We start from the raw sequence: 244882 nt of genomic DNA on the forward strand, positions 1-244882 counted from the left end.
TCTGCTCCTTTAACAAAGATCAGTTGACTGTATTTGTGTGACTCTATATCTGGAGTCTCTATTTTTTGTATTGATCTATTTGTCTACTCCTCACCATTACCACACATTCTTGAGTATTGTATCTTTATACTAAGTCTTGAGGTGAGGCAGTGTCAGTCCTCCAACTCATTCTTCTCCTTCAATATTTTTTTGCTATTCTATCTTTTCTTTTCTATATAAACTTCAGAATCAGTTTGTCAATTTTATTTTACAGATTCACAGAAAAATTGAGTGCAAAGTAAAGAGAGTTCCCATATACCCATTCACTCCCCCACCCATTTTCTCCTATTATTAATATCTTACATTTGTTACAACTGATGAACCAATATTGATATTTTATTACTAACTGAATAAATGTATTTATTTTACATTAGAGTTCATTCTTCGGGTTGTATATTCTAAGTGCCTTGTTTTTCATAATATTTAGAGTCAATGTGATGGAAATTGGATTGGTATTTTATTGAAAGAGAGTGACTATCTCTCCACTTTGTATCGTCTTTGATTTCTTTCATCAGAGTTTTGCAGTTTTTCTTATATACATTATATTGTATATACATAAACTATTCTTTCTTTTGTTTTTATTTTGTGCTAATGTAAATGATATTGAGTTTTTCATTTCATAATTCAATTATTCCTTGCTGGTACTTAAGAAAGAAATTAACTGCTATGTATTAGTTTTTTTTAATTAACACTTTTATAATAAAATCCAAAGTTGCATCCTGTAATCTTGCTATAAGTGTTTTCTAGTTCCAGGAGACATTTTGTGGAAGCTTTGAGATTCTTTACATAGACAGAAATGAAATTTGTAATCTTCACTTTGTATCTTTCCTTGCAATCTATATATCTTTTATTTCTTTTTTTTTAATCTTACCACATTATCTCAAACTGCCAACATAGGTTGAATAAACTGGTAAAAGAGAATATCCATGACTTGCTTCTGATCTTATGAAGAAAACAACTAGTTTCTCACTGTAAGTTTTTTTGTAGATATTCTTTATCAAGTTCAGGAAGTTTCCCTCTATTCCTCCATTGTTGAGAGTTTTTAATCATTAATGTATGTTAGAATTTGTCAAATGCTTCTTTTGCATCTATTGTTATAATCATATGATTTTTTCTTCTCTAGCTTGTTAATGTGATGGGGTTATAGTTATTGATTTTCTAATATTGAATCAACTTTGCATACCTAGAATAAATCCCACTTGGGCATGGTGTATAATTCTTTTTGTACAGTGTTGTATTTGATTTGCTAATACTTTGCTGAGGATTTTTATTTTATTTATTTATTTTTTTTTTTTTTTTTTTTTTTTTTTTTTTGTCTTTTTGTCTTTTTGTCTTTTTTTGTCTTTTGTTGTTGTTGTTGTTGCTATCTCTTGGGCTGCTTCCGCGGCATATGGAGGTTCCCAGGCTAGGGGTGGAATCGGAGCTGTGGCTGCCAGTCCACAACACAGCCACAGCAACACAGAATCTGAGTTGCATCTGTGACCTACACCACAGCTCAGGGCAATTCTGGATCCCTAACCCACTGAGCGAGGCCAGGGATAGAACCTACATCCTCATGGATACGAGCCAGATTTGTTACTGCTGAGTCATGACAGGAACTCCAGAGTTGGAAAATCTTAAAGCATCTGTACTTCTGCATTGCTCATCACATGTAAATTTCCTCTCCAACAATCCTATTCTAATTTCTCTTTGAGTGCCTCCAGTGTGTGTGGGGGGACTCATTAGTAACCTGTTGCATAGCTGCTATAGTCTATTTTATTGTAAGTCACATTTGAATATGACAGGCACAAGTCTTCAAATAAAAAACTTGGGATCTTGTTTTGACTGTGTCTCTTATTCTGCCTTTCTGAGTTTTAGCAAAAAAATTCTACTTGTTGGACCACCTGGAAAATGAGAATAATAATTTCACTTCATATTAAGGGTGAATCAGATGAAGGCAAAAGTTCTGAAATATGTGATATCTATCAGGTTTTAAAAGCTGAGAATCAATCCTCCCACCTCAATCAACCTTCTCTGGGTACATAACAGCTGAAGTACTTTACTACTATCTGAAGAGTGTCTCTGTGAAACAAATATTGTACTCATTCTCCCTAATTCTCAAAAGTGCACTTTCAATAAGTATAAAGTTTTTAATTTTAAAATCCAATTTATGATTTTTTTTCTTTCACAAAACATATTTTTTTTGTGTTAACATCTAAAAATATCATTGCCAAACCCCAGATCATCTAGATATTTTCCTGTGTTTCTTCTAGGAGTTTTAAAGTTTTGAGTTTCACATTTAGGTCTGTGATCCATTTTGAGTTAACTTTTGTCAGAGGTTTAAGATCTGTGTTGAGATTCACTTTTTGCATGGGAATGTCCAGATGTTCCAGCACCACTTGTTGAAAAATGTACCCTTTCCCCATTGAATTACCTCTGCTCCTTTAACAAAGATCAGTTGACTGTATTTGTGTGACTCTATATCTGGAGTCTCTATTTTTTGTATTGATCTATTTGTCTACTCCTCACCATTACCACACATTCTTGAGTATTGTATCTTTATACTAAGTCTTGAGGTGAGGCAGTGTCAGTCCTCCAACTCATTCTTCTCCTTCAATATTTTTTTGCTATTCTATCTTTTCTTTTCTATATAAACTTCAGAATCAGTTTGTCAATTTTATTTTACAGATTCACAGAAAAATTGAGTGCAAAGTAAAGAGAGTTCCCATATACCCATTCACTCCCCCACCCATTTTCTCCTATTATTAATATCTTACATTTGTTACAACTGATGAACCAATATTGATATTTTATTACTAACTGAATAAATGTATTTATTTTACATTAGAGTTCATTCTTCGGGTTGTATATTCTAAGTGCCTTGTTTTTCATAATATTTAGAGTCAATGTGATGGAAATTGGATTGGTATTTTATTGAAAGAGAGTGACTATCTCTTCACTTTGTATCGTCTTTGATTTCTTTCATCAGAGTTTTGCAGTTTTTCTTATATACATTATATTGTATATACATAAACTATTCTTTCTTTTGTTTTTATTTTGTGCTAATGTAAATGATATTGAGTTTTTCATTTCATAATTCAATTATTCCTTGCTGGTACTTAAGAAAGAAATTAACTGCTATGTATTAGTTTTTTTTAATTAACACTTTTATAATAAAATCCAAAGTTGCATCCTGTAATCTTGCTATAAGTGTTTTCTAGTTCCAGGAGACATTTTGTGGAAGCTTTGAGATTCTTTACATAGACAGAAATGAAATTTGTAATCTTCACTTTGTATCTTTCCTTGCAATCTATATATCTTTTATTTCTTTTTTTTTAATCTTACCACATTATCTCAAACTGCCAACATAGGTTGAATAAACTGGTAAAAGAGAATATCCATGACTTGCTTCTGATCTTATGAAGAAAACAACTAGTTTCTCACTGTAAGTTTTTTTGTAGATATTCTTTATCAAGTTCAGGAAGTTTCCCTCTATTCCTCCATTGTTGAGAGTTTTTAATCATTAATGTATGTTAGAATTTGTCAAATGCTTCTTTTGCATCTATTGTTATAATCATATGATTTTTTCTTCTCTAGCTTGTTAATGTGATGGGGTTATAGTTATTGATTTTCTAATATTGAATCAACTTTGCATACCTAGAATAAATCCCACTTGGGCATGGTGTATAATTCTTTTTGTACAGTGTTGTATTTGATTTGCTAATACTTTGCTGAGGATTTTTATTTTTTTTTTTTTTTTATTTTTTATTTTTTTTTATTTTTTTTTTTTTGTCTTTTTGTCTTTTTGTCTTTTTTTGTCTTTTGTTGTTGTTGTTGTTGCTATCTCTTGGGCTGCTTCCGCGGCATATGGAGGTTCCCAGGCTAGGGGTGGAATCGGAGCTGTGGCTGCCAGTCCACAACACAGCCACAGCAACACAGAATCTGAGTTGCATCTGTGACCTACACCACAGCTCAGGGCAATTCTGGATCCCTAACCCACTGAGCGAGGCCAGGGATAGAACCTACATCCTCATGGATACGAGCCAGATTTGTTACTGCTGAGTCATGACAGGAACTCCAGAGTTGGAAAATCTTAAAGCATCTGTACTTCTGCATTGCTCATCACATGTAAATTTCCTCTCCAACAATCCTATTCTAATTTCTCTTTGAGTGCCTCCAGTGTGTGTGGGGGGACTCATTAGTAACCTGTTGCATAGCTGCTATAGTCTATTTTATTGTAAGTCACATTTGAATATGACAGGCACAAGTCTTCAAATAAAAAACTTGGGATCTTGTTTTGACTGTGTCTCTTATTCTGCCTTTCTGAGTTTTAGCAAAAAAATTCTACTTGTTGGACCACCTGGAAAATGAGAATAATAATTTCACTTCATATTAAGGGTGAATCAGATGAAGGCAAAAGTTCTGAAATATGTGATATCTATCAGGTTTTAAAAGCTGAGAATCAATCCTCCCACCTCAATCAACCTTCTCTGGGTACATAACAGCTGAAGTACTTTACTACTATCTGAAGAGTGTCTCTGTGAAACAAATATTGTACTCATTCTCCCTAATTCTCAAAAGTGCACTTTCAATAAGTATAAAGTTTTTAATTTTAAAATCCAATTTATGATTTTTTTTCTTTCACAAAACATATTTTTTTTGTGTTAACATCTAAAAATATCATTGCCAAACCCCAGATCATCTAGATATTTTCCTGTGTTTCTTCTAGGAGTTTTAAAGTTTTGAGTTTCACATTTAGGTCTGTGATCCATTTTGAGTTAACTTTTGTCAGAGGTTTAAGATCTGTGTTGAGATTCACTTTTTGCATGGGAATGTCCAGATGTTCCAGCACCACTTGTTGAAAAATGTACCCTTTCCCCATTGAATTACCTCTGCTCCTTTAACAAAGATCAGTTGACTGTATTTGTGTGACTCTATATCTGGAGTCTCTATTTTTTGTATTGATCTATTTGTCTACTCCTCACCATTACCACACATTCTTGAGTATTGTATCTTTATACTAAGTCTTGAGGTGAGGCAGTGTCAGTCCTCCAACTCATTCTTCTCCTTCAATATTTTTTTGCTATTCTATCTTTTCTTTTCTATATAAACTTCAGAATCAGTTTGTCAATTTTATTTTACAGATTCACAGAAAAATTGAGTGCAAAGTAAAGAGAGTTCCCATATACCCATTCACTCCCCCACCCATTTTCTCCTATTATTAATATCTTACATTTGTTACAACTGATGAACCAATATTGATATTTTATTACTAACTGAATAAATGTATTTATTTTACATTAGAGTTCATTCTTCGGGTTGTATATTCTAAGTGCCTTGTTTTTCATAATATTTAGAGTCAATGTGATGGAAATTGGATTGGTATTTTATTGAAAGAGAGTGACTATCTCTCCACTTTGTATCGTCTTTGATTTCTTTCATCAGAGTTTTGCAGTTTTTCTTATATACATTATATTGTATATACATAAACTATTCTTTCTTTTGTTTTTATTTTGTGCTAATGTAAATGATATTGAGTTTTTCATTTCATAATTCAATTATTCCTTGCTGGTACTTAAGAAAGAAATTAACTGCTATGTATTAGTTTTTTTTAATTAACACTTTTATAATAAAATCCAAAGTTGCATCCTGTAATCTTGCTATAAGTGTTTTCTAGTTCCAGGAGACATTTTGTGGAAGCTTTGAGATTCTTTACATAGACAGAAATGAAATTTGTAATCTTCACTTTGTATCTTTCCTTGCAATCTATATATCTTTTATTTCTTTTTTTTTAATCTTACCACATTATCTCAAACTGCCAACATAGGTTGAATAAACTGGTAAAAGAGAATATCCATGACTTGCTTCTGATCTTATGAAGAAAACAACTAGTTTCTCACTGTAAGTTTTTTTGTAGATATTCTTTATCAAGTTCAGGAAGTTTCCCTCTATTCCTCCATTGTTGAGAGTTTTTAATCATTAATGTATGTTAGAATTTGTCAAATGCTTCTTTTGCATCTATTGTTATAATCATATGATTTTTTCTTCTCTAGCTTGTTAATGTGATGGGGTTATAGTTATTGATTTTCTAATATTGAATCAACTTTGCATACCTAGAATAAATCCCACTTGGGCATGGTGTATAATTCTTTTTGTACAGTGTTGTATTTGATTTGCTAATACTTTGCTGAGGATTTTTATATCGATGTTCATGGGAGATATTGCTTTTCCTTTCTTATAATGTCTTTTTCTGATTTTGTTATTGGTATAATGTTGGCCTGATGGAAAGATTTAGTAAGTATGCTCCCTGCTTATTTTCTGAAAGAGTTTGTACAGAATTACTAGAATTTCTTCCTTAAAGTGTGGCAGAATTTATTAGAGGAAGCATCTGAATCTTGTGCTTTCTGTTTTGAAAGATTATTAATTATTGATTCAGTTTCTTTAATAGATAGAGCCTATTGAGATATCTATTTCTCTTTCTGAGTTTTTATATATAGATTGTATCTTTCAAGAAATGGACCCATTTCATCTAGGTTATCAAATCTGTGGGCATAGAATTGGTCATAATATTCCTTTATTAAACTTTTTTTTGGGGGGGTAGGGCCACACCTGTGGCATATGGAATTTTCCAGGCTAGGGATCAAATCAGAGCTACAGTTGCAGCCTACACCACACCCACATCAATGCCAGATCCTCAAACCACTGTGTGAGGTCAGGGATGGAACCCACATTTCCCTTACAGTTATCCTGCCTCCTGATTCTGTCAATTGATGGTAAAGAAATAGAGTCTCTAACTATAATAGTGGACTCATCTAGTTTTCCTTGCAGTTCCATCAGTTTTGCATCATGTATTTTGAAGCTTTGTTATTAGGTACATAGATATTATGGATTGTTATGTATTCTTGGAGAACTGACCTTTTATTATGCTTAATGCCCCTTTTTTAATCCATCTTTATTTTCCTTGCTTTGGTGTCAGCTTTGTCTGCAATTAACATTGCTACCCCAGATTTCTCTCCACTGGTGTTAGTTTGGTATCTCTTTCTCCATTCCTTTATCTTCAATCTATCTATGCCTTTATTTAAATTTAAAGTAGGTCTCTTCTAGAAAATATATAACTGAGTCTCTCTCTCTCTCTTTTTTTTTTTTGGAGTAAAACACAAATAACATGAGGTACACCAGCTTTACAAAGTTTTTAAATGTACAGTACAATATTGTTAAGTACACAATGTTACACACCAGATCTCTAGAACTTTTCCATTTCACCTAGCTGAAACTCCATAGCCATTGAATAGAAATTTTCCCATTTTTGTTTTCCTCCTCTGAGTTACTGATAACCACCAGTGTGGAAAAATTGGAACACTTGTGCAACATTGGTAGGAAAGTATGATGATGCAGCCGCTATGGAAAACAGTGTGGAAGTTTTTCAAAAACATTGAAAACAGAACTACCATTTGATCCAGTGATCCCACTTTTGGGCATTTATCCAAAAGAACTGAAATAATAATTGTGAAGAGTTGTTTTAATTTCCATGTTCACGGAAGTATTATTCGTAATGGTCAAGAGGTGGAAACAAGTGAAACATCAATTAATGAATGAAGAGATAATGAAAATATTGGTTATACACACAATGGAATTTTCTTCAGCTATAAAAAAGGAAAGACATTTTGCCATACGCTACAACATAAATGAAGCCTGAGGTCATTATGCCAAATAAAATAAATCAGTCACAGAAGGACAAAATCACATGATTCCATTTTATGAGGAATCTAAAATAGTTAACTCGATGTGGGAAAAGAATCAGAGAGAATAGATATGTGTATTTGTATGACTGAGTCACTTTGTTGTACAACAGAACTTATCACAGCCTTGTAAATTAACTATACTTCAATAAACTTAAAAAATAAAATAGTTAACTCATGAAATAAAGTGTAAGCTTTGTTCTTTCATGTCAAGATTGTTTTGGCTATTCCTTTGTGGTTCCATATGAATTTTAGGATTATATTTTCTATATCTGTAAAGATGCCTTAGGGATTTTGACAGAAATTGCATTGAGTAAAAGGGACATTTTAACAATATTAATTAAGACTTCCAGTTCATGAATGTGAGGTATTTTTCTATTTATTTGTGTCATCTTTAATTTATTTCAAAAATATTTTAGAGTTTTCATTATATATAAGCCTTTTGCCTCTTTAGTTAAGTTTATTATTAAGCATTTTTTTATTTTCAGTGCTGAACTAAAATTATATCTGTTTGAAAGATATTATATGCAGAAAACGCTAAAAACTCAATACATAAAATCTGTTAGAATTAATAAATTAACTCAGCAAAGTTGCAGGATATGAAATCAACATACAAAAATCAGTATATTTCCATATACTAATAACAAACAATCTGAAAGGGGTCTTGGTTTTTGTCCACTCTGACAGATGTTGTCCTCTAATTAGTGTATTTAAAATATTAATGTTTAAAGTGGTCATTGATACAGATTAACAGCTATCATATTCACTACTGTTTTCTATTCATTGCTCTGGGTTTGTGTGCCTTTTTTGTTTTTAACTCTTTCTGTCTCCTCTGGTTTTAATTAAGACTTTTTATACAATTCCATTGTCTTCTGTCTTAACATATTGATTATATTTCTTTTTATAAACTCATGAGATGGTTGCCCTAGAGTTCACAATATACATTTCCAAGTGATCCAAATCCACTTTCAGACAATACCACACAGCTTCATTGGTAGTACAAATACCTATAACAGAGTTTTAATTCCTTCCTTCTGTCCCTTACAATATTGCATTATTAATATCATTTACTATGAGCTATAATCACTGAATAGTTACTTTTTTTTTTTTTTTGACTGTACCTTCAGCATGTGGAATTTCCCCAGCCAGGGATCAAACCCATGCCATAGCAGTGACCCTAGTCACCACAGTGACAATGTCAGATCTTTAACCTGCTATACCGCAAGAAAACTCCCAGTTACTATTTTTATTTTGAATAAAGTATTAGCTATCAGATCAATTAAGAAAAAGAAAATGAAATATTTATTTTACTTTATTTTTTCTCTAATTCTTTCTTTATGTAGATCTGAGTTTATGGCCTTTATCTTCTTCTTTCTTTCTGAAGATTTTTTTTTAACATTTTTTGTAAGGTAAGTCTATTAGCAAGTTTCCCTCAAAATTGGTTTGAGAAAAATCTTTAATTTTTCATTAACTTAAAAAAAATTAGGAAATTTATGATTTTCTTTCATAAATCTTTTTGGCAAATATTAAAATCTTATATAGTTCTGCATCCATGTATTCAACAATCCCCAGATTCAATCAACTGCAGATTATGCAGTGCCCTTGTATTTACTACTGATAAAACTGTGTATAATTGGACCCTTACAGTTCAAACCCATGTTGTTACTCAAGGGTCAAATGTACTTGCAATTTGAATATCATAAACACAAAACACAAAATATCCAAAGTTAAACACTGATCTTCTATGACTGACTCTATTTAAATATTGTGTGTTTTATATTTTATAGAAAGGAATTTTCAGAGTTTTGTCAATACTTACAGTATGTACTGTTATTCCTCAAAATCTCCATGAAATCTAAAAGGCTAGTATAAAAAGCAGGGTTTTTTTCCTTCCTGAAAATTCTAAAATATGCCAGTTTAGATTACCCTTCAGATTTTTAGGGCATTAAAGATATACAAATAGAGGACCCAAGAATATTCATTAACACATTTAGATTAAGTTTGTTCACAGTTATTACAGGAATCCCTTAGACTTCCAGATAATGAGAAAAAAAAAAAAATCCTAAGCAAACACAAGATATATGATGAGCCCAGTTACTTCTGGGTGAAAATAATACATTTCTGGAGTTCCCATCATGGCTCAGTGGAAACAAATCTGACTAGCATTCATGAGGACACAGGTTCCATCCCTGGACTTGCTCAGTGGGTTAAGAATCCCCCGTTGCTGCAGCATAGGCTGGCGGCTATAACTCCAATTGGATCCCTAGCCTGGGAACCTCCATACACTGGGGGTGTGGCCCTAAAAAAAATAATAATACATTCCACCAATTTTTAAAATAAATCCTTAAAAACACCCAGAAAAACATGTGTCTTTTAGTTGTCAAAAAATGTATTCATGTGGTAGAAGAATATAAGACAACTAATAAAAACGTAAAATTTAAAAATAAGAAACTTTCAAATTAAAAAGTTATGGTTGCTTAGAAAATATGCCTTACTTTTAATCTCAAATTTACTTCAAGTACTTAACATATAATCTAATACCAAAAAAACACTCTAGCTAAATATTTTTTAATATTTATACAGTGTTACTTCTCTGGATAGAAAGGTTTTATACAACATTTTTTCAATTAATGCTGAACAAATCACTTGCAGTTTTAATCACAATTAACAATTAACTTAAGAGTTCCCTTCGTGGCACAGTGGAAACGAATCCAACTAGGAAACATGAGGTTGTAGGTTCAATTCCTGCCCCTGCTCAGTGGGTTAAGAAGGATCTGGTGTTGCTGTGATATAGGCTGGCAGCTGTAGCTCCAATTAGACCCCTAGCCTGGGAAACTCCATATGTCACAAGTGCAGCCCTAAAAAGCAAAAAAAACCAAACAAACAAACAAAAAAAACAACGCTTAACTTGATACATTACCAATTTATTCAGGAATTCATGTGGCATAAAGACCAATGAAGTGACTAATATGATAATTTCTCAGCACGCAATTATTTACATGTTTCCATGTGTGTGATCTGATCAACAAAAATACACACAATATCAAGCCTTTTCTTTCCTTTCTTTGCCTGCTTGCTTTCTTAAGCAGCCGAATAATCGATTTGGAGGATTGGTTAGTTCAAGACACAGAACATAAAAGGAAAAGCATAAAGTACAAAATAACACTGAACACCAGTGCCAGTACTCATCTCATTATGGTTATAACTAAGGATATTATTAATTTTTTGTTATTCAGTTTTCTTTAGAACATGAATCAAAGTCAGTAACTTGAACCTGAGGTACAGACACACTACACACACAACCTTATACAAAATACTTTTTAAAGTCACATTACGTTTTAAAATACTAGGAACCAAATAACTGCACTGATTCATATTTTAACTTTTTTTAAATTTTTTCTTCTTCTTCTAATTTTTTTTTTTTTTTTTAATGGCTGCATCTGTAGCATAAGGAAGTTCCCAGGCTAGGGGTTGAATTGGAGCTGTAGCTGCCAGCCTACAGCACAGTCACATCAATGCCAGATCTGAGCCACGTCTGCGACCTACGCCACAGCTCAAGGCAATGCTGCATCCTTAACCCACTGAGTAAGGCCAGGGATGGAATCTGCATCCTCAGGGACACTAGTCAGTTTCATTACTGCTGAGCCACAACAGGAACTCCCTGATTCGTTTTTGTTTGTGTTTTCCCTTTTTTTTTTTTTTTTTAAGGGCGGCATTTGCAGCATATGAAAGTTCCCAGGCTAGGGGTCGAATCAGAGCTGCAGCCACCAGCCTACACCACAGCCACAGCAACACAGGATCCAAATGGCATCTACAACCTACACCACAGCTCATGGCATCTCTGGATCCTTAACCCACTAAGCAAGGCCATGGATTGAACTTGTGTTCTCATGGATGCTAGTTAGATTCATTAACCACTGAGCCACAATAGGAACTCCCATGATTCGTATTTCAACTTAATGGAACAAGAAAAGAACAGTATTCAACTAGGGGAGGTCATATTGATCATAATAAGCTCTTAAGGTTGAAAATGTCTTTTTCTCCTTTTGTACTTATAGGCTACACAAAATCCTGATAGTATTTATTATATGAAAAACTATCAATCACAGCTTTAGGATTTTATTGAGGAAGGATATAATGAGAAAGCAACTGGAAGGTGAACCTTCATCTTTATTTTCAAAGAAGTGCTCTGAATTTTTCTTTTTATAGAAGAAGTTTAAACCAGTTTATTGTAAATATATTCAAACCATTAATTTTTGCAGGTAAAGTCCAGCACTTGATGTTTACAAAGTTTATGAGAGTAAGCCTATAGAGATCATCTGATCTTACATGTGACATCATGATTCAAGTCCAAGGCACAATCTCTCCCTTGTAGCATTGTCTAAAAGCAAAGACAAAACAAAGAAAACAAAACAAATGGTAAAAAGATGTAACAAACCTAAATGTTCATTGATATGGAAATGGGTAAAGAAATTGTGGAGTAAAAAACAGAACTACCATATGATCCAGCAATTCTACCTCTGAGTATTTATCTGAAGAAAATGAAAACGCAAAAGAGGTCTACACCCACATATTGTTTGCAGCATTTCTTATGACAACTAAGATATGTAAACAATGTAATGTCCATGGATGGATAAATGAATAAAGAAAATAAGATCCACATATATCTTTAAGGAAATCTTGTCGTTTGCAACAATGTGGATAAACCTCAAGGGTAATATGCTAAGTGAAATAAGTCAGACAGAGAAAGACAAATGTTATGTGATCTCACTTGTATGTGGAATCTAAGAATAAAACAAAAGTAAAACCAAAAATGCATCTCATAGATACAGAGAACAGATAGGTGGTTGCCAGAGTTAGAGTTGAGGATTGGAACAAATGAGTGAACAGGGTCAACATACAAACTTCCAGTTATAAAATAAATAAGCTATGAGGATGTAATGTACAGCACAATGACTATAGATAATAATATACTGAATATTTGAAAGTTGCGGAGAGTAGAGTTTAAAAGTGCTCATAACAAGAAAAAAAATTTTGTTACTATGTTTAATACTGGTTGTTAACTAGAGGTCTTGGGTGATCATTTTGCTCAGATGAATCACTGTTGTGTATCCAAAACTAATATAATGTTACATGTCAATCATACCTCAATTTAAAAAAAAAAGTTCTGGGGTAGTGATAAAATACTACACAGCTGTAAGGTGAATGAACTAAAGCCACATGTATCAATCCAGACAGCTCTCAAACACATAATACTGAGAAAAAAAGTCAGTTGTAATAATCCTTTTAAAATACATATTAAATATTAAAACATTGCACAGATGCATAACAACTGTAGTGAAACAGGAAAACATACTGGAAGGATTAAAAACTAAACTCTGGTAGCTTCCTCTGGACTTTGGAAGACAGAAGAAACTTCAATGCTGCTTTATTTATTTTCGTTCTTTTTTTTTTTTTTAAATGACTGTCTGTCTATATACATGCTGTGTATCTGAGCATGTGCCATACTATTCAGAACTATGCTTCATGCTTCCAGTGTCTCACAAATGGTGAGACACAGGTAGGCACACAGCATAGCATGAAAGATTGGAACCTGGAGTCCTACACTGTCTTGAGGCTTCAGGGGAGGAATCTCACGAGGCAAAACAAAAAGGACATGACTTAAGACAAGGACATACCTTCATTTAAGCATCTATTTAAAACTAGCATCAGTGCTAGGAGATTTGATGTAATGCTTCTTCACCTTCAAAGCAGTTACAAATACGGGGCCTCCTTTCAAAGTGTTGCAGACCAGTGGATTCATTTATTCACTGCGTATTTGTTTATTTTACCTCCGTCTTAGTTTCCGCAATTGCAGGATGGAATGAAGATAAGCTTCTGCGTAATTTTCCAACAATAAAGCAATCTATGTAAAGAGATGACCGTGATCCCTGGATTCGAGTAAGAGCCCAAGAAATGTCAGGTGCTGCTTTTGTCCTGATTGTTTACCAGGAACAGTTCCAATCCTCTGGTGAGAAAGTGACTGAAAAACAGGAAGCGCAGGAGTCGCAGCCCTCTCAGAGACTCAATGAAGTGATAAACCTAGAGCCCCCAGGGTGTTACGAAGGGATGGGCTTTCTAAACAGCTAATAAAAATTCTCCTAGCTGGGGCCTCTTCCAACACCCTTGCCTGTTCTCCCGGGAATCTGGCTCCAAGCAGCAGGTGGGAAGCAGGCGGGCAGGGTAGGTACCGGGGAGAGGGGAGAACTTGGCAGGGCACACTGAGTGGGTGGCAGGAGGCGGGACCTAGAAAAGAGCCCGGACCAGTCCCGCGGACGGGGTGACACTGGGAGCCAGGCGCGCCAGGGGAGGGGTGCGACGAAAGGGCGGTGGGAAGGGCGGGGCGAGGCCTGGCTGTTGGGAGGTGCCCCGCTGTGAAGGTGGGCGGGGCTGGCAGCTCCGAGTCAGAGAGCCACCCGGACCTTAGTTGGTCCAGACCGCGGAAGAGCAAGCGTACGTTGCAGCCATGCTTGCACCGATGGGCTCCCTGGCGGAGGTTCTCTGCACCGCGCTCCATCCCCTTACTTTCCTGCTGAGTGCCGTCGCTGTTCTCATCTTTGCTGATTTCCTCAAAAGGCGGCGCCCAAAGAACTATCCGCCTGGGCCCCTGTCTCTGCCCTTCGTAGGCAACTTCTTCCATCTGGACTTTGAGAAGGGGCACCTTTCACTTCAGCGGGTAGGAGCGGACGAAGGTGTCCGGCCGGGTCCTGACCCTGACTTGAAGGACAAAGGCCATTCTGGGTACTGAGGGCGGGACTAAGGGGGAGCTCTGAGGCCAAAGCGGGCATCTTGGTACCTCCCGCTTTGAGCCTGGCTCTTCTTGCCGTCAACTGGCATAATTCCACCTGCTCTATCTAGGGGTGAAGTATTGTTAAGTGTTTATTATTTAAGCGTGCCAGGTGCTATATTTTAAGTCAATTAATTGCGACTCTTGTTAGCTATATTTGGGACACCCTATTTATAGGATGCAATCCAGTCTCACTAAAGTAATTATTTTTAAATATCATTCTTAGATTTTCTTGGTACTTTCCGGCTGACTCCAGAGTGCAGACTCCTTAGGCAGCCACTTGGAACTTTTCTCATAGTTCCTTACAATATTCTTTATAACCCTCACCCATCAGGGCTCCCTAACTGTGGTCGCTCCGAATTTCTTAAAATCCACCCCCACCCCCACCCCCACCTCCCAACACATTCACAGGAATCTTCGGCTTCTTCACTGCCTCTCAGCACAGGTACCTTGCTGATAGACAGCACTGAGAGAGGCTGTTGTGAAGATGAAATAAAACAGTGAATGGACAATATTAATACAGCTTATTGTAGGTACCCAACAATTATTAGCTCTCCTTTCCCTTCAAAGTGTCTGAAGCACTTTGAACACAAGCCTGTAATAGATATTCAAGTTCAGATGGAGAAGATTTTTTCACTTTCTTGGAGAAACACCCAACTGGTACCACTAAGTGACAGGATCAGTTTACAGAATTTTAAACTAAACTCCTAAACCTGTACCCTCGTTTAATAAATGTGTTGTTTAATTTCCTAGTATTGGGAGATTTTCCTGTTTTCTTTCTGCTAATGATTTCTGATTTGAGTCCATTATAGCCAGAGGACATATTTTGTATGATTTCAATTTTTAAAAAATGTTAGTGTTTACGATCCAATATACAGCGCCATGATACTTGGGAAAAAATGTATTATGCTGCTGTTGGGTGGCATGTTCTTTACTGTGTGTCAGCTGAATATACTTAGATGACTGTGTTCTTTATTTCTTTGGTACCCTTGTTGACTTCCTATCTACTGATGGTACCTGTACTAGGAGAAGCATGTTAAAGTCTACAGTTGTAACTACAGGTTTGTCTATGTCTCTAATCAGTTCTGGTAGTTTCCAGTAATGTATTTGGAAGCTCTTTTATATGGTGCATATACATTTAAATTGTCATCTAGGTGAATTGGCTCTTGAATGATTATGTAATGTCCCTTTTTATCTTTGTTAATTTTCTTTGCCTGAGCTTTACTTTGTCTGATGTAATGTAGCCACACCATCTCTTTTTTTGTGTTTGCATAGTATATGCTTCTCCATTCTTTCACTTTTTTTTTTTTTTTTGGTCTTTTTCTCTTTTTTAGGGCCGTACCCGTGGTTTATGGAGGTTCCTAGGCTAGGGGTCGAATTGGAGCTATAGTCACCGGCCTACACCACAGCCACAGTAATGCAGGATCTGGGCCACATCTGCAACCTACACCACAGCTCAGGGCAACACGGGATCCTTAACCCACTGAGCGAGACCAGGGATTGAACCCACAACCTCATGATTCCTAGTCGAATTCATTTCTGCTGTACCACAACGGGAACTTCTCCATTCTTTCACTTTTAATCTACTGATATTATTATGTCTGAAATGAGTTTCTTGTAGATAGCATATAGGTCAGTCATTTTTTTGTTCTGCCAATCTCTTTTAATTGGTCAATTTAGATTATATTTAATGTAATTATTGATATTTTAACACAGAAATCTGTCTTTTATTATTTATTTTCTAATTTTAACTTTGTTTTTTATTCCTCTATTTCTCATTTCCTTTCTTCCTATGAGTCATTTGAACATTTTTGAGGATTTCATTTTAATTTATCTATCATGTTTTTGAGTATATCTCTCTATATTATTTTTTAAGTGGTTGTTATAATATTACATGCTATGCATACATAGTTTATTGCAGTAAGGATTTACCACTTCAGGTGGAACATAAACACCTTAAAACTTCCTAGATCCTTTTACTTTCCTCACTTTGTAAAATATAAATTGTCTTAAATATTATCTGTACATACATTGAGCACCACATCAAACAGTATTATCATTTTGCTTTTAGCTGTAAAACACAATTTTAAAATCCAAGAAGAGGAAGATAGTTTACTATATTTACCCATTTATTTACCCTTTCTATTTCTCTTCCTTTCCTGGTTAAAGAAAGTTGGTTATTTCTTTAGCCACTCTTTAGAACTAGTCTGCTGGCACAAAAATTCTCTTAGCTTTCCTTCATCTAAGAATGTCTTTATTTCACCTTCATTATCATTAGATATTGAATTCTAGGTTGACAGTTTATTTTATTAATCTCTTGAAAATAGTGTGCTGCTTCTTTCTTGCCTCCCTAGCTTCTGATGAGAAATCTGGGTAATTTGAACTGTGTTCCCCATGTGTTGTTTTCCTCTGCATGCTTTTATGAAGTGTTCTTTTTTTTTAGATTTCAGAGATTTGATTATGATATGTCTTGGTGTTGAGTTCTTTGGATTTATTGGGTTCACTCACAACTTCTTGGATCTGTAGTTTTTTCTGATATCAAGTTTAGAATTTTTCAGCTATTATTTCTTAAATATTTATTTCAAGTCCATGGGTTTTTGTTTTGTCTCATTTTTGTTTTTGTTTTTTCCTTTCTTTCTGGTATTCTTGGGCACTGATGGCACAAATGATACATCTTTTGTTACTCCAACATAGATCCCTAAAGCTGTTTTTTTTGTTTTTTTCTTTTTATGGCCACACCTGCAGCATATGGAATTCCCAAGTTAGGGGTCAAATTGGAGCTGCAGCTGAGGCCTATGCCTCAGCCATGGCAGTATAGGATTTGAGCCACATCTGTACCTATGAGGCCAGGGATCAAACCCTCATCCTTATAGCGACAATAGTGGGTTCTTAACCCTCTGAGAAACAACATGTACTCCCTTTTTGTTTTGTTTTGTTTTTTTTTAGGGTTTTTTTTTTGTTTTGTTTTTTAGTTTTTATTCTTTTTTCAGTCTATTTCCTACATGTTGGTCAGGTTGGATAGGTTGGATACTTTCTATCAATACAATCTATCTTCAGTTTCACTGAATCTGCTGTGTCATTAACCTCATTAACACTCTGCCATTGTGTTTCTCTACTGAGTTTTTTTGTTTAGATTATTGTATTTTTTAGTTCTAAATTTTCTCTTTGGTTCTTTTATATCTTTTCTATGTCTTTGTTAAGATTTTCTATTTTTTAAAAAAAATTTGAGAAGGCAATTGTTTTTTGAAACATTTTCATTAGCTGCTTTAAAATCTTCATCTGATAATTCCAACATTTCTATCATCTCAGTATTGGTTTCAACTCATTCAATTTGGTATTTCCTTGGTTCTTGGTAACATAAGTAATTTTAAACTTTATTCTGGACATTTTGCTTATTTTGTTATATGACTCTGGGCTCTATGTAAAATGTCTATTTTGGCACATAGCCAACTTGCTTATGCTCAGAATCCTCAGTTTTGTGGATGATGGATCAGACGTCGGTTTAGGTTACAAAGCCCCTGCAGTGCTATTTTGGTCTACCCACCCCCACTGGACTCCACCCCACATTCTTATCCATGCAGGCTGGAGAGAATGAGGATGAGGACGAAAGCCTGGAGCCCCTCTGAGTACAGCCTCTTCCTTACTACAGAGGGGGAAGGAAGTCAGAGATCTAACCATATCATCTCTGTGAGGAAGGGGTACCTTCTTGTTTCTGTAGAGTGTTAGAAATCATAATTTTGCCCACCAGCTTCTCCAAGAAGTCCCTATAGTTTAGATCAGCGGTGATAGTCACAATTCAGCTCTCAGACTCAGCAAGGGAGGGGCATGACCTATTTGTTTCAGGGGTCAGGTGAAGACAGGTTTCTAGCCATATCATCCAGTGCCATAGGCACCCATTAATGTGGATAAAGGTCACATCTTTTTCGTGGTGTTTGTCTCCAGAACAGGAAGACAAAGAGAATGAAAGGTTCTGGACTGGTGGCCATCCTTTATCTAGTCCTTTGGCTAGAGAGAATAGGATTGTATAGAATTATTTTTTGGTCTGTGCCAATTAGTATTATGACCAGTATTAGGAATAAAATAAAATGCTGTTCCTCATTCTTATCTGGAAACAGAAACTTGATCTAGAAGTTTCCTGCTGGCACAGCGAATTAAGGATGTGGCATTGTCATTGCCTTGGCCTGGGTCACTACTGTGGTGCAGTCTGATTCCTGATCAGGGAACTTCTGCATGCAATGGATGTGGCCAAAAAATTAAAAAATAAAATTAAAAAAAGGAAACTTCACCTGTACCCTTGTTTTACCATTAACTTAGATGTAACTAGAACAGTTAAATGATTTGCCTAATGTATAAAACTGGCCAGGGATGAAACTGAGGCTAGGGTCCTATCCCTGGCCCACTGATCATTCATCAGAACTGTTATGTTTTATTTTGTATAAGTTTGCATTTAAATATTGTTGGTCATAAAGCAAATGGTGTGATTTAGCTGCAATTAAATTTATATTCTAGCAATTTGGATACATTAATACCAACTATTTGCTAGGTCTTGTGTATGGATGTATGTTAATTTTCATTTAATATTCACAAAAGACACACAAGTTGGGAATCTTAAGATGTTGTTTCCATGTGACTACTAAAAAAGCTGGTTGAAAACAGTAAAATGATTTGCCCAAGTTATTCATCATAGATAATGAACAAACAATGACTGGAACCCAGGACTGTTTGACTCTTATACCTATTCTCTACTTAAGCTACCTGACTTTTCATGATATAGTTAGAGCATAATACCTTTATTCATGAGCTCAGCAGGTATTTATGAATTGCTTATCATGTGACAGTTGCAGTAGAAGACTGTGTATGATGAATGTGTGATATAAAATTCTGGTAACTAAATGAAATGACGATAGGATCACCGTGAATGGGAAACCCTGGAGGTAACCTAGTGTAGAATGTTGAGACAAATGTGGCTGAACTTGAATACATTAGGCAAGTGGCTACATGGAATAACCTCCTGGAGATTTTTAAATGGGGGAAAGTGGAATGAGTTAAAACACAGTGAAAGGTCAGTAAAGAAACTGGCCTGTTTGTATGGCATGATAAGAACCTTTGTTGTTTTAACTCCATTTTCTAAACTTTCTCTACATTAGCTATGTGGCTTATTATAGGAGTATGTACTTAAATAAGAGAAGATCTTATTTGACTTAGGTGGGGAAATGGTAGATAAGGTGGATAAATGTATTAGTCAGGATATTCATTGACCTGCTTGAAACAAAAAGGCCCCAAAATACAGTGATGTAAGAAGAGACTGAAATTCATTTCTCTTTCACAAGTGAGTTAAGATTTAGGCAGAAATTCTAGCATAGGGAGGCTGCTTTCTACCACAGAGTCATCCAAAAATCCCAGTTCCTTCTATTTTGTTGTTCTGATCCTAAAGCATGATCATGTGTAAGTTCTGGTCCATGAAAAGGAGAAAGTGGGAGGTGGTGAGAAGTAACTCTCATATAAGGACACGGCCCAGTGGATGCACAATCACCACTACTCATGGCCCCTTTGCCACACCTGAAGAAGCTGGGAAATAGGATTTCTGATTGGAAGGTCATGTGGCCAGTTAATCCTTAGGGAGCGCCATCACGCAGAAGGAGAGAGAGAGAGAGAGAATATCTTCATGCTTTCATTAAAGGATGAGACATACCGAGAGAGTTAGAAAGAGCCCTACCTTATGCCACTAACTATGTGCTATATATCTGGGAATCTTTTTCTGAAAACTGGGAATACATTATAGGATTATTATATGAATCAAATAATCTCATTAATATCAGTTTACTGCCAGGGTGCCTAGCACATAATTAATGCTTAGTTCTATATCTACCACATTCACCCTTTCTTCAAAAGTTTACAGTAACAAACTCAAGGGAAGCCAGTGGTTGGTTGGTTTCACACCAGGCATCACTTGTCTGGCCTGACTGCTGCATGGGCTTTATCAGTTCACTCCCTGGTCACTGCCACTCCCTTCCTTTGTCCATAGCTTACTAGAGTCCTTCTGCTAAAATACACTCCCAAATATATCAATAGCAATAGAGAGTTTTATTATTACTTTTAGTATTATGGTTACCTAGCACCACAGTTTCTAAATATGGCAACTATTACTATCCCCCATTTTACAGATTTGGAAACTGAGACACAGAGAAGTTAAATAACCTGACCAAAAATCACAAAGAAAGTAACAAGCAGAAGCTGGATACAAACAGATTTGTATGACACCAAAATCCAAGTTCTTAAGCCCTCACTTGTATTACCTCTCTTATTGACGTTTCTAAAATATTTCACTTGACATTAAAGCATCGTTGGTCTAGCTCATATTGGTCATAGCTATTCAGTCTTGTCTCCCATCCCTCTACACAAATAAGAGATTTTTTTTTCCAAGAACTTATCCTAGACTCGGGGTCCCCTTATGTGCTTCCTAAATTTTCCCCATCTTGATAACAGAGAATGGTAATAATGAGAACTGATTACCTAGCCTTTAGATGGCCAAACACTTAAACTTATGTACTTGTACTCCCAGCATCTGGCTTTGACCTAGCACAGTTTTAGTGCTCTTTAAAGAACACTAGTCAGCCTAGTCTTTGCCTTCACACTACATGTTCTATGATGGAACCCTGAATTTCATTTAAGATTTAGTCCAAATACCATCTCCTTTTAGAAGTTTTCTTCCATTTCTGGAGTGGAACTTCATCTCTTTTTTCAACAGTATCATCCCTCTCTCTAGCATTCTAACGTATATCATCTTCCACCATGATAGAATCTTGGGCACTTTAGGAAAATGCCATAGCATATTGATCTGTGTACGGCCTCCACATATGACATAGCAATGTCACAAGGTGCCTGGTAGCTTTGAAGTATTTCATAAAGATTTGTTGGTTTGAATTAGAATTTGATTTCTACAGACCGTTCTCAGAAACGTAGCATAATCCCAGGAAAGGACTAACTGTGAAACCAGGAATCTTAGCAGGAGTTCATGGGCCCCAGGGCACTGGTGAACCCCTGAAACTGCATGTTTGTATAACTGTATTCACGGTAAAGAATTTTCTCACAGAGTAGATTCATGACAGACTCAAGATTTTCAAAGAGTTCTGTGACTCAAAATAAAAGGGTAAGAACCTCTGTTATGAACTTTTGTACATAGGTTTCTTTTTTGTGCTTTAGTGGATAGAAACACTTTTTAACTATAAAAGCAATACAAACACATTAAGACAATTTTTTTTTTCATTTTAAAGCCACATCTGTGGCATATGGAAGTTCCCAGGCTAGGGGTTGAATTGGAGCTGCAGCTGGGGCCTACACCACAGCCACATTAACACAGGATCCGAGCCACGTCTGTGACCTACGCCAAAGCCTGTGATAATGCTGGGGCCTACACCACAGCCACATTAACACAGGATCCGAGCCACGTCTGTGACCTACGCCAAAGCCTGTGATAATGCTGGATCCTTAACCCACTGAGAGAGGCTGGGAATCGAACCTGCATCCTCAACTGAGGCACAACAGGAACTCCTAAACCCTCACCCCCCCCACACACACACACACACACATACACACACACACACCCCCACACCCCTACCTCTCAGTGCTGGTGAGTGTTCAGAGGAATAGACCTTACCTGCTACTAGTGGGAGCAAGAATTGGTACAAAGTGACTTTTTTCCTTTTTCTCTTTTTACGTCTTTGTTCTGTTGGGTTTTGAGTGTAAGAATTTAGATTAACTAGAATCTCCAGCAACGTTGTATCTTGTGGTTCAATTTCTTGTCTCCCTAATTCTCCACTTCTAATTTTTTTTTTATTCTCAACATTTATTTGCTATATTTTGTCATTTAAGTGCTTAATGCCACATTTGGAATTTTAATGCTTCATATTTAATTTCCTATCTTCTACTGCTTTTATTTGCCATTGATAACTCCCTTATTAATCATTTTCTCTTTATTTATCTATTTTCAATTCTGACATTAAGCCTTTTCTAGCTACTTGAACCACCTTATTTTTAACCCCTTTTGTTCCTTTACATTATTTCATTGTTTTACGTTGAAAAGTCTTCTGAGATGACTGTGGGTCATCCATTTACCTCCATGAAAGCAGCTGGCACAGTGACTGGTATGGGGCTTAAGAATTGCTGGACAGAACCATTGTCATACCAGGGCTGCAGGAGGTCATGTGACTGACCCATGTTCACACAGTTGATCATATCATAAAAGTGCTTGATCCAGTTCCCTCAGACTAGAAATATATGTGGGCTGAGGGTTGGCAGGGATGGAACTCTGCAGAAGTTCATTTTAGCAACTGCTGATAGAGTGCTCAGTCTTTTCTAAGAACAAACTGTTTCTGACTTGTATACCTTGTTAGGAGTCATTTACCTTTACCTGAGAGTTTCAGCCATTCCCAAAACACATCATCATTGCTTATTCTGAATTAGTCAAGAAATCCTTTCTGTAAAGCCTAGGAAATTCATCCACACATTCAACACAATGAAATTTATTTTTTTTAACTTTTACAACAGTTTATGCAGAGCATACATAGGTAACAGCTTATAAATGCTCCTTAAGAAAGAAAATTGGTGTAAAAAACTAGGAATCACTATTGTAGTCATTTCTGCTAAAAGACTTCACTATACTCTGGGCTATTCATTTTCTTCTTATAAATATATTTTTTAAAAATGTTTTATTACAGTTGATTTACAATGTTCTGTCAATTTCTGCTGTACAGCAAATTGACCCAGTCATACATTCTTTTTTTCACATTATCCTCCATCATGTTCCATCACGAGTGACTAGATATAGTTCCCTGTGCTATATAGCAGGGTTTCATTGCTTATCCACTCCAAATGCAAAAGTTTACATCTGCTGACCCCAAACTCCCAGTCCATCTGAGTCCCTCCCTCTCCCCTTCCCTCTCCCCCTTGGCAACCACAGGTTCTGTTCTCCAAGTCCATGAGTTTCTTTTCTGTGGAAAGTTTCATTTGTGCCATGAATTAGATTCCAGGTATAAGTGATATCATATGGTATTTGACTTTCTCTTTCTGACTTACTTCACTTAGTATGAGAATCCCTAGTTTCATCCATGTTGCTGCAAAGGGCATTATTTTGTTCATTTTATGGCTGATTTATATATATACATATATATATATATACACATATATATATATATATATATATATATATATATATACACACACATACATGTATATATATATACACAATACATATTTATATACCACAACTTTTTTATACCTTCATCTGTTGTTGGACATTTAGGTTGTTTCCCTGTCTTGCCTATTGTGAATAGCGCTGCAATGAAAATAGGGGTTCATTTTAACTTTTGGAATGGAAATTTTGTCTGGATATATGCCCAAAAGTGGGATGGCTGGGTCATATGGTAGTTCTATGTTAATTTTATGAGGTACCTCCATTCTGTTTTCCATAGTGGTTATACAAATTCACATTCCCAACAGTGCAGGAGGGTTCCCTTTTCTCCACCCCCTCTCCACCATTTGTTATTTGTAGACTTAATAATGATGGCCATTCTGACTGGTGTGAGGTGGTATATCATTAGTTTTGATTTGCATTTCTCTGATAATTAGTGTTGTTGAGCATTTTTTTCATGTGCCTGTACCCTCTGTATGTCTTCTTTGGAGAAATGTTTATTTAGGTCTTCTTCCCATTTTTCAACTGGGTTGTTGGTTTTTTTGCTGTTGAGTTGTGCATTTCAGAGATTAAGTCCTTGTCGGTTACATCATTTGAAACTATTTTCTCCCATTCTGTGGGTTGTCTTTTTTTTATGGTTTTCTTTGCTATGCAAAATCTTTTAGGTCCCATCAGTTTAATTTATAATTAATTTCTATTGCTTTGGGACACTGACCTAATAAAACCTTTGTACGGTTGATGTCAGAGAATGTTTTGCTTATATTCTCTTCTAGGAGTTTTATGGTGTCTTGAAATTTAAAAATCTTGATTTATGAAGTCCCATTCCTAATTTCTTACAATATATATGGTATAATACATACAAACACATGTACTTTATAGGCATACCAGCTTGAGATGGAATCTTGCCTCTGCCTTTATAACAAGACAAGATACACTGTGCTTAGTGATGCACAAACATTGATGGAAAATTCTGGGCCAAAAGGACAATGGAAGGATTGAGATCTGGCTTAGGCTTTAATGTGGGAGTACAGTGACTGAATGAGACTAAATCCATGGTATTTGCTGTGATGGGATGATGGGGTCCAGGAGGCTCCAGCTGACATGAGGTAGCACCAGTGCATGGAGGTTGCGGGGAAGGAGCCACAGACACCTGAATGAAATGAATGCTTCTGTTTGAGACCACAGCCTGCAGCTAGACATAGCCCTGGAGACTGGAGGCAGAGACAAGGTCCACTTAGTATTCACTTTTGAAAAAAACAGGTCATGAAGACTTTGATTACTGACCACTGACTGCCACCCAAGTTAGCCATGTATATCCCTGCACATTTGTATACACTCCTCTCTCTCTCTCTCTCTCTACCTTTCTTTCCCTCTCTCTCTCTCTCTCTGTCTCTTTCTGTGTCTCTGTCTCTCTCCCCCTCTCCCTGGTCCCTCTCTCTCATCCTCACTTTTACTCTCTCACATCCACTGAACTCTAAGGTCCTAGTGCCATCTTGGGTTCATGTCTTTATCCTCAAATCTGACCTAATGCCTGCTGGATTGCCTCCAACACCCAATAGCTTTGTTACCTTGGCTAAGTTACTTATGCTATGACTCATTTTCCTTTTCTGAAAGACAAGGAAAATAATTGCTACTATAGGGTAGTTGGAAGTTTAATGAGCTGTAACATGAAAGGTGGTTATCATGGCACCAAGTGCATGTGGTTGTCTGTGACCATGAGAGCCCCTCACAGGCATATCATCTTGTGCTCTGTCCTCTCTGTCACCATAAGCAAGTGCACCCACATCCCTTTGCACACAGGGCCCATTCATTCCCCAGAGCCTCAAGTGGCTGTCTGCCAGGTACCAGAAAACAAAGTGCCTTTCACATTGCTGTTCTCATCCTTCCTAACAGAGAGCTTTGTGAAAGGAAAAATTTTCTGAATTTATAGCTGGGGAGCTGAGGCTAAAAACAAGTGAAGCAACTGTCCCAAGAGCTCAGAGCTTCAACCATGGAGTTAAGATAGGCACATGGCTCTGGAGCCCATGTGCTCATCTCCGTAGTGAATTTTCTGTCACCTAGAACATGATGAGAAAGGGGACATCCTCTCCTGGTTAAACAGATATGATTTACTAATGATTTACTAACAAGTCCATGCTCCCTCCACCATTCACTAAACACATCCCAGCCTTTGCTGGTGAGTCACTTGTGCTGAATTCTCTGCCTTCACTTGACTCCAAGATGCTTGAGGTTAGAGACCTTGTTTTTATTATAATTATAGTTTTACGCCTGGTTCTGAGGACACATGGTATGTGCTCACTCAATTCAAGGAGGTTGAAGATATAAATTAATATTTATAAAGAATGTCCATGTCCTATAATGGGATCAACCCAAGTCTAGTTGAGAGAAGGAGAAATGGAAACAGGTAGAAACATTCCCATCAGACCAAGGTGCATACACAACACACACACATATATACACATACTCCCCTCACCTGACCCAAGCTACACACACCATCCATTTCTGGACACACTAACTTCTGCATATTCAAATGTGACTATTTTACTATTTTTCAGTTTGTGAAGAAATACGGGAACCTTTTTAGCCTGGATTTCGGTGACTTGCCTTCAGTTGTTGTAACTGGATTACCCTTAATCAAAGAAGTTCTTGTCCATCATGACCAAAACTTTATGAATCGCCCCATTGTCCCTATTCGAGAACATGTTTTTAAGAAAAACGGTAAGTTTCTTGACTAATGTAACATATGTATGTTTTATATCCTGTGATCTATGAAAGCTGCCGCTGTAACTTTAATTATCCAACATTCCCTGGGACTAAGCCCATCATTAAAACCCTGCCCCTAAAAAGCTCAGTGCCAACATTTCCCTGTTGAAGGGGCCTTCTCAGTGACCTGGCAGCATCAGCACTAATGTCAGGGACTTGTCACCTGCATGAACTCACTCTGGATATTTGATAAATAAGTATCCGCATCACTCAGTGATGAGATATGGTTTCTGTTTGTTTGCTACCATGAGTTTGACTTTTTATTTTTTTAATTTTTTATGATTTTTTATTGTTTCCATTATAGTTGATTTACAGTGTTCTTTCAATTTCTGCTATACAGCAAAGTGACCCAGTCATACATATTTTATGTGTGTGTGTGTATGTGTGTGTGTGTATAAACTTTTTCTCATATCATCCTCCATCATATTCTATCACAAATGACTAGATATAATTCCCTGTGCTATGAGCAGGGTCTCATAGCTTATTCACTCCAAATGCAAAAGTTTGCATCTACTAATCCCAAACTCTCAGTCCAACACACTCTCTCCCCCTCCCCCTTGGCAACCACAAGTTCTGTTCTCCAAGTCCATGAGTTTCTTTTCTGTGGAAAGTTTCATTTGTGCCATGTATTAGATTCCAGGTATAAGTGATATCATATGGTATTTGACTTTCTTTTTCTGACTTACTTCACTTAGTATGAGAATCTCTAGTTTCATCCATGTTGCTGCAAAGGGCATTATTTTGTTCATTTTATGGCTGTGTAGTATTCTTAATTCATTCATCTGTTGTTGGACTTTTAGGTTGTTTCCATGTCTTGGCTATATGAATAGCACTGCAATGAAAATAGGGGTTCATGTTAACTTTTGGAATGAAAGTTTTGTCTGGATATATGCCCAGGAGTGGGATTGCTGGGTCATACAGTAGTTCTATATTTAGTTTTCTGAGGTACCGCCATACTGTTTTCCATAGTGGTTGTACCAATTTACATTCCCACCAACAGTGCAGGAGGGTTCCCTTTTCTCCACACCCTCTCCACCATTTGTTATTTGTAGACTTAATAGTGATGGCCGTTCTGACTGATGTGAGGTGGTATATCATTGCAGTTTTGATTTGCATTTCTCTGATAATTAGTGTTGTTGAACATTTTTTCATGTGCTTGTTGGCCATCTGTGTATGTTCTTTGGAGAAATGTCTATTCAGGGCTCTTGCCCATTTTGCAGTTGGATTGGTGGGGTTTTTGTTGTTGTTGTTTGTTTTTTTGTTTTTTTGGGTTTTTTTGTTTGTTTGTTTGTTTTTGTTTGTTTTTTTTTTTGCTGTTTAGTTGTTTGAGTTGTTTGTATAATTTAGAGATTAAGCCCTTGTCAGCTGCATTGTTTGAAACTACTTTCTCCCACTCTGTAGGTTGCCTTTTCTTTTTTTATGGTTTACTTTTCTGTGCAAAAGCTTGTCAGTTTGATTAGGTCCCATTGGTTTATTTTTGCTTTTATTTCTGATGTTTGGGAGACTGAACTAAGAAAACATTTGTACAGTTTATGTCAGAAAATGTTTTGCCTATGCTCTCTTCTAGGAGTTTGATGATGTCTTGTCTTTGTTTAGGTCTTTAAGCCATTTTGAGTTTATTTTTGTGCATGGTGTGAGGGTGTGTTCCAGTTTCATTGATTTACATGCTGCTACCCAGTTTTCCCAGCACCACTTACTGAAAAAACTGCCTTTTTCCAATTTTATATTCTTGCCTCCTTTGTTGAAAATTAATTGCCCGTAGTTGTCTGAGTTTATTTCTGAGTTCTCTCTTCTGTTTCATTGGTCTGTATGTCTGTTTTAGTATCAGTACCACACTGTCCTGATGACTGTGGCTTTGTAATATTACCTGAAGTCTGGGAGAGTTATGCCTCCTCCTTGGTTTTTGTTCCTCAGGATTGCTTTGACAATTCTGGGTCTTTTGTGGTTCCACATAAATTTTTGGATGATTGTTCTAGTTCTGTGAAAAAGTGTCATGGGAAATTTGATAGGGATTGCATTGAATCTGCAGATTGCTTTGGGTAGTATGGCCATTTTTATGATGTTAATTATTCAAACCCAGGAGCATGGAATATCTTTCCATTTCTTTGAAGCCCTTTAATTTCCTTGATTAATGTTTTATAGTTCTCAGCATATAAGTCTTTCACCTCCTTGGTCATATTTATCCTTAGGTATTTGATTTTTGGGGGGTGCAATTTTAAAAGGTATTGTATTTTATATTCCTTTTCTAATATTTCATTGTTAGTATACAGAAATGCAAATGATTTCTGAATGTTAATCTTGTATCCTGCTACTTTGCTGAATTTGTTGATCAGTTCGAGTAGTTTTTGGGTTGAGTCCTTAGGGTTTTCTGTATATAGTATCATGTTATGGTGTATGTTATGCATACAGTGACAATTTTACCTCTTCTCTTCCTATTTGGACAAATTTTATGTCTTTTGTTTGTCTGATTGCTGTGGCTAGGACTTCCAATACTATGTTGAATAAAAGTGGTGAGAGTGGGCATCCTTGTCTTGTTCCAGATTTTAGTGGGAAGGCTTTCAGCTTTTCTCCATTGAGTGTTATATTGGCTATGGGTTTGTCATAAATGGATTTTATTATTTTAAAGTATGTGCCCTCTGTACCCACTTTGGGAAGAGTTTTTATCGTGAATGGATGTTGGACCTTGTCAAATGCTTTTTTTGCATCTATTGAGATGACCATGTGGTTTATGTGGTTTACATTTCTTCTTTTGTTAATGTGGTATATGATGTTGATTGATTTACATATGTTGCACCATCCTGTAAACCTGGGATGAATCCCATTTAGTCATGGTGTGTGATCTTTTTTATATGTTGTTGGATTTGTTTGGCTAAAAATTGTTGAGAATTTTTGTGTCTATGTTCATCAAAGATATTGGCCCATAGTTTTCTTTTTTGGTAGTTAGTTGTCTTTTTCTGGTTTTGGTATTATAGCGATGGTGGCTTTATAGAATGTCTTTGAGAGTGTTTCTTCTTCAACCTTTTAGAAAAGTTTAAGGAGAATGGATATAAGTTCTTCTTTATATGTTTGGTAGAATTTGCCTGTGAAGCTGTCTGTCCTGGACTCTTCTTGTAGGGAATGTTTTTACTACATATTCAATTTCATTTCTAGTAATTGGTCTGTTCAGTTGATCTATTTCTTCTTGATTCACTTTTAGCAGGCTATAAGTCTATAGAAAGTTGTCAATTTCTGCTGGGTGGTCAAATTTGTGGGCATATAATTGTTCATAGGATACTCTCATGTTTTTTTTTTTTTATTTCTGCAGTATCTGTTGAGTTTCTCCTTTTTCATTTCTTATTTTGTTTATTTGTTTTTCTTTTCTCTCCTCTTCTTAGTGAGTCTGGCCAGAGAGTTGTTAATTTTGTTTACTCTTTCAAAAACCAGCTCTTGTTTTTATTTTTTTATTGTTTTTTGAATCTTTATTTTATTGATTTCTTCTCTGATCTTTATGATTTCCTTCCTTCTGCTGACTTTAGGTTTTGTTTGTTCTTCTTTTTCTAATTCATTTAGGTGGTGAGTTGAACTGTTGATTTGAGATTTGTTTTCTTTTTTGAGTAAAGCCTGTATCATGATGAATTTCCCTCTGAGCACTACTTTTGTGGCATCCCATAGATTTTGAATGGTTATATTTTCATTGTCATTTGTCTCTAGGTATGTTTTTAATTTCCTTCTTGATTTCCTCATTGACCCATTGGTTTTTTGGTAACATGTTGTTTAGTGTCCATTTTTCTCATTTCTTTCCCCGTGGTTGATTTCTAGTTTCATGCCATTGTGGTCAGAGAAGATGCCTGAAGTAATTTCTGTATTCTTAAATTTGTTGAGGTTGGTTTTGTGCCCCAATATGTGGTCAGTCCTTGAGAATGATCCATGTGCACTTGAGAAAATGTATATTCTGACTTTTTTGGATGTAATGTCCTTAAAATGTCAATGAAGTCTAACTTTTCTATTGTGTCATTTAGGATCTCTGTTGCCTTATTGATCTTCTGTCTAGAGGATCTGTCCATTGATATGAGTGGGGTGTTAAAGTCTTCTACTATGATTGTATTCCCATCAATTTCTCCTTTTATGTCTGTTAGTAGTTGTTGTAGGTATCTGGGTGCTCCTATATTAAGGGCTTATATATTGATGATTGTAATATCCTCTTCTTGAATGGATCCTTTAACCATTAAATAGTGTCCTTCTTTGTCTTTCTTTATGGCCCTCATTTTTTTTTCTTTGTCTTTTTTTTTTTTTTTTCTATTTCTTTGGGCCACTCCCGTGGCATATGGAGGTTCCCAGGCTAGGGGTCGAATTGGAGCTGTAGCCACTGGCCTATGCCAGAGCCACAGCAACGCGGGATCCAAGCCGCGTCTTCAACCTACACCACAGCTCACGGCAACGCCAGATCATCAACCCACTGAGCAAGGGCAGGGACCGAACCCGCAACCTCATGGTTCCTAGTCGAATTCATTAACCTCTGCGCCACGACGGGAACTCCTACGGCCTTCATTGTAAAGTCTATTTTGTCTGATATGAGTATTGCAACTCCTGCTTTCTTGTCTTGTCCATTGGCATGAAATATCTTTTCCCATCCCCTCACTTTCAATTTATATGTGTCCTTTGCCCTAAGGTGAGTCTTTTGTAGAGAGCATATTGTAGACTTTTGCTTTTTTATCCAATCTGTGACTCTATGTCTTTTGATTGGAGCATTCAGTCCAATGACATTTAAGGTAAATATGTATTCCCATTTTCAACTTGTTTTCCAGTTGATTATCTGTTTCTCCTTTGTTCCTTTCTGGTTTTGGTTCCCTTTTATTTTATGCTTGAGTACTTTTCTTTTCAGTTTTTGTGAATGTAATGTTTAGTTTTGATTTGTGGTTGCCCTGGTTTTCAAGTATGTTAATCCCTTCCTATACCTGCTTGCCTTAGCCTGACAGTCATATAGTTTCAACCATTCTAAAAAAAAAAAAAAAAAAAAAAAAAAAAAGAATCTAGATTTTCTTCCTTTCCTTCCCCACATTCTATGATTTCGAAGTCCTTTTTTAACATCTTCACATTTGTCCTTTTGCTGTTCCTTTTGTTTATCATCACTTTTACAATAGGTATTTTTTTTTCCTTTTAGATATGTATACTGGCTTCTTAAGTGATTGCTTTCCAATTGTGGTTTCCTCCATCCTATTTCTTCTTACTTCTTTATTAGATAGAGAAGCCCTTTCAGTGTTTCTTTTAGTATGGGTTTAGTATTGCTGTACTCTTTTAGCTTTTGTTTGTTCAAGAAATTCTTCATTTCTCCTTCTATTTTTAATTATATTCTTGCTGGGTAGAGTATTCTAGGCTGCAGTTTTTTCCCTTTTGTAACTTTGGCTATATCTTGCCACTCTCTTATGGCCTGTAGTGTTTCTTTAGAGAAAACAGCTTATAGCCTTATGGGAGTTCCCTTATAATTGACACTTTGTTTTCCTCTTGCCCCCTTTAGAATCCTCTTTAACTTTTGCCATTTTTATTATAATACGTTTTGGTGTGGGCCTGTTTTGGTTCAACTTGTTTGGGGCCCTCTGTGCTTCCTGTATCTTGATATCTCTTTCCTCTAGATTTGGAAAGTTTTCAGACATAATTTCTTCAAATATATTTTCAATCCCCTTTTCTTTTTCTTCTCCTTCTCGAATTCCTATTATGCATAGTTTGGCCCACTTTATATTACCCCATAGATCTCTTATATTGCTTTGATGTTTTTTCATTTAGTTTTTTGTCTGCTGTCCTAATTGGCTGATTTCCATTATTCTATCTTCCAAGTCACTAATTCACTCCTTTGCATTATTCATTCTGCCCTTTAGTGCCTTTAGTTCAGTTTGTATCTCTGTAAATGAATTTTCTAATTTTTCTATGTTCCTCCTTATATTTTCTAGTTCCTTTCTAAAGTAATCTGTATTTCTGTTTATGTCTGCTCTTAATTCCTTCATAGTCACCCTTAATTGCTTCACTATTTTCACAATATCCCTTTTGAACTCAGTGTCTATTAGACTGCAGAGCTCTGTTTCATTGTTTTCTGCTTCAGGAGAATTCTCTTGTTCTTTTAACTGGGAATTGTTCCTGAGTTTCTTCATTTTTCTTATATTTTTCTTACTCTGAGTTTAGGGAAACCAACTTTTGTAGTCTGGGAGGGTTATTTCTATGCAAGATCACCCCTTTTTATTTTTTCTGGGGGGGTACTATTTATTTTTGGCTTGGGAGTTTGGATATTTGCTGTCTTGTTCTTCAGTGTGAGCTGTTATCCCCTTGATAGGATGCTCAGTATGTTTACAGGAAGAAGGAGGCAATGGACAGGGCTAATAGTCAGTGCCTGGTTGCTGGGCTCTTGACAGTAGCAAGGACCTTCTGGAAGATGGCACAGGCTACTCCTAGTTGCAGGGTCCTGGGAAGTGGTAATGAGCCTCAGGAAGATTTAGGTGGTGCCAAGAGCATTTGGCAGTTGCAGCGGCAGGGTGTGTGAGTTCCCAGGGGAGTGAGAGCAACAGTAGCTGGTGTTCAGTCTCAATGCCCTACTCTGTGGTGCCCTCTGAGGTCTTTGGGGCCACAAGTGGTGACTCTTCATGGACCCCTAGTGGTGGTGAGCCATGCCTACCTCTGGAGTCAGAGATAACTGCAGTGGTTATGTAGACCATACAAGAAATACATGCAGTAGGCCATGCAAGAAAAACCCATCTTGCTTAGCCCACTCAGGAGGTACTGCACAGGCTTGTCCTAGTTGCAGGGTCCTGGAAGTGACAGTGATCAGGCATGTGTGGGTGCTGCCTGGGGCGTTCGTTTGGCAGTGCAGCAGCAGGGTGAGCATGTTCCCAGGGGACTGACAGCAACCATGCTTGGTGCTCGGTTGCAGTGCCCTCTTTTTTTTTTTTTCCAACCTCTGAGATGACTTGGGCTGCAAGTGGAGCCTTTTCACAGACCCTAATCGTGGGCCATGCCACCTCTGTTTTCTGAGATGACTGCTGCGGTTTGTCCCCACAACCTGTAGTTCATGCAAGAGGTGCCACATCGCATTTAGCCCCCCACTATCCTTAGCCTACACAAGAGGTGCCCAGCCACCCATAGCCCATACAAGAGGTACACAGTCTCCTATAGACCAAGCAATTGACCTCTCACTGCCTGTAGCCTGTGCCTGAAGTGAACCACCCTCTGAGAGCCCACGAGTACACAGAAAGAGATTCTTATGTCAGTCCACCCCTTCTCCTCTTGCGCTCCCCAACAGTGGTGCCTTGCTTTTCCTGCAGGCCCAGACCTCCTCCTGGGTTCCCTCAGCTGTCACCTTCCATTCCCCAGCTCATGGCACACTGCTCCTTAGCCCCTCAGGCTGTCTCCACACAGCCAACCCTAGTCCTCTCCCTGGAACTGATTTCCAGGGCCTGAGTCTCCGCACCCAAACCCCACCCCAGCACCTCAGGTTGTGGAGTCCAGGGAGATTGTGCAGATGATCTCTGCAGCTCTCACTCTGCTTTGCCCTCCCCAGTCAAGCTGCCACGCTTTTCTTGGGGACTTTGAGGTCCCTCCATCTCAGCTGATCTCTCCTCTTTCTGTAGGTTAGGTGGCTTTCCAGGGTGTGGGTTCCTTTTCTCTTTAACTGCTCCCTTTCAGGAATACTAGTCCCATCCTGATTTCCTTTTCTCTCTCTCTCTCTTTTTCTTTCTTTTGTTCTACCCAGTCATGTGGAGGGCTTCTTGCCTTTTTCAGAGGTTTAAGTTCTTCTGATAGTGTTCAATAGATGTTTTGTGAGAATCATTCTACATATAGATGTGGTTTTTTTTTTTTTTTTGATGTGTTTGTGGGAGAAGGTGAGCACCACATCTAACTCTAGCATAGGTATGGAGAGAAGAGACCTGAAGAACATGAACCTTGAAGAAAGAGATCATTTTTATATTTAAAAGGAGAAGGCAAATTAACAAAGGATATGGTAAGTTCTCTGTGTAAGATGATTAGAAGGAAAATCTGGAGAATGTGGTGTCCTGGGTACCTTTGAAAGAGAATGTTCCAAGAAAGAAGTGTCTTATGCTGGTGACATATGAAGATGAGGTTTAAAGGGACCCTGGACTGGACAGCAGGGAGGGATATTTCATTGAGTTGGTGGAGGCCAAGGCCAATTATTAATAGGAGTTAAAGAGTACTCTGGAAGTGAACATTAAAGGACTGTGGCCTCATGTGTGTTTGAAATAAATGATGGTCTTTTGAACACACTGGACTTTTTTATTTCATCTGTGTACTTTCTTCATAGACTGTTTACTCTTCCTTGCTTTCTTGAGTCATTCCTTTATCCTTTAAAGTCTAGCTTATATAGGACTCTCCTTTTAGGCTTTGCCTCCTTATGAGTATAGACTTTGTCTAATATATAAATGCATCCTTGGTATGTAATATAACAAATATTTAAATATACTTATATGATAAGTAATCAAAGCATGGGCTTTGGAGTCAGGCAGGTCTGAATTTGAATGTTGGTTTAGCTGTTGACTAACTTTGTGACCTTTCAGAGTTTACATTTATCCTTTGTACCTTGTTTTTCTCATCAACAAAATTTAGGGGAGGTTGGCACTTACGATTGTATCCACCACAGAGAGTTCCAGTAAGTACTAAATCACATAATGCATTAAAAATACTAAAATGCCTGGTATTTCAAGCAACCAATAAATGCCAGCCATTATATCCATTGCTTTGGGACTATTTCTCTGAAGAGTTTGCAGGGACCTTAATGCACTTCAATCTGATAACATATCCATGTGCTCTTGATGGCTCTCTTTTCATAAATTTGGCTTTCTTTTTCCCAGGATTAATCATGTCCAGTGGCCAGGTATGGAAGCAGCAAAGAAGGTTCACCCTGACAACACTGAGGAACTTTGGTTTAGGAAAGAAGAGCTTAGAGGAACGCATTCAGGAAGAGGCTCAGTACCTCATCCAGGCAGTAAGAGAGGAGAATGGTGAGTTTGTCACAGGACAGGTGCTGGGGACTGGGGGTCCTTCATTCACTAACCAGATATTCAGTAAATGTCTATGTGCCTGACCTGTTCCCAGAACTGTGTAGGGCACGGAGAGGATAAGAGTGCACAGCTAGCTATGATCTGCCTTCATGGAGCCTGAGAATTAAGCACAAGAAAATGGGTATTAAACACATTACTGATTTTAAATCCTGGTCATTAGTTTGACTTGCCAAGCATTGACTGAGGACTTGCTATACTATCATACCCTGTGAAGTGTGCTGGGGCCACAGGTTCAGAGGTGGTTCTATAGTCAATATATCATATGTCATGTAGAGTGGACTCTCAGTGGAAATAGAAAGAAGCTATCTGAAGGGCCCATCTCTTCCTCTGCCTTCAGGACAGCCTTTTGACCCTCACTTCAAAATCAACAATGCAGTTTCCAATATCATTTGCTCCATCACATTTGGGGAGCGCTTTGACTACCAGGATGACCAGTTCCAAGAGTTGCTGAGGCTCCTGGATGAGGTCACATGTCAGGAGCCATCAACGCAATGCCAGGTGAGGCAGTTCTCACTTCCTATCCTGGATAAGGTTCATCGGGTTGATGTCAGACACAGATAGGGTTTTCCTTTTTTTTTTTTTTTTTTTTTTTTTTTTGCTAATAGATAACCTTTTAAAAATAGACTGTAACACATAGTTGAAGTCAATGTGTTGAATCTAGTGTTTTAGATAATATTGTTAAATATTCACTACAAACAATGTTTCTAATATTGATGTAAAGTAGAAACCTGAACATGACTTACACCTATGGACCTATGTTTCTTTCTTTAAGAAGCACAATATCACCATCAGCTTTGAGTCCCTCCTCTCTATGTCCCTTCCTAGTCCACCATCTCCGTCCTCCCTCAGCAGTACCTTTCGGTACCTGACTGTCCCTCAGCGCATTGTTTTAAGAGTCACATGTTAGTTGCACTCCTTTCTTTATTTTGTGTCATTTCCATGTAGCAATATGCTCCTTCTGTTACTCTATTCACTATGGATGAACACATGGGGATTTCCAGTTTGGGGATGTTATGAATCAAGTTGTCATGAACATTCTTGTTTCATCCTTCATGTGGACACATCCACTCATCTCTGAAATGTACACCTGGATGTAAAAATACTTAAAGGTTTCCCAAGTGGTTGTACACCTTACTTGCCCATCCACACTTTTATATCAGTCTTCTTAATTTGCAGGTTATAAATTTTTGGGGGTTTAGACCTCACCCTTTTTGTAGGTTCTGCCCTCTGCTTTTGTCCTGCTAGGCCTGTGAGTCTAACAAAACCTCTGCTCACCTTCTTGGACTCTCAGCCACTTTTCTGGATTTGGAAACCATTTCTAAGGGAAAGTCATCCCCAAGTGTTTTATTTATTCCCGACAAGCATCTTTGCCTGGAGCCTTATGGACCCATAACACCAACACTGATAAAGAAATTAGCATGACTCCTGGCACATTAAAGAAGCATAATGAATGTGAGCTATTATGATTATTGTCAAAGTTGCTTTCGAATAATTTTATTTATATTCAATTCTATTTGTGGTTGTCCCCATTCAGTAATTCCATTTTATTCTCTCCATTTAATAGAGAACCTAGAAAGTCATGAGAGTTCAGTGGGTATCCAGGTGTCTGTCCCCAGGGAACACAAATTCCTAGGAGAGATGGGGCAGTGAGGCAGGGGTAAGAAGCATTTCTTAGAGATCCAAAATAGATCAGGCACTTTGATGAGCAACTGCACATACTTTATCTCAGTTAATTTTTACAACAGTCCTTTAGTGATGAAATGAAGCATCCAGATGTGTGCAGGCCAACATGGAAATGTGTGAGCAAATTCACATGGCGGTCACTGGCTCTGTGTTAGTGCTGTATGGGTCTCATGTCATTTGGTCATGAACATTGCCTGGGTTCCCATTAACAGGTTGTTTAAGTAGTGACAAATCACTCATTATTACTACTATTATTATTCCTATTATCAGCAAAGTATTATAGTTAGAAAACAACAAAGCTAACAGTTAGACCCATGGCTGTTTCATTTTAAACTTGGGCAAATTTCTATTCTGTTATGCTGTCTATTTTCTACCAGATAATATTAGAGAAATATATTTTTAAAAAAACTGTTTATTTCAGTAAATGTGTCTTACTCACATGGAGATTACATCGTAATAGGAACAGACAAATGAATACATATCTATGTTTAACACAGACTGATAGGTGGATAAATTGATAGATCAGTAGGTCCATAGATGCATACGTTTTACACACACAAATATGCACATACACACACATTAGTGACAGTTGCCAAGAAAAAATAAAACAAAATGTGAGTGTGGAAAGAGGGTACCAAAGATACTGCTAATTATAGGATCGTCAAGTAAGACAGGTCTAAATTGATGACATTTGAGCTGCACCTCAATGAAGGAAGGGCCTGGAGTTACACAGATTCCAAAGGAAGAGCATTTACATGGAAGGAACAGCAAATGCCAAAACCTAGCCAAGAGCATCCTTGATGTGACCCCTGAGGCCCATGGGGCTGGACTGGAGAGAGTAAGAGAGGGTGTGATGACTGAGAGTGATGGCAGAGGAGGTGACAGGAGTGGGAGGAGCCAGCTCACATAGAGCTCCAGGACAGGAATGATATGGAATTTGTCTAAATGCCATGGAAAATCATTGAAGGCTGAGAACCAGAAAGGGAAAGATCTTATTAAACTGTTAAATGATCCCACTGGCAGCTCAGTGGAAAACAGACTGGGGAAGTGGTCAGGTATAGAATCAGGAAAACTGTGGGAGGCTTTACAGCATCCAAGTAAGAAATGTTGGTGGATTGTACAAGGACAACAAAGCACATATGATGAGAAATGGTGTAAAATTGGTTATTTTTTAGATGGAGTGCTGGAAGGCTTTGCCAGAAGGGTAGGAAGAGGGTAAAGAAAGAGGAAGTGTCAAGGATGACTCCAAGGTTAAGTGTAAGCAAATAAAAGAGATGGAAAGAGAAGTTGATGTCTGCTGTCTTTAAAAAGTATAAAACTAGCACCACCTTGTCTCTATGATTTTTTTTTTTTTCTCAATCAGTTCTACAATGTGTTTCCACGGATAATGAAATTCCTTCCTGGACCCCACCAAACCCTCTTCAGTAACTGGGAGAAACTGAAAGTGTTTGTTGCTCGAATGATTGAAAATCACAGGACAGACTGGAATCCTGCTGAAGCAAGAGACTTCATTGATGCTTACCTCCAGGAAATAGAAAAGGTGAGGAAGCCAGAGTTGTTTCCTGAGTTTTTTTTTTTTTTTCCTTGCTTTTTAGGGCTGCACCCAAGGCATATGGAGGTTCCAAAGCTAGGGGTTGAATCAGAGCTACAGCTGCCAGCCTACACCCAGCCCCAGCCCCAGCCCCAGCAATGTGGGATCTGAGTCACATCCACAACCTACACTACAGCTCACAGCAATGCGGATCCTTAACCCACTGAGCGAGGCCAGGAATTGAACCTGCGTCCTCATGGATGTTAGTCAGATTCATTTCCACTGAGCCATGATGAGAGCTCCTAGAGTTTAATTCTTAAAGAGTAAATGAAGGTATTTTACTTTCTTATTGCTGCTGTAACAAATTACGGGGCTCGAAACCACACAAATTCATTCTCTTACAGATCTAGAGTTCAGAAGTCTGAAAGCAGTGTCACTAGGTTGAAGCCAAGGTATTGTCAGGGCTGCTCCTCTTGGAGGCTCTAGGGAATAACCCATTGATTGACATTTGAACTTCTAGAGGCTGTTTGTACTCCTTGACTAATGGCCCTGTCTTCCATCTTAAAGCCTTCAATGTACCATCATCTCTTTTTTCATCTTTACATCTCTTTATGACTGTCTTGTACCCTTCTCATAAAGACTCTTATGATTATATTGGGCTCATCTGGATAATCCAGGCTAGCTCATCTGGATAATCCAGGCTAATCTTCTTTCATCAAGATGATTACCTTTGGAGTTCCCATTGTGACTCAGTGGTAACAAACTCAACTAGTATCCATGAGGATGTGGGTTTGATCCCTGGTTTCGCTCAGTGTTTTAAGTATCCGGCATTGCCATGAACTGAGGTGTAGGTCACAGATGCGGCTTGGATTCTGTGTTGCTGTGGCTGTGGCATAGGCTACTAGCTCCAATTTGACCCCTAGCCAGGGAAATTCTTTAAAAAAATATATAATTATATTGACAAAGTTCCTTCTGCAATATAATATTCATGGATTCCACAGATTAGGAACTGGACATCTATGTGGGTCATTTTTCAGCCAGCACAGGGGAGTAAAAATCGAGGCAATATTTCAGAGTGTAGGAATAGCATTAACTCAGAAATGATGAAACAATTAGAAATAAGGTTTGACATTTAAGATCATTTGCCTCAAGGCCTTGGCAAAGCCCAAATACTGCCTTTTTCATAGTCTCTTCTCTACCCTCTATCCTTGTCTGAAGGATCTTTACACAAAAGGAAAGAGAAGCAGTGTTTCCTATCACTTCAACCTGTGCCTGGGTTTCTACCCCTTCTCCCAGTTCTCCAGTGCAGAACAGAGGTAAAGCTGACTCAGATGCTAGAGTTTACCCTCACGTGGGAGGGACTTTGCCTTCCTCATCCCCATATCGTCCACTTTCCAAGATGATATAAAAGAAGCAGGAAAAAATGCCAAGTTGGATGTTTAGCCTTTACTGTAGTAACCCCTCTGCCTCAGAGTCATCAATTTTGACCCTCAGATTATTCATTCATTCTCTTGAAGTTTGCAAAATGGTAGATTTCTTTCCCTCTGCTCTCTTATTTCACCTTATTGACATAACATTCATAGGAGCATTGACTTCTCCCCTGAGGAAGACACATCACTTGCTGTAAGGCATGCAGGTGGGGGACCATCACAAAGGAATATGGATGCATTGAAGCTTCTAGAGGAAGGTGGTAGAGCTGCTGCAGTGTCATGAGGAATGGCTGTTGGGATCAGAGAAGTTTAACCTAGAAAGAAAAAGATTAATGGGGTATGTGTGAATTTTTGTACTTTAGAGAAATTCTTTCTGGTATCAGTACAAAACTCTATTGAGGATTAGCTACATGCCCTTTCCATCTCATGTAATTCATTATGCCATCTTAAGGGTGAGTGCTGTTATTTCTATTTTATGGTCACTAAACTGAAATACAGAGAAGTTTAGTAGCTTTTTAAAATCATACAGATAGTGAATAATGTAGGAAATATTGGAAACCAAGGCTGTTTTTTCAGCATACTAGTAGAAACTCCCAAATTATGGAAGTTAAAAAGAAATAGTTGTTTCAGCTCTCATCCAGAAGATGTAACAAAAGCTTCCAGCACTTGGGGCAGGAGGATGCTAATGATGTTTCATTAATGAGTTTCTGCCTCCTGAAATGGCCAAAGAGAAAATCACTTCTCCTGGGGTCTCTCCTTCCACATTCTCTCTAGGATGACCCCCATGTGTTGTGAGTACCAAGATCCACCCAAATAAACCAATCATCATTGTACTTTCTAGCATAAGGGTGATGCTACTTCAAGTTTCCATGAAGAAAACCTCATCTTCACCACCCTGGACCTCTTCTTTGCTGGAACTGAGACCACGTCAACAACACTGCGCTGGGGTCTGCTCTTCATGGCCATGTACCCAGAAATCCAAGGTGAGCATGTCAGTGGGTTGGTCTGAGCAGGTCAGAATGGGGCCTTCTGGAACACACTGCCCTGGACGTGGGGCCAGAAGCTAGCCTGGTAGGATGGAGAGGCAGGTAGGACAGTCACGGAGCCAGGTGGACTTGAGACCAGGCACCTTCTTCAGTTTTTCTGTCAGGATTATGATGGATCCATATAATACACATATAACAGAGAGTCTCTGCCCTCAAGAAACTCATAGTCCACAGGGGCAACAATGAAGTCCATTGACAATGCGGTGAGTTCCAGGAAATAGCTCCGTTCTGTTCACATATGAAACTTGGGCACAGTCTCCCTTCCTTTTGAGTTATGACTTCCATCACCCTGTGGACAGTGTTTGAACACCCTTGTCTGGTATATCACATCCTCTGATGTGCCTCTTTCTGCCTGTCCAGCCTCAAATCTTTCCACCCTGCATGGTGGCCTCATTAAATCACATGTCCTCTTCTTTGTGTTGTCCTTGTCTGTGCCTCTTGGCCATCGTATCTGCTCTTCCCTAGAAAGATAATACAAGATGTATTTCCATAATTTCTTTACACAGTTAACCACTGGGTATTCTTAAAGAATCAGCTCAAACACAACCTTTACTAAGACGTTTTCCCATTCTTCTAGGAAAGTACTAGCAGTTGCTTTCTCTAACGATGATCTAATGTACTTCCATTACTTTACTCATTATATATGTTTTAAATATTTTCCCCACAGGCTGTAGTACATTCCAAGACAGTGACTGTTATAGTCATTTTCCTTTCTCCAGGTTCCAGGACAGTTTAAGCACAAGAAGGATAAAATTTGTTTGGATACAGTTTTTCAAACTGTAGGTAACAGTTTATAATTAGGACATAATGTCAGTTTAGCGACTCAAGACCAATGTTTTGCCCTAAATTAAAAAAAAATCAGAGTGATTCCTATGTATTAAGAATGTCTTATATGTATGCATATTTTTCTTTATGTGTAGTAAGTCATGTTGTAAAATGTGTTTGCAACTGTGAATCATTGGGTATTTTTTAAGTTTAAAAGTCACTGAGTTAGATACAGGTCTGGCTTCTCTATTAGAGGTTTCAAAATAACAGTGGCTTAAAATGGTATAAAAAGTGGAAGCAGCTCAAGTGTCTATTGATCTATTGATAGATGAATGGATAAACAAAATGTGGAATGCCCTGGGACGGTATGCAGCCTTAAAAAGAAAAAATTCTGACACATGCTACAACATGCATGAACCCTGAGGATATTATGCCAAGTTCTACAATCCAAAAAAAGACATATACTATATGATTCTACATTTGTGACCAATGACTGAAGTGTGGAAATCATAGAAGGTGAAAGTGAAATGGTGGTTCTCAGAGCCTGAGGTTAGGGGGACATGGGGAGTTATGGTTTTAGATAGGGAGTTTCAGTGTTGCAATATAAAAAAGTTCTGGAGATTGGTTGCACAACAATGTGAATATACTTAACATTATTAAAATGAGTAAGATGATAAATTACATATTATATGTATTTGATCACAAGTTTTGAAGTTTTTAAATGGTTAGTTAAAAAAAAAAAGAAGTTTGTTTTTCTATCAAGTGAAAATATCTGGGCTGGACTCTGCAGACACCCCTTGGGTCTAAGCTCCTTCCAGTGAGTGCTCTGTTTCTAGAATGATACCCTTATAGGCACTCTTGGAGATGGTTTACCCCTGAGCCTGCCTTCCCGCCAGTAGGAAGGGAAGAAGGAGAAGGAGGCACACACCATCCTTTTAAGGTTCTAAACTTAGTCACAAGAGAATCTAGCAAAGGAGGCACACACCAACCTTTTAAGATTCCAAAATTAGTCACAAGAGAATCTAGCAAAGTGAGTCTTTAGCTGGGTATCCAGGTATAGGCTAAAATCTCTATGGCTGTAGAAAAAGAGGAAAACAGATATTGAGGCTATAATAGCAGGGGTTTTTGTTTGTTTGTTCGTTGGATGCTCCTCCAAATTAGTTCATGTAAATCCCAAAACATCCTAAAAATAAAACTATATTTATCCTTACTAATAAGAAGAGAAAATGGGGGCTCAAGGACTTTCAGAATCTTACAACCGTAATGTTGCCGAGCAAGAGTTTGCCACCAGATTTGTTGTAAACCAGGGCCTACTTTCCAAACTCACATCATCCGTGAGAAACTACAGTCTATAGAGCCTACTATAACTGCAACCATCACGATTCTGCTTTTTTTATGCTTTAGTTGAACCAGGCTCAAGAAAAGTTATAGACTAATAGAATAATAGAACCTCCTCTGCTTTTCCAGAGAAAGTACAAGCTGAGATTGATAGGGTGCTTGGCCAATCACAGCAGCCAAGCATAGCAGCTCGTGAGTGCATGCCCTACACCAACGCTGTCATCCATGAGGTCCAGAGAATGGGCAACATCATCCCCATGAACGTGCCCAGGGAGGCGGCAGAGGGTACCACCCTGGCTGGATACCACCTGCCCAAGGTAATTAGGGTCCTACTTGCAACCTCAGATCTCTAAGCTCATCTTTGTAAAAGGTGGAAATCTCAACTAGAAAAGTGACTTGTATTCTTGTCCTCAGGAATCACGTATGGAGAGAGAGAAAGATTATACCTGATAGAGTGCTAGGTTTGTTCTCTGTGTGTGATTTGAGAACATTATTTCAGCTAGATGTTAATAGGTGTTATGGAGGGGAAGGGGAATTCCTAGGTCAAATACGCTTAGGCAAAGCCTGGCTTTTCTTAGCTGTGAGGTTGCTCAGTGTTTTTACTACATTATGTGCCCTGTGAATCTTTCTTGGGATACAGCAGGCAGTAACTCTCAGTCAGACTTTGTCATAAGGTCTTTTCTTGGTCTTGGTAGAGCTTCTCACAGGACAGGAATCTGCGGGACTTAAGATAATTCTGCTTCACAATCCTAGGGAAATAGAATATTGAAATACGAAGGGGGATTTGAGACCAACTGACCCAATATCACATTAATGTTGGAGATTCTAGCATAATATCCCCACAGGTGTCCTCCAAGTTCTGACTTACATCCCGTGATGGAACTATCACCTCACGGAAACCAAGCCAAGTCTGAGCAGTACTAAGTATCAGTACTGGAGAGAAAGGAACCAGCGCTGATTAAGCAGTGATTATGTACCATGGACCATACAGGCTCTTTCAAAATGTCTTGATAAGTCCTCAGAATATCCTGTTATCCCCATATTCTGAGTATGGAAGCCAACTCTCAGGGAGTGATTTATCTTGCATTTAAGTTCTCCCAGCTACATAGTGACAAGCGTTGGGTTCCAGAAACAGAGCTGTTTTGATTCCCAGGCTCATCTTTTTTGTACTACAACATGTTCTCTTCACAGGAGTTGCTTTAATTTGGCTTTGAAAGAGTTTTCCTGCAATAGTTCTCACTCTGTCCCTGTTAAATTCCCTGTCCTCTCAAAGGACATCCTGCTCTCCTCTGCCCACCACTCAGAATCTTGGCAGGCAGCTCTCCTGTGCCCCCTAGTGTCCTCTCTCCACACTACACATTCACCCTTCCTGGGTTTTCTCACCACCTTGGTGAGCCTCTATGGATCCGCTCCAGTTTGTCTAAGTCCCTCTGTGTGTGGTGTACTGGGGATGATCTCAAGAGGCAGAACCAGAGGAGTGTCCCCATTTGACACCTCTTGGTCACCAAACCTGCAGATCCAGAAAAAGCAGCTTTTTCTGAAGTTATTGCATCAGCTAATTGAGCATCTTACTGATAAAATCTGAGGTATAGATGATTTTGTAGGTACTCCTTGCATTTTTTGGGGGAAATTCATGTAGCTCAAGGGAACCAGCCTACCTCAGCAGGCACTTTCCACCACAAATTTTTAACATCTGATTGAAGAATCATCCTGGGAACTGAGACATCTCATTGACTATATGTTGTAGAGGTTGGGAGCCATAGTTTTGATATGAAAAGTCCTAGTTCAAATTATGGTCCTACCTCCTCCCACCATTACTCTGGGCATCTTATTCAACCTCTCAGAGCTGCAATTCCTTTACCTGTAAATGTGCATTTAAACCTACCTTAGTGGTCGAGGTATAATGAGGTCATACACGTAGAACACAATCTAGTGCTTAGTATAGAAAGTGCTCAAAATAGCAGTTATTATTCTTTACTAATTCAACAGGTGTTCTTTAAGCACCAAAAATGTTCAGGTCTGGGAAACACAACTCTGAGTAAAATAATCACACAAGTTTATAATTATAAACCATGATAACTGCCCAAGGGGGAAAAAAGTCACTAGTTTCTGGAATGACGCAGGTTAGCTGCAATGGGGAGTGAGAGCAGGATGGGGCAGAGAAGGCTTCCAAAAGGAGATGACATTTGATCTGAGGATTAAAGGAGGCTTCAGAGTTACCTCAGTGACAAAGTGGGGAGGAAGGATATTCCAGCAAGGTCTACAGCATGTAAAGAGGCCTGAAAATGAGTGGGAACATGTGCCCTGTTTGAGAAGCCTGATGTAGTGGGAGTGAAGGCAGGAGGAGGGGCTCAGACAGGGCTCAGGTGGTGCAACTTTGATCTAAGGGAGATGGAGCTAATTGGAGATTATCCATCAAATTCTAGGTGTGGAGGGTGGATGGAGAATGACAAGAGTAAATCATGTTCAAAGTTCACTCTGGGGAGTTCCCATCGTGGCACAGTGGTTAACGAATCCGACTAGGAACCATGAGGTTGCGGGTTCGATCCCTGCCCTTGCTCAGTGGGTCAAGGTTCCGGCGTCGCCGTGAGCTGTGGTGTAGGTCGCAGACGCGGCTGGGATCCTGCGTTGCTGTGGCTCTGATGTAGGCTGGCAGCTACAGCTCCGATTAGACCCCTAGCCTGGGAACCTCCATATGCCGCGGGAGCGGCCCAAGAAATGGCAAAAAGACAAAAAAAAAAAAGTTCACTCTGTTTTCAGCACGTGCAGCACAATGGAAGGAGAAAGAGAGGACGTGGGACCTAGGCAACTATTACAGGCATAGAGGCAACCAAGGTAGTCGCCTAGACCAAGGCGGCAGTGGCGAACCTAAGTGGAGGTGACAGAATCAGGAAAAATTTCAAGTGAAATTGACCAGCTTCACTGAAGGCTTGAATGAAGGCAGCGTGAGGAATAGAGGGGACCTGAGTGGATAGTGTTTCCTTTCCCTGAATAGCCTGATTCTATAATTAAATCTTCTTTGGAATGTACTAGACAGTGGAGGGAAGAGAATGAGAGACAGAAATGAATGGGACGTATTTTAGCTTGTAAGGAGAAACAAAGACATAGGAGACATTTTTACCTTGGAAGAGCTGCCTTAGCTATCGCTTCCTGGAGAAGCTGGGTTGATTTTGGTACAGAAGTGTTAGTTCTCTCACTGATGCACACATGTTCCCTCCAGGTTCTACACTGACAGGTCCCTGTAGAGATCCACCCGAAGTCAAGAGTAATCACATCATTACCAGCAGACAATTCCAGTCCATCCTTGCCGGCTGTGCATGGCATAGAGCAGGGTCCTAGGGGTGGGGCTCTGAGGATGATGTGTTGGGGAGGTTGAGGGAGCTCAGGGAGGGTACTGTAGCCTTGGTGTAGGAGCCTAGAGTCTTCCCACCCCTCTACAAATGTGTGTTGTGTGGGTCAAGCCTTGCCTGGGTCTTTGCTGTGTTTTCCAGGGGACCATGGTTCTGACCAATCTGACTGCCCTGCACAGGGACCCAGCAGAGTGGACCACCCCAGACAGGTTCAATCCAGAGCATTTTCTGGAGAATGGGCAGTTTAAGAAACGGGAAGCTTTTCTGCCTTTCTCAATAGGTGAGTTGCAATAAATTGTGGTGTGGGAACCTGGAGTCCTGCTCTCAGCCCTTCCCCACTTTTTTCTCTGCTGTGTTTCCAAGGTCAACTGCAAAAAAAAAAAAAAAAAGCCAAAACCTAAAAGTTGAGAATTATATTTTATCCAGGGCATTGCCAATGACTAAACTCCAGGATGGCAGCCTCTCCAATAGCTGTTAGGGACTGTTCCCAAGTGGTAAGGACATCCTCAGGGTATACAGAAGCTTTTTCTGAAAAAATAAATGTAGTCAAACATCAAAAAAAATTACTGCTAGTTACCAAGAAAATGAAAACCAACCACACAAAAAACCAAACCAAAACCCTCAGACATCTCAAATGAATGCTTTTAGTGCTTTTCTTTTTATGGCGAGATCCAAGAGCCTGGGCTCATTAAAATTATATTTTTATATGTATCCTAACACTTTAGGACCAGTATCCTTTTTTTTCTCCATCCTGACTTCCCCTCTCAGTGCAGCACCAGGGGCAGCTGCAGTGGCTGATGGCTGGAGGGAGGCCAACATTCACTATTACCAGAATGGCAGGGAAAGGTATTATTGCAGATGTATATTTTCTTAAGTTTTTCCTATTTGATCCAACAAAGCAACAGATAGCTTCATGAAAAGCAAGAGGCTGAATCTTCATTTTTCAAAAAAAATAAAAATAAAAATCATTTTGTGTTAGGAGGTAAGGTTAGGACATATTTTTCTTAAAAACTCTAGGTCAGTTCTCTCATTTTAGTAATAAGGGTAATTGACCTGTTTCATTAGTTATGCCCAGTCAGTGGAAGCACCAAGGATATGGCTCATGTTTTCTGTAATCCAGGCTGAAGATCTGAAGTTAATTGTCTCCATGATTTTATTTATTTGTTTTGATTTGCTTTTTAGGACCTCAGGTGCAGCATATGGAAGTTTCGAGGCCAGGGGTTGACCGGAGCTACAGCAGTCGGCCTACGCCACAGCCACAGCAAGGCAGGATCTGAGCTGTGTCTGCGACCCACGCCACAGCTCATGGCAACACTGGATCCTTAACCCACTGACCATAGAATCCATATCTTCATGAATACTAGTCAGGTTCATTACTGCTGAGCCACGATAGGAACCCCAGTCATCTCTATGATTTTAAAAGCAAATTCATAGTTTCTGTCTTCTTGGTATTCCTGCCCAGCCACATAACATAGTTAGTACAGAGGTTATTTTACATGTCTCACAAGTGAAAAGTGTTTATGTCTATAAGAATATAGGGTTTACTCATAGCCCAGAGTTGATGACTCATGTAACCAGTACTTAACCCTGGTTCCCGACGCTCTGGGTCCAGTTTTATCACAATATCTGGATTCTACTAAGAGAAACTTGAGTATTTACAATATAAATGATCTGGTATTATTTTAACAAAATTTCCTTATTGTACTATGTATGAGAGGGAAAGAAATGAGGATGAGGGTAAAAGCGATGATTAGACACAGGCTGCTGTGAAACAGGCAAAGAATAATATAAGAATGATGTAATTCTGAAGCATATTTACAAGTATTAATTACTTTGCAAATATTCTCCAATTTTATTTCCTCAACAACTTGTTAAAAACAGAGGACAAAATTGAGGTATACATGCATTATTTTCCAAGATTATTTCATTACATAGGAACATAGAAAGTAACACAACACACAGAAGTAACCACAGAGATAATCCTGTGACTGTGTGCAGGAGAATCCTTACAAGGACAGCGAGGAAATATGTCAAAACCTTAACAAGGGTTTTGTCTGCATTACTGTGTTTATAGTTTTCATGTTTTTTCCTTTCTGCAGTGAATATGTATCACTAGGGAGAAAGGAAGTTATTCAAACCCACACAAGAGCAACAGAGGCAGAGACCAGTGTGGGGAGTAGTAGCCCAAGTGGGGCAAGGAGGGCATTCAGGAAGGGGAGGGGGCAGCGGAGACCTGGAGTGGGGGTCAGAGCACAGCCTGATGAGAGGGGGGCTGCCCTGCAGGAGGGGCCATGGCAGGGAGGGTCGAAGTCGTTAAGGAGGGAACCTGACACAAGGAAGATAGATGCCTTGTACTTAGGAAACCTTGTCCTGACATTGACTTGCTTATACTTTGCAACAGTTTTAGGAATTGAAAAACTTAACACACATATTTGGTCTTGGTCTGCTTTTTTTTTTTTTTTTTTTTTGTCTTTTTAGGGCCGCACCCACAGCATATGGAGGTGTGGGGTCTAACCGGAGCTGTAGCCACCAGCCTACACCACAGCCACAGCCACGTCAGATCTGAGCCGCATCTGCGCCCTACACCATGGTTCATAGCAACACCCGATCCTTGACCCACTGAGTGAGGCCAGGGATCAAACCCTCAGCCTCATGGTTCCTAGTCAGATTCGTTTTTGCTTCGCCACAGTGGGAACCCTTGTTTTTGTCTGCTTTTGTCTTTATTGTTTGCTAATTGGTTTTGGAAAGACTTTAGGCTGAATGCCCCTCTCCAGTCAATCTAGGCCCCTCCCTTCCTTCATCTACACCCTGAACCTTCACACCTGTGCCTCACCTGCCTGCCCCTGAGGGCTCTGGAGTGTGTGATTGTGGGTTGATGCTTTCTGGGCTTGGGTGAACCCAGGTGGTTCTGATCAAATAAGCCGAGTCCATAAAGCCCCAGGCCCAGCAGGCCCGCCCCAGGCTCGGGCTTTGCCAGACATGGTAGAAGATCTCAGTCCTTGCTGGGCACAGACACCACCAGGAAGGTAACTCCTCTTACGCTTTTGTCTTGCAGGAAAGCGGGCGTGCCTTGGAGAACAGCTGGCCAGGACTGAGCTGTTCGTTTTCTTTACTTCCCTTTTACAAAAATTCTCCTTCAGGCCTCCAGACAATGAGAAGCTGAGCCTCAAGTTCAGAATGGGCCTGACCCTCTCCCCAGTCACCTACCGCATCTGTGCTGTTCCCAGGGCATGAGGTTGTGGGAGGGGGAGGGGAAGGAAAGCAGGAAGAATGGGCACCTCCCCCAAGGCAGGGGCTCCTGCTCAGAAGTGAGGGGACAGCATCAAGTGCCTCTGAGCACAGGTCCTAGGAACTGCACTCAGAGGAACCTGGGTCCAAACCCCAGCTTTGCCACCTCCAGTGTGGCCCTGGGCAAATCAGTTAAGATGTATGTGAGTCATTTGCCTTTTCATCTGGGAGATTTGAAGAGGATCATGATTGCTTCTGTAAAGGAAGAACTGCTTTAAAAATCAGAGGAAATAATGGACTTGAAGTGGTTTGGAAACCATAAAGCTCATTATAAAGTCGTACCTGTGATCTGCCTCCTTCTCTGCCTTCTTCCTTAGGTGGGGATTTGCTTCTAGCCTGTTGAGATGGTCTGGGTCAAAGTGGTACCAGTTGGTCAATAAGAGTTAGAAGTGGGACCCTGGGTCGTCAGCCTCAGAGGTTGGCCACAAAGAATGTCAATCTTGGTAGCACTGTTTAGGCTTCTGCTTCTGCCTCAGATAACCCCCCAGGAAGGTGGCTGGGCAGGTAGTGTCCTGATTTATAGGCAGGTTTCTATGGAAAAGCAGTTTCTCTTGTTCTCCTAAAGACCCAGGACCTTGGCCTTGGACCCAGGACCAAGGACAAGGTGACCTGGAAAGCATGTATAGGGAACAAATGTGGAAATATATTCTATCTTTAAGCTGCCTCCTTACCTTAAATCCCCTCTCATGCATTTATTCTCAAGCCCCATATTGGAGTTAACAGCAGGTGGGTGTGATCTTTTCTCAAAAATTGATTGCCCCCTTTTGATGGACAAGCTTTCCAAGCCTAAAGTCAACAGAGCCATGGTAGAATACTTTATAGCAGGAACCAGAAATGCCAGAATTCTGCTCCATCCACCTGCATGTCATTGCTGAAGGGAGAAAATGGCCATAAGCTGAGGGACCGTGTACCTACGATAGTCTATGGACTTTTGTTGCCAACCCCCATGAAAATAAACCACAAACAAACCTTGTAAACTGAACTAAAACCATATACAAGACCTTTTTGTTTAGGCTTTTAAACCTAAGTGATTTAAATAGCTCAGAACGAAATGAGCCATGAGGACATGAGGCTTTTCCTTTCTACTGCTTGGGCTTCAGAAAAAAGCCATTCAGTGGCCATCATTCAAGGGAAGCAGAAATAGGAAAGGGGGATACAGAGAGTCTCTCTGGCGGAGTCTGAGCCTTTTGGGGAGAGCCAGCGCAGGTGTGGAAGAAATGGTTACAGTTCTCATTGTGGAGGAGGAGGAGGAGCTGGTCCTTCCTGGCAGTAGAAGAACAGAAAATGAGAACCCCAGCTGCACACCAGAGTGCACTTTCTTATAACCTTCTGGAAAGTTGGAGCTCTAGAAAACACCCCAAATGATATTTCTATAAGAAAACCAATCAAATCAGACCTTGAACTTCCAGAACATCTGAGCCCTTATCTTTCACTTCCTCCTACCCCCAGGCAGATCATCCATGTAGGAGACTGAACAATGGGCCAAACTGCCTTCCATAATATGCTCAGTGTCCCCATCTGTAAAATGCAAGCTCGTCAGTGAGTTCCATTCCTACTCTGATGTGCACTTCCCATGATTCTAGAAGGGCATTTACTTACTCCATGTGGAATCTATGGAAAACCCTAGGACTCTCACCCTGACCTAACAGATGCAATGAGTCACAGAGCAAAATATTGTGACCACGATTAATCAGAAAGTTTGGGGACATGTGACTGGGAGCGACTGAATTTTCTGACCATGTAAAATCTCTCTTTTCCTCAAGGTTCATTGGAGAAACTCTAAAATATGACTTCTCTTCCTCTCCAAGTATCACACAAGGCTTCTGTTGTCTGTGCTTTTGTACTCTTATTCTTCATCTCTTTTGGAAGCTTTGGGGCCCCTTCCTCTCCATTTGTGTCAGGGTCTAACACATAGTGTGCAAGTCATGACATGTTTTATGGCATCATGGGACGAGGCCCAGATTTTACCACAAAGCACCCCAGGCTACGGATCTTTCCTCCACCCATGTCCTGCTGAGACACAGACACATCCACACTGCAGTGTCAATGTCACATAAGGTTGGAGGTGGAGGACCCACAAGCAGACGAGGAGCAGGGCACTCAGGAGACCCTAAGTTGTGTGGAGTGTGTCCAGGTCAGGCATGGCTGGACCACATGCCCCAGGAAGAGGCTCCAGTACAGAGGTCACTTCCCAGAGACTGTATGTTTACAGACGAGAGGCTGGGGCTGGCAGACTTAAGTGACAAGGACAGCTTCCTGGGTGAGTTTCTATGTTAGACCGGGGAATCCTAGAGCTTTACCTGGGTGTCAGGCTGTTCTCCCATGGAGCCAACTCAAGCCTGCTCATTGCTAAGCTACACTGAGAATGAGTGTCCAGGGACATGGGTTTTATCTCTCCTCAACTCCTGACTGTGACTTTGGGCAACATATTTAAAACACAAATATTGGTTTTCCTCCTCTCAAAAATGGAATAGGCCTCCTGCTCCATTTCCCCAGCTTATTTTCCCAGAACAGGCTGATGTCCCTGGGTGGGGTATTTTTACTATCTGGGTCACACTCTGTGCTTGTGCAGTCACCACAAGCTACTTGTACTGCTCTGAAAACCTAAGAACTTTTTGCTCTGCTTTTGAAACAGGTAAGAAATTAAGCAAGTATAAGGGTCAAATGCAAGGGGTCACTTTCAGGGGTTGGCACTGAATACAACACACAAAAGAGCAGCTTCTCTTTGACAGGTATATAGAGGATCCAAAGATAGCATAGGGCTCTGATGCACATACAATGTTAAAAGACGCAGGGGGTAGCATGGGGAGTCTGATGGACTAGGGGTCAGGGCTTTGGAGCTCGGCTTGCTTCAGTTTCAAATCTTATCTTTGATTAAACTTTTATTTCATTATTATTATTAATTAACAAGCTACTGTACTCTCCTGACATCATTTCCTAATCTAAACTAGAAGGAATAACACTGCTGGGAATTATGGGATAGGTTCAAAATCCCAAGACCCTCTCCGGGTCGCCTTCCTTTACGGTGCTTTTCTCTGTGGGATAATTAGCTAGTCACCCCAACAGATTCAGGAATGGCCCTGTCATTTACTTTGTACAATAAAAGAGCGCATAAGTTCCATGGGTCACTTCTGAGTGCTTAAGAGCCAGGTCATAGTTCACCATGTTTCCTTCTTCTCTGCAATGACTGGAAATACCCTAGTTAAGTATCCAACCTACACCCAGGAGTCAAAGTATCAGGGCCTTAGCTGATTCAAAATGGACTTAAGATGTGAAAATTAACCTATTTTGATGTGAGCCACTAGAATTTGGGATTGCTAGTTACAGTTTAGCATAAGTTATCCTAAACTGTCTGAATAACTTGCATTTTAATTGTTTTCATGCCCAAATATGTATGAGTGTGTATATATATACATATAAATTTATATTATGTGTTTAAATGTTTCGTTTATAAACATTCTATTGAATAAATATATAATATATATAAATATAAATGTTATATATATATTAAGCCAAATTACAGTGTGCTTGGTAGGTGATAGGTAGTTGTAATGCTGTTAAGGTTTTTCATACAAAGCTTCCCGTTATTTCTGTACCTTTTTTACCAGGCCATTTGATCTTTTCCTCACTGGATTCACAGAACAATACACTTTTCCCTGTGGACTGCAAGATCATTTTAATCCGTTAGCAAGCCTGCCATACTGGTGGTCTAGGTGAACAGCGCCCTCTGGAGGTAGCCGTGCACATCCACGTGTGTGACTTGCTCCATAGCTCAGGCGTAGTTTTGTGATCTGAAACCTCACCTCTTCAATCCATCTCTTAGTACTTCTCCTGCCAAACTGCTGAACTCCTATCAATTCCCTCCGACCAAGTCCTTTATCATATTATCTTTATATATGTTTCTGTAAGAAATGTCTCATTATATCCAGTAGACCTTGCTTAAATGTGACTCTTTAATGACATTTTGTTTCCTCTGTCAGCCAGTTAGTCGATCCCCTTGTCCATTCTCTGAGAATTTTATTCACAAGTTTCAATTTCCTATTTCCATTTCAATTTCCAGTTTCCCAACTATACTGAACTTTTCGAGGTGATTGTGCCTTACTCACTTAGGCTCAGTACACAGCAATTTGGGTGTATAGTAACTGCTTAGAAACTGCTTATTGAATCTGAGACAGGTTGAACCTGGGACCCTTTACTGCAGTGCTTGCACCCGGACCAAAGTTTCTTCCAGCAACAGAACACAAAGAAACACTAAGGGACTAAAAAACCTGCATGTATGCCTGGTTGGAGCTAATTATGAACAACTAGATACAAAAAGGCCAAAACCCAACTGCCACTTCTAAGGTGCCAAGGGTAAAAGCAGAGTACTGCGCATGATCTCTGCACACTGTACCACCAAGGAGGTAAGCAGGCCACCTAAGCCCCTCCTCTCACCCAACCCACTGACCCCACCTTACCCTCACCCCATTTAAGGAACCCCCTTCTGGGAGCAAGCAAGGGAAACTGTTACTTGTTTTCTCTTGTGCTGCAGCACCAGACCCGGTAAAGTTTTGCCTGAATTTCTCTACTGGCCTTTTCAATATTGATTAAAGAGTTCAAGAACCCAGATTCACAACAAACCTGGGGTAGTCAGGGCAGGGAGCCCAGTGACTAAGAGCAGGCAGAGGAATGCTACAGCCCTTCAGATACCTTCTTCTGCTGTGCAGCAGGCCTTTAGGCCTTAACGTCACACTCTGGAAAACCTAGACTTCAAAGAATGCTTGCTAAGCTCCCTTCTACTTCCAAAAATCTGACTTCTAGAGAGAAGAACCTCTGAAAAGGCCTTTCAAAAATCCACTCCTCCATAAATGCACTGAGGAAACTAGCAAAATTTGTCAAAATCAACATTTCCAGAACCCTGGACATTACGGAGAGAGAGTTCTTTCAACACCTGCAGTTTTGGCAAACAAAGTTTTGAATCTGAGCTTTTAAGGAAAAGCAAAAACAAAAAGAGAGCTGAATTTCAGTAAGAACTGAAAACTTTTAATTTGGCTCTGCTCCTGCTGCCCTCTCCCAAGCTCTGCTGTTCTCATAAAAAAGCAACAGTGTGGCAACTGTGACAGCTGAGAAAACCAGGCACCAAGCAGCACTGGAGGGAATTCCTCAGAGGCTCAGTGCTCAGACAACTGTCACTGTTTGGCCTATATGGCAGCTCCCTGGAAAGCCCCACTCTTGAAACTGTCTTAACTTGACCTGCCTCCAGTCTGTGTGAACCACACTACAAGTCATGTGTTCAAAAAAAAAGAGAGGCAGTTGTATATATGTACATTAACCTGAGGTAGCAATACCATATCTGCACCAAGAGGATTAAGAGGAAAAGGTGGGGAAGGGGGTGTCCACTTGGGCTTTAACAAGCTCTGCCATATTCCTGAGAATCTAGAAGGCTCTGCACCTTCAATGGCTCTGTACATGTTCACAAGGGACCGGAGAAGCACTAATCCCAGAGCCACTAATTGTGGTTTTGATTTGCATCTCCCTAATGATAAATACTGCTGAGCACTAGTTAATGTATCTGTTGGCCATGTGTATGTCTTCATTTGAGAAAGGTTCTCTTCAAGCCCCTTGCCCATTCTTTGACTGGGTTATTTTTTGGGTTTTTGTTGTTTTTTTGCTATTGTGTTGTATGAGTTCCTTATATATTCTGGATGTTAACCACTTACCATATAAATATATGTATATCTAAATATATGTGTGTATGTACATGTATATGTATATCTAAATACACACACACACACACACACATAGAAATATGTGGTTTGCAAATGTTCACTTTCCTTCCATAGGTTGCTTTTCTATTCCATTGATTGTATCCTTTACTGTGCAAAATGTTTATGGTTTGATATAGTCCCACTTGTCTATTTTTGCTTTTGTTGCCTATGTTTTTGGTGTCATGACCAAAAAATTGTCACTAAGGACAATGTCAAGAACATTTTCCCCTATGTTTTCTTCTAGTATTTCTTAGTTTGGGGTCTTATATTTAAATCTTTGAGTTGATTTTTTTATATAGTGTGAAACAAGAGTTCATTTTCATTCTTCTGTATGTGGGTATCCAGTTTTTCTAGCACTATTTATTGAAGAAACTATCCTTTCTTCTTTGTGTGTTCTTAATTCTCTTGTTGAAGATCACTTGGCCATAAATGTATAGATTTATTTTGGGGGTTCCTATTCTGTTTCACTGCTCTATAATTATCTGTTTTGATAATTACTGGAATCATTAACATACTGTTTGGATTACTGTAGATTGTAATTTTGTTTGAAATCAGGAAGTGTGATGCTTACAGCTTTGTTCTTCTTGCCCAAGAATGCTATGGCTATTGGGGATCTTTTATATTCATTCTATATGAATTTAAATTTTTTCCCCTATTTCTATAAAGTATGCTGTTGGGATTTTAATAGGAATTCCAGTCAATCTGTAGATAGCTTTGGGTAGTATGGACATTTTTACAGTATTAATTCTTCCAATCTATGAACATGGGGTGTCTTTCCATCTACCTATGTCTTCTTTAATTTCCTTATCTTTTATAGTTTTCAATGTACATGACCCTCACTTCTTTCATTAAGTTTAGTCCTGATTATTTTATTTTGTTGTTGTTATTGTAAGTGGAATTGTTTTCTTAATTTCCTTTTTGGGTAGTTCATTGTTAATATAGAAATACCGATTTTTGTATGTCAATTTTTATCCTACAAATATACTGAATTTTTTTGAGCTAATTGTAGTTCCTTCATTTGTTTGTTTTTGGTTGAGTCTTTAGTGTTTTCTACATATATAATCATGAAATCTATGAAGAGAGATAATTTTACTTCTTTCTTTCCATTTTACCTGCCTCTTTTTTTTTTTTTTTTTTCTTGTCTCCTTAATCTAGATTGGACTTCCAGGACTATGTTGAATAGAAGTGGTGAGAGTGGGCATCTTTATCTGTTACCAGTTCTTAGAGGAAAAGCTTTCAGTTTCCTGCCCACTGATTATGATGTTGTCTATGGGCTTTTCATATATAATCCTTATTATGTTGACATAAGTTCTTTCTACGCCTATTTTGTTGAGGGTTTTTATCATGAATAGATATTGAATTTTGTCAAGTACTTTTTCTGCATCTACTGAGATAATCATGTGTTTTTTTTATCTTTCATTCTATTGATGTGGTGAATCACCTGATATTTGTGTTTGATACACCCTGTAACCCAAGGATAAGTCTTAATTGGTCATGGTGTATAATCCTTTTAATGCACTGCTGAAATTTGATTTACTATTATTTTATTGAATGTGTTTGCATCTGTTTTTATTAGCTATATTGGCCTGTAGTTTTCTTTTTGTGATGTTTTTGTCTCACTTTGGTATTGAGGTGGTTCTGACTTCATCAAATGAGTTTGGGAGTGTTCCTACTTCCATTTTTTTTTAGAAGGGTTTAACAAAGATTGATATTAATTCTTTTTGAATGTTTGGTGGAATTCACCCCATGAAGCCATCTGCCCCTTGGATTTTCTTTATGAAGAGTTGTTTTTTCAGGTTTCAGTTTTTCTTACAAGTTTTTTCTAAAATTGAAATATAGTCAATTTACAATATTGTGTTAGCGTCATGTAGACAGCAATGTGATTCAGTTTTGTATAGATATTTTTTCAGATTATTTTCCATTATAGTTCATTAAAAGATATTGAATGTTGTTTTCTGTGTTATACAGTAAATCCTTGTTGCTTATCAATTTTATATATAGAAGTGTGTATCTGTTAATCCTATACTCTTAACTTATCACCCCTTCTTTCTCCTTTGGTTACCATAAGTTTGTTTTCTGTGTCTATGAGTCTATCATATAAGTTATATTTCTCTTCTCTTAGTATGATATTCTTTACATCCATTCATGTTGCTGCAAAGGAAAATATTTCTATTTTACAGCTGAATAATATTTCATTGTATATATTTTGATTACTGCTTCATCTCCTTATTTGTTACTGATCTGCTCAAAGTCTATTTCTTTTCTTGATTCAGCCAGAGTATGTTGTATGTTTCTAGGAATTTATCCAGATTTTGTTCTCTAGTTTGTTGGTATATGATTTTTCCCAATAGTTGCTTATGATCTTTTTAATTTCTGAGGCATCCATTATAATATCTTCTTGGAACATTCTATTGGTATTGCTCCTGGAAGCAGAGCCATCTACAAATTCTAAAATAGTTCCATGTCCAGAATGTTCTGTGAGCAAAGGAAACTGCAATCCTGTTCAAGCCACATATATTTGAAGTCATTGCTAAAATAACTTATCCTGTAACCAAACTAGTATTTGGAACTGCTTATCCCTTTTTAAAAATCAGTCCATGATCTAAGTTATTCTGAGTATAAATCAATTGTGGTTCATTTTTTTTACTTCATCATGTGATCTATAACTGACCATTTGTTCCCAAAGCTTATATTTGCTCTGCTAGATACCACACTGCTCAGATGACAATCCCTTTGAAGACTGATTCTAGAGTTCACTTCACCAAGGAAGATTTGATCCCATATCCTGGAATAGTCTTTGACCTAACATTTGATGTTGGTGCAGAATGTCAGTATAAATTCCAGGCAGAAAGATTGGCCAAAAAGCAATGGTAAATTGTAAGATAGGACATGGTACAAACATACAGAAATTGGTGGGGAAGGTAAGACTTAAATTAGGGGCTTGAAAGATGTCTGTGATAATTAGAAGGACCAGACAGGGCACTTTGGGCAGGTGGTTAGGTGAAATAAACATGTTTACACAGAGGAAGATGTGGTGTCAAGCTTGCCTGGAGCCCAAATTCATATTTAAAAATAATAGGAGATTCAATCAGATAAATTAGGCTGGGGGGTAAGGAGGCTGGCATGAATTTTGGAGGCCTTAGAACTAAGCAGGCATGTTTACAGGTGACAGAGCATAAAGAAATACTCTCCTGATTTATGGTTCAGGAAAACAGCACTAATTCTGCTCTTGAACAAAGCAGAATTTGAATTTTTGCTTTGCCACACCCACAGGCATTTTGAACTTGAACAAAATGATTTCATATCCATAAACTACAGTGTGATAATCTGAAAAATTGGGACCATACTAACTATATCTCAAGTCTGTTAGTGGGATTAAATGAAATAATAAATGTAAAATGCTCAATAATAATGGCACATTGGGAAACCAGATTATTTAAATTCTTTTCTCCGGTATTCAAGGATTTTAGAAGTTTTTACCACCAAAGAGATGAGAACCCGAGGGCATGCTGTGCCCTTGTAGTCCAGTCACAAGATTGGAGTCACCAAGTTTCTTTCATAAAAATGTTTAACATTCTCAGACTTTAGCTCACACTCTCTAGATGAGCACTGAAGGAGCCAAAGTGAACATCCAGAATTTTATGTGAGAACTGACAAAGGAGCAGACACTGGAGATGATATGGACAGTAAAATGATCCAAAGTATGGATAAAACTAGATTTAAAAAAACCCTGCTAAATCACAACTTGAATTCTGGTTCCTGAGGGAGGACAGGAAAAATTCAGTTTGATTCAAAAGCACGTATTAGACAATCCAGAGTTTTTCAAACCAGGGTAGAGCTTTACCTCTGGATGAGAGATAATGCCTAGAAAGAGGCACAAGGCAGATTGCCAATACTATTCCATTTTCTGTTGTGTGCTATTATATGGAATATGTAAACTTTATGCACATTCCCTGAGCTATGGACTTAGAATGTGTGCAATTTCTGTGTATATTATATACTTCAATAAGCAGTGTGAAAGCTTTTTACACAGTAAACGCACAACAAAATGGTGTATTTGTCATATATTTTCATAGTTAAGAGGTGCATTTTAACCATGCCTTTGCTGTAGAAAAAGACCAGTTTTTTAGAATTTAAAATAATTTGAACTTGAAACCATCAGAAGGCTCTGGCAAACTAAGGGCATCATGTGACACTGGATGGCTTGAGGCTTAATGAAATGGTAGCAACTCATTATTTCCAAAGAAAAGAAAATAAGAACAATTTTTTAAGTGGTATGTAACATGGGTCCATCCCTGTACACCTAAGTCCGTGTTTTCTCTGGAGAGCCCATGGATCATAGACTCTCAGGGTTGGAGAATATAAAGCACTTTTGTTTTCTTTTTTTATATTTTAGAGCTGTACCTACAGCACATGGATATTCCCAGAGGGGTTGAGTCAGAGCTACAGCTGCCAGCCTACGCCACAGCCACAGCAACGTGGCAGTTACGTCTATGACCTACACCACAGGTCACGGCAATGCTGGATCCTTAACCCACTGAATGAGGCCAGGGATCAAACCCGCATCCTCATGGATCCTAGTCAGTTTTGTTAACCTTTAAGCCACAAAGGACCCTCCTAGGAAATGCCTATTAAAGCACTTCTAATCCTGCATTGCTCATCACATGTATATTTCCTCTTCAGCAATCTTGTTCTAATTTTTCTCCAGTGATAAAAAAAAAAAAACTTGCTAATACCCTGTTTCATAGCTGCTACAGTCTATTTTCTTGTAAGCCATATTTGAAATTAATGGGTAAAATTCTCTGAATAAAAAGACGTGTTCTTGAAGTTCCTGTCATGGCACAGTGGTTAACGAATCCAACTAGGAACCATGAGGTTGCGGGTTCGATCCCTGCCCTTGCTCAGTGGGTTAAGGATCTGGCGTTGCCGTGAGCTGTGGTGTAGGTTGCAGACATGGCTCAGATCCTGCATTGCTGTGGCTCTGGCATAGGCTGGTGGCTACAGCTCTGATTCGACCCCTAGCCTGGGAACCTCCATATGCCGAGAGAGCGGCCCTAGAAAACGCAAAAAGACAAACAAAAAAAAAACCCACTAGTGTTCTTGTCCTGACAGTGTCACTTTTTCTGCCTTTGTGGACTTTGGCAAAACACTTCATTCTGAACTTGTTAGACCACCTGTAAGATGGGAATGATAATTTCATTTCATGGCAAATGTTGTAAAAGTTATATCTGATTCAGATGAAAGTTCTGAAATATCTGACCTCTACCAGTTTTTTAGTAAAAGGGAATCTTAGCACAGGAAAATATACTCAATACTCTGTGATGGCCTATATTGGGAAATAATTGGGAAAAAAATGGACGTATGTATAATTAATTCACTTTGCTGTACACTCGAAACTATCACAACATTGTAAGTCAACTATACTTCAATAAAACCTAAAAAAATAATATATATAATTTTTTTTAATGTGGGAAATCATATCCATCCTGGTCAGCCTCCTCTGTACATATTTCCGTGGAAGTTCTTAACCACAGTTGTCTGAACAGCTACTCTCTGAAAGAAACATGACATGCATTTTCCCTAATTCTCAAAAGTTCCCTTTCAGATAATTAATTTTTTAATTACTGAAGTCCAACATATTTTTTTTTCTTTCATAGAACATGCTTCTTGTGTTGGATAAAAAAAAGTCACTGACAATCCCAAAGTCATCTAGATTATTTTTCCTATGTTATTTTCTAGGAGTTTTATAATTTTGCGCTTTACATTTAGGTCTGTGAGTTAACTTTAGTGAAAAGTGTAAGATCTTTGTCTAAAATCACTTTTTACATGGGGATGTGCAGCCAGCACAGCTGCTTGAAAAGGCTATCCTTTCTCCATTGAATTGCTATTGCTCCTTTGTCAACTGACAATACTTGTGTGAGTCTATTCATAGAGTCTCTTATTATTTTTCCCCTCTTTTTTTTTTTTTTTTTGTCTTTTTGGGGCCACGTGACAGCATAGCTAGGGGTCCAGTCAGAGCTGTAGCTGCTGGCCTGCACCTCAGCCAGATCTGAGCCGTGTCTGTGACCTACACCACAGCTCACATCAATGCCAAATCTTTAACCCACTGAGCAAGGCCAGGTATCAAACTCGTGTCCTCATGGATATTAGTCAGGTTTGTTAACCGCTGAGCAATGACGGGAACTCCTGAAGTCTCTATTCTTTTCTATTGATCTATTTCTCTATTATTTCACCAGTATCCCACATCCTCATTATGTAGCTTCATAGAAAGTCTTAAATCAGGTAGTGTCAGTCCTCCGACTTCCTTCTCCTTCAATATCGTATTTGCTCTTTGGGGTCTTTTGCCTTTTGATATTAATGCTAGAATTGGTTTTTTGATTTTGTCTTCCAGGTTTATAGAAAAATCCAGTGGAAAGTAAAGAGAGTTCCCATATACTCATTCCCTATCCATCAAATATGTTATCCTATTATTATGTATTGCATTTGTCATCATTAACGGGATATATTGACACATTATTAGCAACTAAAATACATTTTTAACTCTTTTTTTTTTTTTTTTGTCTTTTTGCCATTTCTTGGGCCGCTCCTGCGGCATGTGGAGGTTCCCAGGCTAGGGGTCGAATCGGAGCCGTAGCCACCGGCCTACGCCAGAGCCACAGCAATGCAGGATCCAAGCTGCATGTGCAACCTACACCACAGCTCACAGTAACGCCGGATCCATTAACCCACTGAGCAAGGCCAGGGATCGAACCCGCAACCTCATGGTTCCTAGTCGGACTTGCTAACCACTGAGCCACGACGGGAACTCCATTAACTCATTTTTTAATTAGATTTGATTCTTTTGTTGTATATTCTAAATATATTTTGTCTTTACGTAACCTTTAGACTCAAGTTTTCATTGTCTGTAAAATAACCTGATGGGCTTTTGTTTGGGATTTCACTGAAAAAAAAAAAATGTATGTGTGTCTGTGTGTATTTCTTTTACATATATATTTGGGAAGAATTGACATCTTCACAATATTGCCTTACTATCTATAACTGAAATATCTAACCATTTATTTATATCTTTGGGTTCTTTCATCACAGAATTGTAGTTTTCCTCGTATACGTATTTTTTTAGATATACAAACTAGCATTTCATTCTTTTGTTCTAGTTTCTGTTTTTGGTGCTAACATGAATGAGATTTTAATTTTAACTCCAATTGTTCATTGCTGGTACTTAAGAAAGAAATTAACCTTTCTGTTTTAATACTTTTTCACTTAATACATTTGTAATACAATCCAAGATTGTATCCTGCAAATTTGCTATATTTGCTTACTCGTTCTAGGAGACATTTCGCTAATTCTTTGCAGTTCTCTACATAGACAAATTACATGGAAACTGGAATCACAATTGTGTTTCTTTCTTTTCAATTTATATATCATTTATTCCCTTGTGCTACTGCATTGTCTAGGACTTCTGGTGCAATGTTGAATAAGGTGGTGAAAGAGGACACCCATGCTTTTTCCTGATCTTATGGCAAAAACATTCAGTTTCTCAACATTAACTATAATGTTAGCTATAAGATTTTGTAGATATTCTTTATGAAGTTGAGAAAGTTCCCCTCTATTCCTCATATGCCAAGGGTTTTTATCATGAATGTATGTTGGGATTTGTCAAATACTTTTTCTGCATCTATTGATAGAATCATATGATTTTTCTTCTTTAGCCTATGGATGTGGTTGGGTTTACATTAATTGATTTTCTAATATGGAATCAATTTTGCATACCTAGAATAAATCCCACTTGGTCATAGTATATAGTTCTTCATATATATATGAATAATATGTATATTTGGATCTGAATTACTAATACCTTGTTGAAGACTTTCGCATCTATGTTCATGAGAGAAATTATTTCCCTCTCTCTAATGTCTTCCTCTGGTTTTGTTATTAAGTTAACGCTGGCCTCATGGAATGAGTTAGGAAGTAATCTCCCTAATTCTCTTTTCTGGAAGAGATTATAAAGAATTGCTATAATTTCTCTCTAAATGTGTGGTAGAACTCATTTGTGAAAGCTTCTGGATCTTCATGTCTTCTTTTTTGAAAGTTTATTAATTATTGATTCAATTTCTTTAATAGACACATGCTTATTTAGGTATCTATTTCCCTTTGTGTGAGCTTTTGAAGATTGTGTCTTTGAAGGAACTGATCCATTTCATCTAGGTCATCAAATGTGTGGGCATAGAGTTGATCATAATAGTCATTTATTATACTTTCAAAGTTGATGAGATGAGTAGTGATGACCTTTTCATTATTTATGATAGTAATTTACATATTCTTTTTCCTTAGTTAAATTAGCGAGACAATAACCAACCTTTCTGATTTTTTCAAAAAAACAGCTTTTGGTTTTGTTCTTTTTCTCTGTTATTTTCCTATGTTCAATTTTATTTGTTGATGCTCTAAATTTTATTATTTACTTCCTTGTGATTTCTTTGGATTTAATTTTCTTTTATTTTTGTAGTTTCCTGAGGTATAAGCTTAGATTGTTTATTGTAGAACTTTCTTCTTTTCTAGTACATGCATTTAATGCTATAAATTTTCCTGAAAGACCCGATCCCACTACATCCACTGCATCCACAAATTTCAGTAAGTTGTAATTTCGTCTTAATTTAAGTCAAATAATTTTTATTACTTGGAATTCTTCTTTGAGCTGTATTTTTTTTAGAAGTGTGTTGTTTAATGTCCAAGAAGTTGGAAGGTTTTACCTGTCTTTCTGTTATTGATTTCTAGTTAATTTCATTGTATTATGAGAGCATATTTTTTATGCTTTCCATATATTTGTTAAAGTGTGCTTTATAGCTAAAATGTGTTCTACTTTGGTGAGTGTTTCATATGATCTTGAGAAGAATGCATATGCTGTTCTTTTCAGATGATGAGTTCTATTAATATCAATTAGATCCAGATAATTGGTAATGCTGTACACTTCAACTTTGCCCTTACTGATTTTATGACCCCAGTTCTGTTCATTGATAGCAGGGGGATATTAAAGTCTATAAATATAATAGTGGATTAATCTATTTTTCCTTGTAGTTCTATCAGTTTTGCCACATGTGTTTTGAAACTGGTGGTAGGTGCATACACATTTTATGATTGCTATGTCTTCAAGAATTGACCCTTTATCAATATATTATGCCCCTTTAAAATCCAAGATAACTTTCCTTGCTCTGGTATCAACAATTAACACAGCTACTCCAGCTTCCTTTTGATTGGTGTATAGGATTTATAGAACGTTTCCATCTTGCATGACTTGAACCCATTGAACCAAATTTTTCACAATTTCTCTTCCCCTGAGTCCCTGGCAACCACCAGATGGAGAAATCTGAACACTTGTGCACCATTTGTGGGAATTTAAAATGCAACCATTATGTAAAACAATACGCAGGTTCTTCAAAAAAAAATTCAAAATAGAACTATCATACCATCCAGTGATCCCATATCTGGGCATTTATCCAGAAGAACTGAAGTTAGAATTTTGAAGAAATATTTTCATTTTCACTGAAGCATTATTCATAATAGCTAAGAGGTGGCAACCAACTAAATGTTCATTGATGGATGAAAAGATAATGAAAAGGCGAATTATAGATACAATGGAATATTCTTCATCCATAAAAAAGCAATACATTTTTCCATATGCTACAAATAATATAGATAAACCTTGGTGATATTATACTAAGTTATATAAGCCAGTCACAGGAGGACAGATATTACATGATTGCAATTATCCAAAATATCTAAAATAGTCATCCCTTTTAAAAGCGTGTGAGCTGTTGTTCTCTTTTATAATTGTTTTGGCTATTAAGGGTCTTTTGTGGTTCCATACAAATTTTAGGATTATGTTTTTGATTTGTTTAAAAAGTGCCTTTGGGATTTTGATAGGGATTGCATTAAATGACTTTGATTAGTATAGACATTTTTAACAGTATTATGTTTTTCAGTACATGAACATGGAATGTCTTTCCAATTCTTTGTGTCTTTTTAGGTTCCTTTTTGAAAATATTTTATAGTTTTCAGTGTATAAGTTTTTGCCTCCTTGGTTAGGTTTATTATTAACTATTTTATTAGTTTGATGCTGAACTAAAATTATCTGTTTCATATAGTGTAGAAAACCCTAAGTATTCCACACAAAAATTGTTAGGACTAGTAAATGAATTCAGCAAAGTTGCAGGATAGAAAGTCAACATAAAAAAATCGATGTGTTTCTATACATGAGCAACAAACAATCTGCAAGGAGTATTGTTTTTTATCCACTCTGACAGACATTGTATTTTTATTAGCGTATTTAAAACATTAATGTTTAGAGTGACTACTGATACAGATTAATATCTACCATATTCATTACTGTTTTCATTACTCTTGATTTTTTTTAAATCTTTCACTATGTCTCCTCTGGTTTTAACTGAATATTTTACATAATTTCATTTTCACTTTCTGTCTTGGCATTGTTAGAAACTGCGACAGAAGAAGGAGGCAGAGAGGGGAGCAATGAGATCTCAAGCAGGTTTATTGACCAACAGAGTGGCCAGGGGTACTGAGCAGAGAGAACTCAGCCTCCCCAGACCAGCTAGTTATAGAGTGAAAGGGTAGGTTCTATTTTTAGCACATTCTACTTTTAGCACATGTTCCTGGTAGAGTAAGAAACAGGGAAGATACAAGATATATTATTACAATTTTACAGTTTCTCCAGCTATTCTTGATTTGCAGCTTTGTGTTTCATTTTGTACAGTTACCACCTATCAGCCATATCAATTCTTTTACTCTTTATAAAGCCTCAGGGCAGTGTAGGACTCCAGATTCCAATCTTCCATGCTCTCCTGTGGGCCTACCTGTGTCTCACCATTTGTGAGACACTTGTGCATGAAGCAAAGATGTGAACAGTATAGTACACTCAGGTACTCAACATGTACATGGACAGACTGCTTAAAATCTTTTTTTAAATAAAAGAACTAATTTAAAACACTGCTGAAGTCTCTTCTATTTTCCAAAGTCCAGGGGGAGCTACTAGTCAGAGCTTAGTTTTTATGCTTTCAGTCGATGTCTTCCTCTTTCACTATAATTGTTATGCATCCATACAATATTTCTAATATTTATATAAATGTTATTTTTAAAAGAATTATTCTACAAGCGATATTTTTCCTCAGTATGGTGTGTTTGAGAGCTATCTGGGTTGATACATGTGACTTTAGTTCATTCACTTGAACACCTATGTATTATTTTATCACTGCCCCACATTTTTTTAATTGAAGGGTAGTTGACATACACTGGAGTCTTCCACCACCATCTTGAGGCTTCAGAGGAGGAATCTCATGTGGAAAACCAAAAAGGACAAGGACTAAGATAAGGACCTACCTTCATTGTTCATTATGTACCTATCAAGGACTAGCCTCAGTGCTAGGAGCTTTGATGTAATGTTTCTTCACCTTCACAACAGCTACTAATACAGGCATTTCTTTCAATGTGTTGTAGACCAGTGGAATCATTTATTCACCACAAATTTGTTACTTAACCTCTATCTCAGTTTAGCAACTATAAGATGGAATGAAGAAGTGTATCTACATAATATTTTCAGAATGTAGCTATTTATGGAGGATGGGATTAAGATGGAAGAATAGAAGTAATGGAGCTCAACTTCTCTCCTAAAAACAACAAAATTTACAACCAAATGCTGAGCAATCTTCAACCAAATGGACCAGAAACTTTCAAAAAGATATCCTACTCCAAAAGACAAAGAGGAAGCCACATCAAGAGGTAGGAGGGGCAATTATGTGATCTAAGCAACTCCATACCTCTGGAGTGGGAAGCCCCACAGACTGGAAAGTAACTGTTTCACAGAAACTCACCTACAGGAGTGAGAGTTCTGAGTCCCACATCAAAATCCCATGTCTGGGGATCTGGCACTGGGAGAAAGCCCCTGGAGCATCTGGCATTGATGGCCAGTGGGGCTTGTGCACAGGAGCTCCACAAGACTGGGGGAAATGGAGACCACATTCTTAAAAGGTGCACACAGACTTGCACGTGCACTGGGTCCCAGGGCAAAGAAAAGTCTCCATAGGAATCTGGGTCAAACCTAACTGCAGTTCTTGGAGGACATCCTGGGAAAACAGGGGTTAATGTGGCTTGTTGTGGGGGAAGGATATTGGAAGCAAAGCTCTCGGGAGCATTCAGCAGTGTGCTTTTCTCTGGTGGTGGCCATTTTGGGGAAATCTGACCTCACCCATCAGTGCTGAGAAGACCCAGGGCAAACAACAATACGGGTGGGATCACAGCCCCGCCCATCAGTAAACAGGCTTCCTAAAGACCCCCCAGACACATGGCCACCTCTAATCTCACCCAGAGACAAAGCCCCACCCACCAGAGGGATTAGAATCAGCTCCACCTACCAGTGGGTAGACATCATTTGCTCCCATCAGGAAGCCTACAACAGGCCCCTGTACCAACTTCATCCACAAGGGGGACAGATACCAGAAGTAAGAGAGGCTACAACTCTATTATCTGTGAAAAGGTCACCACACCAAAAACCTATAAAAATGAAAAGACAGAAAACTATAACTCAGATGAGGGAGAAAGAAAAAAACCCAGAAAATCAGCTAAGCAATGAGGAGATTCTCAGCATCCAGGAAAAAGACTTTAGGCTGTTGATGCTTAAGATGATGCATGACATTGGAAATAAACTGGAGGCAAAGATGGATAACTTACAGGAAACACTAAGTAAAGAGATATAAGATATAAAACTTAAACAAGAATAGATGCAAAGTACATTAACTGAAATAAAATATTCATTAAAAACAGCTAACAGCAGAATACAAGAGGCAGAAGAACGAATAAGTGAGGTGGAGAACAGATCAGTGGAAATCATGAATTTGGAACAGAAAAGAGAAAAAAGATTGAAAACAAATGAAGATAGTCTCAGAGAATTCTGGGACAACGTGAAATGCACCAACATCCGTGTTTTAGGGGTGCCAGAAGGAGAAGAAAGAAGGGGATAGAAAAAATATTCAAAGAGATAATAGCCAAAAACTTCCCTAACATGAGAAAGGAACCACTCACTCAAATCCAGGAAGCATAATGAGTACCATATAAAATAAACCCAAGGAGGAATACCCTGAGACACATATTAATCAAACTGACCAAAATTAAAGACAAAGAGAAAATATGGAAAGCAGCTAGGGAAAAGAAACAAATAACATACAAGGGAACCCTGATAAGGTTATCAGCAGATTTTTTTAGCAGAAACTCTGCAGGCCAGAAGGGAGTGGCATGATATACTTAACGTGATGAAAGGAAAAAAACCTCCAAACAAGATTACTCTACCCTGTAAGGCTCTCATTCAGATTTGAAGGAGAAATCAAAAGCTTCACAGATAAGCAAAAGCTAAGAGAATTCAGCAACACTAAACCAGATTTACAATAAATACCAAAGGAATTTCTATAGACAGAAAAGAAAAGGCCACAACCAGAGACAAGAATACCACAAATGACAAAGCTCACCAGTAAAGGTATATATACAGTAAAGATACGAGATCATCCACTCATAATTGTGCCACCAAAATCAGAAATTGTGAGAAATTGTAAATGCATGACACTGGAGATGAACATGCAATTAAGAGACCAACAACTTAAAACAATCTCCTATATATAGACTTATATCAAAACTTCAGAATAACTGCAAACCAAAAATCTACAATTGATACACAAACAAATAAGAAAAATCAACTCAAATACAACACTAAAGATAGTCATCAAACCACAAGAGGAGAGAACAAGAGAAGAAGGGAAGAAAAAAGAGCAACAAAAACAAATCCAAAACAATTAATAAAATTACAATAAGAACATACATACCAACAATAATTACCATAAATGTTAATGGAATAAACGCCCCAACCAAAAGACACAGACTGGCTGGATGGATACAAAAACAAGACCCATATATATACTATCTTCAAGAGACCCACTTCACTTCTAGGGACACATACAAATTGAAAGTGAGAGGATGGAAGAAAATACTCCATGCAAATGGGAATCAAAAGAAAGTTGGAGTAGCAATACTCATATAAGACAAAATAAACTTTAAAATGAATATTTTAAGAGACAAGGAAGGATACTACATAATGATCAAAGGATCAATCCAAGAAGAAGATATAAAAATTTTAAATATCTACACACCCAACACAGGTTCACCACCATATATAAGGCAACTGCTAACAACCTTAAAAGGACAAATCAACAATAACACAATCATAGTGGGGGACTTTAACACTCCACTTGCAGTAATGGACAGATTATCCAGACAGAAAATCAATAAGGAAACACAGGCCCTGAATGAAGCATTAAAACAGATGGACTTAATAGATATTTATAGGACATTCCATCCAAAAGCAACCAAATACACATTCTTCTCAAGTGCATGGAACACTCTCTAAGATTGATCACATCCTGGGCTACAAATCCAACCTTGGTAACTTTAAGAAAATTGAAATTATATCAAGCACCTTTTCCAACCACAACGCTATACAACTGGAAATCAACAACAAGAAAAAAACTGAAGAAAAAAAAAAAAACACAAACACATGGAGACTAAACAACATTCTACTAAACAACCAATGGATTGCTGAAGAAATCAAAGAAGAAATTAAAAAATACCTAGAAGCAAATGACAACAAAGATACGACACTCCAAAATCTCTGGGTTAGAAAAGTTAGCAGAAGGAAAGAAATCATAAAGATCAGAGCAGAAATCAATGAAATAGAAACAAAGAAAACCATAGAAAAGATCAATGAGACAAAAAGCTGGTTCTTTGAAAAGATCAACAAAATTGATAAACCCTTAGCCAGACTTATCAAGAAAAAAGAGAGAGGACTCAAATCAATAAAATTAGAAATGAAAAATGAGAAGTAACAACAGACATCACAGAAATACAAAGAATCATAGGAGACTATTATATGCAACTATACACCAATAAAACAGAAAACCTAGAAGAAATGGAAAAATTCTTAGAAAAGTACAATCTTCCAACACTAAACCAAAATGAAATAGAAAAGATGAATGGACCAATCACAAGTACCGAAATTGAAACTGTGATTTAAAAACTTCCAATAAATAAAAGTCCAGGACCAGATGGCTTCACAGGTGAATTTTATCAAACATTTAGAGAAGAGCTAACACCTATCCCTATGAAAATATTCCAAAAAACTTCAGAGGAAGGAACACTCCAAAACTCATTCTATGAGGCCACCATCACCCTGATACCAAAACCAGACAAAGATACTGCAAAAAAGAAAAGAAAAGAAAAGAAAATTACAGGCCAATTCAACTGATGAACACAGATGCAAAAATCTTCAACAAAATGCTACGAAACCGAATCCAACAATACATTAAAAGGATTGTACATCATGATCAAATGGGATTTATCCCAGAGATGCTAGGATTCTTCAATATCCGCAAATCAATCAGTGTGATACACTACATTAACAAACTGAAAAATAAAAACCATATGATCCTCTCAATAGACGCGGAAAAAGCCTTTGACAAAATCCAACACCCATTTCTTATAATAACCTTTCAGAAAGTGGGCATAGCAGCAACCTACTTCAACATAATAAAGTCCATATATGACAAACGCACAGCTAACATCATTCTCAATGGTGAAAAGCTGAAAGAATTCCCACTGAGATAAGGAACAAGACAAGGATGTCCACTCTTGCAGCTACTATTCAACATAGTTTTGGAAATCCCAGCCATGGCAATCAAATAAGAAAAAGAAATAAAAGGAATCCAAATTGGAAAGGAAGAAGTAAAACTATCACTTTTTGCAGATGACATGATACTATACCTAGAGAATCCTAAAGAAGCTACCAGAAAACTGTTAGAGCTCATCCATGAATTTGGCAAAGTCACAGGATACAAAATTAATACACAGAAATCAAAATTAATACACAATGGCATTTCTATATACTGACAACGAAAGATCAGAAAGAGAAATTAGGGAAGCAATTCCATTTACCATCACATCCAAAAGAATTAAATACCTGGGAGTAAACCTACCTAAAGATACAAAAGACCTATACTCTGAAAATTATAAGACACTGATGAAAGAAATCAAAGATGAGAAAAATAGATGGAAAGGCATACCATGCTGTTGGATTGGAAGAGTCAATATTATCAAAATGACTCTACTACCAAGGCAATCTACAGATTCAAAGCAATCCCTATCAAATTACCAAGGACATTTTTCACAAAACTCAAACAAAATATTTCAAAGTTTGTTTGGAGGCACAAAAGACCCAGAATAGCCAAAGCCATCGTGAGAAAGAAAAATGGAGCTGGAGGAATCAGGCTGCCTGATTTCAGACTATACTACAAAGCTACAGTCATCAAAATTGTATGGTACTGGCTCAAGATTGAAATATAGATCAGTGAAACAGCACAGAAAGCCCAGAATTAAACCCATGCACCTACAGCCATCTAATCTATGACAAAGGAGGCAAGAATATACAATGGAAAAAAGACAGCCTGTTCAATAAATGGTGCTGGGAAAACTGGACAGCCACATGAAAAAGAATGAAATTAGAACACTTCCTAACACCAAACACAAAAATAAACTCAAAATGGATTAAAGACCTAGATATAAGACCAGATACTATAAAACTCTTAGAGGAAAACATGGGCCAAACACTCTCTGACATAAAAGACAGCAACATCTTCTCAGATCCACCTCTTAGAATAATGACAATAAAAACAAAAATAAATAAATGGGATTTAAAGTTTCTGCACAGCAAAGGAAACCCTAAACAAAATGAAAAGACAACCCACAGAATGGGAGAAAATCTTTGCAAATGAATCAACTTACAAGGGATTAATCTCCAAAATTTATACACTCCTCCTACCACTCAATACCAAAACAATAAACAACCCCATCAAAAAATTAGCAGAAGATCTAAACAGTTCTCCAAAGAAGACATACAGATGGCCAAAAAAACACATGGAAAGATGTTCAACATCACTCATCATTAGAGAAATGCAAATCCAAACCACTATGAGGTACCACCTTACACCAGCCAGAATGGCCATCATCAAAACACCTACAAACAATAAGTGCTGGAGAGGGTGTGGAGAAAAAGGAACCCTACGACACTGTTGGTGGGATTGTAAATTGGTTCAACCACTGTGGAACACAGTATGGAGAGTCCTCAGAAAACTAAACATAGAACTACCATTTGATCCACAATCCCGCTCCTGGGCATCTATCCAGAGAAAACCATCACCATGACTCAAAAAGACACATGTACTCCAGTGTTCATTTCAGCACTATATGCAATAGCCAAGACATGGAAACAACCTAAATGTCCTTTGACAGAGGAGTGGGATCAAGAAGATGTGGTGCATATACACAATGGAATATTACTCTGCCATTAAAAGGAAAGAAATACTGGCAATTGCAGCAACATGGGCGGACCTAGAAATTATCATGCTAAGTGAAGTCAGTCAGACAGTGAGACACCAACATCAAATGCTATCACTTACATGTGGAATCTAAAAAAAGGACACAATGAACTTCTTTGCAGAACAGATACTGACTCATAGACTTTGAAAAACTTATGGTTTCCACATGAGACAGTTTGGGGGTGGAGGGATGCACTGGGGGTTGTGGGATGGAAATCCTCTAAAACTGGATTGTGATGATCATTGTACAACCATCAATGTAATAAATTCATTGAGTAATAAAAAAAAAGACACATCAAGAAGATCACAGTCTGAACCAGGAAGCAGGTACTCACCAGACTCTGAATCTGCCAGTGCCTTCATCTTGAGCTTCTCAGCCTCCAGAACTGTGAGAAATAAATTTGTTTATGACAAAAAAGTAGCAATTTATGTAAAGATGCAAGCACGATTCGTGGCACATAGCAAGCACTCAAGAAATATCAGGTGCTGCTGTTTCAATCCTTCCGTGAGAAGGTGGTTAAAAGCTCGAAGCTCAGGAGTCTCCTGTGCTCTCTTGAGATGCAATGAAACCATAAACCCTAGAGCCGCCAGGGTCTCAGGGAGAGGTGGACTTTCTAAATAGCTGCTAAAAACTCTCCTAGGCTGGCTTTTCCAAGAGCCAAGCCTGTTTTCCAGGGAATCAGGCCCCCGGCTTCTGGTGGGTGGCAGCCTGACTGGTTGGGGATATAGGGTAAGGAGCGGACCAGATGGGGGCGTGTTGGGAAATGCAGCAGGAGGAGGTGCTTTGGGAAGACCCAGACCAGTGTGGCAAACCAGGCATCATTTGGAGCCAGGAGGGCCCAGGGTAGGACCACTGGGTGTTGGGGGTGGGGACAGGGCGGAGCAGGCCCATGGGCGGGGTCTGAGGGAAAGGGGCAGAGCGAGGGAAGGTGGGTGGTGCTGAGAACTCAGAGGCAAAGACTCCGGGGGACAGTCCCTGGCTCAGTTCTCAGAAGAGAAGAGATCCCAGCCATGCTCCCGGTCTTGGGCTCCCTGGTGGGGGCGCTCTGGACCTCACTCCATACCCACACGCTTCTGTTGAGTGCTGTAGCCCTTCTCTTCTTTGCTGATTTTATCAAAAGGCAGCGCCCAAAGAACTACCCACCTGGGCCACCAAGCCTGCCCTTCATAGGCAACTACTTCTATCTGGACTATAAGCAGTGGCACCTTTCACTTCAGCAGGTAGGAGCAGACAAAGGCGCCCGACTGCATCCTGACCCTAATCTCCAGGACAAGGGCCGTTCTGGGTGGTGAAGGTGGGAGGATGGGGGCCTCTGACTCTAAAGTGGAAACCCAGCCCATGCACACCAGGCTTTGAGCCTTGATGTCCTCATCATCCACTGGCATGATTCCGTTTACTCTATCTAGGGGTGAAACATTGTTGAGTGTTTACTCTTTAAATGTGCCAGACATGATACGTTTTTAAGTCATTTTATTGTGTGCCTTTTTACACATTATAGGCACATCCTATTTATAATATGATGATCTTGCCTATTTAATATTATTGTGCTGGAGGTAGGGGGATGCTATACTTTCCCTCTTGGAGGCTCCATTTCCCATGTGAAAATGGTGATATCATACCTAAATCCTCCCCACTTTTCAACCAAATTCCTTCCATCCCCGCAAGGACTGGGCCCCTTGTTTTCAGCCTCCTCACCCTACAACCCCTCTCACTAAAGTGGTCATTTTTCAATGTCATTCCTCTGCTTAGACTTTCTTAGTGCTTCCTGCTTCTTCCCAGAATTCATACTGGGTAGAGAGCTGCTTGAAATGCTTCTTGCAGCCTCTTTTCACTCCTTTGTAATCATCTCCCAACAGGAATTCCTTAACCATGGCCACTCTGAGTTCCTTAAAATTCCCTGGAGCATCCAACACTTTATCCGGACCCTTCAGCTCCTTCCCTGCCTCTCAGCACAGGTGCCTTGCTAATAGACTGCACAGTGATATACAGTTATAAACATCAAATGAACAGTGAATGTTAAATGTTAACATGGCTTATTGTAGGTGCCCTCAAAATAATAGTCTCCCCTTAGAAATGTCTGGAGCACTTTAAAAAAAAAAAAAGCCCATAATGTAAACTCAAGTTCAGATGGAGGAGGTTTTATCACTTTCTAGGAAAAAAAACACATATTACCACTAAGTGACAGAGTTAGTCCCAGAATTTTAAAGCTAGGCTCCTAAACCTGAACCTTTGTTTAGTAAATGTATTGTTTAATTTTCAAGTATTGAGAGTTTCCTGTTTTCTTTCTGTTAATGATTTCCACTTTGAATCTATTGTGGTCAGAGGTCATATTTTGAATGATTTTAACTTTTAAAAAACATGGAGTTTGATTTTTTAACTCAAGATACAGTTTTATGTATTCTTGGGAAAAAAATGTATTCTGTTATGTGGGGTGGCATGTTCTATACTATATGTCAGTTAGATCTTATTAGGGGATTGTGTTCTTCAGTTCTTCCATATCCCTGTTGACTTCTTAACTACTGATTCTAGCAATTACTAGGAGAGGCTTGTTGACATCTCCAACTGTAATTGTTTTTCTATGTCTCTAGTCAGTTCTGGTTGTTTTCATTTATGCATTTGGCAGCTCTTTTATTTGGTACATACAATTTAATATTGTTATGTCATCTTGTAGAATTGGCTGGTGGGCTCTTTATTATGTAATATCCATTTACTTCTGATGAATTTCTTTGCTTGAACTATATCTGATAACCACGACAGCTATCTTTTGATTAGTGTTTGCATGGTATATGTTTCTCTCTTCTTTTACTTTTAACCTACTTATATGGTTATATTTAAAATGATTTAGTAGGGCTCATTTTTTTTCATTCTGCTAACCTCTCTCTTTTAATTGGTAAATTTAGATCATATATATTTAATGTAATTATGGATATGTTAACACAAATACCACATTATTATTGCTTTCTATCTCACTTTTATTTCTCTGTTCCATTTTTTGTCTTCCTGTGGGTCACTTGAACATTTTTTTTAAGATTTCCATTTTAATTTATCTACAGTGTTTTTGAGTATGTCTCTTTGTATTGTTTTAAGGCGTAGTTGTAAAGATTACATGCTATGCATACATAGCTTATTGCAGTAAGTATCAACATTTTACCATTTCAAGTGAAAAGTAGACATCTTAAAACTTTTTAGGTCCCATTACCCTCCCCACTTTATAATTGTCTTAAATACTATCTCTGCCTACACTGAGAATCACCTCAGGCTGTATTATGATTTTACTTTTACCTGTCAAACACAATTTTTAAATTTTAGAAGAGAATAACAGTCTACTATATTTACACATGAATTTACATTTTCCATTGCTCTTTCTTTCCTAACTGAAGAACTTTCTTTAGTCATTTTTTTAAAACTGGCAAAAAAAAAAGAGAAAGAGAGAGAGAGAGAGAGAGACGGAGTTCCTTTTGTGGCTCAGTGGTTAATGAATCTGACTAGGAACCATGAGGTTGCAGGTTTGATCCCTGACCTCGCTCAGTGGGTTGAGGATCTGGCGTTGCCATGAGCTGTGGTGTAGGTCGCTGACATGGCTTGGATCCCGAGTTGCTGTGGCTGTGGCATAGGCCAGCGGCTACAGCTCCGATTCGACCCCTAGCCTGGGAACCTCCATATGCCGCGGGAGCTGGCCCTAGAAAAAGGCAAAAAAAAAAAAAAAAAAAAAAGGAAAGAGAGAGAGAAAAAGTCTTCAAAAATGTCTTTGTTTCACCTTCATTTCTGAAATATAGTGTCACTGGATATAGAATTCCAGGTTAACAGTTCCTTTTACTCAACACGTAAAATGTGCTACTTCTTTTTGGCCTCCCTAGTTCCTGATGAGAATTATGTTGTGATTTGAATTATTGTTTCCCATAAATAAAAAGTTATTTTCCCATGTATGCATTCAAGAAATTCTTTGTTTTATGATTCAGAGATTTAATTATGATATGTCCTGGAGTTGAATTATTTGGATTTATTGACTTCACTCATGGCTTTTTGGATCTGTAGGATTTTCTGCTACACATAGTCCCTTTACTACAGATTAGGGGTGATAGTCACAATTCTGCTCTCAGACTCAGCAGGGGAGGGGCATTACCTTGTAGTTTCAGAGGTCAGATGAGACAGGTTTCATACATATTCCTCAACACCTAGGCACCCATCAAGGTGGGGAGGGTAACAGCTGTTTCATGGTTTTGCCTCCAGAATAGGAAGGCAAAAAAGTTTAAAGATTCTATGCTAGTGGGTCACAGCTTTTCTGATCCTTTTATAAAGTGACAGCAGAATTTTATTGGAGTTCTTTTTCATCTGTGCCAATTAATATCATGAATAGTAGGAGAAATAAAATGGGGCGCTTTTACTCACTGTTATCTGGAATCAGGAATTTGACCTGTGTCCTTATTTTACCACCAAGAGATATGACTCCAGGGTTTAAATCATTTGCCTAACATATCCTCGGGGATGAAACTGAGACTAGAATCTTATCCCTGGCTCAAAGTTTATCCATCAGAATTGTTAAATTTTTTAAGTTGTATTTTTATTATTAAATGCATATCATTACATTGATGGTTGTACAATGATCATCACAATCCAGTTTTAGAGGATTTCCATCCCACAACCCCCAGTGCATCCCTCCACCCCCAAACTGTCTCGTTTGGAAACCATAAGTTTTTCAAAGTCTGTGAGTCAGTATCTGTTCTGCAAAGAAGTTCATTGTGTCCTTTTTTTTAGATTCCACATGTAAGTGATAGCATATGATGTTGGTGTCTCACTATCTGACTAACTTCTCTGCCCATGTTGCTGCAATTGCCAGTATTTCTTTCCTTTTAATGGCAGAGTAATATTCCATTGTGTATATGCACCACATCTTCTTGATCCCACTCCTCTGTCAAAGGACATTTAGGTTGTTTCCATGTCTTGGCTATTGCATATAGTGCTGAAATGAACACTGGAGTACATGTGTCTTTTTGAGTCATGGTTTTCTCTGGATAGATGCCCAGGAGCGGGATTGCTGGATCAAATGGTAGTTCTATGTTTAGTTTTCTGAGGACTCTCCATACTGTGTTCCACAGTGGTTGCACCAATTTACAATCCCACCAAGAGTGTAATAGGGTTCCTTTTTCTCCACACCCTCTCCAGCATCTATTGTTTGTATATTTCTTTTTTTGTCTTTTTGTCTTTTTTTTTTTTTTTAGGGCCACACCTGCAGCATGTGGAGGTTCCCAGACCAGGGGTCTGATTGGAGCTGTAGCTGCTGGCCTATGCCACAGCCACAGCAACTCAGGATCCGAGCTGCATCTGCTACCTACACCACAGTTCACAGCAATGCCAGATCCTTAACCCACTGAGCAAGCACAGGGATCAAACCCACAGCCTCACGGTTCCTAGTCGGATTCGTTTCTGCTGTGCCACAATGGGAACTCCTGTTTGTAGATTTTCTGATGATGGCCATTCTGGCTGGTGTAAGGTGGTACCTCATAGTGGTTTGGATTTGCATTTCTCTGGTAATGAGTGACATTGAACATCTATTCATGTGCTTTTTGGCCATCTGTATGTCTTCTTTGGAGAACTGTCTGTTTAGATCTTCTGCCCATTTTTTGATAGGGTTGTTTGGTGCTTTTTTTTTGGTATTGAGCTGCAGAAGGTGTTTATAAATTTTGGAGATTAATCCCTTGTAAGTTGATTCATTTGCAAATATTTTCTCCCATTCTGTGGACTGTCTTTTCATTTTGTTTAGGGTTTCCTTTGCTGTGCAGAAACTTTTAAGTTTAATTAAGTCTCATTTGCTTATTTTTCTTTTTATTGTCATTCTCTAGGAGGTGGATCTGAGAAGACATTGCTGTGGTTTATGTCAGAGAGTGTTTGGCCCATGTTTTCCTCTAAGAGTTTTATAGTATCTGGTCTTATATCTAGGTCTTTAATCCATTTTGAGTTTATTTTTGTGTTTGGTGTTAGGAGGTGTTCTAATTTCATTCTTTTCCATGTGGCTGTCCAGTTTTCCCAGCACCATTTATTGAACAGACTGTCTTCTCCATTGTATATTCTTGCCTCCTTTGTCATAGATTAGATGGCTGTAGGTGCATGGGTTTAATTCTGGGCTTTCTGTGCTGTTTCACTGATCTATATTTCAATCTTGAGCCAGTACCATACAATTTTGATGACTGTAGCTTTGTAGTATAGTCTGAGGTGCCTAACACATAGTTAATACTTATTTCTGTATCTACCACACTCTTCCCCTTTCTTCAAAAGTTTGTAGTAACAAACTCAAGGGAAGTCAGTTGTTGATTGTATACCAGGTGTCACCTGTCTGGCCTGACAGCTGCCTGGGCTCCATCAGTCTGCTCTCTGCCCACTTTCCCTGCCTTCCTTTGTCCATATCTTACTAGAATCATTTTGCTAAAATACACTCTCAAATATATCAATAACTATAAATAATTTTTTTTTGCTTTTAGTATTATGGTTATTTATAACCACAGTCCTAAAGATGGGAGCTAGTAATATCCCCTATTTTATAGATTTGGAAACTGAGACACAAGGAAGTTCAATAACTTGACCAAAAAAAATCACATAGTAACAAGCTAAAAACTTAATGCAAATGGATTTGTATGACTTTAAAATCCAAGCACTCACCAAATTACTTCTCCTATTCAAATTTCTAATTGCAAATAAAACAATATCCAGAATATTTCATTGGCATTAGGATATCCTTATTCCAGCTCACATTACCATGCCAGCCTTGTCTCCCATCTCTCTACTCAAATGAGAGCTATATTTTCCAGAAAACTATCATAGTCCCTGTTCCTTATATGCTTCCTAACTTTCTCCCATTTAATGATTTATAGTACAGAATGGTATATTAAGAATTGCTTATGAATCTGTATAGTGCATTAGATTGCACGTATCTTAAACTTAAGGACCTATTCCTCTAGCATCTGGCCCTGACCTACCACATGGTTAGTGGTCTTTAATGAACTCTATACTCTAGTTAAACAGGAGCGCTCACTTGTTACTGAAAGCCCACATTTTTCCGGTCTTTGCATTTGTGTGTGTGCTATTCACACAGCCTAAAACATCTTTGCCTTCACAATACATGTCCTTTGCTGACATCCTGACCTTCATTTAGGATATGGCCCAAATATCATCTCCTCCTCTTAGAACTTTTCTCCCATCTCTTCTTTCAATAGTTTCATGCCCCTTGATCCAACAATATAACATAAATCATCTTCTGCTGTATTGGTTTTTTCTGTAGTCAGCCTCTTTCAGGAGACTTCGACACTTTAGGAAAACAACATACATATGATATGTTTATTGCCCCCAGGTATTACATAGCAGTATCAGAAGGTGCCTGGTAACTTTGAAACATTTCATAAAAACATTTCATAAAAACCTGTTGGATTGAATTAGAATTTGATTCCCACAGACAGTTCTCAGAAACCTATATAACCCCAGGAACTACCTGTGAAGCCAGGAAACTTACCATTAGTTCATGGGACTCTGGTGAACCCCTACATGTTTGTATAACTGTATTCATGGTATAGGATTTTCCTGGAGAGCCAATCCATAACAGAGACTAGACTGTCAAATGTTTTTATGACTCAAAAAAGGCAGGGACTGCTGTTACAAACTTTATTCCATATTTCCTTAGGTTTTCTTTCCCTTTCTTTCTTTCCTTCCTTCCTTCCTTCCTTCCTTTATTAAACAGAAATACTTGTGGGAATAATACAAAGTACTGTATAAAATATGTGATTGACAAGAACCTACTCTATAGCACAGGAAAATCTTCTCAATAATTTGTAATAACCTATATGGAAAAACGAATGAATATATTTATATGTATGACTGATTCATTTTGCTGTACACCTGAAAGTAATATAATATTAAAAAAGACAGAAGTGCTTTTTAACTATAAAAGCAATACAAATTCATTGAGTGAGACAATATTTGAAAACACAATTTAGTGAGAGGGAGAGAATCTTAACCTTCTATATGCCTAACTCCCTTCCCATACACACACAGTGCTCAGTGCTCATGAGTGATCAGAGAAACAGACCCTGTCAACAACTGCTACTGGGAATGAGAACTGGTACACTGTGCCTTTTCTCATTTTCCTCTTTTGGTGTCTTTGTTCTGTTGAGTTTTGAGTTTAAGAACTTAGATTAAGTAGAATCTCATTCAGTTTTATGTCTCCTGGTTCAATGTCTTGTCACCCCAACTCTCAACTTCTAACTTTTTGATCTCATCATTTATTTTGTTCCACTTTGTTATGTAAGTACTGAATCCTACATTTGGAATTTTTACCCATCATACATCATATGAAAATTTCTGCCTCATAATACTTTTCTTTGCCTTTTATAACTACTATGCTAATCCTTTGCGCTTTCATTTTCTATTTTCATTCCAATTTTAAGCCTGTTTTAAATCTGAACAACCTTATTTTTAACCTCTTGGTTCCCTTATACGGTCCCATTTTTAGTGACTTTGGTGTTGTACATTGAAAAGTATTATCTACCTTCTAAAGTCTTCTGAGATGATTGTGGGTCATCCATTTACCTCCATGTAAACAGTTGGAACAGTGACTGGTACCGGGCTCTAGAATTGCTAGACAGCACCATTGTTGTACCAAGGCTGCAGGAGGTCATGTGACCTACCCATGTTTACACAGTTGATCATATCATAAAAGTTCCTTCTGCTATGACTAATTTTCCTTATGAAAGTAGAGTAAAATCATTACTACCATAGAGTTGTTATGAGGTAAAAGAAGATATTACATGAAATGTGCTTAACATTTTCCTGTTGAAGAGGCCTCAGAGGCCTGGTAGAGATTTGTCACCTGCATGACCTCACTCTGGATATTTGATAAGTATTCACCTCACTCAATGATGGGATGTGTTTTTTTAGCAGAGGAAGAGACCATGTGTTCTCCTCCTCTCTTTCTGCTTCCCTTTTAAATCCCTTCTCCTAGTGCATCTGCTTCTTCCTGCTGATAATATGATCTGCCTGTTTCCTTCTCTCTGTTATTAAGGTTGTGCCCCACTAGGTGTCTCAAGCCTTTCATCTACGTTAGAAGAGCTGGGCATAAATAATTAAAATGACTATTGAATAAACTTACACATTTAAAAATTGAGTGAAAAATTCAAATCTACTCCTCTACCAAAATGCCATTTTTTTCAAGCTGCTTCTCAATTTCTCTTTGAAGTGTTTTATCCATTAGCTCTTCATCCATTAACTCTATTATCTGCCATGTGAAGCCTGGTGCTAGACAAACATTGATATAACAGTGAGGAGGGCAGTCAAAAATCCTTGTTTTTCTGTAACTTACATTCTATTCAGGAAAATAGGATCCATTATTCTAATAATTTAAGACCTTAATATTATTGAAGATAAGAGCATGTTGCTCTTATCTAGTCTTGAGACTCAGGAAAATCTAGTGTAAGTGACATTTAGTTTAATGAAGTGAGGAAGCATCAGATAGTACGAACAGAATATGAAAATGCTCTGAGGTAGGAGAAGGGCAATGAACTGAGGAATTGAAAGGTGGCCAGTATAGCAAACAGGGAATAAGTGGAGTTATTAATGAGATTTGAAGTGGCTGAGTTTGACCAGGAATAGTTCATGCAAATTCTTATTAAGTATGTTGCTTTTTATCCTAATAACAATGTGTACTTACATAGTACACATTAAAGACTTATCTAGCCTGCCATGTCAAGAATTCAGTAAAGCAAGAGAGTACTGTAGCATTTTAGGTTAGAGAAGGTATGCGACTTGGATTAGGGAGGGGTCAAGAAATGGCATTACAGTTGGTTAGACCAGGACAAGTGGCCATAAATATACATGGATTTAAAACATTCAGGAGGAAAATATAGTAACATTATGACCTAGACAGGGGGAGAATGAGGTTTTGAGGCAGACACCGAAATGCATAGGTAAAGAAAAGAAGGACATTTAGAGGAAGTCAAGGCTGGCTTGGATGAGGATTGTATGGGAGACACCATGAATTCAGTCATCTATATGCTTAATTTGAAATGCCTTTAAATCAGCCGAGTCAATACACACATATATACAATCTAGAGTGAGAGAAAGAAATAGAAGTTTACTATTAGTAGATGTCATTTCCAATTTTACAATTTAATGAGTTTTCCCAGAAGTGGATGGTAGGGTAGAAAGAGAAGAATCTTCAGTCCTTGAAGAACTTGAATCTTGAAAAACTGAATCATTTCAAAATCTGATAGAAGGAGAGGAAGTAACAAAATATATAGTAAATTCTCTGCAGTCAGAGAATTAGGAGGAGAATCCAGAGAGTGTTGTGTGCTGAGCTGCACTGATAAAAATGTTTCAAGAAGTGCAAGTCTCAAGACACCATAAAACTCCTTAGAAGAGAACATAGGGAAAACATTCTCTGATGTAAGTCATACCACTGCATTCTGATGTCAGACTCTCAAGGCAACAGAAATGAAAGTAAAAATAAACAAATGGGTCCTAATCAAACTTATAAGCTTTTGCATAGCAAAGGAAACCATAAACAAAACAAAGAGACCCTATGGACTAGGAATAATATTTGCAAATGATGCAACAAATAAGGGTTTAATTTCCAAAATATGCAACAGCTCATACAGTTCAATAACAATAACAACAACAAAATCACTAAACAACCCAATCAAAAAAAATATTCAATATTGTGATAAACCATAATGGAAAAGAATATGAAATAGAAATTATGTATAACTGAATCACTGTGCTGTACAGAAAAAATTAACAAAATGTTATGTCAACTATATTTCAATTAAATTTTTTTAAAAAGAAGAATGTTTCCCATGCTACTGACATATCAAGATGAGGTTAAAAAGGATCCTGGATTAGACAGCAGGGAGGACAGTTCATGCTGATGTTGGAGGCTAAAGGCAGATATTAAAAGGAACTGACTAGTTCTGTGAAACTGAAAACCTGTGTTATGAAAGGAAGCCTCATCTGTGTTATGAAATAAATGATGACCTATTGAGTACACCAATGTTATTTTTTCCCTTTGCCTATGTTAGTTTTTTCTGTATAGACTGTCACCCTTCTTTGTTTGCTTAAGTCATTTATTTATCTGTTTAAGGTCCAGCTTGGATTAAAGTCTTGCCTCCTTATGAGTATGGACTTTGTCTAATCCATAAGTACATTCATTTTATGTAATGTAACAAATACTTAGATATACATGAGTGACAAGTCATCAAAGCACGGGTTTTGGTGTCAGGCAGACTTGAAGTTGAATGCTGGTTCAGCTAATTGCTTACTCTATGCCTTTCACAGTTTACTTTTATCCCTTGTGCCTTAGTTTCCCCATCAGCAAAATTGGGGGGTCAGTGGCAGCTGCAGGAAGACCTACCACAGAGAGTTTCTCTGAGTACTAAATGAAATAATGCATTAAATATGCTAAAGTTCTCGGCATTGCAAGCAATCAGTAAATGCTACCCATTATATCCATTGCTTTAAGAATATTTCTCTGAAGAGTTTGCAGGCATCTTAATGTCCTTCTCCTCTTTCCATCTGATAAATACCCATGTGATTTTGATGACTCACTTTTCATAAGGTTTTCTTTCTTTTTCCCAGGATTGATCACATCCAAAGGCCAAGCATGGAAGGAGCAAAGAAGGTTCACCCTGAAAACACTGAGGAACTTTGGTTTAGGATAAAAGAGCTTAGAGGAACGCATTCAGGAAGAGGCTCAATACCTCATCCAGGCAATAAGAGAGGAGAATGGTGAGTTTGTCACAGGACAGGTGCTGGGGACTGGGGTTCATTCATTCACTAACCAGATGCTCGATAAGTGCCTATGTGCCTGCCCTGCATCCAGCACTGTGTAGGGCACAGAGGGGATAAGAGTTCACAGCTAACCATGATCTGCCCTCATGGATCTTGAGAATTAAGCACGAGAGAATGGGTATTGAACACATTACTAACTTTTTTTATTACTCAATGAATTTATTACATTTATAGTTGTACAATGATCATCACAACCCAATTTTGAACACATTACTAATTTTAAATGCTGTCATCACTTTCACTTCCCAGGCGTTGACTGAGAACTTGCTGAATGTCAGACCCTGTGCAGGGTTCTGGAGCCACGCTCTCAGAGGTGGTTCTATAGACAGTATGTCATATGTCATGTAGAGTGAATTCTCAATGGAAATAAAAACAAACCGTCTGAAAGATCCATTTTTTCCTCTGTCTCCAGGACAGCCCTTTGACCCTCACTTCAAAATCAACAATGCGGTTTCCAATATCATTTGCTCCGTCACATTTGGGAAGCACTTTGACTACCAGGATGACCAGTTCTGGGAGCTGCTGAGGCTGCTGGATGAGGCCACGTTTCTGTCAAAATCAGTGTGTTGCCAGGTGAGGTGTTCTCACAGCTGATGTCGGACACAGATAGCATCTTCTTTTTTTTTCCTTTTAAGCTAATAGGTAACCTTTTAAAATTGATTTAAAAATTACATTCAGAATGGATAATAAAGGAAATCCCACTGCACAGCACAGGGAGCTATATCCTATATCTTTGGTTAGAACATGATAGAAGAGAGTATGGGAAAAGGAATGTATATGCGTGTGTGTGTGTGTGTGTGTGTGTATGAGACTGGGTCACTGTACTATCCAGCATAAATTGACACAACACTGTAAATCAACTATAATGTTAAAAACATTTTAAAATTAAAAAAAAAAATAAACAAAATTGACTTCAACACAAACTTATTTGAAGTCAATCCTTTGTATTTTTTTATAATATTGTTAAACAGTTGCTACAGTCAAAGAATACTTCTAGCATTTGTGTAAAGTACAAAATTTTGCATGCCAAAAGCCAATGACTTAGTTTGTTTTCTTTAAGAAGCAGAATACCCCCAAAGCCTTTGAGTCCCTCCTCTCCATGCCCCTCCCTAGCCTACTGGAACTACCCTTCTGTGCCTGAATCTCCCTTGGCACATTGTTTTGTGATTCATGTAGGTTAGCTACTCTTTTCTTTCACTCTGCATGGTTCTCTACTTATGAACACAGATTATTTTACATTCTCTGATCTACTGATGTGCACTCAGGGGATTTCTAGTTTGGGGATGTTATAAATCAAGTTGAAATCCTTCATGTGGACACATCCACCCATTTCTCTTACATATACACCTGGACATAAAAATACTTAAAGTGGGAGGTTCCATTGTGGCTCAGCAGTAACGAAGCCAACTAGTATCCATGAGGACGCAGGTTCTATCCCTGGCCTCGTTCAGTTGGTTAAGGATCCGGTGTTGTCATGGCCTGTGGTGTAGGTTGCAGAAGGGCTCAGATCTGGTGTTGCTGTGGCTGTGATGTAGGCCAGCAGCTACAGCTCCAGCTGGACTCCTAGCCTGGGATCGTACATATGCCGTGGGTGTGGCCCTAAAAAGACAACAAACAAACATACAAACAAATAAACAATACTTAAAGCTTTCCCAAGTGGTTGCAGGACTGACTTACCCATCCACATTTGATGTTATAAATCTTCTAACTTTGTGGATTATAGATTTAGGAGGGGTCAACCGCACCCCTCCCTTGGAGTGTCCTGCCCTCCACTTTTGTCCTGCAAGGTCTGTGAGTCTGTCAAAATCTCTGTTCACCTTTTTGGTCTGTCAGCCACTTTTCTGGATTTGGAAGTCACTTTTAGGGGAATATCAGCCCTAAGTGTATTATTTACTCCCGTCAAGCATCTTTGCCTAGAGCCTTAGGGACCTATCACACCAACACTGATGAAGAGATTAACATGACTCCTGGCACATTAAACAGACATAATGAATGAGAGCTTTTATGATTATTATCCATTTATTATCAGTGCTATTTTAGAATAATGTTTCTTATTCTCACTTTTTTTTTTTTGGCTTTTTAGGGCTACACCCATGAGATATGGAAATTCCCAGGCTAGGGGTCAAATCAGAGCTATAGCTGCTGGTCTATGCCACAGCCACAGATATGTGGGATGCAAGCTGCATCTGTGACCTATACCACAGCTCATAGCCAAGCCGAATCCTTAACCCACTGAGCAAGGCCAGGGATCAAACCCGTGCCCTCATGGATGCTATTTGGGTTCCTTATTGCTAAGTCACAATGGGAGCTCCATTATTCTCACTTCTAATTGTATTAGTTCTCAATTTAGTAATTTCATTTTATTCCCTCCTAATAAGACAGAACCTGGAAAGTCATGAGAGTTCAAGGGGTACCCAGCTGACTATCCTCAGGGGAAAAAACTCCTGGGAGAGTAAGATGGGGCAGTGGGACAGGGTCGAGGAGCATTTCTTAGACCCAGGATAGACCAGGCATTTTGATGGACAACCACACATACTTTATCTCAGTTAATTTTTACAATGATCATTTAAAGATGAAATGAAGCATCTTTATGTACAGACAATGGGGATGTGTAATCCACGTAGGGGTCACTGGCTCTGTGTTAATTGGGACATGGATCTGCTATCATTCAAACATGAAAGTAACCCATGAAAATAATGGGGACCCAGTGGCAGCAAGTTTAACTAGGTAGTGACATATTACATCATCATCATAGTTATTACTATCACTACCAAATATTATAGCTAGAAAGCAGCTGAGCTAATAGTCTAACTTGTGTCTGTTTTATTTTATTTATTTTTATAATGATTTTTATTTTTTCCATTATAGCTGGTTTACAGTGTTCTGTCAATTTTCTACTGTACAGAAAGTTTACCCAGTCACACATACATGTATAATTCTTTTTTCTCACATTATCATGCTCCATCATAAGTGACTAGATATAGCTCCCAGTGCTATACAGCAGGGTCTCATTGCTTATCCATGCCAAAGGCAACAGTTTGCATCTATTAACCCCAAATTCTCAGTCCCTCCCACTCCCTCCCCCTCCCCCTTGGCAACCACAAGTCTGTTCTCCAAGTCCATGATTTTCTTTTCTGTAGAAAGGTTCAATGCGCCCTACATTAGATTCTAGATATAAGTGATATCTCATGGTATTTTTCTTTCTCTTTCTGACTACTTCATTCAGTATGAGAGTCTCTAAGTCCATCCATGTTGCTGCAAATGGCATGATTTTGTTCCTTTTTATGGCTAATATATATATATATACCACTTCACTTAATCCAATCATCTGTCAATGGACATTTTGGTTGTTTCCAGGTCTTGGCTATTGTAAATAGTGCTGCAATGGACATGCGGGTGCCTGTGTCATTTTCAAGGTAAGTTTTGTCCAGATATAAGCCCAAGAGTGGGATTGCTGGGTCATATGGTAGTTCTACATTTAGTTTTCTAAGGTTCCTCCATACTGTTCTCCATAGTGGTTGTACCAATTTACATTCCCACCAACAGTGCAGGAGGGTTCCCTTTTCTCCACACCCTCTCCAGCATTTATTTGTGAACTTATTAATGATGGCCATTATGACAGGTGTGAAGTGGCACCTCATAGTAGTTTTGATTTGCATTTCTCTAATAATCAGTGGTGTTGAGCATTTTTTCATGTACTTGTTGGCCATCTGCACATCTTCTTTGGAGAAATGTCTGTTCAGGTCTTTTGCCCATTTTTCAATTGGGTTGTTGGCTTTTTTGCTGTTGAGTTGTATAAGTTGTTTGTATATTTTAGAGATTAAGCCCTTGTCAGTTGCATCTTTTGAAACTATTTACTCCCATTCTCTAAGTTGCCTTTTTTTTTTTTTATGGTTTCCTTCGCTGTGCAAAAGCTCGTCCCATTGGTTTATTTCGCTTTTATTACTGTTGCATTGGGAGACTGACCTGAGAAAACATTTGTAAGGCTGATATCAGAGAATTTTTTGCCAATGTTCTCTTCTAGGAGTTTGATGGTGCCTTGTCTTCCGTTTAACTCTTTAAGCAATTTTGAGTTTATTTTTGTGCATGGTGGGAGAGTGTGTTCCAGTTTCATTGATTTACATGCGGCTGTCTGATTTTCCCAGCATCACTTACTGAAAAGACTGTCTTTTTCCAATTTTATATTCTTGCCTTCTTTGTCGAAGATTAACCTGTAGGAGTCTGGGTTTATTCCTGGGTTCTCTCTTATGTTCCATTGGTTGGTCTGTCTGTTTTGGTACCAGTAACACACTGTCTTGGTTACTGCAGATTTGTAATATTGCCTGAAGTCTGGGAGAGTTATGCCTCCTGCTTGATTTTTGTTCCTCAGGACCGCTTTTGCAATTCTGAGTCTTTTGTGGTTCCATATAAATATTTGGATTGTTTGTTCTAGTTCTGTGAAAAATGTCATGGGTAATTTGATAGGGATTTCATTGAATTTGTAGATTGATTTGAGTAGTATGGCCATTTTTACAATATTAATTTTTCCCACCCAGGAGCATGGAATATCCTCCCATTTCTTTGAATCCTCTTTAATTTCCTTGATAAAGGTTTTATAGTTCTCAGCATATAAGTCTTTCACCTCCTTGGTCAGGAATATTCCCAGGTATTTGATTGTTTGGGGTGCAATTTTAAAAGGTATTGTATTTTTGCATTCCTTTTCTAATACTTCATTGTTAGTATACAGAAATGTGACTGATTTCTGCATGTTAATATTATAACCTGATACTTTGCTGAATTTGTTGATCAGTTCAAGTAGTTTTTGGGTTGAGTCCTTAGGGTTTTATATATATAGTATCATGTTATCTGCATAGAGTGACAATTTTACCTCTTCTCTTCCAATTTGGATAACTTTTATTTCTTTTGTTAATGTAATTGCTTTGGCTAGGACTCCCTATTTATTCAACAAAAATGTTGAATAAAAGGGATGAGAGTGGACATCCTTGTCTTGTTCCAGATTTTAGTGAGAAGGCTTTCAGCTTTTCTCCATTGAGTATTATATTTGCTGTGGGTTTGTAGTAAATGACTTTTATTATGTTAAATTATGTTCCTTCTATATATGCATCGGTAAGAGTTATCATGAATGGATGTTGGACTTTGTCAAATGCTTTTTCTGCATCTGTTGAGATGATTGCATGGTCTTTGACTTTTCTTTTGTTAATGCGGTATATGACATTGATTGATTTGCCTATGTTGAGCCAACCTTGTGAACCTGGGATGAATCCCACTTGGTTGTGGTGTATGATTTCTTTTTATGTTGTTGGATTCATTTGTCTAAAATTTTGTAGAGAATTGTTGCATCTATATTCATCAAAGATATTGGCGTATAATTTTCCTTTTTGGTGGTGTCTTTGGTTTTGGAATTAGGGTGATGGCGCTGTCATAGAATGTCTTTGGGAGTGTTCTTTCTTCTTCAAACTTTTGGAAAAGTTAAAGGAGGATGGGTATAAATTCCTCTTTGTTTGTTTGGTAGAATTTGCCTGTGAAGCCATCTGGTCCTGGACTTCTATTCGTAGGGAGTATTTTTATGACATATTCAATTTCATTTCTAGTGATCGGTCTGTTCAGTTGGTCTATTTCTTCTTGATTCAGTTTTGGCAGGCTGTAAGTCTCTAGAAAGTGGTCCTTTTCTTCTGGGTTGTCAAATTTGTTGGCATACAATCGTTCATAGTATTCTCTTTTGTTTTTTTGTATTTCTGCAGTATCCATTGTGATTTCTCCTTTTTCATTTCTTATTTTGTTTATTTGGGTTTTTTCCCTCTTCTTGGTGAGTCTGGCCAGAAATTTGTTGATTTTGTTTACCTTTTCAAAGAACCAGCTCTTGGTTTTATTGATTTTTTTTCTTTTTTCTTTTTGTTTTATTGATTTCCTCTCTTATCTTTATAATTTCCTTCCTTCTGCTGACTTTGGGTTTTGTTTGTTCTTTTTCTGATTTATTTAGGTGGTGGGTTAGGTTTTCAATTTGAGATTTTTTTTCTTCTTTTTTGAGAAAGGCCTGTATCACTATGAATTTCCCTTTAAGCACTGCTTTTGTTGCATCCCATAGATTTTGAGTGGTTGTGTTTTCATTATCATTTGTCTTGAGGTATTTTTTAATTTCCTTCTTGATTTCCTCTTTGACTCATTGGTTTTTTAGTAACATGTTGTTTAGTCTCCATGTGGTTAGTTTTTTCTCATTTATTTTCCTGTGGTTGATTTCTAGTCTCATGCCATTGTGGTCAGAGAAGATACCTCAAATAATTTCTGACTCTTAAATTTTTTGAGGTTGGTTTTGTGCCCCAATATGTGGTCAGTCCTTGAGAATGATCCATGTGCACTTGAGAAGAATATACATTCTGATTTTTTTGGATGTAATGTCCTTAAAATGTCAATGAAGTCTAACTTTTCTATTGTGTCATTTAGGATCTCTGTTTACTTATTGATTTTCTGCCTAGAGGTTCTGTCCATTGATGTGAGTGGAGTGTTAGTCTCCTACTGTTATTGTATTCTCATCAATTTCTCCTTTTATGTCTGTTAGTAGTTGTTGTAGGTATCTAGGTGCTCCTATATTAGGGGCATATATATTGACAATTGTAATATCCTCTTCTTGAATGGATCCTTTAGCCATTAAATAGTGTCCTTCTTTGTCTTTCTTTATGGCCTTCATTTTAAAGTCTATTTTGTCTGACATGAGTATTGCAACCCTTGCTTTCCTGTCCTGTCCATTGTCAAGAAATATCTTTTCCCATCCCCTCACTTTCAATCTATGTGTGTCCTTTGCCCTAAGTTGGGTCTTTTGTAGACAGCAGATTGTAGGTTTTTACTTTTTTTATCCAAACTGCCACTCTGTGTCTTTTGATTGGAGCATTCAGTCCACTGACATTTAAGGTGATTATTGATAGATATGTATTTATTCCCATTTTAAACCTTGTTTTCCAGTTGATTCCGTTTCTCCTTTCTTCCTTTCTTTTTTTTTGGTTGGATGATTTCCATTTATTTTATGCTTGAGTACCTTTCTGTTCAGTTTTTGTGAGTATAATGTTTGGTTTTTATTTGTGGTTGCCCTGTTTTTTTCAGTATGTTAACCCCTTCCTGTATCTGATTGCTTTAGCCTGATAGTAATATAGGTTCAAACACATTATTGAAAAAAAAAAAAAGAGTCTATGTTTTCTTACTTTCCTTCTCCACATCCTGTGATTTTGTGGTCCTTTTTTTAACATCTTCATGTTTGTCCTTTTGCTGTTCCTTGTGTTTATCATTGCTTTTATATTATTATTTTTTTCTCTTTTAGATCTGTATGCTGGCTTATTTACGTGATTTCTTTCTACTTGTGGTTTCCTCTATCTTATTTCTTCTTTTTTTTTTGTTGTTTTTAGAGAAGCCCTTTCAGTATTTCTTTTAGAATGTGTTTAGTATTGCTGTACTCTTTTAGCTTTTGTTTGTTCGAGAAATTCTTTATTTCCCCTTCCATTTTAATGATATTCTTGCTAAATAGTGTATTCTAGGCTGCAAATTTTTTCCTTTCATAACTTTAAATATATCTTGCCACTCCCTTCTGGCCTGTAGTGTTTCTGTAGAGAAATTAGCTGATAGCCTTATGGGGGTCTCCTTATAATTAATGCTTAGTTTTTTTCTTGCTGCCTTTAGAATCCTCTTTGCCTTTAACTTTTGCCATTTTTATTATGATATGTCTTGGTGTGGGCCTATTTGGGTTCAACTTGTTTGGGGCCCTCTGTGCTTCCTGTATCTTGATATCAGTTTCCTTTCGATTTGGACAGTTTTCAGACATCATTTCTTCAAATGTATTTCCAACCCCCTTGTCTTTTTCTTTCCTTCTGGAATTCCTATTATGTGTAGATTGGCCCACTTCATATTATCCCATAGATCCCATATTGCTTTCATATTTTTTTCATTTGGTTTTCTGTCTGCTATCCTGATTGGGTGATTTCTATTATTCCATCTTTCAAGTCACTAATTCATTTCCATGCGTTATTTGTTCTGCTCTTTAGTGCCTTTAGCTAAGTTTGCATCTCTGTAAATGAATTTTCTTTTTCTTAGTTCCTCCTTATATTTTCTATTTCCTTTCTAAAGGAATCTGCACTACTGCTCATATCCACTCTTAATTCCTTGATGTTCAGTCTTAATTCCTTCAGTATTTTCACTATCTCCCTTTTGAACTCAATGTCTGTCAGGTTGCACAGGTATGTTTCATCATTTGCTGCTTCAGTGAATTCTCTTCATGTAACCTGGAATCATTTCTGAGCTTCTTCATCTTGCTTATGTTTTTCTTTTTCTATGAGTTTAGGGAAGCCAACCTGTAGTCTTGAAGGAGCACCCTTTTGTATTTTGTGGGGGGATTACTATTTATTTTTGGCACGGGAGTTTGGATATTTGCTGTCTCTTTCTTTGGTGTTATCCCTAGGGTATTAAGTGTGTTTCCAGGGAGAAGGAGCCAGTGGGTGGGGCTAGTAGTCAGTGCCTGGTTGCTGGGCTCTTAATAACAGAAAGAACCTTCAGGAAGGTGGTACAAGCTACTCCTAGTTGCAGGGCCCTGGGAAGTGGTAATGAGCCTTAGGGAGATTTATGAGGTGTCCAGAGCATCTGGCAGTGGCAGCAGCATGTGTGAGTTCCCAGAGGAGTGAGAGCAACAACAGGTAGTGTTCAATTGCAATGCCCTTCTCTGAGGCGATTGGAGCCACAAGTGGTGCCTGTTCAGGGACCCCTAGCAGTAGTGGGCCACACCCACCTCTGGAGTCAGTGTAACTGCAGAGGCTTGCCCCTGCCATCTGCAGACCATGCAAGAAGCATCCTGTCTCACTTAGCCTACACAGGAGGTGCTGCACAGGTTGCTCCTAGTTGCAGGTTCCTGGGAAGTGACAGAGTTCAAGTGTGTGGGCACTGACCAGAGCATTCAGCAGTGGCAGCAAGCAGGGCCAGTGTGCTCCCAGGGGTGAGAGAGCAACAAAAGATGGTGTTTGTCACAATGTCCTCCTCTGTTGTGCCCTCTGAGGTGGTTGGGGCTGAAAGTGGTTCTTGTTCAGGGATCCCCAGTGGCAGTGGGCCATGCCCACCTCTGGAGTCAGAGATGACTGATTTTGTCTTCAAAAGTGGAAAACTGACACCACCTTGTCTCTGCAATTGTCTTGTTTTTCTCAATCAGCTCTCCATGGATAATGAAATTCCTTCCTGGACCCCACCAAACCCTCTTCAGTAATTGGGAGAAACTGAAAATGTTTGTTGCCCATATGATTGAAAACCACAGGAGAGATTGGAATCCTGCTGAAGCAAGAGACTTCATTGATGCTTACCTCCAGGAAATAGAAAAGGTGAGGAAGCCAGAGTTATTTCCTGAATTTTGACCTTAAAGAGCAAATGAGGGTATTCTAGTTAATTATTGCTTCTGTAACAAATTACCACAGACTTGGGCACTTAAAACCACACAAATTTATACTTTTATAATTCTGGAAGAAGTCTGAAAGCAGTTTCACTGGGTTGGAGCCAAGATATTGGCAGGGCTGCTTCTTCTGGAGGATATACAGGAGAACCCATTGATTGACAGTCAGCTTCTAGAGGCTGCCTGCACTCCTTGACTGAGGGCCCCTTCCTCTGTCTTCAAAGCCATTGATGTAGCATCTTTTCTGCCACCATCCTCACATCTATTTAATGACCTTTTGGCTTCCCTCTTTTGAAGCTTCTTGGGATTATATTGGGCCCACTGGGATTATCTAAAAAAAAACTTCCCATATCAAATCCTTAATCATATCTACGAAGTTTCTTCAGCTATGTGAGATACCAGGCTCCGATTCCAGAGATTAGAATATGAACATCCTTGTGGGTCTTCAGCCTGCCACAGGGGTAAAAAATAGAGTGTAGAAAAACATTAATTCAGAATTGATGAGACAATTAGAAATAAAGGTTGAAATTTAACATCATTTGGCTCGAGGTCTTAGGAAAGCCTACATACAGCCTTTTCGTAATCTCTTCTTTACCCTCTGCCCATGTCTGAAGGAGTTTCACACAAAGGGAAATACAAGCATTATTTCATTACCACTTGGACCTGTTCCCAGTTTCCTACCCCTTCCCCCAGCTCCCCAGTTCAGAATAGAAGTAAAGCTGAGTCAGATGCCAGAGTTTACTGTCACAGGGGAGGGATTTTGACTTCCTTTTTCATCCCCATATCATCTGCTTTCCTATATAATAGGAAAGAAGCAGGAAAAATACCAAACTGAATGTTTAGCCTTTACCACAGTAACCCCTCTGGTGAATACCTATCACTGCATCAGATTCATCATCTTTGACCCATCAGATTATTTGTTCCTTCTCCTCAAGTTGGGAGAATTTTTATTTCTTTATACCTGCTCTCTTATTTCACCTTATTGGCATAACATTAATGGGAGCACTGACTTCTCCTCTGAAGAGGAGACATCACTTGTTATGAGGCATGAAGGTGAGGGACCACACAAATAGGAATGTGGATGCCTTGAAGCTTCTTCAGGAAGGTGGTAGAGATGCTGCAGTGCCATGAGGAAAGGCTGTTGGGATCAGAGAACTTTAAACTAGAAAGGAAAAGATTAACAAGGGGATGTGTGAATTGTTGCACTTTAGAGAAATGCAGTTTGTTCTTTTTGGTATCAATATAAACATTCGTTGAGGATTTGCACATGCTCTTTCTATCTCTCCTAATTCATGATAGCATCTTAAGGGTGAGTATTGTTATTTCTATTTTATGGTCATAGAACTGAAACACAGAGAAGTATAGTAACTTTTTCAAGTCATACAAATAGTGAATGAGGTGAGTAATAATAATAATACTGGCACCCAAGACTCTTTTTCAGGAGTACTAATAGATTTTCCCAGATTATGGCTTAAAAATAATTGCCTTGATTTTCATCCACCAAAGGTAACAAAAGCTTCCAGCACTTGGGGCTGGGGGATGCTAATGATATTGCAGTAATGAGCCTATGCCTCCTGCGATGGCCAAAGGGAAAGTCCATTTCTCCAGGGTCTCTCCTTCCACGTTCTCTCTAGGATGACCCCCCAACGTGTTGTGACAACCAAGATCTGTGTGAACAAACCAATAATCATTTTACTTTCTAGCATAAGGGTGATGTTACTTCAAGTTTCCATGACGAAAACCTCATCTTTACCACCCTGGACCTCTTTGTTGCTGGAACTGAGACAACTTTGATGACACTGCACTAGGGTCTGCTCTACATGGCCCTGTACCCCAAAATCCATGTCAGTGGAAGGGTCTGGACAGGTCAGGATGGGGTCTTCTGGAACACACTGCTCTAGAGGTGAGGCCAGAGGCTAGCCTGGTAGGGCAGGGAGACAGGTAGGACAGGTTGTGATGGGTCCACATAACACACATACAACATATCCCTGCCCTCAGGAAAGTAGACTCCATGGGGGCAACAGTGAAGGCCATTGACGTTGTTCTGAGTTCCAGGAAAGAGCCCTTCCACTCACATATGAAATCTGGGCACAGCCTCCCCTCCTTTTAAGTCATATCTTCCATCACCCTGTGGACAATGTTCAAACACCCTCATCTATTATATCACATTCTCTGATCTGCCTCTTTTTGCCTGTCCAGCCTCAAGTCTTCTCACCCTGCATGGTGGCCCCACTAAATCTAATGGTGTTTACTTTGCACTGCCCTAATCTGTGCCTTTTGGCCATCACACCTGCTTTTCCCTGGAAGGATAATACAAGATGTATTTCCATAATTTCTTTACACAGTAAACCACTAGCTATCCTTAAAGAATTGGCTCAAACACAACCACCTCTAAGATGTTTTCCCTGTCTTTTAGGAAATTATGAGCACTTCCTTCCTCTAGAGATGACCTAATGTCCCTCCCTTACTTTACTCATCCTTTACTTCACACATCATTGAAATATCTGCCTCACGGGCTGCAGTCCGTTGCAGGACAGTGGCTGTTAGAACCGTGTTTCTTTCCCCGGGTCTCAGAACTCTTTGAGTAGATCAAGGACAGGATCACTAGAAAACAGTTTTTCAAACTGAGGGTAACATTTTATTAATAAGATATAAAGCCAATTTAGTAGATCAAGTACAACATTTTCCTAACATAAATTATTTTAGAAAGGGCAGAGTGCTTCCTATATACTAAAGTTAAATTTTTCTGTTTGGGTTTTTGTTTTTTGTTTTTTTTTTGTCTTTTTTAGGACTGCACCCACGGCATAAGGAGGTTTCCAGGCTAGGGGTCAAATTGGAGCTGTAGCTGCTAGCCTGCACCACAGCCACAGCAATGAGGGTCCGAGCCATGTCTGCAACCTACACCACAGCTCATGGCAATGCTGGATCCTTAACCCACTGAGCGAGGCCAGGGATTGAACTTGCAACCTCACGGATGCTAGTCAGATTTGTTTCCACTAAGCCTCAAAGGGAACACCAAGTTAAGTTTTTTTAAGTCTTGAAAATTTCTTTCTTTCCTTATATATATACATAAGAGCATGGTTTATATGTGTGTATATTTTTTGTTTTTTATTTTTTGTTATTTTTCCTGAGTCATGAAGTAATATGCATTTGCAATTGGGAACTACATTTTTTTAAGCTTAAAAGCCACCTAGTCAGGATATAATTTTAGCTTCTCTATAGAGGTCCAAAAAAAGGCTTAAAATGGCATAAGAGGTAGAAGAGACCCAAGTATCTATAGATGGATGAATGGATAAACAAAAGGCATAATGTAATGAAATACTATTCAGTCTTAAGAAGGAAACATTATAGAGTTCCCAGTGGCCTAGCAGTAAAGGATTTGGCACTGTCACTACCATGGCACAGGTTCAGTTCCTGGCTGGGAAACTTTTGCATGCCTTGGGTGCATTCTGGAGAAAAAAAAAAAAAGGAAACATTCTGATATGTGCTAAAAAAAATGGATGAACCTTGAGAAAGTTATGCTCAATTAAATAATCTAGTAAAAAAATATATATACTATATGATTTTTTTAATGAGATATCAAGACTGGTTAAATTCTTAGAAAGTAAACAGTAGCTGTCAGAGGCTGGGTGCAGGAGAAAATGAGTTGTGTTTGAATCAGAGTCAAGTTTCAGTTCTGCAAAATAAAAATGTTGTGGAGATTGGTTGCATAACAATACATATATGCTTAACATTGTTAAACTGTACATTTAAAATGGCTGTGATGGTAAATTTTGTATTATGCATATTTTACCACAATTGTAAAAGATTTTAAATGGGCAGTTTAAAAAATGGACATTTGTATCTCTCTCCAATGAAAAAATCTAAGCTGTTCTCAGGAGAACCCTTCGGGGTCCAAGCTCCTTCCGGTGCATCTAGAATGATGTCCTTGCAAACACTCTCAGAGATGGCTCACCATTGAGCCTACTTTCCTGCAAAGTAGGAAGGGAAGAAGGAGAAGGAAGCACACATCCTCCTTTTAAGGGCAGGTTCCCAGCATTAAAGGTCCTTCTACATACATTCCATTGGTCAGAACTTAGTCACAAGGGAATCTGGGAAATGTAGTCTTTAGCTGAGCAACCAAGTATCTACCCAAAATCTCTGTTACTGTAGAAAAAGAGAAAAACACTTGTTGGGGCACAATTAGTAGAGTTTCTCTTACTTTTGGGATGCTCCTCTAAATCAATTCCTGTACATCCCAAAAATCCTAAAGATAAAAGTTGATTTATCCCCACTAATAAGAAGAGAAAACAGAGGCTCAAACTCTTTCAGTAACTTAGAGGAAGAATGTTGTAGAGAAAGAATTTTCAACAGATTTGTCCTAAACCAGGGCCCACTTTCCACTCACATCATCTTTGAGAAACTACAGTCTATAGCACCTACTATAACTTTAGCCATCATGATCCTGGTTATTCCATTCCTTAGCTTAACTAGGCTCAAGGAAAATTATGGCTGATAGAATATTAGAACTTCCTTTGCTTTTCCAGAGAAAGTCCAAGCTGAGATTGACAGGGTGCTTGGCCAATCACAGCGGCCGAACACAGCAGCTCGAGAGTCCATGCCCTACACCAACGCTGTCATCCATGAAGTGCAGAGAATGGGCAACATCATCCCCATGAACGCACCCAGGCAGGTAGCAGCCGATACCACCCTGGCTGGATACCACCTGCCCAAGGTAATTAGGGTCCTATGTGCAGCCTCAGATCTCCAAGTTTATACTTTTAAAATGGTAGGAATCTCAACTGGAAAAGTGACATGTATTCTTGTCCTAGGGAATCACCTAAATGGGGAGAGAACAATATCATCTCTGATTAAGTACTTTTTTGTTTGTTTCGTTTTTGTGTACATGGGATTCTTCTATCAAGTGTATTTAGGCAAAGCCTGACTTTCTTAGCTGTGAGGTTGCTCCGTGTTTTTACTGCATGATGTGCATTGTGAACTGCCTTGGGGTTACTACAAGCATCAGGCCTCAGACTTTGCCATGAGGAGTATGCATGGCATAGAAAGAAAAGGACTTTGCCTTTTCTTTCCCTTTGGAGTGCTTCTCACAGGACTAGGGACCTGCCATATTACACTTTGGAAATTTCTGCTTCTGAAGGAGAATTTGAAACCACCTGAACCAATATGACATTAGTGCCGGTGTTTCTAGCATAATATCCCCACAGGTGTGCTTCCAGCTCTGACTTATAGCACATGATGGGACTATCATTTCACAAGGGAAACCAAGCCAAACCTGAGCAGTACTAAGTACCAGAACAGTAGAGAGAGGGACCAGTGCTGATTAAACAGTGATTATGTACCATAGACCATACAGGCTCTTTCAAAATGTCTTGATCAGTCCTCAGAATATCCTGTTATTCTCATTTTATAAATTTGAAAGCCAAGGCTCAGAAAGTGATTAATCTTGCATAAGTTCTCTCAGCTATATAGTGACAAGAGCTGGGTTCCAGAAACAGCTGTTCTGATTCCCAGGCTCATCTTTTTTGTACTACACCATGTTTTCCCTATAGGAGTTGCTTTACTTTGACGTTGAAAGATTCTCCCCTACAATAGTACTCACTGGGTCCCTGTTAAATTCCCAGTCTTCTCAAAGGAAATCATGCTCTCACTCTGCCCACCACTCTTAGGATCTAGGCAGGCAGCTCTCCTGTGTCCCCTAGTGGCCACTCTTCACAGTGCACTTTTTTATTGTTTTCTGGGACTCTAAAATCTACCTTCTGTCTGTGGGCTCCCTCCTGAGCTGCAAAAGTGAACCCCCCACTGCCTGGATGTAGTGAAGAAACTACAAATTGAATACCCCTACTCCCTCTTCTTCTAAACCCCTCACTGAACCTGTTCTCTTCTGGTATCCTTAAACTGATATTAAAAATAAACTCGAACTTTATCAATCTGCTCTTGAAAACAATGAATGAATAGCCACAGGCTAAAAAAAAAATTGTTTACTTAATGCAGAAGATAAATGTATTTGATACATTTTTGAGTTTCCCCAAAAAAAAGTTTGTGTTACAGATGACAAGTGCATCATGCTCAAGACTGATCAGCATTATCAGCAGGTGTTTTAATTTTCTTCGTATTTCTTAGTAAAAGAAGGCAATCAATCCTGGATCATGTTATTTTTTGTGAGCAACGTCGCAAGCAAAGCCTTTCAAATTTGACTCCAGCCACTGCTCCTGCCTCTCTCTCACCCCTTTCCCCCAAGCCCACACCTTGCTACCGCACTCTCAACCATATGTGTTAAAGCCACTTAGGATTACCTGTGCAAACAGCTCAAGTGTCTAATAGGGTCTCTCAAAGGCTGCCCCAGAAACCTCTGAGTTGGTTCCTGGCTCCCTTCATCCCCATGTGGGGTCTTCCATGAAATACACTTGAGCCTACCAACTTGTTTCTCAGACCCACTTTCACTGAGTCTGACACTCCCATTCTGTGCCCTCCCTACAGGTCAACCCCCTCAGCTCCAGTCTCCACCTCCCAGCCAGGTACCAAGATGGCATCCCTTCTGAAATACCAAGTGAGCGCTGTCACTTTGCTCTGTGTAGAAGAAACTCTGAAGGCCATGCAAGACCCTTCTCCATTAGCCTCATCCCCCTTCCTCCATCTCTCTCATCCACTGCCTGGGCAAGGCAGCCTAACTCTAGCCTTGTAGTTCCCCAAATACACTCTCACTAGAGCCTCTGAACTGCTCCGCACCCTTCAAAGGTCAGTTCTGTGAGGTCTGACCACCCCTGGTCCCCTTGCCTTTCCCCATTAACAGAATCCTTTCTCTGCTGGGTCTCCACTTCTATAGCTCTGAACATGTACAATATCTGTTCATTGTTAAACCAGACCAAGTGTTAAAACAGACCAAGTGCTTCACCAGACCAAGTGCTAAAGAGCCCACACTGCACATTTCCCCTTCCTGTGCTTTCTCACCACCTTGGTGAGCCTCTATGGATTCACTCCAGTGTGTCTAAGTCCCTCTGTTTGTATCACACTGGGGATGACCTCAAGAAGCAGAACCAGAGGAGCTCCCCCATGGGATACCCCTTGGTTACCATCCCTGCAGAGCCAGGAAAAGCAACTACTACTGCAGCTATAGCACTCACTATTTTCTTAAAGATGGACCTACTTGTGGGTAAAATCGAGGTGTAAATGATTTCACAGATGCTCTTTGCATTTTTATAGAAATTAATTTAGCTCAAGGGAACAAGCCTGGCTCAACAGACTTGTTCTACCAGTAATTTTTAATATCTTAAAGAATCATTCCTGGGAAATGAAACATCTCATTGACTGAATGTTGTACAAGTTGTGGGTCATAGCTTTGATGTCAAATTTCCTAGTTCAAATCATGGTTCTACTGCCTTCTACCAGTAACTCTGGACACCTTATTCAATTTCTCAGAGCTTCAAATTATATATGTGTAAACACACTTAAACCTATCTCTCAGGTGGACCTAAAATGAGGTCATGCACATAAAACATTTCATCTAGTGTTTAGAATAAAAAGGGCTCAAAGTGGGAGTTATTATATTAATTAAACAGATGTTTATTAGGCACCTAAAACATTCAGGTCTGGGAAGACAACTCATGCAAGTTTATAATTATAAACCATGATAATTGCCCAAGGAAAAACAGTCACTGGTTTCTAGAATGATGCAGGTTAGCTGCGATAGGTAGAGAAGGATGGAGAGAGTAAAGCTTCCAAAAGGAAGCGATGTTTCCACTGAGGATAAAAGGAGCCTTCAGAGTTAACTCAGTGACAAAGTGGGGAGGAAGGACATTCCAGCAAGGTGAACAGCATGTAAAGAGGCCTGGATATGAGTAGGAATATGTCCCCTGTTTGAGAAGCCTGATGTGGTGCAGGCAGGAGGAGGGCCTCAGACAGGGCTCCTTAATCTAAGGGAGATGGAGCTATTGAAGATTATCCATAAAGTTCTAGGTGTGGAAAGTGGATGGGAATGACATGCATAAATCGTATTCAAAGCTCACTCTGTTTTCAGCATGTAGAGCACAATGGAAGGGGCAAGAGAGAATATGGGACATAGCTATGGAACTACTGTAGGAGTTTAGCCAAGCAAGGTGGTCACCTAGCCCAAGGAGGTAGTGGTGGACCTAAAACAGAGGTGACAGAACCAAGTGAAACTGACCTCCTTGCTGAATGATTGGATGAAGGCAGAGTGAGGGAAAGAGAGGCATTAGGAGTGACTCCTGGGTTTCTTTCTTTCTTTTTTTGTCTTTTTAGGGCCACATTTGTGGCATATGGAAGTTACCAGGCTAGGGGTTGAATCAGAGCTGCAGCTGTTGGCCTACAGCTACAACCACAACCACAGCCATAGCCACAGCAACCCCAGGTCTGAGCTGAATCTGCAACCTACACTACAGCTCATGGCTGCACTATATCCTTAACCCACTGAGCGAGGCCAGGGATCAAAGCCACATCTTCATGGATACTTGTCAGCTTCATTACCACTAAGCCACAACTGATCTCCAACTCCTGGGTTTCTTGCTCATGCTTCCTTTCCCTGGACAACTGGATTCTATAATTAAACCTTCTGTGGAATTCGCTAGGTAGTAGAGGGAAGAAAATGTACTAGATAGTAAAGAAGCAGAGATGAAGGAAATACATTTTTACCTTAGAAGAGCTTGCATAGTTATTACTTCATTAAGCAGCTGGGTTGATTTTAGAACAGACCTGACTGGCCATTGTCTCATTATTCTCTCATTGATGCACTCACATTCCCTTCATGTCCTGCCCTGACAGGTCCCTGTAGAGATCCACCTGCAGTCAAGAGTAATCACACCTCCCTGGTAACATTCCCAGCAGACAATTCCAGTCCATCATTGTAGGCTGTGCATGGCATAGAGCAGGGTCTGAGGGGTTAGGTTCTGAAGATGGTGGCTTTGGGGCATTGAGGGGGTTCAGGGTACTGTAGCCTTGGTGGGAGACCTGGGGACGGCTCCCCCTTTACTCAGGTGTGTTGTGCTGGTCAAACCTTGCCTGAGTCTTTGCTGTCTTTTCCAGGGGACCATGGTTCTGATCAATCTGACTGCACTGCACAGGGACCCTGCAGAGTGGGCCACCCCAGACACATTCAATCCAGAGCATTTTCTGGAGAATGGAAAGTTTAAGAAACGGGAAGCTTTTCTGCCTTTCTAAATAGGTGAGTGGCAATAAATAGGAATGTGGGAACCTGGAGTCCTTCTCTCAGCCCTTCCCCTTTACTTCAGCAAGGGGAAGTCTTTGCTTTAGTTGAAACCCCTCCAGATAGCCCTGCCCAGCAACTTCTTTCAGTTAGTTGCCCCTCAGGAGTCCCTGGGCAGAGCATCACCAGGACTGATGCCCTTACTTCCTAAGCCCCTGCTTGACTCTGATGGAGATTCAGCTTCTCGTTGTTCTGAAACTCAGACCCTGCCTATTACCCACAAAGGAAGTTGGTCAATTGCCATTTTTATTGAGTTTTTTAATTTCCCAAGTTCCTTTTAACCATCCATTCACACAAAGCAGGAGGTAATTTCTAAGAAGGGAGTGGGGTGGGGGGCAAGGAAAGGGGCTGCTTGCTTCTCTTTATGGGCATCAGGAGTGACCCAAGTGCCACAGGCTTAACTAGATGGAATTCTACTCTGCAAGTGCCCCATGAAGAGGTCCTTTTGCCCCTTCTAAAATTTTAATAACCATTTTATAATCTAGTTAATGCAATTCCTTGGTACACAGCTTGAAAACTACAAAAAGGGATACATTAAAACTTTCTCTCTCTCACGTTTCCAAGACAGCCTGTTCCAAAAGGGTGTTTTAACTCTTATCCTTGTAAAATGAGTAAGAAAAATTCTTAGTGTATCCCAGGTAATGAGTTAGGTATGTTGCAGAGATCATTTCAAGTAAGTTCCTAGTTCTTTCAGTCTAAATATGTTTCCTGAGCACCTATTATGTGTCAAGCATTCAGCCCTGACAATACAACAGCGAATGAAGTAGAATAGAAAGGAAATCTGCACTCCGGAGTATGTGTTCTAGTGTAAACTTACAAGGTTCAAATTCTAATCACCACTCTTCAGATAAAAAAAAAAAAAAAAAAAAAAAAAAAAGCTGATGCTTAGCAGGATCAACTATGGCATCTAAAGTCTTAAAGTTTCTGTGGCAGAGCTAGAACTCAATGTTAACCAGATTTATCCACAACTAAAGCCCATGCTCTCCCCGGCAGGATCTCTTCAAAAATGTAACTCAATGCTAAATTTCAGTGGACATTCTGAAATTCCTGATAGTTTTCTTATCATTAATTTAAAACTAAATGTAGATTGGTTTTCCGAGACAAGCTAAGACACAAAATGGAAGGGCCTAGAATTTAAACCCATGTAGGTGTGATCCAGAGCCCAGGCTTTCCTGCCATAGGACACTGTCCTGAGCGTATCTGGACTGATTCTGATTAGGTCTTCTTTGTCTTTCTCCTTGTGGTTCTGTGTCACCTTTGTTCACATTGGACAAATCACTTCCTAATATGAAAGCAGACATGAGATATAGGAATATCTGACAGCCCCCATGTCTGCAAGAACTTCAGGTTTCATCCTAGAGTTCAAAGTTTCAGTTGCATATTTCAGTATTATAAATATTTTTGTCTTGCTTTATTTTGGTATTGGGAGTTGTAACATACCGTTTTAATTACAGACTTCCTTTGCAAGTAAATTATCTCATTTAATCCTTCAGCAACCCAGTTATTAAAGGTTAAAGAGGAAATGGATCAGTATCTTTTCTCTTAATGTAAGGAAACTAGGAGTAACAGAGAGTTGTTACTTATCCTGGATCACGTGCCCCAGGAATTGGCAGAACAAGGACTAAGACTGAAATTTTCTTAGTTTTCATCTAGTGCTCTTTCTTGCACAATTAGAATGTATCTCAGTTTTCCATTTAAAGGCCCTTGCATTTTAAGATTCACCTGGTTCATATTATATTTATCAATTATTACATTGCTGTATAACAAAGGTAGTTTTAAGTGTGTGATTTAAAAGAGTAAGTATGTTTTATTGCTCACCTATCTGCTGTACAGCTTTTTTTTTTTTTTTTTCCTGCTGTGCAGCTTTGAGCTCAACTGATCTTGACTGGGCTCTCTTGCCTTTTTGGGAGGTCAAGATTCTGAAGACTGATCCAGGATGACCTCAGCTGGGACAGTGGGGTTTAAGTTACCTCTCATCCTCCAAGAAGCCAGCCCAGCTGATGCACATGTGGAAGATGAAGGTAAGATCCCAAGAGGGAGAATAGAAGCACACAGCGCCCCCTAAGGGTCAGGCTGGAGACACAACCATCATCCCACTGCATTCTATTGCCCATGCAGGTCATAAGGGGAAGGGAGAATGCTACAATTTTTTTATGATAAGGGTTAAGAAATCATATTGCAAATAGTACAGTACATGGAAGGGGGTATGGAGTCATCATTGTAATCAGGCAGTCTCACTGTCAGTCTCTCTGCCTGAGAAGAATGAAATTCAGAGAAGGCACAGTTCGGGAATTCCCTCAGCTGTGCCAGAATGAGGCCTCGCCAATAGAACAGGAAAGAGAAATCTGTAACATACACTGAGTTAAAATATCAATACCACTGTCAAGTTTCTTCCCACCAAACTCCCATCTTTGGTGCACAGTTGTTTTGCCTGTCTCTGGGTCCAGAACTTTGTAAAGACAGCCTCCCTGAAGGGATGGGGTGTGGACCGCTCCTCCTTTCTCATGGAAAAGACAGTCTGGGGTGGAATTAAGATATATGCACAATCGGAGTACCCATTGTGCTCAGTGGTTAACGAATCCGACTAGGAACCATGGGTTGCAGGTTCGATCCCTGGCCTTGCTCAGTGGGTTAGGGATCCGGCATTGCCATGAGCTGTGGTATAGGTTGCTGACACAGCTCGGATCCCGTGTTGCTGTGGCTCTGGTGTAGGCTGGTGGCTGCAGCTCCGATTGGACCCCTAGCCTGGGAACCTCCATATGCCGTGGGAGCAGACCAAGAAAATGGTAAAAAGACAAAAAAAAAAAAAAAAAAAAAAAGATATATGCACAATCAGGGAAATGGCAAACCTACTATTGCAGATCTATAGTCTCTTTTCATCATTTAAGTTTACTTCCTTGATCCAACAAAGCAACAAATAGCTCCTGAAAGGCAAGACGCTGATTCTCATTTTTAAAAAATAAAAAATAAAAAAAACCATTGGATCATAAGAGTAAGACAAGGAAGAACTTTACCCAAAAACCCTTCCAGTTAAGTCATTTTACTAATGATGTCACTGACCTGGTTAATTCGTGATAGGCAGCTAATGGAAGCACCAAGGAGAAGGTCTATGTTTCCTCTAATCCAGACAGAAACTTTGAAATCAAGTTTCCCTCATTTTCATGATGTTAAAAGCAAATTCATAGCTCCTTTCTATTTGCTATCCTTGCCCCAGGCACCTAACAAAATTAGGAGATAGATTATTTCACATGTTTGTTAAGTGAGAAATGTTTATGTCTGTAAGAATAAATGATAGCCTAGAGCTGGTTACCGATGGAACCAGTACTTTAATTTAGGTTCCTGGCACTCTGGGTCCAGTTTTGTCAGAATATTTGGATTCTTCTAGGAGAATCTTGGGTATTTACACTGAAACTGGTTTGGTGCCATTTTAACAAATTTCCTCATTGTTCTATTTCTGATGGGTAAAGATAAAGATGATGGAAACACAGGCAAAAACAATGTAAGAACAATATAATTCTAAAGCATATTTACACCTATTAAATAGTTTTGCAGCTATTCTCTAATTTTATTTCCTCAACAACTGGTTAAAGCAGAGGACAAAACAGAGTCACGCACACATTGATTTTCCAAGAATATTTTATGACATGGGAAAATACAAAGTAGATAAAGCAGCACAGATTAACTACAGAAAGGAATTCCAGTGACTGTGTGCAGGAGAATCTTTACAGGGAGAGTGAGAAAATATGTTAAGAGGTTAACAAGTGTTTGGTCTGGTTTATGAGATTACAGACATCTTTCATTGTGTTTATACTTTTCACAATACTTTTTCCTTTCTGCAGTGAATATGTATCACTAGGGAGAAAGAAAGTTATTCATTCAGACCCACACAAGAGAAACGGAGGTAGAGACCAGTGTGGGATGTTGTAGCCCAAGTGGGGCAAGGAGGGCATTTAGGAAGGGGAGGGAGCAGTGGAGACCTGGAGTGGGGGTCAGAGCACAGTCTGATGAGAAGGGGCCTGCCCTGCAGGAGGGGCCATGGCAGAGAGAGTCCCAGTCATTCAGGAGGAGAACCTGACACAAGGAAAAGATGCCTTGTACTTGAGAAACCTTGTCCTGACATTGACTTGTTTATACTTTGCAGCAGTTTTAAGAATTGAAAGCCTTTTAGGTTTCCTCTGCGCTTGTGTTTTGTGATTGGTAATGGGTTTTGGAAAGACTTTAGGCTAAACACCACTCTCCAGTCACAGTCAACCCAGGCTCCTGCCTTCCTTCATCTACAGCCTGTGCCTCACCTGCCCACCTCTGGAGGCTCTGGAGTGTGTGTGATTGTGGATTGATGCTTTCTGGGCTTGGGTGAACCCAGGTGGTTGGGATCTAACAAGCCGAGTCCATAAAGCCCCAGGCCCAGCAGGCCCGCCCCAGGCTCGGGCTTTGCCAGACATGGTAGAAGATCTCAGTCCTTGCTGGGCACAGACACCACCAGGAAGGTAACTCCTCTTACGCTTTTGTCTTGCAGGGAAGCGGGCGTGCCTTGGAGAGCAGCTGGCCAGGACTGAGCTGTTCGTTTTCTTTACTTCCCTTTTACAAAAATTCTCCTTCAGGCCTCCAGACAATGAGAAGCTGAGCCTCAAGTTCAGGGTGGGCCTGACCCTCTCCCCAGTCACCTCCCGCATCTGTGCTGTTCCCAGGGCATGAGGTTGTGGGAGGGGGAGGGGAAGGAAAGCAAGGAGAATGGGCACCTCCCCCAAGGCAGGGGCTCCTGCTCAGAAGTGAGGGGACAGCATGAAGTGCCTCTGAGCACAGGTCCTAGGAACTGCACTCGGAGGAACCTGGAGTCAAACCCCAGCTTTGCCATCTCCAGTGTGGCCCTGGGCAAATCAGTTACGATGTATGTGAGTCATTTGCCTTTTCATCCGGGAGATTTGAAGAGGATCATGATTGCTTCTGTAAAGGAAGAACTGCTGTAAAAATCAGAGGAAATAATGGACATGAAGTGTTTTGGAAACCATAAAGCTCATCATAAAGTCATAGCTGTGATCTGCCTCCTTCCTGCTTCCTTCCTTAGGTGGGGATTTGCTTCTGGCCTGTTGAGATGGTCTGGGTCAAAGTTGTGCCAAATGGTCAATAAGAGTTAGAAGCTGGACTCTGGGGAACCTCAGAAGTTGACTAGAAAGAATGTCACACTTGGGAATTCCCACTGTGGCGCAATGAGATCAGCAGCATCTCTGCATCACCGGGACTCAGGATTGATCCTTGGCCTGGCACAGTGTGTTAATGAATCTGATGATGCCACAGCTGTAGCATAGGTCCCAACTACAGCTCAGATCTGATTCCTGGCCTGGGAACTCCATATACAGTGGGGCAGCCAAAAAGAAAAACAGGAAAAAAAATTGTCACACTTGGTAACACTGTTTAGGCTTCTGCCTCAGATTAGCACCAGGGAAGTCAGCAGGGCAGGTAGTATCTTTTTTTTTTTTTTCTTTTTAGGGCCACACCCATGGCATATGGATATCCCCAGGCTAGGGGTCAAATTGGAGGTGTAGCTGCCAGCCTACACCACAGCCGCAGCAATGTGAGATCCAAGCCGAGTCTGCGACCTACACCACAGCTCACAACAACTCTGGATCCATAACCAACTGAGCAAGGCCAGGAATCAAACCCACATCTTCATGGATGCTAGTCGGGTTTGTTAACCACTGAGCCACAACAGGAACTCCAGGGCAGGTAGTATCTTGATTTATGGGCAGGTTTCTTTGCAGAAGCAGTTTTTCTTATTCACCTAAGGACACGCGACCTTGACCTTGGACCCAGGACCAAGGAGATTGTGACCACAATTAACCAAACCTAAAAAGCAGATTTGGGGAACAAATGTGGAAATATTTTCTGTCTTTAAGGTGCCTCCTTACCTTAAATCTCCTCTCAGGCATTTATTCCCAGGCCATTGCAAACAACGGGATTTGACAGTGTAGTAGGTATGATCTTTTCTCACAAATTGACTGCCAGGTTTTGACTGACAAGCATTCCCAGGCTAAAGTCAACTGATGAGCCTTGGTAGAATATTTTCTAGCAGGAACCAGAAGTGCCAGAATCCTGTTCAACCTTCCTCTGTGGTTGCTGAGGGAAAAATTGGCCATAAACTAGAGAGCTGGGTACCAGTGATAGTCCTGGACTTTTGATGCCAACCTTGTTGTGAACAAACACAAACAAACCTGGTAAACTGCACTAAATAGGATAGAAGTTCTTTTTGTCTAGGACCACAAGACCTAAGAAATGTAAGTAACTTGGAACAAAATGAGCCATAAGGACATGTGGCTTTTCATTGCCATTGCTTGGGGTTCAAAGAAAAGCCAGTTCAATGGGTGCTATTAGAAGAGGAAACAGAAGTGGGGCGGGGGGAGAGAGCGATAGTCTGGCTAGAGAGAGCCTGAGGCTGTCAGGGAGGGTCAGTGCAGGTGGAAGAAGAGATTGTGTTTCCTAAAGGGTAGGGGGAGGATTTGGTCTAGGTGAGAAAGTGAGAAACCCAGTCATCCATTAGAGTGCGCTTTCTTTTTACTCTCCCAGAAATCTGCCTTTCTATAAAGCACCTCAAATTCTATTTCTAGAATAAAACTAATCAAAGCAGGCCTTGAACTTCTGGAACACCTGAGGTCTTGTTTTCCACTTCTTTTCCCCACATTCAGATCATCCATTTAAGAGACTAAGAAATTGGCTAAAATACCTTCCGTAATATGCTCAGTCTCCCCATCTATAAAATGAAAGCCTCGCTCACCTCTGAGTTCCATTCCTGCTCTGCTGTGCATTTCCCATGATTCTAGAAGGGTGGGCGTTTACTTACTCCCTGTGGAATCAGTGGAAGACCCCAGGGTTCTCATCCTGACTTAACAAATGCAATAGGTCACAGAGCAAAATAGAGTGTGACCACGATTAACCAGGAAGCTTGGGGACATGTGACTGGGAGCAACTGAATTTTCTGGCCATGCAAAATCTCTTTTCCTCAAGGTTCATTGGAGAAATTCTAAAATATGATTTCTCTTCCTCTCCAAGCATCACACAAGGCTTCTGTTGTCTGTACTTTTGTAACTCTTATTCCTCATCTGTTTTGGAAGCTCCAGGGCCCCTTTCCCTCTTCCGTTATATCCAGTTCTGACACATGGTGTGTGAGTACATGACATGTTCTGTGGCATCATGGATGAGGCACAGATTTGACCGCAAAACAACCCAGGCTGTGAATGTCCCCTCTACCTGTGTCCTGGTGTGACACAGGCACATCTATGCTGCAGAGTCAGTATCACATCATGTTGGAGGTGGAGGACCTGCAAGCAGAGGAGGAGCAGGGCACTAGGAGACCCTAAGTTGTATGGCGCATGTCCAGGTTGGGCGTGGCTTGATCACATGCCCTAGGGAAAGGCTCCAGCAGAGGGGCCACCTCCCAGAGCCCTGGGAGGCAGGTGCTGGCAGGTGACTAAGTGACAAAGACAGCTTCCTGGGTGAGTTTCTATGTTAGACCAGGGAACCCCAGAGCTCTACCTGGGTGTCAGGCTGTTCTCCCCTGGAGTCAACTCAAGCCTCCTTGTTGCTAAGCTACCAAGAGGGAAGGGGAGGCACTGGGAAGGAGTGTCCAAGGACTTTGGTCCCTGTCAATCACCCCAAATTCCAATCTGTATTGTCTCATTTCTGTTATAAATCCCCTCCCTGCATTGTAGTGAGGGATTCAATAAATGCCTCCAGGCAGAAAACCTAGGAGATTGTAGAACTTATCTCATTTGTTCCTTTCTCTTGGGGATCACAGGCCTGAACTGCCAATTTTCCAATATCTGAAAACTTACTGTTTCCTTTGCCTATAGTTCTGGTTGTTTATGGTAAAAGAAACTAGTTTAGTTCTAGTTACTCTCCTAGCATGAGACAGAATCTTCATCAGCCTGCTGTAGTTTTTATGGAACTTAAGATGGACTGAGAACAATAATTTTTTTTTGTGAAAATGGCCATAATAATTCCCCTCCTTAAATTTACACCCCTTGCAATGTGACTTTAAAATATTTCCTCTTAATGCCCCTCCTACCCTCCTGCGAGCCAAGGAGAGAAGACAAAGCAAATCTGATACCACCTTGATTTTGGACTTCCATACTAGAGATTGTGAGAAAATAAATTTCTGTTGTTAAGAAAAAAAAAAGAAAAAAGAAAAAAAAATGTTTCCTCTTAAGAGATGAAATCCATTTACATTCCCCTTTACTTTGCTCTGGCCTGCTGACCAGTTCTGATCCAAAGAATATAAGGAAACGATCTTTCTGAGCTAAGGCTCAAGGGATCCTGTGTGCTTCTGCCTGCTCTTTTGCAACTTTGCTATCACAAACAAACCCACGTTACCCTGATGGATGATGAAAAATGTGGCCCTGTCATTTCTGTCACATCTCCTGAGCTGACAGCTGGACAACCACCAGAGCAGTGCAAAAGACCATCTGAGCAAACTGGACCCAAGCAAATCCAGCAGCTGAACGCAGATGCCTGAGTGAACCCAGCTGAGACCAGAATTGCCCAAATGAACCCAGCAAAAATTGCCAACCTTCAATTTTTCAATTAAATGGTTGGTTATATTTTGAAGCTCCTAGGTTTTGAGGTGCATTTTTACACAGCAATTGTTAGCTAAAACATTCCTTGAGGATTCCCTGAGGAACAGTGTCTGTCTTGTTTAGCATCAACACAGACATGGTTGGGCCCAGTAAATAGCAACTTAGTGGTTAAAATAAGGTAGAATCACCGTGGGCTGGTGTTAGATTGGCCCTGTCATCCAAAATCAGATCTTGGCCACTCTTCCTCTATCCTGTCACCTCACTCCAATGGCCTATGTCTCAGTCCTGCTGCCAATATGTTAGAAAATCCCTCAGGTACACAGTGGAGGCAGGCAGGCTTGTTCTTAACTCATCGGTTCCCTTCCATTTCCTAGATGGCTTTCTGGAATAAGACCACCTGTTCCATTTCCCAACCTTGTTTCTCCAGAACAGACTGATGTGCCTGGATGGGTATTTGCAATATCTAGATTACACTGTGTGCTTGTGCAGTCACCACGAGCTGTTTGTACAGCTCTAGAAACCTAAGATTCTCTCCCTCTACTTTTGAAACAGAAAAGAATTTAATCTCAGCATTTATAAAAGTTCAAATGCAAAGACTCACTTCTAGGGGATGGTGCTGAAGCATTGATAATCCCTGTTACAACAGTCAGGGTCAAAACAGAGAATTCTCTGTTAAAAACGTCCAAAATCCAAAGATATCTCAGGGATCTGATGCACCTAAAACAACATTAAAAGATTCAGGGGGCAGCATGGGGAAATCCAATGAATCAGGGGTCAGGGCTTTGGAGATCTGCTGGCCTGAATTTCATTCCAGGTTTTATCATGTATAAAGTTCTGCTTGGGAATTATTTCCCGAACCCAGAAATAGAAGGAATAACATGGCTGTGAATCATGAGCTTGGTTCAGAAATGCCCTGCCCCTCTCTGGATCACCTTCCTTTGTGTTGCTTCTCTCTGTGGGAGGATTCTCTGACCACCCTGATGGATGTGGGAATGACCATGCCATTTGCTTTAGCCAATGAAAGGGAGCAAAAGCTTCACTGGTCACTTCTGAGTGCTTTAGAGCCATAGTTTTGCAGTTTTCTTTTTTCCCTGCCATGAGAATAATATGTCCCAGATAAGTGTCTGTCAGTCTACATCAAAGACACAAAGACATGAAGCACAGTCATAGCTGATTCCAAGTGGACATGCGATATGAGAAACAGACCTATGGTGTTGTGAACCACAGGATTTGGGGATTGTTCATTTCTGCCACATACCTTAAAATGTCTGATAAACCTGCATTTTAGTTGTTATGACAAGTATGTGTGTGTGTGTGTATAATTATTTTGCTTAATGTATATTAGACATTCATAAATATAAACTCATTTTATATATCATATGTAAATTATATATCACATAAACATACTTTATTATATAAATGTAAACATGATACGTATTTATGTTAAAAAATAACAGTGTGTTTGGCATATAATAGATTAAATTGCAATTGTAATGGTCTTAACAGGTTTCCAGACAAAAGCCTCCAAATAGCTCTAAAACTTTTTTCCAGACCATCTGATTTTTTCCTCACTGGGTTCACAGAACGATATCCTCTCTTCCCTACTGACCACGAGATCCTTATCAATCCTTCAGTGGGACTGCCCATGGTGAACCCCCAGGATGCCCTCCAGGTGGTCCACGTGAACAGTGCCCCCTGGAGGTGGCCATGCACAGCCACGTCTGTGACCTCTCCTTAGCTGGGCACATGGTAGTTTTGGGGGGCTTGGGGGGTTTTTTTGGCAGCCCTCTAGAGACACCCAGATCTGACTGCTTTCACCAGTGCTAGAACTCCTACAGGGTAATTTTTGTGATCTGAAACCTGCTCAACTCTGCAATCCATCCCTTAATACTTTTCCTGCCAAACTGCTGAATTCCTATCCATTCCTTCAGACCAGATCCTTTATCATCTTCATGTCTTCATATGATATGTTTTTCTGTAAGAAATATTTAATTATACCTGGCAGACCCTGCTTATGTGCCAAATCTTCAATGATGTTTTCTGGACTCTCTCAGCCACGTAGTTGATCTATGGCTCTATTTTCTGAGAATTTTATCCCAAAGTTCCATTTGCTGTTTCCATGTGATCACCCAATTACATTGAGCTTTTCAGAGTGCCCTGCTCATTAGGCTCAGTACCTAATGGTTTTGCTTCATAGTAGAGGTTCACCAAATGTTTTTGAACATACTATTTGGGGTGGGGGTGGGGGGTGAGCAGCCTAGTGACTAGGACAGAGTAGCTAGATGAATGCTGCAGCATCATCAGAAACCTCTGCCACTGTGTAGCAAGCCTTTCATCCATTGCCCATTCAACAAGCCCGGCCATATTCCTGGGAATCTAGAAGGCTTGGCACCTGCAAGGGCTCTGTACATGCCCATGAGGGATCCAGGAAGCACTAATCTCATCTCTGTCAGATCTCGAGGCTCTGTGCAAGCAGAAATTAAAGCTAAGACAGCATGTGAACTACCTGCATGAGTGCTGAACCCATCTCACACTGCAGAGCCCTGAGAGACCCTTTGGTTTAGGGCATTTGAGGAAACCCCTGTGCACATAAGCTGAACACAATGCTAACAGCAGAGCATTCAGCAGGTGCACGTTATGAAAAACAGAAATTTTACAGAATTCACCCAAGAAAGTCACTAAGCAAGAAGCAACAAAAACAGTGACAGTAACATTAACAGAACCTGGGTAGTTCTAGATGTCCAGAGTTTCCATATTGTCAAATTAAAAAAAAATTAAAATGTCAAATTTTCAAAAAATATTATGAATGATATAAAGAAGAGGAAACTATGGCAAACATCCAGGGTAAAAAGCAATCAGAAGAAACTGTCCTTGAAAAAGCCCGGAAATTGGAATTACTAAGCAAACACTTCAAATGAGATATTTCTAACAAAATTATTTAAAAAATTCATTGTCTTCATTTTTCTATTTAAGACTTTGAAACATTTTTGATATTTTTAATAAGTTTAGGAAAGTGAACCACAGTCAAACTACATACCTTATCCATCACCTCTATATTTACCTTTATTTGTGTATATGTGTGTGTATAAAGTGATTATGTATATGTATATACATTTATGTAAATATATATATGTGTGTGTGTATGCATATTTGCTTTTTAGGCCCACACCTGCAGCATATGGAGGCTCCTAGGCTAGGGGTCTAATTGGAGTTACAGCTGCCAGCGTTTGCCACAGCCACGGCAATGCCAGATCCAAGCCACATCTGCAACCTACACCATAACTCATGGCAACACCAGATCCTTAACCCACTGAGAAAGGCCAGGGATCAAACCCACAACCTCATGGTTCCTAGTCAGATTCCTTTCTGCTATGCCACAACAGGAACACCCATATATACTTTTTTTATATTTTCTTTATTCATTCACCTCTTGACAGTCACTTATGTTTCCAGGGTGACTGGGCTTTTGTGAATAATGCTGCAGTGGACATGGCAGAGCAGATATCTCTTTGAGATATTAATTTCCATTTTTGGATAAATATCCAGAAGTAGGATTACTAGATCATATGGTAGTTCCATTTTAATTTTTTGAGGAAACTCCCTCCTTCATAATGGCTGTACTAAAGTACTTCCCTACCACTGTGTACAAGGTTCCCTTTCCTCTACATCCTTGCCAACACTTGCCTTTTGTCATTTTGGTAATAACCATTCTAACAGGTGTGAAGTGTGGTTTTGATTTGCATTTCCCTAATAATAATGATGAGCATCAGTTCGTGTAACTGTTGGTCTTGTGTATTTCTTCTTTTGAGAAATGTCTATTCAAGCAAGTCCTCTGCAATTTTGATTGGGTTATTTATTTTTCTGAGATTGAGTTTTATGAGTTCCTTAGATATTCTAGATGTTAACCCCTTATTATATATGTATATGCTTTGCAAATATTTTCTCTCCTTCCATAGGTTACTTTTTCACTCTGTTGATTGTTTCCTTTGCTGTGCAAAATTTTTTGGTTTGATATAGTCCCACTTGGCTACTTTTGCCTTTTTGCCTCTGCTTGTGTTGCCATGACCAAAAAATTGTTATTGAGGCAAATGTCAATAACATTTTCTCCTATATTTTCTTCTAGTATTTTCTTCGGTTTTGAGTGTAACTTTTAAGTCTTTAATACATTGTGAGTTGATTTTTGTTTATTCTGTGAGGTAAGGGTTCAGTTTCATTCTTCTGCATGTGGATATCCACTTTCCCCAAAATCATTTATTGAAGAGACTGTCCTACCCATTGTGTGTTCTTGAGTATTTGGTTGAAGATCAGGTGACCATAATGTGTGGATTTATTTCTGAGTTCTCTGTTCCATCCATTGGTCTATAAATCTGTTTTGATTACTATAAAATGAAATAGTAATCAAATGTAATAGTAATTTGTAATAATGGTCGAAAGCAGGAAGTGTGATGCCTCCAGTTTTGCTCTTCCTGCTCAAGATTCCTCTGGCTATTCAGGGCCTTTTGTACTTCCATAAATATTTTAGAATTTTTTTTTAATTTTTGTAAAGAATGCCATTGGACTTTGATAGGAATTACATTGAACCTGTAGATGACTTTGGGGGGGTATAGACATTTTTACAATATTAATTCTTCCAATCCTTGAACAGGGAATGTCTTTCCAACTAGCTATGTCTTCCTTAATTTCCTTATGTTTTATAGTTTACAGTGTACAGTTCTTTCACATTTTTGACTGTTTACTCCTAAGTATTTTTATTCTTTTTGTTGCTGTTTTAAATGAGATTGTTTTCTTAATTTCCTTTTTGGAGAGTTCATTGTTAGAGTATAGAAAAGCTGATTTTTGCATGTCAGTTTCCATCCTGTAAATTTTCTGACTTTGTTTATTAGGCCTAACATTTTTTTTTTTATTTGTTAGTTGAGCCATTAGTGATTTTTAAATATGTGATTCTTTAATCTGCAAAGGAAGATTATTTTACTTCTTTCTTTGTAATTTAAATGCCTCATTTCTTTTTTTTATCTGATTTCTTTGATTCCATTCCCAAGATTGGAGTTGACAAGTTTCTAAATGTTAGATATTTAACATTCTCAGACTTTAGCCCACGTTCTCCAAGTGAGAAGTGAAGAAGCCAAGTTAAACAACCAGGTTCTGAAGAAATTATGTGAGTTGACAAGGGGGAAGACACTAGAGATGATGAGGACAGTAAAATGCTCCAAAGTAAAACCAATGAAAACTATATCTAAAACCAACTAAATCCTTCCTGAAATTCTCATACCTGAGCGAGGGCAGGAAGATTTCAGTTTTATTCAACAGCATTTATTAGACAATATAGAGTTTTTAAAATCAGGATAGACCTTACCATTGGATGAGGAATAATGTCTAGAAAGAAGCACAAGGCAGATTGCCAGTAATATTCTAGTTTCTGTTCTATGCGCAATAGTACAGAACAAATTTAGCATATAAAGGATGTGCTAAATTCATGCAAATTCAGAGTTCCCGTTATGGCTCAGTGGCAAACGAACCTATTATCCATGAGGATGCAGGTTCGATCCCTGGCCTCACTCAGTGGGTTAAGGTTCCAGCTTTGCCACAAGCTGTGGTGTAGGTTGCAGACTTGTCTCGGATCTGGTATTGCTGTGGCTGTAGTGTAGGCTGGCAGCTGTAACTCTGATTCGACCCCTAGCCTGGGAACCTCCATATGCCGTGGGTGTGGCCCTAAAAAGAAAAAAGACAAAAATAAAAATAAAATAAAATAAATGAAAATAAAAATTTTAAAATTCATTGAACTATGTATTTATGATGTGTGGACTTGTCTGGGTTATGATATACTTCAGTATATAGTTTAAAACCTTTATTCCATAATGCTAGGAAAAAAGGTGTCTACTAGAAGTTCCCTGGCCAGGACTCCAGCCTCCACCACAGTAGTGACCAGAGCAGCTGCAGTTGCAACACATATCCTTAACCCACTGCTCCACAAGGGTACTCTCATAAGAGGTACATTTTAATTGTGCCTTTTCTATAGAAAAATATGTTTTTTCTGGAATTTTTTTTAAAAATTGAACTTAAATTTATTACAAAGTTTTGGGGGAAATTAAGGACCTCATGTAGCATTGAATAGCTAGATCTTTAATGAAATGGTTGTCACTCCTTATTTGCAAAAAGAAAGAAATTTTTAAATGGTATGTAACATGAGTCCATCTCTATACACTTAACTCTGTTTTGTCTGAAGGACCTATGTGTCATAGACTCTCAGGGTTGGAAAATCTTAAAGCACTTCGAATGCTGCATTCCTAATCACATGTATTATTATTATTATTATTATTATTATTACTATTATTATTATTTTTACAGCAGCATCTACAGCACATGGAAGGTCCAGGCTAGGGGTCGAATCATAGCTGCAGCTGCAGGCCCATGCTACAGCTTGCAGCAACACTGGGTCCTTAACCCACTGAGTGCACCCAGGGATTGAACCCACATCCTCACAGAGGCAAGGTAGGATACCTAACCTGCACAGCCACAACAGAAACTCCAGGTATGTTATTATCATTAACTAAAGTATACATTTTACATTACAGTTGATTCATTGTGTTGTACATCCTAAAGCTCTCTTGTCTTTCCATAACCTTTAGAATCACTTTGTCAGTATCTACAAAATAATCTACTGGTCTTTTGTTTAGGATCTCCTAAATATATATTTATTTATTTAAATACATATATTTATGTATTTCATTTGAATATATATTTGGGAAAAACTGATATCCTACTTATGAACCATAGAATATCTCTCCATTTATTTATATTTTATTTTATATTTCCTTTCATCACAGTTTTGTTTTCATATACATATTTTATTATATATGCAATTAAATACTAGCTTTGTTTGTTCTTATTTCTGTTTTGGTGCTAATGGAAGCTATTGAGTTCTTAAATTCAAATTCCAATTGTTCATTGCTGGTACTTAGGAAAGAAATTAACTTTTGTGCATTAATCCTTTTTTATTTAGTACTTTCGTAATACAATTTAAATTTTATTCTGTAAGCTCGCTATAATTGCTTACTTGTTCCCAGAGACATTTTTTTTTAGTTCTTAGTGAGTCTCTATATAGACAGATATTTTCTTTCTTTTTACTCTGTATACTTTTTGTTTCTTTTGCTTGTTCAACTGCATAGCCAGGGCATCTGGTACAGTGTTAAATAAGTGGTGAAAGAGAACATCTGTGCATTCTTTCTGAACTGATGGAGAAAACATCTAGTTTCTCACCATTAACTACACTGTGATGTATAAGATTTTGTAGATATTCTTTATGAAGTTAAGAAAGTTCTCTTCTATTCCTCGTATGTTGCAAGTTTTTAATCATGAATGCACGTTGAAATTTGTTAAACGCTTTTTCTGAATCTATTGATAGAATCATGATTTTTCTTTTCATCTTTAGCCTGTTGATATGGAGTTACACGAATTATTATAGAATCAACATTGTGTATCTAGAATAAATTCCACATGGTTATGGTGTACAATTCTTTTTATGTACCTCTGGATTTTCTTTACTAATACTTTGTTAAAGATTTTTGCATCTCTGTTCATAAGAGATATTCTTTTCCTTTCTTCTAATGTCTTTGGTTTTTGGTTTGTTATTAGTAATATACCGGCCTCATGGGATGAATGAATAAGGAAATATTTCCCATGCTTCCATTTTTTGGGAATGATTGTAGAGAATTTCTATAATTTATTCCTTGAAAGTTTGGTACAATACATCTACCAGAAGAGAAAGCTTCTGGATCTGGTGCTTTCTCTTTTGCAAGGTTATTTATTATTGATTCAATTTCTTTAATAGATTCAGGCTTATTGAGATAATAGTTTTTCCTTGTGTGAGTTTTTAAAGATTGTGTCTTTGAAGGAACTAGTCCATTTCATCTAGTTAACAAATGTGTGGGCATAGAGTTGATCGTAATATTCCTTTATTATATTTTTTTTATTATTTTCCCACTGTACAGCAAGGGGGTCAGGTCATCCTTAGATGTATACATTGCAGTTACAGTTTTTTCCCCCACCCTTTCTTCTGTTGCGACATGAGTATCTAGACATAGTTCTCAATGCTATTCAGCAGGATCTCCTTATAAATCTATTCTAGGTTGTGTCTGATAAGCCCAAGCTCCCGATCCCTCCCACTCCCTCCCCCTCCCATCAGGCAACCACAAGTCTCTTCTCCAAGTCCATGATTTTCTTTTCTGAGGAGATGTTCATTTGTGCTGGATATTAGATTCCAGTTATAAGTGATATCATATGGTATTTGTCTTTGTCTTTCTGGCTCATTTCACTCAGTATGAGATTCTCTAGTTCCATCCATGTTGCTGCAAATGGCATGATGTCATCCTTTTTTATGGCTGAGTAGTATTCCATTGTGTATATATACCACCTCTTCTGAATCCAATCATCTGTCGATGGACATTTGGATTGTTTCCATGTCCTGGCTATTGTGAATAGGGCTGCAATGAACATGCAGGTGCATGTGTCTCTTTTAAGTAGAGCTTTGTCTGGATAGATGCCCAAGAGTGGGATTCCTTTATTATATTTTAATGTCTGTGAGATGAGAGGTGATTACCCCTTGTTCATTTATGATAGTAATTTACATTTATCTCTTTTTTCCTTAGTTAACTTGGTCAGACATTTACCAGCTTCTTTTTACCTTTTCAAAAAAACAGATTTTGGTTTTATTACTTTTGTCTATTGTTTTCCTATTTTCAATTTCATTGATTGCTGCTCTAACTTTTATTATTTATGTCCTTGTCGTTTCTTTGAATTTAATCTTTTTATTTTTGTAGTTTCCTGAGATATAAGCTTACACTGTTTATTTTAGAACTTTCTTCTTTTCTAATATATGCATTTAATGCTATAAATTTTCCTGAAAGACTTGATTTCACTGCATCCACAAATTTGGGGTTTTTAAAAAATTTTTATTATAGTTGATTTACACTATTGTCAATTTCTGCTGTACAACAAATTGACCCAGTCATACATATTTTTTCCCTCATATTATCTTCTGTCATGTCCTATCACAAGTGATTGGATATATTTCCATGTGCTATACAGTGGGACCTCATTGCTTATCCATTCTAAATGTAAGTTTACATCGACTAACCCCAAACTCTCCATCCATCCCACCCGCCTTGGCAACCACGAGTCTGTTCTCCATGTCTGAGTCTGCTTCTGTTTTGTAGAGAGGTTCATGTGTGCCATATTTTAGATTCCATATATTAGTGATTGCATATGGTATTTGTCTTTTTTTCTGACTTACTTGTCTTAGTATGAGAATCTCTAGTTGCACACATGTTACTGCAAATGGCATTATTTGTTCCCTTTTTATGGCTGAGTATTCCATTGCATATATATACCACACATTGTGTCTTTGAAGGAACTAGTCCTTGGTCTGATGTCAACAATTAACATAACTACTCCAGCTTTTTTTTTTTTTTTTTTTTTTTTGCTATTTCTTTGGGCCGCTCTCACGGCATATGGAGGTTCCCAGGGTAGGGGTGGAATTGGAGCTGTAGCCACTGGCCTACACCAGAGCCACAGCAACGCGGGATCCGAGCCGCGTCTGCAACCTACACCACAGCTCACGGCAACGCCGGATCGTTAACCCACTGAGCAAGGGCAGGGACTGAACCCACAACCCCATGGCTCCTAGTCGGATTCGTTAACCACTGCGCCACGACGGGAACTCCCCAGCTTCTTTTTAATTGGTGTTAGCATGGAATTCCTTCCTCCATCCCTTTAATTTCAAGATATCTAGGTCTTAATATTTAGTGGGTCTCTCATAGATACCATATAGTTGGATCTTTTTTTGTGTATGTGGTTGAAAAAACACAACAAATAACATGAAAACTACCTGCTTTATGTAGTTTTTAACTGTAGAGTATAGTGTTAATTCTAAACACAGTTTGGTACAAAGATCTCTAGAAATTTTCCATCTTGCATGACTGGAACTCTCTACCCATGAACAGAAGTTTTCCCATTTTCTCCTTTCTCCGACCCCTGGCAACCAACAGCGTGGAGAAATTGAAACACTTTGTACACTGTTGGTGGGAATGTAAAACAGGGCAGCCCCTATGGAAAACTGTGTGAAGGTTCTTCAAAAAACTGGAATAGAACTACCATAAGATCCAGCAATCCCACTACTGGGTATTTATCCAAAAGAACTGAAATCAGAATCTTGAAGAGAGGAGTTCTTGCTGTTTCTCAGTGGGTTAAGAACCCAACAGAGTGTCCCTGAGGTGGGATCAATCCCTAGACTCACTCAGTGGGTTAAGGATCTGGCATTGCCATAAGCTGCAGTGGTGTAGCCTGGCAGCTGCTGCTCTGATTCAGCCCCTAGCCTGGGAACTTCCATATGTCTCAGGTGTGGCCTTAAAAAAAAGTCTTGAAAAGAAATTTTCATTTCCATGTTCATTGCAGCATTATTTATACTAGCCAAAAGGTGGAAACAAACGAAATGTCCATAATGGATGAATGGACAAGGAAAATGTGGACCATATATATATACAATGTGGACCATATATATATACAATGAAATATTCTTAAGCCACAAATAAGAAGGAAATCCCTGTCATATGGTACAACATACAGGAGCATTGAGGACCTTAAACTAAGTGATAAAAGCCAGCCACAGAAGGACAAATGTTAAATGATTCCACTTCTCTAAAGTATCAAAAATTTAGACAACACACGGAAGAAAGTGTGAAGCCTCCAGCTTTGCTCTTCTTTCTCAAGGTTGTTTTGGCTATTCAGGGTCCTTTGTGAGGCCATATGAATTTTAAGATTATATTTTCTATTTCTGTAAAAAATGTCTTAGGATTTTGCTACGAATTGCACTGACTTACATGGACACAAATAATACTTTCAGTTCATGAATGTGGAATAACTGTACATTTATTTGTGTATTCTTTAACTTTGTTCAACAATATTTTACAGTTATCGATGTAAAAGTTTTGCCTTCTTGGTTGAATTTACTTCTAAGTATTTTGTTCTTTTTGGTGCTGAGCTAAAACTTTTTGTGGATGACATTATCTTATATGTAGAAAACCCTAAAGATTCCACACATACATAAAAAGCTCATTAGAGCAAATAAATGAATTTGGTAAAGTTGAAGGATACAAAATCAACATACAAAAATCAGTTTTGTTTCTATATGTTAGCCACAGACAATCTGCAAGGAGTTTTGGTTTTTTAATTCACTCTGGCAGACTGTCTTTTTATTAGTCTGTTTAAACCATTAATGTTTAAAGTGGATATTGATACAAAAGAATATCTACCATATTCGTTACTGTTTTCTATTCATTCCTCTTGATTTTTTTTTTCTTTTTTTGTCTTTCACTCTTTTTCTGTCTCCTCTGGTTTCAATTGGGTATTTATACAATTTCATTTTCACTTTCTCTCTTAGCATATCAATTCTAATTCTTTTTATAACTTAAATGGTTGCCTTAAAGTTCAAAACATACATTTCCAAATGATTCAAATCCACTTTAAAACAGCACTAAACTGCTTCACTGCAGTACAAGTAACTTATAACTTTCTTAATTCCCTCAGTCTGCCCCTTCCAACATTCATATCACTTATCTATAATCAGTGAATACAAATCACTATTTTTTTAACAAATTGTTATCTATCAGATCAACTAGGGAAAATAAAATATTTCTTTAATTTTTTTTCTCTACTGTTCCTTCTTTCCTTATTTATATCTGCATTTCTGATCTATATCTTTTTCCTTCTTTCTAAATAACTTTAACATTTCTTGTAAGTCAGGTCTACTAGCAACAAATCCCTTCACATTTTGTTGGAGAAAATTTATACCTTTCCTTAACTGCTAGATGGAACAAGAATGGCTTTGCATAAATTTATCATATGAAACAATTTGTATAAAGAGGAGGCAGTGGTGCCTGGCACATAGTAAGTGCCCAAGAAATGTCAGGTGCTGCTGTTGTCCTGGTTGTTCACCAGGCCTGGTTCAATCCTTAGGTGAGAGGATGACTGAAAAACACAAAGCTCAGGTGTCTGCGGTGCTGAGATGCAAGGTAACCATAAACCTTAGAGTCCCAGTGGTTTCAGAGAACGTAAGGCTCTCTAAATAGCAAATAAAAACACTTCTTGGCAGGTCTTTTCCAAGATCCAAGCATGTTCTCCCGGGGAGCAGAAGGCAAGTTGGGTGGGGTGCGAGGGAAAAGAGAGGGCCTGGAGGAGAAGGGTTGGTTGCAGGGAGGTGCTGGGGACAGGGCTTGGGGAAGAGCCAGGAGGCGACAGGCTGTCAGGGTTGTGGCAGGGACCCGAGCAAGGCAAGGGAGGGGCCAGTGGAGGTTGAAAGGGCAAAAAGTGCGAGAAGGGTTCAGGGGTGAGGCGGAGAAGCAACCACCAGGAAGAGGAAAGGCGGAGCTGAGAGCTGGAGGCCTGAAAAGGGCAGGGCGGGGCATGGGGCGCAAAGAGGGAGGGGGGCAGAGGCGGCGTGAGCTGGGCATGGGGGGAGGTGCTGGAAAGGTGGGCGGGGCTGGGAGCTGGAGGCCGAGGCCCCAGACCGGACTGGACCACCTGGGCCTCAGATCTCCGAAGAGCTGGAGGCTAGCAGCCATGCCGCTGGCCTTGGGCTCCCTGCCTGAGGCTCTCTGGACGGCGCTCCGTCCCAGCACTATCCTGCTGGGCGCCGTCGCCTTTCTCTTCTTTGCTGATTTCCTCAAAAAGCGGCGCCCAAAGAACTACCCGCCTGGGCCCCCGCGGCTTCCCTTCATAGGCAACCTCTTCCATCTGGACTTAGACAAGGGACACCTGTCACTTCAGCGGGTAGGAACGGGAGAAGGTGCCTGGCCATGTCCTGACCCCGACTTAAAGACAAGGGCCGTTCCGGGTACCGAGGGCGGGAGGATGGAAGCTCTGACGCTAAAGCAGAAATCCAGGTACACCAGGCTTTGAGCCTGGCTCTCCTTACTGTCAACTGGCATGATTCCATCTGCCCTTTTTAGGGGTGAAATATTGTTAACTGTTTACTACTTAAGTGTGCCAGAGGCGATATGTTCTTTAAGTCATTTAATTGTGTCTTATTACATGTTATTGGTATATTCCATTTATGATTAATTTGTCTTTTTAATACTGTTCTTGGGCAGAAATAAGAATTGTTTTTAACTTTCCTTCTCGGAGGCTCCATTTCCCAAGTATAAAATGGTGTTATTTATACCTAAATTACAACGACTTTTCAGCTGAATTGCTCCCATCACCACAAGGACTGAGCCCCTGACCTTCGGCCTCCTTGCGCTGCAATCCACTCTCACTAAAGTGGTCATTTTTCAATGTCATTCCTCTGCTTCGACTTTCTTAGTGCTTCCTGCTTCTTCCCAAAGTTCATACTGGGTAGGGAACCACTTGGAACCCTTCTTGTAGCCTCTTTTTACTTCTTTATAATCATCTCCCATCAGGGCTTCCTCACTGTGGCCACTCTGCGCTCCGTAAAATTCCTTCCAACATCCAAGGCTTTCTCAGGACCCTTCAGCTGCTTCCCTGCTTCTCAGCACAGGTACCTACCTAGTTAACAGACTACACGGGGATAGGTTGTTGTGAAGATTAAGTAAAACACTGAACCTTCGATATTAATATAGCTTATAGTGCGTGCTCAACAAATCGTAGTTCCCCTTTCCCTAAAAATGCCTGGAACACTTTGAAAAAAAGTCCATGATATAAACTCAAGTTGGAGAAGGATTTTTCACATTCTAGGAGAAACACCCAATTGATACCACTCAGTGACAAGATTAGTCTATAGAATTTTAAAGCTGGCTCTGAAATCTCTACTGTTGTCTAAAATAGGTGTTCTTTAATTTCCGAGTATTGGGAGATTTTCCTCCTCACTTTCTGATAATGATTTCCAGATTGAGTTGATTGTAGTAAGAGGATGTACTTTGTATAATTTCAATTTTAAAAAAAATATTTAAAGGTTGGTTTTATGACCAAGGTACCGCCCCATACATACTTGAGAAGATGGGGATGCTGTTTGTGGAGGGTTCTATACTGTATGTCAGTGAGATCTTACTAGATAATTGTCTTGTTTAGGTCTTCTGTATCCTAAACAATTACTGAAAGAGGCATATTGAAGTCTCCAACAATAATAAACATTTTGTCTATGTCTCTAGTCAGTTCTGTTAGTGCCCCTTTAAGTATTTGGCAGCTCTTTTATTTGGTACATACACATTCAAATTAGTACGTCATCTTGGTAAATTGGCTCTAATTATTAACGATGTGTGTCTTTATCTCTGATGATGTTCTTTACCTGAATTATACTTTATCTGATATATTATATTATATGCCAGCTGTCTTTTGATTCGTATTGGCAGACTGTATGCTTCTCTATTCTTTGACTTTAACTTACTTATATGGTTACGTTTGAAATGAGTTTCTTGTAGATAGCATATAATTGGGTCTTTTTTTTAAATTCTGCCAATTTCTCTCTTTTCATTGGTGAATTTTTATCATTTATGTTTACTATAATTATTGATATGTTAACACTTAAGTCTACCATTTTACTATTAATTTTCTATTTTTCACTTTTTTATATCCCTTTGTTTCTCATTTTCTGTCTTTCTATGGGTTACTTGAACATTGTTTCAGAGTTTCATTTCAGTGTATCTATGCTATTTTGAGTACATTTCTTTGGATTGTATTTTCAGTGCTTGCTGTATAGATTACATGCTATGCATACATAGCTTACTGCAGTAGTAATACATATACACAGCTTATAGCAGTAGTTTTACCACTGTGACTGTTAAAACTTAGTACTGTTTAGGTCCCTACCTTCCTTACTTTGTAAGTTTCTTGAATTTTATTTCTACATACATTGAGAACTGCAGACAGTATTATAATTTTTCTTTACATGATTTTAAAATTCAAAGGAAAAGAATAGTCTGCTATATTTACTCCTTTATGTGCCCTTTCAGTTGCAATTACTAAAGAACTTTCTTCAGCCATTCTTTCAGATCTGGTCTGCTGTCAAAAATTCTCTTAGCTCTTCTTCATTTAGGAATGTATTAGGAGTTCCCATCATGGCTCAGTGGTTAATGAACCTGACTGGCATCCATGAGGACGCAGGTTCAATCCCTGGCCTCACTCAGTGGGTTAAAGATACAGTGCTGCCATGAGCTGTGGTATAGGTCACAGACGTGGCTGGGATCCCATGTTTCCATGTCTCTGATATAGGCCAGCAGCTATAGGTCTGATTTGACCCCTAGCCTGGGAACCTCCATATGCCATGGGTACAGCCTAAAAAGACAAAAATAAAAAATAAAATAAAAGAATGGGTTTATATCACCTTCATTTCTGAAGTGTATTGTCACTAGATATAGAATTCTAGGTTAACAGTTTCTTTTATTGAACACTGTAAAGTGTTGCAATACTTCTTTCTGGCCTCCTTAGTTTCTGATGAGAAATATGCTATAATTTGAATTGAAGTTCCCCATAAATAATGAGTTCTTTTCTTCTGCATGCTTTAAAGAAATTTTCTTTGTCTTTAGGTTTCAGTGGTTTGATTCTGAGAAGTCTTAGTGTTGAATTATTTGGATTTTCTGGGTTCACTCACAACTTCTTTGATATGTAACTTTTTCTGTTAGCAAATAGAATTTTTCAGCCATTGTCTCTTTAAATATTTTTTCAAGTCCACATTTATTTTTCCTTCTGGTACTCTTGGGCACTGATGGCCTAAGTGTTTTGTTATTCTAACATAGGAACCTGAGGCTCAGTTTTTGTTCTTTACTCAGCCTACTTGCTCTGGGTTGCTCTGTTTGGATACTTCCCAGTCCTGTCTTCGATTTCTCTGATTCTTTCGTCATAACCACTCTGCCATGGAGATGTTCTATGGAGGATTTTTTTACATTATTGTATTTTTCAGTTCTAAAATTTCTCTTTTTTTCATATGTATACTTTCTTTTACTTTAAGATTTTCTAATTCTCAAATGTTTGAGTGTGTTTGTTTCTTGAAACATTAAAACATTTCCTATTTGTGAAGCTTTAAAATCTTTATTCTCTTATTCCAATATGTCTGTCCTCTCAGTATTTGTTTTAACTCATTTGGGTTGAGATTTTCTGGTTCCTGGCAATGTAAGTACTTTTGGACTATACTGTGGACATTTTGTGTATTTTTTGGATGACTTTGTAATCTGTATAAATTTTCCATTTTAGGAAATAATCAACATGCTTATTTTCAGAATGCTTAGTTTTGTCATTGTGGTTCGAATATCAATTCGGGTTATAAATCTTCTGCAGTTCTGTTCTGGTCTACCTGACTTATGTGCTGTCCATCCTCATAGGACTCCACCCCACATTCCCATCAGTGCAGGCTGGAGAGAATGAGAATCGGGACAAAAGACCAGGGCCACTCCGAATAGCATAGCCTCTTCCTCACTGCAGGAAAGACGGAAGTCTCCTTTCTACCTATATATGCTCCATGAGGAAGGGGTAACCTCTTATTTCTAAAGAGGGGTAGAAATCAGAATTTTGTCCACTGACATCCCCAAGGGTCTCTTGTATTCAAGGGTGATAGTCACCCTTCAGCTCTCAGAGTCAACAGAGGAGGGAGACCACCGTGCAGTTGCAGAGGTCAGGTGAAGACAGGTGTCCACGCATGCTCTCCAGTGCTGTAGGCACCCATTAAGGTGGGGAAGAGTCACAGTTTTTTTCATGGATTGGCCTCCAGAACAGGAAGGTAGAAGGACTGAAAGGTTTTTTTCCTGGTAGGCCTCTCTTTTTCTAGTCCTTTGGCTAGAGAAAGCGGGATTTTATTGGAATTCTTGTTGTCTGTGCCACTTAGTATCATGACTAGTAGGAAGAGTAAAATGGGATGTTTTTACTCACTTTTCTCTGGAATAAGGGGTTTGATCGTACTTTTGTTTTACAACGAAGAGAGGAATGACTAGAGAAGCTAAATCATTTGCCTAATGCATAAAATTGGCCCAGGATGAAATGTGATAGGGTCTTATCCCCGGCCTCAAGATTTTTCACCCGGAGCTGCTAGATTTTATTTTATATAGGTTTGCATTTAAATATTTTTGGTTGCGAAACAAAGGGAGTTAAATGGTGTGATTTAGTTATAATGAAATTTACATTCCAACAATTTAGAGGCGTTAGGTACCAACTAAATGCTAGGTCCTGTATCTGGATTTATACATACGTTTTCATTTAATCTTCACAATAAACACATAAGTTAAATGTTTCCATTTTAACACTGAGGAAACTGATTGAAAACTGTCAAGTGATTTGTTAAAGTTATTCAGAAGGGAAAATATCCAAACTAGGATTTTAATCCAGCACCATTTGACTCCCACACTTTAGTTTCTACTTACATGCCCTGATTTTTCATGATGTAGTCAGAGCATAATTGATTTATTCAGGGGTTCATTTCTCAACAGACATTTATGTGGCAGGCACAGTACAAGACAGTGTGATGAAATGTGTGGTATAACCTTTGGTAACCTTTGACATTAGGTGGGATCACTGGGATGGGAAACCCTGAGGATAACCTCTGTAGAATGTTGAGATAAATTGGGCAGAACCTGAGAGGAATGGTAGGCCTGTGGCTCCATGGAGTAAAGGGGACAGAGCTTTTTTTTTTTTTTTTTTTTAACTATTTATTTATTTTTGTACTGGAATGCCACTGAATTTTTTTTAATTGTTTTGTTTATTTTTTTTAATTGTAAGAAAGACAAATACCATATGATATCACTTATATCTGGAACCTAATGTACGGCACAAATGAACCCTTCCACAGAAGAGAAAGTCATGGACAAGGACAGGAGGTTTTTATTTTTTTATTTTTTTTTATAATTTTTTTTATTTTCCCACTGTACATCAAGGGGGTCAGGTTATCCTTACATGTATACATTACAATTACATTTTTTCCCCCAAGGAGGAGGTTTTTAAATGTAGGAAAATGGCATGATCTAAAACACAGTGAGAGGGCAATGAGGAAACTGATCTGTCTGTATGGGATGGTGGGAACCCTTCTCATGTTTCCCCTCATTTTCTAACCTTCCTCTACCATAGCTCCTTGGCTTATTATAGGAGCATTTATATAATGAACACAAAATTTTGTTGGACTAAGATGGGGAAATGGTGGATAAAGTGGATAAATAGATTAGTGAGGATAAGCATTGTGTTGCTTATAACACAAAAACCCCAGCATATAGTGATATAAAAAAGATTGAAAGTTATTTCTCTTTTACAAGTCAGTTAAGATATAGGTAAGATGTCCAGAATAACAAGGCTAAGTTGTACCAGAAAGTTACCCCCAAATTCCACTTTATCCTATGTCGTTGCTCTGGTCCTGCGACACTGCCATGTGTGAAAAGGGGGAAGTGGGAGGTGGTGAGAAACAACATTCCTTTAAAGACTGACCCAGGAGGTGTACAAATCACCACTACTCACATCCTTTTAGCTACACCTGGAAAAGCTGTGAAATATGATTTCTAATTGGGAATCATGTGGCCAGCTGGTCTGTAGGGAGCTCTGTCGCCCAGAAGAAGAGAGAGGCAATAGCTTCATGCTTTCATTGCAGGATGAAACATGCAGAGATAGTTAGAAAGAGCCCTACTTTATGCCCACAAGCTGGGCTAAATCTCTCTCCCTCTTTTTCTGAAAGGAGGGAAGACATTATAGGTTTGCTATAAGAATCAAATAAGTTCATGAATATGAGTTTACTGCCAGGGTGCCTGGCACATTAGTTGATGCTTATTTCTATATGTGCTATTCTCCCCCTTTCTTCAAAAGTTTGGAGTAACAAACTCAAGGGAAACCAGTCGTTGGTTGTACACCAGGCATCACTTGTCTGACCTGACAGCTGCATGGGCTCCATCAGTCCACTCTTGGCCACTTTCCCACCCCCATTCATTTGTCCATATCTTACCAGAGTCCTTTTTCTAAAATACACTCCCAAATATATCAATAAAAGTAAACACTTTTATTACTACTTTTAGTATTATGGATACTTAGCACCATAGTCTCAATGAAGGGAACTGGTAATATACCCCACTTTGTAGATTTGGAAGCTGAGATACAGGGAAGGTAAATAAATACCTTGACTAAAAATTAACATAGTAAGTAACAAGCAGGAGCTAGATTCAAATAGATTTGTATGGCTACAAAGTCTAAGTTCTTAAGCACTCATATACCTTACCTCTTCTATTCAGATTTATAATTGCAAGCAAAAGAAGATCCAAAATACTGCACTTGACATCAGTGCATCCTTGATCTAGCTCACATTACCTTGCCAGCCCAGCTCTCTATTCAAATGAGAGGTATTTCTTTCCAGGAGCCTGTCCTAGCCTCTGATACCGTTATATGCTTCCTATGTTCACCCATCAAATCATTTAGTGTACAGAATGGTAATAAGAACCGATTACCTATCTGTTTGCACCATATATTTCAAGCTTATTACACTTAAGGATCTGTACCCCCCAGCACCTGACCTTGACCTACCCCAGGGTTAGTGCTCTTTAATGAACCTACAGTCCAGTCAGACAGGAGAGCCCACTTGTTCCTAAAAGCTCATATTTTCCTGTCTTTGCATTCATACATGCTCTTCACACAGCCTACAGTCTTTGCTTTCATAATACATGTCCTTTGCTGACACCTTGACCTTCATTTAGGATTGGCTTGAATACCATCTCCTCATAGAATTTTTCTCCCATATCTAATGTGGAAATAAATCTCTTCTTTAAATAGCTTCATACCCCTTGCTCCAAAATTATAACATATATCATCCTTGCTATGTTAGTTTTTTTCTGTAGTCAACCTCTCCTAAGAGACTTTTGACACTTTAGGAAAAGACCATGCATATTGATCTGTGTATGGCCCCCACATATAACTTAACAATGTCAGAGGGTGCCTGGGAAGTCCAGCATTTCATAAAAACCTATTAGATTGAATCAGAATTTGGTTTCCACAGACTCTTCTCAGAAACCTAGTATAATCTCAAACCTACCTACTTGTGAGACCAGGATTCTTAACAGGAGTTCATGGGCTCCAGGGCCCTGGTGAATCCCTGAAACTGCATGTTAGCATAATTGTATCCATGGCAGAGGGTTTTCCTGGAGACCAGATTCATGACAGAGACAAGATTTTTAAATGATTTGATGACTCAAAAAAAGGGTGAGAACCTCTGTTATGAACCTTCATTCCATAAGTTCTTAGGTGTCTTTTATGTGCTTTAGTGGATAGAAATACTTTTTAACTATAATATATTACAAACACATAGAGACAATATTTTAATATACAATTTAGTGAGTGAGAAAGTGAGAATCTTATCCCTCCTTGTGCCTGACCCGGCTCTGCGCGCGCACACACACACACACACACACACACACACACACACACACATACATTGCTCAGTGCTGGTGAATATTCGGAAGAACAGACCCTCTAACCAATTGCTAGTGGGGTAAGAAATGGTCCTTCTGCCTTTTCTCCTTTCCTTCATTTGGTGTCTGTTCTATTGTTTATGAGTTTAAGAACTTAGATTACAGTCTCCCTCAACTTTATATTTCTTGGTTCAATCTCATGTCTTGCTAACTGCCCATTTTTAATTTTTTTCTCAACATATTTTGCTCCAAGTGCTTAACCCTACAACTATCATTTTTATCCTTCATATTGTCTCCTCTCTCCTACCTTTGTTTACCTTTTATTGCTCCTATGCTAATCTTTTTTCTGTATTTTTCTACTTTCATTTCTGATTTTAAGCCTCTTGAAACCTCCTGAACACCTTATGTAAACCTCTTTTGTTCCCTTACACTATCTCTTTTTAAAAGTCTTGTTTGTTGTCCTGCATTGAGAGTATTCTCTGCCTCATAAAGTCTTCTGAGATGATTGCGGGTCATCCATTTACCTCCATGTAATCAGTTGGGACAGTGACTGGCACAGAGCATTTAAGAAGTGGTAGGCATCACCATTGTTGGTACCGGTGCTGCAGGAGGTCATGTGACCTACTCATGTTCACACAATTGATCATATAAAAATGTTTATCCACTTCACGTGGACTAGAAATATACATGGGCAGAGGGCTGGCAGAGATGGAACTGTGCAGAAGTTCATTTCCGTAAATGCTAATGGCGTGCTCACTTCCTTCCAAGGACAAGCTGATGCTGAGTTGTGTACCCTGCCAGTTAGGAGTCATTTAAACTAACCTGAGATGTTCAGACCTTCCAAAAGCATCGTTATTGTATATTTTAAATTAGTCAAGAAATCCTTTGGTGAAGTCTTAGAAGTTCATCCAGCCATTTGGCACAATGAAATTTTTTAAAAAAACTTGATTTATGCAGAGCCATTGGTGTCATTTATTAGAAGCAAAGACATGTACTGTAGAGGCTGACTGACTTGAGTTGGAACCATAGCTCTGCCCTATATAAGGCAGGACATACTATGCTAGAGATGAGCCAACACTGATGGAAGACTCTAGGCCAAAAGGACCATGAGAGGATCGCTTAGTCTTTAATGTGGGAGGAGGGTAGTGGCATGAGACTAAATCAATGGTAATTGTGCTGATAGGGTGACACTTGAGGGGACATGGGGGAGCAAAGTACATGGCAGTTGAGGAGGAGGGGGCACAGACACTGGAGAAAAGGAGCAATTCTGTTTGACACCACAGCCGGCAGCAAGACACAGCCCTGCAGATTGGAGGAAGAGGAAGGTCTGCTTAGATTCCTCTTTTGAATAAACAGATCAGGGAAGACACTGAATGCTGCCCATTGACTCCTGTCCAAGCTGTGTGTATGAATGACTGTTTATCAGAGGTGTCTGTGTCCTGTAGTGGATTCATCCCAAGTCTAGTTGAGAGGAGGAGATATGGAAACAGGTAGAAATAGTCCCATCAGACCAAAGTATGTACACACACACACACACACACACACACACACACACACACACACACACACACATATATATTCTCTGTCAGTACAAACTCCCCCTCAGCTACACACCCTCCATTCTGGACACACAAATACATGCATATTCACCTGTAACTGTTTTACTGTTTTTCAGTTTGTGAAGAAATATGGGAATGTTTTTAGCCTGGATTTTGGTGCATTGTCTTCTGTTGTCATAACTGGATTGCCTTTCATCAAAGAAGCCTTTGTCCATCAGGACAAAAACTTTTCAAACCGCCCCATAGTCCCTATCCAACAACGTGTCTTTAAGGACAAAGGTAAGTCTCAGGACTAACAGAAGATGTGTGTGTGTGTGTGATAACCTGTGGTCTGTGAAAGCTGCCGGTGTGACTGCAGTTGTCCAGTACTCCCTGGGACCAGGGCCATCATTAAACCCCTGCCCCTAAAGGGAACTGAGTGCCCAGCATTTCCCCCTTGAAGGCACCCCCTCAGGGACCTGGCAGGGTCAGCACTAATGTCAGGGATTTGTCACCTGCCTGATCTCACTCTGGATATTTGATAAGTAATATCCACATCACTCAGTGATGGGGTGTGTTTTTTAAGCAGAGGATGAGGCCATGCATTCTTCTGTCTTTTTGCTTCCCTTTCAAATCTCTTCCCCTAGGAAAATGGATGTTCATCTCCTTCCTCCTCCTGATTATATAACCCCTTCTTAATATCTTTGCTATTAAGGCTCTGCTCTACTAGGTGTCTCAAGCGTCCAGGCTTTGTTACACCTGTTTGGCATAAATACTTAAAATGATCATTAAATATACTTACATATTTGAAAATAGAAATGAAAATTCAATTCCATTCTTCTACCAAAGCACTGTTTTTTAAGGTGCTTCTCAATTCTGCTTTGAAATATTTTCTCCATTAGTTCTATGTCCATTTACTCTGATCATTATCTGCCATGTGAAGCCTGGTGCTAAGCATGAGTGATAACATAGTGAAGAGAGCAAATGATATCCTTGTCTTTGTGTAACTTCTGTTCTGAAAGACAGCATCAATCATGATAATAATTCTATGCCTTAGTGTTAAGAAGAAAAGAGCAGGGTGCCCTTATTAGGGGCATCTAATCACTCCTGAGACTCCGGAAAAGCCTAAGTAGTAGGTAACAATTTAATAAAGTGAGGAAGCAATCTGGCAGAGGGAATAGAATATAAAGAGTCTCTGAGATGGAAAGAAGGGCAGTGAATTGAAAGGTGAAAGAGTTCCCATTGTGGCTCAGCGGGAACAAATCTGACTAGGAACCATGAGGTTGCAGGTTTGATCTCTGGCCTCACTCAGCAGGTTAAGGATCCAGTATCGCCATGAGCTGTGGTGTAAGTCGCAGATGCAACTTGGATCTGGCGTTGCTGTGGTTGTGGTATAGGCCAGCAGCTACTGCTCTGATTGGACCCCTAGCCTGGGAACCTCTATATGCCGTGAGTGTAGCCCTAAAAAAAAAAAAAAGAATTGAAAGGTGGCTGTGACTAGTGTGGCAAACATAAGGATTAAATGGAGATAACTCAATGGAGATCATGGCAGAGTTTGGCCAGGGATAGTTCATGCAAGTTCTTGTTAAGGATATTACTTTTTACCCTAACAACATTGGAAGCTCTTGAATGGTTTAAGTAGAGAAAGGAATCATCATACTTACATCATACATTTCAAAGTCTTATCTAGGCTGCAATATCAAAAATGGAATAAAGAGAACAAGAGACCATGGAAGCACTTTAGGTTAGAGAAGGCGGTGTCTTGGACTATGGAGGTGGCAAGAAGTGACAGTACTGTGATTTAGACCAGGATAGTGGCCATAAAGATACATGGATTTAAGGTGGACACCCAATGGGTAAAGGACAGAAGGAATAGGAGAGAAGGACAAGGTGATGGCTGGCTGGGGTGGGGAAGCTGTATGAAACAAATAGTGAATTTAGTCATGGATATACTGAGTTTGAAATGCCTTTAAATCCACAGAGTCAAGCAGGAGCTTGTACATACGTCTATAGACGAGGGGAAGAAATAGATGTTCACTCTCAGTAGATGTCATTTACAATTTTAGGAGTTGAAATGATTTCCTAGAAATGAAAGCTAGAGTAAGAGGGGAAGAGTCTTCATAACTACTCTTGAAGAATCCCTTCATTTCAGAATTTGATGGAAGTAGATGGATTACAAGAGATTTGATAAGTTCTGTGGTCGGAGAATCAGGAGGAAAATCTGCAGAGTGTGGTGCCCTGAGCACCATGGAAAAGAGTATTTCAAGAAAGAAGTGTCTCATGCTGCCAACATATCAAGATAAGGTGGAAAAGGATCCAGGATTGGACAGCAGAAAATACCATTTCATTAAGGTGGTGGAGGCCAAGGCCAGATATTAGAAGGGGTTGAAGAGTGTTCTGAAAGTGGAGACTGGAAAGGAGTGTGACATCACCTGTGTTATGAAATAAATGATGGTCTATTGAACACACTAAGATGAGTTTTTTTTTTTTTTCCACCTTTGCCTGTCTTGTACTTTCTTCATAGTCTGGTCACACCTCCTCATTTGTTCGAGTGATTCATTTATTTACTTATCTTTTAAGACCAGGTTGGGTTTAAGCCTTGCTTCTTTAGGAGTATGGACTTTGTCTAACCCATAAGTGTATTCTTAGTATGTAATATAACAAATACTTAAATAGACTTTGATGGCAAGTCATCAAAACATGGATTTTGGTGTCAGGCAGGCCTGAATTTGAATGCCAGTTCAGCTGCTTACTAAGTTTGTGACTTTGGAGACCTTACTTTCATCCTTTGTTCCTCATTTTTCTCATCAACAAAATTTAAGGGGTGTTGGCAGTAATGATTCTATCTACCACAGAGAGTTTCTTTGAGTATTAAATTACATAATACATAAAAATATTGAAGTGCCAGCATTGCAAGCAATTGGTAAGTGCTAGCCATTATATCCATTGCTTTGCAGTTATTTCTCTGAATAGTTTGCAAGTACCTTAATGTCCCTCTTCCTTCCATCAGATGCATATCGCTGTGGCATTATTGACTTTCTTTTCATAACTTTGGCTCTCTTTTCCCAGGAGTGGTCATGTCCAATGGCCAGGTATGGAAGGAGCAAAGAAGGTTCGCCCTGACAACACTGAGGAACTTTGGTTTAGGAAAGAAGAGCTTAGAGGAACGCATTCAGGAAGAGGCTCAGTACCTCATCCAGGCAATAGGAGAGGAGAATGGTGAGTGTGCCACAGAACAAGTGCTGTGGACTGGAGCTCCTTCATTCACTAACCAGATGCTCAATAAGTGCCTACTTACCTGTCTGTCATCCACCACTGTGTAAGGCACAGAGAGGATAAGAGTGCACAGCTAACCATGACCTGCCCTCACGGAGCTTGAGAATTAAGCAGAAGAAGATGCATGTTGAACACTTTGCTGATTTTATTTTATTTTATTTGTGTCTTTTTTGGGCTGCACCCATGGTATATGGAGGTTCCCAGGCTAGGGGTCTAATCAGAGCTGTAGCCACTGGCCTACACCAGAGCCACAGCAACGTGGGATCCAAGCTGCGTCTGCGACCTACACCGCAGCTCATAGTAATGCCGGATTTTTAACCCACTGAGCGAGGCCAGGGATTGAACCCACATCCTCATGGATGCTAGTCAGGTTTGTTAACCACTAAGCCATGACAGGAACTCCTTTTTTATTATTGTTTTTATTTTAAATGCTGGTCATCATTTTGACTTCCCAGGCATTGACTGAGAACTTGTGTGTCAGACCTTGTGTAGGATGCTAGGGCCACTGAGGTGTTTCTGTAATTGGTATGTCATATGTCATGTAGAGTGGACTAGAAAGAAATAGAAAGTGGAGTTCCCATCGTGGCGCAGTGGTTAACGGATCCGACTAGGAACCATGAGGTTGCGGGTTCGGTCCCTGCCCTTGCTCAGTGGGTTAAAGTTCTGGCGTTGCTGTGAGCTGTGGTGTAGGTTGCAGACGCGGCTCGGATCCCGCTTTGCTGTGGCTCTGGCGTAGGCCGGTGGCTACAGCTCCGATTCCACCCCTAGCCTGGGAACCTCCATATGCTGCGGAGCGGCCCAAGAAATAGCAAAAAAAAAAAAAAAAAAGAAAAAAAGAAAGTGGAAATAGAAAGAAACCTTCTGAAGGACCCATCACTTCTTCTGCCTCCAGGACAACCTTTCAACCCTCATTTCAAAATCAACAATGCTGTTTCCAACATCATTTGCTCCATCACATTTGGAGAACGCTTTGACTACCAGGATAATCAGTTCCAGGAGCTGCTGAAGCTGCTGGATGAGGTCATGTGTCTTCAGACATCAGTGTGGTGCCAGGTGAGGCAGTTCTCACTTCCTATCTTTGATCAAGATAATGAGCTGATGACTGACATAGGCAGGTTTGTCCTTTAAAAAAAAAACCTAACATATAACCTTGTAAATTTGACTTTAGCACAACCACATTTGAGGTCATTCTGCTGCTGAATTTAAACTTTAACATTCGCATGAAGCAAAAAACTTTGCATGTCCTATACCTCGAAACCTATGTTGTTTTCTTTAAAAAGCACAACATCACTGTGGCCTTTGAGATCTTCTCTCCATGTCCCTCCTAGCCCACCACCTACATCCTCCCTCAGAAGTCATCTTCTGTGCCTGCCTCTCTCTGGGCTCACTGATTTGAGATTCATAGATTAGTTGATCTTTTTAAAAATTCTGTTTATTTCTCCACTGTATGAATATGACACTGCTTGAAATTCAATTTTCTTTTGATGGAAACTTGAGTGATTTCCAGTGTGGGGATGTCTGAACAAAGCTGCTGTGAGCATTCTTGTTGAATGTTCATGGTGACACTTCCTCTCAATTTTCTTGCATATACATGTGGGCATGAAAATACTTAAAGTTTTCCCAAGTGATTGCAAGACTTACATGCCCATCCTCACTTGATATTATCCATCTTCTTATTTCATAGGTTATAGATTTTGTGGGGTCAAACCTCACCCCTTTGGTGGGCCCTGCCCTGCACGTTTGTTCTGCTAGGCCTGTGACTCTGTCAATCACTCTGCTTACCTTCTTGGTCTCTCAGCCACATTTCTGGACTTGTAAGACACATCTAGGGGAAATTCCGCCTCCAGTCTTGAGGTCACTTCTCTGGTATCTAAAAGAGAATTTACTCATATTTATTTGTGATACGCTTCTTTGCTTGGAAGTTTATGGACACATCACACCACAACTGATAAAGCAGATTGCATGATTCTAGGCACTTTAAAGAGGCATAATGCCTGTGAGCTATTATGATAACTGTCAGTGTTATTTTTGATTAACCTTCCTTATTCTCACTTCTTATCTTGGTAGTCACCCATTCAGTAATTCTGATTTAATCCCTCCTTTTAAGACAGAACCTAGGAAGTCATGAGAGTTCAGTGGGTACCCAGCTGACAATTCAGTTCCCAGGGGAAAAAAAACATTCCTGGGCATAAGATAGAGCAGTGGGGGAGGAGTAAGAAGCATTTCTTAGAGTCCCAAAATAATCCAGGCCCTTCGATATCCAACCACACATACTTATCCTAGGTAATTTTTACAGCCATCTTTTGAAGACGAACTGCTGCATCTTGATGTAATGTGGGAATGTGTAAGCATATCCACATAGTGGTCTACTGGTCTGTGTTAAGTGCTGTATAGATTTTATGCATGTCTCATGAATGCATGCATGTCTCATAACACTGAGGCCCCACTGGCAGCAAGTTAAACTAAGTAGTAACAAATTACATTACCACTACTGTTGTTATTATTATTATTATTATTATTATTATTACTGCCAAATTTGTTTTTTACTTTTTAGGGCCACACCTGCAGCCTATGGGAAGTTCCCGGGGTAGAGCTTGAAACTGAGTTGCAGCTGCAAGTCTACACCACAGCCACAGCAACACCAGTTCCAAGCTGCGTCTACAACCCACACCACAGCCTGAAGCAACGCCGAATCCTTAACCCACTGAATGAGGCCGGGAATCAAACCCACATCCTCACAGGCACTACGTTGTATTCTTAACCTGCTGAGCTGCAATAGGACCTCCTACCAAATTCTTATAGCTAGAAAGGAGCACAGCTAATTATCAATGTCTGTTTCATTTTAAGTTTCGTCAGTTTCCATTGTGTTATACTATTTGTTTACTACCAGATATTAGTAGAGAAATATATTCAAAAACCTCTTTATTTCACTGTAAAATGTCTTACCCACAAGTACAGTACACCTGAGTGGGCAGAAGAATTCATATGTATGTTTAACATATATAGAAACATTGACAGTACATAGATAGATATGTTTTACACTCACGCAAATATATATACAAACATACATATTAGTGGCAATTGCCTTAAAGTGAAATAAAAGAAGATTAGAGAATGGAAAGAGACTGTCAGAGGTGCTGCTGATTGTAAGGATCTGCGAGTAAGACAAGTCCAAGCAGATGACATTTGAGTAGCACCTCAGTGAAGGAAGGGGCTGGAGTCACACAGATTCCAGAGGAAGAGCATTTCCATGCAAGGAACAGCGAATGCACACGCCTAACCAAGAACATCCTTGATGTGACCACAGAGGCCCATGGGGATGGACTGGAAAGAGTAAGACAGGGTGAGATGGCCGAGAGGGATGGCAGAGGAGGTGACAGGAGTGGGAGGGACCAGCTCCCGTAGAGCTCCAGGACAGGAATGATGTGGAATTTGTCTAAAGGCCATGGAAATTCCCTGGAGGATTGAGAGCCAGAAAGGGAAATGAGCTGATCTAAATTGTTAACGGATCCCACCGGCAGCTCCATGGAAGATAGTCTGGGAAGTGGGTCAGGTATAGAACCAAGAAAACTGTGGGAGGCTTTACAGCATCTAGGAAAGAAATGTCTGTGGCTTGTGCAAGGATGACAAAGCACATGGCGTGGTGAGAAGAGGTTGCATTCTGAAACTGGTTGCATTTTGGACGGAGTATGGAAATGCTTTTCCAGGGGATTGAGAAATGTGTTGAGAGAGAGAGAACAAGAGTGAAGAGTGACTCCAAAGGTTAAAGAAAAGAGATGGAAAGAGAAGATGTTTTCCTCGTCTCAGAATGGAAAACTGGAACCACCTTGTTTCTGTGACTCTTTCCTTTTTCAATCAGATTTACAATATCATTCCATGGATAATGAAATTCCTTCCTGGACCCCACCAAACCCTCTTCAGTAATTGGGAGAAACTGAAAATGTTTGTTGCCCATGTGATTGAAAACCACAGGAGAGACTGGAATCCTGCTGAAGCAAGAGACTTCATTGAGGCTTACCTCCAGGAAATAGAAAAGGTGAGGAACCCAGAATTGTTTCCCGAGTTTAGACCTTAAAGAACAAATGAGGGGATTCTAGTTTATTATTGCTGCTATAACGAATTACCACAAACTTGAGAACTTAAAACAACACATATTCATTCTGTTATAATTCTGGAGGTCAGAAGTCTGAAAGGAGGTACACTGGGTTGGAGCTAAGGTGTTGGCAAGGCCGCTTCTCCTGGAGGCTCTAGGGTAGAACCCACTGATTGACATTTCAGCTTCTAGAGGCTGCCCGCACTGCTTGACTGATGGTCCCTTCCTCCATCTTCAAAGTCATAAATGTACCATCATCTCTGTGTTCATCCTTACATCTTCTCTTTATGACTTTCTTCCTCCCTCTTACAAAGACTCTTGTGATTACATTGGACCCACTGGAATAATCCAGAATAATTTTCCATTATGAAGATGCTTAACTTAATCGTATCACAACGTCCCTTCGACCACATAAGTTAGCATCCCTGGGTTCCAGAGATTAGGACGTGAACATCTTTGTGGGTCATTTTTCAGCCTACCCCAGGGAATAAAAACAGTGGTGATGTTTCACAGAATGGAGGAATAACCTTAACTCAGAACTGATGAGAGGACTAGAAAGCAAGATACAGGTTTAGGGTACTTGGCTTGAGACCTTGAGAAAGCCCAAATACAGCCTTGCCTAGCCTATTCTCTGCCCTCTGCACACACCTGAAGGAGCTTTACACAAAGGGAAAAAGGAACATAGTTTTGTTGTTGGTTGGACATGTGCCCAGTACTTACCCCTTCCCTCAGTTCCCCAGTGCAGAAGATGGATAAATTTGAGTTGGATGCAAGAGTTTAGCCTTAAGGGGGAGGACTTTGCCTTCCTTCCTCAACCTCGTACCATCCACTTTCCAGTATGACAGGAGAGAAGTAGGACGAAACCAAACTGGATGTTTAGCCTTTACCATTGTAACCCCTCTGGTTAATAAGACATCACTGCATCAGAGTCATCGTCTATGACCAATCGGATTATTCATCCCTTCTCCTCAAGTTGGCAAAATGGTAGATTTCTTTCCATCTGCTGTCTAATTTCACTTTATTGCCATAACATTAATAGAAGCACTGACTTATCCTTTGAGGGGGAAACGTCACTTATTGTAAAGTGTGCAGGTGAGGGAGGGACCACATACAGAGGAATGTCAATGCATCAAAACTTCTGGAGGAAGGGTCTAGGGATGCGAGAATGGCTGTTGGGATCAGAAAAGTGTAACCTAGAAAGGAAAAGATTAACAGGGAGATGTATGAATTGTTGTACTTTAGAAAAATTTAGTTCATTCTTTCTGGTATCAGAAGAAACATTCCTTGAGGATTTACTGCCTGCCTTTTCCACCTCAGGTAATTCACAGTGCCATCTGAGGAGTGTATGTTGTTATTTGTATTTTATGAAACAGGAAACTGAAACACAGAGTAGTTTAGTAATTTGCTCAAGTCCTACAGATAGTGAAGAATGTGGGTAATATTGGAACCCAAGGCTGTTTTCCAGTGTTCTAATATACTCTCCTGGACTGTGGTTGTAAAAAAAAAAAAAAAATCAGTTGTTTGATTCTCATCTTCAAAAGGTAACAGAGGCTTCCAGCACTTGGGCCAGGAGGGTGATAAGGATGTGGCAGTAATGAGCCTCTGCCTCCTGCAATGGACAAAGGGCAAGTCATTTCTCCTGGGGTCTCTCCTTCCACATTCTCTCTAGGATGACCCCCCATGTGTTGTGACAACCAAGATCCACCTGAATAAACCAATAATTGTTGTACTTTCTAGCATAAGGGTGATGCTACTTCAAGTTTCCAAGAAGAAAACCTCATCTGTAGCACCCTGGACCTCTTCGTTGCTGGAACTGAGACCACGTCAACAACACTGCGCTGGGGTCTGCTGTACATGGCCCTGTACCCTGAAATCCAAGGTGAGCACATCAGTGGGTGGGCCTGGGCCAGGTCATGGTGGGGCCCCTTGGAACACAGTACCCCAGAGGTGAGGCCAGAGGTTTGCCTGCTAGGATGGGGAGACAGGTGGGACAGTCATAGGGCCAGGTCTCCTTGTAATCAAGTACCTTCTTCAGACAGTGTTCAAATGCCATCATCTGGTATATCATGTCCTCTGATATGCCTCTTTTTGCCTGTTCAGCTTCAACTGTGCCCACTCTGCATGGTGGCCTCACTAAATCACGTCGTTGTCCTTATCTGTGCCTCTCGGCCAACACATCTCTTCCCTAGAAGGATAATATAAAATGTATTTCCCTAATTTAACAAAGTGAAATTAGACAGCAGATGGAAAGAAATCTACCATTTTGCCAACTTGAGGAGAAGGAATGAATAATCCAATTGGTCACAGACGATGACTCTGATGCAGTGATGTCTTATTAACCAGAGGGGTTACAATGGTAAAGGCTAAACATCCAGTTTGGTTTCGTCCTACTTCTCTCCTGTCATACTGGAAAGTGGATGGTACGAGGTTGAGGAAGGAAGGCAAAGTCCTCCCCCTTAAGGCTAAACTCTTGCATCCAACTCAAATTTATCCATCTTCTGCACTGGGGAACTGAGGGAAGGGGTAAGTACTGGGCACATGTCCAACCAACAACAAAACTATGTTCCTTTTTCCCTTTGTGTAAAGCTCCTTCAGGTGTGTGCAGAGGGCAGAGAATAGGCTAGGCAAGGCTGTATTTGGGCTTTCTCAAGGTCTCAAGCCAAGTACCCTAAACCTGTATCTTGCTTTCTAGTCCTCTCATCAGTTCTGAGTTAAGGTTATTCCTCCACTCTGTGAAACATCACCACTGTTTTTATTCCCTGGGGTAGAATGAAAAATGACCCACAAAGATGTTCACGTCCTAATCTCTGGAACCCAGGGATGCTAACTTATGTGGTCGAAGGGACGTTGTGATACGATTAAGTTAAGCATCTTCATATTGGAAAATTATTCTGGATTATTCCAGTGGGTCCAATGTAATCACAAGGCTTTGTAAGAGGGAGGAAGAAAGTCATAAAGAGAAGATGTAAGGATGAACACAGAGATGATGGTACATTTAAAACCACTTATTTAGGATATAATTTTGACTTCTCTATTAGAGGCTCCAAAATAACAGTGGCTAAAATAGCATAAAAAAAATGGAAGCAACCCATTGCCTATCAATGGATAAATAAAATGTGGAATGCAATCAAATGTTATTCATCCTTCGAAAGGAAAAAATTCTGACGCATGCTACAACATGGATGAACCTTGAGGACATTATGCTAACCTAAATACTCCTATACAAAAAAAGATATATACTGTATGACTCTATTTATATGACATAACCAAAAAGTCTAATTCATAGAAAATGAAAGTAAAGGGATGGGGTTTTTTTTCCAAGAAACTTAAAATGTTTAATTTCCAAACACATATTTTTTGACAGAAAAGAATAAAGCAAATTATCTAAAATCCTTCAGCCATATGAATATATTACACAGGGAAACAATTTTAGAAGAAAAGCAAAGGGAAATATAAGTTAAAATAATTGGGCTTTTAAAAAAATTTTATTGAAGTATAGTTGATTTACAATGTTGTGTAAATTTCTATCGTACAGCACAGTGATTTAGGGACAGATATACACACATCCATCCCCATAGAGATTTATCATAGGGCACTGAGTAGATCTCCCGGTGCTACACAGCGGGTCCACTTTGATCATCCATTCTATATACAAAAAACACATGGAACACTTTCCAGACCTGCATGTCATCCTTGCACAGGGGCCATGCTAATCTCCTCTGTATCATTCCAATTTTAATGGAATGGTGATTGTCAGACCCTGGGGTTATGGGGACATGGGGAGGTAAGGCTGCTTAGATGTAGAGTTAAATTTTGCAGGATAAAAACTTCAGAGGAGTTCCTGTTGTGGGTCAGTGGTAACAAACCTGACGAATACCCATGAGGATGCGGGTACGATAGGTGGGTTTAGGACCTGGTGCTACTGTGAGCTGTGGTGTAGGTCTCAGAAGCAACTCAGATCCCCTGTCACTGTGGCTGTGGCATAGGCCAGCAGCTGTGGCTCCAATTAGACCCCTAGCCTGGGAACTTCCATATGCCATGGGTGTGGCCCTAAAAAAATAAAAAATAAATAAATTTTTAAAAAGGAAAAAAATTCTGAGATTGGTTGCACAACTATGTGAATATACTTAAAATTAGTAAACTGTACACATAAATGGTGAAGATGATAAATTATATGTTATGGGTATTTTACTGCAATTTTAGAAGTTTTAAAATTATTTTTCTTTGAATTGAAAATAAATAAACTGGACTCTGCAGAACTTTTGGGGGTCTCAGCTCCTTCCAGTGCATTACTCTGTGTATCTAGAATGACGCCCTTGTAGGCACTCTCAGAGATGGCTGACCACTGAGGCTGCCTTCCCACCAGGTGGAAGGGAAAAAGGAGAAGGAAGCACACATCCTCCTTTCAAGGGCAGGTTCCAAGTGTTAAACATCCTTCTGTGAACATTCTATTGGCAAGAACTTAGTCACAAGGGAATTCAGGTAATGTAGTCTTTAGCTAAGCAACCAGGTTTGGACTAAAATCTCTATTGTTATAGAAAAAGAGGAAAACATATTGAGGCTACATAAGCATTGTTTTCCATGGGTTGGATGGTCCACTAAATCAGTTCATGTACAGCTTGAAACAGCCTTAAGATGAAGATAAGTTTATCCTCACTAATAAGAAGAGGAAACTGAGCTCAAAAATTTCAGTAACTTGCAACAGGAATGTTGTAGAGTTTACCACAACAAACAAGAGTTTGCTAACCAGACTTGTCTTACACCAGGGTCCAGTTTCCACTCAACTGCTTCCCTCTATAGAGCCTACTATAACTTTATCCATTTTGATCCTGATTTTTCCATTCCTTAACTTAACCAGGGTCAAAGAAAGTTAATGAATATCAGAATAATGGAACCACCTTTGCTTTTCCAGAGAAAGTCCAAGCTGAGATTGACAGGGTGCTTGGCCAATTACAGCAGCCGAGCACAGCAGCTCGAGAGTCCATGCCCTACACCAACGCCGTCATCCATGAGGTGCAGAGAATGGGCAACATCATCCCCCTGAACGTGCCCCGGGAGGTGGCAGAGGATACCACCCTGGCTGGATACCACCTGCCCAAGGTAGTCTGCAGCTTCAGATCTCCAAATTACACTTTTACAATGATAGGAATCTTAACTGGAAAAGTGACATGTATTCTTGTTCTTGGGAATCACACAGGGGGGAAGAGATATATTGGATAAAATACTATTTTTTTTCCATATATGATCTTTGGAAGCTAGTTCAACTAGGTATTAATAAGTATTATAGAGAGGAAGAGGGATTCCTAAGTCAAAGCCTGGCTTTTCTTTGTTATGAGATTGCTCAGGGTTTTACTACCAGATATGTGTTGTGACTCTTTATGGGGATACAGCAAACAGTAATTCTCAGTCAGACTTTGCCATGAAGTTCAACTTTTTATCTTATTAGATATTCTAACAGGACTAGGAATGTGCTAGAATTAGTTTGGAAAATTCTGCTTCCCAATCCTGGGGAAATAGAATATTGAAATATGAAGGGGAATTTGAGACCACCTGACCCAATATCACATCAATGCTGGAGATTCTAACATAATATCCCCACAGGTGTCCTTCCAGCTCTGACTTACAGCCCGTGATGGGACTATCACCTCACAAGGGAAACCAAGCCAAGCCTGAGCAGTACTAAGTATCAGAACAGTAGAGATAGGGACCAGTGCTGATTCAGCAGTGATTATGTACCATGGACCATACAGGCTCTTTCAGAATGTCTTGATCAGTCCTCAGAATATCCTATTACTCTCATTTTATAAATGTGGAAGCCAAGTCTCAGAGAGTGATTAATCTTACATAGGATCTCTCAGCTGTATAGTGGCAAGAGTTGGGTTCCAGAAGCAGAGCTACTCTGATTCCCAGGTTCATATTTTTTGTACTGCACTGTGTTCTCTCCACAGGAGTTGCTTCGCTTTTGACTTTATAACAATAGTTTTCCCTGGGTCCCTGTTAAATTCCCCACCCCTGTAAAGGAAACTCTGCTCTTACTCTGTCCAGGGTACAGGCAGGCAGCTCTCCTGTGCCCCCTAGTGTCCTCTCTGCACACTGCATGTTTACCCTTCCTGTGCTTTCTCACCACCTTGGTGGTGGGCCTCTGGGGGTGCACCCTAATTTGTCAAAGTCCTTCTGTGTGTGTGGTACTGGGAACAATCTCAAGAGGCAGAACCACAAGTACATACCCATTGGACACCCTTTGGTCACCACCTCTTCAGTGCCAGGAAAACCACCTGTTCCTGAAACTGTTGCATTCAGTATTTTCTAGCTAATTGACCATCTTGTTGATGAGATCTGAGTTGTAAGTGATTTCACAGGTTCTCTTTGCATTTTTATAGCAATTCATGTAGCTCAAAGGAAACAGTCCAGCTCAAAAGACTACTTTCTATTGCAAATTTTTAACATCTGCCTGAAGAATCCTGGGAACCTGGAAGAGCTGTCATTGATTGTATGTTGTAGAGGCTGGCAGCCATAGCTTTGATGTTAAATGACCTAGTTCAAAGCATGGTTCAGCCTCCTCCCACCATGTGAGACATCATATTCAACCTCTCAGAGCTTCAGTTCTTTAGCTGAAAACTTGTACTTAAACCTCCCTCATACGTTGTGGTAAAATGAGACCATGCACATGGAACAATCCATCTAGTGCTTTGTATAGAAAGTACTCAAAATAGCAGTTATTATTTTTTATTATTTCAAGAGATGTTTGTTATGCACCTAAAGTGATCAGGTATGGGAAAACAACCGTGAGGAAAATAATCATGCAAATTTATAATTATAAACAGTGTTAACTGCCCAAGGGGAAAAAAAGTCACTAGTTTATAGAATGATGCAGGTTATCTGCAATGGGGAGTGAGAGCAGGATGGGGCAGAGAAGGCTTCCAAAAGGAGATGACATTTGATCTGAGGATTAAAGGAGGCTTCAGAGCTACCTCACTGACAAAGTGGGGAGGAAGGACATTCCAGCAAGGTGAACAGCATGTAAAGAGGCCTGGAAATGAGAAGCCTGATGTAGTGGGAATGCAGGCAGGAGGAGTGGCTCAGACAGGGCTCAGGTGATGTGTCCTTGATCTAAGGGAGATGGAGCTATTGAAGATTATGCTTCAAGTTCTAGGTGTGGAGGGTGGATGGTATATTGGTGGTATATTGAATTGAAATAATATACAAAAAACTCTGCTTTCAGCATGTGGAACCCAATGGAAGGGGCAAGAGAGGATACAGGCCATAATTAGGCAGCTATTACAGGAGTACAGGCAACCAAGATAGTCACCTAGACCCAGGTGGCAGTGGTGGACTTAAATAGAGGTGACAGAATCAAGAGAAATTTCAAGTAAAATGCACCAGCCTTGCTAAAGATTGGATGAAGGCAGACTGAGGGGAAAGGAAGCAAAAAGGGGGACTCCTGGGTTTTTTGCTGTGTCCCTGGGAGGATGCTGGCTCCTTTTCTTGGGTAAGGGAATCTATTATTAAACCTCCTGGGGACTGCACTAGACATTGGAGGGAAGAGAATGGAGAAACAAAGACATAGGAGAAATTTTTACCTGGGAAGAGCTGCCATAGTTATCACTTCCCGGAGAAGCTGGGTTAATTTTGGTACAGAACTGACAGGCCCCAGTTACATTATTCACTCCTTTGATGCACACATATTCCCTCCATGTCCTGCACTGACATGTAGAGATCCACCTGCAGTCAAGAGTAATCGCACCTCCCTGGTAGCATTCCCAGCAGACAATTCCAGTCCATCATTGTAGCCATGCATGGCATACAGCAGGGTCCTAGGGGTTGGGCTCTGAAGATGGTGGGTTGCAGTGAATGAGGGGGTTCAGGGTACTGTAGCCTTGGTGCGGGAGACCTGGAGACTGACCCACCTTTGCACAGGTGTGTTGTGTGGGTCAGATCTTGCCTGAGTCTTTGCTGTCTTTTCCAGGGGACGATGGTCATAACCAATCTGACTGCACTACATAGCGACCCCACAGAGTGGGCCACCCCAGACACATTCAATCCAGAGCATTTTCTGGAGAATGGAAAGTTTAAGAAAAGGGAAGCCTTTCTGCCTTTCTCAGTAGGTGAGTGGCAGTAAGTAAGAATGTGGGAGTCCCTCTCTCATCCCTTCTTCACTCTTCTCCCTGTGGGGCTTTGCTTCACTTCAAAGGTCTCCCTGCCCAGCCTGGCTCCCTCTTGCTGTTGGTCGTTCCCAGGAGTCCCTGGGCAGAGCATCACCAGGACTGATGCCCTTACTTCCTAAGCCTCTGCTTGACTCTGATGGAGATTCAGCTTCATGTTATTCTGGTCCCAAGAACACTGGGGACAGAAGCTCAGACCCTTCCTGTTGTCCACAGAGAAGATTGGACCTTTGCCACTTGATAGTTTTTAAATATAAGTTTTGGGGTCTTTTTGTTTGTTTTGGTTTGTTTGTTTTTTAAGACCCACCTACTCACAAAGAACCAGGGCCAATTTCTAAGAAGGTGGGGGAGGAGCAAGGAAAGGGGCTGCTTGCTTCTCATTATGGGCATCAGTAATGACTCTTAGTGCCATGGTAACTAGGTAGGACTAGACTCTGCAAGTGCTCCCTGAAGCAGTCTTTTTGCTTTAAATTCTAATGACCCTTTAAAAATCTAGTTAATATGTGTACCTGGTGCATAATTTGAAAGGTATGAAAGAGGATGAGTTAATACCTGCCTCTCATGCTTTCAAGGCAGCCACACCTAAAGGGTGTTTTGACTCATGACATTATTAAATTGTTGAGAAAATATTTTAGTTTTCCAGGTATTGCGTTAGCAAAGTTGCAGAGATCATTTCAAATAATTTTCCAGTTTCTTAATTCTTTGAATATTTCCTGGGCATCTATTATGTGTCAAACATTCAGCCCTGAGGATGTGACATTGAATTAAGCAGAAAAGAAAAAAAAATCCTAAGAAGAATATGTTCTAATGTAGCCTGACAAAGTTCAAATTCCAGTCACCACGTTGCAGATAAAGAAACTGAAGATTAGCTGGATCACCATGGCATCTAAAGTCATCAAGCTTCTGTGGCAGAGCTAGAACTCAATGTTAACCAGGTTTATCAACAACTAAAGCTTATGCTTTTCTTAGCAGTGTCTCCTAAAAAGGTAAGTAAAAGCTACACTGAGCTGACACTGTGAATTTTATAATAGTTCTCTTATCATTAATTTAAATTAAATATTGATTGGTTTTCAGAGACAATATCATTTCTTTGATCATGCCACTAAGGCACGGAAAGGGAGGGACGGGAATGTCAACTCATTTAGTTGTGATCATTCGTGCTGTAACACACTGTCCTGAGTGTATCTGGACTGATTCTGATTGGATCTTTCTCTTTCTTCCTCTGCTTCCGAGTCACCTTTGCTCACATTGGGCAAGTCCCTTCCTAATGTGAAAGCAGACATGAGATGTAGGAATACCTTCCAGTCTCCTGTTTACAAGAGGTTCACGTTTTCTCTTACAGTACACAGTTTCAGCTGTGTTTTCCAAGTATTATAATTATTTTTGCCTCGATGGGTTTTTTGCAATTGAGTGTTGGAACATACCCATTTAATTGCAAACTTCATTGGCACACGATTATCTCATTTAAGTCTTACAGCCACCCAGTTATTAATAGTTAGACAGGAAATGGATCAGTATCTCCTTTCTTAATATAAGGAAACTGGAAATAAGAATTCATATTGAAGATCATGTGCTCAAGGAATTGGCAGAACAGTCTTAGACTCAAGTTTTCTTAGTTCTCATCTAGTGCTCTTTCTTGCACAATTAGAATGTAATTTATTTTCACATTTACAGGCCCTTCCATTTTAAGAGTCACTGGGTTCATATCCTATATATATATATCAGTTATTATATTGCTGCATAACAAAGGTGGAAAATGGTATGACTTAATAAGTATGTATTATTACTCACAAGTCTAGAGCTGAGCAGGGAAATCAACTAATCTTGACTGGGCTCTCTTGCCTCCTTTGGAGGTCAAGTGTCTGGAGCCTGATCCAGGATCACTCAGATGGGACAGGGGGCTCTATTCCAAGGTCTCGCCCATCCTCCAGCAAGCTAGCCCAGCTGGTGCATATGTAGAAGATAAGCTCCCACAAGGGAGAACGGAAGCACACAGCGCCTCTTAAGGGCCAGGCTGGGAACTGACAACCATGACTCACTGCTTTCTGTAGCCCATGAGAGTCATAAAGTCAGCCCCAGGTAAAGGGGAAGGCAGAATACTATAATTTTTAATAAGAGCTGTGAAATCACATTGCAAATGAGGTAGTACAGAAAAGGGAGGAAAATGGAGCTGTTGTTGCAATCAGGTGGCCTTACTGTCTCTCTCTCTCTCTGCCTGAGAAGAATGAAATTCAGACAAGGCAAGCAATTTGGAAATTAACTCAGCTATGCCAGAATGAGGCCTTGCCAACAGAGCAGGAAACAGAAACCTGAAAAGTGCGGGGTTAAAACGTCAGCACCACTGTCGGGCTTTTTCCCACCACACTCCCTTCTTTAGTGTACAGTTGTTTATCTCACTTTTGGTCCAGAAAAGTCAGTCAGGGATGGAATTAGGACACGTGCACAATTCAGGTGGATGGCAAACCTATTTTTCCTCATGTAAGTTTTTCCTCCTAGGTGAGTTCCCACTGACTCAGCAGGTTACAAACCCGGCTAGTATCCATGAAGATGCAGGATTGATCCCTGGCCTTGCTCAGTGGGTTAAGGATCTGACATAGTGGCTTAAGAATCTGGTGTTGCCATGAGCTGTGGTGTAGGTCGCAGACCCGGCCCAGATCCCTAGTGTCTGTGGCTGTTGTATATGCCGGTGGCTGCAGTTCCGATTTGACCCCTAGCCTGGGGGAACCTCCATATGCCAGGGTATGGCCATAAAAAGCAAAAAATAAAAATAAAATTTAAAAATTTAAGAAAGGTTTTCGGAGTTCCTGTCGTGGCGCAGTGGTTAACAAATCCGACTAGGAACCATGAGGTTGCGGGTTCGGTCCCTGCCCTTGCTCAGTGGGTTAAGGATCCGGCGTTGCCGTGAGCTGTGGTGTAGGTTGCAGACGTGGCTGGGATCCGGGATCCTGCGTTGCTGTGGCTCTGGCGTAGGCCGGCAGCTACAGCTCCGATTAGACCCCTAGGTGGGAACCTCCATATGCCGCAGAAGTGGCCCAAAGAAATAGCAAAAAGACAAAAAAAAAAAAAAAAAAGGTTTTCCTCCTTGATCCAGCAAAGAAGCAGACAGCTTCCTGAAAGGTAAGAGGCTGAGTCCTCTTTTTTTCCAATAATAATAATAATAATAATTGGATCATAGGAGTAAGACTAGGAAGAACTTTTCCCCAAAACCCAAGGCCAATTCTCTTATTTTACTAATGAGGTAATTGACCTGGTTATTTACAGATGTTCAGCAGGTGCACCAAGGAGAAAGTCCACCATCGTGTAATCCAGGCTGAAGCTTTGAAATCAAGTAGCCCTCATTTTCATGATTTCAAAAGTAAATTCATTCTAAATGTAATAGTTTGCATTAATAAACAAGGAAGTCCTACTGTATAGCACAAAGAATTTTATCCAATCACTTGAGATAGAACATGATAGAAGATAATATGAGAAAAGAATGTATATATATATATATGTGTGTGTGTGTGTGTGTGTGTGTGTATAAATGAGTCAGTTAGCTATACAACCAAAATTGACAAAACGTTGTAAATCAATTATAATAAAAAACAAAAAACAAAAAAAGTAAATTCACACTTCCTATCTTACTGGTATCTTTGCTCATCTACTTAAGGTAGTTAGGAGAAAGAAAATTTCACATGTTTGACAAGTAAGAAATGATTAGGTCAGTAAGAATAAAGGGTTTGCTCATATCCCAGAGCTGGTTACTGATGGGACTTGTAGTTTAAACCTGCTACTTGAATCTCTGAGTCCAATTTTGTCACAGCATCTCGATTCTTCTAGCAGAATCTTAAGTATTTACAGTACAATCTGATCTGGTACCATTAACACATTTCCTCATGTACTATATGTGATGGGTAAAAAGATAAGGATGGGGGAACAGAGATGAATAGACACACATTGGGGGAAACTCAGACACAAAATAATATGAGAATGATATAATTCTAAAACATGTTTACATTTATTAAACATTTTCGCTGATATTTTCTAATTATATTTGCTGAACAAGTTCTTACAAACAGAGGACAAAATTGAGGCATGCACACTTTAACAATTAACGAAGAATATTTCATTACAGGGAAAATGCAAAGTAGCAAAAACGGTGCATATAATTAACCACAGAGATAATGCCAGTGACTGTGTGCAGGAGAATCCTGATGAGGGCAGTGGGGATGTTAACAAGCGTTCTGTCGGGGTTATTGGAATGCAGACATCTTTCACTGTGTTAACGCTTTTCACAATTCTTTTTCCTTTCTGCAGTGAATATGTATCACTAGGGAGAAAGTTATTCAGACCCATACAAGAGAAACGGAGGTAGAGACCAGTGAGGGCTGTTGTAGCCCAAGTGGGACAAGGAGGGCATTTAGGAAGGGGAGGGGGCAGTGGAGACCTGGAGTGGGGGTCAGAGCACAGTCTGATGAGAAGGGGCCTGCCCTGCAGGAGGGGCCATGGCAGAGAGAGTCCCAGTCATTAAGGAGGAGAACCTGACACAAGGAAAAGATGCCTTACACTTGAGACACCTTGTTCTGATATTGACTTGCTTATACTTTGCAACAGTTTTAAGAATTGAAAAACTTAATGCAGATTTTTAGATTTTTATCTGCACTTGTGTTTTGTGATTGGTAATGGGTTTTGGAAAGACTTTAGGCTAAACACCACTCTCCAGTCACAGTCAACCCAGGCCCCTCCCTTCCTTCATCTACACCCTGAACCTTCACACCTGTGCCTCACCTGCCTGCCCCTGAGGGCTCTGGAGTGTGTGATTGTGGATTGATGCTTTCTGGGCTTGGATGAACCCAGGTGGTTCTGATCAAATAAGCCGAGTCCATAAAGCCCCAGGCCCAGCAGGCCCGCCCCAGGCTCGGGCTTTGCCAGACATGGTAGATCTCAGTCCTTGCTGGGCACAGACACCACCAGGAAGGTAACTCCTTTTACGCTTTTGTCTTGCAGGGAAGCGGGCGTGCCTTGGAGAGCAGCTGGCCAGGACTGAGCTGTTCGTTTTCTTTACTTCCCTTTTACAAAAATTCTCCTTCAGGCCTCCAGACAATGAGAAGCTGAGCCTCAAGTTCAGAATGGGCCTGACCCTCTCCCCAGTCACCTACCGCATCTGTGCAGTTCCCAGGGCATGAGGTTGTGGGGGGTGGAGGGGAAGGAAAGCAGGGAGAATGGGCACCTCCCCCAAGGCAGGGGCTCCTGCTCAGAAGTGAGGGGACAGCATGAAGTGCCTCTGAGCACAGGTCCTAGGAACTGCACTCAGAAGAACCTGGATTCAAACCCCAGCTTTGCCATCTCCAGTGTGGCCCTGGGCAAATCAGTTATGATGTATGTGATTCATTTGCCTTTTCACCTGGGAGATTTAAAGAGGATCATGATTGCTTCTGTAAAGGAAGAACTGCAGTAAAAATTGGGAGAAATAAAAGACTTTAACTGGTTTGGAAACCATAAAGCTCATCATAAAGTCATAGCTGTGATCTGCCTCCTTTCTGCTTCCTTCCTTTTGGGAATTTGCTTCTTGCCTGTTGAGATGGTTTGAGTCAAAATGGTGCCAAATGGTCGATAAGAGAAGTTCGACCCATTGCAGCCTCAGTGGTTGGCCAGAAAGAATGTCATGCTTGGTAGCACTGTGGAGGCTTCTCCTGCTTCTGCCTTAGTTGAGTCCCCCAGGAAAAAAGCAGGGCAGGTAGTGTCCTGATTTATAGGCAGATTTCTACGAAGAAGCAGTTTCTTTTGTTCACCTAAGGACCCATGACCATGACCTTGGTCCCAAGACCAAAGAGAGTGTGACCACAATTAACCAAACCTAGAAAGCATGTATAGGGAGCAAAGGTGGAAATAATTTCTGTCTTTAAGTTGCCTCTTTACCTTAAATCCTCTCTCAGACATTTATATCCAGCCATTTTATATCTGATTTGACAGTGTGGTACTTATGGCTTTTCTCACAATTGGATTGTTGGCTTTTGACTGACAAGTATTCCCAGGTTAAAGTCAACTAAGCAATGTTAGAATATTTTATAGCAGGAACCAGAAATGCCAGAATCCTGCTTGATCCTCCTGTGTGTGGTTCCTGATGGGGGGGAAAAAAGTCCATAAACTGGAAAGCTGGGTACCAGTGATAATTCATGGGGTTTTGTTGCCAACACCAATATGAATACACACAAATCTGGTAAACTGGAGTAAACTTTGTAGAAGATCCTTTTCCTGAAGGCAGTTAGACCTAAGGAATTGAAGTAGCTCAGAACCAAATGAGCCATGAGGACACGAGGCTTTTCTTTCCTCTTACTTGGGATTCATAGGAAAGCCAATTCAATGTAAAAAAAGATATAGAAATAGGAATGGAAGAAGGGAATGTAGAAGGGAGAAAGAATGTGTTTGTGTTTGGCTGGAAGTAGTCTGAACTTGTCAGGGAGAGCCAAGAGAATGTCTGGTAAGTGGTTTGTTTCCTAAACTGTGGGAGGACATTTGGTCTAGACAATAAAGTGAAACCTCAGATGCCCAGCAACATCTACTTCCTTTGTAAACTCCTGGGAAGTTGCAACTCTAGAAAGCACCCCAAATGATATTTCTAGAATAAAAGCAATCAAATCAGGCCTTGAACTTCTGTAACATCTGAGATCTTGTCTTCTTTCTCCCGCGGTCAAATCATCCACGTTGGAGACTGATAAATTGGCCAAATTACTTTCCATTATATGCTCAGTCTCCTCATCTATAAAATGAAGGGCTTTGTTAAGCCATCTCTGAGTTCCATTTCTCCTCTGCTGCACATTTTCATTGGTTCCTGAAGGGAAGGCATTTATCTACTCCCTGTGGAATAGATGGAAAACCCCTGGCACTCATCCTGACCTAATAGATGCAACTGAACCCAGAGCCAAGTAGAGTGTGACCACAATAAACCAGAAAGCTTGCAGACATGACTGGGAGTAGTTGAAATTTCTGGTCATGTAAAATGTCTTTTTCCTTTTTCAAAGTTCATTGGAGAAACTCTAAAATGTATTTCCATCCAAGTGTAAAATAATTCTTAGCTGTATTTTGTTGCTCTCTTATTCCTCATCTATTTTGGACGCTCCAGAGCCCCTCTCTCTCTTCCTTTGTGTGACACATAGTGTGTCAGCACATGACATGTTCTGTGGCATCATGGACAAGGCACAGATTTTTACCACAAAGCAACCCAGGCGGTGGGTCTCTCCTCCACCTGTATCCTGCTGAGACAGACAAGCCCATGCTGCAGTGTCAGTGTCACATCAGGTTGGAGGTGGAAGACCTACAAGCAGCTGAGGAGCAGGGCACTCGGGAGATCCTAAGTTGTACAGAGTGTGTCCAGGTTGGGCGTGGCTGGACCACATGCTCCAGGGAGAGGCTCCAGCAGAGGGGCCACCTCCCAGAGCCCTGTATGTTTACAGACAGGAGGCAGGGCTGGCAAGTAACTAAGTGACAAGGACATAGCTTCCTGGTTGGGTTTCTATGTTAGACCAGGGAACCCCAGTGCTCTACCTGTTCTCCCCTGGAGCCAACTGAAGCTGCTTGTTGCTAAGCTACCAAGAGGGAAGGGGAGGCACTGGGAAGGAGTGTCCAGGGTCTTGGGTTTGTCTCTTCTCAATTCCTGACTGTGACTATCAGCTAAGCATTTAGCCCTCAAGCCTTTGTTTTCTCCCTCAGATACATGTGTCTGCAGGCAGAAACCACACTCTGGTGATGAGGGTATAAATCCAAACATGTGATCCTATCTCTGTAAGCAGATTGATGGCAGGGGACTTAGTAGACTGCAAGGGACAGAGTAATTTTATTCCTACCCCCACCCTCTCTTCCACTCTGTAAACTACTCCTTTTGTCTCTGAACGAATTTTCAGTAGGGCAGGCCCATCCCTTTTCTGGTCACTCTTAGGGAACAAACTTCCCTCTTGCTACATGCACTTCCAAGAAGATTCATTTGTCATCACATGGCGTCAGCCAGTAAGTACACAATTTATATAACTTCCTAAACTAGCTGATGTAGCTTCATTGCTCAACCCAGTTATAGAACTGGAAGCTCTGCAGGCGAGGTCAGTAGGGTGCAGCCAACTCTTCTCTAGACACCACGTGCCCCTCCTTCAACACCACTGCCTCCAGCCCCACCACACCCACCCCAATCTACCAGGGCCCTCCCTCCATGATGCTACTTCGTGCAAGAGAACAGTATGTTGTTTAATGTCCAAGTAGTTGGAAGTTTTTGTTTGATTGTTAGCTTGTTTTCGTCTTTGTGTCTTTTTAGGACTGCACCCCAGGCATAGGGAGGTTCCCAGGCTAGGGGTTGAATCGGAGCTGTAGAGACTGGCCTACACCACAGCCACAGCAACATGGGAACTGAGCTGCGTTTGTGACCTACACCACAGCTCAAGGTAGCACTATATTCTTAACCCACAGATCGAGGCCAGGGATCAAACCCTCGTCCTCATGGATACTAGTCGGGTTTGTTAACCACTGAGCCACTACAGGAACTCCAAATAATTTGAAGTTTTCTACCTATCTTTCTGTTATCGATTTCCAGTTAATTCCGTTGTATTATGAAAGCATAATTTTATTTGTGTACTGATATTTGATAGTGTGTTTTATGTTAGAATGTGATCTATTTTGGTAACTGTTCCTCATGAGCTTGAGAAAAATTTTTGTGCTGCTTTTGTTGGATGATGAATTCCTAAATATCAACCAGATCCAATTGATTGATGGTGCTGTTTGGTTCAACTGATTTTCCGCCTCCTGTTTCTGTCCGTTGGTGGTAGAGGGCTATTCAAGCCTTTATAACAATGAATTCATCTATTTTTCCTTTCAGTTCTACCAGTTTTACCTCATGTGTTTGAAGCTCTGTTAGGTGCATACACATTACAAGATCGCTATGTTTTAAGGATTGACTGTTTATCACTATGTTGTGCCCTTTTTCAATCCATGATAATTTTTCTTGCTCTGATGTCAGCAATTAACACAGCTACTCCAGCTTCCTTTTGATTGGTGTTAGCATGGAATAATCTCCTATCCTTTTAATTTCAATATATCTGTGTATTTATGTTTAAAGTGGTTCTCTAAGCAACATAGGGTCAGATCTTTTTGTGTGTATATTTTGTATGTAATTAGAAAACAAATAACATAAGATCTACGTGCTTTACAAAGTTTTTAAGTGTATAGTACAACACTGTTATCTATGAGCACAATGTGGTACACAAGGTCTGAGAAATTTTCCATCCTGGCATGACTGGAATTCTCTACCAATTGAAAAGAAGTTGTCCCATTTCCTCCTTCCCCCAATCCCTGGCAACCAGCAGTGTGGAGAAATTGGAACACTTTTGCACTGTTGGTGGAAATGTAAAATGGGGCAGCCACTATGGAAAACACCATGGAGGTTCTTCAAAAAATTGAAAATAGAACTACCTTAAGATCCAGCAATCCAAGTTCTTGGGCTTTTATCCAAAACTGAAATCAGAATCTTGAAGAGAGGTTTTCATTTCCATGTTCATTGCAGCATTGTTTATAAAAAGCCAAAAGGTAGAAACAAACTAAATGTCCATTAAGGGATGAATGGATAAAGAAAATGTGGACTATACATACAACGAACTATTCTTCAGCCACAAAGAAGGAAATCTTGTCATATGCTACAATATAGAGGCACCTTGAGGACAATATGCTAAGTGATATACGCCAGCCACAGGAGAAATGTTAATGATTCCGCTTTCCCAAAGTATCAAAAACAGACAACTCATAGAAGGAAGTGTGAAGCCTCCAGGTTTGCTCTTCTCTCTCAGGATTGTTTTGGCTATTCAGGGTCCTTTGTGATACCATATGAATTTTAGGATTATATTTTCTGTATAATTTTATTCCTGTAAAAAGTGCCTTTGGGATTTTGATAGGAATTTCACTCACTTAACAATGGATACTTTTTTAAATGTTCCATTCATGAACGTGGGCTATCTTTCCATGTATTTGTGTCTTCTTTAATTGTGTTCAACAGTATTTTATCATTTTCAGTGTAGAAGTCTATTGCCTTCTTGGTTAAGATTACACACACACACAAATTGTTAGGATTAATAAATGAATTCAGCAAAGTTGCAGGATACAAAATCAACATAAAAAATTGTGTTTCTATACACTAATAATAATCTGAAAGTAGTCTTGTTTTTTTGTCCACTCTGACAGACACTGTCTTTTAATTAGTGCATTTAAACCAATGGTTAATGTGGTTATTGATACAGATTATTATGTACCATGTTCATTTCTGTTTTCTACTCATTACTCTTGATTTTTCTTTGTCTTTTACTTTTTCTCTCTACTCTCCTTTCAATTATTTTGTATAACTTCATTTTCTCTTCTGTCCTAGCATGCCAACCCTTCCTTTATTCAAAACTTAAGTGGTTGCCCTGCAGTTCACAGTACACATTTCCACCTGATTCAAATCCACTTTCAAATAGCACTAAACTGCTTCACTCGTAGTGAAGGTGCTTTGTTATTACAATAATTTCCCTAATTCCTTCCCTCTGTCCCTTCCAAACTTGTATCATGTGTGTCACTTATCTACAAGCTATAACCACCAAATACATTGCTGCTTTTCTTATTTTGAACAAACTCAGATCAATTAAGAAAAAGAAAGTAAGAACTTTTGTGTATCTATTTTTCTCTAATGTGCTTTCCTTCCTTATTTAGGTCTGCATTTCTGACCTGTACTTTTTCCTTCCTTCTGAAGAACTTAAACATTTCTTGTTAAGGCCAGTCTACTAGTAACAAACTCCCTTACATTTTGTTTGAGAAAAAAAAAAATTTTTTTTTTCATTTTTGGGGCTGCACCCATGGCATACGGAAGTTCCCTGGCTAGGGGGTCTAATCAGAGTTGTAGCCGCTGGCCTACTCCACAGCCACAGCAACCGCTAGATCTGAGCGGTGTCTGTGACGCAGGATGCTCAACCCACTGAGCAAGGCCAGGGATCAAACGCATCCTCATGGATAACAGTCGGATTCACTTCCAATGCACCACAAAGGGAACTCCCTTGTTTGAGAAATAACTGCTATTACAGTTTTTCCCCCAATCTGTCTTCTGTTGCAACATGAGTATACATGTAAGGATAACCTGACCCCCTTGCTGTACAGTGGGAAAATAAAAAAATAAATAAAAATAAAAATAAAAAAAAATAACTGCTAGATGGAACAAGAAGGACATCTGCATAATTTTGTCGGTGAAGCAATTTAGGTAAATAGGAGACAGCGGTGCCTGGCACATAGTAAGCACCCGGGAAATGTCAGGTGCTGCTGTTGTCAGGATTGTTTACCAGGGGCAGTTACAATCCTTAGGTGAGAGAATGATTGAAAAACAGGAAGCTCAGGTGTCCCTGGTGCTGAGACGCAATAAAAACACAAACCTAGAGTCCCAGCGGTTTCAGAGAACATCAGGCTCTCTAAATAGCAAATAAAAACGCTCTTTGGCAGTTTTTTTCCAGGACCCAAGCATGTTCTTCAGGAATCTGACTCCTGACAGCTGGCGGGCAGCAGGCAGCTGGGTGGGTGGCAAGGGAAAGAAGGGACCTGGAGAAGGCGGGGCCTGGGGAAGAGCTGGAGGGGTGAGTCCCTGGACGGGGCAGGGAACCTGGCCTGGCTGATAGGGAGGGGCGGGGCCTGAGAACCCGGCCAGGACTGGGGTCTGGTAGCGGAGCTGGCAAAGTGGGCGGTGCTAGGAGTGCAGTCAGACAAGCCTGGACCGTCTTTGGCTCAAACCGCAGAACTGCCGGAGATTTCGCAGCCATGACCCCGGCCTTGGGCTTCCTGGCTGAGGCTCTCTGGACCGCTCTCCGTCCCAGCACTCTCCTGCTGGGTGCCGTCGCCTTTCTCTTCTTTGCCGATTTCCTCAAAAGGCGGAGCCCAAAGAACTACCCGCCTGGGCCCCCGCGCCTGCCTTTCCTAGGCAACTTCTTCCATCTGGACGTTGAGAAGGGACACCTGGCACTTCAGCGGGTAGGAGAGAGCAAAAGTGGCTGGCCGGGTCCTGACCCTGATTTGAAGGACGAGGGCCATTCCGGGTACCCAGGGCGAGAGGACTTGGAGGGGGAGGGGAGCTCTGACGCTAAAGCTGGAACCCGGGTCCACCCGGCTTTGAGCCTGGTTCTCCTCACCATCAACTGACGTGATTCCACCTCCCTTTTCTAGGGGTGAAACGTTGTTAACTGTTTACCATTTAAATGTGGCAGAAACGATATGTTAAGTCATTTAATTGTGCGTCCTGTTACTTATTTTTTTTAATTGTTATTTCCCCAATAGTTTTGTTTTTTGTTTTTTTTTACCGTACAGCATGGTGACCCAGTTACACATACATGTATACATTCTTTTTTCTCACATTATCATGCACCATCATAAATGACTAGACATAGTTCCCAGTGCTGAACAGCAGGATCTCATTGCTAATCCAAAGGCAATAGTTTGCATCCATTAACCCCAAGCTCCCAATCCACCCCGCTCCCTCCCCTCCCCCTCGGCAACCACAAGTCTATTCTCCGAGTCCATGATTTTCTTTTCTGTGGAAAGGTTCATTTGCAGCACTGTTCACAATAGCCAAGACATGGAAATAACCCAAACGTCTTGTTACTTATTAGCAGAATATCCTATTTATGGTATGATCGCCTTGTTGTTTAAAATATTATTATCCTTGGGGGGGTGCTATACTTTCCCTTTCTGAGGCTCCATTTCCCATGTGTAAAGTGGTGATACTACTACCTAAATTATCTTTATTCAGCTGAATTCCTCCCATCACCACAAGAACTGAGCACCACAAGGATCTTGTCTCCTCCATCTCATCATGTTTAAACATCATTTTTCTGCTTAGACTTTCTTAGTGCTTCCTGCTTCTTCCCAGAGTTCATAGCAGGTAGGGAACCACTAGGCACCCTTCTTGTAGCCTCTTTTTACTTCTTTATAATCATCTCCCATCAGGGTTCCCTAACAGTGGCTACTCTGAGGTCCTTAAAATTCCCTCCAACATCCAACATTTTCTTGAGACTCTTCAGCTGCTTCCCTGCTTCTCAGCACAGATGCCTTGCTAACAGACTGCATGGTGATAGATGCTTGTAAACATTAGATAAAAGAGTGAAACTTCAATATTAATATAGCTTATAGCGGGTGCTCAACAAGTAGTAGTTCCCCTTTCCCTAAAAATGCCTGGAACACTTTGAACAAAAGCCCATGATATAAATTCAAGTTGGATAAGGTTTTTTCGCATTCTGGGAGAATCACCCAATTGATACCACTCAGTGACAGGATTAGTCCATAGAATTTTAAAGCTAGGCTCTTAAACCTGTACCTTTGTTTTAAAAAAGTGTTGTTTAATTTCCAAGTATTGGGAGATTTTCCTCTTTTTTTTTTTTTTCTGTTAATGATTTCCAGATTGAGTCCATTGTGGTCAGAGGACATACTTTGTGTGATTTCAATTTTGAAAAAAACACATAAGGTTGGTTTTATGACCTAAGATACAGTCCCATTACATACTTGAAAAGAATGTATATTCTGTTGATAATGAGTGGAGTAGTCTATATGATATGTCAGCTGGATCTTATTAGGTGATTGTTATGTTTAGCCCTTCTGTACCCTTGTTAACTTTTTATCTCCTAAGTCTACTAATTACTAAAGAGGCATGTTTAAGTCTCCAACTATAATTACAGGTTTGTCTATGTCTCTAATCGGTTCTATTAGTTTTCCTTTATGTATTTGCCAGCTCTTTTACTTAGTACATACATACTAAAATGGTTATGTCATCTCGGTGAATTGGCTCTTTAATTATTATGTAATGCCCCTCTTTATCTCTGATCATATTCTTTGTCTGAACTTTAGCTGACATGCTATAGCCACGCCAGCTGTCATTTGATTAGTATCAGCAGAGTATATGCTTCTTTATTCTTGCACTTTTAACCTACTTATATGGTTAGATTTGAAATAAGTTTCTTGTTGATAGTATATAGGTGGCTCATTTTTTTATTCTGCCCATCTCTACATTTTAATTGGTGAACTTAGATCTTTAATGTAATTGTCGATATAACACTTAAATCTGCCATTTTGCTATTTGTTTTCTGTGTCTCACTTTCTTTTTTATTCCTCTATTTCTCATTTCCTGTCTTTTTGTGGGTCACTTAGCATTTTTTGAGAATTTCATTTTAATTTATCTGTAGTGTTTTTGAGTACATCTCTTTGTATTGTTTTTTTATGTACATGCTGTAGAGTTTACATGCCATGTATACATAGCTTATTGTATCATCTGACATTCTTTCCAGGTTTTTTTCTCTTGGCCATGCCCGCAGCATGTGGAAGTTCCCATGCTAGGGATTGAACCTGCAGCAGCAACCTGAGCTGATGCGGTGACACAGGAACCTTAACCCACTCTGCCACAAGGGAACTCTGATGTTGTTTTCATTTTAATGCTGAGGAAGCTAACTGAAAACTGTCAAGTGATTCGCCTGTTATTCAAAATTGATAATGGCCAAGCAAGGACTTGAATCCAGCACTATTTGACTCCCACATAAGTCTCTACTTACACTACCTGACTTTTCATGATACCGTCACAGCAAAATTGATTTATTCAGGGATTTGTTTATTCAACAGATATTTATGAATTGCTTATCATGGGGCAGGCACAGTACAAGGCATTGTATGATGAAATGTGTTGTGTGATATTTTGGTAACCAAATAAGATGATATTAGGTGGGATCACTGTGAATGAGAAACCCTGGGGATAACCTCCAAGGAATGTTGAAGTAAATTTGAGAACTTGAAAAGAATGGTGGGCAAGTGGCTCCATGGAGTAAAGGGGACAAGAGATTTTTAAGTATGGAAAATGACATGAGCTAAAACACAGTAAGAGGGCAGTGAGGAAACTCGCCTGTTTGTGTAGTATTATGGAAACCTCATTTAATTTTCCCCCATTTTATATTTTTTCTCTGCCATAGCTATATGGCTTATTAGAGGAGCATTTATGTAAATAAGAGAAAATCTTATTGGACTATGTTGAGGAAATGGAAGATAGCATAGGTAGATATATTAGTGAGGCTATTCATTGAGCTGCTTGCAACAAAAAAGACCCCAAGATGCAGTGGTGTAAAAAGATTGAAATTTGTCTCTCTCTCACAAGTGAGTTCAGATGTAGGCAGGGAGATGAGGACGGGAAGGCTGCTTTTTACCACAAGATCATCCAGAAACTCCAGTTCCTTCTATCTTGTTTCTCTGGTCCTGCAACACCACCATGTGCGAGTTCTGGTCCACGGAAAGGTGAAGGGTTCAGGCAGTGAGAAGCAATTTTCCTTTAGGGACATGACCTAGAAGATGTACACATCTCCAGTACTCACATCTCTTTGGCCACACCTAGAGAAGCTGGGAAATGTGGTTTCTGATTGGGAATTCATGTGGCCAGCTATCACTCGGAAGAGAGACAGAGAATACCTTCATGCTTTCATTTAAGGATGAGACATACAGACTTAGTAGAGAAAGCCCAACTTTATGCCCACCAGCTATGCATGAATCTCTGTGCCTCTTTTTCTGAAAACAAGGAATACATTGTATAGTATTATAAGCATCAAATAAGTCCATCAATATCAGTTTACTGCCAGGGTGCCTAGCACATGGTTGATGCTTATTTCTATATCTACCACTCTCACCCTTTCTTCAAAAGTTTAGAGTAATAAACTCAAGGGAAGCCAGTGGTTGGTTGCACACCAGGCGTCACTTATCTGGCCCGACTGCAGGGCTCCATCAATCCACTCTCTGGCTACTTCCCCTCCCTTCCTTTATCCTATCTTACGAGAGTATTCGTTTGCTAAAATACACTTCCAAGTTGATTTATAATACTAATGTGATTATTACTTTTAGTATTGTGGTTATTTATCACACAAACCCAAAGATGAGATCTAGTAATATCTGTTTTATAGATTTGGAAACTGAGACACAAGGAAGTTAAATAACTTGACCAAAAATCAGATAGTAACAAGCAGAAACTTAATACAGATTTGTATGACTTCAAAATTAAATCCTTAAGCACTCATTAAATTACTTCTCCTATTGAGTTTTCTTTATTTTTTGTTTTTTAGGGCTGCACCCATGGCATATGGAGGTTCCCAGGCAGGAAGTCAAATCAGAGCCACAGACACAGCAACACGGGATCTGAGCTGCATCTACAACCTACACGAAGCTCAGGGCAACACCAGATCCTTAACCCACTAAACGAGGCCAGGGGATCAAATGTCTTCATGGATACTAGTTGGGTTCCTTACCACTGAGCCACAATGGGAACTCCACCTATTCAAATTTCTAATTGCAAATAAAACAACATCCAAAATATTTCACTGACATCCTTGTTCCAGCTCACATTACCCTGCCAACCTTGTCTCCCATCTCCCTACTCAGAGCTATATTTTCTAGAAGACTATCACAGTCCCTGGTCCTTATATGCTTCCTGACTTTCTCCCATTTAATAATTTACTGTTAAGAATGATGAGACGAATCAATTACCTATGTATATGCCCCATTAGATGTCAAGCATTTTAAACTTAAGGACCTGTACCCCTAGCATCTAGACCTGACCCACTACAAGGTTCATGTGCTCTTTAATGACTCTTTTCTTTAGTTAGACAGGAGAGCTCACTTGTTCCTGAAAGCCCACATTTTCCTGTCTGTGCAGTTGTACATGCTACTTACACATACTAAAAAGTCTTTGCCTTCACGATATATGTCCTTTGTTGGCACCCTAACCTTCACTTAGGATCTGGCCCAAATACCATCTCCTTTTAAAACTTTTCTCCCATATCAGGTGTGGAAATTAACCTTTTCTTTCAGTAGTTTCATGCCCCTTGCTCCAGCATTAAGAACATATATCGTCTTCTGCTATGTGTTAATTTTTCTGTAGTCAGCCTCTCCCAAGAGACTTTGACGTATTAGGAAAACACCACACATATTGATCTGGGTATTGCCCCCACTTAGAGCAAAGTCAGAAGGTGCCTGACAACTCTGAAGCATTTCATAAAAACTTATTGGTTTGAACTAGAATTTGATTTCTACAGACTGTCCTCAGAAACCTGGTATAACCCCAGGAACTCCTGTGAAACCAGGAGTCTTAGCAGAAGTCTGTGGGCCCCAGGGCCCTAGTGAACCCCTGAAACTGGATGTTTGCAAACTGTATTCATGGTATAGGATTTTCCTGGAGAGCAGATCCATGACAGAGGCTGGATTTTCAAAGGATTCTATCAGTCAAAAAGTGCACAAATTACTTAGCAAGCTTTATTTCAAATGCCCTTGGGTTTCTTTTTGTGTGTGCTTTATTGGATAGAAACAGCTTTTAATTACAAAAGAAATACAGACACATTGAGACAATATTTTAATATATAATTTAGTGAGTGAGAGAGAGAATCTTATCTCCCCTTGTGTTTGACTCCCCCACTACACACATACACATTGCTCAGTGCTACTGAGTGATCAGAGGAATAGACCCTCTCAATTGCTAGTGGGGTAAGAAATGGTTCACTCTGCCTTGTCTCCTTTTTCTCCTTTTGTGTCTTTGCTCAATTGGTTTTTGAGTTTAAGAACTGAGATCAAATAGAATCTCCCTCAACTTTATGTCTCCTGGTTCAACCTCTTGTCTCACTCTCAGCTTTCTATCTTTTTATTCTAAATATTCATTTTGCTCTACTTTATTAAGTGCTTAATATTACATTTGATGTTTTTGTCCTTAATATTGTTTCCTGTCTTCTATTACTTGTATTTGCCTTTTATTGCTCAAAATTGCTACTATTTTAACCTTTTTCTCTTTATTTTTCTATTTTCATTTTTGATTTTAAGCCTGTTTTAGCCTCCTGAACCACCTTACTTTTAACCTCCTTTTTTCCCTTACATTATTTATTTTTTAGAAAGACTTGTTTGTTGTCCTGCATTGAAATTATTCTCTGTCTTGTAAAGTCTTCTGAGATGACTGTGGGCCATCCATTTACCTCCATGTAAGCAGTTGGCACAGTGACTGGCACTTAAGAATAGGTGGACATCACCGTCATTGGTAGCAGGGCTGCAGGAGGTCATGAGACCTACCCACGTTCACATAGTTGATCATATGAAAGTGTTTATCCAGTTCACTTAGACTAGAAATATACATGAGCAGAGGGTTGACAGATAAAACTCTGAAGGATTTCATTTCAGTAAATGTTAATGGCATGCTCACTTCCTTCCAAGGACAAACTGATTCTGAGTTGTGTACATGGTCAGTTAGGAGTCATTTAGCTTAACCTGAGATTTTCAGCAGTTCAAAAAAAAAAAAACATTATTGCTTATTCTGCATTAGTTATGAAATTATTTTTGTAAAACCTTAGAATTTCATCTAGGCTTTCAGCAAGATGAAATTTAAAATCTTGATGTATTCAGACTCATTTCTTACAACAAAGATGTGTACTTTAGAGGCCAACCAGCTTGCATTGGAATCATGGCTCTGCCTTTTCTAATAAGACAGGACATACTGTGCTAATAACAAACATTGACGGGGGTCTCGGCTCCAAAAGGACAATGAGTTCAGGCTCAGTCTTTACTATGGGAGCAGAATGGTGGAATGAGACTAGATCCATGGGATTTGCTCTGATGGGGTGACATAGTCCAGGGAGCTCAGAGTGACATGGAGAACGTAAGTGCTGGGAGGTTGGGGAGGAGGGCCCACAGACACTGGCAGAAGTTAGACGTTTTGTTTGATACTATAGCCTGCAGCTAGACACAGCCTTGCAGACCGAAGGCAGTGGCAGGGTCGACTGAGATTCGTCTCTTAAATAAATAAGTCAGGGAGATTTTGATTGAGGGCCATTTACTGCACTTTAAGCCATCCTTGCACATACCTGCCCATTTGTGTACCCTCCTGACACACCCACACACTCTAACTTTCCTCCCCCCTCTTTCTCATTCTCACTTTCATTCTCTCACATCCACTAAACTCTAAGGTCCTAGCTCTATCTCAGTTTCATGGTTTTGTCTTGAAATCTTATATAATACCTGCCATTTTACCTCCAACACCCAACAGCTTTGTCACCTTGGCTAAGTTCCTTCTGCTATGATTCATTTTCATTATGAAAGTGGAAGAAAATTATTACTGCCTTAGGTAGTTGTGAAGTTAAATGAGATACAACATGAAAGGTGCTTGTCATGGCACCCAGTGCATGTGGTTGTCTGTGACCACGAGAGCCTCTCTCACACGTCATCCTGTGCTCTGTCATCTCTGTCACCATAAGCAAGTGCACCCATGTCACTTTGCACACAGGGGCCATTCATTCCCCAGAGCCTCAAGTGGCTCTCTGCCAGGTACCAGAAAACAAAGTGCCTTTCACATTGTTGCTCTCAATTTCTTCCTCACAGAGAGCTTTGAGGGAGAAAAAGTTTCCTGAGTTTATAGCTGGGGAGCTGAGGCTGAAAACAAGTGAAACAACTGTTCTGAGAGCTCAGAGCTTCAACCATGGAGTTAATATGTACACATGGCTCTGGAGCTTATGTGCTCATCTCCATGCCTGGACCAGCCCAATGGTGATTTTTCTGTCACCTAGAACGTGTTGAGGAAGGGGACATTCTCTCCTGGTCAAACAGATGAGATTTACTAACAAGTCCATGCTCCCTCCACCAGACATTCACTCAACACATCTTAGCTTTGGCTGGTGAGTCACATGTACTGAAATGCACTGCCTTCACTTGACTCCTGTTGAATTTATTATAGAGATCCTGTTGATTTTATTATAGTGATAGCTTTATGCCTGGTTCCTAGGACACATGGGGAAGCTTCAATTTGAGGAGATTAAACATATGAATAGATGTTTATGAGGAATGTCCAAGTCCTATAGTGGGTCCAACTCAAGTCTAGTTGAGAGGAGGAAAATGGAAACAAGGAACATTCCCTTCAGATGAGATGCACACACACACACACACATGCACACACAGGCTCCCCTCAATACAAGCCTCCCCAGTTACACACACCCTCCATTCCTAGATACACAGATATCTGCATATTTAATTATTTACTGTTTTTCAGTTTGTGAAGGAATACGGGAATATTATTAGCCTGGATTCCAGTGTATTTTCTTCAGTTGTTATAACTGGATTGCCCTTAATCAAAGAAGCCTTTGTCCATCAAGACCAACACTTTGCAAACCGCCCCATGATTCCTACCCAAGAACGTGTCTTTAAGAAAAATGGTAAGTCTCTGGACTAATGGAAGATGCATATGTTTGATATCCTGTGGTCTGTGAAAGCTGCCATTGCAACTATAATTCTCTGGCACTCCCTGGGACCAGGCCCATCACAAAACTCCCGCCCCTAAAGGAAACTGAGTGCTGGCATTTCCCTGTTCAAGGCTCTGGCAGGATTAGCACTGATGTCAAGGATTTGGGAGAAGTTGTGTCAGCTGCATGAACTTGCTCTGGATATTTGATAAACAAGTATCCACATCACCCAATGACGTGATGAGTTTTTAAGCAGAAGAAGAGGCAATGCATTTTCAATCTCTCTTTCTGCTTTCCTTTCAAATCTCTCACTCTAGGAAAATGGATGCTTCTTCCTGCTGATTGTATGACCCCTCCTGCTTCTGGTTCCTTATGCTTTGTTATTAAGGCTGTGCCCCACTAGGTGTCTTGAGTCTTCCAGGCTATGTTTCAATAGTTTGACATAAATACTTAAAATGATCATTAAATATACACACATTTAAAAATCTAAATGAAAAAGCCAAACCAATTCTTTGACAAAAGCGCCATGTTTTTCTCAATTTCCCTTTGAAATGTTTTTATCCATTAACTCTTCATCCAATGTATTGCCATATGCCATCTGCCATATGAAGCCTGTGCCAGACACCAGTGCTATTACTTCGAGTAGAACAGACAAAATCTTTATTTTTCTGAGCTTTACATTTCATTCAGGAAAACAGTATCAATCACACTAGTAATTTTAGGCCTTAATGTTATGAAGATAAGGGCAGGGTACACCTATTAGGGGCACCTAATCAGTAAAAGCTAATATAAGTAAGTGACATTTTAATAAACCGAAGAAGCATTCAGGCAGAGGGAATAGAATATGAAAAGTCTCTGGAGTTCCCTGGTGGCGTAAAGGGTTAAGAATCTGACATTGTCATTGCTGTGGCTAGGGTCCCTGCCGTGGTGTAGGCTGGATCCCTGGGCCAGGAACTTCTGCATGCTGTGGGTGTAGTAAAATAAAAATAAAAATAAAAATAAGGTGGGAAGAAGGACCGAAACTGAGGAATTTAAAGGTGACCAATGTTACAAGCACAGTGATTAAATGGAGATAATGGCTAAGGCTGGCCAGGAATAGCTCATGAAAGTTCTTGTTAAGGGTGTTCCTTTTTATCCTAATAACAATGGAAACTCTTGAATGGTGTAAGTAGAAAAGGAATCATCATATTTACATGGTACATTTCAAAGACTTATCTCAGCAGCAATGTCAAGAATGGAATAAAGAGACCTAGAGATTATTGCAGCATTTTAGATTAGAGAAGATGGTCTCTTCAACTAGGGAGGTGGCAGGAAATGATAGTAGAGTAGGTTAGACCAGGATATTGGTCTGGCCATGAAGATACATGGATTTAAAGCAGATGCTTAAATGTGTGGGTAAAGGAAACAAGGAGCACTTGGAAGAAGACAAGGTGTTGGCTGGCTTGCGTGGGGAGTTTAATGGAACAAATCATGAATTCTGTCAAGGAAATGCTGACTTTTAAGCCAGGAAAGTCAAGCAGACTCTTGAACATATGTCTGGAGCCGAGAACAGAAATCAATGTTCACTATTGGTAGATGTTATTTAAAATTTTAGGAGATGAAATTTTCCTAGAAATGGAGGATGGGCTTCAGACCTAATCTTGAAGAACTTCATCATTTCAGAATTTGATAAAAGCAGACAAGATCACAAAAGATATGGGAAGTTCTTTGTGGTCAGAGAATTAGGAGGAAAATTGGAGAATTGTGGTGTCGTGAACACCATGGAAGAGTGTCTCATGCCATTCCCATATCAAGATGAGATTAAGAAGTATCCTGCAAATGACATTATTTTCTCCTTTTCTGTGGCTGAGTAGTATTCAATTGTATACATGTACCATATCTTCTTAATCCATCCGTCTGTCAATGGACATTTAGGTTGTTTCCATGTCTTGGCTATTGTGAATAGTGCTGTGGTGAACATGCAGCAACATGGATGCAACTAGAGATTCTCATATTGAGTGAAGTAAGTCAGAAAGAGAAAGATAAATACCATATGATATCATTTATATATGAAATCTAAAATATGGCACAAATGATCCTATGTACAAAACATGTCATGAACAGGAAGAGCAGGCTGTGTTTGCCATTGGGGATGAGTGAGGAAATGGGATGGATGGAGAGTCTGGGGTTAGTAGTCCATTTGGAATGAATGGGCAGTGGAGTCCTACTGTATAGCATGGGGAACTATGTCCAGTTTTAAGGGGTAGAGCATGATGGAAGACGGTATAAGAAAAGGAATGAATATATATGTATGGTTGGGCCACTGTGCTGTACAGCAGAAATGGATACAACACTGTAAATCAACTATAGTCTAATCTAAAAAAAAAAAAAAAGGACCCTTAATTGGATAGCAGGAAGGGCCATTTCAATTTTCCCCTTTGCCTCTGTTGTTTTGTCAGTATAGATTGTTACACTTTCTTAGTTGCTTGGGTCATTCACTTATCTTTTAAGGTTCAGCTTAAACACTTGCCTCCTTGTAAGTATGGAATTTGTCTAATCCATGAATGCATTCTTAGTACATAACTTTCTTAGTATATAACAAATAGTTATATAAACTTAGGTGACAAATAAGGTCATACTATACTATATAATGCTATACTTAGATCACAGCATAGCTTTGGACTCAGGCAGACTTGAATTTGAATGCTGATTCAATTGCTTACTAACACTGTGACCTTGCGGAGTTTATTTTTTCCCTTGTGCCTTATTTTTCTCAACAAAATTGGGGGTAGAAGGTGTCAGTAATGAGTAAAAACCTCTCAGAGAAGTTTTGTGAGTACTAAATTACACAATGCATTAAAAATGCAATGTTCCTGGCTTTGAAAGCAATCAGTAATGCTAGCCATTATATTCACTGCTTTGGGATTATTTCTCTGAATGGTTTGCAAGTGCTTTAATGCCCTTCTCCCAGAATCCATTTGATACATGTCCCCCATGGGTCCTCTTGGATTTCTTTTCATAATGCTGACTTTCTTTTTTCCAGGATTAATCATGTCCAATGGCCAGGTATGGAAGGAGCAAAGAAGGTTCGCCCTGACAACACTGAGGAATTTTGGTTTAGGAAAGAAGAGCTTAGAGGAACGCATTCAGGAAGAGGCTCAGTACCTCATCCAGGCAATAGGAGAGGAGAACGGTGAGCATGTCATAGGACATGTGCTGGGGTCTGTGGTTCTTTCATTCACTAACCAGATGCCCAATAATCACCTATGTGCCTGTCCTGCATCCAGCACAGCATAGGGCACTGCAGGGATAAGAGAGCAGAGTTAACCATGACCTTCCCTCATGGAGCTTGAGAATTATGCACAAGAAGATGGATATGGAGCATACTGATGATTTTAAATGCTGGCCATCAGTTTGACTCCCTAGGCATTGCTTGTGTGTCAGACTCTAAATAGGATGCAGGGGTCACAGTCTCAGAGGTGGTTCTGAACTTGATATGTCATATATCATGTAGAGGGGTCTCTGAGAAGAAATAGAAACAAGCCATCTGAAGGGTCCATCTCTTCCTCTGCCTCCAGGACAGCCTTTCAACCCTCACTTCAAAATCAACAATGCAGTTTCCAACATCATTTGCTCCATCACATTTGGGAAGCGGTTTGACTACCAGGATGATCAGTTCCAGGAGCTGCTGAGGCTGTTGGATGAGGTCACATGTCAGCACACATCAGTGCAGGTCCAGGTGAGGCGGTTTTCACCTCCTATCCTGGATAAAGGTGATGGGCTGATGTCAGACACAGATGGGGACTTCTTTTTTTTTTTTTTCTTTTTTAGTTGAAATGTAAGCTTTTGTAATCGACTTCAACATATACTTATTTGAAATCAATCTGTTGACTTTAATGTTTTTTATAATATTTCAAATATTTCCTACAGACAAAGAACATTTCTTACGTTCATGTAAAGTACAAAACTTCACGTTGCACGCACCTATGCACTTATGTTGTTTTCTTTAAGAAGCACCTTCTCACCTTTGAGTCCCTCCTCTCCCTGTGTCTCCCTAGCCCACCATCTCCATCCTCTCTCAGAAGTACCCTCTGTGCCTGACTCTCGTTTGGCACATTGTTTAGAGATTCATATGTTAGTGGCCCTATTTTATTTTAGGTAATTTCTCGTGTATGACTAGATCTCTCTTTGTTATTTGATTCTCTGTGATGGACACTTAGGATATTTCCAGTTTGGGGGTATTTCCAGTTTGGGGATGTTATGCCATGAACATTCTTGTCCCATCCTTCGTGTGGACACATCCATTCATTTCTTTTGCACGTAAACCTGAAGGCAGGAGTTCCTATTGCGGCTTAGCTGGTTAAGAACGCAACTAGTATCCATGAGGATTTGGGTTCAATCCCTGGCCTCACTCAGTGGGTTAAGGATCCAGCGTTACCACAAGCTATAGCATAGGTTGCAGATGAGGCCAAGATACAGCACTGCTGTGTCTGTGGCTTAGGCCTGCAGCTGCATCTCCAATTCAACCCCTGGCCTGGGAACTTCCATATGCCACAGGTGCAGCCTACATACATAAATAGACAAACCTGAACATAAAAATACTTAAAATTTTCCCAAGTGGTTCATACCCTACGTGGTTGCAATACTTGATATTACCAACCACGTAGGGTATGAATTTAAGGAATTCACATTTCACCCCATCCTTGGTGGGTCCCGGCCTCCACTCTTGTCCTGCTAGATCTCTTAGTTTGTCAAAAACTCTGCTCAGCTTCTTGGTCTCTCACCCACTTTTCTGAATTTGAAGGACGTTTTGAGGGGAAAATCAATGCCAGGTGTTGAGATAAACCCTCTTGCATCTAAAAGCAGATTTATTTTATTTATTCCTGACAAGCAGCATTGCCTGGAGCTTTAGGGACCCATCACACCAAAACTGATAAAGCAGTTTCCATGATTCCTGGCACATTAAAGAGGCATAATGAGTGTGAGCTATTATGAGTACTATCAATGTTATTTTTGAATAGCCTTCCATAGTCTCACTTTGTGGTAGTCCCCAACTCATTAATTCTGTTTTACTCCCTCCTGCTAGGACAGAACCCAGGAAGTCTTGAGAGTTAATTGAGTACCCAGCCTACTGTTCCCAGGGAAAAGAAATTCCTGGGAAGGTCAAATGGGGCAGTGAGGCAGGGTAAAGAAGCATTTCTTAGAGACCCAAAATAGACAAGGCACTTTGGATGGACAACTGCCCATACTTTATTCAGTTAATTTTTACAACAATCCTCTAAAGATGAAATTAAGCACCTTGATATGGAAGCAGCCAATAGGAATGTGTAAGCAAATTTACATGGTGGTCACTGGCTTTGTGTTAAGTGCTGTGTGGATCTCATGTCATTTGATCATAAAAATTACCTGAGGCCCCATTGGGAGCAAATTAAATACTGAAAAAAACACATAATCATCATAATAATCATTATTACCAAAGACATAGCCAGAAAGCAGCAAATCTAATATTCAAACCCATATCTGTTATCATTTTAAGACTAGACAGTTTTCCCTAATATTATGTGATCTATTGTCTACCAGATATTATTTGAGAAAATATACTCAGAATTGACTTTATTAAAAATGTCTTCCTACATGGAGATTATAGTATAGTAGGAAGATTAGATAAATATGTTTTATCAACACATATGTACATATATACATTATTATACATATGTGTATATATACATTTATGTATGTGTGTGTGTGTATATATATACACACACGCACACATACTTGTAGTAATTGCCGAGAAAAAATACAATGACGGAATGGAAATAGAAAGAGGGTACCAGAAGTGCTGCTGCTTACAGGATGATAGAGCAAGACAGGTCGAAGTAGGTGACATTGGAATATCATATTAATGAAAAAATAGGCTGAAGTTATAGAGATTCCAGTGGAAAAGGCTTTTGATGGAAGGAACAGCAAATGCAAAGGCCTAACTATGAACATCCTTGATGTGACCACAGAGACCCATGGAACTGGATTGGAAAGAGGAAGAGAGGGTGAGATGGCCGGGAGTGATGGCAGAGGGGGTGACAGGAGTGGGAGGGGCCAGCTCCCGTAGAGCTCCAGGACAGGAATGATGTTGAATTTGTCTAAAGGCCATGGAAATTCACTGGAGGATTGAAAGCCAGAGAGTGAAATAGTCCGATTAAATTGTTAAATGATCCCCCTGGCAGCTCAGTGGACAATAGTCTGGGAAGGGTGTCAGGTATAGAATCAGGAAAACTGTGGGAGGCTTTACAGCCTCCGGGTGAGAAACATTAGTGGATTGTACAAGGATGACAAAGCAGGTGGAATGGTGAGAAGAGGTCTGAAACTGGTTGTATCTTTGATGGAGTGTGGAAATGCTTTGCCAAGGGGTTGAAAAGAGGGTTGAGAGAGAGAACAAGAGTCAAGGGCAACTCCAAATGTTAAGTGTCAGCAAAGACAAGAGATAAAGAAGATGGTTTCCTTGTCCTCAAAAGTGGAAAACTAGAACCACCTTGTCTCTGTGATTCGTTTTGTTTTTCTCAATCAGCTCTACAATATGTTTCCACGAATAATGAAATTCCTCCCTGGACCCCACCAAACCCTCTTCAGTAACTGGGAGAAATTGCAAATATTTGTTGCCTGTGTGATTGAAAACCACAAGAGAGATTGGAATCCTGCTGAAGCAAGAGATTTCATTGACGCTTACCTCCAGGAAATAGAAAAGGTGAGGAAGCCAGAGTTGTTTCCTGAAATTAGTCCTTCAAGAACAAATGAGGGTACTCCTACTTTCTATTGCTGCTATAACAAATTACCACAAACTTGGGAGGCTTAAAACAACACAAATTCATTCTCTTGTAATTCTGGAGATCAAAAGTCTGAAACAGTGTCACTGGGCTGGCACCGAGGTATTGGGAGGGCTGCCACTCCTGGAGGCTCTGGGGGAGAACCTATTGATTGATATTTCAGCTGCTAGAGGCAGCCTGCACTCCTTGACTCACGGCCCCTTACTCCATCTCCAAAGCCGTCATGTATCATCATCTCTGCCACCATCCTCACATCTTCTCTTTAGACCTTCTGACCTGGCTCTTATAAAAACTCTTCTGATTAAATTGGGGCCCAATTTAATCAGAAGAGTCTTTATAAGAGAAGACATTATAAGGAATTATCCAGGACAATCTTCCCATATCAAGATGCTTAACATAATTACATCAACTTAATTATATATAATTATATCTTTTATGCCATAAAGTATTCCCAGGCTCTGGAGATCAGGATGTGGACATCTTTGTGGCTCACTTTTCAGCCCAGCACAGGGGAGCAAAAATAGAGGCAATATTTCATATGGTATAGGAATGACATTAACTCAGAATTGATGAGACAATTAAAAACATAGGTAAAGCTTTCACAGTATTTTGCTAGAGGTCTTGGGAAAGCCCAAACACTGCCTTTTCATAGTTTATTGTCTACCTCTACCCATGTCTGAAAGAGCTTTACACAAAAGGAAATACAAGTAATATTTCATTATCACTCGGACCTGTGCCCAGTTTCCTACCCCCTCCCCCAGCTCCCCAGTGCAGAACAGAAGTAAAACTGAATCAGATGCCAGAGTTTACCCTCGAATGGGAGGGACTTTTCCTTCCTCATCCTCATAACATCCACTTTCCTGTATGATATGAAAGAAGCAGGAAAAATGCCAAATTGAATGTTTTGCCTTTACCATAGTAACCTCTCTGGTTCATACCTGTCACTGCCTCAGAGTCATCATGTCTGACCCATCAGACCATTTGTTCCTTCACCTGGAGTAGACAGAAATGCGGATATTGTTCCATCTGCTCTCTTATTTCACCTTATTGGCATAACATTAATAGAAACATTGACTTCTCTAAGGAAGAGACATCACTTGCTGTAAGGTGTGCAGGAGGGGACCACACGCAGAGGAATTGGATGCATTGAAACTTCTGGAGGAAGGTGCTAGAAATGCTGCAGTGCCATGAGAAATGGCTGTTGGGATCAGAGAAGTTTAACCTAGAAACAGAAAGATTAATGGGGAGATGTGAGAGTTGTTTCACTTCAGAGAAATTCAGTTTATTCCTTCTGGTATCAGTAAAGCATTTAGTTCTACCTTTTCCATCTCAAGTAATTCACAATGCCATCTGAAGGGGGTAGTTTTGTTATTTCAATTTTATGAAACAGGAGACTAAAACAGAGAGCTTGGTAACTTTTTAAGTCATAAAGATAGTCAATGATGTGGATAATATTGGAACCCGAGGCTGTTTTTCTAGCATACAGATTGTCCAAATTATAGGTATAAAAAAAATTGTCTTCATGTTCACCCACCAAAGATATCTAAAGCTTCCAGCAGGAGATGCTAATGAAATTGCAGTAATGAGCCTTTGCCTCCTGAAATGGCCAAAGGGAAAATCATTTCTCCTGGGGTCTCTCCTTCCACATTCTCTCTAGGAATGCCCCCCCAACCCCGTGTGTTATGACAACCAGAAAATTTCTGAATAAGCCATTATTACTGTACTTTCTAGCATAAGGGCAATGCTACTTCAAGTTTCCAGGAAGAAAACCTCATCTTTACCACCCTGGACCTCTTCTTTGCTGGAACTGAGACAACGTCAACCACACTGCGCTGGGGTCTGCTGTACATGGCCCTGTATCCTGAAATCCAAGGTGAGCACATCAGTGGGTGGGCCTGGGCCAGGTCAGGATGGGGCCTCTGGAACCCACTGCCCTGGAGGTGGGGCCAGAGGCTATCTTGGTAGGATAGGGAGATAGGTAGGCAGTCACAGGGCCAGGTGGACTTGAGACCAGGCACCTTCTTCAGTTTTTCTATCAGGATGTTTATGGGTCCACATAACAACATATAACAGTTCCCTGTCCTCAGGAAAGCAGAGTCCATGGGGGCAGCAGTGAAGTCCATTGATATTGTGGTGAGTTCCAGGAAAGAGCTCCACTCTACTTGCATATGAAATCTGGAAAATATGGTCTTTAGCTGAGCAAACAGATATACAGCAATCTTTATTATGTAAAAAAAAAAAAAAAAGGAAAAGAGATATTAGGGAACAATTAGCAGATCTTTTTTTCATGTGTTGGATGCTCTTGTAACTTAATTCATGTAAATATCAAAACATCCTAAAGATAAAAGTTGATTTATCCTCACTAATAAGAAAACAAAACTGAAGCTCAAAGAGTTTTATTAATTTGCAGCAGGAATGTTGTAGAGAAAGAATTTTCACCAGATGTGTTAAACCAGGGCCCACTTTCCCCTCATATCATCCTTGAGAAGCTACAGTCTATAGAACCTACTATAACTTTAGCCATCATGATCCTGGTTATTCTACTCCTTAGCCTAACCAGGCTCAAGGAGAGTTATGGACTAATAGAGTAATGGAACCTCCTCTGCTTTCCCAGAGAAAGTCCAAGCTGAGATTGACAGGGTGCTTGGCCAATCGCAGCAGCCAAGCACAGCAGCTCGAGAGTCCATGCCCTACACCAACGCTGTCATCCACGAGGTGCAGAGAATGGGCAACATCATCCCCCTGAATGTGCCCAGGGAGGTGGCAGAGGATACCACCCTGGCTGGATACCACCTGCCCAAGGTAATTAGGGTCCTACTTGCAGCCTCAGATCTCCAATTATACTTTTAAAATGGTAGGGATCTCAACTGGAAAAGTGACATGTATTCTTGTCCTCAGGAATCACTGAAATGGGGAGATAGATAGCATACCTAATATAATACTAATACAGGTTCTATCCCTGGCCCCATGACTTATGCATATATGATTTTCAAATATTACTTCAGGTAAATCTTAATAGGTGTTACGGAGGAGAAGGCGAATTCCTGGGTCAAAGATGTTTGGGCAAAGCCTGGCTTTTCTTAGCTGTGAGGTTGCTCGACATTTTTACTGTATGAGGTGCTTTGTGAATCTTCCTGGTGATACAGCAGGCAGTAATTCTCAGTCAGACTCTGCCATGAGGTCTTTTCTTTGCCTTTGGAGAGCTTTTCACAGGACTGTGTACCTGCTGGATTTTATTTGGACAATTCTGCTTCACAGTCCTGGGATTATAGAATATTTAAATATGAAGGGGGATTTGAGTCCATGTGAACGAACATCACATTAATGCTGGAGATTTTAACATAATATCCTCACAAGTGTCCTTTCAGCTCTGACTTAAAGCCCATGATGGGACTATCATCTTACAAGGGAAACCAAGCCAAGCCTGAGCAGTACTAAGTATCAGAGCAGGAGAGAAAGGGACTAGTGCTTATTAAGCAGTGATTATGCACCATGGACCATACAGGCTCTTTCAAAATGTCTTGATCAGTCCTCAGAATATTCTATTATTCCCACATTATAATTTTGAAAGCCAAGGCTCAAGGAGTGATTAATCTTACATAATTTCTCTCAGCTACAAAATCACAGAAGTTGGGTTTCACAAGCAGACCCTTTTTGATTCCCAGGCTCATCTTTTTTTGTGCGATTAGATATTCAATCCATTTTGAGTTTATTTTTGTGTATGGTGTAAGATAATGTTCTAATTTCATTATTATACATGTAGCTGTCCAATTTGCACAGTACCAGTTATTGAAGAGACTGTCTTGTTTCCTGAGGTAATCTTATATTGCTACAAACTTCCCTCTTACAGAGTCCCCTGGTTGCTCAACAGATAAGGAATCCAATTTTGTCACTGCTATAACTCCAGTCACTATTGTGAATCAGGTTCTATCCCTGGCCCCATGACTTATGCATACCGCAGGTGCAGCCAACACCTAAAAAATTTTAAAACTTCTCTCTTAGAACTGCTTTTACTGTGTCCCATAGGTTTTGGATTGTCATGTTTTCATTGTCATTTTTCTTTAAGAACTTTTTGGTTTTTTCAGTGATTCATTGGTCATTTAGTAGCATATTATTTAGCCTCCAGTGTTTGTGTTTTTTACAGGTTTTTTCCTTATTGATTTTTAGTCTCCTAGCATTGTGTTTAGAAAAGATGCTTGATGTGATTTCAATTTTCTTAAATTTGCTGAGGCTTGAAATGTGGCCCAAGATGTGATCTATCCTGGAGAATGTTCCAGATGCACTTTAGAAGGGTGTGCATTCTGCTGCTTTTGGATGGAATGTTCTATGAAAATCAATTAATTCTATCTGGTCTAATGTGCTATTTAAGGCTTTTTTTAAGATTTTTATTTTTTTCTATTATAGCTGATAGTGGATTTACAGTGTTCTGTTCATTTCTGCTGTACAGCAAAGTGACCCAGTCATACATACATATATATATTCTTTTTGTCACATTATCCTCCATCTTGTTCCATCACAAATGATTAGACAGTGAGTTCCCGTCAAGGCTCAGTGGTTAACAAATCTGACTAGCATCCATGAGGACCCAGGTTCGATCCCTGGCATTGCTTGGTGGGTTAAGGATCTGTCATTGTCACCAGCTGTGATGTAGGTCGCAGACACGGCTCAAATCCTGCATTGCTGTAGCTGTGTGGTAGGCTGGCAGCTACAGCTCCAATTTGACCCCTAGCCTGGAAACCTCCATATGCCATGGATGCAGCCCTAAAAACAATAACAACAACAACAACAACAACAACAAAACCCAAGTGATTAGATATAGTTCCCTGTGCTGTGCAGCAGGGTCTCATTGCTTATCCACTCTAAATGCAATAGTTTGCATCTACTAACCCCAAACTCCCAGTCCATCCCACTGCCTCCCCCTCCCCCTTGGCAACCACAAGTCTGTTCTCCAAGTCCATGAGTTTGTTTCATTTCTGTATATAGGTTCATTTGTGCTGTATATTAGATTCTGGATATGAGTGATATCATATGGCATTTGTCTTTCTCTTTCTCTTTCTGACTTACTTCACTTAGTATGAGTCTCTAGTTCCATCCATGTTGCTGCAAATGACATTATTTTGTTCTTTTTTATGGCTGAGTAGTATTCCATTGTATATATGTATCACATCTTCTTAATCCATTCATCTGTTGATGGACATTTAGGTTGTTTCCATGTCTTGGCTATTGCGAACATAGGGGTACATGTATCTTTTTCAGTGAAGCTTTTGTCTGGATATATGTTCAGGAGTGGGATTGCTGGGTCATATGATATTTCTATATTTCTATATTTAGTTTTATGAGGTACTTCCATACTGTTTTCCACAGTGGTTGTACCAATTTACATTCCCACCAACAGTGAAGGTGGGTTCCCTCTTCTCCACACCCTCTCCAGCATTTTTTATTTGCTAACTTGTATTTTGTTTTTTTGGTTTTTTGCCTTTTGTCTTTTTTTTAGAGCTGTACCTGCGGCACAAGGAGGTTCCCAGGCTAGGGGTCAAACTGAAGCTGTAGCTGCTGGCCTATGCCACAGCAACAGCAATGTGGGATCTGAGCCACGTCTGTGACCTACACCACAGCTCATGGCAACGCCGGATCTTTAACCCACTAAGAAAAGCCAGGGATCAAACCTGTAACCTCATGGTTACTAATTGGGTTTGTTAACTGCTGAGACATGACGGGGACTCCAATTTGTTGACTTGTTAATGACGGCCATTTTGACTGGTGTGAGGTGGTACCTCATTGTAGTTTTGATTTGCATTTCTTTAATACTATTGAGCATTTCTTCATGTGCCTGTTGGCCATCTGCATATCTACTTTGGAGAAATGTCTATTCAGGTCTTCTGCCAACTTTTCAATTAGGTTGTTGGGTTTTTTTCCTGTTGAGAAAGGCTTGTGTTTTGTTATTGATTTTCGGTCTGGATGATCTGTCCATTGATATAAATGGGGTGTTAAAGTCTCCCACTATTATTGTGATACTGTTGGTTTCTCCTTTTACAGATTTTAGAATTTGCTTTATCTGTTGAGGTGCTCCTATGTTGGATGCATATATTTATAATTGTTATATGTTCTTGGATTAATCATTTGATCATTATGAAGTGCCTTTGTTTCTTTTAACAAACTTTATTTTAAAGTTTAATCTGTCTGATATGAATCTTGCTACTCCAGCTTTGTCTTGATTTCCATTTTCATGTAATGCCTTCTTCCATTCCCTCACTTTCAGTCTGTATGTATACCTAGACCTGAGTAGGTGTCTGGTAGACAGAAAAGGTGCAAGTCTTGTTTTTGTATCCATTCAGCCAGTTTATGTCTTTTGGTTAGACCGTTTAATCCAGTCACATTCAGGATAACTGTGAATATGTGTATGGGCTTATTGCTATTTTCTTAATTGTTTTGGATTTCTTATTGCAGGACTTTTTTCTTCCCTTCCTCTTTTGTCCTCCTTTCTCGTGATTTGATGACTATCTTTAGTGTTGTATTTGGATTGCTTTTTCTTTTTAATGTGTGTATATTTTTGGTTTGTGATTCCTAAGAGGTTTTTATATGGCGTGCTATAGATAAACAAAATTGTTTCACATTGCTGGTCTCTTAATTTTAAATGTGTTTTCAGTATATGCATTTGTACTCGCCTCTCCTCATGATTGCTGGTTTTGATGTCCTATTTGTGTGTGGATGATTTCCTACTTTTATTTTATATTTGCCTTTACTGATGATTATTACCATTTATAATTTTCTTGTTCCTAGTGTGGCCTTTTATTTCCCACCTAGAGAGGTTTCTTTAGCATTTATTGTAATGCTAGTTTGGTGGTGCTGAATTCTCTTAGATTTTGCCTGTCTTTAAAGCTTTTGATTTGAATTTCTCCACTGAGTCTAGATGAGTGCTTTTCTGGGTAGAGTATTCCAATTTGTAGGTTTTTCCATTTCATCGTTTTAAATATATCATGCCACTCCCTTCTGGCTTGCAGAGATTCTGTTGAAAAATCGGCTGATGGCTTTATGGCCTTATGGTGGGTCATCGTGGATCCACTACAGTATGCCTCAGTCCCTCTATGTATATTATGCTGGGAATGATCTCAAGAAGCAGAATCAGAGGAGCTTCCTCATTGGACACTTCTCAATCACCATCCCTGCAGAGTCAGGAAAAGCACCTATTTCTAAAACTATTGCATTCACTATTTTCCTCCTGATTGACCATCCTACTGGTGAAATCTGGGGTAGAAATTATTTCACAGGTGCTCTTTGCATTTTTCGTAAGAATTCACTTAGCTACAGGATAACAGCCCAGATCAACAGACTTGTTCTACCACTGATTATTTTATGTTGACTTGAATAATCATGCTTGGAGCTGAGATTTCTCATGGCTTATATGCTGCAGAGGCTAGGAGCCGTACAAGTCATGGTTCTACCTCTTCTCACCATTTGATGCTTGGCACTTTATCCAACCTCTCAGAGATTCAAATACTTTACACACACAAAAAAAATGCATTTAAACCTACATCACATGTGGAAGTGGAGTTCCCATTGTGGCTCAATGGTAATGAACTTGACTAGTATCCATGAGGATGCAGGTTTGATCCCTGGCCTCACTTGGTGGGTTAAGGATCCAGCATTGCCTTGAACTGTGGTGTAGGTTGCAGATGCAGCTCAGGTCTGGTGTTGCTGTGGCTATGGTGCAGGCCAGCAGCTGCAGCTCCAAATTGACTCCTAGCCTGGAAACTTTCATATGCCATGGGTGTGGCAATAAGAAGACAAAAAAGAAAAAATAAGGTGGATGTAAAGTGAAGTCATGCATGTAAAACATTTAACATAGTATATAGTATAGAAAGTTCTCACAATAGTAGTTATTATTCTTTATTAATTCACCAATCATTCATTAAGCACTTAAAATATTCGGGTCTGGGGAAACAATAGTGAGGAAAATAATCATGCAAATTGAGGACTACAAACCATTATAACAGCCTAAGGAGGGGGGAACCTCTGGCTACTCTAAAGATGCAGGCTGGCTGGAATGGGGAGTGGAAGCAGGATGGAGCAGAGAAGGCTTCCAAAAGAAAGTGATGTTTGAGCTGAGGATCAAAGGAGGATTAACAGTTAACTTCTTGACAAAGTAGGAAAGAAGGACATTCCAGGCAAGTTGAATAGCATTTTTAAAAAGCATTGAAATTAGTGGGAATACATGACATGTTTGAGAAACTTAAGAAGTTCCCTGAAGGAGGAGTGAAAGCAAAAGGAGAGGCTCAGGGCTCAGGTGATGCACCATTTGTCTAAGAGAGATGGAATTTATTGAAAGATACCTGTCAGTTCAGGGTGTGGTGAGTGGATGTCTGCGACATGATTAAATCTTATTTAAATCTCACTCTGCTTCAGAATGTGAAGAACATTGGAGGGAGAAAGAGAAGACACAGGACGTAGTTAGGGAGTCATTACAGGAGTAGGGATAACCAAACTGGTTGCCTAGACCAAGGTGGCAGTGGTGGACCTAAATGGAGGTGACAGAATCAAGAGAAATTTAAAGTGAAATTGACAAGCCTTGCTGAAGGGTTGGATGAAGGCAGTGTGAGGGAAAAGGAAGCAATAAGGGAGACTCCTGGATTTCTTGCTATGACCCTGGGAGGGTACTTGTTCCTTTCCTTAGGCAAGGAAATCTATTTTTAAACCTTCTGTGGACTGTACCGGACATTGGAGTGAAGAAAATGAGAGAAGACAAAGACATAGGAGACATTGTATACCTTGGAAGAGCGGCCATACTTACTGATTCCCTGAGCAGCTGAGTTGATTTTGGTACAGAATTGACTGGCCACTGTCACATTATTCTCTCTTTGGTGCATACACATTCTCTACAAGTTCTACACTGACAGGTCCCTATAGAGATCCACCTGCAGTGAAGAGTAGTCACACCTCCCTGGTAACATTCTCAGCAGCCAATTCCAGTCCATCATGGTAGGCTGTGCATGGTGTAGAGCAGGGTCCTAGGGCTTGGGCTTTGAGGATGATGGGTTGGGGAAGTTGAGGGAATTCATGAGCCTTGGTGTGGGAGCTGAGGAGATGCTGGCACCTCCCCACAGGGGTGCTGTATGAATCAAACCTTGCCTGAGTCTTTGCTGTCTTTTCCAGGGGACGATGGTCCTGACCAACTTGACTGCACTGCACAGGGACCCTGCAGAGTGGGCCACCCCAGACACATTCAATCCAGAGCATTTTCTGGAGAATGGAAAGTTTAAGAAAAGAGAAGCCTTTCTGCCTTTCTCAATAGGTAAGTTGCAATAAATAAGAATGTGGGAGTCCCTCTCTCAGCCCTTCCCCACTCCTCTCCTTGTGGGTCTTTGCTTCAGTTGGAAGATCTCAGGCTAGCCCTGCCCAGCCTGGCTCCCTCTTGCTGTTGGTTGCTCCCAGGATTCCCTGGGCAGTGCATCACCAGAACTCATGCCCTTGCTTCCTGAGCCCTTGCCTCACTCTTGTGGAGATTTCAGCTTCATGTTGTTTTGGACCCCAAGAAGTTCAGACTCTTCTTGTTGCCCAGAAAGAAAGTTGGATATTTTCCATCTTTATAGAATTTTTAAATGGCTCAAGTTTTTTTAAGGGCCACCTACTCACACAGAACTAGAGCCAATTTATAAGAATTGGATGGGTTGGGACAAGGAAAGGGGCTGCTTGCTTTTCATTATGGGCATCAGGACTGACTCTAAGTGCCACAGGCTTAACTAGGTGGGATTTCCCTATACAAGTGCCCCCTGAAGAGGTCCTTTTTTTCCTTTCTAAATTATGATGACACGTTAAGAGTCTGGTTAATACATTTACATGGTGAACAATTTGAAGGGTACGAAAGAGGATGTGGTGATAACTCTCATGTTTCCAAGCCAGCCAGAGCCAGTGGGTGTGTTAATCCAATACATTGTAAAATGAGTGAGAAAAATTGTTCATATAGTTCATGTACTGAGTTAGGTATGTTGCAGAAATTGTTCCAAGGAATTTCCCAATTCTTTAATTCTATAGATATTTCTCGAGCACCAGTTATGTTGAGCATTCAGCCCTGAGTAGATGAAAAAGAATGAAGCAGAAAAAAAAATAATACTGTCTATGTTCCAGTGTAAAGTTACAAGCTGAGAAAGAAATTTTCCCCTAAACCCTAGGTCAATTCTCTCATTTTACTAATAAATGAGTAAAGTTACTTGATCTATTTCATTAGTGATACCCAGGTAGCGGAAGCACCAAGGAGATGATCCATGTTTGCTGTAATCCAGGCTGAAGCTTTGACATTAATCCTTACTTTCATGCTTTTATACAAGCAAATTCATAGCTGCTGTCTTACTGGGAGTCCTGCTCAGCCATATAGTGTAGTTAGCAGAGAGACGATATGACATGTTTCACTAGTGGACAATTTTAGCTATGTGAGAATAAAAGGTTACTCATAGATCAGAACTAGTTACTGATGGAAGCCTCACTTTAACCCTGGTTATTGAACCTCTGGGTCCAGTTTTGTCGTGATATCTAGATTTGTCTATGAGAAACTTGGGTATTTATAATAAAGTGGATTTGGTGCCATTTTGACAGATTTCTTCATTTTTCTATTTGTGATGGGTAAAGAGATCAGGAGGGGGGAAGAGATGTGGTAATAAGCATGCCGCTGGAAAACAGGCACTAAATTATATAAAAATGATCATTCTGAAGGATATTTCAAGTGATTAAACACTTTTGCTGATATTTAATCATTTTATTTCCTAATCTCATTATAGGCAGAGAACAAAATGGAGGCATGCATATATTAATGAGTTTCCAAGAATATTTCATTACATGGGAAACAGAAAGTAACACAGTCAACATACAATTAATTACAGAGAATAGTTCCAGTGACTGTGTGCAGGAGAATCCTTACAAAGACAGTGAGGAAATATGTCAACACATTAGCAAGAGTTTGGTCGGGATTGTGGGAATAAAGACTTTTTTCATTGTGTTTATACATTTCACAATTCTTTTTCCTTTCTGCAATGAAAATGTATCATTATGGAGAAAGGAAGTTATTCAGACCCACAGAAGAGAGATGGAGGTAGAGACCAATGTGGGGTGTTGTAGCCCAAGTGGGGCAAGGAGGGCATTTAGGAAGGGGAGGGGGCAACAGAGACCTTGAGTGGGGGTCAGAGCACATCCTGATGAAGGGGGCCTGCCCTGCAGGAAGGGCCATGGCAAGGAGAGTCCCAGCCATTAAGGAGGAAAACCTGACACAAGGAAAAGATGCCTTACACTTGAGAAACCTTACTCTGACATTGACTTGCTTATACTTTGCAACAGTTTTAAGAATTGAAAACCTTAACACAGACTTTTGGGTTTTGTCTGCACTTATGTTTTTTGTTAGCTAATGGGTTTTGGAAAGACTTTAGGCTGAATGCCACTTTCTAGTCGACCCAGGCCCCGCCCTTCCTCCATCTACACCCTGAACCTTCACACCTGTGCCTCACCTGCCCACCTCTGGAGGCTCTGGAGGGTGTGATTGTGGATTGATGCTTTCTGGGCTTGGGTGAACCCAGGTGGTTGGGATCTAACAAGCCGAGTCCATAAAGCCCCAGGCCCAGCAGGCCCGCCCCAGCCTCGGGCTTTGCCACACATGGTAGATCTCAGTCCTTGCTGGGCACAGACACCACCAGGAAGGTAACTCCTCTTACGCTTTTGTCTTGCAGGGAAGCGGGCGTGCCTTGGAGAGCAGCTGGCCAGGACTGAGCTGTTCGTTTTCTTTACTTCCCTTTTACAAAAATTCTCCTTCAGGCCTCCAGACAATGAGAAGCTGAGCCTCAAGTTCAGAGTGGGCCTGACCCTCTCCCCAGTCACCTACCGCATCTGTGCTGTTCACAGGGCATGAGGTTGTGGGAGGGGGAGGGGAAGGAAAGCAGGGAGAATGGGCACCTCCCCCAAGGCAGGGGCTCCTGCTCAGAAGTGAGGGGACAGCATGAAGTGCCTCTGAGCACAGGTCCTAGGAACTGCACTCGGAGGAACCTGGAGTCAAACCTCAGCTTTGCCATCTCCAGTGTGGCCCTGGGCAAATCAGTTATGATGTATGTGAGTCATTTGCCTTTTCACCTGGGAGATTTAAAGAGGATTATGGTTCCTTCTCTAAAGAAAGAACTGCTGTAGTGCTCGCTTCAGCAGCACATATACTAAAATTGGAACAATACAGAGAAGATTAGTATGGTCCCTGTGCAAGGATGACATGCAAATTCATGAAGCATTCCATATTTTTTAAAAAGCAAAAAAAAAAAAAAAAAAAAAGCTGTAAAAATCAGAGGAAATAATGGACTTTAAGTGATTTGCAAATCATAAAACACATAATAAAGTCATAGCTGTGATCTGCCTCCTTCCTGCTTCCTCCCTTAGATGGAGATTTGCTTCTGGCCTGTTGAGATGGTCTGGGTCAAAGTGGTGCCAAATGGACGATAAGAGTTAGAAGTTAGACCCTGTTGCAGCCTCAGAGTTTGGTCAGAAATAATTTGCCCTAGGTAATACTGTGCTGGCTTCTCCTGCTTCTGCCTCAGATCCTCAGATTAGCTCACAGGAAGTCAGCGCGGCTGGAAATATTCTGATTTATAAGTAGGTTTCTATGGAGAAGCAGTTTCTCTCGTTCACATGACGACACACAACCTTGACCTTGGTCTGAGGACCAAGGAGAGTGTGACCACAATTAACCAAACCTGGAAAATAGGTTTGGAGAACTGAGATGGAAATATTTTCTGTCTTTAAGATGACACCTTACCTTAAATTCCCTCTAAGGCATTTATTCCCAAGCCCCATATTGTAGTTAATGACAGGTGGATGTGATCTTTTACCAAAAATTGATTGCCAGCTTTTGACTGGCAAGCATTCCAAGACTAAAGTCAAATGAGTCATGTTAGAATATTTTATAGTAGGAACAGGACATGCTAGAACCCTGCTCAATCCACCTGAATGTGGTTGCTAAGAGGAGAAAATGTCCATAAACTGGAAAGCCATTGAAAATCCCTGGACTTTTGATGCCAACCCCCATGCAAACACCCACAAACAAACCTGGTAAACTGGACTAAACCATATTATATAGAAGATCTTTTTGTTTAGGCTGTTAAACCTAAGTGATTTAAATAGCTCAAAACAAAATGAGCCATGAGGACATGAAGATTTTCTTTCCTATTGCTTCAGTTTCAGAGAAAAGCCACTCACTGGACACCATTAAAAGGAAACAGAAATAGGGATGAAAGGAGGCTAGAGAGAGAGTCTGGCTGGGGGAGCCTGAGCCTGGTGGGGAGAGCCAACACAGGTGTGGAAGAAATGGTTACAGTTCTCAATGTGGATGAGGAGGAGCTGGTCCTTCCTGGCAGGAGAAGGACAGAAAGTGAGAACCCCAGCCACCCGCCAGAGCACTTTTAACCTCCTGGAAAGTTGCAGCTTTAGAAAATACCCCAAATGATATTTCTATAAGAAAACCAGTCAAATCAGGCCTTGAAGTTCCAGAACATCAAAGAACTTGTCTTCCACTTCTTTTTTTTCCCTCAGTCAGATCACCCAAAACATCTTCCATTCTGTCCTCAGTCTCCTCATCTGCAAAATGAAGGACTTTATTAAGTCATCTCTGAGTTCCATTCCTGCTCTACTGTGTAGTGTCCATGGTTCTAGAAGGGCAGGCATTTACTGGTGGAATCAATGGAAAACCCCTGGACACTCATCCTGACCTAACAGATCCAATGGGATCCAGAGCCAAATAGGGTGTGACCACGATAAACCAGAAAGCTTGGGGACACATGACTGGGAGCAACTGAATTTTCTGGCCATGTAAAATCTCTTTTCCTCAAGGCTCATTGGAGAAACATTAAAATATGACTTTTCTTCTCCAAGCATCACACAAGACATCTGTTTTCTGTAATTTTGTAACTCTTATTCCTCATCTATTTTGGATGCTCCAGGGCCCCTTCCTCTCTTCATTTATATCTGGGTCTGACACATAGTGTGCAAGCTCATGACATATTCTGTGGCATCGTGGATGAGGCACAGATTTTACTATAAAGCAACCCAGGCAGTGAATATCCTCCCTGACCCATGTCCTGTAGAGACAGTCACACCCATGCTGCAGTGTCAATGTCACATCAGGTTGGAGGTGGAAGACCTATAAGCAGAGGAGGAGCAGGGCACTCAGGAGACCCTACGTTGTATGAAGTGTGTCCATGTTGGGCGTGACTGGACCATATGCTCCAGGGAGAGGCTCCAGCAAAGGGGCCGCCTCCCAGAGCCCTATGTGTTTATACACAGGAGGTGGGGCCTGGAGGTGACTAAAGTGACAAGGAAGGACAGCTTCCTGGTTGGGTTTCTATGTTAGACCAGGGAACTCCAAAGCTCTATGTGGGTGTCCGGCTATTGTCCTGTGGAGACAATGCAAGCCTGCTTGTTGCTAAGCTACCAGTAAGGAAGAGGAGTCAGGGGGAAGGAGTGTCCACGGACAGGGGTTTGTCTCTCCTCAACACCTGACTGTGACTTTGAGCAACATTTTAAAACACAAGCCTTGGTTTTCTTCCTCGCACATATGGAATAGGCCACCTGTTCCATTTCCCAACCTCATTTCTCCAAAACAGGCTGATGTTCCTGGGTGGGTAATTGTATTTATACTACCTGGGTCAAACTGTTTGTGGGGTCACCAGGAGCTACCTGTACTGATCTGAAAGCCTAAGAATCTTTCCCACTGCTTTTGCAGCAGGTGAGAAATTAAGCAGGAATAAGTGTCAAGTGCAAAGGGTCACTTTCAGGGACTGGCACCCAATACAGCAGTCAAAACAGAGGTTCCTCTTTGTCGAATATATCAAGGGTCCAAAGGTATCACAGAGCTCTGATGCACATAAAACATTTTTAAAAATATTTTAAAACCAATCTATCAAAAAATTTTCAAAGGGACCTTTTAAAAAGTTCAGTCCTGAAGACTTAAATGTGGCACAAAACTTTTTTTTTTTTTTTTTTGTCTTTTTACCATTTTTTGGGCCACTCCCACGGCATATGGAGGGTCCCAGGCTAGGGGCCTAATCGGAGCTGTAGCCGCTGGCCTACACCAGCGCCACAGCAACTCAGGATCTGAGCCACGTCTGCGACCTGCACCACAGCTCATGGCAACGCCGGATCCTTAACCCACTGAGCAAGCCCAGGGATCGAACCCAAAACCTCATGGTTCCTAGTCGGATTCATTAACCACTGAGCCACAACGGGAACTCTGGCACAAAGCTCTTACTTACTAGTCCCAAGCCGAAGTTTCCTTGGGAATAAGCAATGCCAGATGAATGGCTTGGGGATTCTAATTTTTAATGTGTGTATGTCTCCACTAGAGGAAGTCTTACGTTTTATCCTCTTTAGCAAACCTGAGATATGATGACCTTTACTTTTATATCATACATAACTCCCAAACTCTGAATTTTTTGAAAGATCTGACTCTCAAGGCAAAAAAAGCCCATAGCCATTCAGGGCTGGCACTGAATACAACAGTTAAAAAACAGGCTTCTTTTTGTCAATACATCAAAGGACCAAAGATAGCATAGGGCTCTGATGCACATACAATGTTAAAATACTCATGGGGAGTTCAATGGACTGAGAGTCAGGGCTTTGGAGCTCGGCTTGCCTCAATTCCAAACTTTATCTTTGATTAAATTTTGGTCGGTTATTAACAGGCTACTCTACTTTCCTGACCTCATTTCCTAATCTAAACTAGAAGGAAGAACACTGCTGTGAATTATGAGATGGGTTCAAATCCCAAATCCCTCTCTGGGTTGTCTTCCTTTATGGTGCTTTTCTCTGTGGGATGATTAACTAGTCACCTCAATAGATGCAGGAATGGCCCTGTCGTTTTCGGTGGACAATAAAAGAGCAAAATTTCCATGAGTCATTTCTGAGTGCTTAAGAGCTTAAGAACATAGTTCAACATGTTTCTTATTTCTCTACAGTGATAGGAATGTCTCTGATAAGTGTCTGTCAGCCTACATCCAGGAAGGAAAGACACTTGTCTTTCAGAGTCTTAGCTGATTCAAGACGGACTTGTGAAAATTAACATGTTTTGTTGAGAGCCATTAGGATTTGGGATTGTTAGTTACTGTTAGATCTGGCATTGCCACTGCTGTGGTGCTGGTTCGATAGCTGGCTAGAGAATTTCCACATGCCATGCACAGCCAAAAAAAATGAGATATTTTTGTATATACTTAAGGTATATAACTTGATGTTTTTATATGTTAAGTGTACAATATAAAAGGTCACCAAAATCAAGCTACATAAACTTATCATCTCTATAGTTACATGTGTGTGTGGAGATTTCATTTAAGATCTATCCTCTTAGAGAATTTCAAGAATACAATGCAGAATTAACTATTGTCACCATGCTATAAAATAGATCTCCAAAACTTACCCCCCAAACTGAAATCTGATTTCCATTGATGAATATCTTCCCACTTCCCCCACCCTCCAGCCACTGGAAACCATGGTTCTAATCTCTGCTTTTATGTGTTTGTCTTTTTTAGATTCCATATTTAAGTGAGATAATGCAGTATTTGTCTTCCTCAGTCTGGTTTATTTTATATAGAATTTCCTTCTTTATAATGCTCCAAAATATATTCTGGAGTGTGGTACGTGTGTGTGTATGTGCATATGCATATCATAAGATCATACTTTACATTTTTGTTATTCATTCACCATTGACACACACATAGGTTTCCACATCTTGGCTTTTGTGAATAATGCTGCAGTAGACATGGGAGGGCAGATATCTCTTCAATGTATTAATTTAATTTCTTTGGATATATACCCAGAAGAGGGATTCATGGATCATGTGATAGTTCTATTTAAAATTTTTGAGGAACCTCTGGTGTACAAGGGTTCCCTTCTATCCTGGTACTTACCAAAACCTGAAATATTTTGTCTTTTTGATAATAGCCATACTATAACAGGTATGAGGGGGGAATGTCTCATTGTGGTTTTTATTTTCATTTACCTTATGATAAATAATGTACCTGTTCACCATGTGTATGTCTTCATTTGAGAAATGTCTGTTCAAGGATTTACCCATTTTTTGATTTGATTATTTGGGGGAAGGGTTGGTGGTTTTTTCCTTTGCTGTTAAGTTGTATGAGTTCCTTGTATGTGCTGGATATTCACCACTGTCAACATGATTTGAAAATGTTTTCTCTTTTTCCATAGGTTCTTTTTCACTCTATTGATTGTTTCCTTTGCTGTGCAGTTTTTTGATTGGATTATTTGGGAGGGGTGGTTTTTTTCTTTGCTATTAAGTTGTATGCATTCCTTATATGTGCTGGATGTTAACCACTGTCATATATATATATGAAAATGTTTTCTCTTTTTCCATAGGTTCTTTTTCATTCTATTGATTGTTTCCTTTGCTGTGCAATTTTCTTTTTTGGTTTGATGTAGTCCCACTTATCTACTTTTTCTTTTGCTGCCTGTGCTTTTGTGTCATAAGCAAAAAAATTGTTACTAAGGATAATGTCAAGAACAATTTCCCCAATGTTTTCTTCTAATATCTTTAGTTTGGGATCTTACTTTTAAGTCTATAACCTATTTTGAATTGGTTTTTGTATATAGTGTGAGATGAGGGTTCATTTTCATTCTTTTGCATGTCCAGTTTTCCCAACATGGCTTATTGAAGATACTATCCTTAACCCATTGCGTGTTCTTGATTCTCTTGTTGAAGATAATTTAACCATAAATGTGTGGATTTATTTCTGGGCTCCCTATTCTGTTCTATTGGTCTACATGTCCGTTTTGAATGTTACTGTAATTAGTAACATACTGTTTTGATGACTATAGCTTATAATTACATTCGAAATCAGAAAGTGTAATGCCTCCAGCTTTATTCTTCTTGTTCAAGATGCCTCTTGCTATTCAGGATCTTTGTGCTTCCATACGAATTTTGGAATTTTTTCCTATTTCTGTAAAGAATGTCATTTAGATTTTAATAGAGATTACAGTCAATCTGTAGATAACTTTGAGTAGCATGGACATTCTAACAGGCCTAATTCTCCGAATTCATGAACATGGGATGTCTTTCCATCTATCTTTGTCATCTTTAATTTCCTTATGTTTTATAGTTTTCAATTCACAAGTCCTTCACTTTTTTTTTTTTTTTTTTTTTTTGTTTAATGGCCTCTCTTGCAGCATGTGGAAGTTCCTGGGCTAGGAGTCAAATCAACGCTGCAGCTATAGGCCTACACCACAGCCACAGCAATACCAGATCTGAACCACACCTGCAAACTTCACTGCAGCTCATGGCAACACCAGATCCTTTAACCCACTGAGGCCAGGGATCAAACCTGCATCCTCATGGATACTAGTTGGGTTCTTAACCCAATGAGCCACAACAAGAACTCCAGTCCTTCACTTCTTTCATTAAGTACTCATACGTATTTTATTGTTTTTGCTGCTCTTGGAAGTGGAATTTCTTTTGGGGGTAGTTCATTGTTAGTGTATAGAAATACTGATTTTTATATGTCAATTTTTATCCTGCAACTTTACTGAATTATTTTTAGGTCTAACAGTAGTTTCTTCATTTGTGTGTTTGTTTTTGTTTGAATATTTAGAGTTTTCTACATACATAATCATGAAATCTACAAAGCAAGATAGTTTTACCTCTTCTTTTTTTTTTTCCATTTTAAATGCCTCATTTCTTTTTTCCTGTCTAATTGCTCTGGATTGGACCTCTAGGACTATGTTAAATAGAAGTGGTGAGAGTGGGCATCTTTGTCTTTTACCAGTTCTTAGATGAAAAGCTTTCAGTTTCCTCCCCACTAATTATGATGTTATGTATGGGCTTTTCATAGATGATCCTTATTGTGTTGAGGTAAGTTCTTGCTATGCCTGTTTTGTTGAGAGTTTCTATCATGAACAGATGTTGAATTTTGTCAAATGCTTTCTCTGCATCTACTGAGATGATCATGTGCATTTTTTAATCTTTCATTCTATTGATGTGGTGAATCACATTGATTGATCCTGTACTGCAGGAATAAGTCTTACTTGGTCATTGTATATAATCCTTTTCATGTGCTGTTGAAATATGATTTACTAATATTTTATTAAAGATGTTTTCATCTGTGTTTATTAGATATTATCCTGCAGTTTTCTTTTTGTAGTATCTTTGTCTAACTTTGGTATCAAGGTGGTTCTGGCCCCATCAAATGAATTTCAAAGTGTTCATACTTCTACTTTTTAGAAGCATTTAACAAAGATTGGTATTAATTCTTTTTGAATGTTTGATAGAATTCACCCATGAAACCATCTGCCCCTGCAATTTTCTTTGTAAGGATTTTTTTTAAAGTTTTAGTTTTTCTTACAAGTTTTTCCCTTTTTTTAAAAGCTGAAGTGTAGATGATTTACAATATTGTGTTAGTTTCAGATATATAGCAATGAGGTTTTGAGATATATATATATATAGATAGATAGATAGATATAGATATAGATATAATTTTTTTCAGATTATTTTCCGCTATAGGTCATAAATTTGAATCTATTCATTATTTGCAAAAAATAGAAAATAAGAACAGTATATTAAATGATATGTAATATGGGTCTATCCCTCCTCACCTAATTCTGTGTTTTCTCTGGATGACCTATGGAATCATACACTCTCAGGGCTGGAGAATCTTAAAGCATTTCTAATCCTGCATTACTCGTAACATATAAATTTCCTCTTCAGCACTCCTTTTCTAATTTCTCTTTGATGCTTCCAGTGAACAAACAATTAATTAGTACCCTGTTCCATAGCTGCTATAGTCTATTTTCTTGTAAGTCATATTTGAAAATAATAAGCAAAAAGTCTCTGAATAAAAAACCAGGGATTTATTTTGATTGTATCACTTATTCTATCTTTGTGAACTTTGGCAAAACACTTCACTCTGAACTTGTTGGACCATCAGCAAAGTAGGAATGAAAATTTCACTTCATAGAGAAGGTTATGTAAATTAAATCAGATTAAGAAAAACGTTCTGAAATATATCTGCCAGATTTTCAGTAAAAGAGGGGAATTATATCAATCCTGGTCAGTCTCCTCTAGACACATTTCAGTGGAAATTCTTCACCACAGTTATCTGAACAGCTACTCTATGAAAGAAATATGGCATGAATTTCTCCTAATTCTCAAAAGTGCCCTTTCAGATAAGTATGAATTTTTTAATTTTAATGAAGTCCAACATATTTTTTCTTTCATAGAACACACTTGTATTATATAAGAAAAAAGTCATTGACAGTCCCAAGGTCATCTAGATATTTTCCCATGTTATCTTCTAGGAGTTTTGTAGTTTTGAGTTTTACATTTAGATCTATAATCCATTTTTAGTTAACTTTTGTGAAAAAGTGTAAGATCCATTTCCAGATTCACTTTTTACAGGGGGATGTCCAATGTCAGCTCTCCTCTCATGGTTATTACTATGGATAGCATTAATTTTGTGTTATTAGGTTTTCTTTAGAATATAACTCAAAGTCAGTAACTTAAACCCGAGGTATATATACACTATACACACAGACTTATACAAAATATTTTTTAAAGTCACATTACATTTTAAAATATTAGGAACCAAATACCTGCGTTGATTTATATTTTAATTTCATGGAAGAGAACAGGCTACACAACGTCCCACGAGTATTCATTATATGAAAAACTATCAATCACAGCTTTCAGACCTTATTTCTGAAGGAACTAATTAATGAGAAAGCAACTGGAAGGTGAGGCTTCATCTTTGATTACAAAGAAGTGCTCTTTATTTTTCTTATAGAAGAAGTTTAAATCAGTTTATTATAAGTATATCTAAAACATTAATTTATGCAGCTTTTAGGTAAAGTCCAGCACTTGATTTATACAAAATCCACATGAAGAAGTCTGTAGAGATCATCTAATCTTCTGTAGGCATCATCTGTTCAAGTCCAAGTCACCATCCCTCACCTGCAGCCTTGCTTAAATGAAAAAACAAACAAAATGAATGGGAAAAGGGAAGGAGGGGAATAACAAACCAAAATGTACATTTGGAAATGGGTAAATAAATCATGGAGTAAAAATAGAACTACCATGTGATCTAGCAATTCCACTTCTGGGTATTTACCTGAAGAAAATGAAAACAGAAAATATATCTACGCCTCCACATTCTTTACAGAATTATTCACAATAGCCATAGCAAAGATATAGAGACATTCTAAATGGATAAAGAAAATTATATATAGTCCCTCTGGACTTTGGAAGATAGAAAACAGACTTCAATGCTGTTTTCTTTTTTCTTTTTTTTTTTTTAAGAAAGGTTTTAAGCAGTCTGTCTATATATGTGCTGTGTACCTCAGTGTGTGCTATACTATTCAGAACTATGCTTCGTGTTTTGAGTGTCTTACAAATGGTGAGACACAAGTAGGCACAAAGATAGCATGGAAGATTGGAACCTGGAGTCCTACAGGGTCTGAGGGTTCAAAGAATGGGTCGCATGAGGCAAACCAAAAGGGAAAAGGACTCCCCCACCCCCAACCCCCATCCCCGTGGCGCAGCGGAAACGAATCCGACTAGGAACCGTGAGGTTATGGGTTCCATCCCTGGCCTCTCTCAGTGGGTTGAGGATCCGGCGTTGCTCTGAGCTGTGGTGTAGGTCACAGACAGGCTCGGATCTGGCGTTGCTGTGGATCTAGCATAGGCCGGCAGCTACAGCTCCGATTAGACCCCTAGCCTGGGAACCTTTATATGCCGCGGGCGGGGCCCTAAAAAGACAAAAAAACAAACAGACAAGGACTAAGACACCTACCTTCAATATTCATTAGCACCTACGAAAGACTAGCCTCAGTGCTGGGAGCTTTGATGTGATGCTTCAAAACCGCTGTAAATACAGGGCCTCTTTTAAGTGTGTTGCAGACCAGCGGACTCATTTATTCACCACGTGTTTGGTACTTAACTTCTATCTCAATTTCCGCAACTGCAAGATGGAATGAAGAACTGTATCTGCATATTTTTGTCAGAAAGTAACAATTTATGTAAAGATGACCTGCATATAGTAAGCGCCCCTGAAACATAAGGTGCTGCTGTTGTCCTGATTGTTTACTGGGCGGGGTTCCAATCCTTTGGTGAGAAAGTGATTGAAAAACGCGAAGCTCGGGAGTCTGCGGTGCTCTGAGATGTGATGAAACCATAAACCTTAGAGCTCACGGGATCTCATGGAGAGATGGACTCTCTAAAAAGTTAATGAAAGTGCTCCAAGACCGGCCTTTTCCAAGACTCTTGCCAGTTCTCACAGGAATCTGGTGACTGGCAGGCTGCAGTCTGGGTGGGGCCCCGGGGAGGAGGGAACTTGTTAGGGCACAGTGCGGGGGTGGCAGGAGGCGGGTTTTGGGAAGAGTCCTGACCTGACTGGTGGACCAGGCATAACAGGGAGTCAGGCGCACCAGGGGAGTGACCTGAGGACTGGCCACATGCGGGGCTGGGAAGGTGGGCGGTGCTGGCAGCTCAGAGTCAGAGACCCATCGAGGACACTGGTTGGCTCACTCCACGGAAGAGCAGGCGGATGTCTCAGCCATGCTTGGTGCAGTGGGCTTCCTGGCAGAGGTTTTCGGGACCGCGCTTGGTCCCAGCGCTCTCCTGCTGAGTGCCGTCGCCTTTCTCTTCGTTGCTGACATCCTCAAAAGGTGGCGCCCAAAGAACTACCCGCCTGGGCCCCTGCGCCTGCCCTTCGTAGGCAACTTCCTCCATCTGGACTTTGAGCAGTGGCACCTGTCACTTCAGCGGGTAAGAGCGGGCGAAGTTGCCAGGAGCCTGGCCTGCAAGACAAAGGCCATTAAGGGTATCAAGGGCGGAAGGTTGGGAGGCTCAGATGCAAAAGCGGGCACCTAGGTCTATCTCGCTTTGAGCCTCGCTCTCCTCACTGTTAATAGGCATGATTCCATTCGTCCTTTCTAGGCGTGAAATATAGTTGTGTTTCTTGTTTAAGTGTGTTCTTTAAGTCATTTAATTGTGTGTCTTGTTACATATTATTGGAACATTCTATTTATAATGTGATGATCTTGCCTTTTTTAATATTATCCTGGGGGCAGGGGGATGCTATACTTTCCTTCTTGAAAGTTCCTTTTCCCATGTGAAAATGGTGATATCACACCTAAATCCTCCCTGCTTTTCAACCAAATTCCTTCCATCCCCACACGGACTGAGCCCCTTGTTTTCAGCCTCCTCACCCTACAATCCACTCTCACTAAAGTGGTCATTTTTCAATGTCATTCCTCTGCTTAGACTTTCTTAGTGCTTCCTGCTTCTTCCCAGAATTCATACAGGGTAAGGAGCTATTTGGAGCGCTTCTTAACAGCCTCTTTTTACTTCTTTATAATCATCTTCCATCAGGGCTTCCTAACTGTGGCCACTCTGAGGTCCTTAAAATTCTCTCCAGCATCCAACACTTTTCAAGAATCTTCAGTTTCTTCCCTGCCTATTAGCACAGGTGCCTTGCTGACAGACTACACAGTAATTTGTGGTTTTGAACATTAAATAAAACACTGAAAATTTCATTGTTAACATAGCTTATACTAGTTGCCCAACAAATAATAATTCCCCTTTCCCTAGAAATTATTGGAGCACTTTAAACACAAGCCCGTAATATAAACTCACTTTGAAATGGAGAAGGTTTCATTACTTTTTAGGAGAAACACCCAATATTGCCACTGACAGGATTGGTCCCAGAACTCTAACTCTGGCACAGCGGAAACGAATCTGACTAGGAACCATGAGGTTGCGGGTTTGATCTCTGGTCTCGCCCAGTGGGTTAAGGATCTGGTGTTGCCCTGAACTGAGGTGTAGGTCCCAAATGCAGCTGGATCCTGTGTGGCTGTGGCTCTAGCGTAGGCCAGCAGCAACAGCTCTGGTTAGACTCCAAGACTGGGAACCTCCATATGCTGCAGGTACGGCCATAAAAATTTTTTTAAAAATGTAAAAAAGGCATAAAACTAGTCTCCTAAACCTGTACCCTTGTTTAATAAATGTATTGGTTAATTTCCAAGTATTGGGAGAGTTTCTTGTTTTCTTTCTCTTAACAATTTCCAGTTTGAGTCCATTATGGTCAAAGAACATATTTTGTATGATTTCAATTTTTAAAAAATATGTAGACCCCCAGCTATAATTCCATGCATCCTTGAAAAAATGTGTATTCTGTTGTGTTGAGCAGTGTTCTATACTCTATGTCAGCTAGACCGTTTTAGATGGTTGTGTTCTTCAGGTCTTCTGTACCCCTGCTGATTTCTTATCAACTGATTCTATCAATTACTCAGAGAGGCATGTTAATGTCTCCAGTTATAATTACTTGTTTTTATGTCTCTAGGCAGTTCTGGTATTTTTCATTTATGTATTTGGCAGCCCTTTTATTTGGTACATATGCTTTAAAATTATTATGTCATTTTGATGAATTGGCTCTTTAATTAGTATGTAATCTCCCTTTATTTCTGGTGAATTTCTTGGTTTGAACTTTATCCGATAGCCACAACAGCTATCTTTTGATTAATATTTTCATGGTATATGTTTCTATGTTCTTTCACTTTTAACCTACTTGCATGGTTATATTTTGATGAATGCATATAGATGGGTTTTCTTTTCATTAACTCAATATCTGTCTTTTAATTGGTGAAATTAGATCATTTTAATGTAATTATGGATATATTAATACTTAAGTATATCATAGTATTAATTGATATGATTTTCTATTTCCCACTTTATTATTACTCTGCTCTGTTTTTCTATCTTACTGTGGGGCCACTTAAACATTTTTTAAGAAATCCATTTTAACTCATGTACAAAGAGTATATCTCTTTGTATTGTGTTTTAAGGGGTTGTTGTAAAGATTACATGCTATGCATACATTGCTTATTGCAGTATCAACATTTTACCATTTCAAGTGGATATAAACATCTTAAAACTTTTTAGGTCCTTTTACTTTCCCAGCTTTATAATTTAATTGCCTTAAATATTACCTCTGTGTACATTGAGAATCACTTCAGGCAATATTATAATTTTGCTTTTACCTATCAAACACAATTTTTAAATTTGAGAAGAACAATATACTATATTTACATATGTATTTACACTTTCTGTTGTTCTTTCTTTCCTAACTGAACAACTTTTTTAGCCATTTTTTAGCCATTCTTTTAGAACTGGTCTACTGGGAAAAAACATTCTCCAAGAATGTCTTTATTTCATCTCATTTCTGAAGTATATTGTCACTGGGTATAGAATTCTAAGTTAACACTTTCTTTCATTCAACACCATAAAATGTTGTGCCGCTTCTTTCTGGCCTCCATAGTTCCTGATGAGAAATCTGCTGTAATTTCAATTGCTGTTCCTCATAAGTAACCAGTTGTTTTCCCCTGCATGCTTTCAAGAAGTGTTCTTTGTTTTTATATTTCAGAGATTTGATTATATCTTGGTCTAATTGTGTTTGGATTTATTATGTTTACTCACAGCTTCCTGGATGTGTAGGTTTTTCTGCAACCAAATATGAAAATTTTTTAGCCATGATTTCTTCAAATATTTTTTTCAATCTACATTTTTTCCCTTTTGTTCTGATAAGCTTGGGCACTGATGGTACAGGTGTTGGAGTTTTAGGTAGATAGGTCCTAAAGTCTCAATTCTTGTTCTTTTTTCATTCTATTTTCTCTGTGTTATTCAGATTGGATACTTCCTATTGATGTTTTCAATTTCACTGATTCTTCCACCATAACATCTCTCCAGGGAAATATTCTATTGAGTTTTTTTAAGATTACTGTATTTTCCAGTGTGAAAATTTACCTTTGATTCTTATATATATTTTCTCTTTCCTTAAGATTTTCCATATTTAAAAAAAGTTGAGTGTTATCATTTATTGAAACATATTCATAATAGCTGCTTTAAAATCTTTGCCCTATAATTTCAACACCTCTACCATCTCAGTATTTGTTTAACACATTCAAGTTGAAATTTTTTGGTTCTTGGTAACATGAAAAATTTGGGACCATATTCTGGACCTGTGGTGTATTTTGTTGTATCACACTAGACTCTATATAAATCTTTCATTTTGGCAGATAATCAACCTGCTTATGTTCAGAATGCTCACTATTTTGGATTGTAGTTCAAATGTCAGTTTAGGTAATAAAGCCTCTGCAGTGCTCTTCTGGTCTAACCCACTTATGTGTTGCTCATCCCCAGAGTACTCTACCCCACATTCTCATCAGTGCAGGCTGGAGAGAATGAGGATGGGGACAGAAGACACTTCAGAGCAGGGTAGCCTCTTCCTTACTGCAGAGGAGAGAGGAAGTCAGAGATCCCCATGTCATCTCCATGGGAAGAGGTACCCCCTATTCAGAGTGGTAGAAATCAGAACTTTGCCCACTGACTCCTCCACGGAAACCCTTTACTGCAGATTAGAGGTGATAGTCACAGTTCAGCTCTCAGACTCAGTAGGGAGGGGGCGTCACCTTATGGTTGCAGAGGTCAGATGAAGACAGGTTTCCACCCATGTTCTCCAACACCTCCATAGGCACCCATTGTGATGGGGAACGGTCACAGCTTTTTCATGGTTTTGCTTCCAGAATAGGAAGGCAAAAAAGTTGAAAGAGTCTATCCTACTGGGCCATACTTTTTCTGATCCTTTGAAAAAGACACAGTAGGATTTTGTTGGATCTCTTTTTTAATCTGTGCCAATTAATAGTAGGAGGAGTAAAATGGGATGCTTTTACTCACTCTTCTCTGGAATCAGAAATTTGATCTGGAGTTCCCATCGTGGCTCAGTGGTTAACGAATCCGACCAGGAACCATGAGATTGCGGGTTTGATCCCTGGCCTTGCTCAGTGGGTTGAGGATTCGGCGTTGCTGTGAGCTGTGGTGTGGGTCGCAGATGCGGCTCGGATCCCAAGTTGCTGTGGCTCTGGCGGAGGCCTGTGGCTACAGCTCCAATTAGACCCCTAGCCTGGGAACCTCTGTATGCCGTGGGAGCAGCCCTAGAAGAGGCAAAAAGAGGGAGTTCCCGTCGTGGCGCAGTGGTTAACGAATCCGACTAGGAACCATGAGGTTGCGGGTTCGGTCCCTGCCCTTGCTCAGTGGGTTAACGATCCGGCGTTGCCGTGAGCTGTGGTGTAGGTTGCAGACATGGCTCGGATCCTACGTTGCTGTGGCTCTGGCGTAGGCCGGTGGCTACAGCTCCGATTGGACCCCTAGCCTGGGAACCTCCATATGCCACGGGAGCGGCCCAAGAAATAGCAAAAAGACAAAAAAAATAAAAAATAAAAAATAAAATAGGAAAAGCTATAAAAAAAATTTACATTCTAGCCACTTGGAAATATTAAGCACTAACTATCTGCTAGGTGTTGAATATGGATTTATACTTTCATTATTATTTAATTTGCATGACAGACACACAGGTTAGGCATCGTCTGATGTTCCCATTTTACTACTGAGGAAAATGCCTTCAAACAGTAAATAATTAGTTCAAGTTATTCAAAGTAGAGAAGAGCCAAACAAGGACTTGAACCCAGGACTATTTGACTCCCACACCTTCGTCTCTACTTGGGTTACCTAACTTTTCATGATATAGAGGATAACTGATTTATTCAGGGGTTCATTTACTCAACAGACATTTATGCAGTGTTTATCCCGCGGCAGGCACTGTGCAAGACAGTGTGTGGTGAGATGAGTGGTATACACCTGTGGTAACCGTATAAGATGGCATCTGATATGATCACAGTGAGTGAGAAGCCATGGGGATAACCTCTGCAGAATGTTGAGACACATTTGGCTGAACTTGAAAGGAAAGTTTGGCAAGTGGCTATGTGGAGTAAAGCCTTCAGGAGATTTTTTTTTTAATGGATGAAAGTGACATGTGCTAAAATACAGTGAGAGGGCAGTGAAGAAACTGGCCTGTGTGTGTGGAAGGATGTGAGCTTTTCCTATTTACAGTCCCTCCTTTTCTAAACTTTTTCTACCATAGCTATATAGTTAATTATAGGAACATTTGTGTCACTGAGAGAAGATCTTATTGGACTAAGTGGGGAAATGGTAGATAAGGTGGAAAAATGGATTAGTAAGGATATACACGGAGCTGCTTATAATAAAAAGAACCCAAAACCCCTAATCCTAACCCTAAAACAGATCGACATTTATTTCTCACAAATGAATTCCGATGTAAGCAGAAGTCCAGGATGGGGCGGGGGGGTTCTTTGCACCACAAAGTCCTCCAGAAACTTCAGTTCCTTCTATCTTGATGCTCTCGTCCTGCAACATCACTCTGTGTAAATTCTGGCTCATGGAAAGGGAAAGGGTCAGGTGGTGAGAAATCAACGTTCCTTAGACAGCTGACCTGGAAGATGCACGTCACTACTTCCCAGGTCCCATAGGCCACACCTAGAGAAGCTGTGGAATGTGGTTTCTGATTGGGAAATCACGGGGCCAGCTAATCCTCAGGGAGCTCCATCACTCAGAGGAAGAGAGGGAGAAAATCTTCATGCTTTCATTTCAGGATAAGACATACAGAGCAAGCTAGAAATAACACTATTTCATGCCCACCAACTATGCACTACATCTCTGTGCCTCTTTTTTGAAAACTGATATATGTGACAGGGTTATTATAAGAATCAAATAAGTTCATGAATATCAGTTTACTGCCAGGGTGCCTAGCACATAATTAATTCAGACCCCCTTCAATAAAAGCCCCACCAGCTACATACACCCTCAATTCTTGGACACACAGACTGTGCATATTTAACTGTGACTATTTTACTGTTTTTCAGTTTGTGAAAAAATATGGGAATGTTTTGAGCCTGGATTTAGGTGCCTTTTCTTCAGTTGTTATAACTGGATTGCCCTTAATCAAAGAGGCCCTAGTTCACCAGGACCAGAACTTTGTGAACCGTCCCATAAACTTAAATCAAGTCTTTCAGAAAAATGGTAAGTTCCTTGACCAGTGTAAAATGTGTATGTTTGATATCTGGTGGTCTGTGAAAAGTGCCTTTGTGACTGTAATTCTCCAGACTTCCCTGGGACAAGACCAATGATAAAACTCCTGCCCCTAAAGGGAGCTGAGTGCCCGCATTTCCCTGTTGAATGGACCCGCCCTCAGGGACCTGACAGGGTCAGCACTGATGTCAGGGACTTGGGAAAAGCTGTGTCACCTGCACGAACTAACTTTGGATATTTCCTAAATAAGTGTCCACATCACTTGATGATGGGATGTGTTTTTCAAGCAGAAGAAGAGATCATGTGTTTTCCTTCTTTCTTTCTGCTTCCCTTTCAAATCTCTTCCCCTAGGAAAATGCATATGCATCTGCTTCCTCCTGCTGATAATATGATCTGCCTCTGGCTCCTTATCTCTGTTATTAAGGCTGTGCCCCACTAGGTGTTTCAGGTCTTCCAGGTTATGTTACAGCACTTTGGGATAAATACTTAAAATGGTCATTAAATATACTTACACATTTAAAAATGGAGTGAAAACCGCAAATCTATTCTACCAAGGCCCCCTTTTCTTCAGGTGCTTCTCCATTCTTTTTTGAATTGTTTTATCTATTCACTCTTTTTATTATTTGCCATGTGAAGACTGCCAGGCACCAGTGATATGACAGTGAGGAGAACACACTTGAATGAGAATGTCGGTTCAGATAGTTACTAACACTATGCCTTGCATAGTTTACTTTTGTCCCTTGTGCCTCAGTTTTCTCATCAACAAAAGGGGTGGGGAGCTACAAGAGGACATACCTCAGAGTTTCTGTGAATACTACCTTTTTTTTTTTTTCTTTTTTTTTATCTTTTTAGGGCCACACCCAGGGCATATAGAAGTTCCCAGGCTAGGGGTCGAATCAGAGCTGCAGCTGCCAGCCTACACCACAGCCACAGCAACTCAGGATCTGAGCCACATCTTTGACCTACACTGCAGCTCATGGCAACGCCAGATACTTAACCCACTGAGTGAGTCCAGGTATAGAACCTCTGTTCTCATGGATACTAGTCAAGTTCCTTACCGTTGAGCCACGATGGGAACTCCCTGTGAATACTACTTTATTATTATTATTTTTTTGTCTTTTTAGGGCCGCACACATGGCATGTGGAGGTTCCCAGGCTAAGGGCTGAATCGGAGTATAGCCACTGGCCTACACCACAGCTCACAGTAACACCGGACCCTTAACCCACTAATCGAGGCCAGGGATTGAACCTGTGTGCTCATGGCTGCTAGTCAGATTCGTTTCTGCTGAGCCACAACCAGAACTCTGATACTACTCTAAATAATACATTCAAACTCTAATTTGTCAGCATCTCAAGCAATCACCAAATGAACGCCATTATATCCATTGCTATGGGATTATTTCTCTAAATAGTTTGAGGTGCCTTAATGCCCTTCTTCTTCCTCCCATCTGATACATATTACATAGCATTTGTTGACTTCCTCTTCATAATATTGGCTTTCTTTTTCCCAGGATTGATCATGTCCAATGGCCAGGTATGGAAGGAGCAAAGAAGGTTCGCCCTGACAACACTGAGGAACTTTGGTTTGGGAAAGAAGAGCTTAGAGGAACGCATTCAGGAAGAGGCTCAGTACCTCATCCAGGCAGTAAGAGAGGAGAATGGTGAGTTTGTCACAGGACAGGTGCTGGGGATTGGCACTCCTTCATTCACTAACCAGATGCTCAGTAAGTACCTATGTGCCTGTGCTGCATCCACCACTGTGTAGGGCACAGAGGGGATAAGAGTGCACAGCTAACCACGACCTGCCCTCATGGAGCTCAAGAATTAAGCACAAGAGAATGGGTACTGAACACTTATTTTAAATGCTGGCATTGACTGAGGACTTGCTGTGTGTAAGACCCTATGTGGGATGCTGGGGCCACATCTCAGAGCTGGTTCTATAGTCAGTATGTCATATGTCATGTAGCCTGGACTCACAGTGAAAATAAAAACAAACCATCTGAGGGGCCCATCTCTTCCTCTGTCTCCAGGACAGCCTTTTGACCCACACTTCAAGATCAACAATGCTGTTTCCAACATCATTTGCTCCATCACATTTGGGGAGCGCTTTGACTACCAGGATGATCAGTTCCAGGAGCTGCTGAGGCTGCTGGATGAGGTCACATGTCTGCCAAAATCAGTGCGGGTCCAGGTGAGGCAGTTCTCACTTCCTATCTTGGATAAAGGTGATGGGCTCATGTCAGACACAGATGGGGGTCTTACATTTTTTTTCTTTTTAAACTAAAATGCAATCTTTTAAAATTGACTTCAACACAAACTCATTTGAAGTCAATCAGTTTTGTGTTTGATAAGGTTGTTAAATATTTGTTATATTCAAAGAATGTTTCTATCATTTCTGTAAAGTACAAGACGTTGCATGCCTGAAGCCTATGAACTTACCTTGTTTTCTTTAAGAAGCTAAATATCACCATCACCTTTGAGTCTCTCCTCTCCATGCCCCTCCCTAGCCCACCGGAACTACCCTTCTGTGCCTGGCTCTCCTTTGGCACATTGTTTTGAGCTTCCTGTGGGTTAGTGGCTCTTTTTTCACTCTGCGTAGCTCTCTACTTATGAACATGGCCCTCTTTGTTACCCTCTGCTCCACTGAGGCACAGGTTTCCAGTTTGGGGATGTCATGGATCAAGTTCTGTGAACATCTTTGTTCCATCCTTTATTTCTGAGCGGACACATCCACTCCTTTCTCTTGCATATACACCTGGAACTAAAAACATTTAAAGCTTTCCCAAATGGTTGTATGATATATGTACCCATCTACATTTAATATTATCAATCTTCTAATTTTGTGGGGTATAGATTTAGGAGGGAGGGTCAAATCTCTCTCTTCCTTGGATGGGCCCTGCCCTCCTCCACATTTGGCCTGCAAGGCCTGTGAGTCTGTCAAAACCTCTGTTCACCTTCTTGGTCTCTCAGCCACTTTTCTGGATTTGGAAGTCACTTCTGGGAGAAAAGCAGCCCCAAGTGTATTATTTACTCCTGACAAGCATCTTTGTCTGGAGCCTTATGGACCCATCACATCAACATCGATAAAGTGACTAGCATGATTCCTGGCACATTAAAGCAGTGTGATGAGTGTGAGCAATTATGGTTATTGTCAGTGTTATTTTTGAATATTTTTCCTTATTCTCACTTCTAATCATGTTAGTCATTCTGTCCTCTTCCGTCCAAATAAGACAGAACCTAGAAAGTCATGAGAGTTCAGAGGGTACCCAGCTGACTATCCTCAGGGAAAGAAACTCCTGGGAGGGGCAGCGAGGTGGGGTAAGAAATATTTCTTAGAGACCCAAAATAGGCCAGGTACTTTGATGGGCAACTGCACATACTCTATCCCAGTTAATTTTTACAACAATCATGTAAAGATGAAATGAAGCATCCTGATGTGTATAAGTGAATATGGGAATATGTAAGCAAATCTACATGGTGGTTACTGGCTCTGTGTTAAATACTGTATAGATCTCAGGTCATTCAATCATGAAAATTACCTGGGGACCCAGCAGAAGCAAGTTAAACTAAGTAGTGACAAATTTCGTCATCATTATTACTTTTCATTACGAAAGTATTATCGCTAGAAAGCAGCTAATTGTCAAATCTGTGTTTGTTGCATTTTAAGTATAGGCATCGTTCCACTGTGTTAGGCCATATATTTTCTACTAGATATTATAGTGATAATATATTCAAAAAAAAACCTCTTTATCAGAAAAAAAAGTTTGAGCCAGATGGATATTACATCATAGTGGGGGCAGGCAACCAAATGTATATACATATGTTTAGATAGATAAATAGATTTGTAGATACATAGATAGACATATATTAGACGCACACATACACACACACACATACACACATGCCAGTGACCATTGCTTTGAAGGAAAATAAAGGATGGAAAGACAATGCTGTAAGTTCTGCTAATTATAGGATCATTAGGTAAGACAGATCCAAGCATGTGACATTTGAGGAGCATCTTAGTGACGGAAGGGGTGGAGCTATACAGATTTCAGAGGAAGAGCATTTCCAAGGAAGGAACTGCAAATGCAAAAGCCTAACTAAGAACATCCTTGATGTGACCACAGAAGCCCATGGAGCTGGACTGGAAAGAGTAAGAGAGGGTGAGATGGCCCAGGGTGATGACAGAGGAGGTGACAGGAGTGGGAGGGGCCAGGACAGGAATTATGTGGAATTTGCCAAAAGGCCATGGAAAGTCATTGGGCTATTGAGAGCCAGAAAGTGAATGATCTGATTAAACTGTTAAAGGATCCCTCTGGCAGCTCCATGGAAAACAGACTGGGAAGGGGGTCAGGGATAACAGCCGGAAAACTGTGGGAGGCTTTACAGCATCCAGGTAAGCAAAGTCAGTGGATTGTACAAGAACGGCAGAGCAGATGGAGTGGTGAGAAGCGGTCTGAAACTAGTTGTATTTTGGATGGAGTGTGGAAATTCTTTGACACGGGGGTAAGAAAAGGGTTGCGAGAGGATTGGAGTCAAGGATGACTCCAAAGATTAAAGAAGAGAGATGAAAGGAAAAGACGGTTTCCTTGTCTTCAAAAGTGGAAAACTGGCACCACATTGTCTCTGTGATTTTTTTGTTTTTCTCAATCAGCTCTTCAATGTCTTTCCACGGATAATGAAATTGCTTCCTGGACCCCACCAAATCATCTTTAGTAACAGGGAGAAACTGAGAATGTTTATTGCCCGTGTGATTGAAAATCACAGGAGAGATTGGAATCCTGCTGAAGCAAGAGACTTCATTGACGCTTACCTCCGGGAAATAGAAAAGGTGAGGAAGCCAGAGTTTCCCAAGTTTTTTATCTTAAAAAGAAAATGAGGGCATACTAGTTTATTATTGCTGTTGTAACAAATTACCACAAGCTTGGGGGCTTAAAACATCACAAATTCACTCTATTATAATTTTGGAGGTCAGAAGTCTGAAAGCTGTGTCACTGGGCCGAAGCCAAGGTGTTGGCAGGGATGCTCCTCCTGGAGGCTCTAGGGCAGAACCCATTGATTGACATTTCAGCTTCTAGAGGCAGCCCGCACTCCTTGACTGATGGCTCCTTCCTCTATTTCCAAAGCCATCAATATACCATCATCTCTGCCACCATCCTCACATCTTGTCTTTATGATTTTCTTGCCTCCAACTTTTGAAGACTCTTCTGATTATATTGGGGCCACTGGGATTATCCAAGACAATCATCCCATATCAAGATCCTTAACTTAATCAGATCTACCAAGTTTATTCAGTGATATAAGAGATTCTTCCCTGTTTCCAAATTTTCAGATATGGACGTCATGGTGCATCATCTTTCAGCCTATCACAAGGGAGTAAAAATTGGGTGTAGGAATAGCATTAACTCAGAATTGACGAGACCAATGAGAAATAAAGCTTGAGGTTTAACATCGTTTGACTCAAGGTTTTCGGAAAGCCCACATACTGCCTTTTCATAGTCTCTTCTTTACCCTCTATGCATGTCTGAAGGAGCTTTACACAAAAGGAAGGAGAAGCACTGTTTCATTATCACTTGGACCTGTGCCCAGTTTCCTACCCTTCCCCCAGCTTCCCAGCACGGAACAGAAGTAAAGCTGAATCAGATGCCAGAGTTTATACTCACATGGAAGGGACTTTGCCTTCTTTCCTCATCCACTTATCATCCACTTTCCTACATGATATGAAAGAAGAAGGGAAAAAGCCAAATTGAATGTATAGCCCTTACTATAGTAAACCCTCTGGTTCATACCCATTACTGCATCAGCGTCACCATCTTTGACCCATCAGATTATTTGTTCCTTCTCCTGGAATAGACAGAAAAGTGGGTTTCTTTCCATCTGCTCTCTTATTTTACCTTATTAGCATAACATTAATAGGAACCTTGACTTTTCCTCTGAGGAGGAGACATCACTTACTGTAAGGCATGCAGGTGAGGGACCACACACAGAGGAATGTGGATGCATTGAAGCTTCTAGAAGAAGGTGCTAGAGATGCTGCAGTGCCATGGGGAATGACTGTTGGGATCAGAGAAGCTAAACCTAGAAACAGAAAGGTTAATGGGGAGATGTGAGAATTGTTTTACTGTAGAGAAATTCAGTTTATTCTCTCTGATATCAGTACAAACAATTGTTGGGGATTTACATGCCCTTTTCCATCTCAAATAATACATAATACCACATTAAGGAGTCTGTGTTGTTATTTCTATTTTATGAAAAAGGAAACGCAAACACAGGGAAATTCAGTAACTTTTTCATGTCATACAGATTTAGTGAAGGATGTGGGTAATATTGGAACCCAAGGCTGTTTTTCCACTGTACTAATAGATTCTCCAATATTATGGAAGTTACAAAAAAAAATTAGTTGTCTTGATTCTCATCAACCAAAGGTAACAGAAGTTTCCAGCACTTGGGGCAGAAGGATGCTAATGATATGGCAGTAATGAGCCTCTGCCTCCTGCAATGGACAAAGGGCAAGTCATTTCTCCTGGGGTCTCTCCTTCCACGTTTTCTCTAGGATGACCCCCCACATGTTATGATAACTAAGAACCATCTGAACAAGCCAATAATCATTGTACTTTCTACCAAAAGGGCAGTTCACCTTCAGTTTTCAATGAGGAAAACCTCATCTGTAGCACCCTGGACCTCTTCTTTGCTGGAACTGAGACAACGTCAACCACGCTGCGCTGGGGTCTGCTCTACATGGCCCTGTACCCTGAAGTCCAAGGTGAGCACAATTAGCAGGTGGACCTGGATCAGGTCAGGATGGGGCCTCCTGGAATACACTGTTCCAAAGGTGGGGCCAGAGGCTAGCCTGGTAGGATGGGGAGACAGGTAGGACAGTCACAGGGCCAGGTGGACTTGAGACCAGGCACCTTCTTCAGTTTTTCTGTCAGAATTAAAATGGGTCCATGTAACACACATATAACAGAGATTCCTGTCCTCAGGAAGCTCAGAGTCCAGAGGAGGCAACAGTGAAGTCCATTGACATTATGGCGAGTTCCAGGAAAGAGCTTCATTCCACTCCCATGTGAAATCTGGGCACAGCCCCCACCCCCCCACACACCTTTTAAGTTATGTCTTCCTTCACCCTGTGGACAGTGTTCAAACTCCCTCGTCTGGTATGTCATATCCTCTGATGTGCCTCTTTCTGCCTGTCCAGCCTTGACTCTGCCCATCGTGTGTGGTGGCCTCACTAAATCCCATGGCCTTTTCTTCACACTGTCCTGATGTGTTCCTCTCAGCATCACCCCCGCTCTTCCCTAGCATTTCCCTTATTTCTTTGCACAGTAAACCACTAACTGTGCTGGAAGAATTTATTCACATACAACCTCCTCTAAGATGTTTCTGTATTCTTAAAAAATTATTTGCATGTCCTTCCTCCAGAAACGCTGCCACTCCTCTACTTTACTTAACACACATTATTTAAATATCTTCCCCGCAGGCCGTAGTCCATTCCAGAACAGTGGCTCCTCCAACCATTTTCTTTCTCCACGTCCCAGAATAGGTTGAGTAGATGAAGAACGGGGTCTGTTAGGATACAGTTTTTCAAACTGCAGGTAACATTTGATTAACAGGATAAAGTCGCATTAGTGGATCAAGTCCAACTTTCTATCCTAAAATAAATTACGTTAGAAAAGAGCAGTGTGCTTCCTGGGTACTAAGGTTAAATTTTTTATCATGAAACTTTCTTTCCTTATCTGTATATGCATAAGAGTACATTTTATGTTTGTAATTTTTTGTTATTTGTCCTGAGTCATGAAGCAATATATGCATTAATCACTATAAACTGCATTTTTTTAAGACTAAAAGCCACCTAGTTAGGATATAGATTTGTTTCCTCTGTTAGAAGCTCCAAAATAACAATGGCGTGGAGTTCCCGTCATGGTGCAGTGGTTAATGAATCTGAATAGAAACCATGAGGTTGTGGGTTCGATCCCTGGCCTTGCTCAGTGGGTTAAGGATCCAGCGTTGCTGTGGCTCTAGTGTAGGCTGGCGGCTACAGCTCCAATTAGACCTCTAGCCTGGGAAACCCCATATGCCGAGGGAGTGGCCCTAGAAAAGGCAAAAGACAAAACAAAACAAAACAAAAACAATGGCTTAAAATAGCATACGAGGTGGAAGAAACCCAAGTGTCTATCAATGGATAAATGGATAAACAAAATGTGGATGCAGTAAAATATTATTCAGCCTTAAAAAGGAAATTTTCTGATACATGCTGCAATATGGAGGAACCTTGAGGACACTATGCTAAATTTACTAATCTAGTCAAAAAAGACATAGACTGTATGATTATATTTTTATGAGGTATCCAGAGTGGTTGCAGTCTTAGAAAAAGGAAGTAAAATGCTGATTTTCAGAAGCTAGGTGTAGTAGAAAAGGGGGAGTTATGATTGAATGATACCAAGTTTCAATTTTGCAAAATAAAAAAGTTCTGAAAATTGGTAGTACAACAATACAAATATACTTAACATTGCTAAACTGCACACTTAAAATGGTTACGTTGGTAAATTTTATATTATGTATATTTTACCAACATTTAAAAGTTTTTAAACGGTCGGTTAAAAATGGAATTTTATTTCTTAGTCAAGTGCAAATATCTAAGCTCGACTCTGAAGAATCTTTGGGGTCCAAGCTCCTTCCAGCACATTGCTCTGTGTATCTAGAATGACGCCCTTGTAGGCACTCTCAGAGACGGCTTACCACTGAGGCTGCCTTCCCACCAGCAGGAAGGGAAAAAGGAGAAGGAAGCACATACCCTCCTTTTAAGGGCAGGTTGCAAGTATTAAACATCCTTCTATGTACATTCCATTAGCAAGAACTTAATCACAAGGGAATCTGGATAATGTAGTCTTTAGCTAAGTAACCAGGTATGGACTAAAATCTCTATTGTTATAGAAAAAAGGAAGACAGATAGTGAGGCTATATTAGCATCATTTTCCATGGGTTGGATGGTCCACTAAATCAGTTCATGTACAGCTTGAAACATCCTTAAGGTGAAGGTAAGTTTATCCTCACTGATAAGAAGAGGAAACTGGGACTCCAAGTGTTTCAATAAGCTGTAGCAGGAATGTTGTAGAACAAGAGTTTGCCACCAGATTTGTCTTATACCAGGGCTCACTTTCCACTCATCTGCTGCCATACGAAAATAGTCTATATAGAGCCTACTATAACTTTGACCGTTTTGATCCTGATTTTTCCATTCCTTAACTTAACCTGACTTAAGTTAATGAATATCAGAATAATAGAACCTCCTCTGCTTTTCCAGAGAAAGTCCAAGCTGAGATTGACAGGGTGCTTGGCCAATCGCAGCAGCCAAGCACAGCAGCTCGAGAGTCCATGCCCTACACCAACGCTGTCATCCACGAGGTGCAGAGAATGGGCAACATCATCCCCCTGAATGTGCCCAGGGAGGTAGCAGTTGATACCACCCTGGCTGGATACCACCTGCCCAAGGTAATTAGGGACCTACTTGCAGCCTCAGATCTCCAAGTTTATACTTTTAAAATGGTAGGAATCTCAACTGGAAAAGTGACATGTATTCGTGTCCTTGGGAATCACTTACATAGGGAGAGATATATTTGATAAAGTACTTTTTTCCCATGTGTGAACTTTGGAAGTTAGTTCAACTAGATATTAATAAGTACTACAGAGGGGAAAAGGGATTCCTAAGTCAAAGCCTGGCTTTTCTTTGTTACGAGATTGCTCAGGGTTTTACTACCAGATATGTGTTGTGACCCTTTGTAGGGATACAGCAAGCAGTAATTCTCAATCAAACTTTGCCATGACCTTCCTTTTTTATCTTGATGTATAATCTCACAGGACTAGGAACCTGCCAGAATTAGTTTGGAAATTCTGCTTCACAATCCTGGGGAAATAGAATATTGAAATACGAAGGGGGATTTGAGACCACCTGACCCAATATCACATCAGTGCTGGAGATTCTAACATAATATCCCCACAGGTGTCCTTCCAGCTCTGACTTACAGCCTGTGATGGGACTATCACCTCACAAGGGAAACCAAGCCAAGCCTGAGCAGTGCTAAGTATCAGTTCTGGAGAGAAAGGAACCAGTGCTGATTAAGCAGTGATTATGTACCATGGACCATACAGGCTCTTTCAGAATGTCTTGATCAGTCCTCAAAATATCCTGTTATTCTCATTTTATAAATGTGGAAGCCAAGGCTCAGAGAGTGATTAATCTTACATAAGATCTCTCAGCTACCAAGTGACTAGAGTTGGGATCCAGAAACAGAGCTGCTCTGAGTCTCAGGTTCATACTTTTTGTATTCCCTCCACAGGATTTGCTTTACTTTGATTTTAAAAGAGTTTCCCTTGTAGTAGTTCTCCCTGGGTCCCTGTTAAATTCCCTGTCCCCAGGAAGTAAATCCTGCTCTCTCTATGCTCACCACTCAGGATTTTGGCAGGCAGCTCTCCTGTGCCCCCTCGTGTCCACTCTCCACATTTACCCTTCCTGTGCTTTCTCACCACCTTGGTGAGCCTCTGTGGATCCACTCCAGTTTGTCTAAGTCCCTCTGTGTGTGTCGTACTGGGGAAGACCTCAAGGCAGAACCAGAGGAGCTTCCCTATTGCACCTCTCGTGGTACCTATTCCTGCAGCCATTGTACTCACCATTTTCTCGCTGTCTGACCATCTTGTGGGGGAAATCTGAACTCTACATTATTTCACATGTATCCTTTGCATTTTTTATGATAATTTATTTAGCTGCAGGGAAATTGCCCAGGTCAACATACTCTTTCTAACACTGACTTTTAGTGTCGACTTGAATGATCATCCTTGGGACTGCGCTATCTCATTGACTATATCCTACAGAGGCTGGGAACCACAGCTTTAATATTAAATGTCCTAGTGCAAATCATAGTTCCACCTCCTTCCACTGTGTGACTTTGGGCATCTTAACCAGCCTCTCAGAGCATCAAATTCTTTACCTGAAAAAATACATTTAAACCTACATCAAAGATGGAGGTAAAATGAGGTGATGCATGTAAAACATTTAACGTAGTGCATAGTATAAAAAGTGCTCAAAATAGCAGTTACTATTCTTTATTAATTCAACATATGTTCATTAAGCACCTAAAATGTTCAGGTCTGGCAAAACAGCTCTGAGTGAAATAATCATGAAAGTTTCTAAGTACAAAGCATGATAACAACCTAAGGGAATAAACTCACTCGCTTCTCTAAAGATGCAGGCTGGCTTGAATGAGAAGTGGGAGTAAGAGTGGCCTTTTTCTAAGCTTCCAAAAGGAAGTGATATTTGAGTTGAGGATTGAAGGATGATTATGAGTTATCTCCTTGACACAGTCAGGAGGAAGGACATTTTCAGGCAAGGTAAACAGGATTTAAAAGGCATGGAAATGAGGAGTTCCCTCTGTGGCACAACAGGATCGGAGACATCTTGGGAGCACCAGGTCACAGGTTTTATCTCCAGCCCAGCACAGTGGGTTAAGGATCTGGCATTGCTGCAGCTGTGGCTTAGGTTGCAACTTTGGCTGAGATCTGATCTCTGGCCCGGGCACTACATATGCTGCTGGGCATCTAAAAAAAAAAAGGCATGGAAATGGGTAAGAATACATGGCATGTGTTCTATTCCTGTAGTCGGAGTGAAGGCAGACCAAGTGGTAGATGGGCATCAGTGATGTACCCTTTGTCTAAGAGTGACGGAAAGCTATTGAAGAACATCTGTCACGTTCACAGTGTGGATGGCTGTGACATGATTAAGGCTTGTTTAAAGCTCACTCTGCTTTCAGCATGTGCAGCACAATGGAAGAGGAAAGAGAGGATGCAGGGCATAGTTAGGCAGCCATGATGGGAGTAGAGACAATCAAGGGGACGCCTAGACCAAGGTGGCAGTGGTGGACCTAAATGGAGGTGACAGAATCAAGAGAAGTTTAAAGTGAAATAAACCAACCTTGCTGAAGGGTTGGATGAAGGCATAGTGAGGGGAAAGGAAGCAGTAAGGGGGTCTCCCAGGTTTCTTGCAAAGTTCCTGGGAGGATCCTGGTTCTTTTCCTTGGATATCCTAAATCTATTATTAAACCTTCTGTGGACTACACTAGACATTAGAGGGAAGAAAATGGAAGAAAATAAAGAAATAGGCATTTTTTACCTTGGAAGAGCTGCCATAGTTATCACATCCCTGAGAAGCTGGGTTGATTTTGGAACAGACCTGACTGGCCAATGTCTCATTATTCTCTCATTGATGTGCACACATTCCCTTCATGTTCTGCACTGACAGGTCCTGTAGAGACCCACCTGCAGTCAAGAGTAGTCACACCTCCCTGGTAATATTCCCAGCAGTAAATTCCAGTCCATCATTGTAGGCTGTGCATGGCATGGGGGAGGGTCCTAGGGGGTGGGCTCTGAGAATGATAGGTTGGGGGCATTGAGAGGGTTCATGGTACTGTAGCCTTGCTGGGAGACCTGGGGATGGCTCCCCCTTTACACAGTTGTGATGTGCTGGTCAAACCTTGCCTGAGTCTTTGCTGTCTTTTCCAGGGGACCACAGTCCTGATTAATCTGACTGCACTGCACAGGGACCCCGCAGAGTGGGCCACCCCAGACACATTCAATCCAGAGCATTTTCTGGAGAATGGAAAGTTTAAGAAACGGGAAGCCTTTCTGCCTTTCTCAATAGGTGAGTGGCAATAAATAGGAATGTGGGAACCTGGAGTCCCTCTTTCAGCCCTTCCCCACTCTTCTCCCTGTGGGGCTTTGCTTCAGCAGGAAGGTCTCAGGTTAGCCCTGCCCAGCCTGGCTCCCTCTTGTTATTGGTTGCTCCCAGGATTCCCTGTGCAGGGCATCACCAGAACTCATGCCCTTACTTCCTAAGCCCTTACTTGACTCCGATGGAGAGTCAGTGTCACTTTATTCTAGGCTCGAGGACACTGGGGACAGAAGCTCAGTCCCTTCCTGTTGCCCACAGAGAAGGCTGGATATTTGCCAGCTTTATAGAGTTTTTACATGTCTCAAGTTCTTAAAGGGCCAGCTACTCACACAGAACTGGAGCCAATTTCTAAGAAGGATGTGGGGGAGGGGCAAGGAAAGGAGCTGTTTGCTTCTCATTATGGGCATCAGGAGTGACTCTAAGTGCCATGGTCCTAACTAGGTGGGTTTCTACTCTACTAGTGCTCCCTGAAGAGGCCCTTTGACTTTTTAAATTCTGATGACCCTTTAAAAATCTAGCGAATATATACACCTGGTGCTCAACTTGAAAGATACAAAAGGGGTTACAGTGAAAACTCTCTCTTACGTTTCTAAGGCAGCTGGATCGAAAAGGGTGTTTTACCTTGTAACACTGTCAAATGAGTGAGAAAAATTCTAAGTAGTTCCAGACATTGAGTTAGGTATGCTGCAGTGATTGTTTTAACTATTTTCCCAATTTCTTAATTCTATAAATATTTCCTGAGCACCTGTTTTGAGTCAAGTCTTCGGCCCTGAAATATGACAAAAAATAAAGCAGAAAATAATCTCTTAAGGAGCATGTGTTCTAGTGTAACCTTACAAGTTCCTATCACCACGTTGGAGGTAAGGAAACTGAGGCATAGCAGGGTCAACTATGGCATCGCATCTAAAGTCATGAAGCTGAGGTGGCAGAGCTAGATCTCAGTGTCAACCAGGTTTATGAACAACTAAAGCCCATGCCCTTCTGAACAGTGTCTCTAGAAAAGTAACTAAATGCCTCACTGAGTTGACAGTCTGAAATTCATGGTAGCTTTCTTACAATTAATTTAAATGAAATATGTGTTGATTTTCTGAGAGAGTATCATTTTACTGATCATACCACTAATATACGGAAAGGGAGGGCTTGGAATTTGAAACCGTGTAGGTGTGATCCTGAGCCCATCCTTTCCTGTTAATGGACCCTCTCCTGAGTGTATCTAGACTAATTCTGATTAGATCTTCTTTGCCTTTTTTCCTCTGGTTCTGTGTCAATTTTGCTCTCATTAGAGAAATCACTTCCTGATATGGCAGCAGATATGAGATGTAAGAATACCTTCCAATCTTTCTATCTACAAGAGGTTTAGATTTCATATTATAGATATACATACTATATTATTATAGAGCTTCAGCTGTGTATTCCAAGTATTATAATTATTCTTGCCTCACTGGCTTTTTGTTTATTGGTTGGTTGTTATTTTTTTGTTTTTGTTTTTGTTTTTTTTTTTTGCTGTTGATAGTTGGAACATACCTTTTTATGATAGATTTCATTTGCAGGTAAATTATCTCATTTAAGCCTTATAGCAAGAAGTTTTGCTAGTTCTAGTACTCTTTCTTTGACAAATAGAATGTAACTCATTTTCCCACTTAAAGCTCTTCCATCTTAAGATTCACTGAGTTCATATTATATGTATCAGTTATTATATTGGTACATAACAAAGGTGGAAAACTGTGAGTTAAAACAGTGAGTATATATTATTACTCATAAGTCCACACTTGAGCTGAGAGCTCGAATGATCATAGCTGGGCTCTCTTGCATTTGGGGGAAGGCAGGTGGTTGAATGCAGATCTGGGATGGGCCTCAGTTAGCCCAGCTGGTGCATAAGTGAAAGATAAGACCTCAGAATAGAAGCACACAGCGCCTCCTAAGGGCCAGGCTTGGAACTGACAACCATTACTCACACTGCATTCTGTTGCCCATGCAGCTCATAAGGTCAGCCCCAGGTCAATGGGAAGGAAGAACACTATAATTTGTATCTGACGGGCTAGGAAATCACATTGTAAATGATGTGGATACAGGGGTAAGGGGGAAGTTGGAGCCATTGCTGCAATCAGGTGGTCTCCCTATCTGTCTTTTTGCCTAAGAAGGAATGAAATTCAGAGATGGCAAGAAGTGTGGGGATTCCCTCAGCTGTCCTAGAATAAGGTCTCGCTAACAGAACAGGAAACAGAAACCTGAAAAGTGCACTGAGTTAAAATGTCAACATCACTGTCAAGGTGTTTTTCCACCACACTCCCATCTTGGGCACAGAGTGGCTTTGCCTCATTCTTGATCCAGCACAAAACAGTCTCCTTGAAGGGAAGGGGTGTGGACCCCTCCTTCCCTTCTCTTGGAAAAGACGATCAGGTGTGCAGTTAGGACACGTGCACAAAGAGGGCAGCTTCTATGATATTATAATAGATTTATATTTTCTGCCTTGGGGGAGGTGCCCACCATCAGGGCAGATTCAAAAATAGTACTACAGAGAGTTCCTGTCGTGGCACAGTGGTTAACGAATCTGACTAGGAACCATGAGGTTGCAGGTTCAATCCCTGGCCTCGCTCGGTGGGTTACGGATCCGGCGTTGCCGTGATCAGTGGTGTAGGTCGCAGACACGGCTCGGATCCCTCGTTGTGTAGGCTGGTGGCTTCAGCTCCAATTAGACCCCTAGCCTGGGAACCCCCATATGCCGCGAGTGCGGCCCTAGAAAAGACAAAAAAAAAATAGTATTACAGATGTATATTTTATTTTCCTCATTTAAGTTTTTCCCACTTTATCCAACAAAGCAGCAGATAGGTTCCTGAAAGGCAAGTGGCTAATTCATCATTTTTCAAAAAAAAAATCACTGGCTCATAGGAAATAAGTTTACATAGAGTTTGTTTGTTTTTTTAAAAAAAAAAAAAACTTAGGTCAGCTTTCTCATTTTGCTAATGAGGTAATTGACCTATTCAGTAGGTGATGCCCCATTAGTGGAAGAAGCAAGGAGAAAGTTCAAGTTTTCTATAAACCAGGATGAAAATTTGAAACTAAGCCCTCATTTCCATGATTTTAAAAGCAAAGTCATAGCTGCTGTCTTACTAATAGCCCTGCTCAGCCACATAACATAGTTAGAAGAGAAATTATTTCACATGTTTGACACGCCAGGATTGTTAAGTTCTGTGAGAATTAAGGGGTACTCATAGCTTAGACCTGGTTACTGATGGAACTACTAGTTTAACTCTGGTTCCTGACCTTCCAGAGGGTCCAATTTTGTCATGATATCTGGGTTCTTCTAGGAGAATCTTAGGTATTACAGTGCAGCTGATTTGGTGCCATTTTAACAAATTTCTACCTTGTACTATTTGTGATGGGTAAAGAGATAAGGATGGGGGAGCAGAGGTGGTTAGGCATGTGCTGTGGGAAACAGGAACAAAATTATACAATAACGGCATAATTCTGAAGCATATTTCCTCTCATTAAACACTTTTACTGATATTCTCTAATTTTATTTCCTCAACAACTTGTTATGGGATGAAAACAAAATTGAGGCATTCACACATTAATGTCTTTCCAAGAATATTTCATTACAAGGGAAATGCAAAGTAGCAAAAACAGCACATGGTGTTAACCACAGAGATAATCCCAGTGATTGCGGGAGAATTCTTACAAGGACAGTGAGGATTTGGTCTGGATTATGGGATTATAGACTTCTTCCATTGTGTTTATACTTTCCATACTTTTTTTTCCCTTTCTGCATTGAATATATATCACTAGGGAGAAAGGAAGTTGTTCAAACCCACACAAGAACAATGGAGGTAGAGACCAGTGTGGGGTCTTGTAGCCCAAGTGGGGCGAGAAGAGCACTCAGGAAGGGGAGGGGGCAACAGAGACCTGGAGTGGGGGTCAGAGCACAGCCTGATGAGAGGGGGGTCTGTCCTGCAGGAGGAGCCATGGCAGGGAGAGTCCCAGCCATTAAGGAGGAAGACCTGACACAAGAAAAAGATGCCTTACACTTGAGAAACCTTACTCTGACATTGACTTGCTTATACTTTGCAACAGTTTTAAGAATTGAAAACCTTAACACAGACTTTTGGGTTTTGTCTGCGCTTGTGTTTTTTGTTTGCTAATGGGTTTTGGAAAGACTTTAGGCTGAATGCCACTTTCTAGTCGACCCAGGCCCCTCCCTTCCTCCATCTACACCCTGAACCTTCACACCTGTGCCTCACCTGCCCACCTCTGGAGGCTCTGGAGTGTGTGTGATTGTGGATTGATGCTTTCTGGGCTTGGGTGAACCCAGGTGGTTGGGATCTAACAAGCCGAGTCCATAAAGCCCCAGGCCCAGCAGGCCCGCCCCAGGCTCAGGCTTTGCCAGACATGGTAGAAGATCTCAGTCCTTGCTGGGCACAGACACCACCAGGAAGGTAACTCCTCTTACGCTTTTGTCTTGCAGGGAAGCGGGCGTGCCTTGGAGAGCAGCTGGCCAGGACTGAGCTGTTCGTTTTCTTTACTTCCCTTTTACAAAAATTCTCCTTCAGGCCTCCAGACAATGAGAAGCTGAGCCTCAAGTTCAGGGTGGGCCTGACCCTCTCCCCAGTCACCTCCCGCATCTGTGCTGTTCCCAGGGCATGAGGTTGTGGGAGGGGGAGGGGAAGAAAAGCAGGGAGAATGGGCACCTCCCCCAAGGCAGGGGCTCCTGCTCAGAAGTGAGGGGACAGCATGAAGTGCCTCTGAGCACAGGTCCTAGGAACTGCACTCAGAGGAACCTGGATTCAAACCCCAGCTTTGCCATCTCCAGTGTGGCCCTGGGCAAATCAGTTATGATGTATGTGAGTCATTTGCCTTTTCATCTGGGAGATTTAAAGAGGATCATGATTGCTTCTGTAAAGGAAGAACTGCTGTAAAAATCAGGAGAAATAAAAGACTTTAACTGGTTTGGAAACCATAAAGCTCATCATAAAGTCATAGCTGTGATCTGCCTCCTTCCTGCTTCCTTCCTTAGGTGGGGATTTGCTTCTGGCCTGTTGAGATGGTCTGGGTCAAAGTCGTGCCAAATGGTCAATAAGAGTTAGAAGTTCGACCCTGTTGCAGCCTCAGAGGTTGGCCAGAAAGAATGTCATGCTTGGTAGCACTGTGCAGGCTTCTCCTGCTTCTGCCTCAGATTAGCCCCCAGGAATTCAACAGGGTAGGTGGTTTCCTGATTTATAGGCATGTTTCTATGGAAAAAGAAGTTTCTCTTGTTCTCCTAAGGACACATGACCTTGACCTTGGTCCCAGGACCATGGAGAGTGTGACTAAAATTAACCAAACCTGGAAAGCATGTATAGGGAACAAATGTGTAACTATTTTCTGTCTTTAAGCTGTCTTTTTACCTTTAATCCTCTCTTAGGCATTTAATCCTAAATTATTTCATATCAGATTTGACACCATGGTGGGTGTGATCTTTTCTCACCAGTGATTATCACCTCTTGATTGAGATGTATTCCAGGCCTAAAATCAACTGATCCATAGGAGAATATTTTATAGCAGGAGCCAGAAATGCTAGAATCTTGTTCAGCCTTCTTGCATGTGGTCCCCAAGGGGGAGAAAATGGTCCTAAACTGACAGGCCGGGTACCAGTGAGAGTCCCTGGGTTTTGATGCCAACCCCCATGTGAACAAACCTGCTAAACTGGGCCACACCATACAGATCTCATTTTCTAAAGCTGTTTGAACTAAGTAATTTAAGTAGCTCAGAACAAGATCGGCCATGAAGCCATGGTTTTGACTTTGGTTTTTGTTGTTTTGTTTTGTTTTGTTTTGTTTTGTTTTTCCTGCTGCTTGGGAGTCAGAGAAAAGCCAGTTCTTTGGGCACCACTATCAAGGGAAACTAATAGGGAGGGAGGAAGAGGGGGAGAGGAGAGAGAATTAGAATGAGAGGGTAGTGTTGGGAGGAAGAAAAAAAGCAAGAGAGAGGAAGAGAGGGGTAGAGAGAGAGATGGAGACAGAGACCAGGAGAGACACAGAGAGGGAGAGTGAGTGTGGCTAGAGCTAGCCTGAGAGTCAAGGGAGCTAAGAGTATGTCTGGAAGAAATAGTTACAGTTCCCAATGTGGAGGAGGAGGAAGAGCTGGTTCTTTCTGGCTGTAGAACAGAAAGTGAGAACCCCAGCCGCCCACCAGGGTGCACTTTCGAAACGACACAACTCACATGGGTTTCAGAAACTCAAATTGTGACTTTGAAACTATACCTCCGATTGAGACTGGCACCCAGTCCCTGGGACTCTAACCCAGCCAGAGTTCAGTCTGGGACCTGAACCCACAGAATGGGACTCAAACCCAGTCAAAGGCCAGATTGGGACTTGAACTCAGTGGTTTTTCTTTAACTAAAATCATATATCTGGTCCCAGGACTTACTAAAGTTCAGGTTCTTTATGTCTCAGCACAGAAGGAATTCAGAGAGTGGCAAAGTGATGGATAAGTAGACTTACTGGGAGATAGACAAAGTATCGACCATGTCAAAAGGCAAGAGACCAGTCCTCACAGAAACACCCGACAGACAGAGTGTGGGCCATTTCAGAAGGTGAGAGGCCCAAAAAATACGGGGTAATGAGTTTTCGTGGACTGGGCAATTTCATAGGCTAATGAGTGGGAAGATTATTCCACCTACTTCCAGGAAGGAGCAGGGATTTTCAGGAAGTGGGCCACTGCCCAATTTTTAGCCTTTTATGGTCATCCTCAGAACTGTCCTGGCACCTGTAGGCATGTCACTTAACTGCTAAAGTGTTCCAATGAGCATATAATGAAGCTCAAGGTCCACTGGAAGTTAACTCATCCACTGTCTTGGACCTAGTTGGTTCTAAACAGTTTTTGTCATATCTTAAATAGTTATGTCATTCTTTTAAGGGTTGTGCCCTGCCTCTTTACCTCCATTTTCAGCTTGAAACCACAAACTCTGACTTGAACCCATGGGCTGAAACACCAAACCAGCCAAAATCCAGATTGGGTCTTGAATGCACTGTCTTTTAATTAAAATCATTCACCTGGTCTCAGGGCTTACTAGAGTTCAGGTTCTTTATGTCTCAGCACAGAAGGAATTCAGGGAGAAGCAAAGTGATAGGTAAGAAGTAGATTTATTGAGAGAGATACACAATCCATCACATGCTGTGTTTCTCAAAAGACTTGAGAGCAGTGCCAAAATATGGGGTGGTTAGATTGTATGGTCTGGATAATTTCATTGGCTAGTGAGTGGGAGGACTATTCCAGCTATTTGGGAAAGGGGTAGGTATTTCCAGGAACTGGGCCATCACCTAGTATTTGGCCTTTTATGGTCAGCCTTGGAACTGTCATGGCCCCTGTGGGCCTGTCATTTAGCATGCTGATGTGTTACAATGAGTGTATAATGAGGTTCAAGGGCTACTGGAATTTGAATCTTTCACCATCTTGGACCTAGCTGGTTCTAAACAATTTTTGTCTTATCCTCAAGGACTAGGTTATTCTTTTAAAGGTTTTTCCCTGACTCCTTCCCTCCTGTGCCACTTTCTTTGTAACCTCCTGGAAACTTGCAACTCTAGAAAGCACCCCAAATGATAGTTCTAGAATAAAACAAATCGAATCACACCTTGAACTTCTGGAATATCTGAGATCTTATATTCCCCAGGTGTTTTTACCCCAATCAGATCACCCACATAGGAAACTGGGAAATTAAGCAAAATACCTTCCATTATGTGCTCATTCTCCTCATCTGTGAAATGAAGGACTCCTAAGTCAGCTCTGAATTCTATTCCTGTTCTGCTATGCATTTTCCATGATTCTAGATAGGCAAGCATTTATCAAGTCCTTGTGGAACAAATGGAAAACCCCTTGACACTCATCTTGACCTAATGGATGCAAGTGAACCCATAGCCAAGTAGAGCATGACCCAGGTAAAACAGAAAGCTTGCAGACATATAACTAGGAATAAATAAATTTTCTGGCCACGTAACATGTCTTTGATGAGACTCTAAAATACGAATTTATATTTCGGTCCAAGCATTACACAAACATTTTCTTATCTGTATTTTGTTGCACTCTTATTCCTCATCTATTTTGGAAGCTCTAGGGCCCCTTTCCTTCTTCCCTTATATCCAGGTCTGACACATAGTGTGAAAGCACATGACATGTTCTGTGGCATCGTGGGACAAGGCACAGATTTTACCACAAAGCAACCCAGGTTATGGATCTCTCCTCTACCTGTGTCCTGCAGAGATACAGACATACCCACGCTGCAGTGTCAGTGTCACATCAGGTTGGAGGCGGAGGACCTACAAGCAGCTGAGGAGCAGGGCACTCAGGAGACCCTAAGTTTTATGGAGCGTGTCCAGGTTGGGCAAGGCTGGACCACAGGCCCCACGAAGAGGCTCCAGCAGAGGGACCACCTCCCAGAGCCCTGTCTAGAGGTGACTAAGTGAACAAGGACGGCTTCCTGGGTGGGTTTCTATGTTAGACCAGGGCATCAGGCTGTTGTCCCCTGCAGTCAACTCAAGCCTGCTTGTTGCTAATCTACCAAGAAGGAAGGGGAGGCACTGGGAACGAGTGTCCAGGGACTTGGGTTTTTTCTCTCCTCAACTCCTGATGGTGACTTTGAGAAACACATTTAAAACACAAGCCTTGGTTTTCTTCCTCTCAAATATGGAATAGGCCACCTGTTCCATTTCCCAAATTCATTTCCCCAGAACAGACTGATGTCCCTGGGTGGGTATTTGTACAAGCTGGGTCACACTGTGTGCTTGTGTACTCACCACGAGCTACTTGTTAGATTTCAAAAGTTTAGCCATTCTAGTCAATTTTTCATAGCTCAGAGTGGATATAATTTGCATTTCAGTAATGACTAAGGTTGAATATCTTTGCATGTGTATGTTCATCATTTGTCTACCTTCTTTTATGAAGTATGCAAATCTTTTGCCCATTTTAAATTGGGTTGCCTTTTTGTTATTCATTTGTGGAGGGTTCCTTGTATATTCTGGTTATAAGCTATTTGTTAGCTCTTTACATTACAAATACTTTTCCAAGTCTATGATTTGCTTTATCATTTTCTTAATGGTGTCTGGCTGAGCTGAAATTCTTAATTTTGATGAAGTCTATTTTATCAGATTTTTTTTAACTCTACAGATTTTTTTTAAATCAAAGTATCATAGACTTACAGTGTTGTGTTAGTTTTAGGTGCACAGCAAAATGATTCAGTTTGTGTGTGTGTGTGTGTACATACACACATATATATATACATATGTTCTTTTTTACAATATTTTCCATTATAGGATATTGCCAATTATTGAGTATAGTTTCCTGTGCTATACACTAGGTCCTTGGTGTTTATCTATTCTATGTATAATACTTTGTATTCTATTCTATGTATAATACTTTGTATATGTTAATCTCACACTCCTAATTTATCTCTCTCCCCCTTTTCCCCTTTGGTAACTATAAGTTTATTTTCTGTGTCTATGAGTCTGTTTCCATTTTTTAAATAAATTCATTTGTATCATTTTTTTAGACTCAACATATAAGCAATCCCATGATTATTATCTTACCCTTTTTGACTACACTTAGTATGATAATCTTTAGGTCTATCCATGTTGCTGCAAATGGCATTATTTCATTCTTTTTATGGCTAAGCAGTATTCCATTGAATGAATATATATAACATATATATATATAAAACATATATATATAACATATATACACACACACACACACACATATATACCACATCTTCTTTCTCCTATCATCTGTCAATGGACATTTAGGTGGCTTCCATGTCTTGGCTATCATAAATAGTGCTGCAATAAACATTGGGGTGCGTGTACATTTCCAAATTATATTTTTCTTAACTATATGCCCAGGTGTGGGATTGTAGGATAATATGTCAACTCTATTTTAGTTTTTTAAGAAACCTCCATACTGTGCTTCATAATGGTTGTACCAGCTTACATTCCCATCAACAGTGTAGGAGGGTTCCTTTCCAAACGATACACTTAAGATCTGTTCAGCTTACTACAATTATATCTCAAGAGGAAAAAAAATCAAGTTCAAAGCACAGGCAAATGACCCCTAAATCAATGAAAAATCACTCAGCTTTAGTCATAAGAGAAATGCAAACTAAAGCTATCCTAAGATTCTATTTTCATCAGTCATCTTTGCAAAACTCCAAAATGCCCCACATACAGTGTGTGACAAGACTGTAGGACAAATAGCTGCATTCATATATTGCTGGGGTGAGTGCATCACAGTATAGCTATGATGGGCATTACCAAGAAAAACTATATATGCACTTACCTTTTGGCCCAGCCATGAAACCTCTAGGACTCTACCCTGAAGATATAGCTCCATAAACACAAAATGACATATGCATAAGATCATTGAGATTATTTGAAATAGCAAAAGACTGAAACACCGCAAATGTCCATCATTAGGAGATGATACCTGCAAACAACAATGGAGTACCATGGAATTAGTAATAATTTTTAGGACACATTTAGTGGAAAAAACCAAGATGCCAGGTATAGAGGACAAACTAGTGGTTGGCAGTAAGAAGGGGAAAGAAGGGTAGGGGATTTTTTTAAAGAGTTATTCTGGATTATATGAAATCATGCATGTGAAACTTGTGAAAATTGTAAAGCATTCGCCCCAGAATTTCAAAATCTTTCAATTAAAAAAATTATTTAAATTAAAAATTCAGGGGTAGCATGGGAAGTCAGACAAACCGATGGTCAAAGCTTTGGAGCTATACTGGCCTGAATTCAATTCCTGGTTTTACCATTTAGTAACTTCTGCTTGGCAATTAAACCAACCAGGCTACTTTCCTGAACCCATGTCCTAATTTGCAGAATAGAAGAAATAAAATAGCTGTGAATCATGAGCTTGGTTAAAGGATGCCCTGTCCCTCTCTGAGTTGCCTTCCTTTGTGGTGCATCTTCTTGTGAGATGACTATCGAACTACCCTGATGGATGCAGGAATGGCTGTGGACAATAAAGGAGAGCAAAATTCCTCAAGTTACTTCTGAATGCTTAAGAGCCAAATCATAGATTAATATGTTTCTTATTTCTCTGCAATGACCAGGAATGTCCCAGATAAGTATCTGTCAGCCCACACCCAGGAGACACAGAATCAGAGTCTTAGATGATCCAAGATGGACTTGTGATGTGAAAATTAACCTATTTTGTTGAGAGCCACTATGATTTTGGGATTGTTAATTACTGCAGCATAAGTCATGCTAAAATATCTGATAAACTTATATTTTAATTGTTGTGACCAAATACATTTGTATATATGAATGAGTTATTTTGTTTAACACACATTAAATATTTATAAATATTTATTATATACTATATAAATCAAATTATATCATATATAAGCACATTATATAATTATATAACATATATGTATGTAAATGTAACCTATATTTATGTTAAACAAAGTAACTGTGCTTGGCAAATGATAGATTAAAATGTAGTTGTAATGCTGTTACGGTTTTTCATACAAAGCCTCCTGTTCTTTTTATATCTTTTTATCAGGCCATTTGATCTTTTCTTCACTGGGTTCAGAATAATATACTCTTTTCCCTATAGACCACAAGATCATTATAAATCCTTTAGCAAGGCTGCCACACAGGTGGTCTAGGTGAAAAGTGCCCTCTGGAGGTGGCCGTGCACAGCCATGTGTGACCTGCTCCTTAGCTTGGCACACTGTTGTTTCGTGATCTGAAACCTGTTCACCTCTTCAATCCATCTCTTAATAGTTCTCCTGACAAAGTGCTGAACTGTCAATTCCTTTAGGCCAGGTCCTTCATCATCTTGTTGTCTTTATAGATTATTCTGTAAAGAAGTATCTAATTACACCAAATAGATCCTGCTTTAAATGACAACTCTTCGGTAACATCTTATTGACTCTGTCAGCCAGTTACTTGATCCCTCCTCCATTCTCTGAGAACTTTATTCAAAAGTTTCAATTTCCTATTTCCATGTAATCTCCCCACTGTACTGAGTTTTTAGAGGGATTATGCCTTCTTCAGTTAGGCTCAGTGCACAGCAGGTTTGGTGCATAGTAGATGCTTGGTAAACGCTTATTGAACCTGTTGGGGCTGGGTAAGGAGGCAGAGGGCAGTCAAGTGAGGAAAGCAGAGCAGTCTGATTCATGCTACCGCTTGTTAAGATATCCTCTCCTGCTCTTCAGCCAGCCTTTTAGACTCAGCTTCACATTCTGCAAAATGTGGACTTCAAAGACTTCTTGCTTAGGTCCCATCTACTTCCCAAAATCTGACTTGTGGCGAGAAGAACTTCTGAAATGGCAAAGCAAGGGCCTTCAGAAATCCACTGTTCAGAGTTCCCTCGTGGCAAGGCTTCTTAAGGATCCAGCACTGTCACTGCTGTGGCTCCGGTCACTGCTGTGGTGTGGTTTGATCCCTGGCCTGGGAACTTCCACATGCCTCAGGTGCAGCCAAAAAGAAAGAAAAAAATCACTCCTCTGAAAAAGCATTGTGAAAACTAACAAAAGATGTAAAAATACATTTTCGGAAATTAGGACACTAACCAGAGATCTTGCAACAATTGTACAAGTTGAAAAGTAAAGTAAATGTTGGAACAATCTGAGCTTTTGACTAAGGAAAAACAAAAATGATCTGAATCTCAGTAAGAACAACAAGCTCTGAGGCATCTACTTGTCCTGCTCCTATTGCCCTCTCCCCAGCTCTGCTGTCTCCTCAAAAAGCAAGAGCCTGGCAACAGTGGCAGCTCTGAAAACCAGGCACAAAAAGCACTGGAGGGAGCTCCCCAAAGGCCTGGTACTCAGACAGATGTCATTCTTTGGCTAGCAACTCCCTGGAAAGCCCCACTCTCTGGGGTTGTCTTAAGTTGACTTCGAGTTCAGTCTCTGGGAACCACACTGCAAGTCATGTGTTCAAAAAAAATCAGGACAATTGTACATATGTTCAGTAACCTGAAATGGCAATACCATGTCTGCTACCAAGAGGATTAAGAGGAAAAAGTGGGGAAGAGGTGTCTACTAGGGCTTCAACAAGCTCTGCAATCTTCCAGGGAATCTAGAAGTCTCTGCACCTGCAAGGGCTCTGTACATGCTCACAAGGGACCCAAGAAACACTAATCTCACCTCTGAGAGATCTTGAGGCTCTGAACAAGCAGAAATTTAGGCTAAGATAGGGTGTGAACTAACTGCTAGAGTGCTGAAGGTGTAATCCAACTCACATGCAGAGCCCTGAGAGAATTTAAGGTCCAAGGCATTTGAGGAAACTGTGCATTAGCTGAACACAATGCTAACAGCGAAGCACTCAGGGGCAGCACATGATACAGAACAGAAGTTTTTACAGAAATAGTCCAAGAAAGCCACTCAACAAGAAGCAACAGAAATAACAACAGTAACAATAACAGACCCAGGGTGGTTTATGATGTCCTGTTTCTACATTGTATCATTTACAGAGTCAAATTATCAACAAAAAATTATGAACCTTGTAAAGAAATAGGAAGCCTTGGCCAACATACAGGGTAAGAAGTGTCCCTGAAAAAGCCCAGATATTGGAGTTACTAAAAAACTTCAAATGAGCAATTATTAACAGAATTTTTAATAAAGTTTAAGATTTCATTTATTTCAATGTAAGATGAAGTATTTTTGTATATGTTTAAAGTGTAAAACCTAATGTTTATGTTAAGTACAAAATATGAGAGATCACCAAAATGAAGCTACATAGTTTCTCCATCATCTCTCTAGCTACCCTTGTGTGTGTGTGTATGCTTTATATTTTTTATTAATGTATAGTTGACCTACAATGTTCATCAGTTTCTACTGATACAGCAAAGTGACTCAGTCATAGTCATATATATATATATATACACACACATACATATACATATACACATACTTTTTTTTTCACACTATCTTCCATCATGTTCTAACCAAAGAGATTGTATACTTCCCTGTGCTATACAGTAGGACCCCATTGTTTATCCACTCTAAATATAATAGCTTGCATCTACCAATCCCAAACTCCCCATCCATTACACACCCTCCCCCGCCCCCCGGCAACCACAAGTCTGCTCTCCATGTCTGTGATGTTTCTGTTTTGTAGATGGGATCATCTGTGCCGTATTTTAGCTTCCACATCTAAGTGATGTCATATGGTATTTGTCTTTCTCTTTCTGACTTACTTCACTTAGTGTGATAATCTCCAGTTCCATCTATGTTGCTGAAAACTGCGTTTTTTTGTTCTTTTTATGGCTGAATAGTATTCCATTTTGTATATGTACCACTTTTTAATCCATTCATCTGTTGATGGGCATTTAGGTTGTTTCCATGTCTCAGCTATTGTGAATGGTGATATGATGAACATAGGGGTGCATGTATCTTTTTGAATGAATGTTTTGTCCGGATTTATGTCCAGGAGTGGGATTATTCCATCATATATTAGTTCTATATTTAGTTTTCTGAAGAACCTCCATACTCTTTTCCTTAGTGGTTGTACCAATTTACATTCCCAACACTGCAGGAGGGTTCTCTTTTCTCCACACCTTATCCAACTTTTATTGTTTATTGCCTTGTTAATGATGGCCATTCTGACCAGAGTGAGGTGGTACCTCATTGTGTTTTGATTGGCATTTCTCTAAGAATTAGTGATCTTGAGTGTTTTTACATGTACCTACCAGCTAACCCTATGGTTTTTTTGGATAAATATCTATTTAGGTATACTGCCCATTTTTTGATTGGGTTTTTTGTTGTTGCTGTTGAGTTGTATGAGCTGTTTGTATATTTTGGCAATTAGGCTCTTGTCTGTTGCATCATTTGCAAAGGTTTTCTCCCATTCTGTGGGTTGTCTTTTCATTTTTAATGGTTTCCTTTGCTCTGCAAAACTTTTTAGTTTAATTAGGTGCCTTTAGTTTATTTTTGCCTTTATTGTTATTACTCTAGGAGGTGGATCAAACAGGAAGTTGCTGTGATTTTTGTCAAAGAAAGTTCTGCCTATGTCTTCCTCTAGGTGTTTTGCAGTATCTGGCCTTATGTTTAGGTCTTTAATCCATTTTGAGTTTGTTTTTGTGTATGGTGTAAGAGAATGTTCTAATTTCATTCCTTTACATGTAGCTGTCCGATTTTCCCAGCACCACTTATTGAAGAGACTTTCTTGCTTCCACTGTATATTCTTGCCTCCTTTGTCATAGATTAGTTTACCTGAGGTGCTTGGGTTTATTTCTGGGTTTTCTATGCTGTTTCACTGATTTATGTGTTTGTTTTTGTGTTTTGATGATTGTAGCTTTGTAGTATTGTCTGAAGCCAGGAAGCCTGATTCCTCCTGTTCCATTTTTCTTTTTAAATATTGCTTTGGTTATTTGCAGTCTTTTGTGTTTCCATCCAATTTTTTTTTTAGGACCACACCCACAGCATATGGAAGTTCCCAGGCTAGGGGTCTAATCAGAGCTACAGCTGCCAGCCTACACCACAGCCACAGCAACACCAGATCCAAGCTGTGTCTGCAACCTACACCACAGTCATGGCAACACCAGATCCTTAACCCACTGAGCAAGTCCAAAGATTGAACCCACAACCTCATAGTTCCTAGTCAGATTCATTTCCACTGCACCATGACAGGAACTTCCATACAAATTTTAAAATATTTTATTCTAGTTCTGTGCATAAAGTCATTGTTAATTTGATAGGAATTGCATTGAATCTGTAGATTATTTTGAGTGGTATAGTCACTTTGATAATATTGATTCTTCCAATCCAAGAGCATCATATAGCTTTCCATCTGTTTGTACTGTCTTTGATTTCTTTGATCAGCTACTTAAAGTTTTCAGAGTACAGGTCCTTTGTGTCTTTAGGTAAGTTTATTTCCTAGGTATTTTATTATTTTTCATACGATGGTAGGTGGGATGGTTTCCCTAATTTCCATTTCTGATGTTTTGTTGTTAGCATATAGAAATGCAATTGATTTCTGTGTATTAATTTTATATCCTGCAACTTTACCAAATTCATTCATGAGTTCTAACAGTTTTCTGGTAGTATCTTTAGGATTTTCTAGGCATAGTATCATATAATCTGCAAACAGTGATAGTTTTACTTCTTTTCCAAAGTGGATTCCTTTCATTTCTTTTTCTTCTCTGGTTGCCATTGCTAGAACTTCCAAAACTATGTTTAAAAAAATAACATTGGCGAAAGTGGACATCCTTGTCTTATTCCTGGTCTTAGCAGAAATTCTTTTAGTTTTTCACCATTGAGAATGATATTAGCTGTGGGTTTGTCATATATGGCTTTTATTATGTTGAGGTAGTTTCCCTATATGCACAATTTCTTGAGAGTTTTTATCCTTAGCAGTATCCTGAATTTTGTTGAAAGCTTTTTCTGGGAGTTCCCATTGTGGTTCAGTGGTAATGAACCCAACTAACATCCATGAGGATGTTCAACCCCTGGCCTCGTTCAGTGGGTTAAGGATCTGGCATTGCCGTGAGCTGTGGTATAGCTTCCAGACACAGCTCAAATTCTGCACTGCTGTGGCTGTGGCATAGGCCAGCAGTTAGTTCTGATTTGAGCCCTAACCTGGGAAATTCCATATGGTTTTCTGCATCTACTGAGGTGATCATATGGTTTTTATTTTTCAGTTTGTTGAGGTAGTGTATCACATTGATTGATTTATGGATATTGGAGAATCTTTCCATCCCTGGGGTAAATCAGACTTGATCACTGTGTATGACCCTTTCAATATATATTTGGATTCTGTTTGCTAATATTTTGTTGAGTATTTTTCCATCTATGTTCATCAGTGATATTGACCTGTAATTTTCCTTTTTGTGTGTGTGGTATCCTTTTCTGGATTTGTTATAAGGGTTGTGGTGACCTGATAGAATGAGCTTGGGAGTATTCCTTCCTCTGCTATTTTTTGGAAGTGTTTCAGAAGGAAACTCTTCTCTAAATGTTTGATAGAATTCACCTAGAAGACATACAGCCCTGGACTTTTCTTTTTTTTGTTTTTTGGTTTTTGGTTTTTTTTTTTGTCTTTTTGCCTTTTCTAGGGCTACTCCCGTGGCACATGGATGTTCCCAGGCTAGGGGTTGAATCAGAGCTGTAGACACTGGCCTACACCACAGCCACAGCAACGTGGGATCTGAGCCGCGTCTGCAACCTACACCACAGCTCACAGCTCACAGCAAAGCCAGATCCTTAACCCACTGAGCAAGGCCAGGGACCGAACCTGCAACCTCCTGGTTCCTCGTCAGATTCGTTAACTACTGTGCCACGACGGGAGCTCCCTGGACTTTTTTTTTTTTTTTTGGAAGTTTTTAAATCACAGTTTCAATTTCAGTACTTGTGATTGGTCTATTCACATTTTCTGTTTCTTCCTGGTTCAGTCTTGGTAGGTTGTAACTTTGTAAGAATCTGTCCCTTTATTCTAGGTTGCCTGTTTCATTTATTTCTGCTCTGGTCTTTATGATTTCTTTCCTTCTACTAATTTTGGGCTTTGTCTGTTCTCCCTACTCTAGTAATTTTAGAAGTAAATTTAGATTGTTGATTTGAGCTTTTTTTGATTCCCTGCATAAGACTGTATAAACTTCCCTCTCATAGCTGCTTTTGCTGTGTCCCATAGGTTTTGGACTGGCATATCTTCACTGTCATTTGTCTAAGTATCTTTTGATTTCCCCTTTGATTTCTGCAATGATCCATTGGTTGTTCAGTAGCATATTTTTTAGCTTCCAGTATTTTTTGTCTATTGCTGTTTTTTACTTGTAATTAATTTCTATTCTTATAGCATTGTGGTCAGAGAAAAGCTTGAAATAATTTCAAATTTTTAAAATTTACCAAGGCTTGATCTGTGGCCCAAGATGTGATCAATCCTGGAGAATATTCCATGTGCATGAGAGAAGAATATATATTCGGCTCCTTTGGGATGGAATTATTTATGTCTACCTGGTCTAGGGGGTCATTTAAGGCCTATGTTTCCCTGTTGATTTCCTGTCTGGATGATCTGTCCATTGAGTAAGTAGGGGGTTAAAATCTCCCACAATTATTGTGTTGCTGTTGATTTCTCCTTTTATGTCTGCTAGCAATCACCTTATATGCTTCTATGTTGGGGGCACATATATTTACAATTGTTGTATCTTCTTCTTAGCTTCATACTTTGATCATTATGTAGTGCCCTTCTTTGTCTCTTGTGACTTTATTTTAAAGTCTATTTTGTCTGATATAAGTATTACTACTCCTGCTTTCCTTTGATTTCCATTTGCATTAATACTTTCTTCCATCCCCTCACTTTCAGTCTGTATGTTTCCTTAGGACTGAAGTGGGACTCTTGTAGACAGCCTATATATGGGTCTTGTTTTTTTATCCATTAAGCCAGTCTGTGTCTTTTGGTTGGAGCATTTAATACATTTACTTTCACTGTAATTATGAATAAGTGTGTGCTTATTGCCATTTTAAGCATTTTGGATTGTAACTTTGGATCTTTTTTTCTTCTCTTTCACCTTTGTCTTCTTTTCTTATGATTTGCTGACTATCCTTAGTGTGGTGCTTGGATTGCTTTTTCTTTCTTATGTGTGTGTCTGTTATAGTTTTTGATTTGTTTTTCCCATTACATTTTGATATAACCTATGTGGACAGAATTGTTTGGGAATGATGTTTTCTTATTTTCTTATTTATTTACTTTTTTCTTTTTTTCTTTTTAGGGCCACACCTGTGGCTTATGGAAGTTCATAGGCCAGTGTTTGAATTGGAGTTGCAGCTGCCTGTCTACACCACAGGAACAGCAACGCAGGACCTGAGCCATGTCTGCAAACTGCTACGCTGGATCCTTAACTCACTGAGTGAGGCCAGGGATCAAACCTGCATCCTCATGGATATTAGTTGGGTTAGTAACCAACTAATGGGAACTCCCTGTTCTTTTATTTTCAAATGCATTTTCAATGTCCTCTCCACTTCTCATGTCTGCTGGTTTTGATATCATATTTGTCAATGGGCAATTTTCTACCTTATATTATTTTTGTCTTTATCAGTGAGTTTTCTCATTTGTAATTTTCTTATTTATAACTGTGAATTTTTATTTTCTGCCTAGAGAAATTCCCTTAGTAGCTGTTGTAGAGCTGGTTTGGAGGTCCTTAATTCTCTTAGCTTTTGTTTGTCTGAAAAGCTTTTGATCTCTCCATCAAATCTAAATGAGAGCCATGCTGGGTAGAAATATTCTTCATTCTAGATTCTTCCCCTTCATCACCTTGAATATATCTTGCCACTCCCTTCTAGCTTACAGAGTTTCTACTGAAAAATGCAGGTAGACTCTTACAGGGCTTCTTTATATGTTATTATGTTATTGTTGCTTTTCTCTTGTAGCTTCTTATATTTTTTCTTTGTATTTAATTTTTATCAGTTTGATTAGTATGTGTCTCACTGTGTTTCTTCTTGGGTTTATCCTATGTGGGGTTCTCCGTGCTTCCTCATTTTTTGGGGGGATGGATGGTGCACAGATGAGACATATGGAAGTTCCCAGGCTAGGGGTCAAATTGGAGCTGTAGCTGCCAGCCTACACCACAGCCACAGCAATGCCAGATCTGAGACATATCTGCAACCTACTCCATAGTTCATGGCAAAGCCAGATCCTTAACCCACTGAGAAAGACCAGGGATTGAACCTGCATCCCCATGGATGTTATTCAGGTTTGTTATTACTGAGCCACAATGGGAACTCCTATGCTTCTTCAACTTGAGTGTTGCCTTTCCCATATTAGGGAAGCCTGCTATAATCTCTTCATATATTTTCTTTGGCCCTTTCTCTCTCTCTTCTACTTCTGGAACCCCTATGATGAAAATGTAGGTATATTTAATGTCCCAAAGGTCTCTTAGACTCTCCTCAGTTGTTTTCATTATTTTTTCTTTATTCTTTTCTGTGGTAGTGATTTCTGCCACTCTGTCTCCCATATCATGTATTTGTTCTTCTGCCTCCATTATCTTGCTATTGATTCCTTTTTGTGTATTTTTCATTTCAGATATTGTGCTATTCATCTTAGTTTGTTTGTTCTTTAAGTCTTCTAGCTCTGTATTAAATGTTTCTTGTAACTTCTGTATCTGAGCCTCCATTCTTTTTCCAAGATCTTGGGTCATTTTTACTGTTATCACTTCAAACACTTTTTCAGGTAGATTGCCTCTCTCCTTTCCATTTAGCTGTTTTTGTGTGTTTTGTTTTGTTCCTTTGTCTGAAAGCCATTTCCTTTTCATCTCACAATGTCTAACTTTCTATGTTTATCGTCACAGCAAGAATGTAGATGCAGTAGTTGGTGCCCAGTGTGGTAGTGGCTCAGATGTACCCAGAGTAAATGATGGAGGTAGTGATATAATGCTACCTCCCCTGGAGCTGTGTGGCTGTTAGAAACGAGATCTGTGAGAGAGGTGGCAGTTGTTCATATTCCATGGGATTTCTTTTGTGGCAGAGGGGTCAGCACTGGCTCCCTGAGACCCGTCCTGCTACCAGGTAGATCTCAGGACCATTTTCTATAGCTGGCAATGTCAGCAGCTGTTCTTGCAGTACCCCCATTTCCCAGGGAGGCTCTCAGAAGCTGCATGGACATGCACCTTTCCTTCCATAGACATTCCATTTGTTTGGCTGCTCTAGGGAATGTTCTCTATAGCCCCAAGGTCAGAGGGGAAGGCTGCCCCATAACTGTTGCCTAAAGGCTCTCTCTGTAGCTGTAGGGCCTGAGCCATTCTTGCGGTCAGTCCCTCCCTCTGCTGTGCTGATGGCAGAATTCTCCCTGTAACCACCAGGGAGCAAAACATGAACCAACGGGCCCCTCTTGGCTCCTTTGCCCAGCTGCATAACTTATGCTGGCAGGCTGTACAGGCTGCTGCTTGGGATCATTGAGTGACTACTCTGCCAGCCCACCAGGCCATTGTGACTCCTAGGGCTGTTTGTGCTCTTTCCAAACTATTTTCTTCATGCATTTCCCCATTGACAGACAATTAGGATGTTACCATATATTGACTTTTGTGTCTCAGATATTACTTTTACATATAAGTATTACATATAAGTCTTTAATGCATTTATAGTCTATTTTTATATATGGTATGAGATAAGGGCTCTATTTCAAGCTTCTGAATGTGGATATTCAGTTTTCCCAACAGGATTTATTGAAAAGACTATCCTTTCCCCATGTTTTTTTGACTCTCTGGTTGAAGGTCAGTTGACTATAAATGTGTGGATTTGTTTCTGCCCTCTCTATTCTGTTCTGTTGGTTTACATGTCTGTTTTGATTACTACTGTAATTAGTAACATAGATTAAAAACTGCTAAATCTTTTCTGAAATTCTGGATCTTGTGTGAGGTCAGGAAGTATTCAGCTTGATTCCAAAGCATGCATTAGGCAATCCAGGGTTTTATAAAGCAGAGTAGAGTTTTATCCCTGATGGGGGATAATGTTTGGAAAGGGGCAAAAGGCAGATTTCTGGTAATATTCTATGTTCTGCTCTGTGTGCAAGTTATACAGGACATGATGAATTCATTGTGCTGTGAACTTAAAATATATGGACTTTTCTGTGTGTATGATATAATTCAATACACAGTTTAAAAGCTTTTTACATCATAATCCCAGGACCACAGGGTCTACTTGTTATATGTTTGCACAGATAAGGAGTGTATTTCTACTGTGCCTTTGCTATAGAAAAAAAGATCAGTTTTTTTCTGGAATTTAAAAAAAAATTGAACTTTAACCAATTAGAAAGCTTTGGGTAAATTAGGGGCATCATCATGTAACTTTTGATCACTTGAACTTTAATGAATTTGAAGCTACACATTATATGCAAAAACAAGTAAAGAAAAGAAAACAAGAACAAGTTACTAAGTGGTATGTAATATGGGTCCATCTCTTCACCTAACTCTGTTTTTTCTGGAGGATCTAAGGAATCATAGACTCTCAAGTTTGGAGAATTTTAAAGCACTTCTCATCCCCCATTCCTCATCATGTGCAAATTTCCTTTGTAGCAATCCTATTCTGATTTCTCTTTGCCTCCAGTGACAAACAACTCATTAGTATCCTGTTCCATAGCTGCTGTAGTCTGTTTTCGTTTAAGTTATATTTGAAAATAATAAGCACAGGCATTTGAATTTAAAAAAAAAAACCCTAAGCTTCTTATTTTGACTGTGTCACTTACTCTGCCTTTGTGAGCTTTAGCAAAAAACTTCATTCTGAACTTGTGGAGCATCTGTAAAGTGAGAAGGGTGATTTCACTTCATAGCAAGGGTTGTAAAAATTAAATCGGATTAAGATAAAAATTCTGAAATATTTGAGACCTACCAGTTTTCAGTAAAAGCAGGGAATCGTATCCATTCTAGTCAGCCTCCTCTGGATTTATTCCAGTGGATGTTCTTAACCACAGTTATCAGAACAGCTACTCTCTGAACGAAATATGGCATGTATTTCCCTTAATTCTCAAAAGAGTCCTTTCAGTTAAGCGTGAAGTTTTTAATTTTAACGAAGTCCAATATATTATTTTCTTTCATAGGAACTCATTTTTGTTGTATCAAAAAAAGCTATTGCCAAGCCCATGGTCGTCTAGATATTTTTCTGTGTTATCTTCTAGGAATTTCATAGTTCTGAGTTTTACATGAGATATATGATCCATTTTGAAATAACGTTTGTAAAAAGTGTAAAATCTGTCTTCAGGCTCTTGTTTTACATAGGGATATCCAGTTGTTCCAGCACTACTTTGTTAAAAGACTGCCCTTTCCCCACTGAATTGCTTTTGCCCTTTGTCAAAGTTCAGTTGACCATACTTGCATGTCTCTACTTCTGAGGCCTCTTTACCTTTCTGTGGATCTGTGTGTCTATTCTTTCGTCAATATCACACATCTTGATTATGTAGCTTTATGATAAGTTTTGAAATCAAGTAGTGTCACTTCTCCAGCTTTGTTCTTTTCTTTCAATACTGTGTTTGCTATTCTGGGTATTTTGCATTTCAATACAAACTTTAGAATCAGATAGTCAATTTTGTTTTACAAATTCACAGAAAAAAAATGAGTGGAATATAAAGAGAGTTCCCAAATACTCATTCACGACTCCCAACACATTTTCTCCTATTTTTAATATCCTTCACTTGCTACAACTGATGCAACAATATTGATACATTATTATAAAACAAAATACATATTTAACATTAGAGTTGATTCTTTGTTTTGCATAATTTAAGGATCTTTTGTCTTTTCATAATCTTTATAAGCAATTTGTAAATATATACATAAACTGCTGGGCTTTTGCTTGGAATTTCATTGTCTGTTGATCTATCTATCTCTCTATCTAACTACATCCATCTATCTACATATTTGGGAAGAATAGGTATTTTAATAATAGTGTCATCCTATCCATGACCATGGAGTATCTCTTCATTTATTTATATTTTATTCAGTTTCATTTATCACAGTTTCTTCGTTTTCTCATATTCTTATTTTTTAGAAACATAACTATTTCATTTATTTTTTCTGTTTTGCTATTAATGTAAACGATACTGAACTTTTAATTTCAAACTCCAATTGTTCATCGCTGGTACTTAAAAAATAAATTAACTTTTACATATTAATCCCTTTTTACTTAATACTTTTGTGGTACAATCCAAGATTGAATCATGCAACCATGTTATAATTGCTACCTAGTTTCAGGAGATTTTTAAAAAATTCTTTCAGATTGTCCATAGACAAATAGGGAATCTGTAATCTCAGTTAATTATGTTAGCCATAAGTTTTCTATAGATATTCTTCATGAAGTTGAGAAAGTCTCCCATCCCTCATTTGCTAAGAGATTTTTTTTTTTATCATGAATCCATGTTGGAATTTGTTTACTGCACTTTCTGTACCTATTGATATAATCATATGATTTTTCTTTTTAGACTATTGATATGATATGGTTACATTAATTGATTTTCAAATATGGAATCAACATTGCATACTTAGAAAATAATTCCATTTCGTCATGGGTGTATAATGCTTTTTATATGTCTCTGGATTGGATTTTGCAATACTATTTTTTAAATTTTTATATCTGTGTTCATGAGAGATGTTGGTTTTCTTTCCCTCTAATGTTTTTAAGGTAATGCTGGCCTATTGGAAGGAATTAGGAATTATTTTCCATACTTCTATTTTGTGGAAATAATTGTAGAGAATTTTAATCATTTCTTCCTTAAAACTTTGGTGTGGAGTTCCCTGGTAACTCAGCAGATTAGGGATTCACTGTTGTTGGTGCGATGGATCTGGTTACTGTTGTGGCACAGGTTCAATCCCTGGCCTGGGAACTTCCCAGGGAACTACCCATGGCCAAATGCCATGGGTATTGTGAAAAAAAAAAAAATATTGGGAGTAGGCTACATCTGTGAAAAGTTCTGGAATTAGTACTTTCTTATTTATTTATTTATCGCTTTTTTTTTTTTTAAGGGCCACGCATATGGAATATGGAAGTTCCCAGGCTAGGGGTCGCATCAGAGCTGTAGATGCCAGTGTATACCACAGCAACACCAGATCCTAGCCATGTCTGCGACCTAAACCACAGCTCATGGCAAGGCAGGATCCTTAACCCACTGAGTGAGGCCAGGGATCGATCCCGTGTCCTCATGAATACTAGTCGGTTTCATTACCACTGAGCCACAATGGGAATGCTGTTTTCTCTTTTAAAATATTATCAATTATTGATTCAGTTTCTTTAATAAGCATAGGCCCACTGAGAGATCTGTTCCTCCTTGTATGAATTTTTGTAGATTTTGTCTTTCAAATAATTGGTCCATTTCATCTAGGTTATCAAATGTATGGGCATAGAGTTTGTCATAATATTCTTTTATTAATATTTTATTATGCTTGATCAAGTTATGTTCCTTATTCACTTATGATAGTAATTTATGTCTTCACTCTTTTTTTCTCAGTCATCTTGGCTGGAGGTTTACCAATTTTATCAATCTTTTCAAAAAACAAAGTTTTTAGATTTGTTCATTTTCTCTATTGTTTTCCTATTTCCAAATTCATTGATTTCTGCTCATATTTTTATTTCTTTTTTTTTTCTTTTTTTCTTTTTTTCCTTTTTTCTTTTTAGGGCTGCACCTGCTACATATGGAAGTTCCTGGGCTAGGGGTCGAATCTGGAGGTGCAGCCACCATAATGCTGAATTGTTAACTCACTGAGCAAGGCTAGGGATTGAACCCGCAACCTCATGGACACTATGTCATGTTCCTAACCCACTAAACCACAACAGGAACTCCCATACTGTTTTCCATAGTGGTTGTAGCAATTTATATTCCCACCAACAGTGAAGGAAGATTTCCTTTCCTCCATACCCTCTCCAGCATTTATTATTTGTAGAGTTATTAAATGATGGCCATTATGAATGTTGTGAGGTGGTACCTCATTGTAGCTTTGATTTACAGCTTTCTTTTGATGACTGTTTGCATGGTATATTTCCCTTCATGCTTTTAATTTCAATCTATCTGTGTCTTTATATTTAAAATGGGTCCCTTGCAGACAACACTACTATAGTTGGGTCTTTTGTGTGCGTGATAAAAAGCAAATAACCTGAGATCTACCTTCTTTACAAAACTTTTAAGTGTACAGTACAGGATTGTTAACTCTAAGCACAATCTTATATACAAGATCTTTTTAGAGCTTTTCCATATCACATGGCTGAACCTCTATGCATTGGACAGAAATATTCCCATTTTTTCCTTTCCAAGTCCCTGGCATCCAACAGTGTGGAGATAGCAGAAGACTTGTCACCATAAATGGGAACGTAAAATGGTGCTACTGCTGCAGAAAACAGAATGGATGTTCTTCCAAAAAATTGAAAATAGAACTACCATAAGATCTAGCCATCCAACTTCCTGGACATTTACCACAAATAAATGAAATCAGAACCTTGAAGAGAGATTTTCATTTCCATGATCACTGCAGGATTATTCATAACAGCCAAGAGGTGGAAACAAACTAAGTATCCATTAATGGATGACTGGATAATGAAAATATGGACTATACATACAATGAAATGTGCTTCAGCCACAAAGAAAAAGGAAATCCTAGAATATGCTACAACACAGATGAACATTAAGGACATTATAATAAGCCAGCCATGTAGAAAAACAAATTACATGATTCTGCTTCTCTAAAGTATCTAAAATACAAAATTCATAGAAGAAAGTGTGAGCTTCATTGTTCTTTCTCAAGGTTGTTTTGGCTATTCAGGGTCTTTGTCATTCCATATGAATTTTAGGGTTATATTTTCTATTTCTGTAAAAAAAATCCTTTGAGATTTGAATAGGAATTCCACTGACTAACATGCACATTTTATTTATTTATTTTGGCCATGCCTGTGGCATATGGAAGTTTTCAGGCCAGGAACTAAACCCATGCCACAGCAGTGACCCAAGCTGCTGCACTGACAATGCTGGATCCTTAACTCACTGTGCCACAAAAGAATTCCTAACATGGAAATTTTAAGTCTCCCAGCTCATGAA

General features: G+C 39.8%; 4 protein-coding genes, 2 non-coding genes and 1 pseudogene across 11 annotated transcripts; 6 read left to right on the forward strand and 1 right to left on the reverse strand.

Annotated features, from left to right (window-relative positions):
* Window positions 1-14202: 14202 nt before the first annotated feature.
* On the forward strand, window positions 14203-108334 carry LOC110261221 (cytochrome P450 2J2). Of its 3 annotated transcripts, XM_021096564.2 has the most exons (9): window positions 14203-14472; window positions 26329-26491; window positions 35365-35514; window positions 35912-36072; window positions 38621-38797; window positions 41060-41201; window positions 43497-43684; window positions 46859-46997; window positions 49773-50286. In XM_021096564.2, the coding sequence occupies exons 1-9, from the start codon at window positions 14263-14265 to the stop codon at window positions 49949-49951; spliced, it is 1509 nt and encodes a 502-aa protein (XP_020952223.2). In that variant the 5' UTR covers window positions 14203-14262; the 3' UTR covers window positions 49952-50286. The 3 variants fall into 3 exon arrangements, with proteins under 3 accessions (XP_020952223.2, XP_084821031.1, XP_084821030.1); XM_084964905.1 differs by lacking the exons at window positions 43497-43684; window positions 49773-50286 and adding an exon at window positions 108202-108334; XM_084964904.1 differs by lacking the exon at window positions 43497-43684.
* On the forward strand, window positions 52052-108713 carry LOC100525291 (cytochrome P450 2J2-like; annotated as a pseudogene).
* A 16056-nt stretch (window positions 108714-124769) lies between these two features.
* Window positions 124770-155188, forward strand: CYP2J93 (cytochrome P450 family 2 subfamily J member 93). Of its 3 annotated transcripts, none has more exons than XM_084964906.1 (9): window positions 124770-125187; window positions 134297-134459; window positions 137229-137378; window positions 138328-138488; window positions 141295-141471; window positions 143266-143407; window positions 146441-146628; window positions 149495-149633; window positions 154677-155188. In XM_084964906.1, the coding sequence occupies exons 3-9, from the start codon at window positions 137237-137239 to the stop codon at window positions 154853-154855; spliced, it is 1128 nt and encodes a 375-aa protein (XP_084821032.1). In that variant the 5' UTR covers window positions 124770-125187; window positions 134297-134459; window positions 137229-137236; the 3' UTR covers window positions 154856-155188. The 3 variants fall into 3 exon arrangements, with proteins under 3 accessions (XP_084821032.1, XP_003128009.6, XP_084821033.1); XM_003127961.7 differs by having other exon boundaries at window positions 124770-125074; XM_084964907.1 differs by lacking the exons at window positions 124770-125187; window positions 134297-134459 and adding an exon at window positions 135472-135608 and having other exon boundaries at window positions 136312-137378.
* Window positions 145185-145289, reverse strand: LOC146402928 (U6 spliceosomal RNA). Its single transcript, XR_014808671.1, has one exon. It is a non-coding gene; the product is annotated as a U6 spliceosomal RNA (small nuclear RNA).
* A 6266-nt stretch (window positions 155189-161454) lies between the features above and the next one.
* Window positions 161455-189024, forward strand: CYP2J34 (cytochrome P450 family 2 subfamily J member 34). Its single transcript, NM_001244633.1, is given in 9 exon segments — window positions 161455-161687; window positions 169750-169912; window positions 172962-173111; window positions 173497-173657; window positions 176481-176657; window positions 178468-178609; window positions 179351-179538; window positions 185887-186025; window positions 188445-189024. Coding segments are annotated over 9 exon segments (1509 nt in total). The 5' UTR covers window positions 161455-161477; the 3' UTR covers window positions 188624-189024.
* On the forward strand, window positions 188895-189001 carry LOC146402929 (U6 spliceosomal RNA). The gene has a single exon (XR_014808723.1). It is a non-coding gene; the product is annotated as a U6 spliceosomal RNA (small nuclear RNA).
* A 10243-nt stretch (window positions 189025-199267) lies between the features above and the next one.
* Window positions 199268-223379, forward strand: CYP2J35 (cytochrome P450 family 2 subfamily J member 35). Of its 2 annotated transcripts, XM_021096565.2 has the most exons (9): window positions 199268-199510; window positions 205519-205675; window positions 207196-207345; window positions 207715-207875; window positions 210339-210515; window positions 212312-212447; window positions 214989-215176; window positions 218237-218375; window positions 222868-223379. In XM_021096565.2, the coding sequence occupies exons 1-9, from the start codon at window positions 199301-199303 to the stop codon at window positions 223044-223046; spliced, it is 1497 nt and encodes a 498-aa protein (XP_020952224.1). In that variant the 5' UTR covers window positions 199268-199300; the 3' UTR covers window positions 223047-223379. The 2 variants fall into 2 exon arrangements, with proteins under 2 accessions (XP_020952224.1, XP_084821038.1); XM_084964912.1 differs by lacking the exon at window positions 205519-205675 and having other exon boundaries at window positions 199301-199510.
* The last annotated feature ends 21503 nt before the right edge of the window (window positions 223380-244882 follow it).

The sequence above is a fragment of the Sus scrofa genome, chromosome 6, assembly GCF_054392235.1.
Source record: "Sus scrofa isolate SSC_HxYL_T2T_F1_AM1 chromosome 6, Sscrofa_HxYL_maternal_Yorkshire_Landrace_v2.0, whole genome shotgun sequence".
Lineage (NCBI taxonomy): Eukaryota > Metazoa > Chordata > Mammalia > Artiodactyla > Suidae > Sus > Sus scrofa.

Bases quoted from the DNA above. Each gene is read 5' to 3' on its own strand.
- LOC110261221 (XM_021096564.2), top strand. From the start codon at position 14,263: ATGCTTGCACCGATGGGCTCCCTGGCGGAGGTTCTCTGCACCGCGCTC. The intron at 26,492-35,364 runs GTAAGTTTCTTG...TCTTTTTCCCAG, and splicing joins ACATGTTTTTAAGAAAAACG to GATTAATCATGTCCAGTGGC. The intron at 36,073-38,620 runs GTGAGGCAGTTC...TTTCTCAATCAG, and splicing joins AGCCATCAACGCAATGCCAG to TTCTACAATGTGTTTCCACG.
- CYP2J93 (XM_003127961.7), top strand. From the start codon at position 124,865: ATGCCGCTGGCCTTGGGCTCCCTGCCTGAGGCTCTCTGGACGGCGCTC. The intron at 125,075-134,296 runs GTAGGAACGGGA...ACTGTTTTTCAG, and splicing joins GACACCTGTCACTTCAGCGG to TTTGTGAAGAAATATGGGAA. The intron at 149,634-154,676 runs GTGAGTGGCAGT...TTTGTCTTGCAG, and splicing joins CTTTCTGCCTTTCTCAGTAG to GGAAGCGGGCGTGCCTTGGA.
- CYP2J35 (XM_021096565.2), top strand. From the start codon at position 199,301: ATGCTTGGTGCAGTGGGCTTCCTGGCAGAGGTTTTCGGGACCGCGCTT. The intron at 207,876-210,338 runs GTGAGGCAGTTC...TTTCTCAATCAG, and splicing joins CAAAATCAGTGCGGGTCCAG to CTCTTCAATGTCTTTCCACG. The intron at 212,448-214,988 runs GTGAGCACAATT...CTGCTTTTCCAG, and splicing joins CCTGTACCCTGAAGTCCAAG to AGAAAGTCCAAGCTGAGATT.